At 43.5% G+C, this 288358-nt stretch overlaps 7 protein-coding genes, 1 long non-coding RNA gene and 1 other non-coding gene across 18 annotated transcripts in view; 5 read left to right on the top strand and 4 right to left on the bottom strand.

The window, feature by feature from the left end:
• The window catches only part of LOC140191758 (serine/threonine-protein phosphatase 6 regulatory ankyrin repeat subunit C-like), a 15411-nt gene extending 3619 nt beyond the window's left edge, over nucleotides 1–11792 (top strand). The window contains exons 5-14 of the mRNA XM_072249469.1: nucleotides 1–80; nucleotides 1201–1318; nucleotides 2220–2439; nucleotides 2633–2720; nucleotides 3743–3826; nucleotides 4030–4175; nucleotides 5185–5267; nucleotides 5677–5759; nucleotides 6574–6665; nucleotides 9850–11792. The exon at nucleotides 1–80 is cut by the window's left edge and continues 8 nt beyond it. Coding sequence (XP_072105570.1) covers nucleotides 1–80; nucleotides 1201–1318; nucleotides 2220–2439; nucleotides 2633–2720; nucleotides 3743–3826; nucleotides 4030–4175; nucleotides 5185–5267; nucleotides 5677–5759; nucleotides 6574–6665; nucleotides 9850–10070 — 1215 coding nt within the window. The 3' untranslated portion in view covers nucleotides 10071–11792. The remainder of the gene's footprint in view (nucleotides 81–1200; nucleotides 1319–2219; nucleotides 2440–2632; nucleotides 2721–3742; nucleotides 3827–4029; nucleotides 4176–5184; nucleotides 5268–5676; nucleotides 5760–6573; nucleotides 6666–9849) is intronic.
• Nucleotides 11793–12256: 464 nt separating this feature from the next.
• On the bottom strand, nucleotides 12257–23135 carry LOC140191757 (uncharacterized). Of its 2 annotated transcripts, XM_072249468.1 has the most exons (5): nucleotides 23076–23135; nucleotides 20938–21996; nucleotides 15769–15867; nucleotides 14810–15433; nucleotides 12257–13866 (listed from the first exon to the last, which is right to left on the bottom strand). In XM_072249468.1, exons 2-5 carry the CDS (start codon nucleotides 21851–21853, stop codon nucleotides 13607–13609), a joined length of 1899 nt encoding a protein of 632 aa, XP_072105569.1. In that variant the 5' UTR covers nucleotides 21854–21996; nucleotides 23076–23135; the 3' UTR covers nucleotides 12257–13606. The 2 variants fall into 2 exon arrangements, with proteins under 2 accessions (XP_072105569.1, XP_072105568.1); XM_072249467.1 differs by lacking the exon at nucleotides 23076–23135 and having other exon boundaries at nucleotides 20938–22539.
• A 2676-nt stretch (nucleotides 23136–25811) lies between these two features.
• LOC140191743 (uncharacterized) lies at nucleotides 25812–27918 on the top strand. Its single transcript, XR_011883904.1, has 3 exons — nucleotides 25812–25879; nucleotides 26380–26596; nucleotides 27370–27918. It is a non-coding gene; the product is annotated as an uncharacterized lncRNA (long non-coding RNA).
• Nucleotides 27919–53091: 25173 nt separating this feature from the next.
• On the bottom strand, nucleotides 53092–101376 carry LOC140191643 (zinc transporter ZIP10-like). Of its 2 annotated transcripts, XM_072249232.1 has the most exons (11): nucleotides 101312–101376; nucleotides 90865–91369; nucleotides 74471–74684; nucleotides 72858–73032; nucleotides 71759–71928; nucleotides 70671–70835; nucleotides 63327–63417; nucleotides 62028–62294; nucleotides 60995–61075; nucleotides 60135–60325; nucleotides 53092–58718 (listed from the first exon to the last, which is right to left on the bottom strand). In XM_072249232.1, the coding sequence occupies exons 2-11, from the start codon at nucleotides 91353–91355 to the stop codon at nucleotides 58566–58568; spliced, it is 1998 nt and encodes a 665-aa protein (XP_072105333.1). In that variant the 5' UTR covers nucleotides 91356–91369; nucleotides 101312–101376; the 3' UTR covers nucleotides 53092–58565. The 2 variants fall into 2 exon arrangements, with proteins under 2 accessions (XP_072105333.1, XP_072105334.1); XM_072249233.1 differs by lacking the exon at nucleotides 60995–61075.
• On the top strand, nucleotides 81055–82262 carry LOC140191824 (methionine--tRNA ligase, cytoplasmic-like). The gene is made up of 2 exons (XM_072249615.1): nucleotides 81055–81297; nucleotides 82203–82262. The coding sequence occupies exons 1-2, from the start codon at nucleotides 81070–81072 to the stop codon at nucleotides 82260–82262; spliced, it is 288 nt and encodes a 95-aa protein (XP_072105716.1). The 5' UTR covers nucleotides 81055–81069.
• Nucleotides 101377–118690: 17314 nt separating the features above from the next.
• LOC140191339 (SOSS complex subunit B2-like) lies at nucleotides 118691–139156 on the bottom strand. The gene is made up of 7 exons (XM_072248645.1): nucleotides 138881–139156; nucleotides 136317–136455; nucleotides 135645–135716; nucleotides 133753–133837; nucleotides 132257–132320; nucleotides 128460–128644; nucleotides 118691–123512 (listed from the first exon to the last, which is right to left on the bottom strand). The coding sequence occupies exons 1-7, from the start codon at nucleotides 138957–138959 to the stop codon at nucleotides 123417–123419; spliced, it is 720 nt and encodes a 239-aa protein (XP_072104746.1). The 5' UTR covers nucleotides 138960–139156; the 3' UTR covers nucleotides 118691–123416.
• Nucleotides 139157–139348: 192 nt separating this feature from the next.
• On the top strand, nucleotides 139349–189891 carry rnf41 (ring finger protein 41). 7 transcript variants are annotated; one of them, XM_072249829.1, is made up of 7 exons: nucleotides 152765–153262; nucleotides 159072–159165; nucleotides 167146–167264; nucleotides 175632–175903; nucleotides 178043–178178; nucleotides 183330–183433; nucleotides 186063–189891. In XM_072249829.1, exons 3-7 carry the CDS (start codon nucleotides 167175–167177, stop codon nucleotides 186415–186417), a joined length of 957 nt encoding a protein of 318 aa, XP_072105930.1. In that variant the 5' UTR covers nucleotides 152765–153262; nucleotides 159072–159165; nucleotides 167146–167174; the 3' UTR covers nucleotides 186418–189891. The 7 variants fall into 7 exon arrangements, with proteins under 7 accessions (XP_072105931.1, XP_072105930.1, XP_072105933.1 ...); XM_072249827.1 differs by having other exon boundaries at nucleotides 152766–153262; nucleotides 167131–167264; XM_072249828.1 differs by having other exon boundaries at nucleotides 152766–153262; nucleotides 159069–159165; nucleotides 167131–167264.
• Nucleotides 189892–199363: 9472 nt separating this feature from the next.
• On the bottom strand, nucleotides 199364–199445 carry trnas-cga (transfer RNA serine (anticodon CGA)). Its single transcript has one exon. It is a non-coding gene; the product is annotated as a tRNA-Ser (tRNA).
• A 693-nt stretch (nucleotides 199446–200138) lies between these two features.
• On the top strand, nucleotides 200139–286646 carry timeless (timeless circadian clock). 2 transcript variants are annotated; one of them, XM_072248769.1, is made up of 30 exons: nucleotides 200139–200302; nucleotides 205223–205357; nucleotides 207149–207302; nucleotides 208908–209022; nucleotides 209684–209746; nucleotides 210284–210385; nucleotides 214002–214157; nucleotides 215044–215177; nucleotides 226395–226482; nucleotides 227806–227982; nucleotides 228227–228444; nucleotides 231514–231617; nucleotides 232847–233016; nucleotides 233524–233649; nucleotides 243519–243670; nucleotides 245361–245458; nucleotides 245549–245669; nucleotides 250600–250801; nucleotides 262962–263107; nucleotides 263597–263685; nucleotides 266234–266357; nucleotides 266815–266897; nucleotides 267207–267349; nucleotides 273092–273314; nucleotides 277109–277177; nucleotides 278385–278503; nucleotides 281265–281463; nucleotides 282028–282103; nucleotides 284864–284943; nucleotides 285507–286646. In XM_072248769.1, exons 2-30 carry the CDS (start codon nucleotides 205276–205278, stop codon nucleotides 285641–285643), a joined length of 3750 nt encoding a protein of 1249 aa, XP_072104870.1. In that variant the 5' UTR covers nucleotides 200139–200302; nucleotides 205223–205275; the 3' UTR covers nucleotides 285644–286646. The 2 variants fall into 2 exon arrangements, with proteins under 2 accessions (XP_072104870.1, XP_072104869.1); XM_072248768.1 differs by having other exon boundaries at nucleotides 204850–205357.
• The last annotated feature ends 1712 nt before the right edge of the window (nucleotides 286647–288358 follow it).

Genomic DNA, 288358 nt, shown 5'->3' with positions numbered 1-288358 from the left:
GGTCACACAGACTGCCTGCATGTGTTAATCGATAGCACTGAGGATACTGACGTATTGGACACGATGGATGCTCACGGACAGTAAGTGTGCTGTACAGACCCCTCCCTGACGTGTTCTCGGTCCTGCACAAACCCTTCCCTGACATCCTTCTCATTCCGGTTCTGGAACAGGAAATTGAATGTCTCATTTCCCCAATGTTCACACAAACTTCCCACTCTCCTTCACCCTCTACTCTGCCCCACCCACTGTACCCTCCGTGTATTTCATTCCCCTCCCCTGCCTTCCCCACTGGCCTTGCACCCTGCCCAGTTTTTCCAGCCCTCCTCTCCCACACTGCTGTCCTACCACCAACCAATCCTCTGTAGGTCAAATGAGATGTCCTGAACCCTGGCACAAGGCAGTCAAAACAGATTTCGTGACTCTGGATCCTTGTGACAGAGAATTGTCTCTATTCTATGACAATAATATCCCTGGTCACAACAATATTTATCTTCTCTTCCCCCTCTTGTACAGCTCCCTGAACCATGTCTTTCCTACAGCCCCTACTCTCATCCTCACAAAGAGCAATAATCTCAGACCTTTTGAGCAAGCTCAAGGGTTGTGACCCCTCCAGCACTACCTCTGAGATGCCCCGACCTGCCTTGCTGGCTGTCACAGCCTCTTGTCCCTGGCCACAGACCAAATGTGAATATTTAATCTACTCAGCACGACTGCTGTCTGAAATACAGTGTCTGGGTAACTACCCCTCACTGATGCATCACAATATTTGAAGCTCAGATTCTAGGTCTTCTACTTTGAGCCTTAGTCCTCGAGCAGCTGACACTTGCTGTGGATGTGGTCACCAGCAACTACAGTGGGGTCCACCAGCTCCCACATCATGCAGATACAGCACATCACCTGAGCCTGTATCGTTACTGTATTTAATTTGTTTTGATTTGGTATCTTTGTTACATAAAACTTAATACTATATATAATGAAAAAGCCTCACCTGTTCCTACCTGCTACTCACCGGTGCCTCTGCCTCCTCCCTCCAAAGCCTCATCTCTCCCCACAAGATGATGTTTTTAATCGCTCCTGCTCTGTCCAGATCCCACCCTGTCGCTCTCTCGTTCCCTCCCCAGGTATTTCCCTTTCTCTCCGAACCTCTCCGCGGCAGTTGCACTCACTCTTCCTCCTCTGGTGCTTCACCTTTCCCCACAGGACAGCTGTCATGCTGGCCGTGACGAACAGTCACGGTGAATGCATCCACCTGCTGCTGGAAAAGGGAGCATCGACCGACACTGCTGATAAACGAGGGCGGACGGCACTTCACCGAGGGGTGAGTGAGGGAGAAAGTCCTTCTGTGCTCTGTGTTTGGTGGGGTAAGGACAGGAGGAATGTGGGTGGGGGGGGGGGGGAGGGAGTTAAGTGTGCACACCCTCCACTGTCCCCAGAGTACCCTCGCCACCCCTGCCAATCCCCTACGTATGCTTTCCACCCCCGCGCGCTGTCCCCGTGTATGCTCCCCGACCCCCCTCCACTGTCTCCTGTGTACACTCCCCGCCCTCACACCGTTGTCCCCTGCATACCTTCGCCACCCCCTCGTGCCATCGCCTGCCTATGCTCCCCCCCCCCCCCCCCCCCACCATTACTGTGTACATTACCTCAATGTTTGACTTCACAAAGTTCAACATCTCACACTGGCCATCTCCCTGCCTATGAATCCCACCAGTCTATATCCTACTGAATCCGTTGACAGCCTTCCGCCCTCCCCGCACCCCTGCCAGTCCTAGGATGCAGCAGGATATAGACTGGTGGGATTTATGAACGGGGGAAGATGTCCCTTGTGAAAGCAGTGGAGGGAAGTCTCCACCAGAGACATCGACTGCTTATCTGTCTCCAAAGATGCTGCCCAACCTGCTGGAGTCCCTCCAGCATTCTGGAATCAGGCGCAGCACACAGAATATTGGAGTATCCGGCTGTGGACCCCCAACCTTGCTGCTCCCTACCCAAGATCTCTGGCACTACTTTCACACCATTGGGACCCCATACCCGGCTTCAGTGACTGCCCATACTCCCAGGACCCTCAGTACTCCCCCCTCCAGGGCAGCCTACCTGCGCAGCCTGATCTCTCTGCCCTGGAACTTCTAACTCTCCCTCCTCCCTCTAAACCTTTCATTCCCTGGATCCCCTCCTCGCCATCACTGCTGTTCCCCTCTGACACTGTATTTCCCCCTCAGGCAGTGCAGGGATGTGAGGAGGCAGTGGCAGCTCTCCTTGACCACCAGGCCTTCGCCCTCTGCCGGGACGTGAGGGGACGGACACCTTTGCACTTGGCTGCTGCCTCTGGCCACTCCACTATCCTGGAGGCTTTGCTGCAGGCAGCCTTCTCTACAGATCCGTTAGATTCCCTGCGGGATTACAGCGGTTACACACCTCTGCACTGGGCCTGTTACAAAGGTGGGTCTTCTTCCTCTCCCTCCTACCCTTCTACCCCCGCCCCCCTCCTACCCTTCTCCCCTCCATCTCCCCCCTACCCTTCTCCCCACCCCCCAGCCTCCACAGATCCATTATATTCCCATGGGATTACAGTGGTTACCCACCCCTTCACCGGTCAAATCACTTTCTTTCCCCATCCTGCCCTGTGCTACAGGTCATGAAGATTGCTTGGAAGTACTACTTGAACACGAAATGCTGTCTAACCTCGGGGGAGAGCCTTTCACTGTGTTGCACTGTGCTGTGTAAGTACTCAGTCCCGGTTCGCCTGATTCCTGGTGCCTGGAGCTGTCCCCTCAGTATCCATGTTTGTTCTGGGACAGGCACTCCCAGTCATCATCCAGACCTCAGGGTTCCTCATTCATTCCAGCCAGCTCATCCCTTCTGTTGGGGCGAATCGATTTTTGAATCTCAACTGCACATTATTCCATCAGTGCTATGGGAGTACGTCAAGAAGCAGAGAACAGCCACTTGTTCCCTCTATCCTGTCGCAACATACATTACGATACTGGCTGATACCCCCATTGCCTCTTCCATCCCACTTTTTCACAGTCCACAGTTCCTCTGATTGCTAAACATTTATCTCTCTCGTCTTTAATCCCCTCCACCACTCATAGGACTTGGGGGTGTCGTGGGAATTCCAGAGATTCTCCTCCCTCTGAGAAAAGTCCTTTAACTCAGTTACAGGGTTGGGGGTAGTTACTTCACACTGTGTCCCCTCATCAGAGACTCTTCACCTGGTGAAAACATCTCCACGTTCCCCTGTCCTAACCCTCAGGGTCTGAGATGTTTGAGTCAGGTTACCCCTCTTTCCTCTACACTCCAAACGAATGCAGGTATAATTTCTTGAGCTACACACAAAAAGTTGGAGGAACTTAGCAGGTCAGGTAACATCACGGAGGGAAATGGACATGTCAAGCCAAGACCTAGCATTTGCAGTCTGTGTCCCCATCTTGATTTCTTGAGCCACTGGTGAATTCTTCTACCAAGGTTCAGCTTGGTGACTCTCCTCTGCTTGCGTCCACTGCCCACATAAATACGGGGACTGAAACAGTGCCCAATACTGCACTGGGACCTGGGTGGGAATAACTGGCAGACTCCTCTCCCTGCCAGCCTGCATGCTTGTCCCACTCTCCAAAATTGAGGGCCTATGTGTTTGTGACTCCCAGCTTTCTCAACGAGCTGCCAGGAAGGGCGACCCTGGGGTAGTCAGGTTCCATCTCTGAGTTCGTCCCCACCCTCACTGTCTCCTCCTCCCCTCCTCCAGAATTAATGGACACGACAGGACTGCTGAGATGCTGATTGACGTTCTGGGTGCCAAGATTGTGAACAGCCAAGATGCCAAAGGAAGGTAAACAAAGATAATGGTTCTCTGGGGAGTGATGGGGGGAGCACCCACAAGGGCAATGAGGAAGGAGTGCTAAGTGGTGGGAGGGGAGGGGTGGAACAGCACTGTGGGAGGGGTGGGTGGGGGAGTTTGCTACGCGGAGCAAGTAAGGTGGTGTGTAAGTATCATGAGCCAACACTATCCACTAACTCTCTGTCCCTCCACAGAACCCCTCTGCATGCGGCCGCCTTCTCCAACCGGTTGCACTGCCTGCTACTGCTGCTCAGCCATGGGGCCCAGGTGAACGCTGTTGATCAGGCCGGGCGCACGCCGCTGATGTTCGCAGCCCAGAATGGTCACTGCAAGATTGTAGGTGAGTGGGGTGGTGACTGGGTGGGTGGCATGAAGGTGACAGTGGGGATGGGGTGTTATGGTAGTGGATGGGACAGTGAGAGTGAAGATGGAGATGAGATGGGGGGGTGGGAAGCATGTGTAGAGGTGGGTTAGGATGAGGATTGATTGTAGAGAAGTTTGAGGGTGAGAACAGGGGTGGTATAGGAGAGTGAGGGTCAGGATAGGGTGTGACTGGTGTACGGGTGAAGGTCGGAATGGGATGTTATGCTGGTGATGTGGGTGGGGATGTCGGGGTCTGCATTGAGGGTGGGGAGGTACTGTCACAGACTGTTCTGGAGACATGGGAATGTTGGTGGGGAGCATATGTGGATGGGTTCTTGGCTTCTTCCTTACACATAGTGGATGTGGACTGTATAGACTAACTCCACCTGGGCAAGTGGGGAGTGTTCCCTCACACTCCTGACCTGTAGGAGAGGGAGAAACTGCTGGGTGTCACGTGGTGAATCACTCACCACACGATCCCCAGCTCCTGACAGGGATTTAAAAGGCTGGTCCTGTTCAATAGTCAGCTAGTGTTGTAGTGGCATCCACACCGGACTTCGAGACAACTGGTCCCAGGTTCGAATCTAGCCAGCTCCTGGCACACTTTCCATCCATGCTGGGTTGAACGTTGAGCTAGTAACCGGCCTCCTTTTTTATATAAAAAAAAAAGATAAATGCTAAAGAAATGGCAAAATTGCCGCCCGATGTGCCTCAAGGCGCAAAGAAGAAGAACAAATCCTCTTCAATGGTCAGTGGTGATACCGAAGCAGTCAATGGTGGGGAACACATCTGTGGGAGCTCCATTCAATATTGTAGATGAGATTCCTACAGGGACACTGTTTACTAACAGACTGCTATGTGGATGGTGTGTTTGGTGAGTTGGCCACAGACCAGTATTTGTGGGTGGATTGGGGTGTATGGATGATGTGAAATATGATGAGGACACAGGCTTTGATTTTATTCAAACTCTTCTGTGTCTTTTACAGAGATCCTGCTTCAGAGAGCTGGTGCGGACTTGACGTTGCATGATGTCAACAAGAACACAGCTCTTCACCTGGCCTGCAGCAAGGTGGGGTGAGGGTGAGGCCGGGAGAGTGGGGGCTGGGAGCTCTGCAAATCTTGGCTGCTCTGAGGGCAAGTGGGAGTAAGGGTGGATCGGAAGGAATGGTGAGTGGGTGGGTAATCCTGACTGCTACTATAACACAAGACCCCAGCAGACACAGACACAGACAATCAGGTGGTGGATAGGGGTAGCTGAGGTTTAGGTCAGGAAGTCATGTCCTTGGATAGGATGAGCGAAGGGATGGTAACCAGGGTGGACAGGGAGGTAACAGGAAGGGAGGAAGACTCTGTGAATTGGCTGTTTGTGGACCAGGGACCCAAGTATTAGGAGTTGGAGGAATCCTCAGCAGGGTGAACCTGGAACTCTTAAGGGAGGGAGGGAATGTAACAGTGATTCTCTGTTCCTCTTCTCACAGGGCCATGAAATGTGTGCCTTGTTAATTCTTGGGCAGATCTGTGACACTGGTCTCATTAATGCAACCAACAGTACCCTTCAGATGTAAGTACAGGCTCTTCCCTGGCTCCCATTCACTTCTCCCTTCCGCAGTTCCCCTTTCTCCCCACTCACTACCCCACAATCTTTTCCTCCCACTCTACCTGTGTGATCCCCTAACCATTTCCCCCTCTGATTTCTGTTCTCTCCCCCCCCCCAATTTTTGCCCTCCCCAAAGGTGTGCCCTCCTCTTTTGAGGGAGACAGCTCCCTCCTTTTTACTCTCTACAGCCCCTCTTGATTTGGACTTCCCTCAGGCTCCTCACTCAATGGACTCCCCCCCAACCCCCCAAATCTCCCCCTGGAGCCATAACCTTCCCACATCTCGCTGACTGTCCATCTCTGGTGACCAGAATTGGGCATGGTGATCTAGTCTGGTGCTGGGACTGGCTCCACCACCCCCTCCCTCTCTCTTTTCCAGCTCATCCCCGTCTTGCCCCCTTGTCCCCGCCCCAACACTACTCTGAGGTTAAAGCCCCCTTGACTTGTTGGCAGACGACCATGGGATCCCCCATCCCTGACTTAAAGCCATCCTTCACTTCTCACTCCCCCACCCCTTGACAGAGGACCCACCCTCCCAACAGGACCCATTCCTTACCCCCTCTCCTCTGGGTTAAAGTCCCCTTCACCTCTTGGCCACTATCCCAATGACAAATGACAGTGGATCACACATCTCTGCTTCCCACACACCCCCCCCCCACTTTGTTAGAGCCACCCGTCACCTCTTGCTCTCCGTCTTGTTGGCAGCAACAGTGGGTCTTACAAATCACCATCTCCCCTTACCGCCACCCTTCACCTTTCACCGCCTCTCCCATTGACAGGCCTCTCCACATCGCAGCTCGGAACGGGATGTCCTCTGTGGTCCAAGCCCTCCTCAACCGAGGGGCAACTGTGCTGGCTGTGGATGGGGAGGGTGAGTGCTGCCTTGGGGTGGGGGGGGGGAGGGTTTGAGTGCGGGGGTGGGGGACCTCTGGATCTCTCCCCTTGGGAGCTCATTTAATTCAGGGAACTGTACGTTCAAAGGCGTTGAGGGACACATTGGGGGCGGGTGGTGGGGAAGATCGGGGGGTGCGGCGGATGCATGCAGACAACTGGGGCTGAGGGAGAAGAATGGGCAAGCAGGAACAAGGAGCTGAATGGCTTCCAGCCAAGTTCCCCTGGATCCCATGCCTCCTGACTTTCTGAATGAGGCTACCATGGGGAACTTATCTATGCCTTACTGAAATCCATATACACTGCATTCACTTCATCAATGTGCTTTGTCACTTCCGCAAAGAATTCAGTCAGGCTCATGAGGCATGACCTGCCCTCACAAAGCCATGTTGACTATCCCTAATCAGACTCTGCTCTTCCAAATATTCATAAATCCTGTTTCTTAACAATCTTCTCACCACTGAAGTAAGATTCACTTGGTTTATAATTCCCAGGATTATCCCCATTACCTTTCCTGAGCAAAGGAACAAATTTTTCCATCCTTCAATCTTCTGATACGATTGTAGCCAGTGAGAACACAAAGATCATTGTCAACGCCCCAGCAGTCTCTTCCCTTATGTCATGTAGTAGCCTGGGGAATATCCTGTCTGGTCCCGGGGACTTACCTATTCTAATGTTTATCAGAAACTCCCAACACATCCTTTTTCTTAACATCACCGTGCTCCAGCACGTTAGCAAGTTCTATGCCTATCTCACTGTTGTCTAAGTCCCTCTCACTGGTGAGTACTGAGGCAAAGTATTCATTAAGGACCTTCCCATTTCAAGGACCTTCCCATTTCTGACTATAGGCACTCATTTATCCCCAGTTGGTCCTGCCCTCACTCTAGTCATCCTCCTGTTCTTCGCATACATGTAGAACGCTTCAGGATTTTCCTTAACCCTATTTGCCAAGGCCTTCTCATGCCACCTTCTAGCTCTCCTAAGTTCCTTGAGATCCTTCCTAGCTGCCTTATTAATTCTCAGGAGCCCTGTCAGACTTTGGCTTCATGAACCTTCTGCCACCTTCGTCCTCTTGACTAGATGTTCCACATCTCTTGTCAACCATAGTTCCTTCACCCTGCCATCCTTTGCCTGCATTAATGGAACAAACCTATTCTGAATCCCGTGCAAGTGCTCTCTAAGCAGCTTCCACTCTGCATTTCCGAATACATCTCCTTCCTATTTATCATCCCAAGTTCCTGCCTAATGCCATTGTAACTAGTCCCAATTAACTGCTTTTGCATACCTTTGGCTCCTATCCCTCTCCAAGGTTATGGTAAAGGTCAGGGAGTTGGGGTCACTGTCTCCGATACGCTTACCAACCAAGAGATCTGATACCTGACCTGATTAATTGCCAGCACCAGATCCGGAATGGCCTCTCCTCTGATTGGCCTTTCTACATATTGCGTCAGGAATCCTTCCTGCATACACCTAATAAATTCTGTCCCATCTAAACCTTTTGCACTAAGGAAGTACCAACCAATATTAGGGAAGTTGAAATCACCCATGGCAACAACCATTATTTTACACTTTTCCAAAATCTGCCTCATGATCTGTTCTCTGTTGCCATGGGGTCGGGTTGGGGGTTGGTCAATGGAATACTCCCAAATAGAAGTGATTGCTCCTTTCCTGTTTCTGACTTCCACCCACTATCCCTGATTAGCAACGTCACTGCCCCACCTCTTTTATCTCCCTCCTTGTCCCTACTGAAACACAAATCTGTTCAGCAGACATTCGTGCCCTTGTGACAGCTGAGCGTCAGTAATGGCAGCGACATCATAGTCCCATACTACAAGTTCATCACCTTTGTTCCTGGTATATCTTGCATTAACATAGAGGCATTTCAACGCATCCAACTAACTGCAATGATGCCAAATCCACTGCCCATCCTTCCTCAGTGTCTCTACATACTGCTCCGTTCTCTAACCTATCGCTCTGGTTCCCATCCAACTGCCAAACTAGTATAAACCCTCCCCAACAGCTCTAGTAAATCTGCTCAGAACTTTTGGTGTAACCGGTCTCTCTTTACAGGTCATATCTTCCCAAGAAGATATCCCAACGATCCATATATCAGAAACCCTGCTCCCTGCACCAATTCTTCAGCCACACATTCATCTGCCAAATCATCCTTTTCTTACCCTACCTGGCGTATGCACAAGCAGCAATCTAGAAATTACTAACATGGAGGTCCTGCTTTTCAGCTCCCTACCTAGCTCTGTATATTCTCTCTTCAGGACCTCATCCCTTTTCCTGCGTCTGTCATTGCTACCAGTATGTTCCACGACTTCTGGCTGCTCACCCTCCCCCTTAAGAGTGCTGTGGACGCAATCCAAGACACCCTGGCACCTGGGAGGCAACTTACCATCTTGGTGTCTTGTTCATGTCCTGTTTCCCTCAACATTGAATCCCCTATCAGTACTACACTCCTCTACTACCCCTTTCCCTTCGGAGCTAGAGATGCACTTGGTGTCAGAGAACTGGCTGCTGTGGCTTTCCCCTGGTAGGTCATTGCATCCCCCCCCCCCCCCCCCCAACAGTACCCAAAGTGATATACATGTTATTGAAGGGAACAGCCACAGGGGTACTCTGCACTGATCCCCTTCTCCCTCTTGACAAATCACCCAGCTGCCTCCTGCAACTTGAGTGTTGCTCCCTATAACTCCTGTCTATCAACCCTTTATTCTCTTGAATGATCCGCAAATCATTCCATAATGTCTGTTAGGAGCTGCAGCCAGATGCACTTCTTGAAGGTATAGTCATTAGAGACCCTGACTTCCCACATTCTGCAAGAGGAACACACCACTACCCTGACTGTTATTCCCATTGCTCTAACTATGCAATAAGTACATGAAAAAGAATTTATCAGTTGATCAACAAGACTGTTTCCTGCTCTCATTCTTCTTGTTGGGACATGGGCAGGGGCTGCAGTCCCTGGGAGAAACCTATGGGGTCACAGGGAGAGCTGGCACAGTCATGATGGGCTGAATGTCAGTCACAGAGTCTGTGATGGTATCTGCGCTAGACCCAGTGTGACCTTGTCTTTGTGTTTCCTCCCTTCTCTCCCTCCTCCCCCTCTCCCCTGTTCTCTCTTGTTCTCTCTCCTCTCCCCCACCCCCAAACCCCAGGACACACTCCTGCTCTGGCCTGTGCCCCCAACAAAGACGTGGCCGACTGCCTGGCACTGATCCTGGCCACTATGAAGCCTTTCCCCTCCAAGGACAGCGTCAGCTCATTGGGCCTGAACCTGTTGAAGAACTGTGGCATTCTGGCCAAAGCTGTGTCCTGTGACCAAGTCAGCGGCTTCGGGGCCAGTCCACTGGGCCTGGACTCTTGTTACCCTGAGTGATGGGGTGGGAGGGGGGAGGGGAGCAGAGGCGATGGCAGGGGCAGTAACTCCATGCACTGAGGCCCTTGTTTTAACTATTCAGGAGTTTACAGAGCAGGTTCCCTTGCCCAGCATCACCCAATTCCCCTTGCCACCCGTGGCCACATGCTCCCCTTGCCGCCTGACCCCCACCATCTCCACCACCATCCTTCCTATTGACCACCTCAGCACAGGTCTGTGTGAAGCAGATGAAGCCCACGGACATTTCAACAGGCAGGGAACAAAGCTGTACTAAAGTGTGTGCATGTGTGTGTATGTGTGTCCTGACGTTACCCACAGACTGTCTTCGTGTGTTCTGAAACTGACACCAAAGAGTGTGTGTGTGAGCAAGTGTGTATGCACTGCTGTCCGCTCCATTAGCCCTCTCCGCTCCTCCCATCTCTGTTCCAGAGTTTGGGGGTAGACGGAGGGCCCTCCAGGGTGTGGGGCATAAGAGGAATTTTGGAGAGGATGGGGGCATCAGGGGTGAAGGGGTTTTAGAGGGTGTCAGAGGTACGTCCAGGAGGGAATAAAAGGGGTGTTGGAGGTGTTACTTACCTGGGGTCACTGAATGATTGAATGTCCCCTCCCACCAGCCCCCGGACTTTGAATGATAACCCCCCCTTGCATTTCTGCACCATAACCCTCACTGATCCACACTCTCAGTGTTGGTCCTGGGATCCCTGACTGTGACCTCCTCGGGCTTTGAATGACCTATGAAGGTGAACATAGTACCCTCCCCTCAGTTGACCAAACCCCCCCCCCCCCCGCCCCGTCCAAGCACTTGCTTCATCGACGAGCACTTTTACTTCCTGGGTGGGGGGCTGGGGAACAGTGGAAGCTTGAGACACTGCCACTGTACACAGTGGATAATGCAAAGACAGGCACACCCTGATGCGTTGCCCAAATATAATTACTGACCTGAGCCATAATGTCTGTAGACATAACATCGCATGTACTGTATGGTGAGGATGGGTTGTTGTGTGTCAGTGAAAATGCAACGTGTATCTGTGTGAGACTCTCACTTGCTGTTTTGTTGCAGTGTGTTTGTAAATTAAACCTGGTGTTACACTTCAGTGAAGGATGTGTGAGTGAGAGAGCACAGTGAGGGGTGTGTGAGAGAGGGCGATTGTGAATTAGAGGTGTTAAATTTCAGTGTGTGTGAGGGGAGAGCAGCTGTGAATTACACCTGCTATATTCCACTATATATGTATGTGTGTGTGTGTGTGTGTGTGTGTGTGTGTGAGAGAGAGAGGAAGACGGGGGGTGGGGGTGAAGAGAGGAGAGATGCAAGTGAAAGTTTTTTTGGGATATGACTATAGTTAACATTATACTGAAGGATTATCGAGAGTTACATCTGGTGTAGATATTGCATTCAAGGTGTATGTGTCAGGTAGAGGGAGAAGCAGCAGAGATTGTGTGAGGGCGAAAGATTGAGACAGTGAGTGTGAATGACTGTGAGTGATAGTGTTTGCTCTGATGTACTTTGATCTGCCGAGGTTTCACTGCACATGAACCTCCTCATGCCTAGCACTAACCCACTGCATGTGCTGCCCACTTCTCCATGTGCGGTCAGTTGCTGGCATGCAGTGTGGGGCCAGTGGGTGGAGTGTACTTCTGAGCTAACACGCTGCCAGTATTGATGTGACCACTTGTGTGTGTGTGTGTGTGTGTGTGTGTGTGTGTGTGTGTGTGTAGCAACAGCTCAACAAGTTTGCAATATACCCAGTTATGGTACTGGGGATTTTTTTTTTACTCAGTGCATGTGGCTGGCTATATGTATAAGTATACTGATGATTTTATTTTTTGAGTGGAGGGTCCTGAAGAATTTCTGTGCTGGGTTTAGACACTTGAAAACTACCCCACTGCTCCTCTGAGCATTTTTAACAGTTTGTTTCCTGTCGGGTAGGTCTTCAGTGACCCCAGCAGGACAGTGATACAAACCAAAAGGTGCTGACTCGCGTGGCAGAGGCGAATCCAAATGCTGAAAGAAACACTTCGTATTTTTTAAGTTTAGTGGTCATGTTGTTTAAGCTGTGTAAGTGTGAGGGTGTGCCAGAGAGGATGCTTGCGCCTGCGTGTGTGTGCATTATTAAGTATATGTCAACGAGTTCACAATAGGGACCTGATCGCAGGCAGTTAAGATTAAGAGAATACCGTTTAATATAATGTGATATAAACAAATCATGTCACGTTGGGAATATATTAGGTTGGCTGTATTATAATATAGTGGACAGAGCAAAACATTATACTTGACCCACTAATGCTGCACGTCCAAGAAGGATAATTAAACCACAAGCCATTTATCAGTGATTGATAAATTCAATGCGTGAGCACTTTGTTTTGTTGAGCCCCACTCCCCCAGGTTAGACCTCAGATCCCGAGCTACTGATCATGAACAGTCCTCCATCTCATCTCTCACACACTTAACCTCAACGAGTAGAGACCAGGAACCACAACCGCTTCAGAAGAGGAGGAGAAAAAAAAACAAAATTAAATAATTAAAAAGGCATTGAGACGATATATTTTTTACAATTATATGTTACGGTCATTGAGTCCTGTAATTCCTATTGTGGCTTTCAATCAATTAAGTATAATTAAAAATTAAAATATGCTATAGCTTAAAAACAATGTTTTTTTTGGTGCTTTTTTGAGCAAAGGGCAGCAGGGGAATGGATGGTGGATATTTGTCTCATGACAAGCTCAGAGGTGACAGTGGATGGAGGAGGGGGGTGGATTTGGTGACAGAGGCTGGGAGGTGATGGGTGGAGGGAGGGATGTATGTGGGAGGGTGCTAGACACCCAGGAGAAACTCAGGTGGTCACAGGCAGAAAGAACATGCAGGCTGCACACACAGACAGCGCCAGAGGTTGGGAATGAATCTGGGTCTCTGGGACTGGGAGGCAGCAGTTCTATGAGTTTCTCAAATTACTCTGAAATCTCAAAGATGTAGGTTGGCTGGTTAACTGGCAGTGGGGTAATATTGTTGGTGAGGAGAACTGAATGGGTTAGTGTGGTATGGCAAATGTAAAGTGGTTGGTGCCAAGATAGTGGGCCTGTTTCATCCAACACTCTACACCCACCAAGATTCCCATCTAAAGTTGACCAGTTAATGGCTGTCCCTGGGCCAGGCTGGTGGTGGGTGTTGGAGACACTGAGAAGGATGGATGAAATTCACATCTCTGGCATCGACACTGTGTCAGAACTTGTCTCATCAGCAGCCAACATTTTATTTCAATTATTTTATTTCAATCCTTGGTACATTAAATGTACAGTGCACCCCGGCAGAGAAAGGTGAGGTGCACTAGCCCACCTTACTCCCCTCCAAGATCAAAGCCCACCACCCTGTCCACACCCCCAACTCCCCAATAAACAGTCTGTATACAAAAAAATAAGGAACTCCCCATTTGTAATCTCCACCCATTGTTGCACTGTGCCCAGTTCTCTTGGGTGTGAGTGAGGGAGCTGAGGAGAGAGTGAGATCCCAGCCCCAGCGCTCGAGAGGGCGGCGCTGGAGGTCATGTTGGCGCCTGGTTTTTGGCCAGCCTCAACTGTCGCTGCAGCAACTCCACCTGCAGACGCAGTTTGTGCTCCTGCAGGGCAAGGACACCTCGCTGCACTTCCCACTTCTCCCGCTCCAGCGCCAGCCGCTCCTTCTCCAGTGCCAGCCGTTCACGTTCCAACCAGCTGCCAGGATTCAGGGCTCCAGGCATGGAGCAGGTCTGCTGGGACTCCTGGCTCATCACCTGCCGTGGCTCCAACAAAGGGGGACTGCAGGCTGCGGGCGGAAAAGGAAAGGGTTAGTGAGCGTGAGGGCAGGGTCCCAAAATGGGGAGGGTCAAGATGATGTGGATAGGGTGGAGTGCAAATCGAGAGGAGCAGGATCAGTGTGGTAAAGGTCTGGGAGATCATAGACTGAATGGAAAATGTCAGGAAGGTAACGAGAAAGGTTGTGGCAGATATGGAACGAACGGAGGCCCGAAATAGACTAAAGAAGGAGACTCTTGAGAAGGGTACAGAGTGATACTGGCAGGTAGGACTAGATAAACAAGGAGCACTTTGGGATGTATTGTGGGGTCCTGGAGTTAAGTGTGCTTCATTGGAGGTAGTCCTAAGGAGATTCACTGGGCTAATTTCTTGGACTTAGAGGGTTGCCCATCTGGAGGGGTTGGACAGTTTGGGTCTTTATCCTGTGGAGTGTAGAAGAACAAAGGGTGACTTTATTCAAGCATCTTGGACACCGGAGGAAACATCTCTGTCATGTCTCCCTCAGTGGGAGAGTCTGGAACAAGGAGAGACTTACAAGATTGGGGTGGGGTGGTGAGTGGAGGCCAATCACGGGAGGAGGGGGTTGATTTTAAAGAAGGAGATAAGTTTGAAAGATGGGGTGGGCGATGGAAAAGATCAGCCATAATCATGTTGAGTGATGAGATAGGATAAAAGGGCTGGGTGCCTCAATGTTAGGATGAAGAAGAAAGGGTTTACGGAGAGAGTCACAGACACAGGAAACCTATAAACTGCTGGTAATGCCACTAATGTCCCTTCCACACTGGTGGTGGGGGAGGGTTGGCACAATGCAAGGAGGCGGGGAAGGGTGTGAGAATGCCATGAGGGGTATGCTGACCCATTTGGATTTCCTGACCACTCCCTCCCTCACTCACCTGGTGGTGGAACTGGAGCGCCAGCCTACCAGGATGGATGGTGGAGAGGGACTCACTCACCTTGCTGTGGGACTGGAGAGCTGTCCTGCTGGGGGGTCTGCCCGGGGACTTCTGAGCCCAGCCCTGCCTCCTGTCCCTCCCTGGCTAGGGTACGGCGGGCAGCATGCCCTGACAGGTGCCTCCTCAGCCCCTCCCGGCGGGGGCAACTGAAGCGGCAGTGGGGGCAGCGGAAGCGACGACCAGGACCCAGCCGGGATCCTCCCTCCCAGCCGAAGGGAGGTGCCGCCGACACCGGCCGCCAGTGTCGCCTCCGACCGCCTCCAGCCCTGTCGGCAGGGCCTGGGGTCTCAGAAGCCTCCACTTCGGCCTCGGGCGCCGGGCTTCCGTCCCCATTCACGTACTCTCCAATGGTGCCGATGATGTTGTGCAGGGCCACCATGTGGTCGGGGCTGTGAGGTTCTCCTGCCCCATCCTGCTGGTCCTCCGCCTCAATGGGCTGGGGCTGGGGCTTGGACCCAGGGGCATTCTCTCCCTCACCGCTGCTACCTCCCAGCAGCTCTTGCACACAACGTAGCTCCTTGTGGCTGCGCTGGTGCTCCTGCAGGCAGTCCCAGTGCTCACTGACGAAGGGGCACAGGCTGCACTTGAGGGGTCCTGTCTGGTTCACTTGCACCATCATATGCCCTGGGAAGAGAGGGGGCAATATCAGTGATGCCCTTCACACCCCTCCCCACACCTCTCAGTTTTGTTCACCTGACCAATCATCTACCCTAGGAAGAGAGGGTACATAATCCTCATCCACACCCCTGACATCTCCCTTCGGGTTCGCTTGCACCATCATATAATGGAGGGAGTGAGTTACACCCCACACTGAGTCTCACATCCTCTCCCCCCCCCCACACACCCCTTCTCTTCTGGTTCACATACACCAGGGAAACATCTTCATACCCCCTTTACCCGTCCCCTTCCTCCCACCCCTCAACTCCTGCCTTCCCTGCTGTTCTTCCTCCACTACTCACCGTACAAGTGGGTGATCTTGTGGTTGGAGAAGTTGCTGAGTTTAGTGGTCCTGAAGTCACAGACATCACACTGGTACTCCGGTACGTAGTTCTCATCCGCTGGTGGGGGTGGGGGGAGGGGGAGAGAGACGTGATGGGGAGGGGTTTAGAGGGGCCCACTGAGAGCTGAACAGTCTCCACCACTCACCTACTACCCATTCATCACTAACATCACCCTCCCCAACCCACATCCGTCAATCAGCACTGTGCTGCATCACTTGCCCTCCTATCCCATCCCTCACTCCTGGATACACTAGTCCCCTCACTCTTCACTGTCTGATGCATCATACCCTTTGTTCAGTCCCATCCTGCTGCTTTAAGGCATTGCTGTGTTCCATGGCATACTCTCACCTGCTGCACTTGAGTCTCGGTCCCTCCTTTCCCCGTCCCTCCCTCCCTCCCTCCCTCGTATCTGAGTGGCTGCAGAACATTCTCGAGGAGTTGAGTGAACAGCCAGCAGTCACTGTACAAGCTGGTACAAACAACATGGGCAGAAAAAGGTCCTGCAGAATCAGTGAAGATATTGGTGAGGCCAAATTTGGAGTATCGTGTGTTCTGGTTACCTACCTACAGGACAGATATCATAGTCATAGAGTAATATAACACAGGCCCTTCAACACAGTGCAAAACTATTATTCTACTTCGTCCCATTGACCTGCACTTGGACCAAAGCCCTCCATACTACAGCCATTCCTGTACCTAACCAAACCTATTAAATGTTGAAATGAAACCCACATCCACCACTTGTGCTGGCAGCTCCTTCCACACTCTCACCACCCTCTGAGTGAAGAAGTTTCCCCCATGTTCCCCTTTAACATTTCACCTTTCCCGCTGAATCCAAATTACTACCTCATCCAGGATGCCAAGTGGACCAACCACCCATGTGGGACCTTGTCAAAGGCCATGCTGAAGTCCATATCACTATTAATGCTGACCTTTTAACCAACTCCAAAATCAATGTCACACTTCACACAGAGCCTCCCCATTTTTCTTTCATTCATGTGTCTACTTAAGAGTGTCTCAAATATCGCTAATGTATCTGCCTCTACCACCACCCCTGACCATACATTCCACACAAGTACCACTCTCAAATTGTTATACTGAGTGCATGGAAATCCCTGTACAGGTGTACAAAACTGAGGGGCAAACAGATTGTACAGAACTACCAATTACTCCTGGTGTCACGTGCCAGTGAGTCCAGCAACAGAAAGATAGGCCAGGTGAATGTGTGACTGAGGAGCTGGTGCAGGACGCAAGGATCCAGATTCTTGGATCATTGGGATCTCTTGTGGGGTGGAGGCAATCTGTTCAAGAGGGGCAAGTTACACTTGAACCAGGTTCGAGTGAGCCCAATTTCCTAGTGCGGAAATTTACCTTTGCCACCAAGGAGAGTTCCAACTAGATTAGTAGAGGGGTAGGAATCAAAGAGACCAAAGTCTCTCTCCTATCAGATTCACCCTTCTACGGCTCTTTCACCAATCAACCTCCCAGCTCTTTTCCTCACCCCCACTCCCTCTCCCAGTTTCACCTATCACCTTGTACTACTTCCTCCCCTCCCCTCAACTTCTTACACTGACTTATCATCAGAAGGGAGAAGAGCAGCCATTGCCTTTTTGATATGGGAACACATTAACCACATTAAGTGCTTAGAGGGGATATTCTGCAAGGATGTTCTAACGAGGCCATTTAGGTAGAACTTCACAATAAGAAAAGCGTCCAAGGTAGTTTTGTCACGTGGTATACAGAGGAAAGTCAAGTTCAGGTTTAATTGTCAACCGTACATGAATACCCATCAATATAACCAAACAAAACAATGTTCCTCTGGGGCACAGTACCAACAGGCACACACAGCACAAGGAAAATGGATAGCAGTAAACATATAGTCACACAAAAATAATATAGAGCCAACATTCCCAAGTGACATATCCTGAAGTTGATGGAGCACAAGTGTTGTTGGCAAGAATAAACAGTTCTCAGCAGTCCACAGACGAACCTATGCACACAATCCAGTTTGTCTTCCATGGAGAGAAAATGAGAGGGCAGCCCTCAATCCATGCCTCCGGCATCTCCCCTCCTGGACTGCTGCAACAGACAAGCCCAAGACCTCGTGGGGGAGTGGGACTAAATAGGAGAATGGATCAACTCATGATAAAATGACGGAGCAGACTCAATGGGCTGAATGACCTACTTCTGCTCCTTTGTCTTATGGTCTACATCCAAGGCCATGCAGCCCCTGCACCATCAGTCTCACCAATAAACCAGTGAACCGGAATTGCGGTGTTTTACATTACCCGTATCCAACAGAGCCTTGCGATCGCAAGAAGAATGTCCAAGACAATCACTTGGAGTTAAACCACACACTGCCTTCACACATATTCTCCCAACACCTTTCTGTGGCAGGCAGCAACACGGTCCACACAAAATCCAGTTCCTCTGCCAATGAGCAACTCGCTGATGGGGTAAAGCTGCAGTACTTGAAGCTCTTAATGTCCAGCATTGCTTTGTGATCATAAAAAAGATGTTTAAAAAAGACTAAAACACCTTTGGTTGGCCCTGGAGTGGCTGTTGCCATCTTAACAGAAGTAGCAATACTGTACCGAATGAGGCAGGCCAAGTAATCGAAGTGGTAGCTGGGGTGTACTTTGGGTCCATTGATCACAGCTCTATTAGTTTTAAAATAGTTATGGAAAAAGATAGAACAGATACATAGGCCAAAAAAATGAGGCCTTGAATCAGTCCTGAACTAGAGCAGGGCCAAATTTGAAGGCATTAAGTTCCAGCTGGGGTCAACTAGGCAATTCTATTTAAAAGCAAAAGAACAATAAGCAAGTGGGAGGATTTAAAAATGGTTATACCAAGAGTCCAGGAGCAGTATATTCCTGTCAAGGTGAAGGGTAGACATATCAAGTTCAGGGAACACTGGCTGACAACAGTCATCAAGGCTCTGGTCAAGAAAAAGAGCCTTTATGCATGCAGTTGGACACAAATCAATCCTGAACAAATAGAAAAAGCTTAAGAGGGAAATTAGGAGGGCAAAAGGTGGGCATGAGATTGATTTGGCAGGCAAGGTTATAGATGATCCCAAGTGGTTCTCCAGTAAAAAGGCGGACTAAGGAGAGACTAGGTCTTCTCAAAGACAATCAGGGCCGCAGGAGATGACCAAGATTTTTAACATCCATTTCTCTTGGTGGATCATGGATGCCAAAGAAATGAGGTCTTGGATCACATACAAATTACAAACAAATTACAGCCATGAATCGCATTAAGGAGGGCAAATCCCCAAGGTTTGACCAAGTGTACCCTTGGACCTTGGGGAAGGCCAGGGAAGACATTGCAAAGGCCCGTGTAGATTGTTAGATGGTTAACGCTTCATCGTTAGCCATGGCAAAGTTCCAGAAGACTGGAGGGCAGTTAATGTTCAAGCAGGGTGGCAAGGACAGGCCAGTGAGCCCGACTTCAGTTGTAAGGAAGTTACTGGAGCAAATTCTGAGGGACAAGATCTACCATCACTTGGATAGTCAAGGCCTGATCAGCAATAGTTAGCATGGTTTTGTATACGGAAGGTCACATTTGACAAATCTTTTGGAGTTTTTTGAATTCAGAATTGGCTCAATGATAATAAGCAGAGGGTAATGGTTGAAGGTTGATTTTCTGACTGGAGGCCTATAACAAATGGGGTGGCCCAGGGGTCAGTGTTGGGATCTCTGTTATTCATTATTTATGTAAATGATTTGGATATGAATGTTCATGGCACAATTAGCAAGTTTGCTGATGATACTAAATTAGCTTGTTGATTGTTAAGCAGGTTACAGTGAATTACAAAGAGATCTTGGAGTGAGGAATGGAAAATAGATTAGTGTAGAGTGATGCATTTTGGACAGTTAAACAAGGTGGGACTTGCTCAGTGAATGTCAGGGCACTGCTGAGTGTGGTGGAACAGTGCAGACTGCTGAAAGTGGCCGTGAAAGTATGCTGTCCTTCATCAGTCAAGGCATGGAGATTTGGAGTAGGGACACTATGGTCTCTCTTTTTCCTTATTGCACAGTTAGAGCAATGGGAATGACAGGCATAGCAGTGTTGTGTTCCCCTTGCAGTTTGTGGGAAATCAAGGAGATCTTCAGTGTCCCTGAATGAAGTGCATCTGGCTGAAGCTCCTTGGAGATAGATACCCCAGGAGCATTCAGAAGGTTGAGGGGTTGACAGAAGTTACTAGGAGACAGTCACACCTTTGCGGGAGGCATGCAGCCAGGTGACTATCAGGAGAGGGCAGTCACAGCAGGGTACCCCTGCTGCCATTCCACTCAATAACAAGGATATTGTTTTGGATACTGTTGGATGGGACAACAATATTCCTTTCCAGAGGTGCTACCTAACTTGCTGAGTTCCTCCAGCATTTTGCATGTGCTGCTCTGGATTTCCAACATCTGCAGAATCTCTTGTTTAAAAAGGAAAGGTCAAGAGAGCTAGGGCTTTTCTCTTTGGAGGAAAAGGGGATGAGAGGTGACTTGCTAGAGGTATATTTGATGATAAGGGACATAGATTGAGTGGACAGCCAGCACCTTTATCCCAGGCCAGCAAAGGCCAATACTGGAGGACATCTGTTTAAGGAGAGTGGAGAAAAGTATAGGGGAGATGTCAGAGGTAGTTGTATTTTCTTTAAATCTATTCAGTGGCAAGTGGGAATGGTGGTAGAGGCAAACATAATAGGCTGATATAATTTAAGAAACTCTTGGCTAGACACATGGATGCAAGAGAAAGAGATCTATGGGCTCTGTAGGAAATTGAAATTGATGGTTGACTAGGTTTATGTAGGTTGGCACATCATGCACTGAAGGGCCTGTATTCTGCTGGCATACTGAACAGTTCAGGTCTATGTGCTATAAGAGAGGACAATGAGTAACTGGAATAAGCTGCCAGAGGAAGTGGTCAAAGTGGGTACAACTGCAATATTTTAAAGAGGCATTTGGATAGGTAAGTGGGGGTGGAGGAGGAAGGGCTTGGAGGGTTATGGGCCAAATTCAGGCAACCAGGACTAGCAGGGAGAATGCTGTACCAGTTGGGCCGAAGGGCCTGTTTCTGTGATGTATTACTCTTACAACTGCCTCCCTCCCTCTCTCCCCAGTCACTCACCGTTGTGCAGTGTGACGGCATGCCGCCTCAGGGCGTTGCTGTAGGCTGTGGCGTATTCGCACCAGCCGCACTTGAGTAGCAGCCCCTTGCCATCAACACCCTTCTTGAGGTGGGTCAGCTTGTGCCGCTTGAGGTTCTCCTTGCGGGCGCAGGCGAATCCACACTGATCGCACTGGAAGGACTTGTTCCCAGTGTGCAGGGCGATGTGCTTGACCAGAGAGTGGCGGTACTTGGTTTTCCAGCCACATGTCTTGCACATGTAAATGCGGCCGCCGGTGGAGCCCAGCGCCCCGGGGTGCACCAGCTTATGCTGCCGCCAGGAGCTGATCTTGTTGGTGCTGTAACTGCAGCGGCCGCACTGGATGATGTCGCTGCCTTCCCGCAGGTGCTCCTCCCTCTCGTGCACCCGCAGCTCCTGCTTGCCCCGCGCCACGAAGGGGCACAGGTCGCAGCGGAACTGCTTCGCCTGCCAGCGTTGGCGGGGCTGGGGGCAGGAGGTTGTGGAGGAAGACGAGGAGGAGGACGAGGACGAGGAGGAGGGAAGGGGCAGAGGAGGAGGCGGCAGTGCTACCCGGGAGCCTGGGGATGAGCCTCCCTCACCATTCTGGTCAGCCTCCCCCTCTGCGCCCCCCACCACGACTAGCTGGAGTCCCAGCTCGTTGGTTGGCTCAGCGGGAGGTGGGGGAGGTGGGTAGGAGGGAGAGGGAGAGGTCTCCCAACCATAGTCGGCAGGCTCCGGGGGCTCCTCTGTGGGCCACCAGTTTGGGGGGCCAGATTCCTGCTTGACAGGGAGGGGCAGGGGAAGTTGAGTGGGCTCACCCTGGTACAGGTTGTGGGTAAGCTGGTGCTGATCCAGCTCCTGCTGGCTGTGGGCGGCAAAGGGGCACAGGGTACAGGTCAAAGGCTTGGTCTCCATTGGTGGGGGAGGGGGGGAGGGTTCGAGGAGGGCCACCCCCGCCCCTCCCCACTAGCGGGGGGAGCCCCAGAGGGAGGCCCTGATCCTGGCCATCTTCCCAGCAGACATCCTCCTGCACTAAATCTGTCCGGGTTGGAGGTGGGCTGTGGAGAGAGAGAGAGAGAGAGAAAGAGGGGTGGAGTGAGAGACAGTACAGCATGTTTCCAACAGGGTGGTGATAGACTGCACAGTAAGATAGAAAGGGGGGGGGAATGGCACAAGGCCCCACCATGGGTGGAGTGTGAGACTGCGCAGCAAGATCCCACGGGGATGTGAGGTACACCGCAGAACAAGATCCCATCAGATCAGAGGGGAAGGGGTGTGGGTGAGAGAGAACATTGTGTGGGGGCCCACCAGGAGGTGGAGAAGGGTGAAGATCACTACACAGGAAGATCCCACTGGTGCAAAGGTGTGAGGTGAGGGACACTGTGCAGGAAGGTGCATGCACCACCTTAGCACTGGAGCAGGCCCTTTACCCTTTGTGTCCCTCAGCTCTTGTTCCCTCCACCTCACCTATCCTGTACCTGCTCTGGCCCTCTATTTATCTGTATGCACACTCATCTCACCTCCTCTGCGCCACACCAATTCCCCCCACTATATATCTGTACCTCACATTCCTTCCTCACCCCAAATGCACTCACACACCACCCCCACCCCTGCCCTTGTGGACATACATACACACACACCCACCTCAACCCATGACCCGTACCCTCACCATCTATCTGTTCCCCACATCCTTCTAACAGACAAACACACTCCTCTACCTCCGTTCCTGCCCCAATGCCCGCGCACACCTCAGCACCACACAAGTCCTGTTCCCCTCCTCCATCTCTCTTCCTCACCATAAATGCATATATCCTCACATAACCCTCCCTGCGTCCCTCCCCCATGCAACCCACACACCCCTCCTTCTCCAGCTGCCCCTGACCAATGCACCATACCAGCACACATTCCCCATCTCCCTTCCCCCTCACCCTGTACTGTACGCCACAGTAACTCTGCTCTCCCACCCATCTCTCACTCTTCTTGTATACGACTCCCCCCCCCCCCGGTCCTGACTCCGGATCCACGATAACTCTACCTCCCACATCTCCAACCGCCTCCCCCACCCCGCGGACTAGTCGCCGATCCCACGATAACTCTGCCCCCACCCCTCTACTACCCAGTTCCCCTGTATACATACCCCTCCCCCCTTCAGCACCTCGGTAACTGCCCTCCCCTAAAATGCCACGGAACTGACGTCCTGCTCCGTCACTAACCAATCACCGACCAGCTTTCCGGCAACCAACGGCGAGAGGCGGTGGCCAGATAAACTGACGATCAGCCAATTGCCGGCGCCAGACGGGGATTCTCTCGCCGTGACGTAGCGATCAAAACCCTTCCCATTCTTGGTTCTTGATTCTTGATCCTTGATCCTCTAAAATGTTCCGCATGGAATTTAAACTGGAGGTGGCGAAGGGTGGGCTTAAGAAGGAGATTTTTGAAGAAGAAAAGCTGCCTTAAATTTAATTGAGTTTGGTTGTGTGACTGTGTTAGGATTAAGATTATTCCATGCTTTAGTTGTGCGGGGGAAAAGTGAATTGCTGTACACATCTGACTTGGTAGTTAGTATTTCAAACTGAGTTGAGTGCCCTCGTCTGCTCCTAATAGGTTTGGGTTTGATGTGGGACTGGTAGTCTATGTCGAGCTGACCATTTAACATTTTGTAAAAACAGGTCAGGCGGTGTGCTTCACGTCTATCTTGGAGAGAGTTCCACTTTAATGAATTTAAAAATTGGGTAACACTCGCTTCTCTCTCATAGGTATTTGTGACAAATCGGGCTGCCTGTCTTTGGACTCGCTTGATGGAAGTAGTGTTTTTGTTTGTGTATGGGTCCCATGCAGCAACTGCATGTTCCAAATGTGGCCTAACGATGGTGAGGTACAACTTCTCCCTAACTGAAGCTGAACAATGATGAAAATCGCGTCTCAAAAAGTTTAGGACTCCTGTTGCATGATGCATCTGACTCTTCCAGCGTAGATCATTCTGGGTTTTGATACCAAGACACTTGATCTGTTTGCTTTCTTCAAGGGTGACACCCAGGATTTTATATGATGTTTTACCTGGTTTTCTCTTCCTGGTGACACGCATGGTTTCACATTTGGAAGGATTGAATTGCATGCCCCATTGTTGAGACCACTCAACCATACTATCAAGATCTTTTTGGAGAGCATCTTCATCATCAGTTGACTTAATTGGCCGGTATATCAAACAATTATCAGCAAAAAGTAAAACGATTTTGAAATTGGTTTGCAAGAGCTTCTACCTTCTCTGGTCCTCAGTGATCAGACAGTTGTTCACCTTTAGCATCTGGACACCAGTGTTGTCTGTCAGTCTGGATTTCACATATCTCCAAAAATTCTTAGGATGCTCTCCCTCAAGAATTGAAGAAACGTGTTGTTTATGAGCGGTTAATGATACGGTCGACTTGCTTTCACACTCTGGTGAATTTGTCCCAATCCAGTCTTGTACCACTTTTTTTTGGCACGGATGTAAAATTTCTCTTTCTTACTACAGAGATGTTTTAATTTCGCTGAAAACCAAGGAGAACGCATACGGCCCTTAATAAATTTATGAGGAACATGATTCGTAAATATATCATTTAGGTAGTCTCTCAGCCACACCCAGTTGTCTTCAACAGACCTTTTGTCTGGTTGTAAGTTAAAGAAGTTTCTTCCAAGTTGTTTTGCTAAGTCCTTGAATTCCTCACTGTTCACCTTTCTCCAAAGCGGAATTTTACGAGGTGGTTTAGGGGGAACTTTAATCTTTCTGTGGAGTTTTGCTAAAATGATCACTGATTTCAGCACTGATTGAAACCTCCGAAATTAAATCTGGATACGAAGTCAGCAATAAATCTAAGGTGTTTTCCATCTGTATCGCCATCTGGTAGGAAAAGTGACTTTCTGAGACAGATGATTTTTCAGAATCAAATCAGCCAGGGCTTCCTGAAGAGCACCTTTTGGTTCACTTTGTGTGCCGTCAGTCCAATCGACACCTGGGACATTAAAATCACCCCCGGGATAATAAATGAAGAGCGCAACGAGGCGTTTATTTTGGAAATGCTTGATTCAAGGTCTAACAGAGGCCCGGACTTAATAAAACCTCCCGATCTGCACCGTTTGTCCCTGAAGTGTAGTTTGACACCAAATTTGCTCAGAGTCGCTGCCGAAGACAGTTCTTTCAAAACAAGGAGTAGTATTGTTCACACCAATAAAAACACCGCCTCCTTAACAGTTTCTGTTCTTTCTAAAAATTTGAAAATGAGGAGGGAACATCACAGCAGATTTAATTGAAGGATCAAGCCAAGATTCAGTCCCGATTAATATGTCAGGATTTTCGGTTTCAATAAATGAACTAATCACAGCCGATTTTCCTTTTCTACTGCGGCAATTAATGATAGCAATTTTAATCCCATTACTTTTACTAATATCCTTTTTTTAGTATTTCGAGTTTTATTGTGAGCATTGCGTGGATTTCTTTGGCCATCAACATATTGACAGTTAGTGCTGGTGATTGTCTTCACCGTCTTTCCCAACAATGGTCCAACCATCTTTTGTCTTCACACATTTCAGCGGAGGAGGGTTTCTCTCTGCTTTGGGTGTCGTTACACGAGCCCACCCCGAAGCAGTTTTTTTCAGGGTTATTTTTGGTAAATGACCAGCACAATTTGGGCTGCATGATCTTAAAATCGCATGGTTCCATGCGTCACTATCAGAGTCATCTTTCAAGGATGCAAAAGGCTTCCAAAGGAGTTACTCAATTTGAGCATACTTGTAAGGTCGCTTGATGAATCCAAAAATGAATGACATCACACACTGGGCATAGCCAAATGGCACTTAAGTTTTTGAAGTGAGTAAAGTTAAGTTCAGTTCGTGGTATGTAGTTGAATAGCGATGGAGAGAGAGAGAGAGAGAGAGAGAGAGAGGGAGAGTGAGTTGAGTCTTCAGGTGAGCTGTTGCCGTCTATCTTCTCGACGTCCTTCGAAATCCTTTACAAGTCACCGACTGCGACTTTAACCAGGGGGACCGGTTTTCCTCTGGTGGAGCTATCAACCCGGCAAGGGTTGACCACTCCCCACCCCTTCTCCTTCACTGGAATAGTAATTTGGATCGATCCTCCAAAACCCACTTTCTCTGCGGTCACAACAATGCTCATTCAGTGTTCAGATCGTGTCTGAGGTCTGTATCATCTGAGCGTCACCTGTCATTCAAAGAATCCCTCCTTCCTTTGTCTGTAAAGGAATGCGAGCAGGCAACAAGTCCTTGGAAGTAACATCAATAATGTCCTGTTGGTCACCATAGCAACCTTCGAGCTGCTCAGTTTTTTATCTCCAAAGTAAAACTCCAAAGTTAACTCCCGTGTCAGTCCAACCGTCAATCTTCGTCTCTCTCTCCTCTCCAAACAAACCATCAATGATAAATGTCTCTCTCTGTCTCTCTTCAAACAGTTAATAGGGGCACTCCTGGATCCCCTCACGCGTTCAATCTTCCATAATCACATTTCCAGCCAGTCTTCTGTCACCTGGACTGACCCTTTGATCCTGACTGGTCAGATTTCGATGGACTCACCTCAGGTGTCGCTCTGCAAGCCCCAGGTACCTGTGGAAGAGAAAATAGTCGACGTTTCGGTTCAGCGACTCTTCCTCGCAAGAATGTGGCCTTATGGTAAGTCAAGAGACATCAATAGAGTGAACAGGTCGATGACCTTTCGAAGCGTTTGCAATAGGAAAAAGGTACATGCCGATTAAACTGTCAGCAAGAAGTGGAACCTACTCCTAAATTGTAACTGTATGCTTTCTGGGGGTGAGCTAGAAGCCCAGTTACATAAAAGGGGCTTTCATCACGTATTTTTCAACAGTTACTGTTCTTAAGAACAAAATTCAGATACTAAGAACAACAACCAGTGAGTGCTGGGCACTAAGTTTTCCAACTTAGTCCATGCATGAGCCAGGACCCCAAATTTGGGCCACCGATACCATCTGGGAGGAATAATTCTTGTAGTGATTTTTGACAAGGTATGCACCCCTAGTGCTAGAAAATATGTGATAGCATTGCAGCGGTGGTAGCTTTCTGTGTGTTATCACTCGACTTATAACCCCATGCCAAAACACACTTTTCAAAACTATTCATAGCACAGAATAAAGCATTCTACTTCAAACTGATGGTTCTCTTTTATTATTGACACTTTGTCTTTGAAAATCGGTGGGAATATAGCTCAGACTATATGTTTTTCAGAAAAGTTGTTAAAATTAGCATCTCTACAAATGTTACTGGCACTGACAACACAGTGACTATACATTACACAAGATGTACTTCTGTTTTCATGTTCTGTTTCACGTTTATATCTTGTGTATCACCATTTATACATACATTTATATCACCTTTGCAGCAGGTGCTTTTTTCACCAGCAAAGTTAATGTGATTTTTTTCTGTTTCAGGTACTGTGGTGGTGGGATAGTCCTGCACAACAGAGGAGAGATAAGAGTAGAGTAGATTTAGATCTGGAGTAGTTGAATCATTTTGCTTCAGAATGGAGAGCCATAAGCACAAAGAATCTGTTAAGAAGCAGTGTATCATACACCAGAAAACATCAAAAGAAGATGATGACTGTTTAGTTATGATGACTATGAATCCTGGAAAAGATTACTTGAAGCAGCCAAACTGAGAAACTATGCCCCTATTTTAGACGTTGCTAAAGAACTTGAAGAAAAAGAAGTCCCAAGAATCTACTATCACCAAAGATGCCGAAGTCTCTTCACCATGAAGAGAGACTTAGAGACTTTGAAAAGGAAAGCCAAGGAAAGCATTACTGATGAAGCTGGTGAGAATACCTGTACATCAAAAAGGCCAAATAGGAGATCTTCATCAGAAGCAGGGGTGTGTGATCAAATCTGCATTTTTTTGTAATAAGGTGAAATTTCTGAAAGGCCCCAAGTCATGTGAAAAGCTTACACAAGCTGGGGTAACATTTTCTGCTGTACTGATGTTAATATGGAATATATACAAAAAATGATTACTTATTTGAATTCCTGAATAAATTCTCTACAAATCCGTGTGATTATATGTGTCCTAGGGTCTTTTATTGACTTTTCAAAAATAAACAGCAGACAAATATTTTTCTAAAAATGAAATGATTCACTTTACTGAAATTGGGCACTGTACTGCCAGTCCACCAATGACATAGTTTTCAATGTAGAATTTTATAACAACATTTGATGAAAAGTGCTTGAACTCAGCTATCATTGTGACAAATTTCAATGTTGAGGGATCACTGATGACAAAATACCACAAGGTTGAATTTTATATGTGGTACTTTACATTGGCCACTTTTCAGAAATGCTTATTTTAGGGTAGTGTTATAAAATGCATGATAGCACACACAAAGCTACCACTGGTGCAATGCTATCACATATTTTCTAACTCTGGAGATGTATACCTTGCCAAAAATCACTATGAGCATTATTCCCCTCAGATGGTACTGACCAACCTCCCCCCTTGTGTCTGTCTTTATGGCTTGCTGGGAGAGAACGGGGTCCACCATGTACATGGTGAGGTCTCCATCAGTCAGGGTTGACCATGGATGTTGTGTCCTAGCTGTCTAGATACGCAAGCCTGGGCAGTACGATATGGAGAGCAAGCTGTTGCCCATGTAGCATGCTCCTCCTCTCCACGCATCTGATGAACCCTAAGGAATGGCAGAGACAGATCCAGTTTGGTACCAGCAGCGTTGCAGGAGTTGACAGTCCGCATTGAACTCAAGCTGGGGCCTCCAGCTCCAAATATCCCCCCCCCCCAGGTGTTTACTCCCAAAACCTTCCCCATGAGTGGGTATAGGTGCAAGGCAGCAGGGATTTGAGATCAGAATTTTTCTTCTCCTAGATGAGCTGTCAACCACGGCTGATGAGCCCCATCTGCCTGAAGTCACTATTTTTAAGGCACCGGTAACCCGCCTTTGCCCCTTCTCCTGTCAGTAGAAATGGTTCCACCAGGCTTAGTAGCTAAGCCATGAAGGCCAGGAGCTGGATTTGGTTGTCAGAGGCTATTTGAGGTACATGTCGTCAGGAGCATTTAATAGGTAGTGGGAGTTTGTCCCAATTACCATCCCTGGCTATAATGACCTTAAGGAACCATATACATAAGAATACAAATAGGAGTTGTCATCAGCCATCTAAACCGTTGAGCCTGCTCCACTATTTGATAACGTCATGACTGTTCTGGTCATGGACTCAACATTTCTCCATAACCTTTAATTCTCCTACTATGTGAAAATCTATTGAACTGCATCTTAAATATATTTAATGAGGTAGCCTCTACTGCTTCACTGGGAAGAGACTTCCACAGTTTCACTACTCTCTAGGAAAAAAACAGCTTCTCCTCATCTTCATCCTTGTTCTATTCTCAACTACCTCTAACAGGTTTCTTGCCTCTACCTTATCAATCACTTTCATAATTTTGTGTATTCCTATAAGATGCCCTCTCATTTTTCTGAATTCCAGCAACTCAATCTCTCAAGAAACTGAATGAAATTAGTTCAAGTTTAGAAAAAGTTTGAATGAAGTTGGCAAGATTGAAAGCTGGTGAACCTCAGGAACTGGTTACCTACAGACTTCGAAGATAGCAAAGGCTCTGGTTACCATTTTCCAAAGTTTTACACATTCTGGAATTGTCCCTGTGGTTTGACCCCATTGGGTAAATTAATGAGAAAGAAAAGGAAAAAGGATAAGAAGACACTGCTATCAGGGTTCAAACCCTGGGCTAAACACAAGAGATTCTGCAGATGCTGAAAATATTGAGCAACACACACACACACACAAAGTGCTGGAGGAACTCAGCCAGTCAGGCAGCATCTGTGGAGAGGAGTATACAGTCAACGTTTCATTCTGAGACCCTTCATCAGGAACATACCTTGGACTATATTTCTTTCTTCTCTCAACTTGCACTGATGTTATGTTTATTTTATTTTGTCATGCAAGTTCAGTATAATTTATGTTAATCTATATACTGTAACTTATACTTGTCATATTTTAATATACTGTGCTGCTGCAATTAACTGACTTTCATGGCATCTATACCCTGGGTTTATGGCATCTATACCCACGTTTATGACAATAAACAAAACTTAAACAGGGAACATCCTTACTTGATGTCAATGGGAGGAGAAAATACTGGAATTTGTAAAGGAGGTTGTAATAACACAACACCTTGAAAAGAATAATTTATCATTTCAAATCCCATTGTCATTTCAGTGGGTCTGTCTTGGGCCCAGCATGGAAGAGCAATTATGAAGAAATCATGACAACGTCTCTACTTCCTTTGGAGGTTGAGAAGATTCAACATGACATCTAAAACTCTGACAAACTTCTATAGATGTGCAGTGGAGAGTATACTGACTGGTTGTATCACAGCCTGGTTTGGAAACACCAATACCTTTCGTACAGAAAAGCCTACCAAAAAAAAAAGGTGGATTCAGTGCAGTCCATCACGGGTAAAGCTCCCCTCCTCACCATTGAGCAAATCTACACAGAAAGCAGCATCCATCACTAAGCATCCCCACCATGCAGGACATGCTCTCTTCTCACTGCTGCCATGAGGAACCTCAGGACCCACACCATCAAGTTCAGGAACTGTTTATACGCCTCAGACAGCAGGCTCTTGAAACAGAGGGGGTAACTTCACTCACCCCACCATTGAAATGTTTCCACAATCTATCGATTCACTTAAGGACTCTTCACCTCATGTTCTCAGTATTTATTATTTAGTATTTTCTCTTTTGTATTTGCAGTATGTTGTCTTTTACACATTGATTGTCTGTCCATCCTGTTAGAGTGCAGTTTTCATTGATTCTATTGTGTTTCTTGGATTTACTGTGCATGCCCACAAGAAAACAAACCTCAGGGTTTATGGTGACATATATGTACTTTGATAATAAATTTACTTTGAACTTTGAACAATAGGATGGAGAGGGGCCAATGTAGATTGATGAAAGAAAATTATGCTTAACTGATCTTTGAGGACATGCCTAGTAAAAGGGCAACAGTTGATTCATATTGGATTTACAAGTTGGTCAGTGAGGTTAGAGGATGCGGAATGGGGGGGGGGGGGAATACACCGACAATGGATAGAGAATTGGTGCCTATCCAAGCTTATCCCATGTGCCCACGCTTGCCCCATAACCTTCTAAATTCTTCCCATGTCTATTTACCTTTATCTTTTAGAAGTTATTAGGATGGTATAATAGAGGAATGTAAAGGTGTAGCAGGGATTGTGTGGACTGTCCTTGAACAGGATCAGCCTTCACTGTGGGAACTGTCCTTGGGGTGGATCAGGAATTGTGTGGTCTGCCGCTGGCGTTAGTCAGCCATTACCTCCATGAATAAGGCAGCAGACAAAAGGCCGAATGGTTTCCTCCGGAAATCCGCATCACCATAACCCGTCTTTCCGAAAACACCGATAAATACACATGTTAACCGAAGTTTGAAAAACCTAAGGAAAATCCACTTTCTCTGACTGAACGCCCACCTTCCTACCTCCAAGCACTGCTCCCATCCCCTTGCTCCATTGTGTCCACAGCACGTCTCCCCATTGGTCTGACATTCGCAACCCATCTTCCCATTGGAGTGATGGTTTGGAGGTAGAAAACCATTGGTTGGACGTCCAAACACGTCTTCCCATTGGTCTGCTGTCCCCAAAACGTCTCCCCAATGGACCAATGACCACAACATTGGTCCGCCATCCCTAGATCGTTGAACATTTGCCTATTCATAGGATGGCCACGACTGCCTCCACTCCAGCCCGGTGCCCAGAAAGCTCTCCCTCTGGGAGTCCGTCCAAAACCCTCTCCCCATTGGCACAGTGTCGAACAACCATTGGCCAACTGTTCCACAAACATCGCTCCATTGGCTAGCCATCCTACAACTCTCTTCCCTATTCATTGTGGGCAGCCCCAATGTCTGATCACTGAGGACCAGGAGAAAGCAGAGGCTCTTGCAAACCAATTTCAAAATGTTTTTACCCGGGAAGCTACGGAACCTTCATCTCTTCCTGATCTACCGCCCAGCCCGTATACTGATATGCCTCCTATCGAAATTGAGGTTGAAGGTGTCAAAAAGTTACTGCTCAACATCAATATGACAAAAGCTATTGGGCCAGGCCAGATTCAGAATCAAGCCCTTAAGATCGCAGCTGAAGAACTAGCTCCTGTTCTGCATTTTACCTTCAGCAGTCGCTCGACTCAGGTGATCTTCCCCTGGATTGGAGAAAGGCAAATATCACTCCTCTCTTAAAAAGGGTCCAACCACCAACCCAGCAAATTATCATCCTACTTCTTTAACAAGCACTTGCTGTAAACTCTTGGAGTATATAATTGACAGCAATCTGATGAGGTACCTTCGCAGACACAATATTCTTGCTGACAATCAGCATGCTTTTAGGAAGCATAGATCATGCGAGTCTCAGCTTATCCTGACAGTGCATGAGTGGGCCAGTGAAGGAGTGGAGCTTTGAGGCTTTGACTTGAGAGATTCTGGCAGTTTTGGCAGTTGGTCTGTGCAATCAAGTCAATCAAGATTTGAGTAGATCAGCAGAAAGCCGTTGATTAGACAATCAAGATTTGAATAGCACAGACTCAGCAGAAAGCAGCTGATTGAGCAGTCGAGGTGAGGTAACCAAACATTTTGAAAAGCTCAAACAGATAAATAGAGTGATAGCACAAGCGAAGCGGCCAGAGCGTGAGTGGGCCAGTGAAAGAGTGGAGCTTTGAGGCTTTGACTCGAGAGGCATCGACGAGAAGAGGCGGAGGACAAGCTAGCTTGCAGTTAGTTTTTACGATGTCTCCTGAGATGGTGATGTGCCTCTCATGTGAGATGTGGCAGTCTTGTGGGAACTCCCCTCTCCCGCAGAGTCACATCTGCCAGAAGTGCATACGGCTGGGCGATCTGGAAGACCATGTAAGGAATCTGGAGCAGCAGCTGGATGACCTTCGACTCATAAGGGAGAATGAGGCAGTCATAGATGAGAGCTACAGGGAGGTAGTCACACCTAGGCTGTCAGAAGCAGGTCGTTGGGTGACAGTCAGAGGGGGAAAAGCGAAGGTGAGCAGACAGGTAGTGCAGAGCACCCCTGTAGCCATTTCCCTAAATAATAAGTTTACCGTCCTGGATACTGTTGGCGGGGACGACCGACCAGGTGTGAGCCACGGTGGCAGGGCCTCCGGCACTGAGTCTGACCCTGTGGTGCAGAAGGGTGGGACGGAGAAGAGGGGAGCTGTTGTCATTGGAGACTCTATAGTCAGGGGAGCAGACAGGGGATTTTGTGGACGTGAGAAGGACACCCACATGGTTTGTTGCCTCCTGGGTGCCAGGGTCTGGGATGTCTCTGACCGGGTGCACGACATCCTGGTACGAGAGGGAAAGCAACCAGAAGTCGTGATACATGTTGGGACCAACGACATAGGCAGGAAGAGGGATGAGGTCCTGAAGTGTGAGTTTTGGGAATTAGGCAGAAGGCTGAAGAACAGGACCTCAAGGGTGACGTTCTCAGGATTGCTGTCAGTGCTACATGATAGTGATGGTAAGAATTGGAGGAGATGGCAGTTGAATGCGTGGCTGAGGAGTTGGTGCAAGGATCAGGGTTTTAGATTTTTGGATCATTGGGATCCCTTCTGGGGAAGGTGGGACCTGTACAGATTGGATGGGTTGCACCTGAACTCGAGGGGGAGCAATATCCTTGCAGGTAGGTTTGCTAGCATGGTTCGGGAGGGTTTAAACTAACTTGCAGGGGGATGGGACCCAGAGCAATAGAGCAGTGAAAGAAGTGCATGGAGTAAAGCAGATCTAACATATAAAGAGGCTTTGAAGAAAGAGAAGCAGAATAAACGGTGTAAAGACAGTAAGGTAGAAGAGCTGAAATGCGTGTACCTCAATGCAAGAAGCATCAGGAACAAAGGTGATGAACTGAGAGCTTGGATACATACATGGAATTATGATGTAGTGGCCATTACAGAGACTTGGCTGGCACCAGGGCAGGAATGGATTCTCAATATTCCTGGATTTCAGTGCTTTAAAAGGGATAGAGAGGACGGAAAAAGGGAAGGAGGGGTGGCATTACTGGTCAGGGATACTATTACAGCTACAGAAAGGGTGGGTAATGTAGCAGGATCCTCTTTTGAGTCAATATGGGTGGAAGTCAGGAACAGGAAGGGAGCAGTTACTCTATTGGGGGTATTCTATAGGCCCCCTGGTAGCAGCAGAGATACAGAGGAGCAGATTGGGAGGCAGATTTTGGAAAGGTGCAAAAATAACAGGGTTGTTATCATGGGTCACTTTAACTTCCCTAATATTGATTGGCACCTGATTAGTTCCAAGGGTTTAGATGGGGCAGAGTTTAAGTGTGTCCAGGACAGATTCCTGTCACAGTATGTGGACAGGCCAACCGGGGGAATGCCATACTAGATCTAGTATTAGGTAATGAACTGGGTCAGGTCACAGATCTCTCAGCGGGTGAGCATCTGTGGGACAGTGACCACCGCTCCCTGGCCTTTAGCATTATCATGGAAAAGGATAGAATCAGAGACCACAGGAAAATTTTTAATTGGGGAAAGGCAAATTATGAGGCTATAAGGCTAGAACTTGCGGGTGTGAATTGGGATGATGTTTTTGCAGAGAAATGTACTATGGACATGTGGTCGATGTTTAGAGATCTCTTGCGAGATGTTAGGGATAAATTTGTCCCGGTGAGGAAGATAAAGAATGGTAGGGTGAAGGAACCCTGGGTGACAAGTGAGGTGGAAAATCTAGTCAGGTGGAAGAAGGCAGCATACATGAGGTTTAGGAAGCAAGGATCAGATGGGTCTATTGAGGAATATAGGGAAGCAAGAAAGGAGCTTAAGAAGGGGCTGAGAAGAGCAAGAAGGGGGCATGAGAAGGCCTTGGTGAGTAGGGTAAAGGAAAACCCCAAGGCATTCTTCAATTATGTGAAGAAAAAAAGGATGACAGGAGTGAAGGTAGGACCGATTAGAGATAAAGGTGGGAAGATGTGCCTGGAGGCTGTGGAAGTGAGCGAGGTCCTCAATGAATACTTCTCTTCAGTATTCACCAATGAGAGGGAACTTGATGATGGTGAGGACAATGTGAGTGAGGTTGATGTTCTGGAGCATGTTGATATTAAGGGAGAGGAGGTATTGGAGTTGTTAAAATACATTAGGACAGATAAGTCCCCGGAGCCTGAGGGAATATTCCCCAGGCTGCTCCATGAGGCGAGAGAGGAGTTTGCTGAGCCTCCAGCTAGGATCTTTATGTCCTCGTTGTCCATGGGAATGGTACCGGAGGATTGGAGGGAGGCGAATGTTGTCCCCTTGTTCAAAAAAGGTAGTAGGGATAGTCTGGGTAATTATAGACCAGTGAGCCTTACGTCTGTGGTGGGAAAGCTGTTGGAAAAGATTCTCAGAGATAGGATCTATAGGCATTTAGAGAATCATGGTCTGATCAGGGACAGTCAGCATGGCTTTGTGAAGGGCAGATCGTGTCTAACAAGCCTGATAGAGTTCTTTGAGGAGCTGACCAGGCATATAGATGAGGGTAGTGCAGTGGATGTGATCTATATGGATTTTGGTAAGGCATTTGACAAGGTTCCACATGGTAGGCTTATTCAGAAAGTTAGAAGGCGTGGGATCCAGGGAAGTTTGGCCAGGTGGATTCAGAATTGGCTTGCCTGAAGAAGGCAGAGGGTGGTGGTGGAGGGAGTACATTCAGATTGGAAGATTGTGACTAGTGGTGTCCCACAAGGATCTGTTCTGGGACCTCTACTTTTCGTGATTTTTATTAACGACCTGGATGTGGGGGTAGAAGGGTGGATTGGCAAGTTTGCAGACGACACAAAGGTTGGTGGTGTTGTAGATAGTGTAGAGGATTGTCAAAGATTGCAGAAAGACATTGATAGGATGCAGAAGTGGGCTGAGAAGTGGCAGATGGAGTTCAACCCGGAGAAGTGTGAGGTGGTACACTTTGGAAGGACAAACTCCAAGGCAGAGTACAAAGTAAATGGCAGGATATTTGGTAGTGCGGAGGAGCGGAGGGATCTGGGGGTACATGTCCACAGATTCCTGAAAGTTGCCTCACAGGTGGATTGGCTAGTTAAGAAAGCTTATGGGGTGTTAGCTTTCATAAGTCGAGGGATAGAGTTTAAGAGTCGCGATGTAATGATGCAGCTCTATAAAACTCAGGTTAGGCCACACTTGGAGTACTGTATCCAGTTCTGGTCGCCTCACTATAGTAAGGATGTGGAAGTATTGGAAAGGGTACAGAGGAGATTTACCAGGATGTTGCCTGGTTTAGAAAGTATGCATTATGATCAGAGATTAAGGGAGCTAGGGCTTTACTCTTTGGAGAGAAGGAGGATGAGAGGAGACATGATAGAGGTGTACAAGATAATAAGAGGAATAGATGGAGTGGATAGCCAGCGCCTCTTCCCCAGGGCACCACTGCTCAATACAAGAGGACATGGCTTTAAGGTAAGGGGTGGGAAGTTCAAGGGGGATATTAGAGGAAGGTTTTTTACTCAGAGAGTGGTTGGTGCGTGGAATGCACTGCCTGACTCAGTGGTGGAGGCAGATACACTAGTGAAATTTAAGGGACTACTAGACAGGTATATGGAGGAATTTAAGGTGGGGGCTTATATGGGAGGCAGGGTTTGAGGGTCGGCACAACATTGTGGGCCGAAGGGCCTGTACTGTGCTGTACTATTCTATGTCTATGTCTATGTCTATAAATGACCTGGCCAAGAATTTTGATAACAATGTCATCAATGATTTAGTAGTGCTCGACTTCTCCAAAGCATTTGATGTTATTCCCCACAAAAGGTTACTCAGGAAGCTCGACTTCTACGGTGTTCGCTCCAATACTAAAAGATGGATTTCCAGCTTCTTGACAAAACGTCTTCAATGTGTGTGTGTGAATGGAAAAAGTTCTAAATGGTGTCTGGTGTTAAGTGGTACACCCCAGGGCACAGTGCTGAGCCCACATTTGTTTTTACTTTACATTAATGACATCCATGAAAAAGTCACAAGCACAACCAGACTTTTTGCTGATAATTGTTTGATATACCGGCCAATTAAGTCTACTGATGATGAAGATGCTCTCCAAAAAGATCTTGATAGTATGGTTGAGTGGTCTCAACAATGGGGCATGCAATTCAATCCTTCCAAATGTGAAACCATGCGTGTCACCAGGAAGAGAAAACCAGGTAAAACATCATATAAAATCCTGGGTGTCACCCTTGAAGAAAGCAAACAGATCAAGTGTCTTGGTATCAAAACCCAGAATGATCTACGCTGGAAGAGTCAGATGCATCATGCAAGAGTCCTAAACTTTTTGAGACGCGATTTTCATCATTGTTCAGCTTCAGTTAGGGAGAAGTTGTACCTCACCATCGTTAGGCCACATTTGGAACATGCAGTTGCTGCATGGGACCCATACACAAACAAAAACACCACTTCCATCAAGCGAGTCCAAAGACAGGCAGCCCGATTTGTCACAAATACCTATGAGAGAGAAGCGAGTGTTACCCAATTTTTAAATTCATTAAAGTGGAACTCTCTCCAAGATAGATGTGAAGCACACCGCCTGACCTGTTTTTACAAAATGTTAAATGGTCAGCTCGACATAGACTACCAGTCCCACATCAAACCCAAACCTATTAGGAGCAGACGAGGGCACTCAACTCAGTTTGAAATACTAACTACCAAGTCAGATGTGTACAGCAATTCACTTTTCCCCCGCACAACTAAAGCATGGAATAATCTTAATCCTAACACAGTCACACAACCAAACTCAATTAAATTTAAGGCAGCTTTTCTTCTTCAAAAATCTCCTTCTTAAGCCCACCCTTCGCCACCTCCAGTTTAAATTCCATGCGGAACATTTTAGAGGATCAAGGATCAAGAATCAAGAACCAAGAATGGGAAGGTCTAAAATTTGGGATTTAAAAAAAAAAGTAAAGGCTGGGAGATCGTTTCACTGAACACCTATGCTCTGTCCGCCAGAGAAAGCAGGATCTCCCAGTGGCCACACATTTTAGTTCCACGTTCTATTCCCATTCTGATATGTCTATCCACGGCCTCCTCTACTGTGAAGATGAAGCCACACTCAGGTTGGAGGAACAACACCTTATATTCCATCTGGGTAGCCTCCAACCTGATGGCATGAACATCGACTTCTCTAACTTCCGCTAATGCCCCACCTCCACTTTGTACCCCATCCGTTATTTATTTATTTACTATTTTTTTATTTTTTCCCTTTCTTTTTCTCTCTTTTCTCTCCCTCTGTCCTTTTCACTATAACTCCTTGCCTGCTCACCATCTTCCTCTGGGCTCCCCTCCCCCTTTCTTTCTCCCTAGGCTTCCCTTTCCATGATCCTCTCCCTTCTCCAGCCTTGTATCCCTTTTGTCAATCAACTTTCCAGCTCTTAGCCTCATCCCTCCCCCTCCTGTCTTCTCCTATCATTTCGGATCTCCTCCTCCCCCTCCCACTTTCAGATCTCTAAGTATCTCTTCTTTCAGTTCGTCCTGACAAAGGGTCTCAGCCTGAAATGTCAACTGTACCTCTTCCTAGAGATGCTGCCTGGCCTGCTACGTTCCACCAGCATTTTGGGTGTGTTCCAAAGGATGTGTTAGGACAGATTTTAGTGTTATGCGAGGACTGACTTTCTCAAACAAGTCAAAATTTTGGATTCGCCGATGTTATGGTCATTAATGTTCATTGCTCGGCAACTAACATTCTTAACCTCTGGGCGCATTTTTAGCTATAGAAAGTGGTTCCTGGGACCATAAAATCGCGTCAGACGTGGAAAGTGCAGGATTTGTCGGGATATCTTGTGGGATGCCATTCTGGGGCGGGGCGTGAATGTGGGGTGTAAAATCGCCAGAAAAGCTTAACCATCCTTTCCTTTTCCTTAATGCCTACGTGTTGATTTGTTTTGTATACTTCTGCAAGGGAGGTATGTGAGAGAATTACTGAACACAGCCATGTGAGGAAGCTGAAATAACTGCTATATTTGTAACAGGGGAGGTTGCAAACAATATAGTCTGTGAGCCAGGACCCCAAATTTGGGCCACCGATACCATCTGGGGAGAATAATTCTTGTAGTGATTTTTGACAAGGTATGCACCCCTAGTGCTAGAAAATATGTGATAGCATTGCAGCGGTGGTAGCTTTCTGTGTGTTATCACTCGACTTATAACCCCATGCCAAAACACACTTCTCGAAACTATACATAGCACAGAATAAAGCATTCTACTTCAAACTGATGGTTCTCTTTTACTATTGACACTTTGTCTTTGAAAATCGGTGGGAATATAGCTCAGACTATATGTTTTTCAGAAAAGTTGTTAAAATTAGCATCTCTACAAATGTTACTGGCACTGACAACACAGTGACATTACACAAGATGTACTTCTGTTTTCATGTTCTGTTTCACGTTTATATCTTGTGTATCACCATTTATACATACATTTATATCACCTCTGCAGCAGGTGCTTTTTTCACCAGCAAAGTTAATGTGATTTTTTTCTGTTTCAGGTACTGTGGTGGTGGGATAGTCCTGCACAACAGAGGAGAGATAAGAGTAGAGTAGATTTAGATCTGGAGTAGTTGAATCATATTGCTTCAGAATGGAGAGCCATAAGCACAAAGAATCTGTTAAGAAGGAGTGTATCATACACCAGAAAACATCAAAAGAAGATGATGACTGTTTAGTTATGATGACTATGAATCCTGGAAAAGATTACTTGAAGCAGCCAAACTGAGAAACTATGCCCCTATTTTAGACGTTGCTAAAGAACTTGAAGAAAAAGAAGTCCCAAGAATCTACTATCACCAAAGATGCCGAAGTCTCTTCACCATGAAGAGAGACTTAGAGACTTTGAAAAGGAAAGCCAAGGAAAGCATTACTGATGAAGCTGGTGAGAATACCTGTACATCAAAAAGGCCAAATAGGAGATCTTCATCAGAAGCAGGGGTGTGTGATCAAATCTGCATTTTTTTGTAATAAGGTGAAATTTCTGAAAGGCCCCAAGTCATGTGAAAAGCTTACACAAGCTGGGGTAACATTTTCTGCTGTACTGATGTTAATATGGAATATATACAAAAAGTGATTACTTATTTGAATTCCTGAATAAATTCTCTACAAATCCGTGTGATTATATGTGTCCTAGGGTCTTTTATTGACTTTTCAAAAATAAACAGCAGACAAATATTTTTCTAAAAATGAAATGATTCACTTTACTGAAATTGGGCACTGTACTGCCAGTCCACCAATGACATAGTTTCCAATGTAGAATTTTATAACAACATTTGATGAAAAGTGCTTGAACTCAGCTATCATTGTGACAAATTTCAATGTTGAGGGATTACTGATGACTAGGTTGAATATATATGTTGTACTTTACATTGGCCACTTTTCAGAGATGCTTATTTTAGGGTAGTGATATAAAATGCATGATAGCACACACAAAGCTACCACTGGTGCAATGCTATCACATATTTTCTAACTCTGGAGATGTATACCTTGCCAAAAATCACTATGAGCATTATTCCCCTCAGATGGTACTGACCAAACCTACTGCCTCACGGACTACTAGGGGTGTATACCTTGCCAAAAATCACTTTAAGAATTATTCCCCCCAGATGGTACCAGTGGCCCAAATTTGGGGTCCTGGCTCATGGACTAAGGTACAGAAGCCTGAAGTCCCTCACCACTAGGTTCAGGATCAGCTACTCCCCTTCAACTCTTCAGTTCTTGAACCAACCAGCAAAACTCCAATCACTATGTCAGTACTGCAACACTAAAAGACTCTTTGCACTTCAATAGAATTTGCTTTTTTAAAAAATTCCTATTGTGTTCTTGCTTGTTTAAAAAAAGTATACAATTTGTTTTTTTCCCCTCTCTTGTGAATGCTGCTATGTGCCTGTGATGTTTCTGCAAGTATTTTCTTTTCCATTACACCTTCTGCATATGACAATAAACTGGAATATTACAACCCTTAGGACCATTATATTGTGTTGTTTTTTTAAAAAAATCTGCTCTAACATCAATCTAACCATTCCTTCCCACGCAGCTCTCCATTTTTCTTTCATCTAAGTGCCTATAAGTCTCTTAAATATCCTTAATGTAACTGCCTTTACCACCAACCCTAGCAGTTCATTTTGGGTATCCACCACTCTCTGTGATTTTTCTTTAAAAAAAACCTCTGATATCCCCCATATAACTTCCTCCAATCACCTCAAAATTGTGTTGTCTTGTATTAGCCATTTCCACCCTGGGATAAAGGTGCTGGCTGTCCACTTGATCTATATCTCTTATCATCTTGTATAGTTCTATCACCTTTGCTCCAAAGAGAAAAGCCCTAGTTTGCTCAACCTTTCCTCATAAGACATGTCCTCTAATCCTGGTAAATCTCCTTTGCACCCTCCCCAAAGTTTCCACATCCTTCCTACAATGAGGTGTCCAGAACTGACTGCAATATTCCAAGTGTGGTCTAACCTGAGTTTTGTAGAGTTACAACATTACCTCACAGCCCTGAACTCAATCCTCCAACTAGTGAAGGCCAACACACCACACGCCTTCTTAACCACCCTATCAATTTACACAGCAATTTTGAGGGACCTATGGACGTGGACCCCAAGATCCCTCCATTCCTCCATACTGCTAAGAATCCTGCTATTAACCTAAACATGAGATCCTGCAGATGCTGAAAATGTTGAGCAACACGCACAAAATGCTGGAGGAACTCAGCAAGTCAGGCAGCATCCATGGAGAGGAGTAAACAGTTGATGTTTCAGGCCAAGCCCCATTATCAAGACTGGAAAGGAAGGAGGCAGAAGCCACAATAAGAAGTTAGAGAGGGGAAGAAGTGCAAGCTGGCAGATGATGGGTAAAACCAGGTGAGGATTACCTAAAATTTCCAGTAATCTTTCCCCTTCAGCCCGTAGATTGATTGCATTTCTTACTTTAATGGCGAAAAGATGTATTTTACAACATTGGAAGGAGATTAATGCTCCAACTACATTCTTTTGGTTTTCCCAGACGATACTATGTTTAAATCTGGAGAAAATTAGAAGTAATCTTTATGATTCTTCAGTTAAATTTGAACAGACCTGGAGATCTTTTATTCAACATTTTCATTTATTGTAACTTTTTTTCTTTCTCTGGCCATATCTACGTTCCCTTCTTGCTTTTTAACTGTTTTTAATGGAGGTCGGGTTTGAGGACGTGATTGTTTTAAGTTGTTTAACTCTACTTGATACCTAGTTAGCCCATTGCTTTGCTTTGCTTTTTAGTTTAGTTGCATGGTGGGTTTTTTTTTGGTTTTTTTTTCCTTTTCCTTATTGACATGTTTGAAAATTAGTATACTATTATAGTACCTGGTTATTTTATATCTAAACTGCACTGTTTGTACTAACTTTTTTTTGTGTATTAATATCTCTTGTAAAGTTATATTGCAACTGTGTATCAGTGCCTATATGGTTTACCTTTTGTATACTAATTCAATAAAAAGATTTAAAAAGAAAGAAAGAAAACCAGGTGAGGAGGAATGAATTGAGAAGCTGACAGGGGATAGGCAGAAGAGGTAAGGAGCTCAAGAAGGGGAACCTAATTGGAGAAGACAGTGGACCATGGAACAAATGCAGTATTTGAATTTAAGAAAGTAAAGAGAACACTTACAAGGGAAATCAAGAGGGCATGAGGTTGCACTTGCCGACAAGGTGAAGGAGAATCCCAAGGGTTTCTACAGATATACTAAGAGCAAAAGGATAGAAAGGAACAAAATTGGCCCTCTTGAAGATCAGCATAGTCATCTATGCATCGAGATGGAGGAGATCTTATATGGAATTTTTTGGATCGCAATTTATTTTTGAGACAGACACAGAATCTATAGAACTGAGGCAAAACAGTAGTGAGTTTGTGGACCGTATACACATTGCAAAGGAGGAGGTGCTTGTTATCTTGATGGTGGACAAATCCCCAGGGCCTGGCAGGCTATTTCTTCAGACCCTGTGGGACACTAGTGCAGAGCTTGCAGAGGCTCTAGCAGAGATACTTAAAACATCCTTAGCCATGGGTGGGGTGCCAGAGGACTGGAGGATAGTTAATGGTGTTCCATTGTTTAAGAAGGGCTCTAAGAATAAGCCAGAAAATTATAGGCTGGTGAGTCTGACATCAATAGTGGGAAAGTTACTGGATGGTATTCTGAGGGACCGGATATATATATGTATTTGGATAGACAGGGACTGATTAGGGATAGTCAACATGGTTTTGTGTGTGGTAGGTTTTACAAGGAGGTTGCCAGGAAAGTTGATGAAGAAAAGATAGTGGATGCTGTCTACATGGAGTTTAGCAAGGCCTTTGTCAAGTAGTTTCAGTCACTTAGCATTCAGGATGAGGTAGTAAATTGGATTGGACATTGGTTCCACGGGAAAAGCCAGTGAGTGGTAGTAGATGGATGCCTCTCTGACTGGAGGCCTGTGACAATGGTGTGATGCAGGGATCAGTGCTGGGTCCATTGTTGTTTGTCATTTGTATCAATGATCTGGATGATAATGTAGTAAACTGGATCAGCAAATTTGCTGGTGGCACTGAGATGGGGGTTGTATATACCCATATAACCATATAACAATTACAGCACGGAAACAGGCCATCTCGGCCCTTCTAGTCCATGCCGAACTCTTACTCTCACCTAGTCCCACCGACCTGCACTCAGCCCATAACCCTCCATTCCTTTCCTGTCCATATATCTATCCAATTTAACTTTAAATGAGAACATCGAACCAGCCTCAACCACTTCTGCTGGAAGCTCATTCCACACAGCCACCATTCTCTGAGTAAAGAAGTTCCCCCTCATGTTACCCCTAAGCTTTTGCCCTTTAACTCTCAACTCATGTCCTCTTGTTTGAATCTCCCCCACTCTCAATGGAAAAAGCCTATCCACGTCAACTCTATCTATCCCCCTCATAATTTTAAATACCTCTATCCAGTCCCCCCTCTACCTTCTACGCTCCAAAGAATAAAGACCCAACTTGTTCAACCTTTCTCTGTAACTTAGGAGATGAAACCCAGGAAACATTTTAGTAAACCTTCTCTGTACTCTCTCTATTTTGTTGACATCTTTCCTATAATTCGGTGATCAGAATTGTACACAATACTCCAGATTTGGTCTTACCAATGCCTTATACAAATTCAACATTACATCCCAATTGCTATACTCAATGCTCTGATTTATAAAGGCCAGCATACCAAAAGCTTTCTTCACCACCCTATCCACATGAGATTCCACCTTCAATGCACCATTATTCCTAGATCCCTCTGTTCTACTGCATTCTTCAATGCCCTACCATTTACCATGTATGTCCTATTTTGATTAGTCCTACCAAAATGTAGCACCTCACATTTATCAGCATTAAACTCCATCTGCCATCTTTCAGCCCACTCTTCTAACTGGCCTAAATCTCTCTGCAAGCTTTGAAAACCTACTTCATTATCCACAACTCCACATATCTTAGTATCATCTGCATACTTACTAATCCAATTTACCACCCCATCATCCAGATCATTAATGTATATGACAAACAACATTGGACCCAGTACAGATCCCTGAGGCACACCACTAGTCACCGGTCTCCAATCTGACACACAGTTATCCACCACTACTCTCTGACATCTGCCACCTAGCCACTGCTAAATCCATTTTACTACTTCAATATTAATACCTAACAATTGAACCTTCCTAACTAACCTTCCATGTGGGACCTTGTCAAAGGCCTTACTGAAGTCCATATAGACAACATCCACCGTTTTATCCTCGTCAACTTTCCCAGTAACCTCATCAAAAAATTCAATAAGATTTGTCAAACATGACCTTCCATGCACAAATCCATGTTGACTGTTCCTAATCAGACCCTGTCTATCCAGATAATTATATATACCATCTCTAAGAAAACCTTCCAGCAATTTACCCACCACTGACGTCAAACTCACAGGCTGATAATTGCTAGGTTTACTCTTAGAACCCTTTTTAAACAACGGAACAACATGAGCAATACGCCAATCCTCCAGCACCATCCTCGTTTCTAATGACATTTGAAATATTTCTGTCAGAGCCCCTGCTATTTCCACACTAACTTCCCTCAAGGTCCTAGGGAATATCTTGTCAGGACCCGGAGATATATTCACTTCTATATTCCTTAAAAGCGCCAGTACTTCCTCTTCTTTAATCATCATAGTTTCCATAACTACCCTACTTGTTTCCCTTACCTTACACAATTCAATATCCTTCCGAATACTGAAGAAAAGAAATTGTTCTAAATCTCCCCCATCTCTTTTGGCTCTGCACATAGCCGTCCACTCTGATTCTCTAAGGGACCAATTTTATCCCTCACTATCCTTTTGCTATTAATATAACTGTAGAAACCCTTCGGATTTATTTTCACCTTACTTGCCAAAGCAGCCTTGTATCTTCTTTTAGCTTTTCTAATTTCTTTCTTGAGCTACTTTTTACATTCTTTATATTCCTCGAGCACCTCATTTACTCCAAGCTGCCTATATTTATTGTAGATCTCTCTCTTTTTCTGAACCAAGTTTCCAATATCCCTTGAAAACTATGGCTCTCTCAAACTTTTAACCTTTCCTTTCAACCTAACAGGAACATAAAGATTCTGTACCCTCAAAATTTCACCTTTAAATGACCTCCATTTCTCTATTACATCTTTCCCATAAAACAAATTTTTCCAATCCACTCCTTCTAAATCCTTTCACATCTCCTCAAAGTTGGCCTTTCTCCAATCAAAAATCTCAACCCTGGGTCCAGTCCTATCCATAGTGGAAAGTGAGGAAGACTATCAAAGATTGCAGCAGGATCCGGACTAGCTGGGAAGATGGACTGAAAAATTGCACGTGGAATTTAATACAGACAAGTGTGAGATGTTGCACTTTGGGAGGACAAGCCTGCACAGGACTTACACAGTAGATGGTAATACACTGAGGCCACTGGGAGATCCTGCCTTTTGTGGTGGATGGACCAAAGGTGCTTAACAAAGTGGTCCTCCCAATCTACATCAGGTGTCACTGCACTGGGAGCACCAGGTACAGTTGATGATCCTGAAAGACTCGCATGAAGTGTTGCCTCACCTGGGAGGATTGTCTGGGGTCCTGAATAGTGAGGGAGGAGGTGTGGGGGTAGGTATAGTACTTATCATGCTTGCAGTGGTAAGTGCCAGGAGAGAGATCAGTGGGGAGGAACAAGTAAGTGGACAAGGGAGTCAAGTAGAGAGCGAACCATTAACCCTGTATTCTGCCTTCAAGGTCATAATGAGGTAGATTGAGGTCAAGAATCTAGCTTGTCATACTTGGGAACCATTTAATAGTCTTATTACAGTGGGGTAGAAGCTGTCCTTGAGCCTGAAAGATCCTCAGTTCCTCAGCAAGACTGACCTGTGGACATCCACCATATCTCAGCCCCTCATGACTTTATACATCTTATAATACCATAAAATACAGATGAATAATTAGGCTATTCAACCCACGGACTTGGCCTCCTCTACCCTCTGTGGCTACAAATCCCATGGATTCACCACAATCTGGCTAAATAAATTCCTCCTCATCTCAGTTCTAAAGGGACATTCCTTTATTCTGAGGCTGTGCCCTCAGATCTTACTGATTGAAACATCCTCTCCAGATCACATTCAACTCTTGGTCTTCCTATCTCCAAGGGATGAAGTCCTAATATGCCCAACCTCTTCCTACAATTTGATTCTTGGCCATATTCTTGTAAATCTCATCATATTCCATGAGTGTGATGTTGGTGTGATCTAGCCCACAGCCATTTTTAACCCCTTCTCAATGGATCACTTACCTGAGCGCTCCTGTGTCCTGAACTCTCTTCTAAGTCCTACCTTCACTGAAGAAACTGCAGCAGGTCAAGATGGTGGAGCCACCACCACCCTTGTCTGAAGGGCATTTTAATTATGAGTGGACAACTTCAGTCTCACTCAAAGGCAACGTTCTGCAGTGTGGACAGTTGTGTTCTCATCTGTCTGTAGATAAAACCCATAAGGATTGGCCAGGAGCCAGATTTTAGTTAGACAGGAACCTGAGGGGCAACTCTTTCACCCAGAGGGCTAAATGTATATGGAACAAGCTGCCAGAGGAAGTGGTCAAGGCAAGTGCATTGACAATATTTAAAAAATACTTGGACAGGCATATAGATAGGAAACGTCTAGGGGGCTATGGCTAAAATGCGGGTAGATGGGGCTGGCTTAGATGGGAATTCTATGACATATTTCCTTTCATGTCTTAAAGCACTTTGCATTTTTGAAGCTTAAATGCTGTGGCAGAAATTTGCTAGGATGGAATGATGTTCTTGCAAACCAGATGTAAACTGTTTCATGGCACAGCTGAGGAACATCTGGGAGGGGAAAAGATAAAATCCAGAAGAGAGAGTGGGGGACAAAATGCAGAACTTTTACCAGAGGGAATATAGTGGAATAAATGATGGATGTAATACACTTTTGCATGACATCAGTCTGGCTGCGAATTTCAAAGAGAGTTGCTCAGAAATTATCTTAAAAGCATTGCTCCAGAGTGAGAATTGCAGTGAATAGTTTTCTGCACAGCGGGATCGCGTGAATAGCGATGAGATAATGACCGTATCACCCAAGGGAGTGATGCTGAGGGATAAATATTGCCCAGGAGACCAGGCAGATTTCCATTACTCTCCTGCTTTGGTCAATATCTCTTCAGTGGAGGCATTGGGGGTATCAACACTCTGCCCTGGATGCAGGATGTACGTGCTGAGAACAACGCACCCTTCCCATTTTTTAAATTATTAAATGCAATCGTGAACAATAGCCAGATCAGAAATGCTGATCAAGTCAACTAGTTCCCAAAGAGAACTCTGATAGGCCAATCAGATGGTTCACTGCTGCTCAGTGATAGAACAAACAAAAAATCATGTGTACAATTAAAAAATAGTAGAAATACTGGAGTCATGATGAAGTCTGCTGGAGAGAGACATTTATACACATGCTGTCCTCCATAATTCAAAAAGATTGAAGGATAAGGTTGCAGGGTGACAAAACGTGGCAGGAGCACTTGGAACTAAAAACTAATCCCTACCAGGAGAAAACAGCACCTGTTCTTTCCGCACTGTTCTCCAGCAGTTTAAGGACTAAGTCCAGCCGGAACATAACTCACAAGTGCTCTTGAAAGTCAGGTATTAACCCTACCTACCAACAACCAAGCATTGCCATCCTGGTCCCCTTCATGATAGCTTATGAAGAAGCATGTGACTTCCCTCCCAGAGATGATAGCTGTTTGTGCAGTCGACTCTTGGAGGCTTGGACCCCATCGTCGCAGATGTTTCCAACCACAGCATCTGGAAGGCTGTTCCAAATTCTGATAGCACAGTGAAGGAAGCTTCTATCCAGTGTGTAGGTTCTCGGATCAGACATAGACACAGCATGAGCAGGCATAGATAAACTTGATCGTGTGGTGCGCCATCTCTCGTAAGATGAAGGCAGCATGGCGCGAAGGTCTGCAGGGCTGTGGCTGGTGTGCATTTTGTATAGCACAGTAGCCGCAGCAACCTGTCGTCATGGTGTAAGCTACTGATGGCTAGCTTCTCACGTGGCCTTTTCTGATTGACTTGCCTGTGGTTTGAACTACTGCATATAAATGCAGAAAAAGGCTTTTGTCTGCGTTTAAACACATCAGCAGAATACACCGTGGTTCTGTTTTGTTAAGCTGAAGTTTTTGGTTACTATAGCACAGTAATCCCACAATGTTGTGTCGAAATTTCAACCTACTCTAAGATCAATCCAACCATTCCCTCCTACATATTCCTCCATTTTTCTATCATCCATGTGAAGAGCCTCTTAAATATCCCGAATGTGTCTGCCTCCACCACCCCTGGCTGGGCTTTCCACGCACGCACTGTGTAAATAAAAAGACTTACCTCTGACATCCTGCCGATACTTTTCTCCAATCAACGTATAATTATGACCAGTCGTATCAGCAATTTCTAGCTTGGGGACAAGTCTCTGGCTATCCACTATGCCTCTTTATTATCTTAAAGACCTCCAAGTTACATTTTATCCTCCTTTACTCCAAAGAGAAAAGCTTGAACTCACTCTATAATTCTGTTCTATCTTCAATCATTTTCGAGCAATCTCTTTCAAAATGATTGTGTGCAACTATATATGAACTGTTGAAACACAATGACATAATTGAAAGTTGTGCATCTCGTTGCCAAAGGCTGATTATCCTGCTATGTCCACTTCTCTTTGGAGAAGTAATCCTGTGAGTTTACAACTCTGATTGTTCTGGACTTCACCTTTAGCTTTGCCGGGATACCTCTGAAGCAGTGATATGAGGCACTGTGACCATAAGATCCACAGGAAAACTGCACCACCACAGCAAATTACTGCAATTACAAGCATCCCACCTCTCCCGGAAGTTCCGGGAGTCTCCCGCATATGATTAGTGGCTCCCGGATGCCCGCAAATTATATACAATATCACGGAAAACAATTTTTTTGAGAGCGAGCGAGCGAGAGAAAGCAAGAGAGAGCGCGAGAGCGACCACGAGAGAGCGCGCGCGAGGGAGAGAGCGAGAGAGAGAGCGCGCGCCATGGCAGAGTGTTCCAAAAAAATATAAAACGTACGTCACCCCAGACTACACTAAAGTGTGCCCCTGTCTAATAGAGGTCAAAAATAATACAGTGTTGCTCGCTGCACTGTTTGCAACAGTGACTTTTCTATTGCCCATGGTGGGTTAAAATGTAAAAGACATGTTGAGGTGAGTTTAACAGATGTCATTCGTTCATTAGCATAGCTAACGTTATTTAAACTAGCTGGCTAGCTGCTAAGGAGCTACTCTATTGCAGACATCCCACCTCTCCCGGAAGTCTCCCGCAAATTGATGGTGGTACCTCCCTGATATGAGTTTGTGCAGGGTGGGATGTCTGTGAAGGATCTTGTTCAACAGTGCATGTTAACATCAAAGTCTGCTTCATCCTCAAAAGCTTACAACAAGTGCAATGTTGCAGGGGAGGCAGAAGTTGATGGCAAGCGTAGCATAGTCAAAGGAGAGGAACTGAGGAGCTGAAGTACAGGACCAGGGTAGACGTCAGGGGCTGTGGTACGGGGGAGGGCGGCGACGCGGAGGGGCTGTGGTACGGGGGAGGGCAGTGACGAGGTCTTCATTCTGTATTGCACTCAGTCTTGCTCAGACTGAGCCTTTGACATCCCCAGCGGAGTCGCAGAGATTGTCAGACTTGTGGATCCGACCATTGGTCCTCAACTTCCCGACTTCTGCTTGAACTTTGTGCTTTGATCTTTGATGTCAACTGCAGCGCACTCTGAGAATTGTGGACCCTCGATGTCGAGGCTTCAAACCCCCATACGTAGTGATGTATCGAACCTTGTGCATCCTGCCCACACAGAGTTCAGTTTTGGAGTTTGCCGTCGACTCGCCAATCTGAGATGACGGAGGGGCATCAGCCTTGATAGTCACTGGTTGGCCTGCTCAACATCAACCGTCCTTCGTCACACATCCACCTCACTGGGCCTGACCTTAACACCTTCATATCCCTATCCTGAAACTAACGACCTCTAACTCCACTCTCTGTATCCAAAATCATCCCTGCAAAGCTAAAATCAACTGAAGAAACAACCAAGTCTGTGTCTTGACTGAGAGCACAGCTCACTGCCATCTTGACCAGATATCCAGGCTTTTGAGACAGAGCAGAGGTGTTTCACCAGGTTGATTCCACCTGGCCAAGCCAGCGAGCACTGTGAGGGTCATGTTTTTTGACTTCTCCAGTGCGTTCAACACCATCTGCCCTGCTCTGCTGGGGGAGAAGCTGACAGCGATGCAGGTGGATGCTTCCCTGGTATCATGGATTCTTGATTACCTGACTGGCAGACCACAGTACGTGTGCTTGCAACACTGTGTGTCCGACAGAGTGATCAGCAGCACTGGGGCTCCATGGGGGACTGTCTTATCTCCCTTTCTCTTCACCATTTACACTTCGGACTTCAACTACTGCACAGAGCCTTGTTATCTTCAGAAGTTTTCGGATAACTCTGCCATAGTTGGATGCATCAGCAAGGGAGATGGGGCTGAGTACAGGGCTACAGTAGGAAACTTTGTCACATGGTGTGAGCAGAATTATCTGCAGCTTAATGTGAGAAAAACTAAGGAGCTGGTGGTAGACCTGAGGAGAGCTAAGGTACCGGTGACCCCTGTTTCCGTCCAGGGGGTCAGTGTGGACATGGTGGAGGATTACAAATACCTGGGGATACGAATTGACAATAAACTGGACTGGTCAAAGAACACTGAGGCTGTCTACAAGAAGGGTCAGAGCCGTCTCTATTTCCTGAGGAGACGGAGGTCCTTTAACATCTGCTGGACGATGCTGAGGATGTTCTACGAGTCTGTGGTGGCCAGTGCGATCGTGTTTGCTGTTGTGTGCTGGGGCAGCAGGCTGAGGGTAGCAGACACCAACAGAATCAACAAACTCATTCGTAAGGCCAGTGATGTTGTGGGGATGGAACTGGACTCTCTGACGGTGGTGTCTGAAAAGAGGATGCTGTCCAAGTTGCATGCCATCTTGGACAATGTCTCCCATCCACTACATAATGTACTGGTTGGGCACAGGAGTACATTCAGCCAGAGACTCATTCCACCGAGATGCAGCACAGAGCGTCATAGGAAGTCATTCCTGCCTGTGGCCATCAAACTTTACAACTCCTCCCTTGGAGGGTCAGACACCCTGAGCCAATAGGCTGGTCCTGGACTTATTTCCTGGCATAATTTACATATTACTATTTAACTATTTATGGTTTTATTACTATTTATTATTTATGGTGCAACTGTAATGAAAACCAATTTCCCCCGGGATCAATAAAGTATGACTATGACTATTCCAGAGATGATGGAGTTTGCCTATGAGGAGAGATTGGGTCGCCTGGGACTGTACTCACTGGAAATCAGAAGACTGAGAGGAGATCTGATAGAAACATCAAAGGGGATAGCTAAAATTGAGGCAGAAAAATTATTTGTACTGGTAAGTGAGACTAGAACTAGGCATACATAGCCTCAACATTCCGGGGAATAGATTTAGGATGGAGATGAGGAGAAATGGGTTTTCCCAGAGAGTAGTGAATCTGTGGAATTCTCTGCCCAGGGAAGCAGTTGAGGCTAACCTCATTAAATATATTTAAGATACAGATAGATTTTTGCAGAGATGGGGAATTAATAGTTATGGGGAAAAGACAGGGTGGTGAAGCTGATCTTATTGAATCATGTCAAATCAGCAATGATCTTATTGAACGGAGGAGTAGACTTGACAGGCCAGATGCCCAACTCCTGCTCCTGCCACTGATGTTCTTGTATGTAGAATATAGAGCAGTGGTCCCCAACCACCGGGCCGCAAAGCATGTGCTACCGGGCCATGAGGAAACGATATGATTTGGCGATATGAAACGATATGAGTCAGCTGCACCTTTCCTCATTCCCTGTCACGCACTGTTGAACTTGAACACCACCCCCCCACCACCCCGCCGGCTGATCCGCAAGAATATTGTCAATATTAAACTGGGCCGCGGTGCAAAAAAATTTGGGGACCCCTGATATAGTGCAATAGCTATAGAGAAATTGCAGTGCAGGCATACAATAAGGTCCAAGATCATAACAAGGTACTGTAATTGTGAGATCACGTGTCCATCTCATGGCAGAGCTGGTACAATAATAGGAAGGTTTTGAAAGATGTGGGCCAAACACGGACAATGGGACTAGCTCAGGAGGACAATTTGTTCAGTATGATTTGTTGGGCCAAAGTGCCTCTTTCTGGGCTGTATAACTCTATAAACACACACACTAAATCCATCCTTGGGGTTCCTCATGGAAGTGGTTAGACAGCTGTGAACCCCAGCCACAGGGAAGAGAAGGATAACCATCAGAGAGGGAGGTGTCGATGTTCGCCAGGTGGGTTTAGAGCTGGACACAGCCCAAACTGCTTACCAAAGCATCCACATCGGACTGAGTGGTGGAAAGCAAAATACTGGCAAAGCAAAAATAAGAATCAAATCAAGTTTAAATGTTATTATTGGGAATCATACACATTAAACAGCAGATCAAATTTCTTTGTATGGAGAGCATAACAATCAGTTGAACACAAGATTGTTGATTAATAAATTTTTTTTGTAATTTCTTACACATCTATCCAAGCATGTTACAATAAGAGGAACAAAAGTGATATGATGAATAATTGTGTACCACATCCCTGTGAATTTGCACTTAATATCACAGTGAGGGACACAGAGTGTATCAGAGAGTTACAGTGTTGGGGGTGTGTCAGTGTTACAATGAGGGTGTGGGGTGTGTAGGTGTTACAGGTAGGAGTGTGGGGTGTCAGTGGGGTGTGCAGCGTGTACCAGTGAGGGATGTCGGGTGTGTAGGTGTTACAGGTAGGAGTGTGGATTGGGTACAGTGCTGGAAGCTGATAAGGGAATTGTTTCGAGCTACAATCCTTCCTCTGGTGGGGAATTTTGGATAGTTCACCTGTGCGCCACAGTTCCTGAGGAGACATTGGATTGTGTAGCGGGAGAGGAAGCTCAAAAGAAGTGACCTGGGACAGTGTGGACACATTCTGTGTGCTACAGTTCCCAAGGAGGCACTGGATTGTGCATAATTAGGTCATTGTCAGAGTGGGGAGTCCAGGCTTTGGTGAGTAGAGGTGAAGGCCATAGGTAGATTATTTTCATTTAATTTTTCTTTCTTTCTTTCTTCATTATTGCACAGTTAGAGCATAGGAAGTGCCAGGCATGATAGCTGAATGCTCCTCTTGCAGGATGTGGGAAGGCCTCTGTCGATTTTATCTGCAAGAAGGGCATCTATCTGCAGCTTCTAACAGACTGTGTTAGGGAACTGGACAAACTGTGGATCATCTGGGAGGCTGAGGGGTTGATGGACAGGACATATAAGGAGGTAGTTGTCATGGTCCAGTCCATGAAGTTCGTATTCCGGTTCACGGTCCGGTCCATAGTTCCTTATTCCAGGGTTTCTGGTTTTCCCCAGTTTCCGGCCATTTGCCGCCACCTTGTGTTGGGATCCGTCTCTTCATGTTCAGTGTTCTGTGTATGAGTCCTGGCCCTACGTCCTGTTCCCAAGGAGGGGTCCCGGCTCTGTGTTATATGTGTGACTCCTGGCCCTACATCCTGTTCCCAAAGAGTGGTCCTGGCTCTGTGTTCTGTGCTTCTGTCTCTTCTAGTCCAAGGCTCTGTGCTCCTGAAGGCCCTCGTCCAGTCGTGCCTAGTCCAGTCCTATCTGAGTCCTGTCCATGTGCCTTTACCTGTCCTTGTGTCTCGCCCTACCCAGGAGATCCTCACCCAAGCCATGTCCAGTCCTGTAGCCTCGTCTTGTCCTCACCTAGTTCTGGAGTCCGAGCCTGAGTCAAATTCCAGGTTCTGGGTCCTTGCCCAGTCTCTGGCTCGGAGTCCATACCCAAGCCTCGAAGTACCCTAGACCCCAAGCCAGTTTCCAAGCCTCGCGCCTCAAGACCCCAAGCCAGTCTCCAAGCCTCCAGCCTCAAGACCCCAAGCCTCCAGTCCTGCAGTCATGTCATGTCCTTGCCTGTTCTGCCGCCCAAGCCCGAAGTTCTGGATCCTTGTCCAGTCTCTGGCTCGGGGTCCAAGCCCAGGCTCCTAGTTCATAGTTCCTTGTCTGGTTTCCCTGTTTCTTGTCCATGTCCTAGCCCAGGTCCTGCTTCCTAGTACTTCAGTGTCTGTGTATTGCATTTGGGTCCATTCCCAACGCCCCCATTGTGACAGTAATTACACCCAAAGTGCAGGACACAGGTAACTGGGTGACCATCAAGAGGGACAAAGGGGATAAGCAGCCAGTACAGAGTACCTCTGTGATCATTCCCCTTAACAACAGGTTTACTGCTTTGGATACTGGTGTGGGGTTTGGCATAGCAAAGGAAAGCCACAGCAGTCAAGTCTCTGGTACTGAGTTTGGCTCCGTGGCTCAGAAGGGAATGGGGAGAAGAGGTGAGCTGTAGTGACAGGGGATTCATTGGTTATGGGAACAGACAGGAGGTTCTGTGGATGAGAGTGAGATTCCCGGATGGTACATTGTCTCCCGGGTGCCAGGGTCTGGGGCATCTCAGATTGAGTCTACGGCATTCTTAAGTGGGAGGGTGAGCAGCTAGAGGTTGTGGTCCATGCCGGTACCAATGACAGAGGTAAGGAAGGTGACGAGGTTCTGTAAAGCGAGTTCAGGTAGTTAGGTGCTAAGTTAAACGACAGGACCGCCAGGGTTGTGATTCCAGAATTGCCACGTGCTCAGCCAAAAATAGGAAGATCATACAGTTTAGCACATAGCTAAGGAGATGGTGAGGGAGGGAGGGCTTCAGATTGTGGAGTGGTTGTGGGGAAAGATGTTATTAAGCCTTTGTTCAAAGTCGGGAATCAAAAGGTTAAGCATGGTAGGACTAAAATTCTCAGTTGTCTATATTTCAATGCAAAGAGTATTGTAGGAAAGGCGGATGAGCTTAGGACATGGATCAGAATTATGATATTCTAGCCATTAGTGAGAGTTGGTTGCAGGAGGGACAGGACTGGCAGCTCAATATTCTGGGGTTCTGTTGTTTTAGACTTGATAAAAGTGGGACAGATTAAAGAGGGAAGGATGACATTACTAGTCAGGACAGACTAGACAGCTCATCTACTGAGGCTTTATGGGTTTAACTGAAGAGTAAGAAAGGCATGACCACGTTTATGGGATTATATTAAAGACCACCCAACAGTCCACGGGATTTCGAGGAGCAAATTTGTAGAGAGATCGCAGACTGTTGCAAGAAAGATAAGGTTGTGATAGTAGGTGATTTTAACTTTCCACATATTGACTGGGATTCCCATACTGTAAAAGGACTAGATGGGATAGAGTTTGACAAATGTGTTCAGAAAAGTTTCCTTAATCAGTACATAGAAGTTCCAACTAGAGAGAATGTGATACGAGATCTCCTGTTAGGGAATGGGGCAGGGAAGGTGACAGAAGTTTGTGTGGGGGGAACACTTCGCATCCAGTGATCACAATGCCATAAGTTTCAAGGTAAATATAGAAAAGGATAGATCTGGTCCGTGGGTTGAGATTGTACATTGGAGAAAAAACAATTTGATGGTATCAAAAAGGATCTGACAAGTGTGGATTGGGATGGTTTGCTTTCTGGCAAAGGTGTACTTGGTAAGTGGGAGGCCTTCAAGAGTGAAATTTTGAGAATACATAGTTTGTATGTGCCTGTCGGAGTAAAAGGCAAGGATAACAGGTTTAGGAAACAACCTTGTTTTTGAAGAGATATTGAGGCCCTGGTTAAGAAAAAGGAGGTGTAGACAGGAAGGAACAAATGAGGTACTTGAGGAGTAAAGGAATTGCAAGAGGACAAATAATAAGGGCTAAAAGAAGACAGGTTGCTCTAGCAGACAAGGTGAAGGAGAATCTCAAGAACTTCTATAGATATATCAAGAGCAAAAGGATTGCAAGGCACAAGATTGGTTCTCTGAAAGATCAGTGTGGTTATTATTCATGGAGCCGAAAGAGATAGGGGAGATCTTAAGTGGATTTTTTGCATCTGTATTTACTCATGAAATGGACACAAAGTCTGTAGAACTGAGGCAAAGCAGCAGCAAGGTCATGGACCCTATACAGATTACACAGGAGGAGGAGTTTGCTGTCTTGAGGCAAATTAGCTGGATAAATCCCCAGGGCCTGAGAAGATGTTCAAGATGGATCCTGTGGGAGGCTAGTGCAGAAATTGCAGGGGCCCTAGCAGAGATATTGAACGCATCCTTAGTTCCAGGTGAAGTACCGGAGGATTGGAGGATAGCTAATGTTGTTTCATTGTTTAAGAAGGGCTCTAAAAATAAGCCAGGAAATTATAGGCCAGTGACCCTGACATTAGTAGTGGGAAAGTTATTGTAAGGTATTCTAAGGGACCGGATATATGAGTATTTGGATAGACATGGACTGATTAGGGATAGTCACCATGGCTTTGTGCATGGTAGGTCATGTTTAACCAATCTTTTGAGTTTTTCGAAGATGTTACCAAGAAAGTTGATGAAGACAAGGCAGTGGATGTTGTCTACATGGACTTTTAGCAAGGTCTTTGACAAGGTCCCACGTGGGAGGTTGGTCAAGAAAATTCAGTCGCTTGGCATTCAGGATGAGAGAGTAAATTGGATTAGACATTGACTTTGCAGGAGAAGCCAGAGAGTGGTAGTAGATGGTTGCCTTTCTGACTGGAGGCCGGTGACTAGTGATGTGCCACAGGGATCAGTGCTGGGTCTGTTGTTGTTTATCATCCAGATCATTGATATTGATGACAATTTGGTAAACTGGATCAGCAAAGTTGCGGATGACATCAAGATTGAGGATGTACTGGACAGTGAGGAAGGCTATCTCAGTTTGCAGCAGGATCTAAACCAGTTGGGAAAAATGAGCTGAGAACTTAATGCAGACAAATGGGAAGTATTGCACTTTGGGAGGACAAACCAACATGGGACTTGCACAGTGAGTGGTAGGGTATTGAGGAGTGTGGTGGAACAGAGGGATCTGGGAATACAGATGAATAATTCTTTGAAAGTGGCATCACAGGTAGATAGGGTCATAAAGAAAGCTTTTAGTAAATTGATTTTATATATCAAAGGATGGAGTACAAGAGTTGGGATGCTATGTTAGAACTTGTATAAGACATTGGTGAGGTCTAATTTGGAGTATTATGTGTAGTTTTGGTCACCTACCTTTAGGAAAGATGTAAATAAGTTTGAAAGGATGTGGAGAAAATTTATGAGGATGTTGTCAGGACTTGAGGATCTGTGTTATAAGGAAAGTTTGAATAGGTTAGGACTTTACTCCCCGGAACATAGGAGAATGAGGGGAGATTTGATAGAAGTAGATAGAATTATGAGGGGTATAGATGCGCTTTTTCCACTGAGATTGGGTGAGACTACAATGAGAGGTCATGGGTTAAGGGTGAAAGGTGAAATGTTTAAGGGGAACATGAGGGGGAATTTCATCACTGAGAGGGTGTGAGAGTGTGGAACAAGCTGCCAGCACAAGTGGTGGATCTAGGTTCAATTTCAACATTTAAGAGAAATTTGGATGGATGCATGGATGGGAGGGGCTTGGAAGGCTATGGTCCAGGTCTGGGTTGATGGACTAGGCAGATTACCAGTTTGGCATGGACTAGATGGGCCAAAGGGTCTGTTTCTGTGCTGTACCTCAGGTGTGAATGTTTGGAGAAATCCAGAAGAGACCATGGTGGGTGTTAGTATTTTGTGATCCTGTAATACAATTCCTCAGTCATTATCAGGGGCAGACCCTCCCACGTCCACACCAGGGTTTTGGAGTAACAACAACTCAACAGAGGGTATGCTGCATCTTTGAAACAAGTATTGCTGGAGTTCAGTTGGAGAAATATGAAAATCTATCCAAAGTATATAGCTACAATACTCTACTTGTGAGAGACGGCTCGAAGACACTCTGTTTGTTTTTGAACCTCATTTCCGTGTTTGTTGACTGTAAATTATTAAGAACTGATGTCGATGAGAAGTCGGTCCTCAAACAGAGCAATGCACAGCATGACTCCAGCTCCCAGCAGGAAGCCCAGGTTCTGTCTGACAAAATGTGTGAGATAACTGTATTGACTTGTTTTCGATTGTCCATGCAGTATTTCAGGAAGCTGAAAGAAAGATGGAGTGATTATCAGCTGAGGCACAATCTACACCCTGCGGGGGTCACAAAGGAATGGGGGGAGTCACAAACTATGGGAGCAAAATTGGGCAATTTGGCCTATCAAGTTTCCTCTGCCACTCAATCATGGCTGATTTGAATGTGTCATCATGAACGGAATTTGAACCTGTGCGGGGAGTCCCCACTGGATTTTGAGCCCAACACACTAATCACTATGCCACATTGACAGACTCAACAGGTCATCCAATCAAGACAGCCCACAAACAAGTCATCGACCTGAAACGTTCATCCGGTTTCTCCCCCTCATGGAGGCTGCTTGACCTGTCGAGTATTCCCTGCGATCCTTGTTTTTGTTCTGGATTTCTAGCATCTGCAGTAGTTTCCATGCACAGGCAGTCCTGGGTTATGCAAGGATTTTGTTGCTGAGGTCGCTTGTAAACCGATATCTCTGCAAGTCCACCACTCTTCCACCTATCACCTCCCAGCCCCTGACATCATCCCCATTCCCCATCTCCCTGTCACCCTACTCCATCTCCATCACTTGGATCCACCTATCACCTCCCAGCCCCTGACATCATTCTCATTCTTCACTCCTCTCATCTGCCTATTGCACCTCACCTAGATCTATCCATCACCTCCCAGCCCCTGACATTATTCCAACTCTATCCCTCCCATACCCACCTATGATTCCCCACATGCATCACCTGGATCCACCTATCACCTTCCCTCCATCTTTTAATACCGGCTACCCCCGCCTACTCTTTCAATCCAGATGAAGGGTTTCGGCCCGAAACGTCAACTGGCCATTTCCCTCCACAGGTGCTGTATTCCATGCCTGATCATTTTGTCAACTCCATTCTCCTGCTTTCTCCTTGTAACCCCTCACCAGTCAAAGACCTATCAATCTCTGCCTTAAATACACCATTCAGTACATTTTTATTACTAACTTGAAAAATGCTTTGAAGATGTATGGGAGAATTTGTGAAAGTTCAGATTTCCATAAGTCCGGCCATTCGTAACCCAGGGTGCACCTTATTACACATTCATTAATGAGGCCAAACTATCCTGAGGCACCTCAGAGGAGTGTTTCAAACAAACTTCAGCATTTAGACACATAGGACAAATGACCAAAGGAGCAGACCCCTCTGCTAGCCTCAAGGATCTTGATCTGAAACGTGGACTGTTCATTTCCCTCTTGAGACACAGCCTGACCGACTCTGTTGCTCCAGCAGTTACTGCACTGTCTGTGGGAGCTTGCTGTATTTACTCATCCAATAACAGTGACGACACCTCACAAGTTCTTCCATTCCTTTGGTTCCAAGGATCTAGATGGCGTTGCTTAAACAGAAGGTCGTCCTTTTACATTCCCCGTAAGATATTTTAGTTAGAAAGGAGAGTGACTCACCATGTCAACCAAAGCAACATAAAGGAACATTCCTGCGGTGCTTGCGAAGATCCAGGGGGTTACATTGTCTGTGTACTGTCCAGCAGCAATTCCAAGCACCATGCCCAAGTAACTGAGGACAGCAGATACCAGGTTAAATTTCACTGCCTGTCTCATTTTAACCCCTGCCTTCATTAACACAGCAAAGTCACCTGAAATAGACAAACAGGTTCAACAGTGCATGGAGGGGAACTTTCACAGAAATCTAAGCAGTCTATTTGCCTGTAACCATTTGTCAGCAACATAACAGTAACACTGTATAAAACTTCAGTTAGGTCACACTTGGAGTTTTGTGTGCAGTTCTGGTCACCCCATTACAGGAAGGGTGTGGGAGCTTTGGAGAGGGTGCAGAAGAGGTTCACCAGGATGCTGCCTGGATTAGAGGGTGTGAGCTATAAAGAGAGGTTGGACAAAATTGGGTTGTTTTATCTGGAGCAGCAGAGACTGAGGGGAGACCTGTTAGTTTATAAGATTATGAGAAGCATAGATAAAGTAGAGATTCTTTTCCCAGGGACAAAATGTCTAATACTAGAAGCCCACAGCTCTCATTATCTTATAAAGCAGGAAGATTATGAACATCTTTGCCAACAGGAGAAATATCCAAACTTTTAGATTGGAGTAGTGGAGGGAGGTACTGCATTTACGGAAAGAGGTTCAACTGGTTGTGACATTTTTCATTGGCGTGTACGAGAATGAGGGAGACGGACAGAAAAAGGCAGAGGATGGAGAACAGGCAAAGACGGGTGTGCAGAGCTAGACAGCAGGGCAAAGGAAGAAGGGATATCAATATCCAGCAGAGCCACCCACGGACACCAACTCACCCAGCTCATGGGGTAGTTCATGGCAGAACACAGCAATGGTGGTACTCAATCCGCCTGAAATTCCTGCGGAAAATGCTGCCCCTGTTGGTGAGAATGAATCAAGTTAATGTTGCTGAGGCTCCTAGTCAGCACCTCGCCTCCTCACTGAAAGGAGTGCAAGGGAGACTAACGAGGATGCTGCCAGACTTCAAGGAGGCTGGGATTTTATTTCTTGGAGTGTAGGAGGCTGAGGAGTGACCTTACAGAGGTGTGTAAAATCAGAGGTAGGCTGGAAACAGTCTTTTCCCACCAGAGTAGGGGAAATAGAAACTGGAAGACTGATGTTTAGGGTGAGAGGGGAAAGATTTAATAGGATCCAGAGGGTGGTCCATATATGGAACAAGCAGCCAGAGGAAGTAGATGAGGCAGGTATGTTAACAACAGTTAAAAGACACTGGGGCAGGTACATATATTTATTTATTAGAAATATATCACGGTAACAGGCCCTACTGGCCAATTACACCCACGTGACCAATTAACCTAGGTGCAAATGGATACAGCCTCTTTCAGTGCTGTGTGACTCTATGATAAATACAAGGATAGGAAAGATTTAAAGGGATATGGGCCAAACATGGGCAAATGGAAATCTTGGCTGGTATGGATCAATTGGGCTGAAGAGCCTCTTTCCATGCTGTATTACTTTATGACTATTTTAGTACCTTAGCAGGCATGGAACAAATTACCAGCAACTGCCCTCATCACCTCAGGAGAATAGGTGTTAGAAAGTAAAGAAGGACAGTTACCTGCTGATGGGTATCACAAAGAGTCAGTTGGTGTGACCCACACTTGGTGCTGACGGGTGTCAGTCTTGCAATGTAAGAGGGACAGCGCTGGGTAAAGTACTGAGGGAGAGTGGCAGTGTCAGAGGGACACCCTCTCACCGGAGAAGTAGTTTTATTACCTTGTTCGTGTCTGTTTTTTCTTGGGGCATGGCCTTACGTAAGCATTGTGAATCACAAGGTTTCCTAGCTCCCACTAGAGCTTCATCACTCACCAATCGCCAGTCCGTCAGTGAAGTTGTGCACGCCGTCACCCATCATCACCATCCAAGCAATATCCACTATCCCAGAGCTCCGCAGGCCTTCCAGACGGTGGGAATGTCCGTGGGAATGTCCCTGCTCCTCTGACCCCCACGTTTCAGCCGGAGGATCGTCAGAGAACTCCCTGCAGGGCCCTTTGCTGATTTCACTGGTAGGTTGGTGAGTGAAGGGTCCACTGGATGCATTTTCCTCCTGATCCAGCTCAGTTCTGTTGCAAGGCTCTGAACATTCAAAGCCACTTAATGAATCTTTCAGTTAGTATATGTTCAACTACACCACAAGGCCATCTTACACACATGACCTCAAGCAACGAAACACCCCACCCCCATTCCCAACTCTGAACCAAATGAACAAGCAGGCAACCAGCTTGCCAGGTATTAAGTTAAATTTAAACCTGAAACTGTATGAATTTTATCACTCAAAGGGTATCAGGGGATATAGAGTTTAGCCATGTGACTGGTAAAGTATGATTAAGGTGGTGAATATCCTCCGCCAGTTCCTAGGGTCTTGTGCAGTTTAAAGGAAAAGATTTTTAAGAATAGCTTTATTTGTCACATGTACATCAAAAGTTACAGAGAGATGTGTGTTTGTGCCAACGATCAACACCCAGTCTGCTGGAGGAGCTCGGTGTGAGGTGGGGGAGGAACTGTCAATATCGGGTCAAGAACTTGCCTCTGGACTGAGAGTGGAGAGGGAAGGTAGCTAGCAAAAAGCAGAGAGGGGTTGTGGTGGGACAGGGGCCTGATGTGATTGGTGGAACAGATAGGGGAGCAGAAACCTACTTGTCACCTCTGACTTCCCTTGTCCACCGATTATGTCAGGCCCCTAACCCAGCACTGCTCCCCCTCCTCTTTACACCAGCCATCTCTCCTCTGCAGCCTACATCCTGACACAGGGCCTTGAACCGAAGCATTGACACTTTCTCTCTCCCTAGTCCCTTCAGAAGACTGGGTGTTGCTCCCAAGATAATCAGGGAGGTTTCCACCCCTGAGGAGGGCCCCCTCTCATCCTTCTGCCTTCTCCCACAAAGGTGCCCACATCCATGTGGCCTCCAGCTTTGATCTTCAGCCTGTGGCCAGTGGCTTTAATGGGCGGACAGCCTCCTGACATATCTCCTTCATTCAGGTTGGTCCATGAGCTCTGGTTGGGCTTGCAGGACAATTAATCTCTTTCTTCTTGTGTGGGGAGGTACCTCTACCCCCTTCCCCAAACAATAGTACCCAGTAGAAACCAAAGTCTGCAAACCTAATTACCTTGGGCAGGTCTTAAGCAACGAAGTTCAGTGTTGGTTGGAACGCCCACCTCGAGGCCAGCCTGTTCCTTCTGCTGCCCGTTGTCTGGTGGCTGAGGGATGGAAAGATTAAGTTGATATAAAATGGAAAGGTAGCAGAGTCTGATTACAATTCCAGTCTCATATACAACATAGAACATAGAGCTCACAATGTTGTGCTACACCAATTAAACTTGTAATTAAGCCCCTCAGAATCGGAATCAGGTTTAATATCACTGGCATATGCTGTGAAACTTGTTTTGAGGCAGCAGTACACTGCAATATATAATAATTTTAAAACTATAAATTACATCAAGAAGTATATATGTATAAAATTAAATTTAAAAAGCAGTGCAAAATGAGGAAAATGTAATGAGGTGGTGTTCACAGGTTCAATGTCCATTCAGTAATCAGATGGCAGAGGGGAAGAAGCTGATCCTGAAATACTGAGTGTGTGTCTTCAGGCTTCTGTACCTCCTCCTCGATGGTAGCGATGAGAAGAGGGCATGTCCTGGGTGATGGGGGTTAATGATGAATGCCGCCGTTTTGGGGCATCACCTTTGGAAGGTGCGCTGGATGCTGGGGAGGCTAGTGCCCATGATGGAACTGGCTGAGTTTACAAGTTTCTGCGGCTTTTTCTGATCCTGTGCAGTGGCCCCTCCATACTTTCCACAGTACACCTGTGAGTGCTGTTGGTGACCTCTCCTCAAGCTCCTAATGAAGTATAGCTGCTGTCTCCGTGTAAATGCAACTACTTTGTAATTGCATCAAGATGTTGGGCCCAGGATAGATCTTCACAGATGTTAACACCCAGGAAGTTGAAACTGCTCACCCTTTCCACTTCTGATGCCGTAACGACGATTGGTGTGTGTTCCTGAAGTCCCCAATCAATTGCTTGGTCTTACTGACAGTGAGTGCAAAGTTGCTGCTGTGACACTAATTAACAAATCCCTTCTGCCTCCTTCCAGTTTCTGCACATTGACGTGCTTATCTGCTAAACGCCTCTATTGTATCTGCCTCCATCACCATTCCAGGCAGCACATTCCAGATACCCACCTCTCTCTGTGTGTTGGGGGGGGGGGGAACTTGCCTTGCACATCTCCTTTGACTTTACCCCTCTAAACCTAAATGCATGTCCTCTAGTACTAGACATTTTAACCCTGGGGAAAAGATACCAGTTGTTTGCTCTGTCTTCTTCTTCGGTTGTCCATCGAAATCCGATGACGACGTCCACTCCTTTAACGGTGAGATCTTTGATGACTATGCAGTCCTATCCTGGACCCACAAGCTCTATTGCAGGTGGGACATGTATATGTGGTAGTGGTGGTGGTAGGGGTGGCAACCACGGCTGCATTTCTCCTGGCTCTCTTCTGTTGTCTCTGTCTATGCTTCTCATAATTCTACAAACCTCTATCAGGTCTCCCCTCAGCCTTCGCTGCTCCAGAGAAAACAACCCAAGTTTGTCCAGCCTCTCCTTATAGCTCACACCCTCTAATCCAGGCAGCGTCCTGGTGAACCTCTTAAGCATTCTCTGCAGAGCCCCAACATCCTTCCAATAATGGGTGACTAAAATTGAATATGATGCTCTAAATGTAGCCTAAATAGAGTTTTATATAGCTGCAACATAACGTCTTGGCTCTTGAGCTCTGCCCCAACTAATAAAGGCAAGAACGTTCTATGCTGCAGGAGGTGATCTCCTAGGTCCCTTCCAAGTGTGAGCAACTAGGCTTTTAGGTTGGAGAAGGGAGGGGGTAATATATCCAAATATTAGTTCCATGGTGGGCTGAAGGGCTTGTATTGTGCTGGCAATATTGTTCTATGTATCCAGTCTATCATTAGCACTACAGGTTTCCCCCGCCATCCGAAGGTAGAGCGTTCCTATGAAACGGTTCGTAAGCCAAAATGTCGTAAAGCGCAGAAGCAATTATCATTTATTTACATGGGAACATTTTGTGAGCGTTCGCAGACCCAAAAATAACCTACCAAATCATGCCAAATAACACATAAAACCTAAAATAACAGTAACAGATAGTAAAAGCAGGAATGATATGATATATACACAGCCTATATAAAGTAGAAATACTTCTCTACAACAATTGCCTGCACAGATCTCCGTAGTGAAAATCTCACGCAAGCGCTCTCAGCAGAAAATCTCACGCAAGCGCTGTTGGCATAAACGCGCTCTCCAGTAACCTTTAAACTATGAAGCTGCCAAATCTACCAAATAACACGTAAAAATACACAGCCTATATAAAGTAGAAATGTATGTACAGTGTAATATCACTAACCGAAATTGGGAAAACAGCGCCAAGCACACTGATGATGGTGTGTTAGACTGAGTCGTCGCAGGTTGGGTGGTACAGTGGCCCCCACCCTCCAGGCCGCCAACCTGATACGTTGCCGCGAAGAACACAGCGGTAGCTGGGAGGCACACAGCACATTGTTAAGAAAAAAGCCGAAATAAACATGCTAATTAATTACGTGCCCGGCAGCACCTAATTAATTAGCATGCTTATTTCGGCTTTTTTCTCAACAATGTGCTGTGTGCCTCCCAGCTACCGCTGCATTCTTTGCGAATCGGTACAGTATCTGTCCGGGGCCCAGGTGTTGGGGTGGTGGGACACGGGGGGGTGTCATCTCATCGTCGATCAGGGCAGGCAGCTCATCTTCTCCTATGACTGCCCGCCTCGATATCGAAGGCCGAGGTTCGTTGTCTGCTGTGGCTGATGTGGAAGGCTTGCTTGACTGCAGAACCTCGCGCATTTTTCTATCATACAGTTGTTTGTAAGCACTCAAACCACCCTGCAAATATCCCCTAAACCTACGTACCCTTTCAAAATTAAAGTCATACTTTATCATTGCAGCGAAAATCTCACGCAGTTGCTTCACTTTCTGCATTTGGTTTCGATTGTTATCCTTTCCTCCTCCAATTGCATCAGCTCTTCATCTATCAGTTCTTGGCCATGGGATGCCAAAACCTCTTCAACATCATCTTCGTCAACTTCCACAAGCCAAACTCACTTTGTCCTTGCTTCGTTCACCACGATCGAAAAGCTTAATTATGTCTAGTTTTACGCTAAGTGTAACACCCATACGAGCTCTTTCAGGCTTTTCCGACACCTCAGAACTCATCTTGCTAACAGCTGCTCAATGCAACGTGTTAAAGCAATGCCGTTCCGAATCCGGGGGAGAGCGGCTGCTCGGGGCGCGCGCTGCCTTTTATCGCGCACTGATTTTTTTGTAACAGTGAAAACACCTTCTGAAAGGGAAAACAAGGTACTAATGTAGGTCTTCCGTAACAGTGAGGTTTCATAAAGTGAACATTCGAAAAGCGGGGGACACCTGTACTTTAAAAATTCTATCATTAGCTGGCACCCAAATAATCCCTCCTCATTGCCAGGGTTCTGACCTGACCAAGAGCCCCAACCCTCATAGCACTGACCTCACCGTTACTACAGGCATCAGGAGAGTGGAGACGCAGGGAGCAGGCAACTGCTTATGTTGGATTACAAAGTGTATCGAGTGTAGGAGTCGAAACAGAACCAGACCTTGCTGATATTTACACCCTGTTTAAATAACTCAAGCAGCTCACAAAATCAAATAACAACACCTAGGTAACAGTACAGCACTGGACAGGGCATTCACCCCATAATGTGATGCCAATTTGTACTAAATGTCCTCCTGTGTATCATCTACAGTACATCCCTCCATTCCTTCCATATATTGAACTCCACCTCACAGCCTGATTCCACTACCACCCCGGTAACCTAATCCAGGTACCGACCACTCTCTACTTAAAAAAAAATGCCCCTCCCATCTAACCTTAAAATCATTTCCATCTGGTGTTTCACATTTCTACCTTGTGGAAAAGATTCTGTCTGACTACTCAATCTATGCCTCATGTAATTTTAAATTCTCCCCTCAGCTTTTGCATCTCCGGAGAAAATAATCTCTCCTTATAGCTCATGCACTCTAATCCAGACAGCATCCCAGTGAACCTCTTCTGCACCCTCTCCGAAGCCTCCATGTCCTAAAAATATCCCTTTAAAAGGCATTTGGACAGTAACGTGAATTGGAAAGTTAAGAGGAATATGGGCCAAGTGCAGGCAGCTTGGTTGGCATGGAAATGTTGGGTTGAAGGACTTGTTTCCATGTTGTAGTATCCAGTGAGTCTGAATGTCATTTCAGCTGCTAAGATAACCAGCATTGGTACTTTTGCAACATTGGTTTCTTTCTGTTTAGTAAGCTTTAGATGCTTTAAACATTGTTGAAAATCTTGTTGGCTTCTGAGCAGAAGGAAGAAAGGCACCTGTTCAGCTACTTCCCAATATTACCATAGCAGGGGAAAGAAACAAATTCCTAAAAACTGTCAGAGGGAAGGACACCCAAGACTAAAAGATGGCCAGTTGGCTTGATAATGGAGTAAATGCAATAACGTGGAGCACAGAATCAGAACTGGGTTTTTTATCACCGTCTTGTATGATGTGAAATGTGTTGTTTTGTGGCATCCTTTCCTCCAACTGCCAGCAGAAAACTAAAAATCAGTAGGTAGTGTTGTAGATAATCAAGATGGCTATCAGAATTTAAGTGGGACCTTGACCAGCTGGGTAAGTGGGCTAAGAAATGGCAACTGAAGTTTAATTTGGGTAAGAGCAAAGTGTTGCATTTGGGATGACAAACCAGAGATGGACCTTCACAGTGAATAGTAGGTCCCCAGGGAGTGTTATAGAACAGAAGAATCGAGGCGTACAGGTACATGATTCTCTGAAAGTGGAATCACAGATAGACAGGGTGGTGAAGGAGGTGTTTGGCAGGTTGGCTTTCCTCATTCAGGGCATTGAATCCAGAAGTTGGCTGTTACATTGCTGTTGTTCAAGATATTATAACACTGATCAGTACAACACGGTACAGGCCCTTTGGCCCACAAAGTTATGCCAACCTACAGTATATAAACCTACTCTGTGATCAATCTAACACCTTGCCCACTACCCTCCATTTTTTTTACATCCATGTGCCTATTAACTGTTCCTAACGTATCAGCCTCAACCACCATTCCCAGCAGTGCACTCTAGACACTTGATGCTCTCCGTGTTTTAAAAAAAACAAAATAAACTACCTCTGACATGTCCCCTAAAACTTCCCTCCACTCACCTTAAAACAATATTCTCTAGTAATAGCCATAAAACAAGCTGCCAGAAGAAGTGGTTGAGGCAGGTACATTTAAAAGACACTTGGACAGGTACACAGATAGGAAAGGTTTAGTAAGTTGCAGTAAATAAATAGTGCAAAAAGAGGAACAATGAGGTAGTGTTCATGGGTTCGTGGACCATTCAGAAATCTGATGGCAGAGGGGAAGAAGTTGTTCCTAAAATATTCAGTGTGGGCATTCAGGCTCCTGTTGCACCCCGCTGGCAATAGTAATGAGAAGAGGGCATGTCCTGAATAGTGAAAGTTTTTAATGATGGATGCCACTCCTTGTGGCATCACCTTTTGAAGATATCCTCGATGTTGGGGAGGGTTGTCCCTGTGATGGATGTGGCTGAGTTTACAACCATCTGCAGTGTCTTGTGATCCTCGGCATTGGAGCCTCCACACCAGGTGGAGATGCACCCAGTCAGAAAGGTCTCCACTGTACATCTGCAGAAATGAAGTACAGCCACTGGCGTGCTTTCTTAGTGAATGTATCAATGAGCTGGGCCCAGGATAGATCCTCTGAGAAGATGACACTTCCACAGGTGCTTTCCCAGGCAGAAAGTCACTGACCAGAATTTTCACTCCGGGCTAATCCCCCACCATAGGCACTTTGTCCTCTTGTAGTACCACAACTAGAGATGTCCCATGGAGATAATCTGAACCTGGGTCTGCACCTCTGTGGCACAAGGAGGGGTTTTACTAACACCGAGAGCAAAAGGTGTAGTGTTTTACTAAAGCAATGAGCTATCTTTCCCTGTTTTTTTATAGTCATAGAGCAATAGACATTCAAACAGGCCCTTTGGCCCGAGTCGATTTTCTGTGTGCGTGCAAGCCTTTCGTTGAAACACACACCTGGAGGGATGGGTTAGTAAGTTTGCTGATGACACAAAGATTGGGGGTGTTGTGGATAGTCTGGAGGGCTGTCAGAGGTTACAGCGGGACATTGATAGGATGCAAAACTGGGCTGAGAAGTGGCAGATGGAGTTCAACCCAGATAAGTATGAGGTGGTTTATTTTGGTAGGTCAAATATGATGGCAGAATATTAATGGTAAGACTCTTGGCAGTGTGGAGGATCAGAGGGATCTTGGGGTCTGAGTCCATGGGACACTCAAAGCTGCTGTGCAGGTTGACTGTACGGTTAAGAAGGCATATGGTGCATTGGCCTTCATCAATTGTGGAATTGAATTTAGGAGCCAAGAGGTAATGTTGCAGCTGTATAGGACCCCACTTGGAGTACTGTGCTCAGTTCTGGTCACCTCACTACAGGAAGGATGTGGAAACTATAGAAAGGATGCAGAGGAGATTTACAAGGATGTTGCCTGGATTGGGGAGCATGCCTTATGAGAATAGGTTGAGTGAACTTGGCCTTTTCTCTTTGGAGCAACGGAGGATGAGAGGTGACCTGATAGAGGTGTACAAGATAATGATAGGCATTGATTGTGTGGATGGTCAGAGGCTTATTCCCAGGGCTGAAATGGCTAGCACGAGAGGGCACAGTTTTAAGGTGGCTGGAGGTAGGTACAGAGGAGATGTCAGGAGTAAGTTTTTTTACGCAGAGTTGTGAGTGCGTGGAATGGGCCACCAGTAACAGTGGTGGAGGCAGATACGATAGGATCTTTAAGAGACTTTTGGATAGGTACATGGAGCTCAGAAAAACAGAGGGCTATGGGTAACCCAGGTAATTTCTGAGGTAAGGACATGTTCAACATAGCTTTGTGGGCCGAAGGGCCTGTATTGTGCTGTAGGTTTTCTATGCTTCTTTTTTTAGGCATCCATTAGTCTCGTGAGACCATGGATTTGCGCCTTGGAAGGTTTCCAGGGCCCAGGCCTGGGCAAGGTTGTATGGAAGACCAGCAGTTGCCCATGCTGCAAGTCTCCCCTCTCCATGCCACCGATGTTGTCCAAGGGAAGGGCATTAGGACCCAAACAGTTTGGCACCGGTGTCGTCGCCGAGCAATGTGTGGTTAAGTGCCTTGCTCAAGGACATAACACGCTGCCTCAGCTAAGGCTTGAACTAGCGACCTTCAGATCACTAAACCGACACTTTAACCACTTGGCCACGCACCAACACTTGTGAAGTGTTTGCAACATGTCAGGTAGAACTTCTCCTAGCCTGGTTATTTTCCCACTTACCTTCACCTGTCTGTTGCAGTTCCTGAACAAACGCAGGAGGCTCTCAACGAGGAAGAGAAGGTAGATGCCCCCCAATGCAGAGAGGCCTTTCCAGAGAAAGTCCTTACCATCCAGGAGTGGGCGGCTGTCTGTGTTCTCCGGGCCCTTGTGCCTGTGATCCTGAGCCTGAACAGAAAGACACGGGAGGGACAGGTCTTCACATTTGGCTCAAGTGGCAACGCTCATGTGCCTTAGTGTCAGTTCCTTTGCATTACTACTACAGACCTTGAAGGGCTACACAATGATTGCCCTCCCCCTCTTTAGCTCCTTTGAGGACACATAGTTATCACATCACAGGCCTTTCAGCCCACCAAGTCCATGCTGATCACACATTTACACTCATCCTAAACGAATTCCATTTTATTCTCTCACTATCCCACACCTCACCTACACACCAGAGCAATTTCCAGTGGCCAATTAAGCCACAAACATCTGCTCCCCACCCATTGGAAGGGAGACCTTCTAGCTGAACAAGATACTTGGGAGTACTGTACTCAGTTCTGGTTGCCCTGCTATGGGAAATATGCCATTAAACTGAAGGAGTGCAGATGAGATATACAAAGATTAGCTGGGATTCGAGAAACTGAGTTACAGAGAGAGGTTGGCTAGGTTGGGATTTTATTCACTGGATCACAAGAGATTGAGTGGTGATCTTATAGAGTGCATAAAACCATGAGGGCACAAATAGGGTGAATGTGCACAGTCTTTTCCCCAGGGTTAGGGAATCAAGAACTAAAGAGTACCGGTTTAAGGTGAGAGGGGAGAGTGAATAGGAACTTGAGAGGCAACTTTTTCACCCAGGGGGTGGTCAGTGTTTGGAAACAGTGTATTGCCAGAGGAAGTGGTTGAGGTAGGTACATCAACAACAGTTAAAAGACGCTTGGACAGGTCTATAGATAGGAAAGGATTGAGGGGATTGGGGGGAAATTTTGTTTGGCTGTAAGACCTGAGAAACAGAATGTCTTCCTCTGTCCCTGTGTCATGGGTTGAAGGGGGCTGCGTGTCTTCCACCCCAGATGAATGAACCACAGTCAGTCAGTCATACTTACATGAGGTATCAGGTGAAGCAGAGCATCTGCAGAGAGCGTGCCAACTGCCAGCGCCACCAGGAATGGGAGGAGTGCTTTGTAGAAGGAGCGGCTGAGGAAGGGAATAATAGCAATGGCCACAAGTGACATCAGGCTGATCAGAGTAATGGCAAGAAAGCCCCAGAGCCACACTGTAAGGAAGGGGAAAAACAGAAGTCAACACCAATTGCATTGCTAAATCGCTGAGACTCGAAGGACTAAGCTACGAGGAGAGGTTGAGCAGGTTGGGACTACTCGCTGGAGTGTAGGAGAATGAGGGGTGACAAGGGGCATCGATAGGGTGAATGTGCACAGTCTTTATCCTCAAGGTTAGGGCATCAGAAACTAGAGGGCACTAGATTTAAGGTGAGAGGGGAGACATTTAATAGGAACCTGAGGGGCAACTTTTCACCCAGAAGATGGTGGATGTGTGGAAGTGATTGTGCCAGGTACATTAACAACATTAAAAGGCATGTGGACAAGTACATGGATAGGAAAGGTCTAGAGGGCCAAATGCAGGTAAACAGGAAAAAATGGGAATGTGTTATGCTTGAACTGGAGTAAGAGGGTCATGGGTCCCGCACACACACAAACTGAGCCTCGCCTGGGGACAGACTCCTTGCACTGCCCTTTCTCTCTAACTGCAACACTTCATTCTCTACTCTGTTACGTGGTGAGATGATCGGTATGGAGGACAAGTTTTTCACTGTACCTCTGCAATTGTGACAATGATAAACTAATTTATTAAATTGCTTGAATGGGAAATGCATAACAACAGTACGTAAAGGTGTGGACACTGAGTATTTTTGGGAACATTTGGTGAAGATGACACTGGTGTGATCCTGGATTTGTGCTTCATGCCAGTTCATTTTCTCTGAGCCCTCAGAAGTTCACTTGAGGGTAGGATTACACGACAGTGTCTGGTAGAATGTGAACACAAGTGGGTACACAAATCCAGGTCTTTTCTCCTGCTCAGGGGTATGTGAAATTTCAAGGGCAGCCGGTCATGCGAGGTCCGGAGGGATGCGGGGAGGGAAAGACAACACAAGGAGGAAAGGGTCTGGAATGGGAACATTCTCACCTGATTTAGACAGCTTGCCATTCTGCTGAATCTCCAGCGAATCGTGATGGTGGATGCAGACTCGACTCTCGATCTGGTAGAGCAGGGCTGGGCAGATGTAAGAGAACTGCTTCGGAGTGATTTCATGAATGGTGCTCATCCCAAAGTTGACCAGGAGCTGGCTCACGTTCAAACACTACCACATCAAAACAAATATTCCCCATCAGAATTCAACCCACAGCATTTCATTTGCACAGTATCCCGATGCCAATGAGCTTGGGCTCAGAATCAGGTGAAGGGTCCTGGCCTGAAACGTTGACTGTCCATTTCCCCCTGCAGTTGCTGCCTGACCCACTGAGTTCCTCCAGCACCTTCTAAGTACATCCACCACCTCCAAGTCGTTATCAACAGCATGTGCTTAACAAGTTTGTTAAGAGAACAACTGAAGTTGGGCTTCTTACAGAGATTGTGGGGCAAGTGACCAAACTCTTGGTCAATAAAGGGTCAGTGAGGTAGGAGGGTCAGGGAGGGAATTCCAGAATGTAGAGCCTAAACAACTGAAGACACAGGGACATTATAAGAATCATAGAAAGTGTTTGGAGGCTTTGGAGGAGCAGCAGAAGAGGTTCACCAGGATACTGCCTGAAATAAAGGAGAGGTTGGACAAACTGGATCATTTTCTCTGGGGAGATCTGATAGAGGTTTATAAGATTATGAGAGGCATAGCTAGAGAAGATAACTGGAATCTTTATCCCCAGGTCGAAATATCTAATCTGTGCATCTCTGTGTTCTGTGACAAAAAAATGGGGATAACCAAGAGACAGGAACTCACAGGTCATAGAGGGTTTTAGCGTCTTACAAAGATTACAAGAGAGCAAGAAGCGGGGGGAATCAAAAACTTATTAAGCTCTGCCTTAAATAACTTGCTATCCACAGCCCTCCATGCCAAAGAATTCCATGGGTTCACCACCCTCTGGCTGAATAAATTCTTCCTCCTCACAGTTCTAAAGGGACATCTCTTCATTCTGAGGCTCTGCCCTCTCTTCCTAGACTCTCTCACTATTAGAAACATCCAGTTGGACAGTAACGTACAGTTTTGGTCACCCTGTTATACGAACAACATGGTTAAACTGGAAAAAGTGCAGAGAAGATCGATGAGGATGTTGCCAGGACTAGAGGATCTGAGTTATAGGGACAGGTTGGCCAGCTAGATAACATAGTTTCCTTGGAACATAGGAGAATGAGGGGGCAACCTTGGAGAATGGTTAAAATTATGAATAAGGTACTGGAGACCAAAATCAAAGGGAATAGGTTTAGGGTGAGAGGCAAACGATTTAAAGGGAACCTAAGGGGAAATTTTTTTCCCACTCAGAGGGTGGTGAGTATATGGAACAAGCTGCCAAAGGAAGTGGCTAAAGGAGGTACAATAGCATCATCTGAGAAGCATTTAGAATGGTAGATGGAGGGATATGAGCCCAATGCAGGAAATTGGGACCAGCTGTATGGTCAGTATGGACTGGTTGGACTGAAGGGCCTGTATCTGTACTGTATTGCTCTGTTACTCTCTGTGACATTGACAATACCTGCAGGGATTCAGATGTTAAACATTGAATATTGAGCATCTTGAGACTCACGTTTCCATGTAGGTGGTTGTACTTTGAGTGGTTGAAGATGCTGTCCTTGACAGATGAGGAGGGGGACCCTGTCACCTCTGTCAGGCTCCGTGATACTTTCCCTCTGCGCCGTGGCAGTATCTCCCCTCTGTGGCTGCCTTCCCACAGTCTTCGCAGCGCATTGTGTCTACCTGGAGCAGGAAGCGGGCTCTTGTTCTGCCTTCTCTCTGCTGACCTGCAGCGTAGAGATCACAGGGAAAACAAAGCCAAGTCAGCCATATGCATTCTGTCCAGCGAATTTGAAGAGGCTTGTTTGTTTGACTTTATTGTAATGTGCACAGGTCCATGTGTGTACAGGTGCAATGAAAATCTTACCTGCAGCAGCATCACAGGCACAGAGTGTCAGTTAAGCAGTATTCATGAAAAACATAAATTCAACATAAACTGTCACAATTTTTTAGAAGAAAGAACACAATTAGAGTCAAATCAAAGTCCACTTTAGTGCAAAGTGATCAAAATGATCACAGTGTTGCTGTACTGAGGTGGTGATCAGGGTTGTGCTGGTTGGTTCAGGAACTGAATGATTGAAGGGAAGTTGCTGTTCCTGAACCTGGTGGTGTGGAACTTCAGGTTTCTGTACCTCCTGCTTGATGGGAGCTGTAAGAAGATGGGATGGCCCGGATAGTGGGGATCTCTGATGATGGACGTTGCCCTCCTGAGGCAGCACCTCCTGTAGATACCTACCCATGGTGGGGAGGGAGGGATATGTCTGTGATGTATTGGGCTGAGTCCACGACTCTCTGCAGCTTCTTACATTCCTGTGCGTTTGAATTGCCGTATCAGACCATGATGCAAACAGTCAGGACACTTCTAACAGTACTTCTGTAGAAGTTTGTTAGTGTTTGGTGACAAGTCAACGAACCTCCTTAACCTTTTTCCAATGTTAAGTCAGTTGTTACTGCATTTGGAACATATGGCCACCAGGTGGCACTAAGCGGTCTCCTGTATTCACCCCAACATACCAGCCTCTTTGTCCCTCCTCCAGCTTGTCCCTTTACATCCCCTGTTGGGCATCCGCGACTCTCCGTTGGTATATTCTAGTCACTACATTGCAGAAATGGTGTGGGGGCTTTGGAGAGGGGACAGAAGAGGTTCACCGGGATGTTGTCTTGATTAGAGGCCATGAGCTAGGAGAGGTTGGACCAACTTGGGTTGTTTTCTCTGGAGAGGTGGAGGCTGAGGGGAGATCTGATCGAGGTCTATAAGATTATGAGAGGCGTAGATAGAGAAGACAGCCGATATCTTTCTCCCATTGTGAAGATGTCACATACTAGAGGGCATGCATATTTTACGTGTCTTACTAAAAGTCTCTATCATATCTGCTTCCACCACCAGCCTGGAAGTGTATTCCTGTCACCCACCACTCTGGTTAAAAGAAACTTGTCCTGCACACTTCGTTTGAACTTCTCCCCCCTCACCTAAAGTGCATTTTTCTTACCCAGTGGGAGGGGGGGGATGAAGAGAGAGTGCCTGGGTTCGGTGGGTTTTTGAATATATTGGCTGCTTTACTGAGGCTGGTTCCTGTGATGTGCTGAGCTGCGTCCACAACTCTCTGCAGTTTCTTGCGGACACAGGCAGAGCAGTTGTGGCACCAAGTTGTGGTGCATCCGAATAGGATGCCTTCGATGGTGTCGCGATCGAAGTTGGTGAACATTCCGAATTCCTTTCGCTTCCTGGGAAGGTAGTGGCTGTGACATCTGAGATTCATTTTCTTACAGGTATTTACAGGAAAATAAAGAAATACAATAGAATTTTATTAAAAAGCACACATAAACAGACAAAGACTGACAATCAGAATCAGGTTTATTATCACCGGCACGTGACGTGAAATTTGTTAACTTAGCAGCAGCAGTTCAATGCAATACATAATAATAGAAGAAAAAGAATTTAAAAAAATAATAAATCAATTACAGTATATATATATTGAATAGATTTTTAGAAGTGCAAAGAACAGAAATACTGTATATTAAAAAAAGTGAGGTAGTATTCATGGGTTCAGTGTCTTATAACCATAACCATTTAACAATTACAACAGGGAAACAGGCCATCTTGGCTCTTCTAGTCCGTGCCGTACTCTTACTCTCACCTAGTCCCACCGACCTGCACTCAGCCCATAACCCTCCATTCCTTTCCTGTCCATATATCTATCCGATTTAACTTTAAATGACAACATCGAACCTGCCTCCATTTAGGAATTGGATGGCAGAAGGGAAGAAGCTGTTCCTGAATCGCTGAGTGTGTGCCTTCAGGCTTCTGTATCTCCTACCTGATGGTAACAGTGAGAAAAGGGCATGCCCCGGGTGCTGGAGATCCTTAATAATGGACGCTGCCTTTCTGAGACACCGCTCCCTAAAGATGTCCTGGGTACTTTGTAGGCTAGTACCCAAGATGGTGCTGACTAGATTTACAACCTTCTGCAGCTTCTTTCGGTCCTGTGCAGTAGCCCCTCCATACCAGACAGTGACGCAGCCTGTCAGAATGCTCTTCATGGTACATCTATAGAAGTTTTTGAGTGTATTTGCTGACATACCAAATCTCTTCAAATTCCTAATAAAGTATAGCCACTGTCTTGCCTTCTTTATAACTGCATCGATATGTTGGGACCAGGTTAGATCCTCAGAGATCTTGACACCCAGGAACTTGAAACTGTTCACTCTCTCCACTTCTGATCCCTCTATGAGGATTGGTATGTGTTCCTTCATCTTACTTTTCCTGAAGTCCACAATCAGCTCTTTCGTCTTACTGATGTTGAGTGCCAGGTTGTTGCTGTGGCACCACTCCACTAGTTGGCATATCTCACTCCTGTACGCTCTCTCGTCACCACCTGAGATTCTACCAACAATGGTTGTATCATCAGCAAATTTATAGATGGTATTTGAGCTATGCCTAGCCACACAGTCATGTGTATATAGAGAGAGTAGAGCAGGGGGCTAAGCACACATCCCTGAGGTGCACCAGTGTTGATCGTCAGCGAGGAGGAGATGTTTTCACCAATCCGCACAGATTGTGGTCTTCCAGTTAGGAAGTTGAGGATCCAATTGCAGAGGGAGGTACAGAGGCCCAGGTTCTGCAACACCTCAATCAGGATTGTGGGAATGATGGTATTAAATGCTGAGCTGTAGTTGATAAACAGCATCCTGACATAGATGTTTGTGTTGTCCAGGTGGTCTAAAGCAACGTGGAGAGCCATTGAGATTGTATCTGCCGTTGACCTATTGTGGTGATAGGCAAATTGCAGTGGGTCCAGGTCCTTGCTGAGGCAGGAGTTCAGTCTAGTCGTGACCAACCTCTCAAAGCGTTTCATCATTGTGAGTGCTACCGGGCGATAAGTCATTAAGGCAGCTCCCATTATTCTTCTTAGGCGCTGGTATAATTGTTGCCTTTTTGAAGCAATTGGGAACTTCCACTCATAGCAGTGAGAGGTTGAAAATGTCCTTGAATACTCCCGCTAGTTGGTTGGCACATGTTTACAGTAGTGAAGCATCGCTGCCATTCATGCTGTTGGGTTTCGCTTTGTAGGAAGTTATGTCTTGCAAACCCTGCCAGAGTTGTCGTACATCTGATGTTGTCTCCAACCTCATTTGAAATTGTCTCTTTGCTCTTGAAATAGCCCTTTGCAAATCATACCTGGTTTTCTGGTACAGGCCTGGATCGCCAGACTTGAATGCCACAGATCTAGCCTTCAGCAGATGACGTACCTCCTGGTTCACCCACTGCTTTTGGTTTGGGAATGTACAGTAAGTTTTTGTAGTCACACACTCATCCACACAGGTTTTAGTGAAGTCCGTAACAACTGCAGCATACTCATCCAGGTTCAAAGATGAATCCCTAAATACAGTCCAGTCCACCGATTCAGAGCAGTCCTGTAGGCCTCCTGTGTTTCCCTTGTCCGAACCTTCTTGGTCCTCACTACTGGTGCTGCAGTCTTCAGTCTCTGTCTATACTCAGGGAGTAGAAGTACAGCCAGGTGATCAGACTTCCCCAAGTGAGGGTGTGGAATAGTACGGTAGGGATTCTTGATGGTGGTGTAGCAATGGTCCAGTGTGTTGTTTCCTCTGGTATTGCAAGTGTTGATGGTATTTGCTTAGTGATTTTTTCAGTCTGGCCTGGTTAAAATCCCCCAAAACGATGGTGAAGGCGTTAGGATGCGCTGTTTCATGCATGTTGATCCCATTGCTCAGATCATCTAAAGCCTGATTGCCATTGGCCTGAGATGGAATGTAAACTGCTACCAGAATGACCCCAGAGAACCCCCGTGGTAGGTAAAAAGGATGGCACTTTACTGCTAGATATTCCAGGTCTGGTGAGCAGAATTGGGACAGCGCTGGTATATTTGTGCACCAAGAGGAGTTGATCATGAGGCATACCCCTCCACCTCTGCTTTTGAGAAACTCTATAGACCTATCCTGAAAGTGTATAATAAACCCCTCGATCTGAATCGCTGCATCTGGTGCAGAAGGGGTTAACTAGGATTCTGTGAAACCTTTAGGCACTTATACTTCCTTAGGAGTTTGTGAAGATTCAGCATGACATCTTAACACTTTGACAAACTTCTATAGATGTGTAGTGGAGAGTATATTACCTGGTTGCATCACGGCCTGGTATGGAAACACCAATGCCCTCGAACAGGAAATCCTACAAAAAGTAGCGGATACAGCCCAGTCCATCACGGGTAAAGCCCTCCCCACCATTGAGCACATCAGCATGAAACGTTGTCACAGGAAAGCAGCATCCATTGTCAAGGACTCCCACCATCCAGGACATGTTGTCTTCTTGCTGCTGCCATCAGGAAAGAGGTACAGGAGCCTCAGGACTCTCACCACCAGGTTCAGCAACAGTTATTACCCCTCAACCAGCAGACTCTTGAACCAAAGGGGATAACTTCACCCACTCCAACACTGAACTGTTCCGACAACCAACGGACTCACTTTCAAGGACCCGTCGTGTCATGTTCTTAATAGTTATTGCTGATTATTTATTATTATTATTTATTTCTTTTTGTATTTGCACAGTTTTTTTTGTCTTGTTAAATGCCCAAGTTGAGCAGTCTTTCATTGATTCTATTTTGGTTATTATTCCATAGATTTATTGAGAATATCTGTAAGAAACTGCATCTCAGGGTTGTAAACAGTGACATATATGCATTTTGATAATAAATTTACATTGAACTTTGACTTTTGAATTCCACAGTTTCACCACCCTCCTCATCTCTGTTCTGAAGGGTCATTCTTCTGGTCTGAGGCTGTGCCCTCTAATCCTAGACTCCACCACTATAGGAAACGACCTCTCAAGATGCTTTCTATCAAGGCCTTTCAGTATTCAGAAGGTTTCGGTGAGATTCCCCCTTAATTCTTCTGAACTCCAGCAAGAACAGGCCCAGAGCCATCAAACGCTGTTCATACATTAACCCTTTCATTCCTGGGATCATTTTGGTGAACCTCCTCTGGACCCTCTCCAATGCCAGCACATCCTTTCTTAGATAAGTGGCCCAAAACTGCTCACAATACTCCAAGTACAGTCTGACCAAAGCCTTATAATGCCTCAACGTTACATCCTTGCTTTTATATTCTAGTCCTCTTGAAATGAATGCTAACATTGCATTTGCCTTCCTCACCTCCGACTGAACTTGCAAATTAACCTTTAGGAAATCCTGGATGAGGACTCCTTGCCCTCAGATTTTTGAATATTCTCCACTTAGAAAATAGTCAACCCTTTTATTTCTCCTACCAAAGTGCATGATCACACACTTCCCTACCTTGTTTTGCATGTGACACTTCTTTGCCCGTTCTCCCTGTCTAAGTCCTTCTGCAGGCTCCTTGCTTCCTCAACACTACCTGTCCCTCCACCAATCTTTGCATCGTCTGCAAACCTGACCATAAAGCCATCAATTCCATTGTCCAAATGATTGACGTGAAAAGAAACGTTCCCAACACCAACCCCTGCAAAATGCCACTAATCACCAAGAAAGGATCCCTTTATTCCTGTGATGGACTGGGCTGTATTCATCATTTTCTGTTCCTGGGCATTGGCGTTTCCATATTAGGCTGTGATGCTTGCAGTCAGGATACTCTCCACTGTGCACCTATCGAAGTTTGTCAAAACTTTTGGTGATATGAAAATCTATGCATATTCCTACGAAAGTAGAGCCACCATCGCACCTCCTCTGTGATGACACTTTACGTGCTGGTCCCAGAACACATCCTCTGATTTGATAATGCCGAGGAATTTAAAGTTAATCCAGCTCTGAGCCCCAGGTGAGATCGGTTTCATGGACCTCCAGCTTCTTCTCCCAGAGTCAATAATCAGCTCTTTGGTCTTGCTGGCATTGAGAGGTTGTTGTTGTGGTACCAGACAGCCAGGTTTTCAATCTCCCTCCTCTATGGCAATTAGTCACCACCTTTGATTGCATGGTGCAGCCATCAAAATTGGTGAGCATCAATTCCTTTAGATTCCTGAGGCTGGTGACTTCCTTGGCCACGGTTTCCATGGAGACTCCGTGAATCCTGTGTATCTTGACTTTCTGGATCAGCCTACCCTGTTGAATGCCTTTGTTAAGGTCCATGCAGACGACATCTACAGCTCTACCAACCGATTTCTCTTACAGGAAGCGGGCTGGAACGGTAACAGGCGTGGCAGTGAACCTGGCCTGCCTCTTGTCGGTGATGATCCAGCCCTACATGCCCTCCGTCAGCAGAACCATCCAGGAGCAACTGCAGGCTCCTCATGACTGCAACGTGCTGATCGATCGCTTCGTCTGCTACCTGCCCACCGGGCACAAGATTGGCACGGTACGTAACACCCCTCAGAGTCAGAATCAGGCTGGTTATCACTGGCACCTTTCATGAAATGTGTTGTTTTGTGGCAGTAGTACATTGTAATACGTTAAAAAATACAAAGGTCACAACAAGAAATATATAAAACACAAATTGTGCAAAAAGAGAGCAAAATGGGGCCCTATCCTCTATTAGATTCTTTCTTCTTCAATCCTTTACCTTTTCCACCTATCACCCCCCAGTTTTTCACTTCATTCCCCCACCCACCACCCTTCTACCTTCCCCTCACTCAACTATCATCTGCCAGCTTGTATTCCTTCCCCTCCCCCCATCTTCTTGTAGCTTCTGCCCCGTTCCATTCCAGTCTTGATGAAGGGTCTTGGCCTGAAACATCAATTGTTTATTGCCCTCCATACATGCTGCCTGACCTGCTGAGTTCCTCCAGCATTGTGTGTGTGTTCTGCAAAATATGCAGGTAGTGTTCATGGACCGTTCAGAAATCTGACAGTGGAGGGGAGGTCACCGACAGGGAGGGGGGTCGCAGAGACAGAGAGGGGTGTAGGGGAGGGAGGGGGTCACAGAGATGGGGAGGGGTGTAGGGGAGGGAGGGGGTCACAGGGACAGGGAGGAGTGTAATGGAGGGAGGGTGCAGGGGGTGGGGGTCACAGACACGGAGAGAGGTGTAGTGGGTGTTGGGATCATGAAAACCAAGTTAATGGAGACAGAGCCGATGTCTCTGTTGATGCCAGGGTGTTGGGAATGAGCCAGATCCACTGGCAGGAGAAAGAGGGTAGGGAGGGGGGTTTGGGAGACACTGTGGGGCAGATACATCCACCCCCTCTGTCCAACACCCCTGCATAGAAAAGAGCCCAAGGTTTGTCGGTTTCTGTCTTATACCCGGATTATCAAAACTCCTGCAGGCCAGCCCCCTGTTCCAGAAGTTGGACAGCGAACGCATTGAGGAACTGCGGAAAAAGTAGTGGCCCGTGTGGTGGGGATCTTTGATTGTGGACATTGCTTTCCTGAGGCAACACCGATGGTGGGGAGGGAGGGATTGGCCCATGATGTACTGGGCAGAGTCCAAGAAAGAAACACAATTTGAACAAAAAGTCCATTGTAATACAAAGTGGTCACAGTGTTGCTGTACTGAGGTGGTGATCAGGGTTGTACTGGCTGGTTCAGGAACTGAATGTTTGAAGGGAAGTAGCTGTTCCTGAACCTGGTGATGTGGGACTTCAGGTTTCTGTACCTCCTGTCCGATGGGAGCTGTGAGAAGATGAGATGTCCCAGATGGAGGGGATCTCTGATGATGGACGTTGCCTTCCTGAGGCAGCACCTCCTGTAGACACTACCCATGGTGAGGAGGGAGGGATGTGTCCATGATGTGTTTATAGGGCAGATTTCACAACTCTCTGCAGCTTCTTACATTCCTGGGCATCACAGGTTCCATCAAATCTCTGAGCTGACTTAAAACTGGGGTACTAAAGCTGCTGTTACAGCTGCTAAGGATTTCCCCTGCTCCTGCGGAAGAAACAGCAGCCAAGTCTCCAGCTGTGGTTGCTACTATAAGATCACCACCCCACTCCCTGCCAGTGGGATATGCACAACTGCCAGTGGCAGTCAAGGGTTCTGCTCAAGCCCATTGGCTGCCCTTCCTCTGGGGTTATGTTCATGCCCGTGTGCCCCTTGGAGAATTATTGTCACTTCAGCAACTCTTCTTGAACAACTTCTGACTGCACTATAATCTTTGCACCATTTGTACTTGGTGCAGTATTTATTGCTTGTTTTCATTACTACTGTTCATGTCATTTACTCTGGGAGCTGCATGTGATCAGGGAATTTCATTGCACCCTGGTGTGTAGGCCAATAAACTAATCTGAATCTGAGACTAATCTCACACTAATCCCTTTTTATTCTCCGCACGCTCCCAGCAACCCATCACAAATTCTACCACTAATCTGCATTTTACAGAAACCAAATATGCACCGACCCGCACGCCTTTTGGATATGGGAGGAAATCCAAATGTGGGCCTACCAGATCGATGCAATCACGAATGCACACCAACGGTTCTACTTCACGACGAGTTTGAGGAGATTTGGTCCGTTACCAAAGACTCTTGCAAATTTCTACAGATGTAGGCTCCAATCGCAAGAGACTGCAGATGGTTGTAGTCTCAGCCAGCTCCATCACAGGCACAAACCTCCCCAAAATCGAGGACATCAGCAAGAGGCAGGACCTCAAGAAGCAGCATCTATAGCTAAATACCCTCACCGTCCTCACATGCTCTCTTTGTATTACTACCATCGTGGAGGAGGGACAGGAGCCTGAAGACCCACACTCTATGATTTAGGAACAGCTTCTTCCCCTCCACCATCCGATTTCTGAACAGTCCGTGAACACTACCTCATTATTCCTTTTTCTCTTGCACTACTTATTTATTTTGTAATCTATAGCAATTGTCTTTGCACTGTATTGCTGCTGCAAAAACAACAAATTTAATGTCATCCAACCTCACCTTAAACGTGCTCTCTGGTTTTAGACACCTATGTTATGGGGAAAATATTACCTATACTAACAACGTCTCTCAAAATTTTGTGTTCGTCAATCAGGTACCCCATCAGCCTCTTCTACTCCAGGGAACACAAACCAAGCTTATCCAGTCTTTCCTCATAACTGAAACAATCCATTCTAGGCAAAAATTTTATAAAGTTGCAACATTATCTCCTGACTTTTGAGCTCAATGCCTCGACTAATAAAAGCAAGCATTCCATAAGCCTTTTTAACCACCCTGTTGACCTGTGTAGCCACTTCAAGGAGCTATGAACTTGGATCCCATAAGCTATAAATTTATCAGGATTAAATTAGATTAATAGTAGGGTGGGAGAATAAATTTTCAGACGACACAAAAATTGGTGGCATTGTGGATAGTGAAGATTGCCAAATGATACAGCAAGATATAGATTAGTTGCAAGTGTGAGTGGAAAAGTTGAGTTTAATCTGGTTGAGTGTGAGGGGTTTAACTTCGGGAGGTCAAATGTAAAGGTAAAACACACACTTAACAACAGATCCTAAACAGCGTTGATGAACAGAGGGATCTTGGAGTCCAGGTTCATGGCTCTATAAAAGTGGCTGAACAGGTTGGTAGGGTGCAAAAGAAGGCGTGTGGCATACTTGCCTTCATTAGTTGAGGCACTGAGTTCGGGAGCCAGGAAGTTATGTTGCAACTTTATAAAACTGTTCAGGCCACATTTAGAGTATCAAATTCAAATCTGGTTGCCTCATTACAAGAAGGGTGTAGGGTCTTTGGAGAGGGTGCAGAAGAGGTTCACCAGGATGCTGCCTGGATTAGAGAGCATGAGTGATAAGGAGATGTTGGACAAACTGGGAATGTTTCCTCTAGAGTGGCAGAGGCTGAGAGTAGGCATATGCAAGGTATAGAGTAGACAGCCTTTATCTATTGACCAGGGTTGAAATGTGAAGTACTAGAAGACACGTTTTTAAGGTGAGAAGGGGAATGTTCAAAGGAGATGAGAGGGGTAAGGGAGAAAGTTCAAAGGAGGCGTGGGGGCGTTTTTTTTTTTTTACACAGAGAGTGGTGGGTGCTTGGAATGCACAGCCAGGGATGGTGGTGAAGGCAGATAGCATAGGAGTATTTAAGGGACTCCTAGCTAAATACATGAATAAGCAGGAAAGGGAGGGAGATGGTCAATGTGTGGGGGTGAGGGATTAGATCAATTAGTAGTCATTGGTTTAATTAATTTGGCACAACATTGTGTGCCAAAGGGCAAATTCATGTGCTGTACTGTGCTGTTCTAAGTTCTAAAGTCCATCTTCCCATCTTACCAACTCATCAATATTGTCTAGTAACTTCAGGCTAACCTGTTCACTATCAACACAGCCTCTAATTTCCTGTCGGCAGCAGAAAGAAAACACAATGAGCAGAAATCGCACAATAAAAACCAAAACAAAACACATTAACTATAAATATAGAAGCAATCCTAAAAATACAATGTACAAGCAACTGTTCTATACATGTACATAAAGCAATGCTAGCTGATGTGTGTGTAGTGGTGGTGGGGTTACTGGGTGAAGGTGTTGATCAGCCTGACAGCTTGGGGGAGATAACAATTTTTGAGTCTGGTGATCCCAGTGTGGATGTGACACACCCTCCTCCCGGATGGGAGTGGGACAGACAGTCCATCAGCAGGGTGGGTGGATCCTTCATTATATTGCTGACCTTCCTCCGGCACCTTTCTGTATACATGTCCTTGATGGCGGGTAGGCTGGTGCCGGTGGTGCGTGGGCAGTTTTGACTACCCGTTGTAGAGCCTTCCTGCCCACCACAGTGCAGTTTCTGTACCATGCAGTGATGCAGCATGTTAGGCTGCATCACTGCACATCTGGAGAAGGTCATGAGTATTGATGTGTATAGTCCAGCACCCTTCAGCCTCCTCAGAAGATCAATGTACTGTACATAACAAACGAGGAAGGTCCCAGCATCGATTTCTATGGAACTGCCCTTTTCCCTCCATGGATGCTGCTTGGCCTGTTGAGTCGTTGCTTGGCTCATTGTTTGCTTTAAAAGTCCCACCCTTCAAGCCAAAGTCAAAGTAGTTTGTTATCAAAATACTTATATTACCAAATACTACCTTGAGATTCATTTTCTTACAGGCATTCATAGGAAAATAAAGAAATACAATAGAATTTATAAAAAAAACTATACACAAATACGAACAACCAACATGCAAAAGATGGCAAATTGTGCAAATAATTAAATTAATAATACTGAGAACATGAGTTGTAGAGTCTTTGAAAGTCAGTCCGTAGGCTGTGGAGTCAGGTCAGAGTTGTGCAGGTGCAGTTATCCATGCTGGTTCAGGAGCCTGATGGTTGAGGGGTAGTAACTGTTCCTGAACCTGGTGGTGTGGGACCTCAGGCTCCTGTACCTTCTCCTGCTCAATGGTAGTAGCGAGAAGAAAGCATGGCCTGGATGGTGGGGTCCTTGATGATGGATGCTGCTTTCTTGTGGCAGCGCTCCTTAATGTGCTCAATAGTGAGGAGAGTTTTACCCATGTTGTGCTGTATCCACCACTTTCTGTAGACTCCTCCATTCCTGGCATTGATGTTTCCATAATACTGCGTAACTGTAGAGGTTTGTCAGAGTTCTTGGAAACACATCAAATCTATGCAAGCTTCTGAGAAAGCAGAGATACTGCTGTGCTTTCTTTCTGATAACACTTTTGTACTGGTCTCAGGCCAGATCCTCTGAAATAACAGCACCATGGAATTTGAAGTTACCGACCCTCTCCACCTCCGATCCCCTAACGAGGACTGGCTCATGGACCTCTGGCTTTTTCCTCCTGTAGTTGATAATCAGCTCATTGGTTTTGCTGACGTTGAGTGACTTTGACACTAATGTGACCCCAGTTGGGGAAGGTTCAATTCCAAAACATTATAACCATACCACTCTGCAATTTAAGTACACTTCTGCTCCTCCATCTCCAGTTATCATTAGACTTGTAGTACATCCCCAGCAAATACATTGCCCTTGCTTTCTTTCTAAGCTGTACCCATACAGCCTCATTTGAAGACCATTATCCCATTCCTGCAGCAACATACTTCCTGATCGATATTCAAAGTCTAATATTACATGCAAAGTACATGTATGCACAGGCACACAACATTCACAAGAAGAAACTAAGCATAAATTATATGCAATTTTTACAAGAAAGAACATGATTAAAATGAAAAAAGCATGAAATCCTATTTTAGTGCAAAATGATCAGAGTGGTCGTAATGTTGCTGTACTGAGGTTGGGTTGTGCTGGTTGGTTCTGAGTGATTGAAGGGAAGTAGCTGTTCCTGAACCTGGTGGTGTGGGACTTCAGGTTTCTGTACCTCCTGCCCGATGGGAGCTGTGAGAAGATGGGATGGCCCGGATGGTGGGGATCTCTGATGATGGACGTTGCCTTCCTGAGGCAGCACCTCCTGTAGACACTACCCACTGTGGGAGGGAATATGCCCAAAATGTATTTGCAATGCCATCTCCTCCTTCGAATCCCCCACTTTCGTGTACCCTGAGACATTGCTACCCTTCTTTCAACCATATCTCTGTGGTAGCAACAATATCATACTCCCATGTGCTAATCAGCACGCTCACTTCAAATGGCCGAGTCACATTCCTTGCATTAACTGATCTATTTCATTGCTCAGATATGCCCATATATGCTCTGCCTATAGACTGACTTGGCTTTCCTTCTTTCTTTGATTGTACCTCCCACCCACCATGGATTATATCTACTCCATGTCCCATTCCATTAGACCATAAGATATAGGAGCAGAATTAGGCCGTTTGGCCCATCGAAACTGCTCCGCCATTCTATCAACGGCTGATTTATTATCCCTCTCAGCCCTATTCTCCTGCCTTCTCCCCATAACCTTTGACATCTTTACTAATCAAGAACCTATCAACCTCTACTCTAATAACTTGGTCTCCACAGCTGTCTGTAGCGATAAATTCCACAGATTCACCAGCCTCTGGCAAAAGAAATTCCTACCCGTCTCTGATCTAAATGGATTTCCTCCTATTCTGAGGCTGTGCCTTGTGGTCCTGGACTCCTCCATTATAGGAAACATTGTCTCCACATCCACTCTCCAGACCTTTCAATATCAGATAGGTTTCAACGATCCCCCCTCAATCTTCTACAATCCAGTGATTACAGGCCCAGAGCCATCAAATGCTCCTTTGCCCAAGTCAAATTAGTTTAAATCCTCTCCAACAGCACCAGTAATTTAGCCCAATTGTGCCTAAAGGAAGCACTTAGGACTTTAAGGTCAGTGCAGTACCTTTTGAAATACAGTCACTGTTGTAACGATATGGTATTGGAATCGGTTTATTATTGTCACAAGGTAGACACCAACTCCTGTTTGTCCTCTGTTTGGCAGCAGTTCACTGTATACAGCTTGGAGACAGTTCTGGCATCATCCAGTACCTTTCTTAATTTGCTTTCAGTTGACTTTATTGCAGTGGATGTGACATGCAAATGGTGGATGGATCTCCAATCAAGTTGTAGTTGTCTCAACCAATCACAGCCCCGCAATGCAGACCCTCCTGTTTTTACCACATACAAACTCAATGTGGCTGGTTGGTTGTTGTAGTTCACTATTACGAATGTCATTCCCACAGGAGTTATATTTTCTCCAGTATAAGTTTTTAGTTGGATATTTGCAGGCTTCAGTTCAGTATCTTAGAAATGCCATTCAAACTTATTTTGTGGAACGACTGAAATAGCCAAGCTGGTGTTCAATTCCATTTTAATTAATTTGCCGTTCACTTCTGGCATAAACCATATTGCTTGTCTATTGTTAGTTTTCACTTCGTAAATCTCAAGGCTACATGGTCCTGTGTCACTGTCATCATTATCAGATTTTTTTTTATCAACAGCATGCAGATTAGTCATTTTTTTAAAGTGTAACTTGATTTTTTTATCTATCTCTCTGCCCTGTGCAGTTTATTTATTTCTAGCTGCCAGTCATGCTCTTTCTATGTGTTCTACTTTGTTGCATTTTCTGCAAGTTTCACCTTTAAACCTGCATTGGTCTGGTGTATGTGAGACCCTGCCACAACAGTAACACAATTTGTTTGGCCTGGCTGATTTCTGTTTGGACATTGGAATTTTGTTTACGCTCACTTTTCATTCCTGACTGTAACTCAACTGCCTCTCTGTCTGCGGTTTCCACAGGTATGTAGTCATCTCAGGTTCATTTTAAAAATACCCCGTCACCACTGTCATGGTTTGTAACTCCAAAATATTAAATTAATTGAAATGAAAACAAAGAGCCAGGAGAGAAATGTGTCTACTTCATGTCTTGCTTTATGTGAGGCACACACGCATCATGTGGTAGTGCCATGACACAATCAGTTTACTTATTTTTACATATAACCATAATGAATAATATAAACAACAAAGAATGCTTAATCAAACAATATACTTACAAGATTACTCAAATATTACTGAAATATTAAATACACAGCACCACTCTCTCATCTCCTCACTTGGATCCACCTATCACCTCCCAGCTCTTGCTCCGCCCCTTCCCCCTTCTACTCTGTCCAGTCCTAATGAAGGGTCTCAGTCCTAACCGGATGGAAGGGTTGTTGACTGACAGATAAATGTTTGCCCTAGGCCGCTAAGGATAACCGCACTGCCCCCCCCCCACCCACAACCACCTCCTCTTCAGCACCGTGCCACTGGATTCCTTAGAACAACCAAGAAGACAAGATGGAGCCTCAGTTTAAGATGACACAAGAACGATGGGTTTGTTGGCATTGCACGCTCCCTCTAGTGCCACAGAGCTCCCTCACTACTGTTCTCTGGGACCCCCAAGAAGGAGTTTACTTGCCTCCAGAGGTGGTTTTAAACTCCTTTTATAGACGAGAGTGCTGCCACATCAAATCCATGTTCCACTTTGGCACTTTGTAAGTTGGATCTGAACAATGGGTGGAACACAGAATATAGAACTGAGTGGCACAGGAACAGGCCCTTTGGCCCATCATGTTGTGCTAAACTATGACATCTAATTAATTTAATCCCTTGTCCCCACACATTGACCATATTCCTCCCTTCTCTGCACATTTTAACAGTCTCTTAAACACCTCTATCGCATCTCCCTCCACCACCACCCCTGGCAGCACGTTCCAGGCACTCATCACTCTCTGTTTAAAAAAACTGGCCCTGCATATCTCCTTTAAACTTTCCCCTCTCACCTTAAATGAATGCCCTCTGATATTAGATGTTTCCACCCTGGGGGAGAAAGATACCAGCTGCCTACTCTGTCTGTGCCTCAAAATAATTTTATAAATTTCTCTCAGGTTCCACCTCAGTCTCCGCCACTTCAGAGAAAAGAACCCAAGTTTGTCCATAGCACATGTCGTCCAATCCAGGCAGCATCCTGGTAAACCTCCTCTGCACCCTCTCTAAAGCCTCCACATTCTTCCTGCAACGGGGCGACCAGAACGGAATGCAATATTCTGGATGCAGCCTGCCCAGAGATTTATAAAGCTACAACGTAAATTCAGCTTTATAAAAACTCCATCTCCTTCTCGAGTGAGATTCCACCAGCAAATTGGAAAGGAAAACCTCTTTGAACTTATCCACTTGGAAGCAGTGAAATTGGCAGCAGCAAGCCAATAATATCATTGCACCCACCAATAGGCCCTTGCTTTTGAAAAATTATGACAATCACATGTACTGTGATACAGTGAAAAGCTTGTCTTCCATACTGTCCACACAGATCAGATCATTACACAGTGTATTGAGATAGAACAAGGTAAAACAATAACAGAATGCAGAGTAAAGCGTAACAGTTACAGAGAAAATGTCAGAATCAGGTTTATTATCATGAAAAATTGTTGTTTTGCGGCAGCAGAGTGATAAAAGTTATTCTGTTCCAAGAGTAAGTTTATAAACAGTGCGAAAGAGGAATAGTTAGGTAGTGTCCGTGGACTGTTCAGAGAGCTGATGGCAGTGGAGGAGACACTACTCCTATAATGCTGCATATCAAAAGGCTTGTTTTACTTACCCTGATGTGGAGGTCATGGCTGAGGCTCTGGCAGAGATGTCTGGGCGATGGCCCATCAGCCTGTGGCCCTGGCTCCCACTGGCCGGCATGGGGAGATGCTCCAGAGTGGTGTGGCTGTGCACGTGCTTGTTCTCCTGCAGCTCCAGCACATCCAGGTGCGAGACATGGTCGTGGCCAAGGTCTTCGTGCTGGATCTCCACCACCTGCACCTCGCCCAGGCCCAGGTTGGTGAGCAGCTTGCGAAGGCCCTCAAATGACAGTCTCCCGTTTTCCCCATAGACCCTGAAGAGCTGCATCAGGTAGTACTGCTGCTCTGTCACAGCGCTGTGGAGCACGGTCCCTTCCTTGCTTGGTGGACTGGCGTTAAATTCAACTTCCAGCATCTCCCTCTGCTTGTGGCCAGATGTTGTCTGTGCTTGACAGTACAACCCGTGGCTTGCCCAAACAGCCAGCAACCCAGTAAGAAATGGAGTCAGGACCCCGCACTTCATCCTTCCGCCGTCACCTAAGGAAAGCAAAAAGGGAAAAAAAAGCTCGTGTTTCTCCGGCACTTTGTCCCAAGGCCATTTGCCCAGGCGAAGCTTCTGCCCAAATCAACAGCCTGCCCCTCTTCCGGGGTTATGTCTGTGCTCATTTGTTCCTGGAGAAGGAGTACACGGTGTCCATGGCTACGGTGGGGGATTTCTAGGACCATTGGGCACCTCAGGGACTTGAGTGCGTTCTGGATCATGATGAGTGTTAAAGTTTGAAATGGTGAATAGTGTGCATCACAAAGTACTGTAACATTGTATTCATTGAATAAATCACCTTCGGAAAAGTAGAAGAAAACTTTGTCCTAAGGCCTATTAGGGTCACAGAGTAATGCAGCATGGATACAGGCCTTTTGGTCTAACCAGCCCATGCCCACCCAGCTAGTCCCTGTATTCAGCCCATATCCCTCCAATCCCCATCCCTCCGTGTACCTCTCCAAGTGTTTCTCATGTGACACAATTGTACCTGCCTCAACCACTTCCTCTGGCAGCTCCTTCCATGGACTCACCACCCTCTGCCCCTCAGACCCTCTAGTCCTGACAACATCCTTGTAAGTCTTTTCTGGACTCTTTCCAGTTTAGCCACAAATTTCCTGAACTGTAGAAGCAAAACTCCTCTCAGTACTCTAAGCGTGGCCTCACTTGGAGAGCTGTGTCAATATCACGGAATATAGAGTGTTAGTGCATAGTACAGGCCCTTCTGCTCACAATATTGATCCGAACATTTAAACTACTCTACGATCAATTTAACCTTTTCCTTCCACGCAGCCCATAACCCTTCATTTTGCTTACATCCATGTGCCTATCTAAGAGTCCCTTAAATGTACCAAACGTATTGTCACAACTCCTACGCTTAATGCCCACACTTTTTCACCACCCCATCTACCTGTGAAGTACTTTCAATGAACTATGCACTTGTACTCCGAGGTTCCTTTGTTCCAATACCCTTCCCAATGCCATTCCATTCATAGTCCTACAGTGCTCTCACAGTTACTGTTACAAGAAGACATAAGACCACAAGACATAGGAGCAGAATTAGGCCATTCAGCCCATCGAGTCTGCTCCACCATTTCATCATGGCTGATCCATTTTCCCTCTCAACCCCAACCTCCTGCTTTCTCCCTGTATCCCTTCATGTCCTGATTAATGAAGAATCTATCAACCTCTGCCTTAAATATACCCAGTATCCTGGCTACTTGTGGCAACAAATTCCACAAATTCACCACTCTCTGGGTAAAGAAATTCCTCCTCATCTCTGTTCTAAACGGACGTCCTTCTATTCTGAGGCTGTGCCCTCTGGTCCTAGACTCACCCACTATAGGAAACATCCTCTCAACATCCACTCTATTTAGGCGTTTCAATGTTCGATATGTTTCAATGAGATCTCCCCTCATTCTTCTCATTCCAGTGAGTACAGGCCCAGAGCCATTAATCAGTCCTCATATGTTAACCCTTTCATTCCTGGAATCATTCTCATGAACCTGCTTTGAACCCTCTCTAGTGTCAGCATATCCTTTCTTAGATAAGGGGCCCAAAACTGCTCTCAATACTCCAAGTGAGGCCTCACCAGTGCCTTGTAAAGCCTCAACATTACATCCTTGCTTTTATATTCTAGTCCTCTCGAAATGAATGCTAACATTGCATTTGCCTTCCTCACCGACTCAACCTGCAAGTTAACCTTTAAGGAAACCACTTCTTTGCCCATTCTCTTAAACTATCTAAGTCCTTCTGCAGCCTCCCTGCTTCCTCAAAACTACCTGCCCTCCACCTCTCTTCGTATCAGCTGCAAACTTTGCAACAAAAACCTAAATTCTGTCATCCAAATTATTAACATACAATGTAAATAAAATACTAACCCCTGCAGAAGAACTGGGAAACACAACAGTTACTGTGCACATAACAAGCTCCTGAAATAGCTAAACTGATAATGGCCTCTTAATAAATAAATATTGACCTCAGGGGAGAATTCCCATTTTTTCCTGTTTGAAAGATTGGACACCCTATCTATGCCCCTTATGATCTTATACACCTCTTTGAGATCACAATCAGTGTCTTATGCACCAAGAACTAAAAGGCCCAGCCTTTCTGACTTTTTCATATAACTCACTCTCTTGAGTCCTGACCACAATCTTTTCTGAAATCTTTCCAGTTTAATATTTTTCCTATAACAGGATGACCAAAACTGCCCACAATACTCCAAGTGCAGCCTCACAAACATCTTATACAATTGCAACATAACCAGCCAGCTTCTTTATTTGGTACCCCATCTGAAGAAGGCCAGCGTGTCAGAAGCCTTCTTCACCACCTTGTCCAACTGCGATTCCACTTTAAGGTAACAATGGTGTTAGTTTTTGAAGACTCTATGGAAATGTATCCCAGTATGGTGTTCAGTGGGGAAGGGAGGTAAGGCAGTATTGGGATGTTATGTTGAAGTTGCACAGGATATTGATGAAGCCAGATTTGGAGTATTGCGTTCAGTTCTGGACATCTGCCTACAGGAAATGTATCAATAAAATTGAAAGAGTCCAGAGGAATTTTACAAGGATGTTACTAGCACCTGAGGACTTGATTTAGCAGGAAAGGTGGACTTCGTTAGGACTTTATTCCAAGGAGCACAGGAGAAAGAGACGAGATCTTATACAGCTATATAAAATTACTGTACAAGACCTAGAGACAGGGTCAATGTATGCAGGCTTTTTCTCTTTAGGTTGGGTGGGACTAGAACTAAAGGACATAGGTTTATGGTGAAAGGTGAAATACTTAAAAGGAATCTGAAGGGGAACTTCTTCACTCAGAGGGTGGTGTGGGTGTGGAACGAGCTGCCAGCAAATGTGGTAGACATGGGTTCAATTGCAACATTTAAGAGAAGTTTGGATAGGCACGGACAGGGGTATGGAGGGCCATGTCACAGGTGCAGGTAGGTGGGATTAGGCAGGTTACCAGTTTGGCATAGATTAAAGGGCCAAAGGGCCTGGTTGTGTGCTCTATGAGTCTATAACTCAGACCCACTGAGGATGAGGGAACATATCCAAGTCAGGACAGTGTGCTAGTCCTTGGGTATGAAGGATTATACCTGACCCCCCCCCCCCCACTATTTTTCTGCTCTTGCCACTAACAGTTGTATGACAGGAAAAGTCAAGGATTGTTTTGAGGGAGCTGATTGAATTAATGTGGGGAATTTACAAGCAGGATCAGGCATTCAGTCTCTCGAGCTTGCTCCCCTATTCAGTAGGATCACAGTGACACTTTGCCTCAAGTCGTTCCCCCCGATCTCTTCCTTTCCTTCATACCCGAGGATTAGCACACTGTCCTGGCTTGGATATGTTCCCTCATCCTCAGCGGGTCTGAGTCATAGACTCGTAGAGCACACAACCAGATGCAGGCCTAATGGGGGCAATTGGGATTGGTGGAGATGGACAAAAAGGGGCAGCAGTAAGGCCTGTTTCTGAGCCGTACGACTGCTGCCGCAAAACAACAAATGTCACAGCATACTGTATGTCAGTGATAATAAACCTGACTCTCATTCTGACACACTCTGGGTGGAAAACTTACCCCTCAGGGACCCCTCTCACCTTAAACCCACAGCCTCTTGTTTTTGGGTAAAAGGTTCTGACTATCAAATGTCTGTTTATGCCGCTTATCAGTTGTCCTGTCCTGTACTGTATGGGTTCATGGACTGTTCAGAAATCTGATGGTGGAGGGGAAGCAGCAGTTCTTAAAACACTGAGTGTGGGTCTTCAGGCTCCTGTACCTCCTCCCTGATGGTAGTCATGAGGAGAGGGCATGACCCAGGTGGTGAGGGACCTTAATGATGGATGTCGCCTGCTTGAGGTCCCGCCTCTTGCAGATGTCCTTGGTGTTGGGGAGGGTTGTCCCTGTGATGGATCTGGCTGAGTTTACAACCATCTGCAGTCTCTTGTGATCCTCGGCATTGGAGTCTCCATACCAGGTGGTGGTGCGACCAGTCAGAATGGTCTCCACCGCACATCTGTGAAAATTTGCTGGAGTCTTTGGTGACATTCCAAATCTCCTCAAACTCCTAATGAAATATAGCCACTGTTGGGCCTTCTTGTAACTGTATCATTATCTAACGAAGTAGAGCTTCTGGTGTGCCTTCTTTATGATTGCATCAAAGTATTGGGCTCAGGATTGATCCTCTTGAGGTGTTGACATCCCAAAACTTAAAGCTTCTCGTGCTTCCCACCACTGATCCCTCAATGAGGTCTGGTGTGTGTTCTCCCGAACTCTCCTTCCAGTCCACAAACAACTCCTTGGTCTTGCTGACACAGTGTGTGAGGCTGTTGTTGCAACAGCACTTGACCAGCCGGTCTACCTCACTAAAATCAGATGCACTTTCTGCGTTTGAGGTGCATTTAGACAGACACTTAAATAGGCAAGGTGTAGAAGGATACAGGCCTAATGGGGTCTATGAGGTTGAGTGCTTTTGATTCTTTGCACAATGCGGTGAGGCGGTTTGCGCTGAGGATTTGCAGCTTTGCCATTTTCTCATTTGCATCAATATGCCAACTGTGCCATCCTTGCAACAAAACGTACAATGCAAACGAGGTGCAGTCACCATTTTAAGAGCTGTAAGAAGATTGCTTGCAATAACTGACCTTTGATGTTTGCAGCCAGTAATTAGAAACAGCCTTTGGTGTTGTGCAAAAGACTATTGTTTACAGCAGGGAAGCAATTGCACCAAGTCAACTCTGAACAAAGTGCTTTGTCAAAAGTGTTGTAAACTCCCCAGAAAGATAAAGAGCATGTTGACACTGCAGTCCTTTCTCACCACGTGCATCAAAAACATCTCAGCTCAGACTGCAGTTTTAAACCTGCAAACCATCAGCGAGCGAGGAGCTTCAGTCAAGGTAGAGGTTGTTTGAGAAATTGCTAGAGGCTCTGTTACCCACATGTGGAGATGTGTTCAGTGGGATATGGATGCACAGAACTTAGAACAGTACAGCACAGGATGGGACCTTCAACCCGCCATGTTGTGCTGAACTAATTAGTCTAAACCCTCTTTCCCATGCACTGACTGCATCCCTCTCTTCTCTATAAATTCATGTCCTGTGTGAGAGTCCCTAAAACGCTCCAATGCTATTAGCCTCCAGCACCGCCCCTGGCATTTCAGACACCCCCCATCACCCTTTGTATAATTAAAACCTGCCCCGCACATCTCTGCTGTACTTTCCCTCTCTCACCTTAAATATCTGCCCTCTATTGTACTGACCTTTCCATCCCAGGAAAAATCATTCATTATTTATTTAGCGATTCAGCGCGGAGTCGGCCCTTATGACCCATCGAGCCGCACCGCCCAGCAACCCTTGACAAACTCCATTAACCCTAACCTAATCAACAGACAACTAACCTACCTGTTACGTACATATAAAAGACTGTAGGAGCTTCAACCTAAGACCCTGGTTTCAGATTGAACAATATCACTTTCAAACTTAATGCCAGATCTAAAACAGCCATTTCTCTAATTGGCTCCTCAACATATCCATCTAGAAAAGCATCTTGGATTCCTCTCATGAAGTTGTACACTATTACTGCTGATCTGACATGACCACTCTATGTAGGTTATGCCTCCCCATGGTTACCCAGGTATGACCAACTAATCTGATTGAGTTCTTCAAGGTGGTGCTGAAAGTGATTGAAAAAGGTAGAGCAGTAGATTTTAGTCAGGCATTCAACAAAACGTGGTAGGTTCATCCGGAATATTGGGATGGGATTGACATTGGGAAAACTGGGAGCCTTGGTGACTTGGCTGATTGGATCCAAACTGGCTTGCCCATAGAAGTCAGAGGGTTCTGGTAGATGTCTCTTATTCTGGGTGGAGGTGTTCCACACGGACTTCTGTATGATTTGGATGAAAATGTGAAATGGACAGAGTATCTTTGTCCTGTTTGTGTGTGCATGAGGGAGTGGGAAAGGGGTTTGTTTTGCTGTTGTTGTCTTGTTTTGTTCTGTCATACTGTTGTTACCTCTGCTTATGTCATTCTGCTGAACACTGTGGGTATGCTATGTTGACCCTGGAATGTGTGGTGATACTTGTGGGCCGCCCTCAACATATCCTTGGGTTGGTTGTTAACGCATTAGATAAGTATGAATCAGAATGGGAGTCACTAGCCTGCAGTGCTTGTCACGGTTGTCATGGAGACCTATCCCTTCACAACCCAGCAAGGAAATTTGTAGGCATTCTGCAACTGGCTTGTGTGTCGCAGTGAGTGAAATCTGCTGCAAACTGAGCAGAGGCAGCTTGACCCTGCTCACGCATCGCTTCGGAATCAGAATCAGATTTACTATCACTGACACGTGAAATTTGTTCCTGATGAAGTCCAATCAAGGGTCTCGGCCTGAAACGTCGACTGTTTACTCCTCTCCATAGACGCTGCCTGACCAGCTGAGTTCCTCCGGCATTTTGTGGGTGTTACTTTGGATTTCCAGCATCTGCAGAATCTCCTGAGTTTGAGAAATTAGTTGTTTTGCGGCAGCAGTACAGTGCAAAACATTAAAATTGTTGTAAATCACAAAAATAAGAAAATAGTACAAAAGTAAATAGGACTAGTAAGGTCGTGTTCATGGGTTCATGGACCGTTCAGGAATCCAATGGTGGAGGGGAAGAAGCTGCTTCTGAAAAGTTCAATGTGTTTTCAGGCTCCTGTACCTCTTCCCTGATGATAGTAATGAGAAGAGGGCATGCCATGGGGGGTGGGGTGAGGGTCTTTAATGACAGATGCTGCCTTTTTGAGGCAGCGTTTCTTGCTGATGTCCTCGATGTTGGGGAGGTTTGTGCCTGTGATGGATCTGTCTGAGACTACAACCATCTGTAGTCTCTTGTGATCCTCGGCATTGGAGCCTCCACACCAGTCAGAAAGCCCATCCCCTTCATGTACCTATCCAAATGCTTCTTAAATATTGCAGCTGTACCTACTTTGACCACTTCCAGGTACTCACTTTCCTCTGTGCAAAGAAGTTACCTCTTGGGTCTCTTTTAAATCTCTCCCCTCTTGTATCTGTGCCCTCTAGTTTTAGACTCCCCAGCCCTGGAGGTAAAAAAAAGACTGCCACCATATCCATACCCCTCATGATTTTATAAAGTTCTATGAGGTCTGTTGAGCCCTCCCATTAGCCGCAATCTCCCAGCTCTCTCTCCACAACCCTGCCAGATTTTCCCCCTTCAGTGTGTCCAAGAGCCCCTGATGAATCTGCTTCTGCTGCCTGAAAATCAGATCACCACGGCTTGTTGCTGGGCGCTGTTACTCCTCTTTGAACAACTGTCCAGCGAGAACCCCCAGTGACGCATCTCCCCTTGGAAAAATTATCCTGCCTTTTTGGGGAGCAGTCAGACCTTGACTTGGAACAAAGGACTCCAAATACAGGGGTGCTCCTGTCTCGCTGCCCAAGTGATCCTCAGCTCCCTGCTCAAATCTCAGCAGTGGCAGTGCTGCAATCCAGTAGCATCACAAATCTGGCACTTCTGAAAACTCACTGGGCAGGTAACAGCGTATGTGCTGCCATTACCCAAAGGAGAGATTAGGTCACTCATTATAGACATAGACATAGACCTTGACACAGTCACATATAAGGTATGCCAACAGCTCTGCTTCATTGGGAGATTTGCTGTGTCATCAAAGAGTCTTACAAATTTTTGGAGATGTTCAGTGGAGACCATTCTGACTGGTGTGAAGGCTCCAATGCCGAGGATCACAAAAGGTTGCAAAGGGTTGTAAACTCAGCCAGATCCATCACAGGCATAGTCTTTCCCATTATTGGGGACAACTGCAAGAGGTAGTGCCCCAAGAAGGCGACATCTATCACTAAGGACCCTCACGATCCAGAACATCCCTCTTCTCGTTACTACAATTGGGGAGGAGGTACAGGAGCCTGAAGACCCACACTCAACAATTCAGGACCCTCCACCATCAGATTTCTGAACAGTCCACGAACCCAGAACATCACCTTGCTTTTTTTGCACTATTTATTTTGTAATTTAGAGCAATTTTACTTCTTTGCACTGTTCTGCTGCCTCAAAACGACAAATTTCACATCATCTATGCCAGTGATAATAAATCTGTTTCTGATTCAGATTTAGTCACACAGCTCAGCTCTGTAACAGAGTTAAGGTGTACTTTATATTCATCCTTGTAATTTAGAGGACATAGTGGGTCTTTGGACGAGTGTTTTATGAACATGCAGGTTAGTGCATTATAGGATGAATGTGAAGGAGTTAGAGAGGGTCTTGAAAAGATTGATGGGAATGGTCCCTCGAATCAGTTACAGATTGGAGAGACTGTGGATATCTTCTTTAGAGAAGCCTGGGGAGAGATTTGATGAAACTATATAAAGTGATGCGGATTGGGCAGTTAGCACAATGCTTACAGTACCAGTGACCTGGGTTCAATTCCTGCTGCTGCCTGCAAGAAAATGTGTACGTTCTCCCCATGGCCACATGGGTTTCCTCCAGGTGCTCTGGTTTCCTCCCACATTCCAAAGACAGGTTGATAGATTAATTGTCCTGTGATTAGGCTAGTGTTAAATCGGGGGATTGCTGGGCAGTGCGGCTCGAGGGTCAGGAGGGCCTGTTCTGTGCTGCATTGCAATCAATCGATCAATAAATAATGACCTGATAGAGGATCATGAGGGGCATAGGGAGGGTGTAAACACATAGTCTTTTCCCCAGGAAGCATGGTGATAAAAACAAGACGGTATAGATTTGAGATCGGGGGTGTGAGATTTAATAGGGACATCAGGGGCAGCTTCTTCACACAGAGGGTGGTGCGGATTTGGAATGAGCCGCCAGAAATAGTGATTGAGGCAGGCATACTGGCGACATTTAAAAGCTACCTGGATAAGTACATGGAAAGAAGAGACTCAGAGGGCTATTTGCCAAACGAGGGTAGGTGGGACTAGCCCACAGGGCAATGCAGTCAGCATGGATGAGTTGGGCTGAAGGGCCTGTCTTTGTGCTGTATGGAGAGGGTGGACAAAATTGGGTTGTTTTCTCTGGAGCAGAGGAGGCTGAAAGCAGAGCTGATAGAGGTTTGTAAGATTACAAGAGGCACAGGTAGAACAGACATCCGGTATCTATTTCCCCAGGGTGGAAATATCTAACAACAGAGGACATGCATTTAAAGTGAGAGGGGGTAAATTCAAAGGAGATGTATGGGGCAAGTTTTTTTAATACTGAGAGTGATGGATGTCTGGAATGTGCTGCCAGGGTGATGGTGGGGGCAGATGGGACATAGGTTTTTAAGAGGCACGTGGATGTGCAGGGAATGGAGGGAGATGGAGATTGTGCAGGCGAGGCATTTACTTAATAGTTTAATGAGTTCAGTACGGACATGGTGGGCCGAAGGGCCTGATCCTGCGCTTTTCTGTTCAAAACTTCAGCAGGTTAGGAATGAAGGAATGCCACACATTTAGACGAGCTGCCTCTTTACAAGGTTTGCTCTTCCCAGCGGTTTTATACACGATCGCAGATATCCCTCGGTGTTAATACTGAATGCTGCGGCTCCCGACTGCAACAGGTTGCACAGAGGCGCCGAGAACCCCTGGAAAATATCCCCCCCCCCCCGCCCCACCGCCAGAACTAAAGATCTTCGTTGTTAACGCAGTTGGGGTCGGCCCCCTCGGACAAGAAGCCGGTTTTCCGAAAAGCAGCTGGATCCACCCTCCCAGCTCCTCAGCCGTGTGCCCCGGGAGTTTTGCGGTCCCCACTGCCGAAAGCAAGGGGACACCCCAGCAGAGGGGATTCTCACAATTACATCACATGAATCATCGACTTTGCCTGTAACTTTAACATTCCCACCCGCTGCCTTCTAAGGCAGCATCTTACACTTTAGATTTAGGGGGAAACAACTGGACAGGACCGGAGAGTACAGGGAGTTGTTAAACTATTGCAAAAGTGGTTTTACCTACGGCTTTTTCCGGTTACCCACGACCCGGAATCTCCAGCGGCTTCCAAAACGACTCGAGTCTGAGAGGTGAGGTCACCAATCACTCCTGGAAGGCGGCGGTTTCCACTCCCCCAACCCCGGAGCGCTCTCGTTAAAAAAAAGTGCAAACGCCCACGATGGAACAAAGTGCTGCTCCTCTCCTTCAGCCGCAGTCCTTCAAGCTGAGGAATAAAGGGAGTCGCTGATTTCTTGGCGGTGGTTGCAGTATTACTGCAACAGGAGATGGTCAAGGCAGGAAAGTGCTTGGTATTGTACTTTGTACCTTATGGCACCGCCACGATGCCGTTCTGGGAGCTGCAGCGGGAAGTGTACTGCACCCCCTCCCCACAACACAACTGTATTGTGACGATAAAAAACTCAGTTCCAACGCTGGCTACATTGAACCGGGTTTATTGATACAGTGTAAAGCTTGTCTTGCACACTGTTCATACAGATAACATCATGAAACATAGATCACAGTGCATTGATCTGGTCTGTATGAGAGAAAGTGCCGTGCAGGTTGACAATAAGGTGCAACAACATAAAAGGTAGATTGTGAGGTCAAGAGTCCTGCTGATGGTATAGGAAACGACTTAATAGCCTTATGACAGCGGGGTAGACACTGTCCTTGAGCCTGGTGGTACCTGCATTCAGGCTTTTGTATCTTCTGCCCGATGGGAGGGGGAAGAAGAGAAAATGTCTGGGTGGGTGTGGCAGAGTCCATGGAGGGGATGCTGGTTCCCCTGATGTACTGAGCTGTGTCCACAATCCTTTGTGGTTTCTTGCCATCACAGGTAGAGCGGTTGCGTACCAAGCAGTGGTGCATCCAGATTGGATACTTTCTGTGGTGGATTGGTAAGAATTGGGAGGGGTCAACAGGGACATGCTAAGTTTCTCCAATCTTCCGAGGAAGCAGAGGCATTGGTGAGCTTTCTTAGTTGTGACACCTACATGGTTAGACTAGGACTTGGTAGTGTTCACTCCTAGGGACTGCAGCACCAGTCGGGAGGACTAAGAAGGTATGGTGAAGGGAGACCAAGGAGCACTTACAGGACTGCTTTGAGTGGACGGACTGGACAGTGTTCGGGGATTCATCTTTGAGTCTGAATGAATATGACACAGTTGTCACCGACTTCATCGAGACCTGTGTGGATGAGTGTGTGCCTTTGAGAACATACTGGACATACCCAAAGCAAAAGCTGTGGATGAATCAGCAGATTCATAGGCTGCTGAGGGCTAGATCTGTGGCATTCAAGACCAATGATCTAGAACTATACAATGTCCAGGTACGACCTATGGAAGGCTATTTTAAGAGCAATAAAACAATTCCGATTGAGGTTAGAGACAGAATCAGGTGCACGTCAGCTCAGGCAGGGTTTGCAGATCATTACTTCCTACAAAGCAAAGCCTAACATCATGAATTGCTGTGAAAGTTCAGTCACAGATCAGCTCAATTCCTTTTATGCAAACTTTGAAAGGGAGAATAAAACTACACCTCTGAGAATCCCAAACACCAGGAAATCTGCAGATGCTGGAATTTCAAGCAACAGACATAAAAAATGCTGGTGAACGCAGCAGGCCAGGCAGCATCTATAGGAAGAGGTACAGTCGATGTTTCGGGCCGAGACCCCGAAACGTCGACTGTACCTCTTCCTATAGATGCTGCCTGGCCTGCTGCGTTCACCAGCATTTTTTATCATGTGAGAATCCCTGCAGCATCCAGTGACCCTGTGGTCTCTGTCTCAAGAATCCAACATCAGAACATCTTCCAAGAAGGTGAAGCCTCACAAGGTATCAGGTCCTGAGGGTGTATCTGGTGGAGCTCTGAAAACCTGTGCCAGCAAACTGTTTGAAGTGTTCTCTCACTGCTGCAGTCAGAGTCTGTCACCTGCTTCAAAAGGGCAACAATCATACCGGTGCCAAGGAGAGCAGGGTGACCTGAATGATTATCGCCCAGTTTCATTCACATCTATTGTGATGAAGTGCTCTGAGATGTTAGTTACGGCTAGACTGAAATCCTGTCTAAACAAGGACCTGGACCCACTGTAATTTGCCCATTGCCACAATAGGTCTACAGTGGATACAATCTCACTGGCTCGCCACTTAGCCTTCGATCACCTGGACAATAGACTATGTCAGCCTGCTGTTTATTGATTATAGCTCAGTGTTCAACACAATCATACCCTCAGTACTAATCAACAAGATCCAAAACCTGGGCCTCTGTACTTCCCTCTGCAACTGGATCCTTGACTTCCTCACCAGGAGATCACAGTCTGTGTGGATCGGAAGTAACATCTCCTCCTCACTGACAATCAACACTGGTGCACCTCAAGGATGTGTGCTTAGCCCACCGCTCTACTCTCTCTACACCCACAATTGTGTGGCTGGGAACAGCTCAAATGCCACCTATAAATTTGCCAAAGATACAACTATTGTTGGTAGAATTTCAGATGGTGACTTCAGGAAGGGGAAGTCGAGGAAACACACACAGGTCCTCAGTGAGCGATCAGCAGTGGAAAGGGTGAGCAGTTTCACGTTCTTGGATGTCAACATCTCTAAAGATCTATCCTGGACCCAACATACTGACGCAATTACAAGAAGGCACACCAGCGGCTAAACTTCATTATGAGTTTGAGGAGATTTGGCATGTCACCAAAGACACTAGCAAATCTCTACAGATGTACAGTGGAGAGCATTCTAACTAGTTGCATCATCGTCTGGTATGGAGGGGCTACTGCACAGGATCAGAAAAACTGCAGAAAATTGTAAACTCTGCCAGCTCCATCACGGGCACTAGCCTACCCAGCATCAAGGACACCTTCAAAAGGTAGTGCCTCAAAAAAGGCAGCATCAATCATTAAGAACCCCCACCACTCAAGACGTGGCCTCTTCTCTTTGCTACCATCAAAGAGGAGGTACAGGAGCCTGAAGACACCCATTCAACTTTTCAGGAACAGCTTCTTCCCCTCTGCCATCAGATTTCTGAATGGACAATGGACCCATGAATACTACATCACTACTTTTTTCTCTTCTCTTTTTTCACTTTTTATTTAATACATTTAAAAATCTATAATTGTAATTTATATATTTTTATAATTATGTATTGTAATGTACTGCTGCCACAAAATAACAAATTTCATGGCATATGCCAATGATATCAAATCTGATTTCGAACTTGCTACACAACAGAAATTCCCAAGGTAAGGAATATCAAAGGAAGATTCTTTAAGCAAATGCCGACTATGATGTACTTCTATGTAGGCACACAAGGAAGAGTGCAGATGTTGGAATGGAACACATATTCCTATGGAGGGAAATGAACAGTCAATGTTTTGGATGGAGACCATTCATGAGGACTGGAAAAAAAGAGGCAGAAGCCCAAAATAAAAGGATGGAGTATGGGGGGAGGAGTACAAGCTGGCAGGTGATAGGTGAATCTAGGTGAGGGGGGAAGGTAGGTAGGTGGGGGACAGGTGGAAAAATGGGAATGATGAGAGAAGTTGGAGGTGATTAGTGGAAGAGTCAAAGGTTTGAAGAAGATGGAACCATGGAATAAAAGGAAGGAGGTGGGGAACCAGAGGAAGGAGGTTGTGGGTGAAGGGCAGGTCATGAGAGCAGGTGAGGGGTAAGAGAAGGAGTAATGCAGTCAGAGGGATAAATTTCATTTGGTTATCTGTTATAAGATTACAGGAGACTATTTAATAGTCTTATAGTGATGGGATAGAAGCCCCCTCCCATTGGACAGAAGGTACCAAAGCCTGAAAGCATGTACCACCAGGCTCAAGGACAGCTTCTATCCTACTGTTATCAGACTATTCAAAGTGCAGTGCAAGGGCCATAAGAAGGTAGATTGTGAGGTCAAAAGTCTGTCTTATTGTACAAGAGGTCCGTTCAAGAGTCTGATAACAGTGGGGTAGAAGCTTCCCTTGAGCTTGGTGATACATCTCTTGGGCTTTTGTATCTTTTGTCCAATGGGAGGGAGGAGAAAGGTGTCTCACATTTTGTCCTTTCTCGATCAGTATGTGGGGCTGTATAACACAGGAACAGGCCCTTCAGCCTACGGTTTGTTGTTATGCAGCAGCAATATGGTGCAAAGACATGAAATGACTATAAATGACAAATAAAAAGGAATAGTGAGGTATTGTTCATGGACTGTTCAGAAATCTGATGGGGAGGAGAAGAAGCTGTTCCTGAATCGAGTGTGGGTCTTCAGGCTCCCGTACCTCCTCCCCGATGGTCGTAATAAGAAGAGGGCATGGCCTGGATATCCGTGCCAACCACATGCCAAATTAAACTAAATTTCTTCTGTCTGCACATGACCCACATCCCTCCATTCCCTGTTTATTCATATATTGATATAACAACCTCTTAAATGCCACCGTCGTATTTGCTTCCAGCACTACCCCTGGCAGCGTTCTGGGCACCTACCACTGTAACCATAGATACTTCCTAATTGGTGGCAACTCCCCCACATAGTAAGTGTCTCCCTGCTTCTCTTCTTTGGATGTTTGCATGCCTGGTTGATTCTGGAGAGACACTGGCGCAATCATCATTTTGTTAAAAGGTCTTACGTTGTTCCTGCGCACTGCAGATTGTCAACAATCATTGTACACAGCTACTTTCTCAGATGGACATAGAACATCTCACACCCAGTACTTTGAAAAAAGGAGCAAATAGGTTCTTCCCAGTGTTTTGAAGTCAGTATCCACCCCTCAGTCCCCTATCACCTGCCAGCTCTTGAGTGACCACTTCCTCCACCTCTTTAGACTGGCTAACTCCCCTCTTTGCTTCCAGTCCTGATGAAGGGTTTTGACCTGAATGTTGACTGATGGCATTTCCCTCCAGAGATGCTATCTGACCCATTGAGTTTTCCAGTGTCCTCTGTGTGTTACTTCAGATTTCTAGCATTCCTAGGCTCTTGTGTCTGCACTAAAGACTAATGTGGCCATTGGTGTTCACAGGGCCTTGTTGTGTGCAAATTGGCTGTGCGTTTCCTGTGTTAGAACAGTCACTGCACTAGAGTAATACATCATTGAGTGGAAATGCAAGATTTTCTTAATTCCTTCTATTATGTGCCCCACTTCCTACGTGCTGCTGTCCCTCAGTATTTCTGTCCACTTCTGCTCGACAGTGTGGCATTCCCATGGCCTTGTACTGAATGGCTATCCGGGTTTCGCATTCAAGTCTCTGGAGGAGGATTTGAACCCACGAACTTTTCACTGAGAGGTAAGCGTGTGACCAATGAGTTGGGTTGAACAGGCAGGTGTGGTTCTGTTATCCAGTTGATCCAATTATAATGGACTCTTCTGGGTTTTTTTTGCAGGGTCTCTGTTGTACCATTGTGATCTGTGGAGTTGAATAGCAATAGAGCAGATGTACATGCTGATATGTCTGATGGCTAACAGGAGATAATTTGTTGTCAGCCCTTGTGGTAAGTATTCAACTGTAGACCAACTGATGAACTATAAATTGTTCTGTTGCAAAGAAACAATTTTGAAGGTACAGTATCATTAAGTGAAGCATTTTCTGATCTTCCTAACATGGATTACAGGGAGATGATTTACACCCATTGTTTGTATAATTGGAATTAGAATTGGTTCATTATTGTCACGTGTACCAAAAAAGATTGTGAAAAGGTCGTTCATACTGATTGTACAGATCAGATCATTACACAGTGTATTGACATAAAATCAGGTAAAGCAATAACAGTGTCACAGCTACAGAGAAAGCACAATGCGGGTAAACAATAAGATGCAAGATCATAATGATGTAGATTGTGAGGTCAATAGTCCAATTTATTGTACTAGGGAACCATTCAATAGTCTTATAACACTGGATAGAACCAGTCCTTGAGCCTGGTGATATCTGCCTGATGAAAGAGGGCAGAAGAGAGAAGGTCTGGTGTGGGTAGAGTCTTTGATTATTCTGGCTGCTTTGCTGAGGCAGTGAGAAGTGTAGACAGAGTCCGTGGAGGGGAGGCTGGTTTCTGTGATGTGCTGAGCTGTGCCCAATACTCTGCTGTGTCTTGCAGTCTCGGGCAGAGCAGTTGCTGTACCAAGCTGTGATGCATCCAGACAGGATGCTTTCTATGGTGTATCGATAAATATTGGTGAGGGTCGACAGGGGCATGTTAAATTTCTTTAGCCTCTTGGCCATGATGTCTATGTGGCTGCACCAACATAGGTGGATTTTCACACCTCAGAACTTGAAGCTCTCAACCTCCACACTGTTGATTAGACAGGAGAATGTGCCCCGCTTCCCCTTCCTGAAGTCAATGATCAGCTATTTTGTTTTGCTGACATTGAGGGAAAGGCTGCTGTTATGAAACCATGGCACTAAGCTCTCTATTACCTTTACTTCCTCCAGCTCGTAGTTATTTGAAATGAAGCTCAATATGATGGTATCATCTGCAAACATGTAGATGGAGTTAGAGGACAATCTGGCCACGTAATCCCTTAGTGTAAAGGAGTCTAGGAGGGGGCTGAGGACACAACCTTGTGGAGCACCAGCATTGAGAATAATCCAAGTTAAGGTGTTGTTGCCTCTACTTACTGATTTTGCAGTCTACAGGAAGTGAAGGATCCAGTTGCAGAGGGAGGTGTTGACCAGAGCTTGGTAATGAGTTTGTTTGGAATTATAGTATTGAAGGCAGAACTGTAGTCAATAAACAATAGTCTAACATAGGTGTCTTTACTCTTCAGATGCTCCAGAGATGAGTGTAGGGCCAGGGAGATGGTGTCTGCTGTAGAACTGTTACAGCGGTAGCTGAATTGCACTGGGTCAAGGTATAACAACATAGTTAGGTATATACAAAAAGTTCTAAGTAGTTGTTATATACTAATTGTGTTATTTTCCTGCGAATTAAATATTGATTCTTAACTGGTCGCACTGGTGTGATTAATCCTTCAAGTCATTAGTCCTTTCGAACCCAGGACATGGAACAGTACAGTACGTGAACAGGCCCTTTGGCCCACAATGCTATGCCAAACCGATTAAACTAGTAATTAATCTCTTCTGCCCACATAAGTCAAGTAACTTTTTATTGTCATTTCGACCATAACTGCTGGTACAGTACACAGTAAAAACGAGACAATGTTTTTCAGGACCATGGTGCTACATGAAACAATACAGAAACTACACTGAACTACGTAAAAAACAACATAAAAACTACACTAGACTACAGACCTACCCAGGACTGCATAAAGTGCACAAAACAGAGCAGGCATTACAATAAATAATAAACAAGACAACAGGCACAGTAGAGGGCAGTAGGTTGGTGTCAGTACAGGCTCTGGGTATTGAGGAGTCTGATGGCTTAGGGGAAGAAATTGTTACACAGTCTGGTCGTGAGAGCCCAAATACTTCGGTGCCTTTTGCCAGATGGCAGGAGGGAGAAGAGTTTGTATGAGGGATGTGTGGGGTCCTTCATAATGCTGTTTGCTTTGCGGATGCAGCGTGTGGTGTAAATGTCTGTGATGGCGGGAAGAGAGACCCCGATGATCTTCTGGGCTGACCTCACTATCCGCTGCAGGGCCTTGCGATCCGAGATGGTGCAATTTCCGAACCAGGCAGTGATGCAGCTGCTCAGGATGCTCTCAATACAACCTCTGTAGAATGTCCATATTCCTCCATTCTCTGCCTATTTAAGAGCCTATTAAACGCTTCTGTCAGACATTGGTTGAGTTACTGGGTATTTCCAGCACGTATTACTACACTTTATCGATAAATCAAACACGTTTCTTCCCCTCCCTTTCACTGTTGTCCTCTCTTGTCTTGGGAAGTTGTTAGCATTAGTTTTGAGAGGACTAGAATATAAGAGTAAGGATGCTAATGCTTTATAATGCTTTATCCGTGTAAGCGGAACAAGTGCTACACATGCTCTTACACTTCCTCCCTTACCACCATTCAGGGCCCCAAACAGTCCTTCCAGGTGAGGCAACTCTTCACCTGTGAGTCAACTGGGGTGATATACTGCGTCCGGTGCTCCCGATGTGGCCTTTTATATATTGGCGAGACCCGACGTAGACTGGGAGACCGCTTTTCTGAACATCTACGCTCTGTCCGCCAGAGAAAGCAGGATCTCCCAGTGGCCACACATTTTAATTCCACACCCCATTCCCATTCTGACATGTCCATCCACGGCCTCCTCTACTGTAAAGATGAAGCCACACTCAGGTTGGAGGAACAACACCTTATATTCCGTCTGGGTAGCCTCCAACCTGATGGCATGAACATCGACTTTTCTAACTTCCGCTAAGGCCCCACCTCCCCCTCGTATCCCATCTATTACTCATTTTTATGCACACATTCTTTCTCTCACTCTCCTTTTTCTCCCTCTGTCCTTCTGAATATACCTCTTGCCCATCCTCTGGTTCCCCCCCCCCTTGTCTTTCTTCCCGGACCTCCTGTCCCATGATCCTCTCGTATCCCCTTTTGCCTATCACCTGTCCAGCTCTTGGCTCTATCCCTCCCCCTCCTGTCTTCTCCTATCATTTTGGATCTCCCCCTCCCCCTCCCACTTTCAAATCCCTTACTCACTCTTCCTTCAGTTAGTCCTGACGAAGGGTCTCGGCCTGAAACGTCGACTGTACTTCTTCCTACAGATGCTGCCTGGCCTGCTGCGTTCACCAGCAACTTTGATGTGTGTTGCTTTATAAGGTGTTGGCCAGACTGTGTTTGGAATATTCTGAACAGTTTTGGGCCCTGTATCTGAGGAAAGGATGTGCTGTCACTGGAGAGGCTGCAGAGGAGGTTCACAAGAATAATCCTGGGAATAAAAGGCTAAGCTATGTGGAGCGTTTGATGTCTCAGGGCCTGTACTCGATGGGGTTCAGAAGGATCTCATTGAGACCTACCAGATAAGAGTGGCTATGGAGAGCCAAGACATTGGGTAGATTTAAAGCAGAGTTTGATAGGTTCTAGATTGGTAAGGGGGTTAAGGGTAAAGGGAGAAGGCAGGAGAATGGGGTAAAGAAATCAGCTAGAGTAGACTCAATGGGCCAAATGGCCTAAATTTGTCCCTATGTCCTTTGGTCTAAGATCAGGTTACAGTTGCATCACCACAAGGTCCAACTTTTCATGCAAGCAACCAATCATCATGTGAGAGAAGTGGTAGGATATTTGACTAAAAGGATAATCACAGCTGATGTATTCATGATCACCTTGGTGCTGGTGATGTCTAAAATCTGTATTGTAATCCAGTTGTTATCAATGTCCTCCAGTGGATGAGTGGGATATGAAGATGGTTATCCTCCATGACAATGCCTAGTCGTTGATCTCACAACGATGACCTGATATTTTATGTAATTTCTATTTAACACTTGGGTTCACTGAAGAATGTCTCACTGAGAGCAGCAGATCAGTGTGGCTGTTTCTTCTGCAAAGCTACCCTCAATTACTTAGCTCAGAACAGGCCAGGTACCTGTTTCGGCACGGACTAGAAGGGCCGTGATGGCCTGTTTCCGTGCTGTAATTGTTATATGTTTTATGGTTATACCTGAGCAAGGGCCACGACTGAGGCCAAGACCTTCCAGGTCTGTGTGTCCCAGTGTCACCTTGGACTGTGTCTGCAGCAAAGTGAGCATTCAGGGTCATCCATGCACCCTCTTGAATGTATTAATGTATCTGCTTTTCAATCAGATCTTGGCTAATCTGTGACCCAAGATTTACCTGCCTAAGCACCATAAGATAACTAAACAAAACCCACCATATCAGGAAGCACCAAATGACCTTTAGTCTAGACAGCTTTCTGTGGGGGAGAACTCCAGCTTCAAAATATCCTTTGTCAAAAGTGCTTCTTGAGATCACCCCTGAATAAACTGGTTCTAAATTCAATTACTGTATACCGTATGCTCTGACACAAACGTGTCAAAGCACATACCGCTACTTCAGTAAAATAGCCAGAATAATCAAAGGCCCCACCTACCCAAACCCCCCCCCCCTTCATCAGGCATAAGATACAAAAGCCTGAAAGTAAATACCATCGCACTCAAGGACAGCATCCATTCAGTATTATTTCTTTATTTTTTTTTAACTATTTGCACGATTTGTCCTTTTTTGTAATTGGATGTTTGTCAGTCTTTGTTATGTGTGATTTTTCATGGATTCCACTGTATTTCTTTATTTTTGTATTGGTACCTACAAGAAAATTAATCAAGGTTGTATATGGTATAGATACTTTGATAATAAATTTACTTTGAACTTTCCTCCAGCATTTTGTGTGTTGCTCTAGATTTCCAGCATCTGCAGAATCTCTTGTGTTTAGGTCAATCTCTCTCTCCCCCATCCTTCCTTTGCTCTGTTGAACCTGTAGCATACTTAGTATCTAAAAATGTCTCACTTCAGTCTTCAAGACAATTGTAATTAATCTTTAAAGACTGTCACAGTGCATCTTTACCAAAATATTTTGCGTTAAAGTGGTCATTTGAATTTTTTTCTCATCTTGCCTTGTCCTTTGCCTCATCAATTGGATCTACCGGGAGCAACAACAAGGCACTGGAGTTATTCAGTGATCCCTTTGTGTATGTTAGTGAAAGCAGATTGATGTTGAAGTTTCAATCTGCAGGCAGATCCAATTACATCTTGCGACAAACAAGGAAGGACACAAACTCATCCTAATCACCAATCACCAACCAGTCTGCCTGTTATGACAAATTACATCAAGTCATAGAGTCAATAGAACACAGAAGCAGGCCCTTCGGCCCAACTGGTCCATACCGACCAAGATTCTTACCCAGGCTAGTCCCATTTGCCTGCTTTGGCTCATATCCCTCTAAACCAGGGGTTACCCACCTGGGGTCCATGGACCCCTTGCTTAATGGTATTGGTCCATGGCATAAAAAAGGTTGGGAACCCTTGCTCTAAACATTTCCTATTCATATTCTTGTCCAAGTGTCTTTTACCTAAATAGGAGGTGCAGTATAGAAACGGGCCCTTTTGTGCCAATGTTTATGCTTCACATGATCCTCCTCAATCCCCACCCATCCATTCTCCTTTGAGTATTTATCCCTCCTCCCCTTAAATATATCAATGCTTTTGGCCTCAGCCACTTCACACAGGACCAATATTGGCATTCTCAATACTGTCTGAGTAAATGTTGAAAAATGCAGGAATTGTGGCTGAATCCTTTCTTATGGGTGGTGAGGAAAGCATGCTTACCAGCTCAGTTCTTGTTGAGTTATTCTTTAACCTAATATATTGTATCACATGCTTACTCCATTGAAACATTAGCCATGTGTAATTGAGGCTCATAGGTTACAGATACAAAAACAACATGTAAGCACAATGACTGCCTACATTTAATCAGTGTTCCAAAAAGTTTCACAATCAGGACTCAGAGGTTTGGTACGAAACTCCACGTGTGATGCTGAACTGTGCAGCTCAGGAAGGTGGCAGCACCAACAAGTCCCGTGCAGAGAGAGCCAATTTCAGTCGGGTGCTGTAAAGTTGAAAGGGTTCAGTTGCCCTCCTTGCCCTCACATTAAATATGGTAAATTGGTTTATTATTGTCACAAGTACCGAGGTCCAGTGAAAAAATTTGTTTTGCATCCCATCTACACAGATCATTTTACCACATCAGTACATTGAGGTAGTACAAGGGGAAAGTAACAACAGAATGCAGTATGTCACGGTTACAGAGAAAGTGCAATGTAGGCAGACAATAAGGTGCAAGAGCACGACGAGGGAGATTGTGAGGCCAAGAGTTCATCTTATTATAACCATATAATAATTACAGCACGGAAACAGGCCATCTCAGCCCTTCTAGTCCGTGCCGAACTCTTACCCTATCCTAGTCCCACCGACCTGCACTCAGCCCATAACCCTCCATTCCTTTCCTGTCCATATATCTATCCAATTTAAATTTAAATGACAACATAGAACCTGCCTCAACCAATATAATTAATGCCTAACAATTGAACCTTTCTAACTAACCTTCCGTGTGGAACCTTGTCAAAGGCCTTACTGAAGTCCATAGAGACAACATCCACCATTTTACCCTCGTCAACTTTCTTAGTAACCTCATCAAAAAATTCAATAAGATTTGTCAAACATGACCTTCCACGCACAAATCCATGTTGACTGTTCCTAATCAGACCCTGCCTATCCAGATAATTATATATACCATCTCTAAGAATACTTTCCATCAATTTACCCACTTATTGTACTAGCTAATAGGGAATAGTCTTATAACACTGGGTTGAAGCTGTCCTTGAGCCTGGTGGTTCATGCTTTCAGGCTTTTACTTCTTCTGCCCAATGGAAGAGGGGAGAGGAGAGAATATCTGGGGCAGGTGGGGTCTTCGATGATGCTGGCTGCTTTGCTGAGTCAGTGGGAAGTGTAGACAGAGTCCATAAAGGGGAAGCTGGCGCTGAGTTGTGTCCACAACTCTGCAGTTTTTTGCAGTCACAGGCAGAGCAGTTGCTGTACAAAGCCATGACACATCCAAATACAATGCCTTCTATGGTGTATCTATAAAAATTGGTGAGGGCCACCAGGGACTTATTAAGTTTAGAGAAGGGCAATCAGTGAATCAAGCCGTGGTTCTGTGGGCAGCACACTCCACCGAGTTAGGAGATTATACGATAAAGCACTAAGATATAGGAGCAGAATTAGGCCATTTGGCCCATCAAGTCTGCTCTGCCACTTCATCGTGTGATCAAGTCCCAGTGCTGTTTATAGGATATTGCTGTGTACTAACCGTCTATCATGTTCTGTACATTCCATCTCCAACTGAGGTGAAAGGCTTCGTATAAATGCAGCCCCCACCCCCGGTATCTCTCTCCTGGCTAATGTAAACAAGATCTGAGTCATTGCCAAATAGGAAAATATTGTTCTGAACCAAGATAAAAACCCTCCCCTCCCAATTTGCCCTCCTCTCACTGCTAGTGCTGCCATATTTGAATAGCTGATATACAGAATGAGCTTAATCATAAGCAGCAGTTACTTGGGGTATAGACATCCGTGGCACAAAGCCCTGTAATAACGAAATAAATCCCACATGGATTCAGGCAGAATTTCCCTCAAGTGCTGGAAGTGGTTTTGATTACAGTATATAATTGTGAGTATTAACCTTGAAAAAATATATTTGAAATGAATAAAGTTTCAGAAAGTCAGGGGTTTAAATCCCATTTCCAAGATGGGGAGACACAAGTCCAGGCTGCCTCTCCAGTACTGGACTGAGAGAAAGATTGTACAAGGGAAGTACTGCACACTCATTTGGTAATAAAGTTGGTAAACTGGTTTATTGTTGACACGTGTGCTGAGGTACAGTGAAAATGTTGATTTGCATGTCACCTATACAGATCATTTCACCGCATTAGTGCACTGAAGCAGTTCAAAGGAAAAGAATAAGAGAATGCAGAACAAAGTGTTACAGTTACAGAGAAAGTGCAGTGCAGGCAGCCAAAAAGATGCAGACCATAATAAGGTAGGTTGTGAGGTCAAGAGTCCATGTTATCGTAGAAGAGGACCATTCAATAGTCTTACAGCAATGGGATAGAAAATGTACTTGTGCCTGGAGGTACAGTACATGCCTTCAGCCTTTTGTATGTTCTGCCCAATGGAAAAGGAAAGAAATGAGAATGCCTGGGGTTTAATCTATCCTCATTCACAACTAGCTGAGTGCAGCCTCAGTCTAAAATGCTTGAAGATAAAGATTACCTTTATTTGTCACATGTAATTTGAAACATACAGTGAAATACATCATTTGCACTAAATCAAGTCAGTGAAGATTGTGCTGAGCACCCTGTAAATGTACTTTGTTTCTTAAAGAACAGCATCCAACACTTACTTACCATGAGACTAAGATGCTAATGTAATTAACCATAAACCCGCACCTACTTCTGCCGCTGTGCTTCCATCTTTACCATAGTCTGTGAATTTATTTGATTCCTGGGATGCCAGGTTTGTTGTACGAAGAACAATTAAGCAAACTAGATTTGCAGTCCCTTGGGTTTAGCGGGATGAGATGCAATCTCATTGAAACTTATAAAACTCATATGAGGCTCGACAGGGTAGATGCAAGGGTAATGTTTTCCTTGGAATCTAGGAAAGGGTCAAGACGGAGATGCAGGGGACCTGGCAGAGGTACTTAAGATGTTCTTGGCCACGGGTGAACTGCCGGAGGATTATGGGATAGCTAATGTTCCATTGTTCAAGAAAGGGTCTAAGAATAAACCGGGAAATTATAGGCCGGTGAGCCTGACAGCAGTAGTGGGTATGTTATTGGAAGGTATTATAAGGGACTGGATATACAATGGGTAGACAAATCCTGATTTGGGATAGTTAACATGGCTTTTGTGTGTGGTAGGTTATGTCCAACTAATCTTACAGTTTTTTGGCGAGGCTACCAGGAAAGATGATGAAGGAAAGACAGTGGATCTTGTCTAGATGGCCTTTAAAAAGGCCTTTGACAAAGTCCCACATGGGAGGTTAGTCAAGAGGTTCAGTCATTCGGTATTCAGGATAAGGTAGTAGATTGGATTAGACATTGGCTTTGTGGGAAAGCCAGAGTGGTAGTAAATGGTTGTCTCTCTGACTGGAGGCTTGTGACTAGTGATGTGCCGCAGGGATCGGTGCTGGGTCCATTATTGTTTATCTATAATCGACGAAATAGATTTTCACATGTTTTTTAAACTCTCTCTCTGCCCCACCAAACACACACACACACACAAAACATTTAAAGAGGTTTAAAAGAAGCATTTATTAACAGTATTTGTCAAAAAAATGGTGAGGTGTATTCAATATACAAGCAATCGATTGTACCTCACAAATTACACAGTATTTATCTGTGTAATCAATCCCATTAACTGACATTATTGCTGAATGCAAACAGTAACCCATGAATATTTTAAAAAATTAGTGCCTGCAGTATTTGTTAACTACTAAGCAACAGAGTTGAATTTCCACAGACTAGCAGATTTGAACTTTACAGTGAGATGATCTCCTGCAATATCAGAGTATTACCACTGTGTGGCAATGACATGTCATTTGTCCTACTTCATGCAGTGATTGCAGTCTGGAAATAGATCTAGATGTAGAACATCCCTGAAGGAACAAATAAAATGAAAAAAAAAATTGTCCTATTTCTTATGAGCTTCACTTAATCCTCGGCCTATTTCCCCTTGAACTGAACAGTCAAGACAGAGGCCCTTTGCACTTCTGATCTCCCAATAAGGACTGGCTCATAGACCTCTGGTTTCCTTCTCCTGATGTCAATAATCAGCTCCTTGGTCTTGCTGACATTGAGTAAGAGGGTGTTGTTGTGGCACCACTCAGCCAGATTTTCAATCTTCCTTCGATATGCTGATTCATCACCACCTCTGATTCAGCCTATGACAGTGGTGTCATCGGCAAACTTGAATATGACATTGGAGCTGTGCTTGGCCACACAGTCCTAAGTGTAAAGGAAGTAGAGCAGGGGGCTAAGCACACAGCCTTGTTGTGCACCTGTGCTCATAGAGATCTTGGAGATGATGTTGCCAAACTGAACTGAGTGGAGGCCTGCAAGTGAGGAAATCTAGGATCCAAAATTCAAAGTAAAGTTATTATTAAAGTACATATTCAACCTTGAGATACATTTTCTTATGGGCAATTACAATAAATACAAGAAACACAACAGAATCAGTGAAAGACTGTACCCAGCAGGATGACCAAAAACCAATTTTCCAAAAAAAAACAAACTGTGCAAATACAAAAGGAAAGAATAAAATAAATGAATAAGCAATAAATATTGAGAACATGAGATGAAGAGTCCTTGAAAGTGAGTCCATAGATTGTCGGAACAGTTCACTAATGGGACGAATGCAATTATCCCCTTTGGTTCAAAAACCTAATGTTTGAGGAGTAATAACTGTCCTGAATCTAGTGGTGTAGGTCCTGAGGCTCCTGAATCTTCTTCCTGATGGTAGCAGTGAGAAGAGAGCATAGCCTGGATGGTCAGGGCCCTTGAAGATGGATGCTGCTGGTGGGGAGGGCTTTACCCATGGTGGACTGGGCCGTATCCACTACGTTTTGTAGGATTTTCCGTACAAGGGCATTGGTGTTTCCATACTTGGCAGTGGTGCAACCAGTCAATATATTCTCCACTACACATCTATAAAAGTTTGTCAAAGTTTCAGATGACATGCCAAATCTTTACAAACTTCTAAGAAAAGTAGAGGTGCTTCTGTGCCTTCTTTGTATTGGCACTTACATGCTGGACCCAGGACAGATCCTCTGAAATGATAACACTGTTGTAAAAAAAAATTACTGTACTTCTACTTATAACGATGCTTAGTGAGGCACAGAGAGATCTGTATTTACTGACAAGTACCTTTATTGTTTAAACTAACAAGTACGTTAATTCATACACTAAATACCTTGTGTGCACACCCGCTAAGTATCCCTGACTCTCCCGAATAGTCAAAGAATAGCAAAGGTATTACCCGGACAAAGGAGTTTACGCTGGCCAGGCGTTCCTCGTTGTCCCGGTTCACTGGTCACATGTTTCACACAGGGTTGCTTACGCTTGTATCTGCAATGGTTATTCTTTGAAGTTACCGCTACCAGCACACACAAAGCATCCACTTTTATATCCATTCCTTATCAATTCAAATATTGCATTCCTGTGTCATTGGCCACAGGCCATGTGTCTGTCCTTTAACACCTTGTTATTGGCTCTGCTCCAAGCCAGCATCCACTTATTGCCCTCTTCCCATCAAGTGACAGTCAATAATTTATGGCTCTTTGTTCTCAGTCAGCAATGAGCTTGAATCACCTCAGACAGGCATCAACCCCAACATTCACAAACCTGCATGCTATAGCCAACCAAAGAACATCTCACAAATAACTTCTTATTTGGAAATGATCTCCAGTCCAGCAGATGACCTGAAGAATCAATGTGTCTTCTTTAAAACATTGATCAAGCCCAGCATGTCATGCTCACAAAATGGAGAACAGAGTGTCTTCACAAAATGGCAGCCTCCATCCCCAAGCATGCGGCAAGAACAAAGACTGCTTCCACTGTCCTTGATTCATTTGAATTCACTGACTTGTAGATTGTCATTTTTTCTGGCCAACACCAAGGAATTTAAAGTTGCTGACCCTCTCCCCCAATGAGGACTGGCTTATGGACCTCTGATTTCCTCCTCTTGAAATCAATAATCTGCTTCTTGGTCTTGCTGACGTTGAGTGAGAGGCTGCTGCTGAGTCACTACTCAACTAATACCTCCAGTTACACAAGGAGGTATTGAAATTTATCGACGGTTTTAAGGGAATGATCGTATTGAATGCCAAGGCTCTTGAACCAGAGGGGATAACTTCACTCACCCCATCAATGAACTGTTCCCACAAACTATGGGCTCACTTTCAAGGGCTAAACAAATAATTTTCCCAATGTTTATTAATTATTCATTTATTATTGTGTATTTTTTTGTTTTGTATTTACACAGTTGTTGTTTGTCCTATTGAAAGCAGCCTTTCATTGATTCTATTGTGTTTAATGTATCTACTGTGAATGGCTACCAAGACAATGAATCTCAGGATTGTATATGGTAACATACATGTACTTTGAACTTTGAATTCAATCGGATTGGTGGGTCCAAAGTCACATACAGGGTAAGGACAGCACCCCCAAAGTCATCAGTAAACATGAAGGGTTTTTATTTAAAATAATAATCCCATGGTTTTGTGGTCACCATGACAGTTTTTAAAAGTTATAATTTAACTTGTTTCTTAAGCTTGAATTTAAATTCACCATCTGGCATGGGATTTGAACTCACATCTCTGGTTAAGTAGTCCAGTAACAGAGCCACAGCACCTCTAAATTCTTGATTAATGATGATTTTGACTTTAAAAAACAGTTAGGAAGATACCAGATTCAGATCTCACTGCTACCATAGTAGAGGTGTGGAAGAAGATTCTTCAGGGTGGGAAAATCATCCAGTAACCTAGACAGCGTGTGGGGGTAGGACCAGACATGGTCACATTCAGAGTCAGAGATTTTCATACTTGCTTTTAAGTAGTGGCCCTGCAATTCTCGCAGGATTGACATTGATGTATAAAACCAGAATACTTCTGAACTTATCTGCTGCCACCAGGTATTTCTTTGACAATGCAAGGCAATTCCTTTACCAACCTGTGAAACATAACAACTGGCATTTCTATTGTGCCTTTCACAACTTGAGAACATCCCAAAGAGCTTTTAAGCCAATGAAGTGCTACTGACTTACAGTCACTGAATCGCAGCATGAGAGAGACCAGATTGTCTGTTTCAGTGATTTTGGTGAGGTATAAGTGTTGGCTCCAGGACAATCATTTAAAAATTATAAACAGCACAGCATTCTACTTTTATAGTTATCCCAAAAAATTAAGGGACTGAGAGATCAGGGTTTTATACAGAGCTCTCACTCTGGCTTGTGTAAAATTGTTTCCACTGTTGGCACTTTACAAGTCAAAAAAGCAGTTAGTGTTCTGAAAGGACTTATTCGGTTACAGAACACAAGTACTGCAGGTGGAAACCATACACGATGGCACATAGGAAGCATTGAGGGAGGCCTTGACAAGTTTACTGAGATAGGAAACATAGTTGCTCATTTGATTTACTCACGGTCAAGTGGGAATATATACTGTTATCAGCAATATGCTCAAAATGTACAAGATATACTTTTAGGCCACAAATGATATACTGTAACGTGTACATTTCTTGTCACTACGCCATAGAAAGGATGCAACAGGACCGCAGAGTGTGCGAGATTTATGAGGATTTGCCACAGTAGATGAAATGACTAAGGTTATTTTCTACGGAACAGAGGAGAGATTTGATTTGAGGTGTCTTCAACTATCAAGGGTTTATTTCCTTGGCAGGGATATTGGTAACCAAAGGAATATGAATATAAAAGAATTAGTAGGATTACAAGGCAACCAAAGATTTGTTTCTCCACTCAGAGGGTGGTGGTCTGTATCTCACTGCCTTGCAGGGCAATGTAGAACTTGGAATAGGCAGCACAGGACAGGCCCTTTGGCCTTTATGGTTTGCTGAATTAATTAAGCCAATAACTCCTAATTAATCTAATTCCTCTTCCCCACACACTGACCATATCCCTCCCTTCTCTGCATATTCATGTGCTTATATAAGAGTCTCTTAAATGCTCTTATGCTATTGGCCTCCACCACCACCCATGTTAATGTATTCTAGGCCCCAACACAGGGTGGAAACTCTCACCACAATTTAAAGATACCCGGATGAGCTTGTGAGGAGCCACAGCCTACAGGATACCAGACTAAACAATAGGAAATGGGTCAACTGAATACCTTCCTCATTTCAGCTGGTAGAAATGCAGTAGATCATTTCTGTGTCATGTACTGCAATTTCTACCATTTTAATCACTTGCATTAAGGCAGTACCTTTCACAAAACGCTGAAGGGTTTTACAGCCAATTAATTACTCTTCAAACATTCTTATTTGCCACCAGATACAGCAGTCAATTTGCACACAGGAAGGTCCAACAAACAGCAATGCAGTAGTGAATCAGATTATTTTTGACTATGATGTTGGTTTGAAGAATAAACATTGCACCCAGGATCTTTTACATCCGTCAAGAGAACAGATGATGCCTCTGTTTTACACTGCACCTGAAAGAAGACTCCCCCAAATGTGCAGCCAGTCCTCAGTTCTCCACTGGGAAAATCACTCTGGATTCTGTGCTCTAGTTGTGATGAGAGGAGTGGATTAGTTTTTTTCCCAGGGTTTGGAAAATCATGAACTTGAGAGCATCGCTTTCAGGAAAGAGGAGAAAGCTTGACTAGGAACCCAAGGGTTATATCAGTGTGGAATAAGCTATCAGAGGAAGTGGTTGAGGCAGGTTCAATAACATTTAAAAGACAGCTGGACAGGTACATGGATCAAGGTTTAGGTTATGGCAAATGGGACTAGCTTGGATGGGGCACCTTGAATGGCAATTATAGTTGAGCTGAAGAGCTTGTTTCCATGCCATGTGGCTCAATGACATGCTGTTCCTCAAGCCTGCACTATTCAACCAAAACTCAGCATATAGGACTAAAGCTCTGAGTGGGAGTCATCGGCCCACCACAAACCAGCTCCTTTATTCTCTTTATTCCCTCCTCTCTTTCTCTGCAGCTTAATTTTTACTTGTTCTGCTTAAAGGTCATTGACCTGAACCGTTGCCCATTTCTACTGTTTTTGGTCCATCTCATACTGGTTCAAATAAATAAAATGAGAAGAGGGGCCTTTGTACTATTAATTGCAAGGAAATTAAATCTATTATCATTTTATAAATATACAACAGAAAAGCAAGTTGGAGAAATAAGGGATATGGTTTCTTAAGCATTGTGTTATCATAGTACCTGTCCCCTATCTAAATACTAGTTACAGTGGCCTAGACTCCAGAGCAGAGTGTAAGCCACACTCAGACTTCTGGAGCTTATTTTAAGCCAATATTTTATATATAGACTTGTTCTGAAATTCTCTGTTCCAAGTGAGTTGATAAACCACTAGCATTGGACTAGTTCCCAAACTTTTGATGATTAAATCTCGACATCACCTCCATCTAGATTGGGCACAACTAAACGATCCAGGGTTTAAATGTAATTCAAACTACACAGAGTTCAACAACAGTAACAGAAATGCTGGAAACACAAAGGGCTTTTGACCTGAAGCATTAATTTTGTTTCTCTTTCCGTAGATGCTGCCTAACCTGCAGTGTTGCCGGCATTTTGTGTTTTATTTCAGATTTCCAGTATCCACATATTTTCATTTATAAAGAATTCAAGGCATGGCAGTGAAAAAAAGCATGGCAAAAAGTCAGCTGGACTGCACTTGGAATATCATCAAGAACGAGAGTGGAACTTAGTCTCAAAAATCTGAATACAGAGAATAAATTACTGCCTGACTCAGTAATCTGATGCTTTAAAAAATATATACACCAAATACTAGAATTGCACAGCACAGAAACAAACCATTATGACCACCTTATCCATGCTGACCGTGATGCTTATCAACACTATGCCTATTTACTCGCATTAGGCCCACATCCCTCGGTTGCTTTCCTAACCACATACCTATCCAAATGCCTTTTAAACATTGTAATTGTACCCGCTGCACCTCCTCCCTTGACAGCTCAGTCCACATAACCACCACCCTCTGTATGGAGAAACCTGCTACGCAGATCTGTGCTTCTAACTATTACTTCCATTGTCCCCATTCGCTCATTTCGTCCCACCTTAACATTGATATTTCCTTTGTTCTACTCAATTCCCTCCCGCACCCTCTTTTCCAATTCTGATGAAGGGGTTCCAATTTGGGACATCAACTCTAGTTCCCTTTTCACAGATGCCACTTGGTCTTCTGAGCGTTTCCAACATTCTCTGTTTTATTTAAGAAAATTAGCAATGCAAGTAAACAGCTTTGAAAAATGAAGAAGCAAAATATTTTAAAAACTGGCCACAATCTCTGGGTTTATGTACTCAAGTATCATTCTTGGGAACAAGGCAAGAAGAGGAGACCATCCAATGAACTCCTATTTTGGATGTTCTGTTATGAGGAGTTGTTTAGTGGATGCTAGGTACTCACCTGTAGAAAGAGATGGTGTGGGGAAGAAACTAGATCCCTGGCATGCCCAAGAGTAGCTGCACCACACAGCACTAGGAAAGTCCCAAGGCCATTTCCAAATGCAGACAGAAGTTAACAAATGTCTTCCACGCCCTTTAGCAGCAATTGCCCAGGGTGGCTATTTGAGTGCGAGAGAGACACTGAACAAATATCAGTTTACATTTGGAGGATCAAGCTTAGCTGCAATGCACTGATCAAAGAAGTCACAGAAATCCACTGTTACAACATACATAGCCGCAAAATTATATATGGTCTTTAATATGACAGATCATCCGGAGGGTCTTTGCAGGAGCATAATCAAATAAACTTTGAAACGGGGCTACAAGGAGATAATGAGAAAGGCCTCCTGCTTAAAAGACCACAACTCTACTTGCAGCTGCTGGTCTTCACTCGCTTTGCTTGGAAGTTCTGAACTTTCACCCAGTTATGGTGGAAGTCCTAAAATCCCACTCAGCTGATTTGCTGATCCTGGGGAACTTACTCTGTTGTTGGATGTGCAAATCTCTGCAGCTTCCCCAGGACTTTGATGGGAAATTTCCCTGTCAAGCCTGCATTCTGTTCACCTGACGTTAACTTCTAATGGGAAGAAATTGCTATAGTCAAAAGTTCATTTATTTAAAACTTAATTAAACTGATGTAAATGCATTCCATGACTTGTGTCCTGGTTTATTCAAGGGTAAATCGTTTTAATCATTTTTAAACCGTATTTTAAACAGTTGAATGTTTTTCAAACATTTGTTAAATTTACGAACATACTTTACATATAGCAAAGATTAAGTTCAACTGCAAACTCCAAACTGGGGATTGGAAATGCATGGAATCAGAGTGCTGTCAGGATAGGTTACAGACACAGGGAAAGGGGAAGGCAGTGGAGGGATTTGAAAAGCAGAATCAGAGTGGTAACTATCAAGGCTTTGCTGAGTAAGGAACTAGTGGAGTTAGCAAACAAGGTGATGGATGGAGCTTAGTGCAAGTTAGGAAACGGGCAGCAGTTTTACAAAGAAGTAAACTTGGGAGGCTCCTTAGAAACATGCACAATATTAGTGATGGAGAAGATGCTGGAGTCTATAGTGAAGGATGTAATAACAGAACACCTTAAAGAAAAAGAATTGGATTGGGTAGAGTCATCATGAATATATGAAAGGAAAGTCATGATTAACTAATCTGCTGGAGATCTTCGAAAATGTGACTACTGGTAGAATAGATAACAGGGGTGGGGTGGGGGACAGGAAGGGAACCAGAAGATGTGGTGTATAGGTATCTCCTGTGTTAGGAGGGATGAGAGATGCATTCTGAGAAATCGTTTTTACTATTTTCCATAACACAAAGTTGCATCATCTGTGCACGCATCACGAACCGCAAGTGGGGAAAAAATATACTGTACGTTGTATCTACTGACTTCCATAAACAAACACCCCTCCCACACACACACAAACTCCACAAGAATAAATTTTATCCCATATCCCAAATTTTCAGGTAATGATTTATGAACTTCACAAGGATGAGTTTCCATAACCCAAACAGCTATAATGTGGGGATTGCCTGTACAGTAGATTCCGGTTAATTGGGCCATTGGTTAATTGGAGCATTCTCTTATTTGGGACAACCCTCAAAGAACAAAAGCTAATGGAGTAAATAGTCTAGATTTCCTTTGTTTATTTGGGATACTATGCCACTTAATGGGGACAAGAGGCCAATGCCAAACAGTTTCTAACTACTATCAGTCATGTGAACTTGTGTGGCCGTTAGTCACAACACCATGCCCCGAGTGAACAGTTTTTAAATGGCATCAATTGCTATGCTTGTGTTAAAAAAGCAATAACTTTTGTCACAGATAGTTGGCAAGAAGTAAGCAATAAGACAAATCAGAACTGTTTTACTCACTGCAGTTTCAAGCATTCAGGCTTGGAGTTGCTATTAAAAGCCAGAGCGAAAATGCAACAATTTCACTACTTCAAAAAGTTAGAAATGATGAAGAATTTAAAGGTATCGATAATCATCTTGAATACTACAATAAAAATGAAAATTTGGAGGATGTAGTCATCAACAGCATTGTATGAAGGCAGTCCATTACCTCCACAAGGTGTCTGCGCTGATGTTGTTCATTTACAGTCAATCAAACGAACTCAACACGGATGAATTTCTCTGTCAATAACTACTAGGAACTAATACACAGTTTTATAGTATTGTAGTAGTATTGGTTTTGTATTTTATTTAAATACATTATTTGTTGCTCAGTTTGTCTCTTTTATACCTTTTTAACTATTTCCACAAAACTTCAGCTAACAGGGGCAGGTGCTTAATTGAACCAAAATGTACTGGTCCTGATGTATCCCAATTAACCAGAATCCACTGTATTTGGATTTTTAGAAGGCTTTCAAAGGTTGGTGACAGGTCAGAGCAAATGGAATTGGGGGTTATACAATGGCATGAATTGGAAATTATTTATCAGACAGCAAACAGTTAGGATAAAAGGATTGTTTGTGACTGTACTTGGGCACCGCAGAAATCAGTACTCTGGCCTCAGCAATGATAATTTATCTGAAGTAACAAAGTGTCACAATTCCCAGTTTGCTGACAATACTAAACTAGTTGGGATTGTGATGAGGGAGGAAGGACATAAAGAGGCTTCAAGAGGAAAAGGACAAGCTAGATGAGTAAATGGGCAGAAATGTGGGAGATGCAACATAACGTGAAAAAGTGCAAGGTTGCCCACTTGGGAGCACAAAACAGAAAATCAGAGTATTATCTTGAAACAGCGAGATATGTAATGTTGACCTCCAAAGGATCAGATACCCTTGTACACAATTCAATAATTAACATGCGCGTGGAATGAGCAACTTAGGAAGGCAATTTTTTTTTGAAATGTTTTTACAGGAGGATTTGAGAACAAATGGAAAGCTGCCCTACTGCAGGGGGCCTGGTGAGACTGCACCATACCATTTTGGTCTCAATTGGTTGTTGGGCTAAATAACCCTGGCATAGACAACATATTCAGATCATCGAAAAACTCTATCTTTTTAATCTCTGAGTAATGCAGACATCCCACCCTGCAAAAACTCATTTCAGGGAGGTATCACCACCATTTCAGGGAGGTAGCACCCTCGCCCCCTGCAACCCCATATCCCTCCCCCCCCCACCCGTTGACCTCCAAGGGTGTATGTAATACTTTGTTTAGTGATTTTGTCTAATCTGTAAACCAAGTTGGGTATATGCAGAAAATGTGACATTAAAATATGTACTTACATTATATTATCATGTTTATTCTATTACAACTTTAAGCAAGTCTACAGGGGGTTTGGCCTCATCACGTAGGACATCAATAGCGTAGCTCCTTAGCAGCTAGCCAGCTAGTTTAAATAATGTTAGCTATGCAAACAGTGCAGCGAGCAACATTGTCCTTATTTTTGAGGTCGACTGTAAAGCCCGCCCACAGAAAACTGATAGGTCTACTTAGCAGGGGTCCCCAACATTTTTTGCACCGTGGACTGGTTTAATATTGACAATATTCTTGCGAACCAGCCGACCGGGGGCGGGGGGGGGGGGGGGGGGAGTTAATCACTACCATAGGTGATAAGTCAATAGCATCATAACATTTTAAGTAACGTTTGGATATTAAACACACAGCACATATTTTCCCCTGTATGAACATATAAAATCATTGCAACACACCAATATCGCTGAATCAGTGGAAACCCTGGTCTTGTTTCCCTGCAACAACACGATCCTATCGAGGGGTGATGGGAGACAGCGATAATCGAAGGGGGTTCCTTATCTCCAGTCTATTCTGCAATTTAGTTTTCGTTGCATTCATTGCAGAAAACTCCGCTTCGCAGTGAATTGATGTTGGAAATGTAAGCAACGTTTTCAGTGCTTTCGTGGCTATCTCAGGATATTTAGCCTTGACTTTGATCCAGAATGCCGGCAGAGATGTTATGTCAAACATACTTTTCAGCCCGCCATCATTTGCAAGCTCGAGGAGTTGATCTCCTTCCCGCGCTGACATGGATGACGCATGCGTAATGACCTCGCGTGTGTAATGGCTCAACAGTGGGTGACAGGGAATGAGGAAAGGTGCTGCTAACTCATATCGCCAAATCATATTTTCTTCGCGGCCCGGTGGTTGGGGACCACTCTTAGCACGAAGAGAGACCAATCAGGATGCTCACTCTCCCTCTCCCTCTCCCTCTCAAAAAAATCTATTTCCGGGATATTGTATATAATTTCCGGGCATCAGGGAGCCACTATCGATATGCGGGAGACTCCCGGAACTTCTGGGAGAGGTGGGATGTCTAGTTATGGCAAATTCACTCTATCGAATACTGGGCCTTCTGCATTCCTGTTAATCCATGTCAGTCACCAGTTAAAGCTTGTGATCACTAGAAGAGGACATACACGCAAGTGGAAGGAGAAAGACATTTGTCCACAATACAATAACCATAGGTCTTTTTTAAGGTCAGCCATCAACCCTCACAAAAGCTTCATCTGAGCAACACACATCAAAGTTGCTGGTGAACGCAGCAGGCCAGGCAGCATCTCTAGGAAGAGGTACAGTCGACGTTTCAGGCCGAGACCCTTCGTCAGGACTAACTGAAGGAAGAGCTAGTAAGAGATTTGAAAGTCCAAAATGATAGGAGAAGATAGGAGGGAAAGGGATGGAGCCAAGAGCTGGACAGGTGATTGGCAAAAGGGATATGAGAGGATCATGGGACAGCAGGCCCAGGGAGAAGGAAAAGGGGGAGGGGGGGGAAAACCCCAAAGGATGAGCAAGGGGTATAGTCAGAGGGGCAGAGGGAGAAAAAGGAGAGCGAGAGAAAGAATGTGTGTATAGAAATAAATAACAGATGGGGTACGACGGGGAGGTGGGGCATTAGCAGAAGTTAGAGAAGTCAATGTTCATGCCATCAGGTTGGAGGCTACCCAGACGGAATATAAGGTGTTGTTCCTCCAACCTGAGTGTGGCTTCATCTTTACAGTAGAGGAGGCTGTGGATAGACTTATCAGAATGGGAATGGGATGTGGAATTAAAATGTGTGGCCACTGGGAGACCCTGCTTTCTCTGGCGGACAGAGCTTTATCTCATCAATTTGATCTAAATGGCTTTAAATTGTCAGATGCTCTACCCCCATTGAAAGTATTTTAAAAGAATAAAAATTATTCAGGTGCAATTAAACAATGGGATGGAAATATGGGGAGAGTAAAACGGGTTAGGATAGGACTTGTATATTAAAAAAAATGTGGGTGATGGTCAGTGTGACTTTGATGGGCTGAAGGGCCTGTTTCCACACTGTATCTCTCTAAACAAGACAGTTTGGTAGGGGAGAGGAGTGGCAGACTGTGTCATCTTGCTGGCTGTCATGCATCCAGTACCTTGAGGTGTTCATTTTAAGGAGCCTAGGGAGAAGGGTTGGATATACTTTGCTGAAAAAGAATACCATTTTTATACAGTTGACAGATTATCAAAAAGAGAGCAAAGGAAAAGGTCAGATGTTCCAAGATCAAAAATCAGCGTTTTGGTACCCGCCGTGGATCCCTTCCATTGCTAAGAGTGGTGGTTGCTGGGGTGGAGGTGGATGTGGCCACTGCCTGGTTATTTCCTGGGCTGCGTCCATTGCCTCTTCCAGCCACTGCTGCCGCTGGCGGCTGGTGATTCGAGTTGCCTGGGGAAGCTCCAGTTGTGCCAGCAGCGTTCAGATTCTCATTACCTGGAGCAACAGGAACAAGGAACAAAACCCAATGACAACAGCACATCAATAGAGCTAGTTTCCTTTTATGGGCAATTCAGGAAACTTTCTCTAATCACATCACCCAGAATCAGAATCAGGTTTAATATCACTGACATATGTCGTGAAATTTGTTGTTGTGCGGCAGCAGTACACTGCAATACATTAAAAATACTATAAATTACAACAAGAAATACATATTTTTTAAAAATTAAATTAAACAAGTTGTGCAAGAAGAGAACAAAAATAGTGAGGTAGTACTTATAGGTTGGTTCATTGTCCATTCAGAAATCTGATGGTGGAGGGGTAGAAGCTATTCCTACAACATTAAGTGTGTGTTTTCAGGCTCCTGTACCTCCTCCCTGATGATAGTAATAAGAAGAAAGCAAGTCCTAGGTGATGGGGGTCCTTAATGATGCAAGCCACCTTTTTCAAACATAGCCTTTTGAAGACATCATCAATGCTGGGGAGGGTAGTGCCCATGATGGAGCTAGTCGAGTTTATAAACCTCTGCAGCTTTTTCTGATCCTGTGCATGGGCTCCTCCATACCAGATGGTGATGCAACAAGTTAGAATGCTCTCCATGGTACATCTGTAGAAATTTGTTGGGAGTCTTTGGTGGCATACCAAATCTCCTCAAGCTCCTAATGAAATATAGCTGCTGGCATGTCTTCTTCATAACTGCATTATTATGTTGGGTCCAGGATAGATCTTCAGAAATGTTGACACCCAGGAATTTGAAACTGCTCACCTTTTCCAATTCTGATCCCTCACTGAGGACTGGTTTGTATTCCTTCAATTCTTGGTCTTACTGACACTGAATGCAAGGTTGTTGTTGTGACACCACTCAACCAGCTGATCTGTCTCACTCCTGTATGCCTCCCAACCACCATCTGAGATTCTGCCAACAACAGTTATGTCATCGGTAAATTTAAAGAAGGTGTTTGAGCTGTGCCTAGCCACACAGTCAAGGGCGTACAGAGAGTAAAACCTGCACTGACTGGTCTTCCAACGAGGAAGTTAAGGATCCAGTTGCAGAGGAATATAGAGTCTCAGGTTTTGAAGCTTGTACTGATGGGATGCCCATCAACCCCATCTGTGCTTAATTGCCCACCAAAGTGAGACAGGGTTGATCTTCTGGCTATCCTCCCTGGTTGAGTTACAACCTCTTGGTAAAGTTCCATGGTTCTTCTGCTCAGTGCCTTCTCCCCTAGTAGGGAGCAACTCCAAGACAAAATAGAGCAGAACTTAAGAACTATTTACACAGACTGCAGCCTGCTAATCAATCTTTCTGTCCACATCCATTTGTGAATGTCAGGACAATTAAACAGGAGGCTGCTCCAAGAACATGACCATCTTCAACAATAGGGCAGTGCAGCATGTGAGTGTTGAAGATAAGGCTGAAGAAGGCAGTTTCAACCTGCTCGATGTCGCCATCATCGTAGAAGCCTATCTTCATCCAATTCGATCTGTTTCACTTGATAACAGCAAACAAATGAGAGCACAAGATAGAGGGAAGGCATTCCAGTACTATTACAACATACCATTTCACAACCCCTCAGCAAATGAGGCAGCCCACTCCCACATGCTGCGAGACCTAGACAACATATAGGCACAGGCTGAAAAGTGGCAAGCAACATTCAGGCCACACAAGAACCAGACAACAGAGATTCTTACTACCTTCACTCATTGTTTGGGGTCTGTCAAAATCCTCCTGGGGATCACCACTAACTAATAAGTCAAATGGAACTATCACAGATACAATGGCTACAACAGCAGTTCCGATGTCATGCTGTTATAGATGTGCCCAGCTGCCAAACTCGTGGTCTATACTAGGAACATAAAAAGCTTTACTGTAGCTTGACCTCATTCTTCCAGAATTATTCCAGTAAAGGTCCACACAGGTTATAAGCAGCACAGTCTTACACACCGCATCTGACACTTGCAGGACCCAGGGTGTTGCCTGCACTTGGGGGCGTGATTTACAAAGAATGCTGCGTAGACTACGACTTTATTCTATGGAGCACAGGAGATTGAGGGGTGACCTAGACAAGGGTGTATAAGATCATGAGGGGCATAGACAGGGTGAAAGGACATAGCCTTCCCCACCCCTCCTCAACAGGGTGTGCTATAAACAAGGTGGTGTAGGTTTAAGATCAGAGGCAAGAGCAGCTAGAAATAGTAGTTGAGTCAGCTACATTAGCAATGTTTAAAAAGCACCTAGATAAGTACGTGGATAGGAGAGGTTTACAGGGCTAGGGCCAAACGCAGCAGGTCTGACTAGGACACTGGACAACACAGACAATGGACCAGTTGGACAGAAGGGTCTGTTTCTTTGCTGCATGACTCTGTAACCCTCTGCTACTGCCTGGGACCTGGTCCCTTTTCCCCAAGAGATCAAATAAATGGTTACAAACTGGTTAATTGCAGAAAGGTTCAGTCAGATGCAAAGGGCTGTGCATTGTCAAAACTTCCGCCCCATTTTCTCAGGTGAATTATACATGCAGGGATCTCAGGCAAGAAAGTGAAAGACACTTTGCCTCCTATCACCTGTTAGTTGTGGCAAAGGCAGTGGCGAAGTTAAACTCCCAATGACCTGACCTTGCCCCATGATCAAACCTAGGCACAACTACATGCTTGTGACATTGCATTTTCTAACACCAGAGACACTGTGGCCTGGCCAAGCAAGGTTGTCCATTCAAGTGCCAACAAGGAGCCAAACTGACTGTCAAAATACATTTCACACTGAATGCTTTTGCAGCCAGATCTTCATCCCATCAAAAAGAGCTGGAATCTAACCCAGGGCATCTGAAGAGAGCTGCATTCATCTCTTGCCGTACCTCACATCCCAGAACGTTTTGCAATGTTTTGCGTACTTTTGCAGCCACTCGCGTGATGTAGGAAACACTGCAGCCAATTTGCACAGAGCAAGCTCACACAGACACCAATGTAATAATGACCACAGCACATTTTTTAAGATGTTAGTTGAGGCAATTTTGCAAGTAAGCTATCAAAGTTTGCATTCACTTTTGGCAGAATTACTTTAAATAGTCACAGGGGAGTGCAGGAATACATCACTGAGCTATGCCAACAATTAGAGAAATCAGTGATGGTAAACATGTGTTGTGCCTGCTGGAAAAAAGAATTGGCCACAAGCTCAGGACATCCCAAAAGGTTTCACAACCAACAAAGGTTTTCTTTTTGAAATGCAGTCATTTATTGCAATACTGGAAACACAGCAGCCAATTTGCGCATAGCAATTTCTAATATGCAATACTGTAACGATAACTGTATTATATAGTTCCAACAAGGTTTATTGACAGATGAATATTGGACCCAGAAAACCTAGAAGAACTACCGACTCTCAAAATAGGGCCAAGGGGTCACTTACACCAACCTCGAAGAGCATACTGGGCCTTAGTTCAGTACTTCATCGAAGACAGTACAGTATCCTGGGCACTGTCACTCCAACAGAAAACTCAGAACATTTCAGTGTCTTTGTTTCTCATTGCACAAAGGAATTTCTTCCTAAATTCCAGGATTAGTGGTGCCAGTCATGTGGAATACTGTGGGTCCTTTAATGAAAGTACTTACCGGTACTAACAGAGGGAGTTGAAGGCGCTGGACTAGCTGTTGAAGAACTTTGTTCAGGTGGAGTCTTAAAAAGGAAGAAAAAAGGTGGTCATGTTTAGCTGGCTCAACCATCCATAAACTATTGAAATTCACTCCATTCCTCTTCCATGACACTGTCTGCTTCTACTGATTTGCATCACAACTCCCCCAAACCAAAAAAAAAAACTCTCCCCATGTAGAAATCCTGAAAAAACAAACTGGCAGTCTGGAAAAGACCAGTAGGTCCATTAGGGTCAACTCCAAATGATAATGAAAGTAGTGTTAGTAAATAAGTGGCTTCCTATCCCTAACTTATACTGCTCACCAGTTATGCAATAGTCCCAACCTCAAATGGCTCCAAAACACAGATTATTGTTTGATTGTGCAAAACTACTGGACTCTCTCATGCTAGGTCAAGGTGAGCTGCTCCTTGAACTGTTTCAAAACCAATGTCCACATTGCTGAGGGACAGTCATGTTGCCCAGCAACTCTCAATTCCCAACCTCCCCCCCCCTCCACAAGCTTACCTCCAACAATCTAACACATCCTACCACCAGCACACTCAGTCCTAGTGAAAGGGTCACAGTATGCACCTGATGGTATAAATCTGCAACTCTAGTACATCAGTAAGAACCCAAGTCTATCCATTTCAGTAGTTAGACTACATTTCAGCTCAGTGCCTATAGACTGGGAAAATCTCCAATCCAAGATGGTGGGGAATTGGGTGTGTGGAGAAGGTAAGGATTCAAAATTAACTGTGACACCTTCATTGGTAAAGTAGCCTGTCCACACACTCACCAAAGTTAGAAGATTGGCCCCAGTGTCCAGGGTTTAGGAGGGGTGTAGTCAGACGAGGCATTGATTGACTCCACCTTCTGTTGAAACTATGGGCACGTGACTGTCAGACAATAAAAGCCTTGGGATCTCTGCTCCTTGTGTGGTTAAAAAGGACCTGTAGCCCAGCAAAAAGCCAACAACTTCAATAGAAATGGAAATAATTATCCTGGAAAAGCCATGGTAATGACCACTTGGATAGAGCACCAGAGAACTGACAACCACCTGCAGAAATTCCACCTCCATATAGTATTGGGGAAATGTAAAATGGCATTAAATTCAAACAGCATAACCCTCCAGGGAGAGACATGAGACTACAGATACTAGAATCTGGAGCAACAAATAATCTGCCAAAGGAACTCAGCAGGTTGAGCAGCATCGTTGGTAGGGGGTGATAGGGGGGGGGGGGAGGGAAGAGATCTTCAAAGTTTCAAGTTGAGATCCTGCATCAGGACTGAGTGGAGAGGCAAGATGTCCAGTGTGAAGAGAGGAGAGAAGGAGTGGTGATTGGTGGACTGAGGACTGATGCAGAGTTTTGACCCAAAATGTCAAAATTCCTTTTCTCCCACAGAAGCTGCTCAACCTGCTGAGTTCCTCCAGCAGATTATTTGTAGCATAACCAACCACTTAGGCAACAGACTTACCGGTTTGTTCTGTGACAGCGGTTGGGCTATGTACTCAGGATTTGGGTCACTGAAATTTGGCACTTCTGAATACTGCATACAAAATCTAAAAGGGAATACAAGCATTTGAGATTTTGCGTGTCTGCACAGTTCACAGCTATTGTCAATCAGTTAGGTAAATTTCAGTCAACACATTATTTGGGAGTATTATACAGGCAACAGTAAATGGATCTGACAAGACAAGTATCAGAAACAAGGCTTTCTGCCCCCACCAAGCTGGGCACAAATAGTGTACAGGATCTTTTGAAATGGAATAGGGGATCTCTCCTTTACTCCTTGCTGTTATTTATCCTTAACAGCACCAAAAGTATTTTTGCTTGGTTTTATCAATTTCCTTTTGAAAGTTTCTATTGAATCTGCCCCACCCTCTCACTGAAATCTCTCCCTCTCCTGTGAGGAGATGGCACCCCCTCACAACAATAATCAAGATCAGGAACAAGAAACACTCACTTCCAATCCCTCAGTGAGCTCCGTATTGAAGCTTCAGTACATGGCAGTCCATAAAACCATACCAGAATCAGGACATTTGACTCATCGAGTCTGCTCACCATTCTGTCATGGCTGATTTATTATCCATCTCAATCCCATTCTCCTGCCTTTTCTCATAACTTTTGGTCCTCTGACTAATCAAGAACCTATCACCCTCCCCTTTAAATATGCACAATGACTTGGCTGCCACAGCCATTTGTAGCAATGAATTCCACAGATTCACCACCCTCTGGTGAAAGAAATTCCTCCTCATCTCCGTTGACAGGCATTGATCGTGTGGATAGTCAGAGGCTTTTTCCCGGGGCTGAAATGGCTAACACGAGAGGACACAAGTTTAAGGTGCTTGGAAGTAGATACAGAGGAGATGTCAGGGGTAAGTTTTGTTTTTTTTTTACGCAGAGAGTGGTGAGTTTGTGGAATGGGCTGCTGGCGATGGAGTCGGATATGATACAGTCTTTTAAGAGACTCCTGGATAGGTACATGGAGCTTAGAAAGATAAAGGGCTATGGGTAACCCTAGTAATTTCTAAAGTAAGTACATGTTCGGCACAGCATCGTGGGCCAAAGGGCCTGTGTTGTGCTGTAGGTTTTTATGTTCTAAAAGGACATCCTTCTATTCTGGTCCTATACTCCCCCATTACAGAAAACATCCTCTCCACATCCACTCTATTAAGGCCTTTTAATATTCAGAAGGCTTTAATGAGATCCCTTCTTGCTCTCCTAGACTCCAATGAGTATAGGCCCAGAACCATCAAACACTCCTCATACATTAACCCTTTCACTCCCAGGATCATTCTTGTGAACCTCCTCTGGACTCTCTCCAATGTCAGCACATCCTTTCTTAGATAAGGACCCCAAACTGCTCACAATACTGCATATGTGTCTGACTAATGCCTTATAAAGCCTCAGCATTACATCCTTGCTTTTGTATTCATCCTCTTGAAATGAATGCTAACATTGCATTTGCCTTCCTCACTACTGTTCAGCTTGCAAATTAACTTTTAGGGAATTCTGCATGAGGGCTCCCAAGTCCCTTTGCACCTCTGATTTCTGAATTTGCTTGCTGTTTATTTCTTCTACCAAAGTGCATGACCATACACTTCCCGACACCGTATTCCATCCGCCACTTCTTTGCCTATTCTCCTAATCTGTCCATCCTTCTGAAGACTCCCTGCTTCCTCAACACTACCTGCCCCCCCCCCAACTATCTTTCTATCATCTGCAAACTTGGCCACCAAGTCTTCTGGAACTTCTCCAACTTTACCCAGACTATCCGATTAGAGAGAATCAACTGGAGCAGTGCGGCAAGAACCTGAGCTTAAAGCAGCTCCTTCACTGTTTCTACTTTGAAGGCATAGAACTTACTCTCCAACTTTCTGAAGGTCACCTCCTCTCCCTGTGTAAAGTGTCAGACATCCTTTCCAGATTGAAGCATATCTGTAAATAGAATATGGCCCTGTTAGAAATAATCTGACACAACAGGATGAGGCAATACAAGGATCTCTACACAGAGGACATGAGCTATAAGCAGAGGTCAGATGAATTTGGGTTGTTTTCTCTGGAGTAGCAGAGGCTGAGGGGAGACCTGATAGAGGTTTATAGATTATGAGAGGCATAGATCAAGAGGACACAAAGTATCTTTTTCTTTAGGGTTGAAGAGGGCGTGCATGAGAGGGGAGACAATTTCAAGGATACTGGAAGATATTCATCCAGCAAGATTTAAGTAAGACATAAGAGACTTCAGATGCTGGAATCTGGAGCAATGCATAGTCTGCTGGAGGAACTCAGGAGAGTCGAACAGCATCTGTGGGGGGGGCGGGGGGAGGAGAAAAATTGCCAACATCTCACATCAAAACCCTGATACAGAATTTCAATCTGAGTCAACAATACTTTTTTCTCCTCCGCAGATGCTGCTCAACCTCCTAAGTTCCTCCAGCAGATTGTGTGTTGAGCATTATTTAGCCATCGCTTGCATTCATATAAGTACAGCGATGTTTGCTCTAATTTAAACAGTTGTGTTAAACTAAGCGAGTTTACCCTCTGGTCAGTCGGATAATGTCTCCAGCCTGGATCAGACTTCCCACGTCATCCCAAACAGATATATTGATGCTGCCGGTTTTATCAGCGACTTTGCATGTCCTGACTTCATGCCCATCCTTTGTTTTCGTCACTCGTCCTATAGAATGGAAAACACAATGATGAATGACTTGACAAAGTTCACCCAGGGACTTAAAAGACATGCTAGGGAGGCTTTTTCTCCCTTCAGGCTTCCTGTTATATCAGTTCACTTGGAAAATGAGTAGTCAACATGGACTTATGAAAGGTATTTCATAATTGACTAGCCCATTGAAGTTCTTTGAGCATCTAGTAGGGGAGATGAGGGGAAGCCAGTGGATGTGGTTGGTGTGTTTGGATTTTCAGAATGCTATTGATAAAGGTCCCATACAGAAGTCTGGTGAATATGATGGGGATTGAATGCAAGTTAGCGGTACAATTCAAGGAATGGGGAATGAACTCAGGTTAGTAGGCTATAATTTGCGGAGTATCGCAGGGATTGGTGCTTAAACCAGCACGATCTATAATAAATGGCTTTGTTGAATGGACCGAATATAATATTTTCAAGACACAAGAGATGTGCAGATGCTGGAGATCCAGAGCAACACACACAAAATGCTGGAGGAACTTGGGTCAGGCAACTTCGAGGGAAATGAATAAACAGATGACGTTGCGGGGCGAAACCCTTCTTCAGGACTGGAAAGGAAGGGGGGAAGATACCCAATAAAAAGGAGGGGCAGGGAAAGGTGGACAAGCTGGAAGGTGATGGGTGAAATCAGGTGGGTGGGAAAGGTAAAGGGCTGGAGAAAAAGGAATCTGAGTAGAGAGGAGAATGGACCATGGGAGAAAGGGAAGAAGGAGGGGCACCAGGGGGAGGTGATAGGCAGGTGAGGAGAAGAGGTAAGAGGCCAGAGTAGGGAATAGAAGATGGAAGGGTGAGGAGAAAAGAAAAAAAATAGAAAAAAAATTAACAGGAGAAATTGATGTTCATCCATCAGGATGGTGGATACCTATACAGAATATCAGGTGTTGCTCCTCCACCATGAGAGTGGCCTCATCGTGGCAGAAGAGAAGGCCGTGGACCGACATATCAAATCAGGAATGAGGATAGGAATTAAAATGGTTGGCCACCAAGAAATTCTGTTTTTGGCGGATAGAGCAGATGTGCTTGACAAACTGGCCCCCCAATTTATATCGAGTCTCACCAATGTAGAGCAGGCCGCATTGGGAGCACCGGATACAATACAAAGAGACTTCAGCATTCATATTAGTAACTCAGTCCTCCAGTATCGCCGACCAGAAAAAGGCCCAACTATGTCCGTTGTATCCCAGAAGTCAGCCAATTTTCTTTCCACACCAGTATGCCACACCTTACACTTTGAGCTTTTCACATTCTGAAAGAACTTTGAGGTGACATGGTCAAACTACAGTATGTTTGTGGGCAACAGCATAGCAGATGGAGTAGTTTGTGGAAAAGTGCAATGTTATCCTTTTTGCTACAGCAAACACAAAAATGCTATGTATTTTTGAAATGATGAACGATTGGGAAATATTGATGTTCAAGAGGATCTTGGTGACCTTGTACACTGGCCACTGAAAACAAGTATGCATGTAGCAGGTAATTAAGAAGGCAGATAATGTGTTGGCCTTGATCACAATAGGATTCAAGTAAAGATGCACTTGACAACAGCAGATCTGGAATACTGCATACAATGCTGGTCTCCTTAGCTTATGAAAAAGATATGCTATGAAGCTGCATCTGATTCCTAGTTTGTCATGTGAGGGGAGATTGAGTAGGCCGGACCTCTATAATTTCAAAGAATGAGAGGCAACTTCATGAAGATAGTTTTAATTCTCAGAGTAGAGGAAGGATGTTCTCTTGGATGAAGAGTCTAGAACTCAGGGACAGCCTCAAATTAAAGGATAGGACAACAATACTGAAATGGAGGGGGAGGGAAACTTGCTTCACTCAGAGGCTGTGAATCTTTGGAATTTTTCCAAAAAATTGATTGTGTGAGTGGACTGATTGATTGCAAAACAGCTCAATAGGATTTCTGGAGAATAAAGGAGTCAAGGGATAGGGCAGGAAAACGGAGAGATTCAGCCTTGTGGAACAGCAGAGTGGTTTCAATGGAACAAGTCACCTACTCCTACTCCCATTGCGATGAACCATTTCCAGCTGGGGACCTTTTATCTGTCACAAGACCAGCATCAATATCAGTAGAAAATAAGACAGCTGAAGAAATAGGGTTTGGAATAGCACAGTGCCAGACTCTTAAAAAACACGTTTAATCAATCTCACTCATTCATGTTAGGAAGCCATCTACTGCTAACATAGTATCCAAACGTGTCACTAATACTACAATCCAGTTAATCCTAAGTGGCTCCTTTGGCCAAATTGGAATGGAATTGGAGCAGAGACACAGATCGACGACGTCAATCTCGGTACGGATCAGCGAATTCTGCTTGAAAGGTTCACATGACAAGGACAGGACTGGATTGTGTTCTGTCAGATGGGTGAAATACAGAATGCTTTCTTCACTCACCTATCTCCAGGACAATGAAGAGAAGGTTGAGATTTTTTAAACCAGCTTTGATATCCTTAACGTAAGTGTCGCTTGACATCCTACCTTCACATAGGGGCAATCAATTACTCTAAAGCTACAAACTTGAGCCAACAAGTTGGAGGGATCAGGCTTACAACACATACAAATCACTGGTTGGACTTGCAAGATCAGAATTCTCCCTCTCTCCCACAAAATAAATGCACAATCCCTGACCCCAAGGCTTCTTTAAACACTACATCCCGCCCTTCCTTCTTCCCTCACCGACAACATCAACCCCACCGCCTTCTCTCTGGAAACTCCGGCTTTCCTTCAGCCATCTCCCGGAACTGCCTCTGACGAGAAGGTCCTCTGACCAATCAGAGACCGCCTTCCAGTTCAGCGCTAAGCGCGGCCTTCAACCAGTAGGGGCGGGATATCCGCTTGCTGGCGCCGTCTGGACGTAGATGAGCTCCCGCAGGAGGTAGGTGGGAGGGATCGGCAATGTTAAAGGCTTCGTGTGCTTTGTTAAGGAAGCTGGAGAGATAAAGAGTGCCAGGCCGTTCCCGAGCAACGAACTTATGGACATGCCTATATACGATCAAGCTCCAGAGTGTTATTAAATTAAAAACTCTGACGTATGTACCTACATTCTTACCTACGAACCGTACACCCAGTTTCTTCTCTCTCTCTCTCTCTCTTCACTATTAGTAATTATTCTTACGTGCTGTTGATGTGTGTTACAGTACTGTTGGGTAGGGTTTTCAGAATGATTTTTGTGTGTTTTCCATCTTGCGAACAAAATGAGGATGGAACCGGTTCTCTACCCAGGGACATTCTTGTAGAAGAGGTGGCTATCAATGTACCTAGTGTATTCAAATAAAAGTAGCACAGAATTAAAATGTTGTAAATAAATTCAGATTATGCAAACACAGAATATGCTGGAAATATTCCGCTGGTCAAACAGCGTCCATGTTGGGATGAACAGAAAATGTTTTGGTTCAAGGGCAGAAATGGTAAAGTGGGAAAACTTATTCTATTGAACACATCCATTCAGCCCACAAGGATGACCCACGAGTTCCAGTCGCTTTAATTCCTTGCGGCACCCCCACTCTGACCTCAACGATTTAGGACTTCTACATTGCCCAAAGCAACCTCGAGAAACAACACCCCATCATTGATTGGGCTATATTGAAGCTCTGGGGACTACTAAATTGAACAATTTCAGATTTTTTTTTCTTGCCTCCCTACAGATGTGGCTGGACCTCTGGTTCAATTTTCATTTGTCTTTTATTTTTCCAGCTGATTGCTTTTGAAGTAATTGTTACCTTGACTCTTAACAAACTTCTACAGATGTACTGTGGAGAGTATTCTAACTGGTTGCATCACTGTCTGGTATGGAGGGGCCACTGCACAGGATTGGAAGAAGCTGCAGAGAGTTGTAAATTCAGCCAGCTCCCTCATGGGCAACGTCAAGGACAAAGGCAATGCCTCAAGAAGGTGGCATCCAACATTAAGGACCCCCATCACCCAGGACGTGCCCTCTTCTCATTACTACCATCAGAGAGGAGGTACAGGAGCCTGAAGATGCATAGTCAATATTTTAGGAACAGCTTCTTCCCCTCCGCCATCAGATTTCTGAACAGACAGTGAACCAACTCACGAACACTATCTCATTATTTTTGCTCTCTTACACAACTTACCTAATAATATATATAAAATTGTAATTTGTAGTTTTTTTATCTGTATTGTACTGTAGTGCTGCCACAAAAAAAACTTCATAACATATGCCAGTAATATTAGAGCTGATTCTGATTGTGATTCTGCTGAATATCACAAGTCCCCTCTCAATCACTTTATGTAATCTATTCAGATTTGCATATTGGTGGTAACATCAACAGCTATTGCCCATCCCTAATTACCTGTCAGAAGTTGGCGTTGAGCTGCAATGCTCCTAGTGATAGTGCTCCAGGGACGGAATTCCAAGATTTTAAACTCAGCAATGATAAAGAACCAATGATATATTTCTAATGTGGGGCAGTGTAAGACTCAGAGGGGAACCTGTGGTGTTTTCCTTGCACCTGCTGCCCATGTCCTTCTGGGCAGGAGAGGTAGGAGTTTTGGGAGGGGGCTGTTAGAGTAGCCCAGGCGAGTGACTGTGGTGGGTTCTACAGATGGTGCACTCTGCAGTCAATATATGGGGGAGATGGGATGGGGTGCCGATTGAGTGACTACTTTGTCCTGGTTGGTGTCAGACCTCTCAAGTGTTGTTGGAGCCACGCTCAGGCAAGTGGAGAATGTTCCATCACATTCCTAACTTGTGACTGGTGGGAAGTCCTTGAGCCCTCAGGATACACAACTTCTGACTTCCAGATCCATGGTCTCAACCCATGATGTTGACTGGCCATTTCCACGTACGGATGCTGCCTGACCTGCTGAATCCTCCAGTGGCTTGGATTTTGCTCTGGGTCCCGGGATCGGCAGTGTTTTTCTGCCTCCTTACTCTGAATATCACTTATCAGTCCATGTCTGAATGTGGTTTATATCTTGTTATGTTCTGTTACATGGATTGATTCACTAGTGAGAAGCAGTGCATGGAACTGAGTATTGTGCAATCTTCAGTTAACATCCCCATTTTCCAACCTTATGATGGAAGGTTGAAGCAACTGAAAATGGTTGGTTCCTCTGAGGATCTCCTGCAGTGATTGACATCTGACAACCATAACCACAGGATTGTTTTCTCTTTGTTGCCCTCTGACCTCAGTTTTACTAATGCTCCTTGATGCTACACTCGGTCAAATGCTGCTCTGATGTCAAGTGCGCTCACTCTTACCTCACTCTGGAATTAAGTTTGTTAGCCTATATTTTAAAGGCAAAACCCAAAGTCGGCATCAAGTAAGTACTGCTTGATAGCACTGTTAATAACACTTTGTTCACATCTGACATCACTTTGCCGACATCTGTTCAAGTTCCACCTCAATTACATAAATGCAGGTTCTTTTTTTTTTCTTTGCTTGCTGGATGTCATGGCAAACTGAAATGGCAAATCATGGTATCATTGTCAAGTGAAATATGATATAGAACAGTGTAACATTGGACAGGCCATTGAGCCGACATGTTGTGCCAATCTTGATGCCAATTTATACTAAATGTTCCCCTCCTGTGTATCATCCATATCCCTCCATTCCCTTCATTATTCACCTGGCACCTAATTAATTAGCTTGTTTGTTTTGGCTTTTTTCTTAAAGATGTGCTGGGTGCGTTCCGACTACCACTGTACCTCTGCATTCTTCGTGGCCCGGTGGTTGGGGACCACTGTGTATCTAATCTAATTGGTCACTTTGATGCAGCGCAAGCTACGCTGAAAACGCAGTTCATGGCTGGGGTGCTACACACATGCACACTGGGCAGAAAGAACGGAACTAAACCCCCGCAACCCGGAAACAATCTCTCTTTACAAACAGCTTTGTAGCAAAAGTATTGCTATATTACCATTATCCTAATTAGTATTACTTATTTTTATAATGCTCACATTAAGAACAGTATTTGTGTATTTATTTTTGATTTTTTTCGGGATCGACTGGGAAAGTCTCAAAGATCGACCGGTCGATCACGATTGCCGGGTTGGCAACCCCTACTCTAGCACATCCTCTTCCTTAATATCCACATGCTCAAGCTTTTCAGTCCACTGTAAGTCATCCCTACAATTGCCAAGATCCTTTTCCGTAGTGAATACTGAAGCAAAGTACTCATTAAGTACCTCTGCTATCTCTTCTGGTTCCATACACGCTTTTCCATTGTCACACGTGATTGGTCGTATTCTCTCACGTCTTATCCTCTTGCTCTTCACATACTTGTAGAATGCCTTGGGGTTTTCCTTAATCCTGTCAGCCAAGGCCTTCTCATGGCCCCTTCTGGCTCTCCTAATTTCATTCTTAAGCTCTTTTCTGCTAGTCTTATAATCTACTAGATCTCTATCATTACCTTTTTTTTTAACCTTTCGTAAGCTTTTCTTTTCTTCTTGACTAGACTTACAACAGCCTTTGTACACCACGGTTCCTGTACCCTACCATCTTTTCCCTGTCTCATTGGAACGTACCTATGCAGAACACCAGGCAAATATCCCCTGAACATTTGCCACATTTCTGCTGTACATTTCCCTGAGAACATCTGTTTCCAATTTATGCTTCCAAGTTCCTGCCTGATAGCCTCATATTTCCCCTTACTCCAATTAAACACTTTCCTAACTTGTCTTGTTCCTATCCCTCTCCAATGCTATGGTAAAGGAGATAGAATTGTGATCACTATCTCCAAAATGCTGTTCCACTGAGAGATCTGACACCTGACCAGGTTCATTTCCCAATACAAGTACAGCCTCTCCTCTTGTAGGCTAATCTACACATTGTGTCAAGAAACCTTCCTGAACATACCTAACAAACTCGACCCCATCTAAACCCCTTGCTCTAGGGACATGCCAATTGATATTTTGGAAATTAAAATCTCCCACCACAACAACCCTGTTATTATTACACCTTTCCAGAATCTGTCTCCCTGTCTGCTCCTTGATGTCCCTGTTACTATTGGGTGGTCTGTATAAAAAAAACACCCAGTAGTGTTATTGACCCCTTCCTGTTTCTAACTTCCACCCACAGAGACTCCGTAGACAATCCCTCCATAACTTCCTCATTTTCTGCAGCTGTGACACTATCTCTGATCAACAGTGCCACGCCCCCACCTCTTTTGCCTTCCTCCCCATCCTTTCTGAAACATCTAAAGCCTAGCACTCAAAGTAACCATTCCTGCCCCTGAGCCATCCAAGTCTCTGTAATAGCCACAACATCATAGCTCCAAGTACTGATCCACGCTCTAAGCTCATCTGCTTTGTTCATGATGCTTCTTGCATTAAAATAAACACATCTCAAACCATCAGTCTGAGCGCATCCCTTCTCTGTCAGCTGCCTATCCTCCCTCTCGCACTGTCTCCAAGCTTTCTCTATTTGTGAGCCAACCACCCCTTCCTCTGTCTCTTCAGTTCGGTTCCCCCCCCCCCCCCCCCCCAGCAATTCTAGTTTAAACTCTCCCCAATAGCCTTTGCAAACCTCCCTGCCAGGATATTTTTCCCCTGGCATTCAAGTGCAACCCTTCCTTTTTGTACAGGTCACACCTGCCCCAAAAGGGGTCCCAATAATCCAGAAATCTGAGTCCCTGCCCTCTGCTCCAATCCCTCAGCCACGCATTTATCCTCCACCTCATTCTATTCCTAAACTCACTGTCAGTGAGTGCAGTGTATACGTAGTGAGCCTTACTGTATTCCATGCCCATTCATTTCCCTGCTTTACCTCGCCCCAACACCTGCGATATAGGAATTTCTTTGTTATTACTACCACCCCCATATTACCACCACCCTCTTTCTTCCACATCTCCCCTCGTCTCTTATTTTCACCTCATAGATTTCCTAACACTGCGAGTACTCATAGTCACAAATATAATCTTATCATCAGTTGTGTAGGTGTGATTTATTAGCAGGAACACAATGTGAAATGTTCAACCAACATTCCAGAATCAACTAAGCTTTATGCTCAGTTTGTGAATACACATCAACTCATTAGTTATGTCATAGCACAGTAATGTCCTCGAGCACAAATGTCATAATAGAAACATTCCTTCATCATTTAGTCAGATAAATTCCACTTAATGGGTCATGTGATTTGAATTTGGTATCTGTCAATGTTTTGTCAATCCTTAAAATAATTTTAATGTTTTGATTTTTTTCCCCTCCAGATCTGTATTTTAATTCTTTTTTAAATTTCAATAGAAATTAATGATCAGGTGTTCCTCCACAGTGTGAATGGCTGTGAATCAGAAAGCAGTGGGTTCAGATTCCACTCTAGAACATAGAGAACAACAGTCCTGCCTGACCACTGAAGTAGTCCTGCGCTATCTGAAGTGGGCGCAAAATATCCCATAGCGTTATTTTGGAAAAAGGAACAGGGAATTACATCTTGGTGTCCAGAAAAATATTTATGCTTCATTCAACATTGCAAAAATTCAGCATGTTTTGTCACAATGACATTGCTGCTGGTGGGATCTTGCTATGCTTAAGTTGGCTATCTCGTTTCCTGCATTACGACAGCAATTGTATTTCAAAAGTACTCCTTTGAGTGTAGATCACTTTAAGATATCCTAAGAAAGACATGAAAAGTCCTGGGGGAGGGGGAGTTCAGGGGTAACTAGCTAATTTTATTTCCAAATTTTAGTCACAATGAAAAAAATTGTCCTTTGTGTTTCTGATGTTTCCTTACTTTTCAAATACATATCTGTTGATTCTCTTCCACATATTACACGAGGAACCAAGATATGGGATCTGTGCGCCTGAGATTGCAGGGTCATTAGGCACCGTGAGGGCCAATAAAAAGAATTTGAGGGGGACTAATACCCTTGTGGGTGGATTTGCTGGAACTGTTGGGGAGGGTTTAAACTAGTTTGGCAGGGGGATGGCAACCAGTGATAGGTCAGAGGATGGAGCAGTTGGTGTACAGGTAGATGCAGCATGTAGACAGACCGTGAGGAAGGATAGACAGTTGGTAGGGCAAAAGTTACAGTCAGTGGGAATGGGTTGAAGTGTGTCTATTTTAATGCAAAAAGTATCAGGATCAAGGGTGATGAACTTACAGCATGAGTCAGAACATGAAACTATGATGTTATGGCTGTTATGAGGGAGCATGACTTTAAGATGATTTGAGGTAAGTATAGGAGGGATGTCAGTGGTAAGTTTTTTTTACATAGAGTGTGGTGGTGTGTGGAACATGCTGCCAGGAGTGATGGTAGATGCAGATATGTTAGGGGCCTTTAAGAAACTCTTAGATAGGCACATGGATGATAGAAAAATGGAGGGCTATGGGGGAAGGAAGGGTTAGTTTGATCTTAGAGTAGCTTAAAAGGTCAGCACAATGTCGTGGACTGAAGGATCTTTACTGTGCTGTACTCAGACTCATTTACCTGATTCTTTGGGACAATCAAACTGAACTAGACCGGAAAGGGTGGGGTAACTGAACTTCTCTGCTATAAGATGTGTGACTCTCTAAAACTGGACACAAAAAAATTGTCAGGTCTGCACAGACAGGCACCTCCCAGTCTCTACCTAACTAACAGGAGTCACCTGCTACTCATTTCCAATGCATCACCTGCAGCCTATTTAAACCCAACTCTCTCCACATTCTTTGTTCACTCATCAAACCAGCCATTCTCAACTAGTTGCTCTTAGCCTTCAGTTACCTTGTTGTATTTGTTCTCTCTTGTTTTGTGGCTCTTTGTGGCCTGTTATTTTGTAATTTATGAGTAAAATGTTGTTTACTGCTAAATTGTCTTTCCTGTTCTGCTTTTGGCTCAAACCTCTTCTATATTTTCTGACAATATTGTGACCTTGAAATTGAAACTTTTCTTAGCTGTGTGGTGTTTTCTGTTTTTATTTCAGAGCTTCAGAAACATTGAGTCTGAACAGAGGTTAATTGGAGCTAAATAATATACCTTCCAATGGATAGGCTGGTAGCCCATGAGCGCAGGACAAATATTTTTGATTCTTTTGTTAATTATTCAGACATAGAAATGTTCATGGGCCTGAAATATTGACTGTGTTTCATTCTTCCCCTTGTGCATGCTCGACCTGTAAGCCCCCTCCCCCCCATAATAGGTTTTATTTCTAAGAGGGTGGCATGGAAGTGAGAATTAATGTATTTATGAAGAGGTATCCTAGTTTGATGTGTTTTTGATATACCTTATTTGTTTTCTGTTGACTCCCCCAGTATAAAGTAATCACCCCCCTTTTTTTTGTTACTATCTATATGACTTCTGCTTCAGTTCTCTCCTTCATCCTAACGATGTGCAGGATTGGTGGTTAATCGGCCACTGTGAATTTGGCATCGATGAAAATATGTGAAGATAAACTGGGATTTGTGAGAGCTCGGTGTAAATGTCTGCTTGATGGTCGGTGTGGACTTAGTGGGTAGAAGGGCCTGTTTCCGTGCTGTGTAAGACCTGAACCCGATGACCACAAACCTGACCCAATGTAGTCCTGTGTACAGTTGAGTCAACATGACGTTTTCAGCATTTCCAATTTCTAAAGCCTACCCTATTTTTTAGTGAAATCAATACAATGTAATTCAAATCATTTATCATATCCTGTATTGCTTCATGGTCAACAATGCTTGGTGCAACCCCCAGAATGTGCATGCCCTTAAATCCTTTTGTTCCCCAGACCTGGAATACCTGGTGCTGCTGTGCAGACCCTACTGGCCACCTAGGGAGTTCACAGCTGTTATCATCACAGCGGTGTACATTCTGCCACAGGCTGACATTGACCTGGCTCTCAAGGAACTGTACAAGACCATCAACACACTGGAGACTGCACACTTAGACGCTGCCTTCATCATTGCCAGTGACTTTAATCGAGCATCAATGACGAAGGTCTCTCTGAAGTTTTGTCAGCACATCCAGGTGAGCACTGGTGGAGATAAGATACTTGACCACTGTTACACTGCCTTCCTCAATGCTTACAAAGCTCTCCTTTGCCTAGCTTTTGGAAAATCAGATCACTCTTCGATCCTGCTTTTGCCAATGTACAGCCAGAAGGTGAAACAAGAGGTGGCCATAGTTAAAACCATCTACTGTTGGTCCAACCAATTTGTCTCCATGCTGCAGGACTGCTTCGATGATGTCGACTGGAATGTCTTCCATGATGAGGATGTCTCCGAGTTCACAGATAGAGTCACGTGCTTCATCTGGAAGTGCATCAATGATGTTGTCCCCCAGAAGTTGGTCAGGGTCTTCCCGAACCAGAAACCCTGGATCAATAGTTCCATGCGAGCAGCACTTACCACGCAACATCGAGCTTACATCGTTGGAGATCAACTAGAGCTCAAGAAAAGCAGATATGATCTGTGCAAGGCAACCAAAGCTGCGAAACAACAACACAGGGACAAGATTGAGTCAAGATTCACAACGAATAGCACACATGACTTGTGGCGAGGGCTGCATACCATCGCAGACTTCAAAAACAAACGTGCGGCTAACATCACGGCCTCTCTTCAGATAAGCTCGATCACTTTTACGTTTGGTTTGATGTTGCTAACTCTGAGCCTCCGAGGAAAGCCACCGCTACAACCTGCAACCTGGTCATCTCTGAGGCTGAGGTATGCAGATGTTTCCAACGAGTGGACAGTCACAAGGCTGCGGGACCAGACAGCATCGCAGGGCGAGTACAGTACTCGGGATGTGTGCAGCACAGCTGGCAGGTGTGTTTACTGACATTTTTAATCTTTCCCTCTCCCAGTGTGCTGGACTTCAGAGCGAAGGCTCCGGAGTTCGAATCCAGCCGGAATCCAGCTTTCCATCTGTGCTGGGTTGAGCGTCGAGCTAGCAACTCGGCCTCGTAAAAATAAGAAAGCGTGCTAAAAAAACACCATCATGACAGCATCCCGATGACTCTACTCAGAGTTAAAGGCTTTTTTCTTCTTCTCCCAGTGTAGAGTGCCCTCCTGCTTCAAATTATCCACCATTGTCCCTGTACCAAAAAAGACCAAGATAACATGCCTGAATGACTGGCGTCCTGTCGCACTCACCTCAATAATAAGCAAATGCTTTGAGGCTGGTCAAGGGTTACATCTGCAGCATGCTACCAGCCAAACTGGACCCCCTACAATTCACCTACCGACACAACCAATCGACAGATGACGCAATAGCCACTGCTCTACATACTGTCCTTGCACATCTGGAGAAGAAGGATGCTTATGTGAGAATGCTGTTCTTGGACTACAGTACAGCATTCAACACCATAATTCCCTTCAGGTTCGACAGGAAGCTGAGACCTCGGCCTTGCCCTGCCTTGTGCAGCTGGATCCTGAACTTCCTGTCAGATTGCTGGCAGGTGTTATGAGTGTGCTCCTTCTCCTCCACCCCTCTGACTCTTGACACAGGAGCCCCTCAGGGCTGTGTACTAAGTCCCCTCCTTTACTCCCTGTATACCCATGACTGTTGCCACCCACAGCTCGAATCTGCTCATTAAATTTGCTGACAACACTACATTGATTGGCCCAATCTCAGACAATAACGAGGTGGCCTACAGGGAAGAAATCATCTCTGACACAGTGGTGTCAAGAAAACAACCTCCCTCAATGTCGCAAAAACAAAGGAGCTGGTTATGGACTACAGGAGGAATGGAGATGGGCTAACCCCTATTGACATCAATGGATCTGGGGTTAAGAGGGTAAACAGCTTTAAGTTCCTCAGCATCCACATCACTGAGGACCTCCTGTTGTCTGTACACACCAGCTGTGTGGTGAAAAAGGCACAACAGCGCCTCTTTCACCTCAGACGGTTGAGGAAGTTTGATATGGGTCCCCAAATCCTAAGAACTTTCTACAGGGACACAATTGAGAGCATCCTGACTGGCTGCATCACTGCCTGGTATGGGAACTGTACTTCCCTCAATCACAGGACTCTGCAGAGAGTAGTGTGGACAGTCCAGTGCATCTGTAGATGTGAACTTCCCACTCTTCAGGATATTTACAAAGACAGGTGTGTAAAAGGATCATTGGGGACACGAGTCACCCTAACCACAATCTAGTTCAGCTGCTACCATCTGGGAAATGGTACTACAGCATAAAAGCCAGGACCAGCAGGTTATTCTAGACTGGGTATTGAGCAATGAGGAAGGGTTAATTAGCAATCTTGTTGTGAGAGGCCCCTTGGGTAAGAGTGACCATAATATGGTGGAATTCTTTATTAAGATGGAGAGTGACATAGTTAATTCAGAAACAAAGGTTCTGAACTTAAAGAAGGGTAACTTTGAAGGTTTGAGATGTGAATTAGCTAAGATAGACTGGCAAATGACACTTAAAGGGTTGACGGTGGATATGTAATGGCAAGCATTTAAAGATTGCATGGATGAACTACAACAATTGTTCATCCCAGTTTAGTAAAAGAATAAATCACGGAAGGTAGTGCACTCATGGCTGACAAGAGAAATTAGGGATAGTATCAATTCCAAAGAAGAAGCATACAAATTAGCCAGAAAAAGTGGCTCACCTGAGGACTGGGAGAAATTCAGAGCCCAGCAGAGGAGGTCAAAGGGCTTAATTAGGAAGGGGAAAAATATTATGAGAGAAAACTGGCAGGGAACATAAAAACTGACTGTTAAAGCTTTTATAGATGTATGAAAAGAAAAAGATTGGTTGAGACAAATGTAGGTCCCCTACAGACAGAAACAGGTGAATTGATTATGGGGAGCAAGGACATGGCAGACCAATTGAATAACTACTTTGGTTCTGTCTTCACTAAGGAAGACATAAATAATCTTCTGGAAATAGTAGGGGACAGAGGGTCCAGTGAGATGGAGGAACTGAGGGAAATGCATGTTAGTAGGGAAGTGGTGTTAGGTAAAGTGAAGGGATTAAAGGCTGATAAATCCCCAGGGCCAGATGGTCTGCATCCCAGAGTGCTTAAGGAAATAGCCCAAGAAATAGTGGATGCATTAGTGATAATTTTTCAAAACTCTTTACATTCTGGACTAGTTCCTGAGGATTGGAGGGTGGCTAACGTAACCCCACTTTTTAAAAAAGGAGGGAGAGAGAAACCGGGGAATTATAGACCGGTCAGCCTGACATCGGTGGTGGGGAAACTGCTAGAGTCAGTTATCAAAGATGTGATAACAGCACATTTGGAAAGCGGTGAAATGATCGGACAAAGTCAGCATGGATTTGTGAAAGGAAAATCATGTCTGACGAATCTCATAGAATTTTTTGAGGATGTAACTAGTAGAGTGGATAGGGGAGAACCAGTGGATGTGGTATATTTGGATTTTCAGAAGGCTTTTGACAAGGTCCCACACAGGAGATTAGTGTGCAAACTTAAAGCACATGGTATTGGGGGTAAGGTATTGATGTGGATAGAGAATTGGTTGGCAGACAGGAAACAAAGAGTGAGAATAAACGGGACCTTTTCAGAATGGCAGGTAGTGACTAGTGGGGTACTGCAAGGCTCAGTGCTGGGACCCCAGTTGTTTACAATATGTATTAATGACTTAGATGAGGGAATTAAATGCAGCATCTCCAAGTTTGCGGATGACACGAAGCTGGGCGGCAGTGTTAACTGTGAGGAGGATGCTAAGAGGATACAGGGTGACTTGGATAGGTTGGGTGAGTGGGCAAATTCATGGCAGATGCAATTTAATGTGGATAAATGTGACGTTATCCACTTTGGTGGCAAAAACAGGAAAACAGATTATCATCTGAATGGTGGCCGATTAGGAAAAGTGGAGGTGCAACGAGAGCTGGGTGTCATTATACACCAGTCATTGAAAGTGGGCATGCAGGTACAGCAGGCGGTGAAAAAGGCGAATGGTATGCTGGCATTCATAGCAAGATGATTTGAGTACAGGAGCAGGGAGGTACTACTGCAGTTGTACAAGACCTTGGTGAGACCACACTTGGAGTATCGTGTGCAGTTTTGGTCCCCTAATCTGAGGAAAGACATCCTTGCCATAGAGGGAGTACAAAGAAGGTTCACCAGATTGATTCCTGGGATGGCAGGACTTTCATATGAAGAAAGACTGGATGAACTAGGCTTGTACTCGTTGGAATTTAGAAGATTGAGGGGGGATCTGATTGAAACGTATAAAATCCTAAAGGGATTGGACAGGCTAGATGCAGGAAGATTGTTCCCGATGTTGGGGAAGTCCAGAACGAGGGGTCACAGTTTGAGGATAAAGGGAAAGCCTTTTAGGACCGAGATGAGGAAAAACTTCTTCACACAGAGAGTGGTGAATCTGTGGAATTCTCTGCCACAGGAAACAGTTGAGGCCAGTTCATTGGCTATATTTAAGAGGGAGTTAGATATGGCCCTTGTGGCTAAAGGGATCAGGGGGTATGGCGAGAAGGCAGGTACAGGGTTCTGAGTTGGATGATCAGCCATGATCATACTGAGTGGCGGTGCAGGCTTGAAGGGCCGAATAGCCTACTCCTGCACCTATTTTCTGTTTCTAATTGTATTTTTATGTTACATTGACTGTTCCATTTATTATAAATTACTATGATTGCACATTCTCCATTTAGACAGATGTAACGTAAATATTTTTACTCACATATGTGAAGGATGTAAGAAATAAAGTCAATTCAATTCATTATTGTGCTGAGATGAGAATCGGATAAAATTTAAACAGTTCTTTATTTCTTATTATGGATTTGCATCCAGTGCATAGTACATCAGAGACCAATGTTGTCTTTACAATAAGATCCAAAATAACCTGAAACTCTAATTGAAACTGGACAGTTGGGATGACACATAAACGTCTCTTGAGTGACTGTCAGTTTGAAGTGCACACCATTCGTGGTTGTGTGAGAAGTCATTTATTTTACGTCACCACTTCCCGCCTCAGGTGTTACCACAGAAATCAGAGTTTCGTCAACGTTTTAGAAATTTGTGCCCCATCTTGCCTGTGATTGGTTCCTCATATGTGGTTCTAGTTGCCATTGTTTAGTCAGACACGCATCAGTATTTGTAATTCGTAGAGCGCCTCTGCTTCATCCGCTAAAAGCGGAGCTTTCCCGGTGGCCAAACATTTTAATTTCGATTCCCATTCTGACATCAGGGTGGAGGAGCAAACGCCTTGTATTCCGTCTAGGTAGCCTCCGTCCGGTTTTTAAAAAAAGGCGTTTCCCTCCCCATCCCCTCTTCTATTCCTCACTCTGGCCTCTTACCACTTCTCATCTTCCTATCACCTCCCCCTGGGTCCCCTCCTCTTTTTCCCTGTGGTCCACTCTCCTCTCCTATCAGATTCCTTTTATCTCCAGCCCTTTTCCTACCCTCCTGGTTTCTCCTATCATCTAGCTAGCCTCCTTCTCTCTCCCCCCGCCCCCCCCCACACTTTATTCTAGAGTCTTCCCCCTTCCTTTCCAGTGCCGAAGAACGGTCTCGGCCTGAAACGTCAACTGTTTATTCATTTCCATAGATGCTGTCTGACCTGCCGCGTGCCTCTCGCAGCTGTAGAATTTCCCATGTTTTTAATTTCCATTGGTTACTGTGGCTGGCATTTTATTTAAGGTCCATGAAGGCAAAGGACTGATTTGCTAATTAACTTGTTAATGGGCGGTATCGGTGACGATATTCTAAAAGTCTATTGGTTAATTTGAATGTCACTCAAAGTTTAGGTTAGTGATTGACGGGAAGGCATGTCAATCATTGGAGGCGCTGTTGCTGAGGGTGCGCGTGCTTAAAGATGGGAGCGGAGGATGACGTCGAAAGGTTGTGCGCGTTTTAGATAAATCTTAAATATTAAAACAATTGCTCACGCGATCCGGACTTAACGGCTGTCCAACTGCTGATGGATGTCTGGTAAGTGTGTTCATCTGCGGCTATATTGAAATAATTTTTCCCCGCCGATGGCGAGGTAGTCGACGGCAATGAGGGCGTATGATATCCGCTGTAGGTAGTAGGAAAAACCGCGGTCTAAAATGGGCCTACAAATAAAGTATTTTTTTCTCTGCAAAAGAAGTGGGGCGTGAAAATAAACTGGATGTTTAGTGAGAAGTCTGAATGCGAGCTTATAGAACGAAACCTTGGTTTACCAGGTATTTCGTTCTCTCAATTAAAATAGACAGGTATTCTGTATTTTCTGATGATAATTTAGCAGCTTAGTAGGCTTTTGTACCTTTTTCACCACCATCCCTTGCCACTTTTTAAAAAATGATTTTAGAGTTTTTCAGTTTTTCTCTACCCGTTTTATCTGTAAATGTATTGGTTGTATTGTTAAATACTTGGAGCAGCGTTTCCTCCATCCTTGCTCAAGAGCGGGGACTACTCTAAGCAAAACGTGATGTCTGGGGGTTTTAAAGATACCCAACATTGACGAATGTTGATGTCCTTACCCTTTGGTGCCATTTTAATAGATTTCCCTTTTGTGAAGTGGATAAATTTTTGGCGTAGTAAGCTGATTGATGCCATAAATTCAGTCTGAATAACTTGGATATATCCTCTATTAACATTCAGCACGAGAAACACCATTGTGGTTGGCCATGTGTTAATCTTCAGAATTTGTAACTGTAACTATCAAGCCTATAATTGCTGACTGTGTAGGGAATGTGTCTCAACAGTAGCTAATCTTGTTTTTTTTTCAAATAATTAAGTTTGTTTCAAAATGAATTGATTTATTCTAAAATCAAGTAGCTATTTATAAGTATTTGTTTGAATGTCAGATTATATTCTTTTGCTTCTTCCCTTGTTTGATGATATTTGTCTCCAATGCTTTTTGCTTTTGTAGTTTGACTGTTCTATATTTTATAATTTGACTTGTATTTTGAAAGCACAACACTACTTGCAGACGAGCTTATGGTTATACAGGAATACAAGTCATAATGTTATATGAACAGATGACTGCTTGTACAACTGAATAATTATCAGCAAGTTGGTGTGGATGACTTGTGGTTAAGATGACTGTTATGCAGTTTATACCCATGATGGCACTTGTGAGAAGGTTGCTGTAAATTTATTAGCTTATTAAAACATTTAACTGACTTTCCTTTCAGAGTATGCGGTCTGTTGCATCTGCAAAGCTACAGGAAGTTTTCATAACCTTGTATTATTTTTATTCCACTTCCCACACAATTATCCTTCCTGTGTGTTTTGGCTGATATTGTCAAGTGGCTTTTTTTAAAAACTTGGAGCCTTTCCCTTCGAATGCACCTCAACTATAACACCAGTTTTCTCACTCTGTGGGGATGTAAAGCCCCCACACATCTTTCTGTCAGTTACCCCACATCCTAACGTCTCTTGTAACAAACAATCATCTGCTGGAGGAACTCAGCAGGTTAAGTAGTATCTGTGTGGAGTGGGGGAGGAACTACAGACATTTTGGGTTGAAACCCTGCATCAAGAGCATAGTGGAGGATCCTCTGTTTCTCTCACCCCCACCCCCCTTGGCCAGCTGAATTCCTCTAGCAAATTGTTGCTCAATATTCCAACATTTGTAGTCTCTTGTGTCTCCTGTTTAAGCTCCTCTAACAAGATGCAGCTTTCCCCCTCTTCTGTTTTGCTGAACATTCCCACCTGTCTGTTATTCCTCCTTGAGAGTTTTAAAATACCCTTGGTTGTATTTGGAAGTGATGTTCTGCATTGTTACAATTTGATTTTCTCACCCCCCCCCCCAACCTTTCTGTAGTGCTTATTCTGGTTTAACACTCAGTGCCCCTCCTGTGTCTACCTGCATGGAGCCTATCTGTAGTTCCATCCTATCATTCCCTAAATGAGCCTAGGCATCAACAACAGGGATAACTCTTCTAGGTGTTGCAACATGCATGGCACATAACATAGTGGCTAGTGTAACACTTCACAACGTCAGAGATCAGAATTCAATTCCCGCTGCTGTCTGTAAGGAGCTAGTACATTCTCCCAGTGACCACGTATGTTTTCTCCAGGAGCTTTGGTTTTCTCCCACGGTCCAAAGATGTACGGGTTAGAGTTGTGAGCCTGCCATGTTGGCACCGGAAGCATGGTGACATTTGTGGACTGTCCCATCACCTCCTCGGACAATATTGGTCATTGATGCAAATGATGCATTTCTCTGTATCTTTCAATGTACATGTGACATAAAGCTAATCTTCATAAATCTGCATCTTTTATTGCTTCCAGAGCTGCTCTGATCCATCCTTGGCCTCTTCCTCATTTACTTGCTATCTGTTTGGATCATCTCTCGTGTAAAATGCAGAGATCATCCATCTCCACCTCTTTATCCCCTGACTAACTTTGGGCTGTCAGAGTACCTATTGGACATCAATGTTTGATTCGTTCACCACTTCCTCCTGCTTGATGTCATCTTTGCCTTCTGTCACACTGCTAGTTTGCTACTGACTCCATCCGCACTTCTGGAAATTCTAGGGGCAGTTAGTCCATTCCTAATCTAGGCATGCCAAAAGCTGAGTCTTAAAACTTTGTACCCTGCATCACAAGGGTCACTTCCATCTGCAGTGACACCTGATGCTGACTACCATTTATATTTGCTTTTTGTGGGTTTATAAAAATTATTTCTTGCCATGCCTCCCACCCCTCCCAGTTTTGCATCCCTGTTCAGGACTTAACGAAGACTGACTTGGCAGAATCGTCCTACTGTGACATTGGTGTTTGTTTAATTAAAGTTCTTATTCTTGTGTTGTTTTCTCTTTTGTGCATGTACTTTTCTGCTAGTGACATAATTGGATACACCAGAAAACTGTATGGAGGTAATATACATTGAAGATAAAGAACATTGTGGGCATGCTATGGTAGTGTCGGAATGTGGAGCAACACTTGTGAATTTGGCTCCTAAGAACTCTACCCTAAGACATACAGTTGCAAGAAAAAGTTTGTTAACCCTTTGCAATTGCCAGGTTTTCTGCATTAATTACTCATAAAATGTGGGCTCATCTTCATCTCAGTCACATTAATAGACAAACACAATCTGCCTTAACTAATAATATACAAACAAATGTACTTATCAGTCTTTATTGAACAGATTGTTTAATCATTCACAGTCTAGGCTGGAAAAAGCATGTGAACCCTTGTGCAATAACTAGTAAAATCTCCTTTAGCAGCAATAACCTCTATCAAACATTTCTTGTAGCTGCTGATCAGACTTGCACAATGGCAAGGGAGAATTTTAGACCACTCCTCCATACAAAACTGTTTCAGTTCATCAATATTCCTGGGATACTTTGCATGAACGGCCCTCTTCAGGTCGTGCCACAGCAACTTAATGGGGTTAACGTCTGGACTCTGACGTGGCCATTACAAAACACAAATTTTCTTCTTTTTAAACCATTCTGTTGTTGATTTACTCTTGTGTTTCGGATCATTGTCTTGTTGCAATATCCAACTTCTATAAGCTTCAGGTGACAGACTGCTACCCTGACATTCTTCTGTAAAATATCTTGATCCAATTTTGAATTCAATGCTCCCTCAATGCAAGCTGTCCAGAGCTTGAGGCAGTAAAGCAGCCCCAAATCACGATGCTCCTTTCACCATACATGCATTTGGGATAAGGTTTTGGTGTGGTGTGCAATGCCCATTTTCCTCCAAACATAGCGGTGTGTATTTCTGCCAAAAAGTTCAACTTTTGTCTCACCTGTTCACAGAACATTGTTCCAGAAGAACTGTGAAACATTCAGGTGGTCCTTTGCAAACTTGAGACTTGCAGCAATGTTTGTTTTAGAGAGCAGTGGTTTCCTCCATGGTGTCCTTTCATGAACACTATTCTTGTTCAGTGTGTTTCTTATAGTGGACACATGAACAGAGACTTTAGTAAGTTCTAGAGATTTCTGCAGGTCTTTTGCTGTTACCCTGGAGTTCTTTTTCACCTCCTTCAGCATTCCACGTTGTGCTTTTGCTGTGATCTTTGCAGGATGCCCACCCCGAGGGAGAGTAGCAACAGTACTGAGTTTCCTCCATTTGTAGCCAATTTCACTTACTGTGGACTGATGAACACTCGGGTCTTTAGTAATGCTTTTCCAGCTTCATGCATCTCTACAATTCTAAGGTCCTCTGAGAGTTGTTTTGATGGAGGCATGGTGCACATAAACAGATCTTTCTTGAGAAGAGCAGGCTCTGTCAGTAACCTGACTGTGTTTTTCATAGGGCAGGGCACCTCGACAACCCACACCTCCAATCTCATTTCACTGATTGGAACACCCGACTCCAAATAGCTTTTGTAGAAGGCATTACCCCAGAGGTTCACATACTTTTTTGAACCTAGACTGTGATTGTTTAAATGGAGTACTCAGTATTGATGAGAATTACAGTTGTTCATGTGTTATTAGTTTAGGCAGATTGTTTTTGTCTATTATTGACTGAAATGAAGATCAGACCACATTTTATGAGTAATTAATGCAGAAAACCAGGTAATTGCAAAGAGTTAACAATTTTTTTCTTGCAACTGTAAGGTGTTTAATTTTTAGTAGGCTGTAACTAAAAACAGTACATCAAGCTGGAGGAGTGCTAAATGAAGGGCTATTGTATATAGATTTTGTTTGGTTCAACTGTTCTGTTTTGGTGTTTATGCTCCATGCCATCACTATCTCCCATAGTTCTTCCATGTTTATCCAGCTTTCCTTAAAAATACCTTTGTTTTCCTCAGCCACTCCCTGTTGGAGAAAATTTCACATTCTGGCTTGTCTCTGGGGAAATAAATTTCCATGGATTTCTTTATCTGAATCTTGTGGCTCTTTTAAGATTACAGAATGGTTTAATCCAGTGTAGACAGAAACTTTGCAATCTTGTCTTCACTGAGTTAAGCCATTTTGTAATCTTAAGAGCTTCATGAGGTGTTCTGATTTGTTTTGGAGCAATGAACACCATTGTGCAAATCTTTTTTGTTGGCTGCAATTTCTTGGTTTTGGTATCTTTTGAAGGTTTAAAGCTCTTATGTGTGAGCTATCGATGTCAGGAGGTTAGAATTTAAATATTTCATTTACTCTGTTTAGAGATTCTTTAATGCATAGTTTTTCAAAAAAAAACTAGCTCTAGGCAAATTACTGTTTCCATTGAGAAAAATAAGCATTGTATTGGCATTCACAAGCTGCTGTCCTTTGCATTCTGGTTTTATCATTGGAGTTTGTAGTAAAATTTGTTTAGCACAAAACCATTTTTCTTTTGGTTGAAGTAATTTGGCTGAATTTTTTTTTACCACCTGTTTGGCAGAATATTAATTCTGTGGTTTGATTTGTAGATATATGTATTTGTTATTGAGGGGGGCTTATAGTGGAGTATAAACACCAGAACAGACCAGCTGAGCCAAACAAAAGTACCCTTCCGGGAATGGAAACGTTTAAATCCACAGCGCCAGCCCTTTTTTCCAGTTCTACACTCTTTTCCCCCCCCTCCCCCACCCGTGACTCAAGTTATGTGTGTATCTCTTGCATTAACAACTGTGCCATCAACTGCTTGGATCTTGCATACTGTTCCTTCTCTAAATCTCTCTGGCACTCTGCCTGTTCAAGACCCTTGTTTTTTTTTCAAAAAGACCCTGCTTTTGCCAGTGCACCGTCTTGTCCCCTCCTCTGAATTGCTCTTAAGATGTTTTCGAGTTACCTGATTTGCATTAAGCTTTCATCTCGCTCTTGGATTGATGTTGGTTTCAATCTGCTTTCTGATTTTTTTTCTGAATTTAAATCAGTAGAAATGAAGGAAGGAAAAAGGAAGTAAACAAGGACATATGTGGCAGACCCATCAGGATTTGGGCAACAAGATTAATTCAGAGCTGATATTGAATGGTAAATGTTTTTTTGTGAAACTGGGAATACTGCACAAAATTTTGCTTGTTGATGGAAAGCACCAGCTTGATGGATGTAATTGACCGGTGACTAAACCAAGCTGGGCTGCAGCTCTCTGATCTGACCTGTGATCAGCTTCAGACCACACACCTGCACTGTCACCAGATTGCCTGCTTTTTACTTCTGTAGCATCATCTGACTCCAGGACTCCTTCAGCTTGTCTGCTGCTGAAATTCCAACTATATTTAGATCTTAATTATCCAATGCACTTCGGCTAGCTAACCTTGTTCTACCCTTTGTAACCTCCTTCAGATCTCTAAGAACCCATGCTTTAGCTCACACTAAGTAAGATTTTGAATGGAGTTGCTTACTTAAGGTAGAGGATGGAGGCTGAAGGGAAATTAAATCAAGGAGTATAAAATTATAGAAAAGGTAAATGGGAAAGACTTGTTTGATCAATAACCAAGGAGTGTAGATTTGAGATAAACCATTTTTCATCCAGTGCTGGTGGGAAATTGTAGGTAGAAAACCACATAGTATTTTTTTAAAATAGTACCTGGATGAGAGCTTCATGTTATAGCTGATGGGATGTAGGTTCAAGTGAGATCCACTTAGATTGGATATTTTATTTTGGCTGGGGGGTGGGGAGCTGGTGAGAGAACAACTGACCTGAACACACATGACCAAATTTCTATAATTTCACCCTGAGATGATGGCTGAGGAGAGTTGAGGGGGTGTGGAAATAATGCAGAGGATTGAAAATGATGACTTTGATCTTCCAGGTGTTTGAACTGTTGCCAGTATAGTGAAGAAATTGAGAGGTGCTGATGAGATTAGAGCACAGTGTAATCAGGTTCAGATAGGTTCTGATGTGCTTTTATTTGATTAGTTCTGTTAGGCAAAATAGATATGAGAGGTGGGTAGCATAAATAACCTGAGACTGGTGAAGAATTGCAGCATGACCAACACATTGAACAAAGGCTAGTTATAAAGGGTGAAGAGATTTTTGTAATCACTCCACAGGGTGTCATTTGTAGCTGATTTGGTCTGAAGCAGTTTCAAAACTAGAAGTGAAGGCATTGAGATGAGGGAAATATGATTTCCCACAGATTTTGGAGAGGAGTTGGAGTGTGGATAGACAAATGGCTTCTGTACAAGGTGCATTGACATGCTTTGTAAAGAATGGGAGAAGTTGGTGCTTGCGAGAGGGAACAGTTTAGTGAGAATGTGGTTACAGAAGCAGAAGGTTGTTCTTGTGAGTAAGATGTACTTAGAGTGCAGGGCCTTGGTTAGTGGGATGAGGGCAAGCAGCCAGGATAGTGAATTCTAATTATTGAGGATAAGGGTATTAAATGTTATGAATGTGATTATTTCGAAATGCTGCAATAATTCCTCATCAGGTGGGAACTGGTGTTTGCTTGGGCAGGGCCGGCTATTTCAAAAGGTAAATAAACTTGAGTCAGTGGTGAATAATACAATGAAGTGGTAATGATGGTGCCAATAAGGGGCGGCTCATTGCATGCATGTCTGGGGATCATCAGATATTCCCATTCAAGATTACTATAGCTGAAATCCAGTCACAGCCATGGGTACTTCAGTAAACAGCATTGTTTTAAGACGTTTTTTTAAAAAATATACCAATACTTAAAATTCAACTGATCCCCGACTGCAGACTCAGGTCACAAGTGCAGTTCTCCCTTTAAGAAAAAGGAAGTGAGGAAAGTACTGCATCTGGGCTGCAAGTAAGATTGAATTGCAGAGGCTTTAGGACCGCCGCGCCCCCCCCCCCCCCCCCACTCTCAACTGTCCTTCTGGGGAATGTACAGTCTCTGGAAAATTGAAAACCTCAGTAGCAAGATTGCTGTACCAGAGAGATGTCGGGAAATGTGTCCTTCGTTACACGGAAACATGGTTTACCCTTGCCATTTTGGATGCAGTGCTGAAGCCCAATGGCTTTGCCATTCTCTGCAAAGACAAATCATCTCAGTCTTTGAAAAGTAGAGTATGCTTTGATTAACTCATTGTGGTGCACAGACATAGCAGTTTAGTCTCAGTCCTGTTCACCCAACCTGGAACTGGCAGTCAAATGTCATCCATTTTATCTGCTGAGGGAGCTTTCTGCCATCATCCTGGTAGAGGTGTACATTGCATCTCAGGCCAATGTCAGGCAGACATTGGAGGAGCTAGGCTTGTAATCAACAGGTGCAAAACAGCGCACCTTGAAGCCTTCCCTATCAATGCGGGGGATTTTAACCAGGCTAGCTTGAAGAAGTCTCTGAACAACTACCACCAACATATTGCCTATGAAACCGGAGGAGCCAACTCACTTGACACACTGTTACACTACCATCAAGAACACTTGCCATACCATCCCACAACCACACTTTGCGAAGATCATCTGGCTGTACTTGTGCTCCTACTATGTAGGCAGAGACTAAAGACTGCAGCACCAGTGGTGACAACCAAGTAGGTATGGTCAAGGGAGTCGGAGGAGCACTTACAGAACTGTTTTGAATCAGTGAACTGGATAATATCCAGGGATTCATCTTTGAATTTGAATAAATATGCTACAGTTGTCACTGGCTTCAGCAAAACCTGTGTGGATGAGTGTGTGCCTTTGAGAACATACTGGATGTACCCACACCAAAAGCCATGGATGAATCAGGAGATTCATAATCTGCTGAGGGCTATATCTGTGGCATTCAAGACTAGTGATCAAGAACTACAGTACTGTGCAAATATCTTAGAGCAAAGTGTGATGCGAATGGCGAGGGTGGAGTGCCATGGGAGAGGTGGCAAAGGAGGAGTACGGGGGTGGGGGCACGAGGTGGTGACGCAGTTGCAGGCAACCCCAGCCCTGAGACACCAGGCAAGGTCGTTTGATTCAAACAATTGGTTTATTGATCATTACAGAATGTCTTTCTAGTGCCTCTCCTCTTCCCTTCCCCTTTTCCCAACCTTGATTCCCCTCTCCCTGCCCCCTTCCCACTCGCAGTCCACAACAAAGACCCATATCGGAATCAGATTTATCATCGCTCAAATGTTTTGAAATTTGTTTTTGTTTTGTGACAGCAATACAGTACAATATATAAAACTACAGTACTGTGCAAAAGTACTGCTTTGTCACCCTAATTCTGTGAATCTTGTAGAAAATGGATTCCCAGAGAGAAATTACAGCACGTATTTTACCATACTTCTGTTACGAATCCATCTGATTGTCTGGTCAATGACAAGATAAAGTTTATAGTTGAAACCTCCAATCCTCTGAGTCTCAAAGTTTGGGTGTGGTTGACAAAGGTGTAGAGCATGGTAGCAGGTGGCACCTTTGGGATTCTTGGAAATGTTAAGTACTGTCAGAAAAGGTAAAGGATAGTGCACTGGATTCTTTTGTTTGAGAGGGGAATGATACGTTTTCAGTAAAACTGGAAATGAATGTTGCTGACCTTATTTAGTTTTGGGACATTGTCCATTGTGTATCTTGCAGATGTGGATAGAGCACTTGAAGGGATAGTGTTCCAATGTGAAGTGCCTCAAGGAGATGTGGCTCACAGGAATAATGAGATAAAGTAATGTTATAGCTTTTATTAACATATTTAAAAGTAACCGTTTCCCTCAAATTAAAGTAAGCTTTCAGCTGTGGAAATGCATCGGGATTTGAACATATAGGTTTACAGTGTTGGTTTGAGGCCATCACTTTTGGTTGGCTCTTCTTAGGAAACTAAAAGTTCCAATTTTATATGAAAGGAATGACACAAAAACTAGAAAAAATCAGAAATAAAACAGAAAACGCTGAATACACTGAGCGGGTCAGGCTGCATCTGTGGAAGAAAGTGTTAATGTATCAGGTCAAAAACTATCCAGCTGAGTGTTTCCAGCATTTTGATTTCATTTCATGGGAAGATTTGTTTTAAATTATAAAATCAAACAAGCAGGATAGCATTTTCATTGTTGGAAGGCTAGTGAGCTAGGGGTAAGAGGGAGGTTTTTATTTGATTGAAAAAGTTGCCATATTGCAGGAACCACAAGTAGGAGGAAGGAGATTAGATTAGCCTTGACACATATTGCTGTTGCTGTTTGGACTAATGTAAAACATACTCTTTCCTGAGCCAAGGAGCGCTCTGTCTCTCACTCTTGTTCTGAGTAGGTTTGCATAGAGGTGGGCTGGTAAGACCATAGCTTGCATGTTCAATCCATCAATGGCCTGACCCCGTATTTGGAGCAGAGTGTAGCAAGACAAGGATGATGATTCACTAAGGCTTTTTATGGAGCTTTCCATCTTAATTTTTGAAACAAGCTCAGGAAATATTGCACAATATCTTTATGAACTGAGGAGAAAAAAGAAAGTGTAGAATTGTAATGACTTATACACATTACTAAAATTTTGATTCTTTGACAATGTTGCTGCCTTTGGTACTTTTTTATTTACTGCCTCAGTCCAATTATTATGTCCACAGCTCTTAGAAAAGGTAGGGATTGAGTGGGGTAGGATGTACTTTGTCCAATTCCAGATTCTTCCCTCAATCTTCTGAGAACGCTGCATGCTTTCTGTAGTTTCTTATTTTTCACTTGTGTTAATCATGTCTGCTATTTAGATCTTTGTATTTAATGTTCTGCTTTCTGGAATAAAGACTAAAGATGTAATTTTTTAATGTGTTGCTTCGATACTAGGCAAAATATTCACATTTTTGCTAGCTGCTATCTATCTTGTCTTAAAGTCAATCATTATGATAAACTGCTTTTAGTGTCACAAAGCACAATAGAAAATCATGATTTTTATGTCAGAGGAATAACTGTGGATAAAGTCAAAGTACTTGTCAAGTCGCTTTTTATTGTCATTTTGACCATAAGCTGCTGGTACAGTACACAGGAAAAATGAAACAACGTTCCTCCAGGACCATGGTGCTGCATGAAACAACACAAAACCACACTAGACTAAGTGAGACAGCACAAGGCTACACTAGACTACGTAAAACAACATAAAAACTGCACTAGACTACAGACCTACACAGGACTACAGAAAGTGCACAAAACAATGCAGGCAGTACAATAAATAATAAGACAATAGGCACAGTAGAGGACAAATTACAATATAATAATAAATGATGTAGATGTCAGTCTAGACTCTGAGTATTAAGGAGTCTGATGGCTTGGGGGGAGAAAAACTGTTGCACAGTCTGGTCGTGAGAGCCCAAATGCTTTGATGCCTTTTGCCAGATGGCAGGAGGGAGAAGAGTTTGTATGAGGGGTGCGTGGGGTCCTTCACGGTGCTGTTGGCTTTACGGGTTCAGCGTGTGGTGTAAATATCTGTAATGGGGGGGAAAAGAGACCCTGATGATCTTCTCAGCTGTCCGCACTATCCACTGCAGGGTCTTGCAATCCAAGATGGTGCAATTTCCGAACCAGGCAGTGATGCAGCTGCTCAGGATGCTCTCCATACAACTTCTGTAGAATGTGGTGAGGATGGGGGGTGGGAGATGGACTTTTCTGAACCTTCTCAGAAAGTAGACACTGCTGGGCTTTCTTGGCTATGGAGCTGGTGTTGAGGGACCAGGTGAGATTCTCCGCCAGATGAACACCAAGACATTTGGTGCTCTTAATGATTTCAATGGAGGAGTCATCAGTGTACAGCGAGAGTGGTCACTCCATGCTCTCCTGAAGTCAACAACCATATCTTTTGTTTTGTTCACATTCAGAGACAGGTTGTTGGCTCTGCACCAGTCTGTTAACCGCTGCACCTTCTCTCTGTATGCTGACTCATTGTTCTTGCTGATGAGACCCACCATGGCCGTGTCATCGGTGAACTTGATGTGATTTTGTGATGCTGTTGGTGTTTGTTCTCTTAGTGCCAGTTAGCTTACACACTGGGTGGGAGAAAAATGAAATGGAGGGGAATTTTCTTGCAGCCGTCACTGTTAAAGGGAGACTTAAAAGTTTTAAATTTATTTCGAGTGGCTCAATGTTGCAAGGGGTTTGAATAAACTATACAAACTGTTTGGTGACCTATAGGATGCAGATTTGAAATATTTGGCAAATTAACCAGGGAGAAGTATTCTTATATAGTGAATACTTTCTGAAAGGGCAGTGGAAGCAGGTTCAAAAGGAGCTTTGTGGAGAATGATTGAGAGTAAATACATGTCTGTGTGATAGGAGGGATTACTAATTGGAAGTATTTTCTAAAGCAGTGCATAGAATGATAGCCAACTTTGCTGCAAGATTTTGTGATTTGCCCAAATAGTCAATTGTAGAGGTGTGCTGAAATCTTTTGAACTAGTCTTGGTGCAGTTGATGCTTGTCTCATTCCAGTGACTGAGCGCAAAAGCTCCAGGCTGACTGATGCTCCAGTGTAGAACTGAGGACACACTGGACTGTTGGAGATGTTTTTTGTGTGGATGTTCAAGGCCCCCCTTCCTCACTGCTATTTTGAAGAAGAGCCAGTGCAGTTTTCTTGTCATAGACATCATTACTGAAGTGGGTTATCTGGTCACATCCACATTGTGGCATGCAAGATCTTGCTGTGTGGAAAATGGCTGCTACATTTCATGCAATAGTGACTGCATTTCATGCAAAGGACTTCATTGTCAGTAAAATGCATTAGAGATCCTGAAAAAGATGTGAAAAACACACTGTTATCTGATGCTGTTGAAAGGTCTTGACTTGAAACATTGACTGTCCACTTCCCTCTATGCCTAAGCTACTGAGTTTCCCAAGCATTTTGCGTGGTGTTCTAGATTCTAGCATCAGCAGTTTCTTGTCTACAATGTTTTATGATTCTCATTTGGAGCATTTGCTGGTATTGAGGGTGAATTATTTAAATGAAGGCTGAATACAAGTCTAAAATGGCAAATAACCTGAAGTGGAAGTGAAAAGATCCTTGCTGCAGTGATCCCTCTGTAGTGTTGAGCTAAATGGTGCTCTCTGTTCATTGTTCAAGTCCCCCATTATAGGAATTGGTATCCCAAAAATAGTTTCATCTTGTGTGCTGGTTGATAAACATTGCAGCTAACAACTTTGCATTCCACAAAATATTCTATATTTTTGTTAAACTGAATGTTTGCCTATTGCTTCAAATGCAGAAATGTTTGCTGGCACCCTTGATTTCTCTCTATGCTTTTTGAGTATTGGTAATTCTGGCCAGGTTGCCTTGTATCATCAAAAAATGACCCCTCAAAAAATACAAAGCTCTCACTACTATATCTAGTACAGAGGTTGAAAGGCCTTTGTTATAAATCACTGAGCTTAATCTGGTCCATGCCATCTTGTAAAGCTTTGCCTTCTGAAGGAGGGGAAACTTGGATTTACTGTAATTATAGTTTGAATGTGTCAGATTTTATGGTTGGAGTTGTTTAAGACTCGTTGACACAATTTCAAAGAAAGTGTGTAAGCTAGTGGTCTGGCATGTTCCATTAATGCCTTTCTAATGATTTTTTCCCCCAATGCAGCCAGAGAGGATATTTTCTCATTGTTTTTCTTTGTAACCCATGGTGAGTAATGCCAGTGGAATTTTACCCTTTTGTTGCTAACTTCCTTTACTGTACAAAGATAAGTCAGAAGGAAAACTTTTTGTTTGGGGAAAGAATTGGAAAAATGTAGCTCTTGTAGCAATATGACTAGGAAGGAATATTTACTTCACTTTAATTCATCTTCACTCTCTGGCGTGCTTCCAGCTTAGGATATATCCATTATCTTTAATGACATCATATCTACTGTTGTGAGGCTTGCTGCATAAAAGCAGCGTCTTGCTGCCTTTCTCTTTTGACCCTGTTCTACTTAGGCATATTAGCATCAAGACCAAGCTTTTAACGTAACTGAGTTTCGGTTTTAAAAGGAGCCTTATACAAATTTTCCAAGAGTCTTTGGAAATGGCAAGTGTTTCATATACCTTTCGTTGCAGTTTTTTTTAAAGTTAGGTTTTACTGTGATCATTTAAAAGAAAAACACTAATGACAAATAAACAATGCCTTGTAGTTTTTCTTTCACCAGAAACTCTTGAGCTTGTTGCAGTATGAGCCATGGGGTATGATGTTAATCGGTTTCAGGGCGAAGTGGATGAAGATTTGATTTGTCCAATCTGCAGTGGTGTTTTGGAAGAACCTGTCCAGGTAAGTAAACATGGCTCTTTGGGGGGAGGGGGGATGTCTGTGGTGTTGGAGTTGGTTATGAAGAGGCCCCTCAGATGGTCTGGATACCCAGAGATCTGGGATTAGCAAACTATGCAGTCATGGAATGCATTGCAATAGCCTGATCATGCTTGTGGTTGAAAATAATGTTCCACTGTGAATCTTAAATATTACATTTCGAAGCATGGAAAATCCCAATAGAGCACATTGGGTTGCTTGTATTTGTTTCTGACTTGATGTCTGTTTTTGGGCGGGGGGTGGTGTTTGTGGGAGTTTTAGCTGTGAGTAGGGAAGTGCTGCCTATCAAACTATTGATGCAGATTCTGAATGACTGCAGCTGTGTTGCGTCAGAAATCTGCATGGTCAGGAGTTAAGGCATGCTTTCTGTGTTGCATTGCTGCGTAGGATCTCTTGGCTGAGCAGAGGAAGTTTTAAATAGAAATCAAGGGCTCTGCAATATTCAAGTCTGGGATAGGGAAAGCTGCCAAAAATAAAGATTTTTTTCAAGCTTTAGAAAAGAATAGGCAAGTTAACTTTTTAATTGTTAAAACTAGATCATTCTGTATGGCAGGGGTTCCCAACCTTTTTTATGCCATGGACCCCTACCATTAACTGAGAGGTCCATGGACCGCAGGTTGGAAACCCCTGCTCTATGGTTTCTCCATAGCAGCTGTTATATTATGATATTGTGTAGTATGCAGCAATGTAATCATATGTTGCATTATGTTGAATATAGTGGCAACTGTGGCACCTTGAAGTAATGGGGCATCTTAAACGGGCGATTTAGTGGATGGATGAGTCGTGTAAACTAACAATCTCTCTGGTTTAAACCCTTGGCAACATTAGAGATGCTATAGTTTGCCACTAGAAAGGGGATGGTAGGTCAGAATTATATCTTCTGCCCTTTACATCCGTCAGCAGTGCATTCAGTGTCCTGTGTTACTGCTTTCTAGTTGTCAAAAAAAAGTGCTAATAAATTCTCCTTGTCAAACCATACCAATATTGGCTGTTTATATATACTGCTAGTGTAATAGCGGACCCCAAAATGGTTTGGTCTTTTGAATTGTCGGCACAATTGGTCAAAAAGTGAACCAATTTTTAAGAGTTCAATATTCAACTTAACTTAAGTCCTGGGAACTTTTTTTTTGCCATTTTCCTATCCCTATTTTCACTCATTAAGTATAAATATATCCTTAATAGTTGGTCCATAAGAGCACTGATGGAGTGTAGCTGATAGAAGCAGTTTGAAGGATTTTGCCAAGTTGGTGGGAAGGCATTAAAATAAGCACTGTCAATGGGGAGGAATTTGGTGTGCTAAATCTCTTCCCAGATCATGAACTGGTACTGCAATAGTTAATATTACACAGGAGCTCCTAATTATTCCGAGCTTATTGACAGCGTGTTTTTGAAAGTACACTTGTGGAATAGTAGTGATGTCACTACTCCAGTACATGCCATGCCATGAAGTGGCTTTTTATCAACAGCAGGAATAAATACAATAACGCAGTAATAATCATTATTTGGATTCCAGGAACTACGAGCAGGTTGGAATGAATTTACTTAAGGTATTACGTGATCATAGTGATTTGCCATGAAAATAAATAAATCTAGTTACAAGTACAGCTTTAAGAGAATGCAGTTAATGTAAAAGCATTAGCTGGATTGTGATGTACTGACTGAAATGTGAGAACAGCTAGCTATTCTTTGCAGAGAGGAAGTTTTATAATGTTCCCAGGTAAGAAACTTGATGTCCTTTTCTTTCTCCCTTCCTTTGTTTTTCTCTCCTCCAACACCTCCCACCCTAACTCAATTGATATCATTCTTGCTCTCAAGCTCTTCACTTTACAGAGCAACACTTTGAAAGCCAGGGTAAACACTTTATAAACTAGCTGAGGAATGATAATCCTTAGATTTCATCTTGCTCAAAGCTGGATGAGCTTTTCTGAAATCTGCATCATGAAGATGAGGAAGCTAGTGGGACTTGAATTTCTCTGTTTAGTCTTTTGCATTCCATTTTTCCGAGCCATACTGCATTGTCCTGTATAAATGTAATTTTAATGAGCAAATTAGTACACTATCTTCTAGTCTATATTGATTTAATCCAAATAAATAAACAATGCATTTGATATTGTCTTTCAAAAGATTGCAAGAGCCTCTGAGGAAATCTGGTATTTTCAGGCTGACTGCATCATTTAAAGTTGGCTGCTTGACAATGCTGCAGACTCTCTCCCCTTTTTAACCTTGAATTTGATTAGGGAGAGGTGAAAACTTCTTTAATATTATTTCCAAACCCGGCTTCGGGACTTCCGGGTCATCAAGGGAATGGCGATGTAAGGAAAAGGTCTCTTGACAAAAAAGAAGGTAAACTGCCCCATAATCGAATTTAGACAAATACTTAATATTGCATAACTATATTAATAAAAGGGGCAAGGTTGATGTCTAAGAACAAGATTAAAAAGTCCGCTCCGAAGGCTGATAAACACAAAGAGACGCAGCAAGGCGACGGGCCTAGCTCCCCCACAGCAAGCCAGGACGGAGATAATGAGGGGGAATTGGTGACTCTGTCCTTGATTCTGAGAGAGATTCGCGAGTTCCGACAAGATAACAGCAAACAGCTGGAAGATATTAAAGGAGAAATAGTAAAAACTATCTCGTGGATAGATGAAGCCGAAGCGAGGATTGTTGGAATTGAAGAGAAGCTACAAAACGCAGAGGAGGTGATAGCAGAAATGCTGAAGCTGCAAGACCAGCTCCAGTGGAAACTAATAGATCAAGAAGGCCGCTCAAGAAGGGAAAATGTGAGGATTTACGGAGTTCCCGAAGGAACTGAAGGTAAACCTGGATTGATGATTCCCTTCGTGGAGATAGAAAGAGCTCACCGCGCGTTGGCACCACAGCCTCCAGCAGGCGCTCAGCCCAGATCGATTCTGGTCAGATTTCTCAGTTACAGAATGAAGGAAGAGGTGCTTAAAAGGGCATGGCAAAAGAAAGGTTTTATGTGAAACAACTGTAAAATCAGTTTAGACCATGACTACGCACTGGGGATTCTTGCCAGATGGAAGGAATATACGGAAACACGGAGAGTCCTGAAGGAAAACAACATCAGATTCCAGACCCTGTATCCAGCTCGGCTGAGAGTCTTTTACGATGAAGGGACAAAAACTTACGCTACGGTGGAGGAGGCAACATTGGACCTGGCGGACCAGGGACTACCTATTAAAGTTATCACCCAACCGGAGTCGCTACTGGAGAGGATTCGGCAGAAGTCGTGGCAGTTAGTGTGGCAAGGACGCTCCACTCGAACCAGAGTGTCAAACTACAAGGAAAAGCTGCAAATATTCAGACGCGAATGTACAGAGAACACAGATTAATTAAGAGAAATGACTGAAAAGAGTAAATCGGACTTAAAGGTAAAATGAAAACTGGTAACTGAAAATAAACTAGACGGAATAACTTGAATGATAGCAATATGGTCGAGACATAAATAGGAGAAAATTCTCTATGATTATTCAAACTGCTGAGGGCCCTCTAACACGGTGAAGATAGAGGTTATCCCTCTGAACTGAGGCGGGTCGGTGCTCAGGCCTCACTGTGGGAAGTCGGGAAAAATTTTCAAATGTTGCACGTTCAAAAATGTCTAGGGTGTGGTTATATGTCTTGGTTTACTGTTGAGAAGGGATTGCTTACTGTTTGGTTAGAAAAGGAGAGTGTTTTTTTTCTACTAGAGAAAAATGCAAACTGAATTGGTAAAAATAATTTCCTATAATGTTAATGGGGCTTTGAATCCAATTAAAAGAAATAAGATAATGTCTAAATTGAAAAAAGAGAGGGCACAAATAGCTTTCCTCCAGGAAACACATATGAGCCAATCTGAACATGGAAAATTAAAAAGAATGGGCTTTAAGCATGTATTTTATTCATCATATAAATTGAGTCACAAAAGAGGGGTAGCTAAATTGAGTCACAAAAGAGGGGTAGAGGGGTACTTTAATATCAAGTGCTGTTAATTATGAACATATTTCAGAGACTAGAAACAAAGAAGGACGGTTCGTAAAAATCACAGGAAGAATAGAAGGTACAGAAATAACATTGCTGAATGTTATGCTCCTCCAGGTTGTGAATGGTCATTTTATAGACACATTTTTGACCTAATGGTCAGTTCTCAAGGGGTAGTAATTTGTGGAGGGGATTTTAATATTAGATTAAATCCTATATTAGATTCTTCAAGAATAGTTACTCAGAATAAACTTCTGACTTGGAAAGTGAATTCATTGATGGAGGAGTTGGGAATTATAGATGTCTGGAGGGAATTACACCCTACTAGTAAAGATTATACATATTACTCTTTCCCTCATTCAGCCTATTCAAGGATAGACTATTTCTTTATCTTTAATACAGATAGACTCAGGATAAAAAACTGTAATATTGCAACAATTGATCTGTCGGATCATAGCCCAGTCTCTATGTTTCTAATCCTGGAAAGGAAAATGAGGAAAACACTATGGAGGCTAAACTCACATATACTCAATAACCTGAAAGTAATGGAGAGATTAAGGGGAGAAATCAAAGAATATCTAGACCTTAATGACACGGGAGAAACATCACCAGTGATCTTATGGGATACATTGAAAGCTGTACTGAGAGGGAAAATTATTTCCATTACCACTCACATGAAAAAAATCAATGCACAAAAATTAGCAGACCTTCAAGGAAAATTTAAAACAACTTCAAGTTGTAGATAGCAACAAAAGTAATTCAAATCGAAAACAGGAAATTGCAAAGTGAAATTGACGATATTTATACGTTGGAAACTCAAAGAAATTTTCTTTACCTGAGACAAAAGAATTATGAAGTAGGAGGTAAATCAGCTAGATTATTAGCATATAAATTACGAAAACAACAAGCAGACAATGCAATTCATAAAATAAAGAATCCAAAGACAAAGCTTGTGGAGAGTACAATAGGGAAAATTCAAGAGAGTTTTGAAACATATTATCGAGAGCTGTACTCCCAACCCCGGGCCCCCAATGAGCCCTATATAGACAGTGTATTGAATTTTTTAGATCTACCTAAACTTACAGATTTACAAAATGAAAGTTTATTAGAACCAGTAACTGTCAAAGAACTGAACGTGGCCATCTCTAGGTTAAAGGCTGGAAAGTCCCTGGGTTCTGATGGGTTTACCTCAGAGTGGTACAAGTCCCCGAAGACACAGTTAGCCCCATTACTACTTAACACCTTTAATTGGATCTTGCAGAGAGGAGAAACTCCACCTTCCTGGAGAGAAGCGATTATTTCAGTTATTCCTAAAGAGGGGTAAAGATAAACTAGAATGTGGCAATTATCAGCCAATTAGTGTTCTTAATTTAGATTACAAACTATTTACACCTATATTAGCACGCAGATTGGAAAAGCTTTTACCTGGCCTAATCCACTTAGACCAGACTGGATTTATTCAACAAAGACAAACACAGGACAACATAAGGAGAACTCTGCACATATTAGAACAGGTTAATAAGAACGAGACAGAGACAATGGTAGCAGGATTGGACGCTGAGAAAGCTTTTGATTCGGTTAGTTGGGCATTCCTATACAGAGTGTTAGGAAGATTCGGCTTTCAAGAAAAGTTTATTAAGGTAATTCAGACTCTATATGACAGCCCTACAGCCGGAATTAAGATAAATGGGGACCTCTCTGACTCCTTCATCTTAGAGAGAGGCACTAGACAGGGATGCCCAATTTCTCCTCTCCTTTTTGCGCTATATATTGAACCGCTTGCCCAACTAGTAAGACAGAGCGAAATCGTAAAAGGTATCAAGGTGGCAGGGATTGAACAGAAAGTGGCGTTATTCGCAGATGACGTTTTGGTCTATCTGAGTGAACCAGAAAAATCATTTATAGGATTGTTTACACTGTTGGATGACTTTGGGAAAATATCAGGTTATAAAATAAATGTAAAGAAAATGCAGGTTATGTCCCTAAATTATACACCATCCAAAAAATTGCAGGATACATATGATCTTAAGTGGGAAGCTAAATCATTAAAATATTTAGGAATAACCCTGCCGAAGGATCTTTCAACACTGTCACAGGTAAATTATGGGCCATTAATCTCAGAGATAAAAGCAGATATGCATAGATGGAATCTTATCCCCTTTTTAAGTTTAAATTCAAGGATAAATACTATAAAAATGAATATTCTTCCTCTGTTATTGTATCTTTTCCGTACTTTACCTGTGGAGGTGGATGATAATCAATTCAGGGAATGGGACAAATGGATTTCCTGCTTCATTTGGCAAGGAAAGAAACCTAGAATTCGATATAACACCTTACAGTTAGGGAAGGAAGGAGGAGGTATGGTTCTTCCTTGCCTGAGAAATTATTTTTATGCCTCACAGATAACCCCTCTGTTATATTGGTGTAATAGGGAATATAAGGCTAGATGGAAGGAAATAGAATTTGGATTAGTTGACAGTTTTCCTCTTCAGGCCTCAATAGCTGACAAAGAATTGATGGCCCAGTTGGAAAAATTTAAAAACGCTTGGATAAATCTTACATTAAAAGTATGGCAGAAGGTGGTTAATTCATGTGGAATTAATAACATGTTAAAACTCTTTAGATGGTGTGCATATGATACCGAATTCCTTCCCAACAGAGGAGATAAAAGATTTGAGCTATGGATAAAGAAAGGTCTTACAACCTACCTCTCATTTATAGATAAAAGAGTATTACAAAGTTTCCAAATCCTGCAGGACAAACATGGCCTAGAACATAATGACTTTTTGAGGTACCTTCAAGTACGAAACTATGTTAACCAGAGTTGTAGATATACAGACCTATCAACAGTAGAATTAGAATTTTTCAAGATTCTGAATTCGGCTTGCAGTTCAATACCTAGTAAATCAGTTTCTCGATTATATAATGCACTCTCCCATGCTAAAACTGTAAATACACTGTATATTAAAGAGAAGTGGGAGAAAGAAGCGGGGTTGGCACTTTCAGAGGAGGCTTGGGAAAAATCTGCAGCTTTCAATAGTCCTCGCCTAATTCTTTGACTTGGAGAGAACATTGTTGGAAAAACATTATAAGGTACTTCAAGACCCTATATCAGGAAAAATATAAAGATACAAACGTGATGTGTTGGAGAAGGTGCGGCTCCAAGGAGGTAAATCATTTTCATATTTTCTGGGATTGCCCTAAATTAAGTCTATATTGGGAAGGTATTCATAGAACATTAGTTAAGGTACTTAGGTCCCAGATACCTCTGAACTTTGAGACGCTGTATTTGGGGCATGTATTGTTTCTTGAACAGAAGGAAGATATAAAGTTGCTGCAGGCCCTCTTAGCGGCAAGTAAGAAATCAATCACTAGAAAGTGGCTAAATCCAATACCACCTACATTAGAAGATTGGTACGAAATTATCTTGGAAATATTTAAAATGGAAAAGTTGACTTACTCCCTGAGAACTCAAAAAGAAAAATTTTATCAAATCTGGAATAAATGGATTGAATATATAACCCCAATGCGAGCAGACTTTAGATGACTCTCCTAATGATTTATACTGCTCTTCTCATCAACACAGTAATATTGCTAACGTAAGCACCCCTAGTCTAAATGTTTGTTTTTTTTTGTTTTCTTTTGGAAAATAGAGAATTAACACAAGTAAAGGGAAAGATTTGGGAAAGGGATAAAAAAAAAATGAAAAAATTAAGTAAATAAGTACATAGGGATTGGATAATTATGTCTGCGGGCAGGAGCAAGCATGAACAAATTAGGATATAAATACCTACAATGGTTGATACATAGGCTTATATACAATATTTTGGACCAGTGGAAATGGTCCAGAAGGGTTATATGGAAACTATTATTACCATTTTTCTTAACAACTAATTCCATTACTTAGCCTCTAATAGGTTAGATTTACCACAGTACATAATTATCTACTTAAATGTTTATTTTCCTGTTATATCATCTCAATGTGTACTTAAGGATGTATAAATAATTGTAGTTTTATACATATAAAAAATGGAAAAGGTTATATGTGTGAAAAAAGTACATGATATTTGTGAATTCCTTATCCAAATAAAAATAAAATTAAAAAAAAAAATATTATTTCCATACCCATGAGGAAATTTGTGTGGGGCAAGAGTTGGATATCTTCCAGGCATTTGGTGTAGGTAACCTATACTTTTATTTGCATCCTATAGACTTACAGCCACGTATTTACGGTAGCAGGTCTGTTTTGAATAGAGCCTAAGAGCTTTCAAATTAGGTCAACACAAATTAGATTTCCAAGTGATGTATGCTGATTCCTGTTATTCACTTGCTGTCTCTCTACTTCCCTCCCAGGCTCCACACTGTGAGCATGCATTTTGCAATGCCTGTATCACTCAGTGGTTCTCCCAACAGCAAACCTGTCCAGTGGATCGCAGTGTTGTTACTCTAGCCCACCTCCGACCTGTTCCCCGCATCATGCGGAACATGCTGTCCAAATTGCAGATCACTTGTGACAACGCTAGCTTCGGCTGCACAGCCGTGGTGCGGCTCGACCAGCTGACTTCTCACCTTAATGATTGTGAGCACAATCCGAAGCGACCTGTGACGTGTGAGCAGGGATGTGGGTGAGTTGCAGTTCTGAGTAAAATTCAAGTACTTGGTGGATTCTAAGCTATATAGAGAGAAGTTGCTGGCTTTCATCTCTGGTTTGTGATGAGGTGCTATCACCTTTGGTGAAGAGTAGAGTAAAAGACTGGGTATGTTGGCTGGCATGTGAAGGATGGCAGCTCTTTTGGGGATGTTAAATAGCCATCCTTCATGTTCTTGGATGGATGCCATGTCCATTTTGAAAAGGAGCAGGGGAGATGTGCCCAGCCTCCAGGCCAATATTCACCCCTTAATTTATGTTTTTTTTAAATTAAAAGATTTTGGTTATCACATTGTAAACAAACTCCCCTGAACAGCGCAAGGCCAGTTTCCCTACATTAGAGCTCTGTTTACACTATAAAAATACTTCATTGGCTGTCAAGTGCTTTTGGGCCAACATGAGATTGCTAAGGAAATGCCACCTTTTGTTCGGATGAATTCCCTTTTCAATTTTAATTTAGTCTCTTCTACAAAGGCAGGTGACTAAATGTAGTATTTGTTGAAATGCCCGGGGCAATGAGGTGGTCACCAACAGGACTGGACAACCATGTCAGCTGGCACTGATCTTCCATGCCTTACATTCATTAGCAGGGCAGAAAATCTATTGTGCCTTGATAATACTTGAGCGTTTTGAAGCAAGTGCACCAGCTTAAGGGCCAGTTAAAATTTGGAGTGAAGCTCTTAAAAGTATCTCCAGAAGAAAGATGAGCCAGATCTGCTTTGCTGACTCCAAGCTGTCACGGTGTTTTAATTTCCAAAACACATTAAAGTCACTAAGCCATATTTGCATCTACAATAATAAGATGGGATGTAAATATTTAATTAAGTACACTTTGAAATTCATTGAAAAGCCAAACTGCACTTGTAGTTGAAACTGGGGCTCGGGAGTGCTTGGGGCTTGTATTAGTGCTGTGATTCTGAATTGAGCTTGTGATATTCATGAAGGTGGGGGATGGAGGGGAGACATGAGTTTAATGATTTAACCTAATTCCCATTTAAAAGCCTTGTTGAAGATTTTTAATTTTTGCAGTGAAGTATTCAGTCAACAAGCTATCCATAAAACAACCTATTCAAGCTCCCTCTGAGGCTTCATTTCTCCAATAAAGTGCCACAGACGGTCGATAGACCTGCGGCTAATCTCCACCTTCAAATGTCAAGGCTGCGGGTACTATGCATTTTAATAACATCTCGACAGAAGGTGAAAGTTAATGCCATTGCTCAGGGATTAGGAATCTGCACTATACCACCTAGTTAAACTCTTTCCCATCCAAGTAATCTGGAGTCAGCAAAACCCACAAAATGAACAATCCAGATCATTCAAACATTGGTTAACAAATACAGGAAAGGTCGATTACAGGAATTACTTGGACCCCACTTCCCATGAAACTATAAAAATTCGGTGCAATGACTAATGAAAATGAAAAGTCCTCATTTTGTAAAACTTAATCCAATTTACATATGGGCTGTGCGTTTCTTTGGAGCTCCTACCCCACCGCTGTAACTCAGTGGTGTGGAGGGTTATGGTCCAGGTACTGGTAGATGGGATTAGGTTGAAACCAGGCTGGCATGGGCTAGATGAACCAAAGGACCTGTGTCTGTACTGTCTTACTCTGATTGTTGTAGATGGGTAATTTGGAGGGCAAAAAAAATGACAGAACAAAACCCTGGACAAATCAATGGAAACAAATAATGTAATCTTCTCTTGATTGACATATCCCAAATAATCAGTTAAGTTTCTGTGTGTATATTCTGATCAGTATTGTTTTTTGGTAGCAAAATATAATGCTCTTACTGTTAACTTTCAACTAGTGGTGGCCTCTGAGCTAGATGATCATGAGTTTGTTCAGGACTTTGGCCAATTATGCGATGCAGAGCTGGGCTATCAGAAGTGCTGCCTGGTTTTTCAAACATAGAAGATCCCATAGTTTCGAGCCCAATAATTATTCCGTTACGAGTGCAAGAGCAAACTGGTCATTGTCATGTGTTGTTCGTTAATTTTTTTTAAAAATCTAGCCGGATTGGAAATGTTTTATAATTGAAGGTTTGGAACCTTGCAGTTCAGTCTTAAGTGAGCCTGTTTTGCTCTTTTGACAAGTTTTGTTTTCCTCTCCTTTCAGATTAGAAATGCCCAAAGATGAGCTACCAAACCACAACTGTATCAAGCATCTTCGCACCATGGTATTTCAGCAACAAGGGAAAATTTCAGAGCTGGAGAAGACTTCAGCAGAGCATAAACATCAGCTGGCAGAGCAGGTGGGTGCTTGCTGTCTTGTGACTGACACATAAAGTGCTAAGCTATCCTGAGGGCTTGTATTTTCTAAATTGCAGACCTTTTGTACTGCACCTCAGCGACTGACCTCAATTACTGTGCAAATTGCTTTCTCCTTTTCCCTTCCTCTTTTATTCTTTTGCTCCCAGGATGTTTATCTATATAAATAGCTTTACATCCCTCCTCTGAGATACAGTCACTACCATTTAAAAGTCTCATTTAAATGGGCAGTTGCTTGTATCAGCCAAATCACAAAAATAAATAGCAAATACTTCCAATTTCACTGTCTCCTAAGCCTTTATTTCGGGTAGGAGCAGCTGTGCTTGTACACCTGTGGAAGTGACATACATGTATGCATGCTTTTATTTTTCTAAATGCAATTGTCCCATCAACCCAAAATATATAACCCTAGTGGTTCTTCATTTGACAATTAAGCTGTTTGGTGATTTATCTAATGGTGAGATTAAGGTACATCAGCAGATGAACTCACCCACATGTTGACCTGCAGTTGTGATATTTGTAATGATCCCCATTTACATCTCAACAGCAGATGGATGAACTCTGGATTTGAGTGGACTCCAGTTTAAGGTCGCATTTACTTTGCAACATTGGCTGCTGCAAGAGACCAATGCACTTTGCATCAATGCTGTAGGAGAAACCCAGGCAGAGCACGATCTAACTTGAGCAAATTAGATGGAGTTCCCTCAGAGGAGGCTTCATTAGGAATTCAACAATAAACCTGTTCAAATGAATAATGTTCTAGCCAGTGCGGTTTGCTCTCCTTACTGAAGGAGTTATAATTGACCTGTGACACACATAGTGGAGCATTATATGCAACAGATGCTTTGCAGCATGGTAATCTCTTGTGAGGGGAGTTTATGTGGCTTCTCATTAGTGAGGGAGTCGTAAATCACGCGCATTATAGTACACCAAATCTTAAGGAGCTCAAATCAAATTCCAATGACTCTCCATGGCAATTAGAAAGAATCATTCAATCTATATTGATTGGAATAACTAGGTTTTTTTCTCATGTTCTCTTGTAATGATTTTGCTCCAGATTTTCAGTGAATCCAACATTCTTGTAGCCATTCTTGTATTATGCCAGCCATCACTTACAATAGGCAAAGTTCACTTTGCACAAAAGCACCTGTTATAACTGACAATGACTGATTCTGAACTTGGCTATTGAAGTCTTTTAATAAAAAGAGCAACTTCTTTTTCTAACTCCACCTGATGAACTTGCAAGATAGAATCATATTGTTTTGTATGGTACTCCAATATTCAGCCCTGGAAGGACTGGTGTTCAGACTCCAGCCAGGCTGCTGCTAAGGGGCCTGTATTTAATAATGGGACTCTTGGACTAGGTAAGGGTACCATTCTTGACTGCTATCATCCAACTTTGACAAAACCAGTGCATGGAAATTGGGAGAAAGACTTGATGTTAGTGCAAATTGATTTTGCAACAAGTTGCCATCTTTTAAAGGACTGGGGATATGTTTGGAGTGTGTGATTATGACTTGCATATTCTGACAGCACTGTTAGCCAATGAGTTGGAAGTAGGATGGGACACGTGAGTGGGGATAGCAACAAACAAAAACAATTCTTTGGAAACCAGTGTCTATTTAGACCAGAGGTTCCCAACCTTTTCTATGCCATGGATCAATACTGTTAAGCAAAGGGTCTGTGGACCCCTGGTTGGGAACCTCTGGTTTAGGTGCAGGAGAATTAGGCCTTTCAGCCCAACAAGTTTGCTGTGCCATCCAGTCATGATTTTTCCAACCCAATTCTCCCATCTTCTCCCTGTAACTCTTAACCCCCTCAACCTCAACCTATTTTCATAAGACATGCTCCCTAAGGTGAAGAAGGAATAGGCAGCTTCCCCTCAGCTGCCTATCACCTCCCTCATGGTTCCAGCTCCTTCTACTACCCATTGTGTTTTCCCCTTTTCCTTCTTCACCTTTCCAGCCTATCACCTCCCTGCTTCCCCTCCCCCACCCCTTTATCTTTCCCCTTACTGGTTTTTCACCTGGAACCTACCAGCCTTCTCCTTCCCACCCTCCCCCCACCTTCTTTATCCACACTACTAAGAATCCTGTATTAACCCTGTACTCTGCCATCAGGTTTGTTTCCAAAGTATATTACTTCACACTTTTCTGGATTAAACTCCATCTACCAGTTCTCAGCCCAGCTCTGCACCCTGTCAATGTCCCGTTATAACCTATGACAACCTTCTACACTATCCACGACACCATCAACCTTAGTGCCATCTGCAAACTTACCTACCCACACTTCCACTTCCTCATCAAAGTTATTTATACAAATTACAAAGAGCAGGGGTCCCAGAACAGATTCCTGCAGAAAACCACTGGTCACCAAGCTCCAGGCAGAATACACTCCCATCTACAACCATCCTCTGCTGTCTTCCTGAATCCACACAGCCAAGTTTTCATGTGTCCTATGTCTCCTGACTTTCTAAATGAGTCTACCATGAGCCTTGTTGAACACCTTACTGAAATCCATGTACACTATCTCCACTGCTCTACCTTTATCAATGTGTTTTATACATTCTTGGGGGGAAAAAATCGGGCTTGTGAGGCACGATCTGCCCCTCACAAAGCCATGCTGACTATTTCTATATCAGACAATGCTTATCCAAATGCTGCTAAATTCCCTGTAAGAAGCCTTTCCACTAGTTAGCTCAGCACTGACATAAGGCTCACTGGTCTATAATTTCCAGGATTATTCCTATTGCCTTTCTTGAACAAAGGAATTAAATTTGCTGCCCTCAAATCTTCTTGTACTACTACTAAAGCTCGTGAGAACACAAATCCTGAGATCATCCTTATGGACCTCTTCTGGAACCTCTCCAGGACCAGCTCATCTTTCTGTAGCTGCAGGGTCCAAAATTGCTTACAAAATGCAGTCTGACCAACTCAGCAAAGTTACAGTATATCCTTTTTGTGTTTTAGTCCTCTCAAAATGAATGCTGATATTGTATTTGTCATCTTTACTACTGACTTAACCTGCAAGTTAAGCCAGCTGGTGGTGTAGTTGCATCCGCACCTGACTTCAAGGCGAGTGGTCCCAGGTTTGAATCCAGCTGGCTCCTTGCACGCTTTCCATCTATGCTGGAAACTTGGCCTTGTTTTAAAAAAAAAAGAGACAAAATATTAAAGAAACAGCAAGATTGCCGCCTGATAGGCCACAAGGCATGGAGAGGAATTTTAAAAATGTGCAAATTAACCTTAAGGGAAATCTGAACCATGATTGATTTCTGAACTTTCTCCTTACTTAGAAAATAGTCAACACCTTTATTCTTACTATAGTGCATAATCCCACACTTCCCTACACTGTATTCCATCTGACTCTTCTTTGCCCATCCTCCCAAATAAAATTATTTTTGTTGGAAATGAGAAAATCTCCAGATGCTGGAAATCTGAGTAACACACCCGAAACCTCGACTGTACTTATTTTTTCCCCCCCATAGATGCTGCCTGGCGTGCTGAATTCCTCCAGCATTTTGTGTGTGTTATTTTTGTTGGAAATTGTCAATAAAGGCAGGTTAATTTCTCGAGAGAAGTTCAGTGAGGAACAATTGGATGCAAATGGTTTTACCCAAATCTTGGTTGCTTGCATTAGTGCAGTCTTGATAGATCAGTGGTCCCCAATCAAAAGGCTGCAAAGCACGTGCTACCAGGCCGTGAGGAAACGATATGAGTCAGCTGCACCTTTCCTCATTCCCTATCACGCACTGTTGAACTTGAACATAGGGTAGCCAACTGTCCCGTATTTGCTGGGACATCCCGTATATTGGGCTAAATTGGTTTGTCCCATATGGGACTGCCCTTGTCCCGTATTTCCCCCGCTAAGGTAGAGCGTTCCTATGAAACCTTTTGTGCCGAAATGGCGTTAAAGTGAAGAAGCTATTACCATTAATTTATATGGGAAAAACTTTTGAGCATTCCCAGACCCAAAAAATAACCTACCAAATCATACTAAATAATACAAAACCTAAAATAACACTAACATATAGTAAAAGCAGGAATGATATAAATACACAGCCTATATAAAGTAGAAATAATGTATGTACAGTGTAGTCGGGAAGATTAAGCCAAAACCGATTTGTGGAAAAATATCACGCGTGCGCACACAGGTGCCCGTGCAAGGCTTCATGGTAGTCTGTCTTGGGGTAAACATAAGTGTCCTGTATTTGGTTGCTACTTTTGTCCCTTATTTGGGAGTGAGAAAGTTGGCAACCCTAACTGTAAAAGACATGCTGAGATGAGTTTAACCCTACTTGAACGACCCCCCCCCACCCCCCGGGTCGGCCGGTCCGCAAGAATATTGTCAATATTAAACCGGTCCACGGTGCAAGAAAGGTCGGGGACCCCTGTGATAGATGGAATTGTTTAATGATCTCCACTAAGGCTAGAGGTATGTGTAGCAGTTTGCATTGAAGCAGACTGAAAATAAAGAATGAGCAATCATTTGAGTGCTGTACACTTGATCTGGAAGGTATTGAAAATGTAGAAGTTACTAGTAGTGTGGTTGAAAAATCATTTGCATGCAAGGGGAAACCAGATAAATATGTGAGAAACAGCAAGATAAATGCAATAAGAGCAGGAGGCCTGTATGAAATATAAATTAGATTAGATTATGAGAACACTCGGTCTTCATTTATTGTCATTTAGAAATGCATATATGCATTAAGAAATGATGCAATGTTCCTCTAGAGTGATATCACAGAAAAACAGGACAAACTAAAGACTAATACTGACCGAACCACATAATTATAACATATAGTCACAGCAGGTCAAAACAATACCATAATTTGATAAAGAACAGACCATGGGCACGGTAAAAAAAAGTCTTAAGTCCTGAGTCCCCGATAGACATCAACAGAGACAAGTCGAATTCCATTAATAATCTGTTCACACGTTTGTCAATATCCATGGGGGGGGGCGGTGGGAGATATATTTCGTTCAATCCTCTTTGCTGAAAAGTGCGTCATTAAAGAAAATTTAAAATATATTTTTTAAAAAGCTGGAGATTCCTAGCAACTTCGTCAGCATCTGAAAATAGGCTATTGACTCTCATTTACGAACTCTGTGTGTATGTGTTTCCTTGCTTTACAGAAACGAGACATTCAACTTTTGAAAGCGTACATGAGGGCTATCCGCAGTGCAAACCCAAACCTACAGAACTTGGAGGAAACCATTGAGTACAATGAGATCCTAGAGTACGTTTCAGTTCAGTTTCTTGTCAATTTTCCTTGTGCCTTGGACCATTTTATAATCAACTATTTCCAGTTCTCTGCTGGGCGCTCAGCCACTCTGAGATGTATGAGAAAGATGAGCCTTCAAGTCAATTTCAGAAGTATTTTGTTCTGTGAATACTGTAGGTAGTTATTTTTTAATTTAAACTTTGTCTGAGTGTAAGGTAGTGAAGCAGGGATTCCTTTCAGAATAGTGATGTTGGTACGATAATGAATTGTTGCAGTACAACTACAATAATATATAAAGCAATCACCAGGTGGCTTAATAGCTTGGGTGGTTCTTCCTTATCTCTAACTCAGGGTTAAGTCCCACCGCAAAGATGGGTGCTCTCTAAGCCAAAGCTCCAGTGCTGCACAATTGAAGTTGTGATGGTTCCGATGAGACAGAGTCTGTCAGGTGGATGCAAGAGATCCCTTGATACTATTTTGGAAAAAGGGGACCTTGCCTTGCTCCACTTGCCAATGATGAACATTACCAAAACAGATTCTGCTTGTCATTGCTTTGCATTTGTGAGATCTTTTTGCGCGCAAATTGGCTCCTCTGTAGTGAGTGCACTTCAAAACTGTTTCATTGGTTGTAAGCTATTTTGGGCCATCCCAAGGTTCTGACTGGCGCTACAGAAATGCAATTTCCCAAGACGTGTGCATGAGGTCTGGTCAGGCAATTAATACAGTACTGAAGCTGGGCAGAGCTGTCAGAGGTGTGATTCTATGAAAGGGGGATTAAGCTGAGTCCCTGCCTGCCTCCTCCCAGGAGGAGGTAGAGGTATCCATAGCTGTGTTGGAGCAGGCAATTTTTTCCTGCTGCTGTAGGCCTGATGTTTACCCTATGGCCGACATTCTTTATTTGTTCATTCTCATGTGCCATTTGTGGGAGTTTGCTGCATCCAATAGATTCCTGCATATCCTCTGTTATAATAGCAACTGTATTTTAAAAATAAATTAAGTGCAAATGACTGTACAGTGCCTTGAGATGCCCTGTGGACGTAAAGGTGCTATATAATTGCATGGTCTTTTCAATGTCTGAATTTGGCTTCTGTCTTTATAATATAGAACTATGACCACTTTAGAATTTTCTTCTATGAGCCTTTTGTGCCTATGGCTGGATGTGTATGAATGAAATGATGTGGGTGTTTTTTTCTTGTGTATTTAGAAGTTAAAATGCCTTTTTAGTATTTCAGTATTGAAGAGCCTTGGTACTGCTGTTCTCTCTGAAGGCTGACTGGTCTCTTAATGTCTCCAAAAGGTTACCAGAATAAATTCAGTGCCAAGTTATTTTGGCGCTCTGATGTCATCCAATAAACCTATAATCTGTCATCAAAAATAACACATTCAGAATGCAGAATGTTTTGTTACCAAGGCCATTCTTTGTCACCTAAAGTAGGTCATTCCTTGGCTTCAATTTAGTGAGTTCAGCAAGTTGGATGAGGAATTAATCATTCAACCCAAGTGCATATTTTGAGTGAAGATTTAAACTAAGTATTTTATTATGTTTAGATGTTTATGTGATAAGTAATCTCGAATCTTAATCCAAGAAGATGTGTTATAATAGAACAAGAATTTAAAAAATGAATATTAAAACTGAATACTGCTCTGGACTGGTACTTCCACTAATGAAAAGCATTTATCTGGTGCCTCCTTTCAGTTGAGATGTTTAAACAGTGGCCTTGTTTAATCTCAGCTCTGTCAGAATGGTGTCGTGGGGTCTTTATAGAGTGTTCCCATTTTCTGTCCAAATTTATTCTCTCCTACAAAACCTAAGAATGCCTTGCTTTTTACTGATGGAGTGAGCTTGTTTCCCTTTAGAGCAGTGATGAATGCTTAAAGTAATCTGAGCATTAAAGACCTCACAAATGAGCTTTCTTCAGTGGAGATATTGAGTGGGCAGGCACAGATTCATCATTTGGTAGAAGAGCCAAAGGAGATGTGAAGGAATGTTTTCACAGCTGAGTGATCATAATCTGGAATTCATTGCTTGAAAGGGTAGTGGAAGCAGATTCAATTACAGCTTTTTAGAAGGGAATTGGATGAGTAGTTGAAAGGGAAAATTTGCAGTACTCTGAAAAATAAGACTTAACTGGTGTGCTTTTGCTGAATGGGCCAAATGGTGCCAGGCCAGCCAGTGTTGTAATGATTCTGTGAATCTTTAAAGAGAAACATCATCGAGTAACTTTACCACTGTCTGTGCGCAAATTGGCGGCTGCATTTCCTCCATTGCAACAGTGACCTTGCTTTCAAAAAGTGCTTCATTGGCTGTTTAGTAGTTGTGAATGGCGCTATATAAACACAAGTTCCAAGATGCTTAAAATCTATAAAAATAGGTTTCTTTTCTGCATCCTTAGTGGTCAAAGGAAAGTCCATGTTGAATGCCAGTAGTTTGGTCATGGTCTTTTTAATCCGTGACTTGTTATTCACTTCAACTTGTTTACTTCCCAGGTATCTTGAGGGACTTTTTATTATGCAGCTGTCCTACCTGGTGAAGGTGCAAGAGAAACTTACCTGTTGTTTATCTGACTTGCAGGGCTTTAATTGATTATAACTTTGTTTGCCTGTTTTGTTAAATAAAACGTGAATGGTATCTTCTGTATTATAGGTGGGTCAATTCATTGCAACCTGCTAGAGTTACCCGATGGGGTGGGATGATCTCCACCCCAGATGCAGTTCTCCAAGCAGTCATTAAGCGGTCTCTCATTGACAGTGGGTGCCCAATGTCTATAGTCAATGATCTCATCGAAAATGCACACGAGAGGAACTGGCCTCAGGGTCTGGCCACACTAGAGACTCGCCAAATGAACCGCAGGTTCTACGAGAACTATGTAGCTAAACGAATCCCAGGGAAGCAAGCTGTAGTGGTGATGGCATGTGAGAACCAACACATGGGAGAGGACATGATCATGGAGCCTGGTCTGGTAATGATCTTTGCTCATGGAGTAGAGGAAATCTTTTAAAGCAGATCGATTTTCTCCTCTGAATTGAAGTTTCTACTATAAGAAGAAAGCAGGACTTTGACTTGCCCTCTGGAATATCTTCGGCAAGCAGACTTGGACATGACCAAAGGCTTAATGCCAAACTGCATTATGGGTTATTCGATCACCGCCTTTGCAACGCCAGAACTAGCTTAAAGAATGGGTTTGCAGCTCACAGAACCTTTGTTCCAACCTTATGTATTTATTCACAATTTTAAAACATGAAGTACAATTCTGATGCCCATTCCAGATGCCACATAAGAAAACTTAACAATTGTGGTGCCCCTGCAGTGGTTTGTGTTGTGCTTTAAATTTTATTGGTATTTTTCCCCTCTTCTTTTCAAGTAGAAAATGGTAATGGCCAATTTTTTGTAGTACAGGCTGTTAACACAGTAAACAATGCAAGAAGTGTTTTTTGTGAACAGTTTTGAGGGGTAAACTACTGTGAGGTTTCTGTAAGAGCAAACTATAGAGATAAATATTGTATGCACTACATGGCTTAATATCCACTAAAGCAATCTTAAAGGCCGATTTGCTGAAATGTGTTTTGTATTTGGGCATAAAATATTAAAATTTATGCAAAACCCAAGTGACAACATGTGAAGTAAACTTTAATACCTGCAACCAATTCAATCGCATGATGGGTGATTTCTTAAATTCACAAGGCAGGGGCAGAAAGATGCAGAAATTTACGCTCCTGCGAGGCAAGTTGGTTGCAGTCCTATATTTTTTTTTTGTTCTATGTTGAAACTCTGCCAACATTTAATCACTTTAACCTAAATCCTACTTTTCTGGATTTGCCTTAAATTAGATTGTTAAATTGAAGTCAATAATATCTAAATGGAGTTCTGTGCAAAAATGGCTAAAATTGGAGTGAGGTGTATTCAGTGAGCAGGAACAAAAAAGGACGAGTGTTCATGCTTTTAAAATCCCACAAATATTTTGTTTCTCACATAACTAGAAAGCCATCCTGATTGAGATGTTATGTAGAAATATCTGATTAAGTGAGCCTGAATGTGATGCTCTATATTCATGTAAACTGCATAATTTACCCAGCTGCTTTATCACATGGGTAGGAATTGCACGTATGATTGCAGGACTCCCAAGTCAGAATGAAGGCTGAGCTAGTATAGGATTCCAAAAATATATATATGACTGAAGATAGCTTTGAAAGCTTGAAGTTTTAAAAATGTGTACATCAAATATTATATAAACTTGACTTCAGTGCAACTGAATGAGCTAGGTACCAGTACATTGGTAACTGTGCCTAAAACAAGGATGTTATTTAACAGTGACTTCAAAGGTAAGGGGGTTGTCATTTCTCCCTCAAGTTAAATTTGAATCAAAGCAGCTAAGAATGCCTGTCAGTAACAACGACTCTTAAACATAGTGTTTTGAATTGACTTTCAGGGGAGGGAGATGTGCGGAAGAAAAAGTGCTGTGAACCAATAAACTCTAGCTAGAACTTGTGTGTATGTATTTTAAATAAAATCTTGCCATTTGTTTTATCCATAGAATAGGACTGAGGGAGTTGAAGCACAAACTCCTAGTTTTCCAGCTGAACCATACAAATGTGCAAAACTTTTGAGCTTCTGTTAGGACTTTGACATAAGTCTGTGGTATCGATTCACTTCTGGGTAGATTTTAGATTTTCTGAATCTGAACTAATCTTCATCAAAGCTCCTTGTGTTGTGTCTCTTTCAGACAAATCTATTGTGTGAGTCTTGAATGTATATCATTTTTGAATATCGTGCATATAAGATGTACATTTGTTCCAAGAGGGTGAAAATTAGGTGGCTTAAGTTTCTTGTGGGATTTAAATCCTTTCAGTGCTTGAAGAACATGAAAGGAAAACCCTTTTAAACCCTTTTTCTATTTTTTTTTGTGGTTGCACCTGAAGAATTTTGTAACTTCTGTTGAAGGATCTACCACTGTCACCATGGACTCACTGAGATCTGAGATTAATAAACACTTGGCTTACAGAAATCTGAATTTCCTTTTGGGGGGGAGGGTTGAGCTTAGTTTTTGTCTAATTCTGGTTTTAATTATCAGATAAGTCCTTTGTCTTACATTATTTAAAGAAAACTTAATTTTGGATGGCTGCAAATACAGGCCTGTATATCAAAGTATGCAGTAAGTAAAGTGGTTCTGCTTCTGACATTCCCTTATTCTTGACCAATCTTGCGTTCCTTTGATCATATCTTGAAGTGATTTTCTGCTCTTTTGGTGACTTGATATCTGAGAGCTTTGCATGTTGGATCTGGTGCCACATGTCCTGTTTTGAACGTTTCAGTCCTGTGTGCACATGGTTACCCAACTCACTAATGGAAGATTTTGAAGGGGGAGGGGTCATGAAGGTGGTGGAGAAAGCAAACCTCCTGTTCTTGGGCAGAAAATTACACCTAGAAATATTTCCCTGCTTTCGTGTCTTCCATACATCCCCTTTACCTAGAATTGCATTCTTTGCTTTGCAATCAAGGGCCTTTGAATAAAATCTCTCCTTAAGGTTACCTACAACAAACTATGGTAGTGTGAATTGTGTGGGAATGTGCTTGCCTTTCAATACTCTGGAAGGTGGAGTACTAAATTGTCCCTCTATACTTGATTACAGTGGGCTTCTGGTTTGAGAGCATTCCAACAATTTTTGACATCACTTATCAATGTGGATTGCTGGTAGAAAGTTGTCAGAAGCAAATGGCTTTTACTCCACAACAGCAGAAGGATTCTGGGGTCAATTGTAGTTCTAAGTGCTGTACTACCTAAGATTTGGCAAATTCTGTTCAGAACAAGATTCAAACACTCAGTCACATTATACGGCTAGGTCTTGCTACATGGGTAACGGCCACCTTCTAGTCAACCTCTTGGACCAATCTAATTGTCTTTTCATGTGTTCAATTATTCGTTTAAAAATATCAGTATATTTCATTATTTGGCTCCACAGAGGAGTAAATCCCTTTTAAACCACACTTGAAACGTAATATAAAAAAAAACAAATTTTAGCAAAGTAATTAGATGTGATGCAAAAGTTTAAAAAAAAAGGCCATTCCATTAGTCTTAAAGGCTGTATGGTGCTGGTTATGCAGTAGTGGATTTAAATAGTTATCTATTAGATACTGTACATGGGAAGATAAATGGTATTATAAACTGTCTCCTTGCAGCAAAAAGATAAAATGAGTAAACTTGTATGAAGTATTTTTTGTGTTGCTCTGGCAAACAATTCATGCTTTGTTTTAATTTTATAAAAATGTGTAATGTCTGTCTGTGTGTGTGCCTTTTTTTAAAGTGGACCTCTTGAGTACACCAGTTATTTTGTGACTTGAAGTGTTTGAAGTCCAGAATTGTCACCTGTAGCTGATTAGTTGTGTTGTACTTTGAAAAGCTGTGGCACATGGTATTAATGAACAAAACACTTTTTTAAAAATATAAGTTATCTGGAAATAAACTCCACAGTATACACATCGGTGTTCTTGTCTTTTTTTTTCTTTCCATCCTGCATCATGCACGTGCCCCCTTAAGCTGCCTGTCAGTCTCAGTTTCTTTAACCCTCACTATGGACTTGAAGCCAGGTTCATGCACTTCCTGCCAGTCAATCAACTTCTTACATAACCACTGGTTAATTTACAACGTGCTTGTGCAAAAACATTGATTTATGCAGAATGTTCAAATATGCAAATGACACAGAACTTGGGGGAAATCCAAATGGAACTATTTTTGGGTTTACTCCATGTAAAATTCTTTACCCAAGAAAGTGGGAAAATTGATTATCAGTAGCGGAAGAAATCGTACGTGATGTTTTAGAGCTTCCATTTAATGACATGCGTTGGTTTAATGTATTTTGATGCAACGTGGCCAATGTCAGTGCAATCAGCACAAAAGTAAACAACCCTGAGCGCTAACTGATTTTGCTGCAATTTATTTTTGCAATCCCTTTTGCTCTGGTTCTCAAAAATATGCAAGGCACAGACTGTCGGAATAAATTATTTGTCACTGGAGTTTCTGCTGATTTATTGTGGACATTCAAGACAGCTCTAAGCTGGGACTTTTAGGTATGATGTTGTTTCAAGACTGTTGACAATGTTATTAGTGAATAAATTGGAGGTGGGTCTTGTAGCAAAGTCCACCAAAGGCTAAACAAATTCAGTTTGCACAAACCAATTCACAAGCAGAGGAAAAAGAACTTACACCTAAGTTTTCCACATCCAAAAAAAGTAACTTTTCTAAAGAAATGGGGGATAGTTGCTGTCGAGGAACAATCCCAAGAGAAAATAAAACTCTGCACATTTTAGGTTGAACCAGGAGTCTCAAGAATAGTCTCCAATACTTTGCCCACCATTGAAGTAAGATTCACTGGTCTATAGTTCCCAGTGTTATCCCTACACCTTCCAGGCAGATTATGCTCCATCTACAACCATACTCTGCTTTTGTGCGTAAACTGATTCTGAATCCATCTGACCTTGGGGACGTGCCTGTCCTAATGTTTTATAAAAGATCCAGCATATCCTTTCTTAACGTTGATCTATTCTGGCATATCAGCCTGTTGTTTTGCACTGTCCTCACAAACAGTAGTCAAGGTCCCTCTCACGAGTGAATACTGAAAGGAAAGTATTCATTAAGGACTTGCCCAATACTTCCTTCGACTCCAGGCACATTTCCTCCACTATCCCTAATTGGTCATACCGTACCCTCACTCTGGCCATCCTTCTGTTTTACACATATGTGTAGAACATTTGCTAAGGCCTTCTCATGGCCCTTCTAGATCTTCTAAGTTTATTCTTCAGCTCCTTCCTGGCTACCATAAGTCTAGAGGCCTGTCTGATTCTTGCTTCCTCAACCTTAAGTAAGCTGCTTTCTTCCTGTTGATGAAATGTTCCACATTTCTTGTCAACCATGGTTCCTTCGCCCTACCATCCTTTCCCTGCCTTAGTGGGATAAGCCTATCTGGAACCTTCAGCAAGTGCTCCCAAAACAGCCTCCACATATCTGTTGTGCATTTCCCTGAGTATATTCGTTCCCAATTTGTGCTCCCCAGTTCCTGCCTAATAGCATCATAATTCCCCCTCCTCTATTTAAATACTTTCACATACCGCCTGCTTCCATTCTCCTCTAAGGCTGTGGTAAAGGTCAAGGAATTGTGGTCACTGTCTCTGAAATGCTCACCAACTGAGCGATTTGTGATCTGACCTGGTTCATTGCCTAGCACCAGATCCACTATGGCCATCTAGACGACTATTGACTACTCTTGTCGTCGGCCTACATATTGCATTAGGTATCCTTCCTGGACACCTTTTTAAAAAAAAAATAATTCAGCCCAATCAAATAATGAGGTACCAATCAGTGTTAGGGAAGTTGGAATCACCCATGACAACAATCCTGTTACTTTTGCACTTTTCCAAAATCTGCCTCCCGATCTGTTCCTCAGTGTCTCTGTTACTATTGGGGGAGGGGGGGAGGAGGAGGGTCTATAGAATCTTCGCAATAGTGTGATTGTTCCCCTCCTGTTTCTGACTCCACCCACACTGTAGACACTCAGCAGACAATCACTGCACAATGACCTCCCTTTCTGCAGCTGTGATATTATCCCTGATTAGCAATTCTATTCCACCACCTCTTTTATCTCCTTCCCTGTCCCTTTTGAAGCATCTAAACCCCAGAACAGCAGCTTTCCTGTCCTTGTGACAGCCAAGTCTCTATAATTGCCACATCATAGTTTGTAATGACCCATAGTCTAAGTTCCTGATACTGCTTGTATTAAAATAGACACACTTCAATCCATCTGATTGACTTTGATTTTGCCTTATCAGCTATCTATCCTTCCTCACAAGTCTTTCTACATGCTGCATCTACCTGTATACCACCTGACCCAACCTATCACTCTGGTTCCCATTCCCCCAGCCAAACTAGTTTAAACCCTCCCTAACAACTGAAAACCTGCCTGCAAGGATATTGGTCCTGCTCAAGTTCAGATGTAACCTGTCCTTTTTACACAGGTCATATCTTCCCCAAAAGAGATCCCAATGATCCACAAATCTGAAACTCTAAAGCTGCACCAATTCTTCAAGGCCTCCACTCTAACACTGTCCATCCTACAATGGCTGCTCCTGCATTGGTCGCTCTTTAAACCTGACTTTATTTTATTGGCCCTTGCCAAGTGCCTAATTTCCTTGTGATCTGAGGGAGAAGAATGACCAACTAACCACACTCACTTTTTCAAATCTTGTTCCCACAATGCGCTTGCCAATAACTCACAATCTCAGGCTGCAGAACTTTCTATCTTTATGTTAAAAGGATGAACTTTCAAGTCAGAAATTGATGATGCAGAAGGATGTCATGTGACACTGGCCAGAATTTCTGTAGATAAGTAACAATTAAGGTGGCTCCCTTATGGACAGAAGCAAAATCATAGTGGGAGATAAATGACAAAGAATTAAGGAGATTGCAGATTGAAGTTGCAGAAAATCTCTTGGAAATGGTGGAGAACTGCAGTTCAAGAAGAAATGAAAAAGAAATTAGTATTAGAGGGAAAAAAAGAAGAAATTAATGAGACTGAAAAGTGATTAAATCCCCAGGCCCCAATACTACTTGGCCTGGAATCTTGAAGGGGGTGGCTATTGCAATGGTGGATGCATTGATTGTCACTGCAAAGCTCTGTTTGAGAATGGATCCCACAGTCTGGATGACAGAAAATATAACCACACTATTTAATAAAGGAGGGAGTTTAGCCAATCAGGAACAGGAGCATGAGATGAAAAGACAACTTCATGCATTTCCAAGATTTAAAAAGCAGCGCTTTGCGGCAGTTTTCAGAGTTTGAACTGCGGCCAATCAGAGAGCAGGAGCGTGATGAGAAGAGGTGACTTCACACAGGTCCGTGATTGAGGATTTAAAAAGCAGTGCTTCGCAGCAGTTTTCGGAGATTGAACTGTGGCCAATCAATGAGCAGGACTCAGTAGCAATGGCAAATGAAAAGACGGTGGGTGCAAGCAGAGTGGCCATTGTGTGAGTGGACCAGTATTTGAGTAGAGAGGCTTTGGATCATCAGGCTTGGGCAAGGTAACTATCTGGTAAGTTTCTTTTTTTTCTTCATTCCTCGTCTGTTAGGGCACAGTTAGTGCAGTGAGAATGGCTCTGGGGTAGTGTTGTGTGTGTGAGATGTGAGAATTCTGGGAGACCTCTAGCCTCCTAGATAAGCACATCTGTTCTGAGCTCCAGCTCCTCAGAGAACGTGTTGAGGAACTGGAGCTGCAGTTCGATGACCATCGGCTCATACGGGAGACTGAGGTGAGACGGACAGAAGCTACAGGGAGGTGGTCACCCCCAAGTGGCACGGGGCAGGTGACTGTCAGGAGGAGGAAGGGAAATGAGTATCCCTGTGGCTGTTCCCCTCAATAATAAGGATACCATTTTGGATACTGTTGAGGGGGACTTACCAGGGAGCCACAACGACCGGGTCTCTGGCACTGAGTCTGGCGCTGTGGCTCAGAAGAGAAGAGAGGTGAAGAGGACTGCAGTGGTGGTAGGAGATTCCATAGTCCGAGAAACAGAGACGGGTTTCAGTGCATGTGATAGAGACGCCTGAATGAATATTGCCTCCCAGGTGTCAGGGTCAGGGATGCCTTGGATTGTGCTCTAAAAGGGGAGGGTGAGCAGTCAGAAGTCTTGGTATATTTTGGCACCAATAATATAGGTAGGAAAGGTGAGGAGGTACTGAAGAGAGATTTTAGGGAGCTGGGTAGAAAGTTGAAAAGCAGGATCTCCAGGGTGGTTGTCTCTGGATTGTTGCCTGTGCCATACACCAGTGAGGATAAGAATAGGAGCATTTGGCAGATAAAGGCATAGCTGAGGAACTGGTGCAGGGGGCAGGGGTTCAGATTTCTGGATCATTGGGATCTCCTCTGGGGCGGTTATGACCTGAACCTGAAGGGGACCAATATTCTTTCAAGAAGCTTTGCTAGAGCTGTGTGGGGGGCGGGGGGGGGGTTAAATTAATTTGGTAGGGGGATGGAAACTGGAGTGATAGGGCTGAGGATAGTGCAATGAGTTTACAAACAGACGCAATGTATAGTAAGACTGCCAGCAAGGACAGGCTGATAATAGGGCAAAATTGCAGTTAGTGGGATGAGTTGCAATGTAAAAGGCGGACAAAATCGAAAAGGGCGATGAATACAGGATGCAGAATACAGGAATGCACACAATATATGGAATAAAGTAGATGAACTTGTAGCACAGTTAGAAATTGGAAGATATGACGTTGTGGGCATCACTGAGTCATGGCTGAGGGAAGATTATAGTTGGGAGCTTAATGTCCAAGGATACACATTGTATTGAAAGGACAGGCAGGTAGGCAGAGGGGGTGGTTGGCTCTGTTGGTAAAAAATAATATCAAATCCTTAGATAGAGGTGACATAGGATCAGAAGATGTAGAATCCTTGTGGGTAGAGTTAAGAAACTGCAAGGGTAAAAAGACATTGATAGAAGATATATACATACCTCCGAACAGCAGCCAGGATGTGGGCTACAAATTACAACAGGAGATAGGAAAGGCATGCCAAAAGGGCAATGTTACGATAGTCATGGGGGATTTCAATAAGCAGGTAGATTGGAAAAATCATGTCGGTGCTGGATCCCAAGAGGGGGAATTTATAGAATCCCTACGAGATGGCTTTTTCGAGCAGCTCGTGGTTGAGCCCACGAGGGGATCAGCTATTCTGGATTGGGTGTTGTGCAATGAACCCAAATTGATTAAGGAGCTTAAGGTAAAGGAAACCTTAGAAGGCAGTGATCAGAAAATGATAGAATTCACCCTGCAATTTGCAAGGGAGAAGCTAAAGTCAGATGTATCGTTATTATAGTGGAGTGAGGGGAATTACAGAGGCATGAGGGAAGAGTTGGTTAGAATTGATTGGAAAAGAACCCTGGCAGGGATGACGACGGAGCATGAATGGCTGGAGTTTCTGGGAGTGATTTGGAAGACACAGGATATATACATCCCAAAGAAGAAATATTCTAAAGACAAGATGACGCAACCATGATAGCTGACAGGAGAAGTCAAAGCCAACATAAAAGCTGAAGAGAGGTCACATAATAGAGCAAAAGTTAGTGGGAAGTCAGAGGATTGGGAAGCTTTTAAAAACGAACAGAAGGTAACTAAAAAAGTCATGAGGAAAAGATGGAATACAAACATTAGCCAGCCAATAATATTAAAAAGTGTACCAAACATTTCTTCAGCTATATAAAGAGTAAAAGGGAGGTGAGAGTGGATATTGGACCATTGGAAAATGATGCTGGAGAGGTAGTAATGGGGGACAATGAAATGGTGGACAATCTAATTAAGGATTGGTCTTCACTGTAGAAGACACTAGCAGTATGGTGGAAGTTCAAGAGTGTCAGGGGGCAGAAGTGAGTGCAGTTACTATGACTAGGGAGATGGTGCTTGGGAAACTGAAAGGTCTGAAAGTAGACAAGTCACCTGGACCAGAGGGGTTACTCCCCAGGGTTCTGAAAGAGGTGGCTGAAGAGATTGTGGGGGCATTAGTAATGATCTTTCAACAATCACTAGATCCTGGAATGGTTCCAGAAGACTGGCAGATTGCAAATGTCACTCCACTCTTCAAGAAGCCAGAGGGTGGTTAATCTGTAATTTGTTGCCACAGGCGCTGTGGAGACTTAGTTATTGGATTTACAGTATTTATGGGAGAGGTTGATAGATTCTTGAATGGTCAGGGAATGAAGGGATACAGGGAGAAGGCAGGAGACTGGGGCTGAGAGGAAAATGGATCAGCCATGATGAAATGGCGGAGCACACCCAATGGGCCAAATGGCCTAATTCTGCTCTATATCTTATAGTCTTTTGGACTAAAATGGGGAGCTACAGACCAGTTGGTCTGACATCAGTTGAAGGGCAAATGCTGGAATCTAATATTGAGGACAGGCCACTTGGAAAACAATAATTGGATTGGGTAGAGTCAACATAGATTTATGAAAGGAAATCATGTTTGACAAATCTGTTGAACATGTTTGAAGATGTTAACTAGCAAATAAGGATGAACCAGTTGGCGAGAAGTATTTAGTCTTTCAGAATGCTTTTGATAAGGTGTCACACAAGATCATTGGGGGGGGTGATATTGGAAGTATATGCTGGTGTGGTCTGAGGATTCATTAATGGACAGAAAATTTGTGCTAGGTAAATGTAACTATTGGGATGCTGCAAGGATTATTATTTATAATTGGTCAACGATTTGGATGATGGCATTGAATGTATTCAAATTTACTGATGGTACAAAGCTCAGTGGTAGTGTGGACTGTGAGTAGGATACAGAGGTTTGGGGAAATCAACAAGCTAAGTGAGTAGGAAAGGGCATGGCAAATGTCAGGTATCCACTTTAGATGAGAAAAATAGAAAGGCGAGTATTTTCTAAATGAGATTAAAATGTGTTGGTTTTCAGATGTCCTTGAAAAGTTATGTGCAGGTACAGTGAGCATTAGGAAGTGAAAAGGCGTGTTGCTTTTTGTTGCAAGGTGCATTTCTTCTATTATGCAGGCTGTAACAATGTAAGAAATTTAGAATGGAAAGCAAAAGAAACATGCATAATGAAGATTTGTAACAGACAGAAATAACACCAACATTTAAGAATAGATATGTGTTAAAGGATGAAGTTTGAAGGCATGTGGAGAAAAGACATACAAAAATTGTTAGTGCATAGTGTTCATATGGCTTAAACTGGTAGAATTGAACAACCCATTTTCATGTGCAGCTTATTTACAACCCATTATGTGTAACTGCTCTTATTTCACTTTATTATAAAAAGATAATGAGTTTTATTTGTCATATGTAAGTTGAAGCATACAGTAAAACGTATTGCTTGCATCAACAACCAACACAATCTGAGGATGTGCTAGAGGCAGCCCACATGTGTTGCCATGCTTCCAGCGCCAATGTAGCATGTCCACAACATACTAACCCTAACCTGTACGTATTTTATGAATGTTGGAGGAAATTCGCGTGGTCACAGGGAGAACATACAAGCTCCTTACAGACAGAGCCAGGAATCAAATCCTAATTACTGGCTCTGTAAAATGTTGCGCTGACTGCTCTGCTACCATGCAACATTAAGGGCAGGAAAAAAAAGTGAATAAAAATTAAAATATTTGTACTTTGACAATTCTTGTCTTCCTGTTAATACCGTTTGCTCTTTGGATGCTTTTTATATTTTGTGGAGATGATATCACATTATATCTACAGAAGCTATTCACTCTAGGGAATTTGTTTGGTATGTGTGGAATCAAAACTTATTGTGTACCAATCATAAAATATGATTCAAAAGATGTAGATTAATGTTGGAGTCCAAATTTAATGTGGTAATTGTAATTTATGAAATGAACCTAAAGGTTTATCAAAAGTGAGAATTGTTGATTTTTATCAGCTGTAAAATAATTTTAGCAGTTTTTGAATTGAAATAGGTTTTTGAAAACATGGTACTTTTAATCGAAAATAGTTTTTTGAAAGACAGAAAAAAATTGCAAATGCTGGAAGTCTGATATAAGAACAGAAAATGCTGAGCTTGGACTACCATTGAATAACTTTTAACTCCACTTGCTTGGTCCATATCAAAGATGTGGCTATGGGAACTTGCATAGTCCTGAAGTGACATCTGTATTTATATGGGTTATAAGGAACAGTACCTTTTAAAATCCGTCCCAAGCCCCCTGCCTTGACCCCTTTTCTGCTCTATTGATAATGTATGGGTGCTGCTTACTGCAATTGTATAGAACTTGAAAAAATCATTAGTTTATCTGTTACTTTTTACTCTATTCACACTTTAATATGTTCCACACTTGAATTTTCCCTATCTCAGGGAATAATCAATTAGCCAATGTCCACTACAAACTCACTGACTCCCACAGCTACCTTAACGACGCCTCTTTCCATCTTTCTTCTGTCAAGGATTCTATTCCGATCAGCTAGCTTCTGTCTTTGCTTTGAGTCTGTCTGTATCAGTGCTTCTGAAATGTCTTCCCTTTTTCTTAATCATTGCTTCTTCTAAGGATAAGATTCTCAACCCTCTATCCTCTCTTCCACACACTTATTCTCACCCTATCTTTTCCCATTCAGAGGAGTGATAGGGTTCCTTTTGTTATTGACTGTAGAGGCCAATGGGAAGAACGGCAATGAATCAACCTCCAAGATTTTCACCAGCTTCAATGAGGTTCCACCACTAGACACATCACTACTCTGAAGGGGCTACACTTACGTGCTATTTACATTAAGATTGTCCTTTAAATCATTTTTCCCTCTCCATAGCTGCCATCAGTTTCACTGAATATTTCCAGTATTATTTTATTCATAATATACAGCAGTGGCTGGATTGTCACAGTTCCAGTGTTTTGCTTTCCTTTTTCTCTTCTACTTTCTTTCATGTTCCTGTATTTACATTCCTTCAGATACACTAGCTATATAAATGATTCTTTTCTCTCATCTACATAGCCACCAAATCAATTGTCAGTAGTCAGTCTAGTGTGGACGTAGCCTTAATCCGTCTCTTGCTATCCAACTTCAGATTACTCGTTATTTTTTTCAGTTCTGGAGAAGGGCCTTTAACCTGAAACGTTTAGTACAGTATGTTTTTCCCTCCCAAAATGCTGCCTGACCTGAGGTGTGTTTCCAGCATTTACTGTTCTTGTGATAAAAGGGAGTATGAACAATGAAACACTGAACATTGTTTTAATGTCTACAGAATAAACAAGAGTGCTGAGTATGATGAGTAGACGTTTTTGGTTTTGATATTTAATTGATGGGCCTTTTGGAATCATTTTTACATGTTTTGTTTGTAGCGCTGTATATATTCAAGCTGTTTTATGTTAATCGTTTAGCATGTTGTGTTAAAACATGATCCAAATACCGATTGAGACAGTTTAAACGAAAAGAACGCCTCGTCACGAACAGGATTCGAACCTGTGCGGGGAGTCCCCATTGGATTTCGAGTCCAACGCCTTAACCACTCGGCCACCGTGACTGATATAAAAGAATTGCCCACATATAATATTGTAGAACCTAATGTGCAACCACAACTAGAAATTTGGAGCAAAAGTCATAACCGTTTACAAGAGAAGGAAACAGAACTGAAGAGAATTCCACCCGCGCAAAATCTATTCGCAAAACAGACGAGAACAATAGATTTTTTTACCGGAAACAATGTACATAATTTTAATGGTGATAACTTAAAATAAACGATGCTACTATGAAAAACGGAATGACTTGTTTTTGGTAAAGGCGCCGCCTGTCTTTTCCCTTTCAAACCCCAACAAAGATGCATGCAACCCGACAGAAGGAAGTCGAATCAGCCGCCGCATACCTTAAGACAGCCGAAGCCGCCTCATGGGGTTAAAGGTCACTCATCACCCGAACAAAATATAAAATCGCGGTACGACATTTCACAATATATGAGATAAATCCTAAAATCTATTGATTACTCCTTCATTAAAATTTATCCTGCTTTGTGTTGTTGTTGCTGGATTAGCAGGCGACTGGACTGCTTTAATCCTCCACGAGTGGGGTGACCTAATTAATTTATGTACCCTCTGCATTAGTCTGCAACGTCGTTCTGTAAGTTGATTGGGAAAGGATATTGTTAAATTCAGTATATTATAGAGTTTTCTTTACTCAATTGATTTTTTTTGTGTGTGTATTTTAATTTTGTGTTAGGCTCGCCGTACGCCCCCCCCCCCCGCGAACACATTCAGTGATCCAGGAGTTGGCGGGAGTTTGGTCGCTCGCCGGCAGTTTCGCGGCGCGTTCGAAATTTTCTAAAAATAGATGCAATTTTTTAATGAAATATTTAAAGATATTTGAGACCAACTTAGAACGGATCAGGTGAGTTTAGCGTCCTTTCCTTAAACCGGTCGCTTAGTTTTCTTGATGAGGCGGCTCTGGAGTTCGCCAAACAGCACCATCCAGGCTACAAACGTTTCACAAAGAATTGCAATTCTATTGACAATTAATCAGACGACTTTATTGCTCTGTTCTTAATTCCAGCTACTTCATTTGAGTAACAAATCATTATAATATTAATATTCTGTTTGTTAAAGTTTATGGTTAATTGTAAAAGTTAACAAAATTCACGTCACATGCCGGTGTTAATAAACCTGATTCTGATTTCCAACTACATTAATCTTTGGGAGATTTTAAAAATGATTCTTTAATAATTTACAGCACCTTTAACATCGCAAAACCTGACAATGATAATATCAAACAAAATAGTGTGCTCTCGCCTCACGCAAGGCAGTTGTGACACTTGGGGTGAATGAAGGATCCGCAATGGTGTCTCTTATGTTCTTCATTGAGCTGTTTATTTTTAAGTGCAGCCGCATATTTCTTGCTGTCACTGGTCAAAATCGAGACCTATTAGACCTGCAGTTGAAAGATGGAAAATATTCTGGCCACCGTTTAGAAGGATCATGACTGATCTTCTATGTCAGTGCTATTTTCCTGTAATAACCTTATTATCCGTTCACTTCCTTAATATTCCAAAAGTCTATTGATTTCCCAGCCGTGAATTTACGTGACAGCCCTCTTGGGTAGAGAACTCCGAAGATTTACCACCTGCTTGATGTAGACATTTTTCCTAGTTCCTGTCCTGAAACAGCAACTTCACAGCTACCCTATCAACCCTTGTGAAAACGTTGTGTTTTTCAAAGAGATCACCTTTCCTTTTGGAACGCTAGAGAGCACAGGCTCAGTCTGCTTAATGTCTCCTGAAGGGTAAAACAACATCCCAGGAAAAGATCCTTCACCATGTTTCTATCCCTCCTGAAGTGGGGATATCCCAGGTGCAGTATCACCAGAGGCTTATATAATTTGAGCAAGCTGTCTCTTGTACTCAAGTCCCCTTGCAATGAAGTCCAATGTAGTGCTCAACTTCCTAAGTTGTACCTGGATGCTAGCGTCTGTACAGTAAACCTTTTTGTTAAATCTGGGTTGAAATCCACCACTGCAGTACTGATGAGACCTTCTGCTCTACTAATGAGGAAATGATTCAACCCAAAGAGTTCTGAGCCCTCAGATGATTCCTGGCACAGTTTTCTCTTATTTGCTGAGGTTTATAAAGCATTGGTCTGACCACATTTCTAATATTGTGAGCAGTTTTGGGCCCTGTTTCTAAAAGGGGATGTGCTGGCACTGGCGAAGGTAGAGAGAGAGGTTTACGAGAATGATCCTAGGAATGAAAGGATTAATGTATGAGGCCTGTTTGATGGCTCTGGGCCGTTACTCGCTGGAATTTAGAAGAATGAGGGAGTGATTATTGAAAGGCTTAGATAGAGTAGATGCGGGGGAGTCTTAAGACCAGAGGGCACAGCCTCAGAATACAAGGATGTCCCTTTAGAACAAAGGTGAGGAGGAATTTCTTTAGCCAGAAGGTGGTGAATCTGTGGAATTCATTGCCACAGATGGCTGTGGAGGCCAAGTCATTGGGTATATTTAAAGCAGAGGTTAATAGGTTTAAGGGTGTCAAAGGTTTCGGGGAGGAGGCAGGAAAATGGGATTGAGAGGGAAAATAAATTAGCCATGATAAAATGGGCTGCATGGTGTATTCCCCTCCCAAGTTTTATGGTCTTATTTATATCAGCGTGGAAGCTTTTGAGGGAGATGGCAAGACTCATCCAGACTCAGCTATTCAACTACTAGTGAAGTATTAAATGCCCAACAAATAGCTCAGGGTTGATACCTCTACTTGTGACTACCTGACTACAAGACTTCAAGCTTGAGAGGATTTGGGGCAAATCTCCCAACAATTAAAAGCCTTGTTCAGCTCTGCAAACCCTCCCTGCAAAGTAATCTCCCAGGTACATTGGCGAAATAAATGGTATTTGCACTCTTTGGGATTTTCAGCTATTCTAGGATGTATCCAACATGAATGTTGAGGCTTTGCTGTTTAAGGACCCTCTGAACACCAGCTTTCACTCTCACCATTTGGAAAACACCACCTTTAACTACCAAAGGAATGACCTCACTGTTTTACATATTCTATCCCAACTGATTTGTCCTTGTGCATTCTTAAGTGCTCAAACGCTCTGCATCATACTCATAACCTACGCTTCCACTGATCTTTACATCTATTACATGTGATTCCTTTATTCAAATTATTGCTGTAGCTTCTGTACAGCCAGGACCTCCAACGCCAGTCCTTGTAACATCATACAGCTGACTGTCTCCCAACCCAAAAATAACCACTTTCTTTCCTGCACTGGTTTTTTGTCCAGAGATAAAATTATTGTGTAAATCCTCTGCTTTTCTTGTTCTACAATGTGATTACTTTTTATCTCAATCTGAAAGGTTTCACATTAAGTTTTCCTAATTTCTACATAATTTATACTTTTTACACAACTATAGATGGTCAGTTTTTGTGTTCTTTGCTCACCTATTTTTATGTTCTAGTTTCCCTCTTCTTAGCAATACCTTGATTCTTCTTTGCTGAGTTCTTAATTTTTCTTAACTCTTTCCCTTATGTTTTTTTTGGATAAAGTTATAAACCTTTTCCTTTCACAAACAACAGAACACCTGCAGATGCTGGAAATCTGAGCAACACACACAAAATGTTGGAGGAACTCAGCAGGCCAGGCAGCATCTTGGAAAAGAGTACAGTCAACATTTCCTAGATGCTGTCTGGCCTGCTGAATTCCTCCAGCATTTTGTGTGTGTTGCTTAAATCTTTTCCCTTGATCTAATAGTGTTTTTAACTTCTCTTGATTGTCATCACTGGACTGCATTTCCTGTTGGAATTTTTTTTGCCTTTGAGGGATATAAATTACTTGTGAACAATGTATTTTTAAACTGTTACCCATTGTTTTTTCACTGTCATATCTTATACTGTATTTTTTCAATCTACTACAGCCAGTTTGAGCTTCTTGTACCTTTGTAGTTTGCTTTGTTTAGATTTCAGACTCTAGCATCGGATTGAATTAAGTTGGTTTAAAATGTTATATAAAACCTGACATACTATAACGTTTCCCTAAAGGCCCCTTTAGATTTATTTATCTATTTAATAAGCCCACACCACCCAATTACATCCATGTGACCAATTAACCTACTAATCTGTATGTCTTTGGAACATGGGAGGAAACCAGGGCACCCAGAGGAAACCCACGCAGTTGTAGGGAGAATAAATTGAACCTGAGTCACTGTTACATAACACTAGATCTAAAATGGCCAGTTACCACAACATAGCTGATTTGGACAACAATCTTACATTTTGAATTCACCCTCCATTCTATCATCACTAATTTAGTCATCCTATTCTTTATACAGATTAAAATTCCCCATAGTTATTGTATTAGTCTTTATTACATGCACCTCTGATTTTTCTGGGCTAAGTTCCTCTGCCTTTGCTGCCTTTATCTCTTTATTTTCATCTCATGGTCCACAAATATCACCAACGCCATTGGGTTTTTTTCTTTGTATTTGAGATTGTCGTCACTGGGTAGTGCTGCGCATGCATCAGTGACATTCAGAATAAAAATGCTTTTTCTTTTCAGAGAAGCAGCCTGGTAACAGGCCCTTCCAGCCCAATGAGTCTGCACCACCCAAATGACCCATTGACCTGTACGCCTTTGGACAGTGGGAGGAAACCCACGTGGTCACGGGGAGAACATACAAACTCCTTACAGACAGCAGCAGGAATTGAACCCGGCTGCTGACGCTGTAATAGCATGACTCTGCCAAGCTGTCCCATTAATTTGATTAATTTTAAACCTTTCAATGATACCCATTTCTGTGTGGTTAGAAAAGTACAGCTAATCAGATGCCCCCAGGTCTGTTTTAGCAACATTTCTCAGCTGGCACAAGAGGGTAGAAGAGAGTTTGCTTGATGTACAGTGGGTAAATGCACTGTCTGGTGGAGTTCACAATGACTCTAGACTTGAATCTTAGCCTTTGCAGTGATTAGATATTGGATAATTGGAGTGTTATTGGAGTGATAATTGGCTCAGTGCAGAGAAGTTGGGGATTGTGGTATCTTGTACAAAACTAATTCTTCTGTCACTACTAACCAGAGGTACAGCTGGCCATGTGTGGGTAGAAGGTGGGGAGGAAAGAATTGAATCCAGCCTCCTCTTGGAGCTGAGGTTGGGCATGGCAGGAGGCAGCATGCCTCACTCAGAGGGTGGTGTAAGTGTGGAATGAGCTGCCGGTGGAAGTGGTGGATACAGGCTTGATTGCAACGTTTAAGAAAAGTTTTGATAGGTATGTGAATGGGAAGGGCATGGAAGGATATGGTGCTGGTGTGGGTTGATGGGACTAGGTAGAATAACAGTTTGGCACATACTAGGTGGCTGAAGGGCCTGCTTTTGTGCTGTAATGCTCTGTGTCTGTATAGTAGTGATTGTTTTTCTTTTGGGATATTAAATCTTGTGTTTACTCTGCAGGCTGATTGTAGCTAAGAAGGCCTCGACCTGTGTCAGACTCTTCCTTCTGCTGTCAGAACACAGTGAAGATTTCTGGAGAGCAGCGTGTGTTGAGGCCAAGAATTCATTTCACCATTAGTACATTGCTATATAATTGCTGTCCCATTTTGAGTTAAATTTTGTATCTGCAAGAGTGTGAGAACAGGGACTTTTTTTTTTGCATAATTGCATGCTTCTCCCTCCTGGTTTTCCCTCATACTACTGCTGCACAGTGTTGCTTTATACAGTGATTTTTTTCTCTGTACCCCTTCCCTCAGCCTTTGCAGAAATATCATCCTCTTTTCTAACCCCTCCCCCCCCCCACCTACCCACCTTGGGTATTAAATTGTTCCAGGTTTCGTCTGCCCTCTGCTGCTTTAACGAGTGCACTGTGTGGATGTGAGCACAATGAACAGTGAACTATTAGCAACGTGCAGTGCCTTAGGATATTTGGAAGGAGACAATTATCACAAAGAGCCTGATTGTTTAGGTGAGTCAATTTTGCTGTGATTTAAATGTTGTTCCCTTGTTTATGCTGGATTAGATTGTAGAATTGTTATTTTGCTAGTATTTTGCTTGTAGTCTAACTTGTCAATACTTGCTCATAATTTTTATATTACCATCTGTATACATGTAATTGTTTAGTAAATATTCCAGTAATTATAGTATAGCTGATTCTGTATTTTTTTTAGAAGTTTCTCAATTTTTCTGCAGCAGGTGTCATACCACTTGAATCTGACTATTTTATAGGTTAATTGTTATCACTGGAATTTTGTTTATCTCTAGTCTGAGTGTGAGATGACCACAACTTCTTTTGTCTTTTCTTTGTTCTTGTAACACTTGATAAAATGGCCATAACCATCTAATTTGTGCTTCATTCTTGACCTCTGAAGCACCTCCGGATCAATATCACCAAATCCAGCATTTATTTTAAAGCAGTAACACAGAGTTCAGAGATTTTCTGGCACCTTGCATGTAGCCATAACCCTCTCATCAAATGCATTGCTGGTATTAACCATTGCTGGTATTTTATTTTTATTTTCATAACCTACAATTTCATGTTTCCATCATACTGTTTAATTTAAATTTTGACCACCCTCCAAATGTCAATGCTGAAATTGCTGCTGAGTTTCTGATTGCAGTTATTAGTGACTTGTGTTATGCATATTTATGGCCCTGGTTCTGGGCTCCTGCAATTGAAAACATCTCTACGTCTACCCAGTCAAACCCTTCCATAAAAGTTGCCCTTGTTAATGTGACAGGATTCCGAGCTTTCCTCATGTTTTAAATGCAGAGTGCTTTATCACATTAGGGAGCATCAGGACATGCTTGCCATCATAAATTAATTCTGTCTGTCTTCATGATAAAGAATTCCAGCAATCATTCTGTGCTAGCAGTGTCTCACAAGAGCAGGTACCTTGGACAGGTTTAATCCAAACTTTCTAATCCTTCTTTCAGCCTTTCTATTCTCTTTAGTAGTCAAGTAAATTACAGAAGGGGAAGCTTGAATGATAACAAAACTCAGGTGGTTTTTAAATAATTGGAACTATGAATTATAAGTGTGTCAGTCCTTTTCCTTGCTGTAATGACTGGATACTGAAGCCTACATCTCTCTTTTTCTCTTGACAAAGTGTTTGTGATGCACACCGTTTTGTAGGGTAAAAGTACTCCTGTTTTCTTTCTTAGTGGCTTGTAACAGTAATGGTTGCTAATGAAGCACTGAGTTAAATGAACCTCTCATGTTGCTGGGCCTATAGCTTTGCAGCTCATTAATTGTCCTGCAGAGGATTATCCCAGCAATAACTTTACAGTTTGCCTCATGACTTCTGGGGATGGGAGAAAAGAAATATGTCACACCAAGGTTTAAGGGGCTATGGACAAAGTACTGATAAATGGGATTGGTATGGACAGATGATTGATGGTCAGCCTGGACATAGTGGGCTATTTCTGTGTGGTACAACTATAATGTTATGCTTAATGATGAACTCATATGGCATAGATAGATCCTTTTGGCCTAGCGTTCCTATGGTGGTTCATTGAGAGAACAATCTAATTATTCTTGAACTTTTGCTCCATGAATCTCTTCTGTATTCTAGGGATTCTTTCTGGATGAGAACAGAACAGGGTTTGGTCTACCAATTCTTACTTTCTAAGTCTATGTAAGAAAAGTTGCCACTTTAGTGGCTCAGTGAAAGTCACTGGTATGAAAAGGAGTGTTGAAAATTGAAATCAACATTTTTTGGTTGAGTAAATTTGATGACGATTCATTCCTATTTTCCAGAAAGCATCAAGGACCTTATCAGGTATCTTAGACATGAGGATGAGTCAAGAGACATTCGACAGCAGCTAGGAGCTGCACAGATTCTGCAGAATGATTTATTGCCCATTATCACACAGTACCCTCAGGAGAAAATGCTTTATGAAGCAGTTATAAGGTCTGTGCCAAACTAGAAAGAGTTTTGCTGTATAGAGCATTATTGCAAAGTGTGGGTAAAGCAGGGGAGTTGCAAATGACTTATATAAACAGAATTTATCTAAACACATTATTATTCTGAATGGTGATGAATTGGGAAAAAGGGAGGTACAATGAGACCAGGATGTTCTTGTACACTGGTAGCTGAAAGCAATGCTAAGGTGAACAAGTAGAGAAGTAAATGGCACGTTGGCCTTCATTCTAAAATGATTTGATTATAAGAACAAGGATGTCTTGCTGCATTTATAGAGGATCTTTGTGAAACCCCATATCTGGATTTTGTGCAGTTTTGGTCTTCTTACCTGAGGAAGGATGTTTTTGCCATGGAGGGAGGCAACAGAGGTTAGGGTTTAGAAGAATGGGAGGGGATCTCATTGAACCCTAAAACATTCTAAAATGAGTAGACACACTAAATACAATGAGGATGTTGCTGATATTTGGAGAGTCCAGAACAAGGTGGTCACAACCTTGAGAGAGTTTTCCATTCATAAAATGGTGAACCTCCACCACAGAAGTAACATTCTTCCTAATGAACACCTTGTTGCCCAACGCATTTTACTTTCATGCCTGGTTGTCCAACCTTTTACTTACCTTATGTCTACGGGATTTGATGGCCCTAGAATCTTACAAAACGACAAATTTATAGGATCAGAATCAGGTTTGTTATCACTGACATTTGTTGAGAAATTTGTTGTTTTGTAGCAGCAGTACAGTGCCATACACAAAAACAATTACAATAAGTCACAATAAGAAATATATAATAGGGATTGATAAAATAAATTGGTTCAAACCAATCTGTTACAGATCAAGCTTTTTCGGTATGGAATATGAAGGGTATATTAAGCTTTTGTGATTTATTTTTGGATAGCTGTTTTATGTCTTTTGAACAGTTATCTAATAAATATAATTTGCCTATTTCTCATTTTTTCAGATATTTACAAATTAGAAACTTTTTAAATACTAAGCTACCTACATTTCCAACTTCATATCCATTTGATATCACGGGAAAAAATTTAGATTTAAATCCTTATCAGAAGGGTTTAATAGCAATCATTTATTATTTGATTATGAAAAGACTTTCTGGCAACAGCTTGGAACTGCTGTGTTCAGATTGTCATGCTATCAAGAAGACAACAATAGACCATTGGAAGAAAGGGAAAGGGGAGGGAAACACTGTGGAAGAAAGGGCATGGTCCACCATCCTTTCCTATTAGATTCCTTCTTCAGCCCTTTACCTCTTCAATCTATCCTCTCCCAGGTTCTCGCATCATCCTCCCTCCTGCCCCCTTACTTATCACCTGCCAGCTTATACTCCTTCCCCTCTTCCCACCTTCTTATTCTGGCTTCTGCCATCTTCTTTTCCAGTCCTGATGAAGGGTCTCGGCCCGAAACGTTGACTGTTTGTTCCCTCCATAAATGCTGCCTGACCTGCTGAATTCCTCAGTATTTTGTGTGTGTTGCTCAGGATTTCCAACATTTACAGAATCTCTTGTGTTTATAACTTTAATAATTGTTTTTCCATGTGTGACATAGTCTGATGCCTGATATATTTCTCCCCTGCATCTAGATTGCTGGTAAATCTAACACAGCCAGCACTTTTGTGTTTTGGGAAAGTTCCTACCAACCCCACCTTCAGGTATCACTTTCTGCAAGTGGTTTCATATCTGCAGGCATACAAAGAGGCAAGTAAACAAAGCAAGCTCTTCTTCAATTCGTGGGTGGCATCACAACAAGTCATAAGGCAGAGGCTAGGTCACCCACAGATTCTATTCAGTGACCCTAAGAGAGTGGAGAGTATGGGGGGTGGGGCCTGGGGGAAGAAGAGGATAGTGATTGGTGCAGGGAAACGAATAGCATTAGAAATTTAAGAGTTTTTATTTCTTGGTGTTGGGGGGGTGGTATAATGATCTCTGTTGATTTAGTGTTTAAGGATTTTATAAGATTAGCTTTATTTGTCATATGTCTATTGAAACATACTGTGAAATGCATTAATGCATTATTTGTCTCAATGACCAACACAGTCTGCGGATGTCTGGGCACAGCCCGCAAGTGTCACCATGCTTCCAGCACCATCACAGCATGCCCACAACTTACTGACCCATACATCTATGGAATGTGGGAGAAACCAGAGCCTAGAGGAAGACCATGTCATCACAGGGAGAACGTACAAACTCCTTACAGACGATGACAAGAATTGAAACCAGATCACTGGCACTATACAGCTAATGGCTACTCTACCGTGCTGCCAACCGTGTTGTCAACTGGAATAATTTGTAGAGCATACCTACAGAAATGTGCATTGTTTTTAAAATTGTGCTCACATCTGTTGTCTTTATGTTGTAGGCTTTTGCAAATGAAAAGGTGTTTGGAATTCTCAGTGAAAAGCTCTATGATCTCTTGCAACTAGTAAGTAAAAATATAGCTTTATTCAAAAGAGAAATGCTGATGATAGTTCAGTGGGTACTGACAATGCCGTTTGGTAATCTCAGCCAGTGCAGCACTCAGTCCTTACCATTGATCTTAACTTTCCAGTACTGGCAGAAGTACTGATTTTAATTCCTTTTCATTGACTATTGCTGCAATTTCGCATTTTCCAAATTTGCCTGGCCTTGTACATTTAAAAAGTCAAACAATTGGAGTTTTATCTTAGCAAGTGGCCTCAACTTCTGGAGAGGTGGGACAATATTCTTTAAAGCTATTTGCTTAATATTACCTCTAAAGCTTGTAATTTATAGATGTTGAACCTATTTATCATTTCTTGGACCTTCAGTTGTTAGTGGCAACAGTTTTAACTTGAATGTGATTGAATTAACTTAACAATTATTTTAAAATTACTTTTAAAGGATCAAGCTGGCTCCCTGTGATTGAGCTTATCTGAACTGCTACTATTACAGGAATCATGCTTGCTTGTATGATTTTAACATACAAATGTTTCTGTAATAGGACTGGGAACAGAGGCAGGAGGAGGATAACCTACTGATTGAAAGAATCTTGTTACTGGTTCGAAATGTTCTACATGTGCCCCCTGAACCTGAGGAGGAGAAGGTCTGTTATGACAAATTATCTCTATTCTATAGATGTTAAGATTCTTTGTTTTATTTTTGGCTTATAATGTTGTGTAGACTCCCATTAGTGCTGTTTTATTATTAATCACTCATGGGGTAAACAACATTAACTTGTTGGTGCATTATCTTTTATCATTTGTAATTAATGGCAAGGGTATTCGGTTCAGCTTTCAGAAAGGAATTAGGATATTTAAATAGGGCTCATCTTTTTTAAGACGGCTGAGTACAGAGGTAGAAAATAACTTTGTAAAACAGAAGATTGTTGACAGCAAATTAATTTTGCCATTGTCATTTGAACTCTGCTAACAATTGCAGATCTTGTACCTCAGTGGTGTGAGGCACATTATACTGGAGCAGAATGTCTGAAGAGCACAAATGTGTGCATTGATATTTTCTTGTGTCATAATTCAGCACAACACATTGCTCCTTAAGCATACTTCATTCGCAGTTGACCTCATCTCTGGATATCAATCCCACATGTTAACAGCAAAATAAAAACAGTGTTCTTATTTTCCACTGTGTGTAGCAAGTCCATATAACTGCCCCTATGCTACCTCCTGCTGAATTATACCTTCAGGTTTCTTTAATTTCTGTTTTGTGTCATGTAAATCTAATCTGGCTAATTCTGTAGCTGCTCCTGTTTCAAGAACAGTGGATGCCCCAGATGGATTCCTACTTATTTGCTTTGTACCAATTTGTACAAAAGTTGTTAGAATGGGGGTGGGGAGCCTTGTACACTTCAATCGCCTCAAAGTGTAGATGCTGCTATGCCTTCTTGGCTGGTGAGGAGGTGTTGTGGGTCCAAGTTAGATCGTCTGTTCTGCTCACACCAAAGAACTTTGTGCTCTTCACTCTCCCCACGGCAGAGGCATTGGTGTGCAATGGAGAGTGGTTGACCTGTGCCTTTCTGAAGTCCACAATCATCTCTTTTGTCTTGTCCACGTTGAGAGTCGGGTTGTTGTTCTTGCACCATTTGACAAGCCTCTCTGCCTCCTCTCTGTGTGCCGACTCATCCTTGTTGCTGACGAGGCCAATCGTCAGTGAACTTGATGTGGTTTGAGCCCCCGATCTGAAGGCGCCGTCCTGATCCCAAAGCAGTGCACGAACCTCTGCAGTCAGTCATGGTTTCTGGTTTGCCCCGGTAGTGTAGTGTCTAATCAGGGTAACGTCCCTGATGCATTTTCCTATGTAGCCAGTCACCGATCCTGTCATCAGTGTTGACGTGATGATTGTAGGTAGCCGCCTCCCTGAACATGCTCCAGTCTGTGCTTTTGAAACAGTCCTGCAGTGCTGAAGTGGTACCTTCTGGCCAGGTCCTGATCTCCCTGTGAACTGATTTGACTCGTTAACCAGTGGTCTGTATGCAGGAACTGGCAAAACTGATATGTGGTCTGAGTACCTGAAGTGAGGATGTGGGATAGCTGTGTAGGCTCCATGAATGTTAGTGTAGACCAGGTCTAATATACTCCCTCCTCTGGTTGCAAAGTTGACATGCTGGTAGAACTTTGGTAGGATTGTTTTTAAGTTGGCATAATTTAAAGTTGCCAACAACAATAAAGGCACTGTTGGGGTGAGTGACTTTGAGGTTGCAGATTGCACTGTAGAGCTCCTGTAGTGCTTCCCCAGCATTAGCAGAGGGGTGGATGTAAACAGCAATAAGCATAATAGCAGTGAGCTCCTGCAGTAGGTAGAAGGTCCTGCACTTCACCATTAAAAGCTTTATCTCCAGTGAGCATTATCTCCGTTACTACCAAGGCGTTCACACATCAGTTCTAATTTATGTAGACACACAAACCTCCTCAGTGGATCTTGTTGGAGGTTGCTGCATTTCTGTTTGCCTGAAAGGAGAATAGGACTTCTAGCTGGATGGCTGAGTCTGGAATGGCGTCTTGAAGCCACTTTTCTGTCAAGATGAGTGTGCAACAGTGCCTCATCTCCCACTGGTTCAGATGCAGCTAATCCAGTTTATTTTCCAGCGATCGAAAATTAATGAGTAGAATCGGTGGGAGTGCAGGCCTGAAGAGATCCACTTTAAGTCTCACTTTTATACCAGTGTACTTACCACACTTCTACGTTCGAGCCCACCGCTTCCGACGGCTGCTTCCCTGAGTAGCTGTAGTAGACCTGCACCCTGTGATCGTCTGTAGCTGTGCAGCACCTTTGTTTTTCTGCTCGTTAGTGAGGTAGATTTGCAGATTTTACTGCTGTTACTGTTTTGGTCATAGAAATGGACAGGATACAAAGTTTCACTGCTGGTTGGAGCAAGAGTGACTGCTGGATCCATGTGTGCCTCCATCTTGTAGATCATGTCGGGCATTGAGGAGGGTGATTTAATAAAGGTGTAGAATATTATGAGGGGTTGTAGATAGGGTAAGTGCAAGCAGGCCTTTCCCATTGAGGTTGAGTGAGACTAGAACGAGAGGTTAAGGATGAAAGGGGAACATCTCAGAGGATAGTGAGAGTGTGAAACAAGCTGCTGGTGGAGGTAGTGGATGCAGGTCGATTTCAACTTTCAAGACATGTTTGGGTAAGTACATGGATGGGAGATGTATAGATGGCTATGGTCCGGGTGCGGCTTGATGAGACTGGGCAGAAAAACAATTTGGCACAGACTAGATGGACTGAAGAACCTTTTTGTATGCTGTAGTGCTCTATAACTCTAAAATGGCATGAATTAGTTTGACTGACAAGTCTTGTGTTTATTATGCGTACCACAAGTAATAAAGTTCAGCTGAAAGCTAATTCACTTACGAATCACGAGCTGTCGCTTTATTTGGGAAGTACTGTAGATATGTTGAGTTTCTCTGAAGCTGTGATGTTCACATTAAATCTCCAATCGCAGAATTTAGTGGTCAAAAAGTATAAAGTTCACATCACAGAGCTTTCTTAATCTTGCTCATTGTACTATTCTATTTCTGATAACCTAACTATTCACTCAAACTGTTAAATTGTATCAAACTCTTTCTGAGCAAATTAGCAATATCAATAATTAAAAGCTCTTAAAGCTCCATTATCATCAACAAACTCTTCAAAATGCGTTTTGCTTCACAATCATTGGTATTTGATTTCACTTGCTGTTTGTCATCTTATCTATGTGCGCATCCTTCATGTTTGAGCCGAAGTATTTTGTTGCAACGAGAGATGAATGAATCAGCTACATTTATCACATTCCTACTTGTACATTTCTCAGCCAACATCAGGGAATGGTGATCAGGGCAGAAATCCAAGCTAATTATTTTTCCGAGTTTTCTGTCTTTGATCGCGTGTTTTTTGCCTCCCTACAGCCACACACCTTCAGATAATTCAGTCCTAAGATCTAACTACCTTCATCTGAATGTACCACAGTACTGTACTGTGATTCTCAGATTGGTCTATGCTCTGAGGTTGGGAATATTGGGGGGCAACTGTCTCTATGTTGCAAAGAGATAGGGGAAAATGGCTGAACTTCCTCTTTGTTTTCAACAAAATAATCATTTGGCAAACAAGTTCTTTTGAACCACAGCACCTTAATTTTGCTTTCTCTTGTGTGTTTAATTTTTTTTTTCAGTAATTTTATATCTTTTCTATCATTAGTGCCTAATTTTATTTCCCTGCAGAATGTTGACGATGATGCCAGCATGCACGATAAGGTGTTGTGGGCCATTCACATGAGTGGGATGGATGATCTAATCAAGTTCTTGGCTGCTTCCCAGGACGAGCAACAGTGGGCCATGCACATACTAGAGATAATCTCCCTCATGTTCAGAAATCAGGTTAGTGTTTGATTGGCGGCATGAACAGAGTGGTGGAATTGGTTTAGTAATGGTGCATTTTGGCTGCAGTTGAAGTTCTTTGTATTAATGTGTAATGGCAGACCATGGTTTGTGCTCTTATTCCTGCACTCACATTCCCTGATCTCAGAAATGTGATAGGGATGGAGGCTGCAGGTGAGCTATGCTTCCATCACTAGCACTTTGTCAGTAATTCCTGGGTTCAAGCCCCACTCCAGTGGCTTGAACTCGAGATATCTAGACTGATATTGTCAGTGCATATTGAGGCTCTGAATGTGCTTATATAAGTGCACAGAGCTGCCCTTCAGCATATCCCAATAATCATTTTGCAAGTGACGTGACAACTAGCCTGGGTGAAGGTTGATTTGTGGTTCAAGACCTGAGTACTACTTTTGTTTTATTTAGTGATACAGCATAGTAACAGGCCCTTCCAGCCCAATGAGCCTACACCACCCAGTTACGTCCATGTGAGTAATTAGGAGCACCAGGAGGAAACGCTATGCAGTCATGGGAGAATATGCAATTCCTTACAGACAATAACGGGATTGAACCTGGGTTACTGGTGCTGTAATAGTGTTATGCTTCCATGCTGCCCAAACTTTTCAATTTGTTTTCTGCCCACTACCCGATTTTCTGTGTTTGTTTTTGAATATCGTTAAGGTGTACTTCCCACTTGAGATCAGTATAGTGCAACATCAAAGCTGTGGACCTATCTTGAATGAGACGGTACCTTTTATTAGTTGTAAACCAACTAATACAAAACAGTCATGAATCCCAAGCTCAACAAAAACTCTAGCCACGGCTCAGTTTTGGTGAACTGAGGGTCAGAAGTTTGATTAGAATTATTATTTTGGAATTTTTCCTGCAGAACCCTGAACAGCTTGCCACCACAGGGCAAGTAAAAACCGAACAGCAGAAAGCGAATGAGTCCAGAGAGCTTGAAATCTTAAAGCAGAGAGAGCTGGCTGCAAAGAAGAAGAGAACTTTTGAAAGGGGGACCAGGTGAGAAGTGAAATGTATGAAATATTACAGCACAATTGGGTAGATGCCCTAAGTGGGTTGCTGTACTTGATTGGAGAATTAGTGTGTCCTTCAAATGATAGTCCGTCAAAGCATAGAAATATCCTACTACCCTTTTACATAAAACATTTTAGATCATAAGCGCCGACATGAACCCTTTGGATTTCCTTTGTTACTTGTCAATTGTCTTCACTCTGCACCAATTTGTTACCGATCTCTTATGCTATAAAGGGAATAATTCAGCTACTCCAGTCTCTCCATGTATCTCAGATCCCTCATCCCTATTTTTAAAAAATGGAATCAACTGGAAATGTTCTGAAAAGTCTGTTGTGGAAAGCAGCTATAACCAATAATGTTATAGAATGCACATTCATGGGTGTCAATGCTGAAAGGGTAAATACCTCTATCAAGTATATTTTTGTACTTTTGGACTGTGACAGTAATATTTTCAGTAAGACTTGTTGGAGTGTTATGATTTTTGACTAGTACACAAATTGGAATTAATTGAATTGGGTGTTGCCTTCAAGATTGCTTTTGTACATACTTCCACTTAGAACATAGAATATTACAGCAGCACAGTATAGGTCCTTTGACCTACAATGTGAGACCTTTTAACCCACTCTACAATCAATTGAATCCTTTCCTCCTACATAGCCCTCCACTTAAGAACTGTTCTCTGATGCAGAGAATACAAATTCCGTCATGTTTTCTGATGAAATAATTGATGAGATTGATAGTGGAAACTACAATGATAGGTATTCAAATTGGGTTGTACCTGACTCTGTCTAAATCAGATTTGATTGGAGAGTGGAGTTAATTATACACTCAGTGGCCACTGTATTAGGTACGTCCCGCCCTCTCTTTGGCTTTTATGTTGGCTTTGACTTGTCAGCCTCGGTTGTGTCATCCTGCCTTTAGAATACTAATTTTTTGGGATGTATCTATCCTGCGCCTTCCAAATTGCTCCCAGAAACTCCAGCCATTGCTGTTCTGCTGTCATCCCTACTAGTGTCTCCTTCCAATCAACTTTGGCCAGCTCCTCTCTCATGGCTCTGTAATTCCCTTCACTGCATGGTCATACTGATACATCTGACATTAGCATCTCCTCAAGTTGCAGGGTGAATTCTATCATATTATGATGACTGTCCCAAGGTTCTTTAAACTTAAGTTCTCTATTTAATTCTGGTTCATTGCACCATACCCAATCCAGAACAGCTGATCTCCCTATGGGCTCAAACACGAGCTGCTCTAAAAAGCCACAGGTATACTGTACTGGCTGCCCACTTCCCTTTCTTCTCTTGACAGTCACCCAGTTACCTGCCTCCTGCAACCTAGCAGTGACTACCTTCCTGTAACTCTATCTATCACTTCCTCAGTCTCCCTTAGGAGCTGAAGGTCTTCAAGCTGCAGCTCCAGTTCCTTAGCATGTTCTCTGAGGAGCTGCAGCTCGATGTACCTGGTGCAGATGTGGTTATCTGAGAGGCTGGAGGTCTCGCAGAATTCCCACATCTCACACAAGGAACACACACAGCCCCTAGAACCATTTTCTTTTTTTTTTTGTAATTTATTTTTTATTGAAGTTCATCATCAAACGAACATTTCCATAAGATGTATTTCAGATATTGCACATATATATCATATAATCATATTTGCCACAAATCTCCACATAATATTTATCTGAGTTATACACTTATAGAAAGGAGAGGAAAGAAAGAACAAGCAAAAGGAGAAAACTATGTACAAAGTAGGGAGTGATTTTTTTTTACAACATATCCATTGATTTGTGAGAATAAAATCAGGCCTATGAGGTGTAATGTAGTTGAACCATTTTTCCCGGTATGAATCAAATTGTTCCAACTTATGATTAACAGATGCTGTTATCTTCTCCATTTTGTAAATATCCATTATAATTTCCATTCATGCATTTAAAGTTGGGCTCTCCTGTGATAACCATTTCCTGGTAAGAGTCTTTTTACCATTTCCTGGTAAGAGTCACCAGCAGTATATTCATTAAATATTTATCTCTTTTCAACCATTCCTGAGGTACATACCCAAAATATATGGTCTTACTTTCTAAGGGTATTTCACATTTAAAAATGTCTTGTAGGGTATTGTGTATCCCACTCCAATAGTCTTTGATAACGGGGCAATTCCAGAAAATATGATAATGGTTTGCATTTTGATTTCCACAATTTCTCTAGCAAACAGGGAGGTGACTATCATAATGGGATTTCTGAGAGGGTGGAATAAAATATCAAGTTTTTCCATCCAAACTCCCTCCATTTCTGTGAACTGGTACACTTCCATTGATACCTCCATATTATTGTCCAGTCTTCCTCAGATATTATTATCCCTCCTTCCTTCTCCCATTTTGTCTTAATGTATGAAGTCAAATGTGTTTTAAGATTTGACAAACCCTTATACATGCTTGAAATGATTCTACTACCGTTATCTGAATTATATGCTTTTCTAAATAGCTCTATCAAACATGTACTTGCCTTGGTTATATTTTTAATCCTCCTATTAACATACTGTCGCATCTGTAGTGTTACGTACCCCGTAACTGGGTTGCCAAACCAGCAGAAATGGACCACTCAGTTGGAGTCTGGATTACTGGAACTAAGAAAGTTTTATTCAAGAAATAAGCAGCACAGTACTCTAATAGTAAGGATATAAATGCAACAGGTTAGCAATGAATAAACACACATGTACACAGAACTAGGATAATAGGATCAATCAAGCTCTATCGCAGTCTAGGGGTAAATGACCAGTTTCAAGTGACGCAAAGTTCAGTTCAATTGAGTTCAGTTCAGTTCGCAGTAATCACTGTTGTGCCGTTGGGTGGGGAAAAGGAGAGAGAGCGAAAGCGAATGAATATTCAAAACGGATTCCACACAGACCTTCGATATTCCTCGCAGTTAGCTTTCGGGCGAGTCCTTGGTAATGTCTTCTGAGGTCACCGACTGTGACCCCTTCGTTCCAGACACGATCGTTCTTCAGCGGTGAACCCGGCACCCAGGCAAGGGCGGACACACACCAGGTTCCCGCTGACCGTATCTTTCCACCCTGTGCGTCTATGGCTGGTCCCGCGGCCAGACCTCCAAAACTCCTACCGACTTGTGGGGGCGCACCGCTTCCAGGGTCTCGTTACCTCGTGGTGTTGTGTGTGGTGTCTTAGCGAACCTGCCCCTTTTTATCCCCCTGCTGGGGTATCGCCTGTCCATCACACTTCAAACAGTTCAGGGTTCAAAAGGAGCCGGTCTTGACAATACTCAGACCGGCGTCTCCTTCCGTTAAACTCTTTCGTCTCTTCATTAACATTTCCAAATGCTGCTCCATTGTCTTACTTATCTCTCTCTTCTGAAGACAGGTGGCAGATCAACTGATGATCCCACTGGTGCTAGCACAGGACAGTTAACATCTTAGTCTATGTGTACTTTTGTAACCCTCTTTTGTCACAGTAGATACTGATAAAAGTCTTGTTTTCCTAATAAGTGTTTCTCTTTAAGCATTTCAAAACTGAACAGTGTTCCTTCTTTCATTATATTGCAAAGAACTGTTGTTCCTTTAGCTGTCCAGTCTTTAAATCTAGCATCCAATTTATTTGGCATAAAATCCGAGTCATATGCACACCATTTAAGAATTGCAATATCTCCCTCTAGTTTATATTCTTTTATAATAGTTTTCCATATTTTAAGAGTCCATTTCACCCATGGATTAACAATAGTACTTATGTACCTTCGTAGGTTGCTATCAGCCAAAATTGCCTGTATGGGGTTGGAAAGTATCCCCTCCTCAATGTTTTTCCATTGAGTGTCATATGATGGGTTGCACCAACATATCACAGCTCTCAACTGTGCTGCAAAATAATAGAAACATAGAAAATAGGTGCAGGAGTAGGCCATTCGGCCCTTTGAACCTGCACCGCCATTTATTATGATCATGGCTGATCATCCAACTCAGAACCCCGCCCCAGCCTTCTCTCCATACCCCCTGATCCCCGTAGCCACAAGGGCCATATAATCTCATATAATCTCATAATAATCTCTAAGAGATGGTAGGCCCCGTCCCCCCTTTTCCTTGGCTAATTGCAAAGTTTTGAGACGGACTCTAGGCCTTTTACCTTGCCAAATATATCTTGATAACATTTTGTTCCATTCATTGAATTGATTCTGATTAATCTCTATTGGTAGGGTCTGAAAGAGATATAATAGTCTGGGCAATATGTTCATTTTAATAGATTCAATCCTTGAACTGAAACTAAAAAAAGGAATTAGGTTCCATCTTGTTATATCTTCCTTAATTTTTTTATATATGGGCTGATAATTGCATTCTGATAATTTTGACAAATCTTTTGGCATAATGATGCCCAAATATTTGGAAAAAACTCTGTTTGCCATGCCCAGATATTTGAAAGACTGTTTGCCATGCCCAGGAATATTTACTTTCAATTTCTCTTGGTGGGCTATAGTTATATGAAAGTAATTGGGTTTTATCTATTTTGATTTTGTATCCTGATACTTGACCATATTGTTCAAAGGATTGCATCAATTTAGGTAAAGAGTATGTTGGTTGCTCTGGATAGATCAAAATGTCATCCGCGTAACAGGTCAATTTATGCTCTGTCCCTTTAATAGTAATTCCCCTGATATCTTCATTTTGTCTGATGTATTGAGCTAATGGTTCCAGATATAATGCGAAGAGTAGCGGTGACCATGCACAACCCTGTCTCGTGCCCCTTTCTAGGGTAAAACTATTTGATAAATATCCATTGATTTTAATCCTAGCAGTAGGGTTATCATATAGTGCCTGTATAGTTTTAATAATTGTGTCATGGAAACCAAATCTATGTAAAACTCTGTAAAGAAAATTCCAATTAACCAAATCAAATGCCTTTTCAGCGTCCACGCTTATCACTATTGCTTCAATTTTATTTTTTTTGTATATGATTCATAATGTGAAGTGCCCTTCGTATATTGTCTTGTGTTTGACGTTGTTGTATAGAACCTGTCTGATCCTTATGTACCAGTATGGGTAGAAACTCTTCTAATTGTTTGGCCATGATGGAGGTAAATAATCTATAATCTACATTAAGAACGGATATTGGTCTAAATGACCCACATTCCACTTTATCCTTGCTTTCTTTCGGTATAGCTGAGATTATCGCTTCCTTCCAGCTGGGTGGCATTTGTGTCTTTTTTAGAGCCCAGTTCAGTGTGGGGAGTAAGACAGGAATTAACTCATTTTTAAATTCTTTGTACCACTCTGCCGTATACCCATCTGAACCTGGTGACTTGCTTAATTTAAGCCTACTAATTGCAGCTTTTAGTTCAACTTCAGTTATGTCAGCAGTCATCGTTCTATTTTGTTCTTCGCTTAAAGTAGGTAATGCTAGAGAATTCAGGAAAGTGTCAATTTGGGTTGTGCTTCCCCCTGGAACTTTGGAATATAGAGTTTTGTAAAACACTTCAAAAGCTTCTCGAATTTCTCTTAGTTTATTTTTTATCATTTTTGTTCTTGGATCCCTAATTCTATGAATTGTATTTTTTGCTATTTTTTTTCAGTTTCCATGCCAGTATTTTCATAGACTTAGATCTACTTTCATAATGTCTGTTTCAGAAACATTAAATTTTTCCTGATTTCTTGCATAGCCAAACTATTAATTTCATCCCTAATTTTTAAAATTTCCTCTAATGTATCCTGTGCCAAATTCAATTTGTGTTTTTTTCTAGTTCCTTCAGCCTATTTTGTAATTCCAATAATGTTTTATTCCTTATTTTTTTCTTATGTGAAGATATCACTATAATTTTCCCTCTTAAGACAGCCTTCAGAGTATCCTATAGAATGGGAGGTGAAACCTCTCTCCATTATCATTAAGTTCTAAGTAAAGACCAATTTCTTTTTTAATTTGTTCCTTAAAGTAGAGATCATTGAGTAGACTTGAATTTAGTTTCCAAATAGTATTCTTTGGTTGTAGGTCAAAATCAACAGATAAATATATAGGTGCATGGTCACTTACATCTATTGTCCCAATTCCACAGGTGTTTATTTTGTCTTTGTCTTTTCCAAATGTTATGAAATAGTCTATTTTTGTATATACAGAATGGGGGGCAGAATAATGAGTGTAATCCCTTCTGTCGGGGGAAAAGTCCCTCCATATATCAATTAAACCAACATCCTCAAAAAGTGTATTAACTCTCTTGTGTAAGGATGTTGTTTCATAGGTTTTTCTATTGGAAGAGTCTAACTTTGGTTGTAATCGTAAATTTAAGTCTCCCCCACATATCAGGACACCTGTTTCCGTTACCATAATTTAGTTTCTTCAGTTTCTCAGTAATTTTCTGAAAGAAACTAATATCACTTCTTGGAGGTGCATATATATTCAATAGAGTAACTGAATTTCCATCTATATTCCCCCCTTACCGGAATATATCTGCCCTCCTTATCTCCCATTTCAAATACTTTTTCAAAATTTAGCTTGCTTGAGACAAGAATAGCAACTCCTCTCCTATGTCCTGATTTATATGAGGAGAAAAACAAATTAGTGAAACCCATTCTCTTTAGTTTTCCATGCTCATTATCACTTAAGTGAGTTTCCTGTAAATATACTACATGGGCTTGTTCCTTTTTCATTTTTGATAGAATTTTACTGCGTTTGATTGGATTTAACAGCCCATTGACATTAAAAGAAATGAATTTTACTTTGTCCTTAGCCATGCGTATTTATCTGTCAATATATCATTGAAATTAGCGGAGTAAGACTTAATCGATCTACTCCCTGAACAAATAAGAACCAAGAGATGCGAATAATAAAAAAGGCAACAAAGGTGTAATTCCAAGGCTGAGGTCTCTACTAGATGACCCTGGGTTGAGTTAGAGGAAATGTCTAGCCGTGGGGGATAGCCCCTCCTCCCTGTGAGTTGGGGGCCCCAATTACAATACAGGTTTCCCCTGCCATCCGAAGGTAGAGCATTCCTATGAAATGGTTCGTAAGCTGGAATGTCGTAAAGCAAAGAAGCAATTACCATTTATTTATATGGGGAAAATTTGTGAGCATTCGCAGACCCAAAAATAACCTGCCAAATAACACATAAAACCTAAAATAACAGTAACATATAGTAAAAGCAGGAATGATATGATATATACGCAGCCTATATAAAGTAGAAATACTTTTCCACAATCATTGCCGCACTGCTCTCCGTAGCGAAAATCTCACGCAAGCGCTTTCGGCAGAAACATGGCGCAAGTGCTCTTGGCAGAAAATCTCACGCAAGCGCTCTCAGCACAAACACTCTCCAGTAACCTTTAAGCTATGAAGCTGCCAAATCATACCAAATAACACATAAAAATACACAGCCTATATAAAGTAGAAGTAACGTATGTACAGTGTAGTATCACTTATGGGAATCGGGAAGACATCGAGCACACTGATGATGGTGTGTTAGGCTGAGTCGTCGGAGATTGGGGTGGTGCAGTGGCCCCCACCCTCTGGGCAGTGAACCGATACTGATCCGCAGAGAATGCAGGGGTACAGCGGTAGCTGGAATGCACTCAGCACATCTTTAAGAAAAAAGCTGAAATAAACAAGCTAATTAATTAGGTGCCGACCGGCAGGTAAATGTTGGCCCAGATCAAAGGCAATTGCCGATTGCGTCGTCTCTGACCTGGGCCGACATTTACGTGCCGGGCGGCACCTAATTAATTAGCTTGTTTATCTTGGCTTTTTTCTTAAAGATGTGCTGGGTGCGTTCCGGCTACTGCTGCATTCTCCGCGAATCGGTATCTGTTCGCGGCCTGGGGGTTGGGGTGGTGGGACACTGGGGTGTCATCTCATCATCGATCAGGGCAGGCAGGTCATCTTCTTCTATGTCTGCCTGCCCCGATGTCGAAGGTCGAGGTTCGTAGTCTGCTGTGGCTGATGTGGAAGGCTTGAAAAACGACAGTATGCTTGACTGCTAGCCTCGCGCATTTTTCTATCATACAGTTCTTTGTAAGCACTCAAACCATCTTGCAAATATGCCCTAAACCGACATACCCTTTCAAAATTAAAGTCGTACTTTATCATTGCAGCGAAAATCTCACGCAGTTGCTTCACGTTCAGTTCCTGGACAACTTCACTTTCGGTCCGTTCGCTACTGCATTCGGTTTCAATTGTTATCCTTTCCTCTTCTAATTGCATCAGCTCTTCATCTATCAGTTGTTGTTCACGGGATGCCAAAACCTCTTCAACATCATCTTCGTCAACTTCCACAAGCCAAACTCACTTTGTCCTTACTTCGTTCACCACGATTGAAACGCTTAATTATGTCTAGTTTTACGCTAAGTGTAACACCCTTATGAGCTCTTTTAGGCTTTTCCGTTATCTTAGAACTCATCTTGCAAACGGCTGCTCACAGGCACGTGTTTAAGCAATGCCGGCTAGAATGCAGTTCCAAATCCAGGGGAGAGCGGCTGCTCGGGGTGTGCGCTGCTTTTTTTTTTGCGCACTGCCTTTTCTTGTTACAGTGAAAACACATGTTAACGAAAACTGGTAACTAATGTAGGTCTTTCGTAACTGTGTAGTTTCGTAAAGCGAACGTTTGAAAAGCGGGGGACACTTGTACCCATAAAAGTAAGTGAACAAGTCTATGTCTATTACACAGAAAAGATTTCCCTGTGTATTCCTCCCATATATATATTTTCATTTAGGTGGGGGAAAATGGAGTGAATGAATGAATTTTAAAAATTGAGTAATATAAAATCCACATTATAAATATTTCTTGAAATAGGTATAACACTGTCTCTTTTTGCTTCCGTTTATCTTATCAACACTTTTAAAGTTAGCCAAACCTTATGGCTCTTCTTCTGGGCTGTCTTCAGAAAACTCACAGTCTCTTCCTGATACTCTCTAACCCTCTTCCCGTCCCCTGCTTTCTCGGTTCTCTTACTATTTCCCAAGCAGATCAAGATAACTGCTCAGCCAGGCTTTCCCTCAGTTTGATCACGCTGACGGGCAGCCCTCTGTTCCTCATGTCTGTAGTTGCTTCTTCCACTGTCTGATACAGTTGCATACCATCTTCATAAAACACCCGCAGTTTATCAGGGTACGGAGTTTGGAATCTAATCTTTCCTTGCTTTAATATTTGATTTACTGCAGAGTATTTATATTTCTGCAGGACCGCTGGGGGGGGGGGTAATCTTGATTGAAATATATTAATTTCCCGTCCAAAAACACCCTCTTCTTACCCCAGGCCCTTTGTAGAATCTCCGCCTTGGTATTGTATCGAAGGAATCTAATTACTATTGAGCGTGGCTTATCTCCTCTGTCTCCAGTAGGCCTCAGGATGAGCGCACGATGCGCCCTCTCAGTTTCAAGCTCCATAGTGGAGGGAATCTCTAGCGCGTCCGGCAGCAACTTTCCTACAAACTCCATCATAGATAAACCCTCCGCTCCTTCGGGAACATTGTATGTCCTGATATTTTCCATCGCGATCTTCCCTCCTGGTCAAGCAATTTACTTTCCTGTTGATTTAATATTTTTATCGTCTTACTTAGTATCTGTTCCACGTTTTGCCTGAGACCCATTTTCACTGCTCTAACTGTGCCTTAACAGTCTAGGAAAGGAGAAGAAGCTTACGAGATACTTACCTCGCCCAAGCCTGATGAGTCAAAGCCACTCTTAACACTGGCCCACTCACACAATTGCCACTCCACTTGCCCCTGTCTTATTTTTATTCGCCTTTGTTAATGAATCCTGTTCACTGATTGGTCATAGTTCAAACTCCAAAAGCTGCTGTGAAGCGGGCTTTTTAAAATCTTCAGTCATGGACCTGTGTGAAGTCACCTTTTCTTCTCACGCGCCCGCTCACTGATTGGCTGCAGTTCAGACTGATGAAGGTAGAGCAGTGGATGTGGTGTACATCGGTTTTAGTAAGGTGTTTGATACGATTTCACACAGTCGATTCATTGAGAAAGTCAGAAGGTAAGGGATCCAGGGAAACTTGTCTGTGTGGATTCAGAATTGGCTTGCCCATAGAAGGCAGAGGGTGGTTGTTGATAAAGCGTTTTCTGCCTGGAGGTTGGTGAGCAGTGGTGTTCTGCGCAGGTCTGAGCTGGGACCCTGCTCTTTGTGTGTTTATTTTTATAAATTACCTGGATAAGGAGGTGGAAGGGTGAATTTGTAAGTTTGCAGATGACATAAAGATTGGTGGTGGTGTTGATAGTGTAGAAGATTGTTGTAGGTTACAACAGGACTTTGAAAGGATACAGAGCTGTGCTGAGAATCTGGAAAAGTGTGAAGTGATACACTTCAGAAGTTTGAACCTGGAGGCAAAATACAGGGTTAATGACAGGATTCTTAGCAGTGTGGAGGAACAGAGGGAACTTGGGGTCCGGGTCCATGTCCATAGATGTTGCCGTGCAAGTTGGTAGGATGTTTAAGAAGGTGTATTTTGTGTTAGTCAAGGGATTAAGTGTAAGAGCTGCAAGGTAATGTCGCAACTCTTTACAGTTCTGGCTAGAACTCACTTGGAATATTATGTTCAATTCTGGTCACCTCATTGTAGGAAGAATGTGGAAGCTTAAGGGAGGGTGCCAGATTTACCAGGATGCTGCCATGAGGATAGATTGAGAGAGCAAGGGTATTTTTCTTTAGAGCAAAGGAGGGTGAGAAGTGACTTGATAGAGGTTGTCAAGCTGATAAGAGGTAGCGATCTCGTGGATAGTCAAACTTTTTCCCAGAGTGGGAATGACTAATATGAGGAGGCATAATTTTAAAGTAAGTTATAAGGGATGTCAGGTAGTTTTTTTAAAACTCAGAATGTGGTGGGGTGGAGGCAGATATGTTAGGGACATTTAAGTGGCTCTTGGTCACATGGTTGATAGAACGATGGAGGGCTATGGAGGAAGGGGAAAGTTAGATTGATGTTAAGTAGGTTAAAAGGTTGGCACAAAATTGTGGGCTAAAAGGCCTGTACTGTTCTGTAATGTTATATATTTCTACTTTTTTTTTTGTCTATCCCATTCTTTGGCAGTGCTGCAGAACAAGCAAGTATTGTAAAAATCCTTCTAATCTTGACCCTTCCTCCCTCCTGGGGAACCTTGGGTCTCCCTGCTGTCCATCCATTACATGCACACCTGCAACTACTATATGTGCACAATATTTTTGAAGCGTTTTTAAATGTAATTTGTTTTGTTAAAAATCTGCTTTATTTACTTTAGGCATTCCCGTTTTGGGGGAACATACCTCATACAAGGCTTGAAATCAATTGCAAATAGGGATGTTGTTTGTCACATGGGAGTTCACAAGGTGAGTGAAAACTTTACAAATGTTTGGTCTATTTACTATAATTGGCATTTAGAGATGGAATTGGCAGCAGCAGCTTAAGTTCAAATTTAATTGTCATTCAACTATACATGTGAATATAGCTAAACGAAACAGTGTTCCAAGGTGCAGTGTTGTGTAGTTAATATTTAAGTAAATATTGTAAATATATTGTTTGATTAAGTGTTGTTTGTTTCAATAATTCATTACAGATTATATGTATAAATACATGAATTGCATACAGCATCACGCTACCACGTGATACGTGCGCACCTCACTTAAAGTAAACTCAAAGTTAGACTCACATTTTGGATTCCTGTGTCTTCCTTTGAATTAGTTTAATGTTTTGTAGTAACAAATTCCAGTCCCAACAGTCACACACAGCACAAGACACATATAGCACATATAATTACGATAGCAGTAAAAGATAATAATAATATAGCCCAAGTCCATGAGTGTCATGAACTGTAGAATGATGGTGCATGAGATGTTGTCCTGGAGCCACGTTTTCTGCAGCAGTTCCTCATCTCGTAGCTGCAGACAAACACAATTTGGCAGCACCAATGAGAAAGGCTGACCCCCAGCCCAGCATGGATGCCCGCTGCGCAGCAACTGAGGCCATACTGTTCCCCCGCCGTCAGTCTCACCAAGAAACCAGTGAACTGGACTTGCAGTTTCTACGTTACCACTGTCCAACAGCGTCTTGTGATCACAAGAAAAAAAAGGCAATAATAACACTTTTGCTCAGAGAACTGCCACTCACTGGATGTGTTTCGCACCATTCTCTGTAAGCTCTAGAGACTGTTGTGTATGAAAATCCCAGGAGATCAGCAGTTTCTGAGATACTCAAACCAACGATTTTCTGTAGTCAAAGTCATTTAGATCATATTACTTCCCCATTCTGATGTTCAGTCTGAACGACAACTTGAGTCTCTTGACCATGTCTGCATGCTTTTGTGCATTGAGTTGCTGCTACATGATTGGCTGATTCAATATTTGCATTAATGAGCAGGTATACCTAATAAAGTAGCCACTGATTGTATATGTATATTGTTTTATTGTGTTCAGTGAGCTAGTGAATAACTTCTTGCCTTGAATGATGTTCAAGTGAATAGAAGATAATTTTAAAATAGTAATTATATAAGTATTGTATGCTCTGCTGTTGTGTCAGACCAATTACTTGCTACTCTAAACGCATGATATATGGGTTGCAGAGAGTCGGGATTGGAATTGTAGTAGTTTTGATTTTCACTCTAACGTTTGATCAGTTTTGATATTTATTTAATTATTATTTATGAATTATCATAGTTTAAAAACTACAGTCACGACTGTGGCAAGAAGACCAGCAAAGTTCCAAGGAGGAAACAGGCTGCAGTAGAGGTGGAGAGCAAGCGGCGTTCTGCTCTGAATGTGAGGTTGTTCCTGAAGGAATTTTGTGTTGATTTCTTGGAGAACTGTTATAACAGACTGATGTACGTAGTAAAGGTAAGTTGGTAAGGTGTGTGCTACTTTATCCCTGTTTGCAAGCAATGTTTTGAAAAATAGTTGTTGGATTGGGATGCAGAATTTTTTTTTTGTAGTTTAACTTTCCAATGCTGATAGGAAGCATAGCTTATATAGTTAGATATTTTGGCCACTCTTAACTGAAATAACACTGCAATTAAACGGGAACTGTGTGCATACACAAATAATGCTTTAATCTATAACTGTGTGTTCGTTCCATTTATAGGACAATCTCATACGTGAAAAAGCACAGCAGCATGATGAGACCTACTACCTATGGGCCATGCCCTTCTTCATGAGGTTCAACAGGGTGTATAGGTTCCGCCCTGAACTGGTATCCGAGACTGTCACCATTCGAGCGTTTCACTTTGTGGAGCGTAATATCACCAACTACTATGAGATGATGCTAACCGACAAGGCAGCGGCTAGTTCTTGGTCAAGACGGTAAGGCAAACTGATTCCAAAGGGCGAAGGAATACGCCTTTATTTCTATCTCTCTTAGTTTGGAGAGGGGTGGTGTAAAGAACTGTCAAATATATTAAGTTCTTGCATTCCACTTGGCTGCATTTACCACATTACGTTTGTTTTTCTTCTCTAGTTTTATTCCGGTTTCATTAATTTTTCCTACAGATGCTCCCTGATCTCTAGTGCAGTGCCCAAGTGGGAACTCATTGATTTTTCTCTTTTAACCCACAATTGTTGCATGGTCTTGTCTCCTGAGTTATTATGGTGATGTAATTTAATTCAGAATAGACTGGATTAAATGTATAACTGAAGGAAGAGCTAGTAAGATATTTTAAAGTGGGAGGGGGAGGGGGAAGCCCTTGGCTTCATCCCTCCCTCTCCTGTCTTCTCCTATCATTTTGGATCTCCCCCTCCCCATCCCACTTTCAAATCTCTTACTAGCTCTTCTTTCAGTTAGTCCTGACGAAGGGTCTCGGCCTGAAACGTCGATTGTACCTCTTCCTAGAGATGCTGCCTGGCCTGCTGCGTTCACCAGCAACTTTGATGTGTGTTGCACTGTTTTATCCCCCCTTGTTCAATCCCTTCCTACCTATGTTCGTGACACTTCTCACACTCTGAAACTTTTCGATGATTTTAAGTTCCCTGGCCCCCACCGCTTTATTTTCACCATGGATGTCCAGTCCTTATATACTTTCATCCCCCATCAGGAAGGTCTCAAAGCTGTCCGCTTCTTTTTGGATTCCAGACCTAACCAGTTCCCCTCTACCACCACTCTGCTCCGCCTAGCAGAATTAGTCCTCACTCTTAATAATTTCTCCTTTGGCTCCTCCCACTCCCTCCAAACTAAAGGTGTAGCCATGGGCACCCGTATGGGTCCTAGCTATGCCTGCCTTTTTGTTGGCTTTGTGGAACAATCTATGTTCCGAACCTATTCTAGTACCTGTCACCCACTTTTCCTTCGCTACATCGACGACTGCATTGGCGCTGCTTCCTGCACGCATGCTGAGCTCGTTGACTTCATTAACTTTGCCTCCAACTTTCACCCTGCCCTCAAGTTTACCTGGTCCATTTCTGACAGCTTCCTCCCCTTTCTAGATCTTTCTGTCTCTATCTCTGGAGACAACTTATCTACTGATGTCTACTATAAGCCTACTGACTCTCACAGCTATCTGGACTATTCCTCTTCTCACCCTGTCTCTTTTAAAAATGCCATCCCCTTCTTGCAATTCCTCCATCTCTGCCGCATCTGCTCTCAGGATGAGGCTTTTCATTCCAGGACGAAGGAGATGTCCTCTTTTTTAAAGAAAGGGGCTTCCCTTCCTCCACCATCAACTCTGCTCTCAAACGCATCTCCCCCATTTCACGCACATCTGCTCTCACTCCATCCTCCCGCCACCCCACTAGGAATAGGGTTCCCCTTGTCCTCACCTACCACCCCACCAGCCTCCGGGTTCAACATATTCTCCGTAACTTCCGCCACCTCCAATGGGATCCCATCACTAAGCACATCTTTCCCTCCCACCCCCCCCCCCGTTTTCCGCAGGGATCGCTCCCTACGCGACTCTCTTGTCCATTTGTTCCCCCCATCCCTCCCCACCGATCTCCCTCCTGGCACTTATCCTTGTAAGCGGAACAAGTGCTACACATGCCCTTACACTTCCTCCCTCACTACCATTCAGGGCCCTAGACAGTCCTTCCAGGTGAGGCGACACTTCACCTGTGAGTCGGCTGGGGTGATATACTGCGTCTGGTGCTCCCGATGTGGCGTTCTATATATTGGTGAGACCCGACGCAGACTGAGAGATCGTTTCGCTGAACACCTATGCTCTGTCCGCCAGAGAAAGCAGGATCTCCCAGTGGCCACACATTTTAATTCCACGTCCCATTCCCATTCTGACATGTCTATCCATGGCCTCCTCTACTGTAAAGATGAAGCCACACTCAGGTTGGAGGAATAACACCTTATATTCCGTCTGGGTAGCCTCCAACCTGATGGCATGAACATTGACTTCTCAAGCTTCTGCTAATGCCCCACCTCGTCCTCGTACCCCATCCATGATTTATTTATATACACTCATTCTTTTTCTCCCTCTCTCCTTTTTCTCCCTCTCTCCCCCTCACTATACTCCTTGTCCATCCTCTGGGTTCCCCCCCCCTTTTCTTTCTCCCTAGGCCTCCTGTCCCATGATCCTCTCATATTCCTTTTGCCAATCACCTGTCCAGCTCTTGGCTCCATCCCTCCCCCTCCTGTTTTCTCCTATCATTTCGGATCTCCCTCTCCCCGTCCCACTTTCAGATCTCTTACTAGCTCTTCCTTCAGTTAGTCCTGACGAAGGGTCTCGGCCTGAAACGTCGACTGTACCTCTTCCTAGAGATGCTGCCTGGCCTGCTGCGTTCACCAGCAACTTTTACATTTTTTCTGCTCAGAATCAGGTTTATTATCATCGGCATGTGACGTGAAATTTGTTAACTTAGCAGCAGCAGCAGTTCAATGCAATACATAATCTAGCAGAGAGAGAAATAATAATAAATAAAATAAAACATAATAAACAAGTGAATCAATTACATATACTGAATAGGTTATTAAAAAATGTGCAAAAACAGAAACACTGTATATTAAGGAGAAGTGAGGTAGTGTCCAAAGCTTCAATGTCCATTTAAGAATTGGATGGCAGAGGGGAAGAAGCTGTTCCTGAATTGCTGAATGTGTGCCTTCAGGCTTCTGTATCTCTTACCTGATGGTAACAGTGAGAAAAGGGCATGCCCTGGCTGCTGGAGGTCTTAAATAATGGACGCTGCCTTTCTGAGACACCGCTCCCTAAAGATGTCCTGGGTACTTTGTAGGCTCGTGCCCAAGATGGAGTTGACTAGATTTACAACCCTCTGCAGCTTCTTTTGGTCCTGTGCAGTAGCCCCTCCATACCAGACAGTGTTTTAGACATTTAGTAACTGCCAGGATGAAAATGCTCGGACTGACTTATGGTGTTTAATAACCAATAAGACAAAAAAGATTGCATACTACAGCTAAAAAAGACCTTTTTCTTTCAGAATGCATCTGGCTCTGAAAGCTTACCAAGAGCTGCTCAGCACCATTAATGAAATGGACCACTCCAAGGACGGAAATCTGCGAGAGAGTGCCAGAGTTATCAAATGTAAGATTTTTAAAGAAATAAACAAACTAATTTGCATTTCCATCCAATTGTTTGACCTGGAAAACTGCAAAATCAAATGTATTTCATGCTTTTCGTTCCTGCGTTGTGTATGGTTTTAAAAAATTGCAGACCTGGTTCTTCTACCTCTTGTCCCTGTCTTGATCTAAAACGACCTACCACTTTGTAGCTGATGAGAGCTTGTTTGAAAAGTGTTAATAAACAATTATATTGGGATCTGCATCCATGCCTAATCACTTGACATCCTCATTTTTCAGCTGAAGTCACTGGATAATGATGGAGCTGAAAGCCATGTTAATTGTGACATTCCACTCTTCATTTGTAGTTTGCATCACAGCTAAACCTGTAGACACTTTCAGCAGGGCCAGCATTTTCCTGGCTCCATTGCAGCCAGGAATGAGATGATTTCCTACCACCTCCCTTCCTCACTGCAGTCTTAATCAGTCTTCACAGAAACCTGAAGTTGAATCCTTTGTGTTGTTACATATTTATTGGCTAACCTATTGAGGTAGAACCAGTGTAGGGTATAAATGATAAATTCTGTTACTATAAATCTCAATGTAGTGTAAGTAATAATATTACAAAATGCCTGTGTTTCACAAGACAGGCCTTGAGGTGAGATACAAACACGAGATTCTGCAAATGCTGGAAATCCAGATCAACGCGCTCAAGATGCTGGAGGAACTCGGCAGATCAGGCAGCATCTATGGAGAGGAAGCAACAGTTGATGTTATCTATTTATTCCTCTCCATAGAAGTTGCCTGACCTGCTGAGTTCCTCTAGCATTTTGAGTGCGTTGCTTTGAGGTGAGATTGTCACTTTAAATCATTAATTGATGGAATTGGGGTGTTCATCGATATAATTAATATAGTTTTGTAAGAAGGAAATTGATTCTTATTCATGTGGATATCTTTTATGTACCAGGCCTACCCTCAAATTCTTTACTGCTTACATTTCCCATAGAAAACTTCTATCAGAATCGTTCATGTGTTAGTGGGCAGGCTGGGGGAATGGGGGTGGTCTTCGGAAATGTGCATGTACGGAAGTTGAAATTACTCTCCTGAGAGCAAAAAGATTAATGGATGTGGAAGTAATCCACCCAAGGGGATTACATGGGAGGTGGGGGCTAATATATCAAATGACACATATTTTAAATTGAAATTTAGGAATTCAATTGGCTTATGATTCTGTTTGCGTTTTGTCATTTTCAGGTAACATCTTCTATGTTATGGAGTTCCGGGAATTGTTCTTAACATTATTCCGGAAGTTTGATGCAACCACGCAACCCAAGTCATTTTTGAAAGATCTAGTTGAAACCACCCATCTTTTCATCCGGATGATTGAGAAATTCTGTAAAGGCAAAAATAATCTTATTGTGCAGGTAATATTGGTGTTTAAGTCACACCTGGTGCTACAGCCATCAGTTTAAAAAAAAAATTCTATTCTAGAGTTCAGAGCAAGCTGAGTTCTTTCCTTTCCCCAAGGTTAAGATTTCAATGGGATATGACCTTGTGCTGAATTGCAAGGTATTTGGGTAGGTGACCAAAAGCTTGGTCAAAGAAGATTTTAAGAATCATCTTAAATGAGAAGGGAGCGGAGTGGTGTAGGGGGGGAGATCCGGATCTTGGGGACACGGAAAGGAGAGAGAGAGGGGCAGGGAGTTATAGAGAGGGAGTTCCAGAGCTCGGGCAGTTACAAGCACAACAGCCAGAGCTGGAGAGATGGAGGGATTGAGAGGTTGAAATTGGAGGACTGCAGAGATCTTCCAGGGACTGGAGGAGTTATAGGGACAAGACCATGAAGGCATTGTAAATAACAGATATTGTGGTCTTGTGATGGTGGTTGCTCAGAATATAGTTGTTTGAATATTTCCTATTTATTGAAACAGAGAAAGAACGTGAAAAAGAAGAAGCCGAAATCAAATCAGAATGCACCTGCTTCATCAGAAAAATCCCAAGAAGAACTTGAGGAAATCTGGAAAACAACATTGGAGCAGCTTGGCAGATGTGCAGAGGTACAGGCCAGATAGATAAGTACCAAGCTAAGATCCCCTCGAAATGGCTATTTGTAATGATCAGAGTTGCTGAAGAATATATCTTTCATGCTGCAGTCCAGGGTTGCAGTGTTTCTCCATTAACGTAATACCAAAATTTGATGCATTTTGTGTTTTAATTGCCTTTTCTTTCCTGACGCCAGCCCCCTAGGCCTGAGTTGACGTAGTAGTAGCAGTAGTTTCTTTCCTGAAAGGTCCGATATATATTCAAAGTTCAAAGTAAATTTATTAGTGAAGTACATGCAGTATACATCATCGTATACAGCCCTGACATTTGTTTTCTTGCAGGCATTACTCAGTAAATCCAAGAAACATAAATGGAATCAATGAAAGACCACACCTAACAGGATGAACGAACAACCAGTGTGCAAAAGACAACAAACTGTGTAAATACAAAATAAAAAAAAAAGAAATAATAATAAGTAAATAAGCAAGAAACATTGAGAACATGAGATGAAGGGTCCTTGAAAGTGAGCCCAAAGGTTGTGAGAACAGTTCAGTGATCGGGCAAGTGAAGTTATCCCCATTGCTTCAAGAGCCTGATGTTTGAGGGGTAATATACCTGTTCCTCAACCAGGTGATGTGGGTCCTGAGGCTCCTGTACCACCTTCCTGAGGGCAGCAACGTGTGGTGGGGGTCCTTGATAATGGATGCTGCTTTCCTGCGACAGCGTTCTGTGTAGATGTACTCAGTGGTGGACTGGGCCATATTCACTAATTTTTGTAGGATTTTCCATTCAAGGGCATTAGTGTTTCTGTACCAGGCCGTTATGCAACCATTCTCCACCAGATATCTATAGAAGTTTGTCGAAATTTTAGTTGTCACGCGGAATCTTCACAAACTTCTAAGCAAGTAGAGGTGCTGCTGTGCTTTCTTCGTAATTGCACTTATGTGCTGGGCCCAGGACAGGTCCTCCGAAGTGATAACACCGAGGAATTTAAAGTTGCTGACCCTCTCCACCTCTGATGCTCCAATGAGGACTGTCTCATGGACCTCTGCTTTCCTCCTCCTGTGTCAATAATCAACTCTTTGTTCTCACTGACATTGAGTGAGAGGTTGTTGTTATGACACCACTCAGCCAGATTTTCAGTCTCCTTCCTATATGCTGATTCATCACCACTTTTGATTCAGCCTACGACAGTGGTGCCATCAGCAAGCTTGAATATGGCATTGGAGTTGTGCTTAGCCACACAGTCATAAGTATAAAGTGAGTAGAGCAGGGGGCTAAGCACACAGTCTTGTGGTGTACCTGTGCTGATGGAGATCTTGGAGGAGATGCTGTTGCCAATCCAAATTGACTGGGGTCTGCAAATGTGGAGATCGAGGATCCAATTACACATGAGATATTGAGGCTTAGATCTTGAAGCTTATTGATTAGTTGTGAACAGATGATAGTATTGAATGCAGAGCTGCAGTCGATAAGGAGACCATAAAATGTAGGAGCAGAGTTAGGCTATTTGGCCCATCAGGTATGAAACATAGAAAATAGGTGCAGGAGTAGGCCATTCGGCCCTTCGAGCCTGCACCACCATTCAGTATGATCATGGCTGATCATCCAACTCAGAACCCTGTACCAGCCTTCCCTCCATACCTCCTGATCCCTTTAGCCACAAGGGCCATATCTAACTCCCTCTTAAATATAGCCAATGAACTGGCCTCAACTGTTTCCTGTGGCAGAGAATTCCACAGATTCACCACTCTCTGTGTGAAGAAGTTTTTCCTCATCTCGGTCCTAAAAGGCTTCCCCTTTATCCTCAAACTGTGACCCCTCGTTCTGGACTTCCCCAACATCGGGAACAATCTTCTTGCATCTAGCCTGTCCAATCCCTTTAGGATTTTATACGTTTCAATCAGATCCCCCCTCAATCTTCTAAATTCCAACGAGTATAAGCCTAGTTCATCCAGTCTTTCATCATATGAAAGTCCTGCCATCCCAGGAATCAATCTGGTGAACCTTCTTTGTACTTCCTCTATGGCAAGGATGTCTTTCCTCAGATTAGGGGACCAAAACTGCACACAATACTCCAGGTGTGGTCTCACCATGGCCTTGTACAACTGCAGTAGTACCTCCCTGCTCCTGTACTCGAATCCTCTTGCTATGAATGCCAGCATACCGTTCGCCTTTTTCAGCACCTGCTGTACCTGCATGCCCACTTTCAATGATGGTGTATAATGACACCCAGGTCTCATTGCACCTCCCCTTTTCCTAATCAGCCACCATTCAGATAATAATCTGTTTTCCTGTTTTTGCCACCAAAGTGGATAACTTCACATTTATCCACATTAAATTGCATCTGCCATGAATTTGCCCACTCACCCAACCTATCCAAGTCACCCTGCATCCTCTTAGCATCCTCCTCACAGCTAACACTGCCGCCCAGCTTTGTGTCATCCGCAAACTTGGAGATGCTGCATTTAATTCCCTCATCCAAGTCATTAATATATATTGTAAACAACTGGGGTCCCAGCACTGAGCCTTGCGGTACCCCACTAGTCACTGCCTGCCATTCTGAAAAGGTCCCGTTTATTCCCACTCTTTGTTTCCTGTCTGCCAACCAATTCTCTATCTACATCAATACCTTACCCCCAATACCGTGTGCTTTAAGTTTGCACACTAATCTCCTGTGTGGGATCTTGTCAAAAGCCTTTTGAAAATCCAAATATACCACATCCACTGGTTCTCCCCTATCCACTCTACTAGTTACATCCTCAAAAAATTCTATGAGATTCGTCAGACATGATTTTCCTTTCACAAATCCATGCTGACTTTGTCCGATGATTTCACCGTTTTCCAAATGTGCTGTTATCACATCTTTGATAACTGACTCTAGCAGTTTCCCCACCACCGATGTTAGGCTAACCGGTCTATAATTCCCCGGTTTCTCTCTCCCTTTTTTAAAAAGTGGGGTTACATTAGCCACCCTCCAATCCTCAGGAACTAATCCAGAATCTAAAGAGTTTTGAAAAATTATCACTAATGCATCCACTATTTCTTGGGCTACTTCCTTAAGCACTCTGGGATGCAGACCATCTGGCCCTGGGGATTTATCCACCTTTAATCCCTTCAATTTACCTAACACCACTTCCCTGCTAACATGTATTTCCCTCAGTTCCTCCATCTCACTGGACCCTCTGTCCCCTACTATTTCTGGAAGATTATTTATGTCCTCCTTAGTGAAGACTGAACCAAAGTAATTATTCAATTGGTCTGCCATGTCCTTGCTCCCCATAATCAATTCACCTGTTTCTGTCTGTAGGGGACCTACATTTGTCTTAACCAATCTTATTCTTTTTACATATCTATAAAAGCTTTTACAGTCAGTTTTTATGTTCCCTGCCAGTTTTCTCTCATAATCTTTTTTCCCCTTCCTAATTAAGCCCTTTGTCCTCCTCTGCTGAACTCTGAATTTCTCCCAGTCCTCAGGTGAGCCACTTTTTCTGGCTAATTTGTATGTTTCTTCTTTGGAATTGATACTATCCCTAATTTCCCTTGTCAGCCACGGGTGCACTACCTTCCTTGATTTATTCTTTTGCCAAACTGGAATGAACAATTGTTGTAGTTCATCCATGCGATCTTCAAATGCTTGCCATTGCATATCCACCGTCAACCCTTTAAGTGTCATTTGCCAGTCTATCTTAGCTAATTCATGTCTCATACCTTCAAAGTTACCCTTCTTTAAGTTCAGAACCTTTGTTTCTGAATTAACTATGTCACTCTCCATCTTAATGAAGAATTCCACCATATTATGGTCACTCTTACCCAAGGGGCCTCTCACGACAAGATTGCTAATTAACCCCTCCTCATTGCTCAATACCCAGTCTAGAATAGCCTGCTCTCTAGTTGGTTCCTCGACATGTTGGTTCAAAAAACCATCCCGCATACATTCCAAGAAATCCTCTTCCTCAGCACCCTTACCAATTTGGTTCACCCAATCTACATGTAGATTGAAGTCACCCATTATAACTGCTGTTCCTTTATTGCACACATTTATAATTTCCTGTTTAATACCATCCCCAACCTCACTACTACTGTTAGGTGGCCTGTACACAACTCCCACCAGCGTTTTCTGCCCCTTAGTGTTATGCAGCTCTACCCATATCGATTCCACATCCTCCCGGCTTATGTCCTTCCTTTCTATTGCGTTAATCTCCTCTTTAACCAGCAACACCACCCCACCTCCTTTTCTTTCATGTCTATCCCTCCTGAATATTGAATATCCCTGAATGTTGAGCTCCCATCCTTGGTCACCCTGGAGCCATGTCTCTGTGATCCCAACTATATCATATTCATCAATAATAATCTGCACTTTTAATTCATCCACCTTGTTACGAATGCGTCTTGCATTGACACACAAAGCCTTCAGGCGCGCTTTTACAACTCTCTTAGCCCTTATACAATTATGTTGAAAAGTGGCCCTTTTTGAAGCTTGCCCTGGATTTGTTGGCCTGCCACTTTTACTTTTCACCTTACTACTTTTTGCTTCTACCCTCATTTTACACCCCTCTGTCTCTCTGCACTGGTTCCCATCCCCCTGTTGTGAACTAACCTCCTCTCGCCTAGCCTCTTTAATTTGATTCCCACCCCCCAACCATTCTAGTTTAAAGTCACCTCAGTAGCCCTTGCTAATCTCCCTGCCAGGATATTGGTCCCCCTAGGATTCAAGTGTAACCCGTCCTTTTTGTACAGGTCACGCCTGCGCCAAAAGAGGTCCCAATGATCCAAAAACTTGAATCCCTGCCCCCTGCTCCAATCCCTCAGCCACACATTTATCCTCCACCTCATCGCATTCCTACTCTCACTGTCGTGTGGCACAGGCAGTAATCCTGAGATTACTACCTTTGTAGTCCTTTTTCTCAACTCCCTTCCTAGCTCCCTATATTCTCCTTTCAGGACCTCTTCCCTTTTCCTACCTATGTCATTGGTACCTATATGTACCACGACCTCTGGCTCCTCACCCTCCCACTTCAGGATATCTTGGACACGATCAGAAATATCCCGGACCCTGGCACCAGGGAGGCAAACTACCATCCGGGTTTTAGGACTGCGTCCACAGAATCACCTATCTGACCCCCTTACTATCGAGTCCCCTATTACAACTGCCCTCCTCTTCCTTTCCCTACCCTTCTGAGCTACAGGGCCAGACTCTGTGCCAGAGGCACGGCCACTGTCGCTTCCCCCAGGTAAGCTGTTCCCCCTAACAGTACTCAAACAGGAGTACCTATTGTCATGGGGCACAGCCACCGGGGTACTCTCTATTACCTGACTCTTCCCCTTCCCCCTCCTAACTGTGACCCACTTGTCTGCCTCCCGTGGCCCTGGTGTGACCACCTGCCTGTAACTCCTCTCTATCAACTCCTCACTCTCCCTGACCAGACGAAGGTCATCGAGCTGCAGCTCCAGTTCCCTAACGCGGTCCCTTAGGAGCTGCATCTCGGCGCACCTGGCGCAGATGTGAACGTCTGGGAGGCTTGGAGACTCCAGGGCCTCCCACATCCAGCACTGAGAACAACAAACTGCCCTCACACTTATACTGCCCGTCTCCTCAAATAACAACAAAAAATGAATACCAAACCTTCCTCGCCTCGCCCATTTCCGCCTAAGCCCGGTGAGCCGAAGCCCTTAAGCCTTCACTCTGCTCCCGGCTCACTCCGCAGCATGCAAACTACGCTGCCTGCTGTATGAGGCTCTGTTCCTTTCAAATCTTCCGCGCTTCACTGCCCGACGTCACACGCCTGCGCAGTCCTGCCTCTCTGAACGCCGATGGGGAAAAAAACCAAAAAATTCAAAAATGTCTTCCTCCGCACTCCCGCTCCAATTCTCAGACTTCCTTCTTCGAATCAAACCCGAAGCAGGATTTCTGTCCTTTTAAATCTTCCGTTTGATCTGACATTTCATCGTGGCTGATCCATTTCCCCCTCAGCCCCAATCTCCTGCCTTCTCCCTGTATCCCTTCATGGGTCCTGACTAATCAAGAATCTATCAACCTCTGCCTTAAATATGCCCAATGACTTGGCTTCCATGGCTGCCTGTGGCAACAAATTCTACGGATTCACCACACTCTGGCTCAAGAACCTCCTCCTCATCTCCACTCTACATGGACATCCCTCTATTCTGAGGCTGTGCCCTCTGGTCTTAGACTCCCCACCATCAGAAACATCCTCTCCAAATATACTCTTTCGAGACCTTTCAACATTTGATAGATTTCAATGAAATCCACCCTCCCTCGCTCTTCTGAATTCCAGTGAATACAGGTCCAGAGCCATCGAAAGCTCCTCTAGAACTGCTTGTAGGATTGCTAGAAAGCTCCTTGCTTTTATATTCTAGTCCTCTTGAAATAAATGTGAACATCACATTTGTCTTCATCACCTCCAACTCAGCCTGCAAATTAACCTTTAGGGAAAATCCTGCACAAGGACTCCCAAGTCCCTTTGCACCTCAGATTTTTAAATTTTCTCTCCATTTAGAAAATAGTCTGCACTTTTATTTCTTCAACCGAAGTGCATGACCATACACTTCCCGACACTACATTCTATCTGCCAGTTGTTTGTCCATTCTCCTAATCTGTTTAGTCCTTCTATAGCCTCCCTGCTTTCTCAACACTATCTGCCCCTCCACCTATCTTCGTGTTGTCTGAAAGAGCAAACTGATGTATGCACCTTTGCTGTCCATTTGTTCCAGAGTTGAATGAAGAGCCAATGAAATGACATCTGCCTTGGACCTGTTGTGATGGTAGGCAAATTGGAGCAGATCAGTAATGTGTTATAGGCATTGGCTTTCCTCCTTATTATGTAGCTAAATGATCTTTCCACATTAGTTTTTTTAATGGAAAGTTTCAGCAAGATTTTCACCTGTGTGGAAGCTTTGTAGTTGAGCTGGATTGTGCCTTGACTGATGTTGCAGCAGAGATCACTGGCTACTGATTGGGTACTGAGAGTAGTGAAAGCCTTAACTACAATCAGCCAATCTTGCTGTATGTCTGTTTGTTTGATCTTTCCAGTGATTGATGAATCAGGAATAAGGAGACATTGATACAAAAGGAAGAACTTGTGCTTTTTCAGCACATTTAAAAATCTTAGGATGTTCCAGAGTGTTCTACAGCCAATGAAGTATTTTTGGAGGGCACATAATCTCTATTTACAATGTAGGAAATGAAATACAGTGGCATACAAAAGTTTTGGGCACCCCTGCTGAAAATTTCTGTTACTGTGAATAGTTAAAGTGAGTAGAAGATGAACTGATCTCCAAAAGTCATAAATTTAAAGATAAAACATTCTTTTCAACAGTTTAAGCAAGATTAGTGTATTATTTTTGTTTTGTACAATTTTAGAGTGGAAAAAAAGGAAAGGAGCACCATGCAAAAGTTTGGGGACCCCAGGAGATTTGAGCTCTCAGATAACTTTTACCAAGGTCTCAGACCTTAATTAGCTTGTTAGGGCTATGGGCTTGTTCTCAGTCATCGTAGGAAAGGCCCAGGTGATGCAAATTTCAAAGCTTTATGAATACCCTGACTCCTCACATCTTGTCCCAACAATCAGCAGCCGTGGGCTCCTCCAAACAGCTGTCTAGCACTCTGAAAATTGAAATAAATGATGCCCACAAAGCAGGAGAAGGCTATAAGAAGATAGCAAAGTGTTTTCAGGTAGCTGTTTCCTCAGTTCGTAATGTAATTAAGAAATGGCAGTTAACAGGAATGGTGGAGGTCAAGTTGAGGTCTGGAAGACCAAGAAAACTTTTGGAGAGAACTGCTTGTAGGATTGCTAGAAAGGCAAATCAAAACCCCCGTTTGACTGCAAAAGACCTTCAGGAAGATTTAGCAGACTCTGGAGTGGTGGTGCACTGTTCTACTGTGCAGCAACACCTGCACAAATATGACCTTCATGGAAGAGTCATCCGAAGAAAACCTCTCCTGCGTCCTCACCACAAAATGCAGTGTCAGAAGTTTGCAAAGGAACATCTAAACAAGCCTGATGTATTTTGGAAATAAGTCCTGTGGACTGATGAAGTTAAAATAGAACTTGTTGGCCGCAATGAGCAAAGGTACAGTTGGAGGAAAAAAAAGGGTGCAGAATTTCATGAAAAGAACACCTCTCCAACTGTTAAGCACGGGGGTGGATCGATCATGCTTTGGGCTTGTGTTGCAGCCAGTGGCATGGGGAACATTTCACTGGTAGAGGGGAAGAATGAATTCAATTAAATACCAGCAAATTCTGGAAGCAAACATCACACTGTCTGTAAAAAAAAAAGCTGAAGATGAAAAGAGGATGGCTTTTACAACAGGATAATGATCCTGAACACACCTCAAAATCCACAATGGACTACCTCAAGAGGCGCAAGCTGAAGGTTTTGCCATGGCCCTCACAGTCCCCCGACCTAAACATCATGGAAAATCTGTGGATAGACCTCAAAAGAGCAGTGCATGCAAGACGGCCCAAGAATCTCACAGAACTAGAAGCCTCTTGCAAGGAAGAATGGGCGTAAATCCCCCAAACAAGAATTGAAGGACTCTTAGCTGGCTACAGAAAGCGTTTACGAGCTGTGATACTTGCCAAAGGAGGTGTTACTAAGTACTGACCATGCAGGGTGCCCAAATTTTTGCTTCGGGCGCTTTTCCTTTTTTGTTATTTTGAAACTGTAAAAGATGGAAATAAAAAAGGAATCTTGCTTAAAATATTAAAGAAATGTGTCATCTTTAACTTTATGCCTTTTGGAAATCAGGTCATCTTTTACTCGCTTAGTTATTCACAGTGATGGAAATTTTGACCAGGAGTGCCCAAACTTTTGCATACCACTGTACATGCACAGCAGGCTTCCACAAACAACAATATCCTAATGGCCAGCAATAATCCGACTGGGAGATTGGTGAATTACTGCCAATCCTGGAACCAAGCATAGTTTATCTGAAATTCTTGAATTCAGTCTTTCTAGTATTCTTGATCTATATTTCACATGTCCAGCATCTGCAGTGTCTTACATCTGTTTTCATTCATCTTCTATTTGTACCTCCTCCAGACATTTGAGTTGATGTCCTTCACTACCCTCTTTCAACTGGCACCGCTGCTGCTTGGGTCATTTAAGCTCTCCTTGCCTCCAATCCTCCCCACTCTGTGAATTAATGTGTTTAATTTCTAACTTCACCCAGTTCTGATGAAAGGTCATCAATCCGAAACATCCACTGTTTCTCTCTCAACAGAAACCCTTTGCCCTACTGAGCCTTCCCAGCATTTAACTCTTTATTTCAAATTTCCATCATCACACTAGCATCTTTTGTGTCTACCTGAGACCAGACAGGACTACCATTTAATGTCTGACTTAAAAGATGCAATTCTGAGTCTTGCATCATCAGAGATTTGTTTACTTGTAGGGATTCACAGTAGAACAAAGAAATACATTAATGAAAACCTTTACCCAAAGACTGACAAGCAAACAATGTGCAAAAGAGCAACCAATGTGCAAAATCTGGGAGAAAAGGACAATAAAGTGTATTGAACATGGAATTGGGATTGTGCTTGATTAGAGTAAATGTTGTCTCCCACCAATTTAATTTGTGCTTTAGTGTTCCAGTCCACTTCCTGGTGTTTTATGTGAAATAAAACCAAATTCCTTATTTCCTAGAACCAACCCACCAAGCAGAATAATCTGCTGAGTACTATGTATCAAACTATATGCCTAAACTAGTCTTGGCCAGATGCAAGACTTTTATATAAAGAAGACATAAAGTAGTTCACCTTCTCATATTTTTCTGTACCACCTCACCCAGAATCCACTACCATGTCTGACTCCTTGACTTCCCAAGCTGAGTAGTTGAACAAGGCATGTGTTTGTTTTCCAGGGACAAGAGGCTCTGCCAGAGGATTTGGTCCCATTTGATGCTGCCTCAGAAGTCCCTGTGGAGGAGCAGAGGACTGAAGCTATGATTCGCATACAGGATGCAATGCTGGCCAGCAAAGCCGCAGAGGCCCTAGTGCTTCTTCGAGCAGCACGGTATCTATTTATTAACTTTGAAGCACTGTAAACTCCTGAATAACCTAGCTTGTGATGAAATGGTGCATCGATTTGTTAATATTGATCTTTCGAATGTGGTGCCAGTTGCACTAAACAATCTGCCGGAGGAACTTGGCGGGCCGAGCAGCATCTGTGGAGGGGGCGGGGTGAAGAATATTGATCGACATTTTGGGTTGAGACCCTGCGTCAGGACTGAGAGTAGAGGAGAGGTGGTCAGCATCAAGAGGTAGTGTTTATCAGTTCATTGTCCTTTCAGAAATGTGATGACAGAGGGGAAGAAGCTGTTCCTAAAACGTTGAGTATGTATCTTCGTGCTCCTGTACCTCCTTCCTGTTGGTAGTAATGAGAAGGGAGCGTGGCCTGGGTGATGGGGGTCCTTCATGATGGATGCAGCCTTTTTGAGGCATCGCCTTTAGAAGGTGTCCTCATTGGTAGAGAGGCTAGTGCCCGTGGTGGAGCTGGCTGAGTTCACAACTTTCTGCATCTTTATCCGATCCTGTACAGAGGCCCCTCCATATCAGACGGTGATGCTAATAGAATGCTTTCCACAGTACATCTGTGGAAATTTGTCAGTCTTTGGTGACATACCAAATCTCCTCAAACTCCGAATGAAATAGTGGGTGAAGGTGGAGACAGCTACTGGAGGATGATAAGCAGGAACACAAAGCAGATTGTTCAGCAGACTGTGTGTTGTTCCTAATTCCAGCATCTGCAGTCTCTTGTGCCTCCTCTGTGGTTTATGTTGTCTTATGCTTGATAACTTTTTTTAATCCTTGAGGGTTTTGGGTATTTTTATCTCTTCACATTTACCTGACCTGATGGCCAAACAAACAGGCGGAGGAGCTAATCATGTTTAACCTTGCCCCATGGCTCTAATCAACTGAACGTACCTGAACAAGTTGAATTGCGGTACCATTTGCATTCTTTCATAAATAGAATCTTACTAGAGGTTTGAAAACTGACTGCTGTGGAGTGTTTTTGTTTGCTGTTTGCCACACAGAAAACAAATAGGGTGCCCAAGACTTTTGTGCAGTACTATATTTCTCAATGTGGAGTGGAGAGCGAGTTAGTAAATCTGGCAGCAGCAAAGGATGTTGGGAATGGCGAGGGTGGGGCGCTGTGGGAGGGTGTGGGACAGGTGGCAGAGAAGAAGTGCTAGGGGCGGGGGGTTGGTGGCATGGGTGCAGACTCCTCCAGCCCAGAGACACCAGGCGAGGTCATTTGATTCCAAGCAATTGGTTTATTGATCACTACAGAATGTCTCTCTGGTGCTTCCTGCTCTGTTCCCCTTTTTCCGGTCCTGATTCCCCTCTCCCTGCCACCTTCCCACTCTCAGCCCATGATAGAGATTCATATCAGAACCAGTTTTATCATCACTCAAATATACTTTGAAATTTTTTTTGCGGCAGCAATATAGTGCGATACATAAAACTGTGTACTGTACTGTGTAAAAGTCTTAGCTATATATATGTGCCCAAAACTTTTGCACACTACTGTGTATTCCCCATGTGTAATGCGCTGTAAGGATTCACTGCTTTCCCCTAGACGAACGCGAGCTGGCCGAGCCTGAGGTTTACACTGCTTTGACTAGCTCACAGACCACAAAATGAGTGGTGATCTCCAAAAACACACTATGCATTGATTGAGTGTCGAATGCTTATTCCCACAGGGAAGTGTGGCCTGAAGGTGATGTTTTTGGCTCTGCTGACTTGCTGCTTGATCAAGAGTTTGAACTGCTTAGACAAATACTGTTTGCAAATTTGCCAAGTGAGTATTTTAGCTGCCTTCATTGTGTTTGTCACTGTTCTGAATATTGTCCCTGAAGTTCTGATTGCTTACTCTGTATTCATTCGGCAGGGCTACCAGCTGCTGAAGTTGAAGACAGTGAAGAATTTCGGGATGAAGAAATAGAAGAGGAAGAAACAGAATCTGTGAGAGTAACAGAAAGTGAATTTAATTTTTTGGATTATCTCAAAAGGTATGTTCTACGGATAATTGTTTTTTTTTAATTAAGCCACAGAAGGCCAAATAATCTTCCAGCTTCATTTGCACAATTCACTGAAGTATTCACAATGGACGTTCACAGAGTTAGGCAGAACGTAAAATAAATAATAATGTGGCAGTCACACAGGGTGAGGGCAGTTTTCACTTTTGGGAAAAAGGTTTGAATTCATCTGGACTGTGGGAAGTAAATTCATCTGCCTATTAGTAGTCATTGTCTCAAGTTAAAGCTTTATCAGTCTCAAAGCATTTCCTGACTGGCAGGACCCAAAGCACAAAAACTGTCCACAAGCTGTTTGCAAATTATAGGTGGACTTTAAGAGTAGCTTACAAAAACAAAGTACAAAGTACTGCAGTGAGTGCGTGGGCGGGCCAGTGAAAGAGTGGAGCTTTGAGGCTTTGACTTGAGAGGCTTCGACGAGAAGAGGCAGAGGACAAGCTAGCTCGCCTCCTTTTTTACAATGCCTCCTGATATGGTGATGTGCCTCTCATGTGAGATGTGGCAGTCTTGTGGGAACTCCCCTCTCCCGCAGAGTCACATCTGCCAGAAGTGCATACGGCTGGGCGATCTGGAAGACCGTGTAAGGAATCTGGAGCAGCAGCTGGATGACCTTCGATTCATAAGGGAGAATGAGGCAGTCATAGATGAGAGCTACAGGGAGGTAGTCACACCTCGGCTGTCGGAAGCAGGTCGTTGGGTGACAGTCAGAGGGGGAAAAGCGAAGGTGAGCAGACAGGTAGTGCAGAGCACCCCTGTAACCATTCCCCTGAATAATAAGTTTACCGTCCTGGATACTGTTGGCGGGGACGACGGACTGGGTGTGAGCCACGGTGGCAAGGCCTCCAGCACTGAGTCTGACCCGCTGGTGCAGAAGGGTGGGACGGAGAAGAGGAGAGCTGTCGTCATTGGAGACTCTATAGTCAGGAGAGCAGACAGGAGATTTTGTGGATGTGAGAAGGACACCCGCATGGTTTGTTGCCCCCCGGGTGCCAGGGTCCGGGATGTCCCTGACCGGGTGCACGACATCCGGGAGGGAAAGCAACCAGAAGTCGTGATACATGTTGGGACCAACGACATAGGCAGGAAGAGGGATGAGGTCCTGAAGTGTGAGTTTTGGGAACTAGGCAGAAGGCTGAAGAACAGGACCTCAAGGGTGACACTCTCAGGGTTGCTGCCAGTGCTACGTGACAGGGATGGTAAGAATTGGAGGAGATGGCAGTTGAATGCGTGGCTGAGGAGTTGGTGCAGGGAGCAGGGTTTTAGATTTTTAGATCATTGGGATCCCTTCTGGGGAAGGTGGGACCTGTACAGATTGGATGGGTTGCACCCGAACTCGGGGGGGAGCAATATCCTTGCAGGTAGGTTTGCTAGCATGGTTCGGGAGGGTTTAAACTAATTTGCAAGGGGGATGGGACCCAGAGCGATAGAGCAGTGAAAGAAGTGCATGGAGTAAAGCTAGATCTAATATATAAAGAGACTTTGAGGAAAGAGAAGCAGAATAAACGGTGTAAAGGCAGTAAGGTAGAAGGGCTGAAATGTGTGTACTTCAATGCAAGAAGCATCAGGAACAAAGGTGATGAACTGAGAGCTTGGATACATAACATGGAATTATGATGTAGTGGCCATTACAGAGACTTGGCTGGCACCAGGGCAGGAATGGATTCTCAATATTCCTGGATTTCAGTGCTTTAAAAGGGATAGAGAGGGTGGAAAAAGGGGAGGAGGGGTGGCATTACTGGTCAGGGATACTATTACAGCTACAGAAAGGGTGGGTAATGTAGCAGGATCCTCTTTTGAGTCAATATGGGTGGAAGTCAGGAACAGGAAGGGAGCAGTTACTCTATTGGGGGTATTCTATAGGCCCCCTGGTAGCAGCAGAGATACAGAGGAGCAGATTGGGAGGCAGATTTTGGAAAGGTGCAAAAATAACAGGGTTGTTATCATGGGTCACTTTAACTTCCCTAATATTGATTGGCACCTGATTAGTTCCAAGGGTTTAGATGGGGCAGAGTTTCTTAAGTGTGTCCAGGACGGATTCCTGTCACAGTATGTGGACAGGCCGACCAGGGGGAATGCCATACTAGATCTAGTACTAGGTAATGAACCGGGTCAGGTCACAGATCTCTCAGTGGGTGAGCATCTGGGGGACAGTGACCACTGCTCCCTGGCCTGTAGCATTATCATGGAAAAGGATAGAATCAAAGGGGACAGGAAAATTTTTAATTGGGGAAAGGCAAATTATGAGGCTATAAGGCTAGAACTTGCAGGTGTGAATTGGGATGATGTTTTTCCAGGGAAATGTACTATGGACATGTGGTTGATGTTTAGAGATCTCTTGCAGGATGTTAGGGATAAATTTGTCCCGGTGAGGAAGATAAAGAATGGTAGGGGGAAGGAACCATGGGTGACAAGTGAGGTGGAAAATCTAGTCAGGTGGAAGAAGGCAGCATACATGAGGTTTAGGAAGCAAGGAGATGGGTCTATTGAGGAATATAGGGAAGCAAGAAAGGAGCTTAAGAAGGGGCTGAGGAGAGCAAGAAGGGGGCATGAGAAGGCCTTGGCGAGTAGGGTAAAGGAAAACCCCAAGGCATTCTTCAATTATGTGAAGAAAAAGATGACAGGAGTGAAGGTAGGACCGATTAGAGATAAAGGTGGGAAGATGTGCCTGGAGGCTGTGGAAGTGAGCGAGGTCCTCAATGAATACTTCTCTTCGGTATTCACCAATGAGAGGGAACTTGATGATGGTGAGGACAATATGAGTGAGGTTGATGTTCTGGAGCATGTTGATATTAAGGGAGAGGAGGTGTTGGAGTTGTTAAAATACACTAGGACAGATAAGTCCCCGGGGCCTGATGGAATATTCCCCAGGCTGTTCCACGAGGCGAGAGAAGAGATTGCTGAGCCTCTGGCTAGGAACTCTATGTCCTCGTTGTCCACGAGAATGGTACCGGAGGATTGGAGGGAGGCGAATGTTGTCCTCTTGTTCAAAAAAGGTAGTAGGGATAGTCCGGGTAATTATAGACCAGTGAGCCTTACGTCTGTGGTGGGAAAGCTGTTGGAAAAGGTTCTTCGAGATAGGATCTATAGGCATTTAGAGAATCATGGTCTGATCAGGGACAGTCAGCATGGCTTTGTGAAGGGCAGATCGTGTCTAACAAGCCTGATAGAGTTCTTTGAGGAGGTGACCAGGCATATAGATGAGGGTAGTGCAGTGGATGTGATCTATATGGATTTTAGTAAGGCATTTGACAAGGTTCCACATGGTAGGCTTATTCAGAAAGTTAGAAGGCATGGGATCCAGGGAAGTTTGGCCAGGTGGATTCAGAATTGGCTTGCCTGCAGAAGGCAGAGGGTGGTGGTGGAGGGAGTACATTCAGATTGGAGGATTGTGACTAGTGGTGTCCCACAAGGATCTGTTCTGGGACCTCTACTTTTCGTGATTTTTATTAACGACCTGGATGTGGGGGTAGAAGGGTGGGTTGGCAAGCTTGCAGACGACACAAAGGTTGGTGGTGTTGTAGATAGTGTAGAGGATTGTCAAAGATTGCAGAGAGATATTGATAGGATGCAGAAGTGGGCTGTGAAGTGGCGGATGGAGTTCAACCCGAAGAAGTGTGAGGTGGTACACTTTGGAAGGACAAACTCCAAGGCAGAGTACAATGTAAATGGCAGGATACTTTGTAGTGTGGAGCAGTAGAGGGATCTCAGGGTACATGTCCACAGATCCCTGAAAGATGCCTCACAGGTGGATAGGGTAGTTAAGAAAGCTTATGGGGTGTTAGCTTTCATAAGTCAAGGGATAGAGTTTAAGAGTTGCGATGTAATCATGCAGCTCTATAAAACTCTGGTTAGGCCACACTTGGAGTACTGTGTCCAGTTCTGGTCACCTCACTATAGGAAGGATGTGGAAGCATTGGAAAGGGTACAGAGGAGATTTACCAGAATGCTGCCTGGTTTAGAAAGTATGCATTATGATCAGAGATTAAGGGAGCTAGGGCTTTACTCTTTGGAGAGAAGGAGGGTGAGAGGAGACATGATAGAGGTGTACAAGATAATCAGAGGAATAGATAGAGTGGATAGCCAGCGCCTCTTCCCCAGGGCACCACTGCTCAATACAAGAGGACATGGCTTTAAGGTAAGGGGTGGGAAGTTCAAGGGGGATATTAGAGGAAGGTTTTTTACTCAGAGAGTGGTTGGTGTGTGGAATGCACTGCCTGAGTCAGTGGTGGAGGCAGATACACTAGTGAAGTTTAAGAGACTACTAGACAGGTATATGGAGGAATTTAAGGTGGGGGCTTATATGGGAGGCAAGGTTTGAGGGTTGGCACAACATTGTGGGCCGAAGGGCCTGTACTGTGCTGTACTGTTCTATGTTCTATATGCTAGAAGCACTCAGGTCAGGTGGTATCTGTGGAGAGAGAAATAGACTTGAAGTTTCAGAATAATGTCCCGATTCTAATGATAAATTATCAAACAAAATTGATAATCCTTGTTTTTCTCACCAAAGATACTGCCTGATCTGCCAACTATTTACCTTTTAGAGATACAGCACGGTAACAGGCCCTTCTGGACTAATGAGCCCACGCCATCCAATACACTCATGTGACCAATTAACCTACTAACCCATACATCTTTGGAAAGTGAGAGGAAACTGGGGCACCCAGAGAAAACCCACGCGGTCGAGAGGAGAACGTACAAACTCCTTACAGACAGTGTTGGAATTGAAGATGAGTCACTGGCGCTGTAGTAGCGTTATGCTGGCCGCTATGCTACCATGCTTCCCTAAGTATTTATTTTGCTTTCCTCATTCATGTAAGGCTAACTCATTGGCAAGAAGAATACTGAAGCTGTGTGCAGTTCGTTTGCTATTTTTCCCCTCAAAAAAACTTTCTTCTGTTTTATACAGGTTTGCTACTGTTGGTGTCGTGAAGCCCTATGTTCTCCTGCTGAAGGACTACCGGCAGAACAGTGCTCATATTAATCACTGCATTGTAAAGATGCTCTATCGGATAGCATATGATTTGAAAATGGATGCCCTTCTTTATCAACTTTCAGTATTCCGCCTATTCAGCCACATTCTGGAAGACCCAGCAGCTAGTGCATACCAAGTAGGTTGAATTGTGGTCAGTGTGTAATAACTATGGCTTTGTGATTCTTGTAGTGGGTCATGATCTAGTATTTAGTAGCATTATCCTCATATTTCCACTCTCCTGACCCAGATCCTGGTAGTCTGTAACCAGTGGTGTACCACAGGGATTATGGCTGGGACCCTTAGATTAACAAAGAACATAGAACAGTACAGCACAGTACTGACCCTTTGCCCAGTGACCTTTTTATTTATTTATTTTGCTCAGCATTACAAAACTATCAATTTCCAGGTACATTTACATTTCTTCCCCTCACAGATATCAGCTATCAAAACACTTCCATCAAACTATAGACATCACCACCACAACCTATACAAAAGCCCTTATTAATATAGCAGATGGGTTTACATCTACATATTGTAGAAAAGGTTGCCATGTTTTATGAAAACTATTTGTTTTTGAGTGTACCATACATGTTAAAAAGTCTGAAGGAGTATATTCCATGATTAATTTACACCAACCAGAAAGTCCAGGGGCCTTATCGGATATCCAACAAAGTAAAATGTTCTTCCTCGCACAAAAAGTCAGGATGTTAGGAAGTTTTTTCTGATGTGCATTAATAATACGACTGCTGGGTAAGACTAAGAGAAAAGACACTGGGTCCAGTTCAAGCTCCACCTTCAGAATCTTTTCCATTTCACCCAAAATATCACTCCAGTATGCCTGAAGTTTGTGACAAGTCCTAAAACAATAGGTGAGAGTTCCAGTATTTACTTTACATTTAGAACGCATTGGAGAAATCCCCGTCTTAAATTTCGAGAGACGAGCTGGAGTCAGATGGGCTCTATGCAGAATTTTGAGTTGCAATGCTTTAGTTCTATTACAAACTGAAATTTTCTTTGCATTATCACAAATGTTTTTCCATGTTTCAGCTGTAATTTCTACTCCCAGCTCTCCCTCCCAGATCCTTCCCAGCTGCTCAGCCTCTCCACAAGAACATTCCCTCAGGATGCTATAAAAAGTACTGATGGAGTCTTCACCCTTAGAACAAAACACCCTCTTTTCTATGTCAGAGCTATAGAAATCAGTTAACAATGATGTTTTTTTCTGTTTATAATCTCTTATCTGAAAGAAACGAAAAAGATCCTTGCTGGGTATGTTGAACTTCTGTACTCTTTGACTAAAAGACATCATCGTTCCTTCATCAAACAAAACTCTTAGATGGAAAATACCCTTAGAAATCCAAAGTTTAAATCCAGAATCCATTATGCCAGGCTGAAAATCTGGACTGCTGGTTATTGGAGTGAAGGGTGATATTTTTGCTGCGTTGCCCTCAATATGTCGCACCGCCCTCCAAGCCCTGACTGTATTATTTGTTATTGGATTGCGACAATATTCCTAAACTAGTTTCTTCTTATTGAGGAAAAGCAAATTAATAAGAGAGCATTTTGTTTGTGAGGCTTCAATGTCCGGCCAAATTGAGGAGGGGTCCCTGCAAACCCAGTCAACCACATAAGATAAAAAGGAACTTAATTGATATTTTTTGATGTCTGGAAAATCCAGACCCCTTAGACTACTGGGAAGCTGTAACTTAGACATTTTAATACAGGGTCCTTTTTTGTTCCAAATGAAAGAACCAAACCAGCCATTTATTTTTTTAAAGTGTTTTTTGGGTGAAAATGACTGAAATCATTCGTATTGGGTAGAGCAGACGAGGAAGAATGTTCATTTTGAGCGAGGGTATTCGGCCAAGCCTAGACATGGGAAAAGTGCTCCATCACTCAAGATCCTGCTTGATCTTGTCAAATAACTGTGTAAAGTTAGCTTTGAACAATTGATTAACTGTAGGTGTGATGAATATGCCTAAGTAAACAAAACTTGTCTGTGACCATTTAAAGGGTAAAACACACTGAGTGTCAGGTACCTGCTGCAGATTCCCCAGAGGCATAGCCTCTGATTTAGTAAAGTTGATTTTATAACCTGAAAAGGCGCTAAATGAATTAATGCATTGTATAAGGTGGTGCACTGACACAGCAGGGTTTCATAAGAAAATTAGAACATCATCCGCATACAATGTAATTTTATGTGACTTTAGTTCTATGTCTGGAGCAGATATTTTGGAGTCTCGCCGAATAGCCTCAGCCAAAGGCTCGATCGCTAATGTGAAAAGTGGTGGTGATAAAGGGCCGGCTGCCCCTGAGAATACTAAAATTATCTGACCTAATACCGTTAGTAAGAATCGCAGCCAGAGGGTCATTGTAAAGAACCTTCACCCACTTAATAAAATTATTGCCCAAACCAAATAGTTCTAAAGTGAAAAAAAAGTACATTTATTCGACACGATCAAAGGCCTTTTCTGCATCTAAGGAAACCACCAAGCCATCCACTGCCTGAATCACATTAAGTAATCTTCTGATATTGTTAGATGATCTACGGCCTTTTACAAAACCCGTTTGATCCTCTTTTATGACAAAAGGTAACACAGTTTCTAATCGCAATGCTAAGGTTTTAGGTAAGATTTTAAAGTCAACGTTTAACAATGAAATAGGTCTGTAGGAGGCACAGTCTTCAGGGCTCTTTCCTTTTTTAAGAATTAGGGAGATATGCGCTTCTCTCAATGATGATGGGAGGAGACCACAATTAAATGCACGATTGAACATGTTTAGCATAAGCTCTGATAATAACCCTGTGAACTCTTTATAGAATTCACTAGTGAGTCCATCAGGACCAGGGGCCTTCCCACTTTGAAGCTGTCTCACAGCTTCCTGTATCTCATGAATAGAAAACGGAGCATTGAGGAGGGACTCTTGTTCAGAAGAAATGCCTAGGAGATCTAAATTCCTGAAAAAGGACTCCATCTTAGATTGTCCATCATTACATTGCTCAGATTGATACAATTTAGAATAAAAATTCTTAAACACGACATCCATCATTTCAGAATTACTAGTGAGGGCTCCTGTCCCATCCCTAATTGAAGCAATAGTCTGAGAGGCATTTTTCTTTCTAGCTAAATACCTACCTAGTTTTTCACCATGTTCAAACAATCATTGTTTAGCAAATGTCAATTTTCTTTTGGCTGCTTCTGTAAATAAAGAGTTTAGTTTATAGCCTAGGGCTGTGACATTCTGTGACTTGGCTACAGAAGGCTTATTGATGTAATCCTTTTCAGCTGCCGCAAGCCTTGCTTCCACTAGGCACTGCTGTTCCGCAGCTTGTCACTTCTTACTAGCAGAGTAGGAGATAATTAATCCCCTTGCATAGGCCTTAGCGGTTTCCCAGAGCATCGATGGACTACTAGCTGATTTGGAATTAATAGATAGGAAAGTTTTGAATTGGGAAATAAAGTAGTCTATAAATTTATTATCTTTTAGAACAAAAGGGATCAGCCTCCAATATCTAGATCTTTGGGCTTAATATTTAAATATACTGCTGCATGGTCAGAAGTAGTGATATTTCCAATTGTGCAGGATACAACTAAGTCTAGGAGCGTTTTGGGGGTTAGAAAAAGATCAATTCTGGTGTAACACTTATGTGGATTAGAAAAAAATGTGAAGTCTTTGTCTGAAGGATATAGCAACCTCCAGAAATCCACAAAACCTAGCTGTCCACATAAGCCCATGATTTGTTTGGATTGTGAGGAGAGCAATGGGGGACCACTAGGCATTCTGTCCATCAATGGGTCCATGAGACAATTAAAATCCCCACCTACAATAATGTTTTGTATTGAAAAGCTTGTAAGTTTGGAAAAAGCATCTATTAGGAATTTGAGAGGATGAGCTGGAAGGCAGTAAACATTAAGAATACCATATTCCTCTCCATATATTGAAGCCTTAACAATCACAAATCTCCCATATTTATCCTTAATGCAGTCTAATAACTTAAAATGTAAGTTCTTCCTAATTAAAATGGCTACCCCCCTACTCCTGGTATTAAAGGATGAAAAACAGACTTGATCAAATCCACTCTGTTGCAGTTTTAAATGTTCTTTATCATTTAAATGTGTCTCCTGCAATAATGCTATATCCACCCTTTTCTTTTTCAGGTTTAGTAGGATTTTCTTTCTCTTGATTGGTGAATGACTCCCCTTAATGTTCCTAGTGCACAACTTTAATATATTACTGGTCATATCCCTTTATAGCAATCATTTGGCTCCAGATGAGAAGAAACCCGACTTAAGATCAGCTGAGCAGCAATAAGTGAACAAAATAAAACACACAAAAGAAAAACAAAGCGCCAGCAGCGCTGAACAAGAGGACTTACCCCACACTCCACAGGGGATATCTGAACCTTCTAGCACCCCATATTCTGCCCCACTGCCAATATGGCATTTAACATAGTCAAAAATGAAGACAGCGCATAATTTATCAATCCACTGATATGTTACTGTCATGTTTAAACTTCTTCAGGCTGGAGCAGCACCGCTAATTTACACAAATAATGAAACTGTATCAATCAAAACAAACACATTACCCATCCTATAAAATATCTTGCCTTCGATTAATAAAAAGGTGAAATAAAGCGACCATCAAGCATGTTATTGTCCATGACCAGGGCTACACAATATACATATATATATTGTGCTTCTTCATCTGGTCAAATCCTTTGCACTTCCGAACAACAGCTGCCTGGATCCCTCATATATTAAAGCCTGGGCATCTATCCCGCGGTGGCTCGAAGCCTCCATCACTCTTTGCATATCACCGAAATTATGGAACCAGACAAGTACGGGTCGAGGGCGTTGGTCTGGACCCGGCTTTGGAGCCAGCGTACGATGAGCTCTTTCCATTTTAATGCATCCAGCCTTGGTTTCCAAATCAAGGAAATTAGGCAGCCAGCCCTCAAAAACCTTCACTGGCTGGCTGCCTTCTGTACCTTCAGGTAGACCAATGATCCATATGTTCTTCCTCCTGCCTCTATTCTCAAGATCACCGATATGGTCAGACAGGCTTTGAACTTGCTTTTCCAGCGCCCAGATACAGCTTTGGGCTTGATCAGCTACAGCAGTGGTCCCAAAGCATGTGCTACCGGGCCGCAAGGAAACGATATGAGTCAACTGCACCTTTCCTCATTCCCTGTTACGCCCACTGTTGAACTTGAACGCACGTGAGGACATTACCCACGCGGGGTCATCAGTCGGTCATTAACCTACAACTACTCGACGAGTAAAAAACAAACATCGCTTGAGAGTTTCTTTGGAAGAGGTGGTAGGGGACATAAAAGGCCTAACGATGATTATAACGCAGAGACAACTGGGGCTGAGACTGCAAAAAAAAAAAAGAAAGCTTCCCTCAACAGAAAATATGACGAGTGGTACATAAAATATGGCTTTATTGCGACCGGTGACTCGCACGCTCCAAGCCCCCTGTGTGTGATATGTGGAGACAAGCTGTCTAATGAGGCAATGAAGCCCTCAAAACTGCTTTGGCACCTTGATTCCAAGCACCCAGCACTAAAGACGAACCCATTTGAGTTTTTTGAGTGGAAAAAATGTGAGCAAGTGGGACAGAAGCAAGTGCTGACAGCCACTACCTCCACAAATGCTGCTGCTCTGAGAGCGTTGTACTTAGTGGCTAGCCGTATTGCTAAGGCTAAGAAGCCTTTCACTGTTGGTGAAGAATTGATTTTGCCTGCTGCCAAGGACATGTGCCGTGAACTGTTGGAAGAAGCTGCAGCTAACAAGATGGCACAGGTTTCTCTTTCAGCTACCACAGTTTCAAGGAGGATCGATGACGTAGCGGAGGACATCAAAGAACAGCTGTTGGAACGGCTTAACGAGTCTGGTTTCACTACCCGAGTCAAAGAGATTGCTCCTGAATGCCAGTCTACACACAGTGTCACACACAGAGAAATGCAGGCTAGCCGAAAAATGTCACCTGATCTTAACAGCGTATTGAGTGACGTTGTTGAAGTTATCAATCACGTCAAAGCAAAAGCCCTGAACTCACGTCAGTTTGAGCAGCTTTGCGAGGAAGTGGATACAGAGCACAAACGCCTTCTCTTACACACTGAAGTCAGGTGGCTATCAAGGGGGAGAGCCCTGGCCAGGGTTTTTGAGTTAAGAGAACAGCTACAGAGATTACTTTCAGGAAAAAAGTCACCACTGGCAGCACATTTCAGTGATGAGGAGTGGATAGCAAAACTCGCTTATCTGTGTGACATCTCCAACCTGCTCAATGAACTCAATTTGTCACTTCAGGGGAGAATGACAACTGTCTTCAAGTTGGCAGACAAAGTGTCTGCTTTCACAGCCAAACTGGAACTGTGGGGATGGCGAGTGGACAGGGGCATATTTGACATGTTTCCAACATTAGCTGGGATTTTGGGAGAGACTGAGGCTGCACCATCCTTCTCACAGCTGGTGCGCAATCACCTATCTTCACTGTCGACAGAATTCGAGCGTTACTGCCCAACCACAAATGACCAAAGACATGAAAAGGAATGGGTCTGTGACCCATTTGTGAATATCTCTGGTGAATCATCCATGTCAGTGCAGGAAGAAGATCAACTCCTCGAGCTTGCAAATGATGGTGGCCTGAAAAGTATGTTTGACAGAACATTTCTGCCAGCATTCTGGATCAAAGTCAAGGCTGAATATCCTGAGATAGCCACGAAAGCACTGAAGACGTTGCTTCCATTTCCAACATCATATCTCTGCGAAGCGGGGTTTTCTGCAATGAATGCAACAAAAACTAAATTGTGGAATAGACTGCATAAGGAACCCCCTTATGGCTTATAATTGACTTATCACTATATTCATGCGAGGAAAATATCGGCTGTGTGTTTAATATTAAATTCATTAGATAAATGCTTTTGGAAACGAAATTCAGTGTGTTAGCCACTGATAAGCGACTTATAGTTGACTTATCACCTATATTCCGGTCGTGATTAAAACCATCCCCCTCCCCCGTCGGCCAGTCCGCAAGAATATTGTCAATATTAATCCGGTCCGCGGTGCAGAAAAGTTTGGGGACCCCTGAACTACAGTCTCTACTGCGGAGACTCGGCCTTCAGCCCTCGGTCGTTCTTGTATCAAGATTTTTAAGCTCCAATGTGTGGTTCTGGAGTATTAGAGAGAGTGGACCCAGCTTCTCGTCCATCATTTTGGGTATGTTCTCTGTAACTTCCTGAATTACTTGATGAAAAGCAGGGTCCAGCGTGTTAGCAGAGCTAGCAACGGCTAGCTCCCCAGCCCCGGGCAAGCGCTCTGTGCAGTCCGTCATGGTTGTCTTTTTAGTACTTTTCGATGGCATGTTGTTGGAACAGCTCAAAAAATACTCGTCAATGTTCATGTTATTAAATCCGACACTTGGGCATTAAAAAAAAAAGTTGAAACGGATAGGTTTATATGCAAAATTATCAGTGTTGCAGTGCTGAGCTCAGCAAAGCAGACCTTTCACTGTGCCGCCATCTTGAAAACCCCCCCGCCCAGTGACCTTTTAACCTACTACAAGATCAATCTAACTCTTCCTTTCCATATAGCCCTCAATTGTTATTTCATTCACGTGCCTTTCTAAGAGTTGCTTAGATGTCCCTAATGTATCTGCCTCCGCCTCCACCCCTGGTAGTGCGTTCCACATACTTGTCACTCTCTGTTTAAAAATAACCTACCTCTAACATCTCCCCTATACTTTCCTCCAATCACCTTAAAATTATGCCTTCTTGTATTAGCCATTGCCGCCCTGGGAAAAAGGCACTGGCTGTCCACTCTATCTATGCTTCTTATCATCTTGTACACCTCTCATCCACCTTCACTTCAAAGAGAATACCCTAGCTCGCGCGACCTTTCTTCCTGAGACATGCTCTCTAATCCAGACAGCATTCTGAAACCCCCTCTGCACCTCTCCAAAGCTTCCACATCTTTCCTATAAAGAGGCAACCAGAACTGAACACAATGTAGCAATCCGGATGTGGGCGTAGGAAATATGATTTGTAAGTTTGCAGGGGACTTGGAGGTCAGTTGTATTGTTGATAGAGAAGAGATTGTCTTTCAGCTACTGAATGGTATTGGCAAGATGGGCAGAGAAATGGCAGGTGAGCTTATTCCTGAAAATGCATGGTTTTTCATTTTGGGAGGCCTAATAGGCTAGGATAAACACAATGATAGGACACAAGGAAGTATTGAGAAACATGACCTTGGAGTACATGTTCGAGGGTCCCTGAAAGCAGCAGCACAGGCAGATGAGATGGTGAAGAAGGCATACAAGAGACTTGTCTTCATTAGCTGGTGCATAGAATACTAGAGCAGGCAGATTATGGTACAAATTTATGAAACACTGGGTAGAGCATAGCTGGAGTATTATGTACAGTTCTGGTCACCACACTATAGGAGGGATGTGATTGCAATGGAGGGGGTGCAGGGATGATGCCTGGGATTGAGTGCCGCAGTTAAGAGGAGAGACCGGGTGGGGGCATTGGAGGCTGAGGGAAACCTGACAGAAACTTATAAAATTATGAGGGACATTAAGAGGGTAGATAGTAGGAAACTCTTCACCATAGTAATGTGTCTATAATCAGAGGGCATAGGTTTAAGGTAAAGTGTTAGAGTGGAGGATTTTTTTTCCCACCCATAGGGGAGTTTGGAATTTTGAACACACTGTATGAGGGGGTGGTGGAGCCAGACATTCACAGCATTTAAGCAATATCTTGGTGAGCACTCAAATTGCTAAGGCATAAAAGGTGCGGAAATGCCCAGTACTGATGGGAATTTGATGGGCCGGGGGACTCATCCTTTACTGCATAACTATTTCTATGCGAAAAGTTAGTTTGTAAGTTTGTATGAGAATCTGTGCTTTGATGGACAAACTTTGTATTAGTTGTCAAGTTGACAGTCTTTCACAGCATATTTGAAATTGTTTTCCAAACATTTCAGCCTTGGTTCTGAGTGCCCTCTGTGCGGATTTACTTATTGACATAGAACGGTTGGCATTAATCATCCCAAGCTAACTTAATTATGTTTCTCTCTTAAATCAGTCTCATGTGCTCTGTCCCAGGTAGTTTAGTTGCCCTCGAATTTCTTACCCCCTTCTCAGATTTTGTTGGGTATAATTCTAGCAGTGGCTAATGGTCCAGCACCACCTCTAAATAGCCATTTCTCGTTTGTAAGTTCTCATGTTGGTACAGTGCCTTGAAAAAATATTCAGCCTCCAGCCCTTTGTTCACATAAAAGAGTATTACAACTTTAATCAGTTTATCTGATAATTTTCATTTGTGAATCACATGCTCCTTTTTTCACAATAGCCACAAAAAACTGAAAATAGTAAAGCATGAAAAACTAAAAATTCAAAAACTGAAATGTCAGCAGTTCAAAAGTATTCATCCCCCTTTGCTCGATACTTGGTTGAACTTAGTATTTATGCCATACATACTGCTTAGTGTTGAGACCAAAACGTTTCACTTTAATCTCATCTGACAACAAGACATTCTTCCACATCTTTACAGTATCTTCTAAGTGATGCTTTGTAAAGTCTTTACAGGCAAGGATATGCTATTCTTAGCAGTACGTGTGGTATAAATCTAATACTGCATATCAGCCAGGTAACACCATCCCTTCTGTAAAGTATGGTGGAGATAGCATCATGTCATGGAGATGCCTTTCAGCAGCAGGGACTGGAAATCTGTTCAGTATTGATGGGAAGATGAATGCCACTAAATACAGATAGATCCTGGATGAAAACCTGCTAGCCTCTGCCAGGAAGTTTAAAATGGGGAGGATGTTCATCTTTCAGTAGGACAATGGCCCAAAGCACACTGCCAGAGCAACCATGGTGTGGCTTCAAATGAAGAAAACTGATGTCCTTTCAGTGGCCCAGTCAGAGTCCTGACCTTAACCTGATCGACCTTCTCTGGCAAGACCTCAAGTTTGCTGTCCGCTGCCGCTCCCCAACTAACCTGGCACAGCTTGAGCAATCTTATAAGGAGGAATGGGCAAATCTTGCTCCATCATGTTGTGCAAAGCTAATAGAGACTTATCCAAAAAGACTTCCAGCTGTAATAGTTGCAAGAGGTGGTTCAACCAAGTATCGAGCAAAGGGGGATGAATACTTTTGAACTGCTGACATTTCAGTTATTGAATTCTTAGTTTTCCATATTTTACAATTTTTCCCTTTTTTTCCCTCTATTGTGGGGAAAAATGAGCATGTGATTCACAAATAAAAAATCTCAATTAAATTGATCAAAGTCCCTGGTTGTAATACTCATTTATGTGAATAAAGCATTGGGGGCTGAATACTTTTTCAAGGCACTGTATATCCCACCATAAACTATCAATTTCCAGGCAATCACCTTTACCTGCTAATGATTAAGATGGCCTCCTGTGCCTCTCATCTAAAACACCAGAGTTACAGTCCTGGAGCCTGTCAGTTCTTTCATAAATTACAGCAAAATGAACTGTGTTTGGTCATAGAGCAATACAGCAGAGTAATAAGCCCTCCACTCCCTTCCATCCATGTATAGAACGTAGAACATAGAATAGTACAGCACATTACAGGCCCTTCGGCCCACAAAGTTGTGCCGACCCTCAAACCCTGCCTCCCATATAACCCCCCACTTTAAATTCCTCCATATACCTGTCAGTAGTCTCTTAAACTTCATGAGTGTATCTGCCTCCACCACTGACTCAGGCAGCGCATTCCACGCGCCAACCACTCTCTGAGTGAAAAACTTTCCTCTAATATCCCCCTTGAACTTCCCACCCCTTACCTTAAAGCCATGTCCTCTTGTATTAAGCAGTGGTGCCCTGGGGAAGAGGCGCTGGCTATCCACTCTATCTATTCCTCTTATTATCTTGTACACCTCTATTATGTCTCCTCTCTGAAGAGTAAAGCCCTAGCTCCCAATTCTATTCCAAATTTCTCTTAAATGTTGCAATTGAACCCACATCTAATGCTTCCACTGGCAGCTTGTACACACTTGCACTATCCTACGAGTGAAGCAGTTCCCCCTCAGATTCCCCTTAAATATTTTACCTTTCACCCTAAACTTATGACCTCTAGTTCTAGCCTTATATAATCTGAGGGGGAACAGCCTGCACGCATTCACTCTAGCTCTACCCCTCAATTTTGCATACATCTATAAGATCTCCCCTCATTCCCTGATTTATGAAGGCCACTGTACCAAAACTGTTTAACCCAATTTACCTGTGATTCTAATTTCAAAGAATTTTGGATCTGTATTCCCAGGTCCTTTTGTTCTACCACACACCTCAGGGCCCTGTCATTCACTCTGTAAATCCTATCCTGGTTTGTCCTCCCAAAGTGCAGCACCTCACACTTGTCTGCATTAAATTCTATCTGCCAATTTTTCAGCCCTTTTTCCAGCTGCTCCGGATCCCACTGCAAGCTTTGATAGTCTTCCTCACTGTCCACTATGCCCGTAATCTTGGTGTCATCTGCAAATTTGCTGATCCAGTTATCCACATTATCATCCAGATCATTGATACAGATGACAAACAACAATGGACCCAGCACTGATCCCTGCGGCACACCACTAGTCACAGGCCTCCAGTCAGAGAGGCAACCACCTACTACCATTCTCTGACTTCTCTTGCTAAGCCAATGTTGAATCCAGATGGCTACCTTATCCTGAATGCCAAGCGACCAAACCTTCTGGACCAGCTTCACATGTGGGACTTTGTCAAAGACTTTGCTAAGGTCCATGTAGGTAACCGCAAAGCACTCCAGCGTGTGGTGAAAACTGCCCAGCGGATTATCAGCACCATTGAGAACATCTACCATAAACGCTGCCTGGACAGTGCGAAAAGCATTATCAGGGATGCATCTCACCCTAACCATGGACTTTTTACTGTCCTCCCATCCGGTAGGCGCTACAGGAGCCTCCACTCCTGCACCAGCAGGCACAGGAAGAGTTTCTTCCCTGAGGCTGTGACCCTGCTGAACCTCACATCACAGCACTAAGCAGTATTGCACCCATATTGGACTGTCTCAGTACTTTTATATTTGTGTGCTGTAGCACTTACTTTTTATTTGCAGTTATTTTGTAAATAGTACTATTCTTTTGCACTTCTGGTCAGATGCTAATTGCATTTCATTGGCTTTGTATCTGTACTCGGCACAATGACAATTAAGTTGAATCTAATCTAATCTAACGTCCACCATCTTTCCTTCAACATGTTCTATGTTCTTTCAACCTTCTTGGTAACCTCAGTGTTTTGTTTTCATAACAGGAACTGGTGAGGTTCTCCAGATACGTCTTGAACCGATTCTTTACTTTAGCTGCTAGCAACAGCAAGGCCTTCGTGGAGTTGCTTTTCTGGAAAAATATTGCAACCATTCGAGAAATGACTGAGGGTTACAGGAGAGATGAGGAAAGGCAAGTGCTTTCACCAAGAGAGCTTGGGAGGTTGTGCTATGCTAAAACTGCAAGGTCCCAGCTAGTTAAAACATTCAATTAAGCTGAAGGTTGAGGCGCAAAGATGAGTGTTGCTGCTGCTTTGATAGTAATGACAATCCTTATTTTTAAGTGGATGCTTGGACCCTACTGTAGTCCGTGGACCTGAAGTGCTCCTTGAATAGGCCACTTGGCCCCTCAAGCCTGTCCCACCATTCAGCATGATTGTTGTTGATTACTCCCAGGCTTTATCTCCTCTCCTGTACCAGTTCCCCACAGCACTCAATTCCCTAAATCTATTATTCAAGGAATGTTTAGTTGCCAAAGTGGACTTAACGCAAAGTTTTTTTGTGCATGCTGACCACCCTAATGGTGCCTTGCTTCTGTTAATAGAGAAGATGATGGTGCAACACAATAGTCGACAACAGGTACCTAAACAGATATAGTGGTGAATGTTTATGATTTTTTCAGTGGGACAAATAAAAAGACTCCAATGTGGACATCAGAAGAAGAGCAGGAACTTGAAACGTTGTATCTAAGGTTCAAAGAGGAAGATGGAGGTATGTGTTACATTTGAGGTTATTTACGGATATACCCTAATTAAGTGGTGGACAAATGATTGGTGAAGATTCTTACAGACAAATTTATGAGTATTTGGAGAAACATGGTCTGATTAGGGTTAGTCAGTGTAGCCCTGTGAGGAGCCTGATTGAATTCTTTGAGGGTGTGACAAAGCACATTGATGAAGGTAGAGCAGTGGATGGGGTGTATATGGATTTTTATTAAGGCATTTGATGAAGTTCCCCATTCAGAAAGTCAGGAGGCATGGGATCCAGGGAAACTTGTCTGTGTTGATTCATAATTGACTTGCCCATAGAAGACAGAGGGTGGTTGTAGATGGAGTATATTCTGCCTGGAGGTGGGTGACCACAGGAATCTGTTTTGAGACCAGACCTCTGCTCTTTGTGATTTTTATAAATGACTTGGATGGGGAAGTGGAAAGGTGGGTTCAGAAGAAGAGCAGGAACTTAAAACGTTGTACCTAAGGTTCACGAACGAAGGTTAGTGGAGATGTGGATCGTGTAGGATGTTTATTGCAGGTTGTAACGGGACATTGACAGGTTGCAAGCTGGGCCGAGAAGTGGCAGATGGAGTTTAATCCGGAAAAGTGCGAAGTGATTCACTTTAGTAGGTTGAACATGAAGGCAGAATACAGGGTTAATGAAAAGATTCTTAGCAGTGTGAAGGGAGGGGGATCTTGGTGTCCACATCCACAGATCCCTCAAAGTTGTCACACGAGTTGTTAGGGTGGTTAAGAAGCCACATGGTGTGTTGGCCTTTATTAGTTGGGGATAGTGTTCAAGAGCCGTGAAGTAATGTTGCGTCTCCATAAAACCCAAGTTAAACCACACTTGGAATATTGTGATCACTTCTGGTAACCTCATTATTGGAAGGATGTAGAAGCTTAGAGGGCATGAAGTTGAGATTTAGCAGGATGCTGCTTGGATTAGAGAGCATGCCTTATGAGGATAAATGGAATGAGCTAGGGGTCTTTAGAGTGAAAGATAATGAGAAGTGAATTGGTAGAGGTGTAGAAAATGAAAAGAGTCATTGATTGCTTGGATAGCTAGAGACTTTTCCCAGGGCGGAAATGGCTAATACCAGGAGACATAATTTTAAGGTGATAGAAGGAAAGTGTAAGAGGTATATTTTTTTACACAGAGAGTGGTGGGTGCGTGGAACACCTTGCCAGAGGTGGTGGTAGAGGCAGATGTATTAGGGACACCTAAGAAACTCTTATATAGGCACATGAATGATAGAATATAATTCAAAAAGTTCAAAGATTCAAGATTCAAAGTACATTTATTATCCAAGAATGTATAAATGATACAACCTTGAGATTTGTCTGCTTACAGGCAGCCACAAAACAAGAAACCTGAAAGAACCCAATTTAAAAAAAAGATCAACAACCAATGCGCAAAGAGAAAAAAAAATAAATCATGCAAACAATAGGAGCAAGCAACAGCATCCCGAACCAAATTGAGTCCTTCAATTCTTATCCCCAGAGTGGGCCCAAATCTCGGTTTCAGTTCCTCATATTAACGGGGCAAATCACTGTGAAGCTCGCAGACACGCAGCACAGCAGTCGGGGCAGTCTCACAGCCTCAGCATAGTGGAGAGAGGAGTGAATGTCGCGGGAGAGCAAATGAAATCAGCCTGACTCTTGCTTCTGGTCCCAGCACCCTGCCTTTCCAGTCTTTCTGGGTTGGCATTCAAATTGTCCAAATGGTGGATCATGCCTCACATTAAGACCCAGGCCCCACTGCAGCAAAACGCTTCAGGGCTAGACCACGCCGTCCAACAGTTCACTCTGGGCTTCGTCGCCCAGCCCGAAGCTGTTCTTGACTTTTCCAAATCTGCTCGGTACTTAGAGTGATTCAACTTCACACCCGGGTTAGTTGGATGGGCATCAAAACTCCCCTGCCTCAAATTCTCTCCGAATCACTCACTCCAGCTCCATCTGTGTCAATTTTGCAACATGACAAGCACGGCTCATCCCTTGAATTTGCTTTGCCTTTGTTCCCCCCCTTCATTGTTTGCGATGATTGTTTACCACAATTTACTGCAGGAAAGGTGTTATTAATAATGTTTTTAGTCAAACTTCTTGCTTTTCGAACTGCTAGTAAGCTGTTGCTCAGTTTCAGAAGCAATTTGGGAGGGAAGGGTGAGATTTCTTAGAGCAGGTTAAAAGGATGATACCATATCATTAGCCAAAGGATTTGTACTGTGCTGCAGTGTTCTATGTTCTATGTGCACAGTTGACTCCCCTGCATCCTACCCTGCCCAGAAGTAATTTGATGCTTCGGTTTAAATTTCAGTCATTAATTCTTACAGTCCAAAGGAGGATATTTGGATCCACTTATGGCTGTGTTAATTCTTTGGATGATATATCCAACTATTTCTAACCCCTTGCTCTTTCCCCATTTCTCAGTAACTTTTCCCCCTCAAGTAGGTTTTGTATGTGGGATTTACATACAGATTTCCCTTAGCTTCAGAGGAATGCTGACAATTATGAATACCTACTTGGGATATTCTTTCCTTTTCCAGATAAAGATGTAATTGACAACATCATGGAACACATTAAAAATGAAATGAGAACCAGAAAGCAAATTGCTGCTAAACTTGTCCAGTTGAACCTGGTGGACAGCATCAAAGATCTCAAACGTGTCAAGTGAGTACAACAAACCTGGCATGCTGACCATAAGCTGGAACCTTGGTGTCATTTAGCTCAAAGGGCTGAGTTTTGCATCCTGGTCTCAGTTTCTGTGAGGTGCAATTGTTCATTGGGCAATAACAGTTCATGCAGAGTAGTAAAATATAGGTTTGGACCATGATTCTTCACTTTGTTTCCTTGTCCTATTATAATATGGTCAGACAAGGCAAGATGGTTTCTCAAATGGCAGGGAAATTTGAGGACAAGATATGGTATGATATTCTTGGTCAAATTTTAAAGGCTAATCTTCGAGTAGGATTACTAGAGGGTCAGGAGTGCACTGTTACTTGTGGTCAGGGATGCTGCAGCCCTCAAAAAGGGAAGGAAGGAGTTGAGGTACTTTAATAATTTGTGGGAGATGTAATTACTGTGTCTTAAATGAGATTCATTTTAACTTTGTTTTTGTTGTTTTAAGGAAGGGGACTAAGATTGTGCTTTGGAGAGAGGAGCAGGAAATGGAGCTCGAGACATTATTTGTGGAGTTCAGAGGATCAGATGGTACGTTGTTTTAGCTTTGATATAGCTGGAATATATTTGCTAGTAGTTTCTTGAAAAATATTGACTCTTATGAGAAACTGCACCCCTTCTTCGCTACTCTTTCTCCGAAAGCTAATTAAGAAGGCTCTGAGGCTGAAATTTGTTAACCAAGTACAAAAAGGAACAAGTCTTCAAACTGGCAACCCTTAAGGATTTAGTTATTCTTTAAAATAATTCCTTTAGTATCTATCCACTCAGTAATTTGTGCATTGTAACTTGAAATGGGAGCAGAGCAATTGATAAAGATCGTCTTTTGTTTTTGATCCAAAGATGTCCTTGGTAATATCATGAAAAACATAACCCATAAACGATCCAGAGCCAGAATTATTGATAAATTGATCAGTATGGGCCTCGTTTCTGATAGAAAGGAACTCTACAAGAAGAGGAGGAAACTCAAAATAACCGGAGGCCAGGTACTTGCACGTTTCTGTGGCGTTATACAGTAATCCCATTTGCCTGAGTTCCAGTTCCTGTTGCTGCTGCATCATCTGGTCACTGTAAGGATGCTCCAGCTTCCTTTACTGGCCTGAGTTTGTTCAAAATACTTCTATTTTGCACTTACACTGCACCTTCCAAAATATTTGAACAGCCAATGAATTGATGCTTAAATTCACAACATTTTGGCTCATACTAAGCCACTATTGAGGACAAAACTTTAAACCTGATTATCACTGTGAAAGTGTATGCATGAGAACTGATTGAAATGAGTTGATTATGATGACACATTCCTGACACACTGGTTTTTGGTAAGAAGCACTTGGATGTTCTCAAGAATCAAGATTGTTTATTGTCATTCTTCAGTACACAAGTATAAAGGAGAACAAATGTTACTCTGGATGCAATGCAGCATCAACAACAGAATAAGCATAAAGAACACAAAAAAAAACACAATAAATGTAAATACATTAGATGAGCTTATATACAAAGACGTGTGCATCTCTGAATCATGGCTGAAAAAAGTTAGGAGCTTAACATCCAAGGATATACCTTGTATCGAAAGGATAGGCAGGTAGGCAGAGAAGTTGGTAAATATTGGTATATTGGTAAAAAATGAAATTAAATCCTAAGAAAGAGGTGACGTAGGATCAAAAGATGTAATAATCCTTGTTAAGAAACAGTCAGTGTTGGGACTGTTTCTTTTCACATTATATGTCAATGATTTGGATGACGGAATAGATGGGAGTTATATAAAGCCCTCCACATACAGAATGTGGGGTAAAAATTTCAACAGGAGATAGAAAAAGGCATATAAAAGGGGCAATGTTATGATAGTCATTGGGAATTTCAATATGCTGGTAAATTGGAAAAACCAGATTGTTGTTGGATCCCAAGAGAAGGATCTTGTAGAATACCTATGAGGTGGCTTATTTAGCAACACACATCAAAGTTGCTGTTGAACGTAGCAGGCTAGGCAGCATCTCTAGGAAGAGGTACAGTCGACGTTTCGGGCCGAGATTAGAGCAACTTGTGGTTGAGCCAACTAAGGAAAAGGCAGTTCTGTAATAGGTGTAACAGGAATGGGTGTCGTGTAATAGATTAGATTAAGGAATTTAAGATAAAAGAACCTTTAGAACATGGTGATCATCATATGATATAATTCAACCTGCAGTCTTAGAGGGAGAAGCTAAAATCAGAGGTATCAGTACTACAGTGGAGAAAAGAGAATTACAGAGGCATGAGAGAGGAGCTGACCAAAGTTGATTGGAAGGGGACACTAGCAGGGATGACAGCAGAACAGCAATGGCTGGAGTTTCTGGGAGCAATTTGGAAGGCACAGGATAGATACATACCAAAGATGAAGAAATATTCTAAAGGGAGGATGAAGCAACCATGGGTGACAAGGTAAGTCAAAGATAGTCACCTGGACCAGATGTACTACATCCCAGGATTCTAACAGAGGTAGCTGAAGAGATTGTGGAAGCATTAATAATGACCTTTCAAGAATCACTAGATTCTGGAATGGTTCTGAAGGTCTGGAAAATCACAAATGTAACTCCACTCTTAAAGAGGGGAGGGAGGCAAAAGACAGGAATTTATAGGCCATTATTTACTTTGATTTCAGTGGTTGGGAAGATGTTAGAGTCTATTATTAAGGATATGATTTCAGAGTACTTGGAGGCACTTGATAAGATAGGCCGAAGTCAGCAATGGTTTCCTTAAAGGAAATTTTGCCTGACAAATCTGTTGGAATACTTTGAAGAAATAATAGGCAGAATAGACAAAAGAGAATCAGTGGATATTGTTCACTTGGATTTTCAGAAGTCCTTTCACAAGGTGCTGCACACAAGGCTGCTAAACAATATGAGACCCCATGGTATTGCTGGAAAGATACTAGCATGTTTTGAAGATTGACTGGCTAGCAGGAGGCAAAGTGTGGGAATAAAGAGGGCCTTTTCTGGTTGGCTGCCAGTGATTAGTGGTGTTCTGCAGATCTCGGTGTTGGGACTGTTTCTTTTCACGTTATATGTCAATGATTTGGATGACGGAATAGATGGCTTTGTGTTCAAGTTTGCAGATGATACAAAGATAGGTGGAGGGGCAGGTGGTCCTGAGGAAGCAGGGAGTCTGTAGAAGGATTTAGACAGATTAAGAGAATGGGCAAAGAAATGAAGTATATGATCATGCATTTTCAATTTAGGAATAAAAGCATAGACTATTTTCTAAATGAGGAGAAAATGTAAAAATCAGAGGTGCAAAGGAACTTGGGATTCCTTGTGCAGGATTTTGTAAAGATTAACTTGCAGGTTGAGTTAGTGGTAAAGAAGGCGAATGCAATGTTAGCATTCATTTCGAGAGGGCTAGAACACAAAAGCAACAATGTAATATTGAGGCTTTATAAGGCATTGGTCAGACCGCACCTGGAGTATTGAAAGCAGTTCTGGGCCCCTTATCTAAGAAAGGATGTGCTGGCATTGGAGAGGGTCCAGAGGAGGTTCATGAGAATGATTCCAGGAATGGAAAGGTTAACATATGAGGATCGTTTAGCTCTGGGCCTGTACTCGCTGGAGTTCAGAAGAATGGGGCGGGGGAGAGTGGAGGGTGGATTCTCATTGAAACCTATCGTATATTGAAAGGCCTAGATAGAGTGGATGCGGAGAGGATGTCTCCTATAATTCGAGAGTCTAAGGCCAAAGGGCACATCCTTAGAACAGAAGGACATCCCATTAGAACAAAGAAATGAGGAATTTCTTTAGCCAGAGGGTGGTGAATCTGTTCAATTGATTCCTACAGACAGCTATGGAGGCCAAGTCATTCCATATACAGTGCCTTTAAAAAGTATTCACCCCCCCCCCCCGGGAAGTTTTCCTGTTTTATTGTTTTACAACATTGAATCACAGTAGATGTAATTTGGCTTTTTAACACTGATCAACAGAAAAATACTCTTTCACGTCAAAGTGAAAACAGATCTCTGCAAAATGATCTAAATTAATTATGAATATAAAACACAAAATAATTGATTGCATAAGTATTCACCCCCTTCAAGTCAGTACTCTACAGTAGATGCACCTTTGGGAGCAATTACAGCCTTGAGTCTGTGTGGATAGGTCTCTATCAGCTTTGCACATCTGGACACTGCAACTTTTCCCCATTCTTCTTTACAAAACTGTTGAAGCTCTGTCATGTTGCATGGGGATCGTGAGTGAACAGCTCTTTTCAAGTCCAGCCACAAACTTTCAACTGGATTGGAGGTCTGGACTCTGACCTGGCCACTCCAGAACATTAACTTTGTTTTAAGCCATTCCTGTGTAGCTTTGGCTTTATGGTTGAGGTCATTGTCTTGCTGGAAAACAAATCTTCTCCCAAGTCACGGTTCTCTTGCAGACTGCATCAGGTTTGTCTCCAAGAATTCCCTGTATTTTGCCGTATTCATTTTACCCTCTACCTTCACAAGCCTTCCAGGCCCTGCTGCAGTGAAGCATCCCCACAGCATGATGCAGCCAGTACCGTGCTTCACGGTAGGGATGCTGTGTCTTTGTGTGGTGTTTGGCTTATGCCAAACATAGCATTTAGTCTGACCAAAAAGCTTAATTTTGCTCTCATCTGACCATAGAATCTTCCAGCTGACTTCAGAGTCTCCCATATGCCTTCTGGCAAACTCTAGCTGAGATTTCATTTGAGTTTTTTCAACAGTGGCTTTCTCTTTGCCACTGTCCAATAAAGCTACAACTGGTGAAGCACCAGGCAATAGTTGTTTTATGCGCACTCTCTCCCATCTCAGCCTCTGAAGCTTGTAACTCCTCCAGAGTTGTCATAGGTCTCTTGGTGGCCTCCCTCACTCATCCCCTTCTTGCATTGTCACTCACTTTCTGAGGATGGCCTGCTCTAGGCATATTTACAGCTCTGCCATATTCCTTCCATTTATTGACGATTGACTTAACTGTACGCCAGGGGATATTCAGTGACTTGGTAATTTTCTTGTATCCATCTCCTGACTTCTGCTTTTCATGGAGTTGCTTGGAGTGTTCTTTTGTCTTCATGGTGTAGTTTTTGCCAGGATACTGACTCACCGGCAGTTGGACCTTCCAGATACAGGTGTATTTTTTACTATACTCAGTTGAAACACCTTGACTGCACACAGATCTCCAAAACCAGATCTTCATTTAATTAATTATGTGACTTCGTAAACCAGTTGGCTGCACCAGTGATGATTTGGTGTGTCATGAAGGGGGGAGTGAATACTTATGCAATCAATTATTTTGTGTTTTATATTTGTAATTAATTTAGATCACTTTGTAGAGATCTATTTTCACTTTGACACAAAGGAATATTTTTCTGTTGATCAGTGTCAAAAAAACCAAATTAAATTAAATATTGTAAAACAATAAAACATGAAAACTTCCAAGGGAGGTGAATACTTTTTTATAGGCACTGTATTTAAGGTGGAGGTTGATGGGTTCTTGATTAGTAAGCGTGTCAAAGGTTATGGGAAGACAGCTTGAGCATGGGGTTGAGAGGGAAAATAAAAAATTAGCCATGATTGAACGGCAGAGCAGATTCGCTGTGCTGAATGGCCTAATTCTGCTCCTACGTCTTATGGTCTTATACAAGAGAAAATGAACATAGTACTGAATTTGGATGACCAGCCATGATCATATTGAATGGAAAAGACCAAACGGTTTACTTTTTCCTCTGATTACTCTACCTTTGTGTTTTCCCTCTAAATTCTTAAGCTGTAATTTCAATACTGTCTGCTCTCTTTCGTGATTCTGTGATCTTATTTTATGGCTGGCCAGGCTCCTGCATCCAGAAGGAAATTGTTCCCTACAATATTCAATCTTTCCAAGATTTAAAGATCTTAATCAGAAGACCCTTCAGCTTTTGAACTAATGGATTGGATACCATTTAGCACAACTTCACTCCCATTGAGTAAATTTGGGTAAAATTAGTCCTGAATATTTTTACTGTTGTTTTGTTTCAAGGTATAGACAAATTTGAAGGTGTATAATTTATATATTCTTTGATAGTAAATGTACCTTGAATCTTTCAGAGAAATTATTCTGACTGTTCTGAACTTGAACTGATTTCTGAGAATTCCTGTCAGTGGGGATTTTATTGCCTGTGTCTCTATAGGATTCCTCATATTTTACTTATTCTGTTCAACGTGTTCTTTCAGAAGTTCAACTGTTTAAAATGTTTTACAATATATCACTGTGTTTGTAGATTCAGATTCATTTATCTATCACATGTACATTGAAGCACACAGTGAAATGTGTCATTTTTGTTAATGACTAACAATTTGCGGATGTGCTGGAAGCAGCCTGCAAGTGTCAGCACATTCCAGTGCCAACATAGCAAGCCCACAGTGTTCAGCAGAACAACATAAGCAGCAAAAGCAAAAACAACAACAAAACGAATCCCTTTCCTCCCTCCCACCCACTGACACACATAGACAGTCCTCCAACCACAGGACGGGCAGCCTCAGGGCCCCCGACCCCCAGTGGACTCGCAGACATCAGCCCTTCGACTTTGGGCTTCCATCTCTGGTTTCAACCCCAGTGCTCACCGATCATGGAACACCAAACTCCAGTTATTCTATTTGGGCTCATTTTGTGTTTGCCTTAGTGTGTGGTGTGTATGTGAAGATGTGTTTTTGAAGGGCAGCTGACTTCCCCTGAGTTATAAAAATTCCTTGCTGTAAATTGTTATTTCGGAAGGAAGAAGATGATTTCCTAAATGATGTGGGATATGATCCTAGTCAGGGGTTGTCTGAAGAGGAGGAGGAAGAACTGGACAACGATGACAGCAGTGAAGATGAAAGTGGAGAGCAGAACATCAAACCCAGACCAAGATATGCTACAAAAGGAGATACACAGAGGATCGGTGGGTGGGAGCCTCACCCAGCAATCCCAGCTCTGTGCTCCAAACTTAAACAGCAAGGTCAGAGATAAACTTAGAAGTTGCACTTTGTGTTGGTTTTGTGTAAATGTTTGGGAAAAGTACTCCTTCCCTCTTGTAAGTTGGAATATAATGACAAAGTGGTTTTGTATTTTAGTTTGAGTTGTAAAGTTAATCCCAGGGTGAGGTTTTGGATAGGTGTTATAGAGTCAAACAGCATGGAAACAGGCCCTTTGGTCTAACTGGTCCATGCTGACCAAGCTATTTCCATTTGCTCACATTTGGCCCATGTTCCTCTAAACCTTCCTCCACCATCAACACTGCCCTTACCCAAATCTCTTCCATTTTGTGCACGTTTGCCCTCACCCCATCCTCCCGCCACCCCACCAGGGATAGGATTCCTCTTGTCTTCACCTACCACCCTTCCAGCCTCCATGTCCAGCACATAATTCTCCGTAACTCCACCATCTCCAATGGGATCCCACCACCAGGTACATCTTCCCCCCTCCCCGCTCCCCCCACCCCACTTTCTGCTTATGCAGGGATCACTCCCTACACAACTCCCTTGTCCATTCGTCCCTCCCCACCGATCTCCCCCCGGGCACTTATCCTTACAAGCAGAACAAGTGCTACACCTCCTCCCTCACTACAATTCAGTGCCCCAAACAGTCCGCCAAGTAAGGCAACACTTCACCGATGCTCCTAGTGTTGCCCCCTGTATATCGGTGAGACCCCACGCAGATTGGGAAACCGCTTCACCAAGCACCTACGTTCCGTCTTCCAAAAAAGGTGGGATCTCCCAGTGGCCGCCCATTCTGACATGTCAGTCCATGGCCTCCTTTGCTGTCGCAATGAGGCCATGCTCAGGTTGGAGAAGCAACACCTTGTACTCCATCTGGTTAGCCTCCAACCTGATGGCATGCACATTGATTTCTCGAATGTCCAGTAATGCCCCGTCCCTTTCACCATTCCCCACTCCCATTTCCCTCTCACCTTGTCTCCTTGCCTGCCCATCACCTCCCTCTGGTGCTTCCCCCCCCCCACCACCATTTTCTTCCTTCCATGACCTCTCCTATCAGGTTCTTCCTTCTCCAGCCCTGTATCTCTTTTACCAATCTACTTCCCAAGTCTTTTCTTTACTTCACCCCACCCAGTTTCACCTATATGTGGTTCTTCCTCCCCGCCCTCCACTTTCTTACTCTGACACCTCACCTTTTTTTCCAGTCCTGGTGAAGGGTCCCCGCCCAAAACTTACAGCAGGGCGACAAAAGCTGAGCACAGTGTTCCAAATGTAGCTGCACCAATGTCTTCTTCAACTGCTATATAACATCCAAATGTATTTTATTTTTTGTTTGTTACAGCACGGTAACAGGCCCTTTCAGCCCAACGAGCCTGCACAGCCCAATTACACCGGTGTGATCGATTAATCTACTAACCCATGTGTCTTGGACTGTGGGAGGAAACTGGAGTGCCTGGAGGAAACCCATGCTGTCACAGGGAGAACGTATAAACTCCTTTCAGGCAGCAACGGAATTGAACCCAGGTCGCTGGCACTGTAATACCATTCCGCTAACCGCTATGCTGCCCCTGGGCTGAATGGCCAGTTTGTGAGCTGTATAGATCTATGACTATAATTGTGATCTGCACTCATCACTAACTCCAGAACCCAGAGAGTAGCTCTTCCCCAATTCAATCACCCTTTGTCACTTGTAAAGTTAACTGATAATCTTTTGTACAGATTTGAAGTTTATTCTTTGGGAGTTTTTGTGTGAAATTACCTGTTCAAAATTTAGTCAAAGCTGGGATGGTCATTTTTAACTCTGCTCCTCTGGTTTTAAATTCAGGTAGGAGCAATATTTTTTCTAATTAAATGTCACATAATATAGATATTCACCTCATGGATGGAACATTAAAACTGAGGCCATGTCTGTTCTGTGAAGTGTATGTAAAGAATCCCATGACCATATTTCAAAGCACAACAAAAGAGTTTTCTTTGATCCTGCTACTTGCAATGCTGCAGTGTGGTGAAAGGATGGAGAAGATGAGGAAAGGGTAACTGGGTGGAACCATGAGTTCATACAGTGTTCTTTTGGTTGCAGGACCTGGGCTTGATTCCACTATTAGAACATTCTTAATCCACTTGGGCATTAGTACACCTTAGCTAATTGACCCTAAAGCTTGTTGTTTCTGTGAGACTTCTGTTTCATAGAAACATACAGCACTGAAACTGGCCTGTAGGACCTACCTTGTTTGTGGTGACTGTGATGCCTGTCTACATTAATCCCATTTGCCTGAGTTCCAGTTCCTGTTGCTGCTGCATCATCTGGTCACTGTAAGGGTTCTCCAGCTTCCATTACTGGCCTGAGTTTGTTCAAAATAGAATTTAAACAGTCTATTTTTGACTGCATTTAAACAGTCAATGAATTGAGGCTTACAGTTTCAACCTTTCGGTTCATACTGAGCCACTATTGAGGTAAACCTTTAAATCTAATTATCAAATAGAAGTCCCTGTGAATGCATGCATGCTTTGGAGTTGGCTGAAAGGTGCTGATGATAATGGTCATAAGACATGTGGTCTTAGTTTGCATCCTAAGATATAGGAGCAGAATTAGGCCATTTGGCTCCTCGAGTCTGCTCCACCATTCAATTATGACTGCTTTATTATCCCTCTCAACCCGATTCTCCTGCCTTCTCCCTGTAGCCTTTGACACCCTTATTAATGAAGAATCTATCAACCTCCACTTTAAATATACCCATTGACTTGGCCTCCACAGCCACCTGTGGCAATGGTGGGCATAATTTTAAGGTGTTGGGAGAAAAGTACTGGCGGGGTGTCAGATGTAGGTTTTTTTTTGCAAAGAGAATGGTGGGACTTACTGCCGAGGCGGTGATAGAGGCAGATACAGTACATTAGGGACATTTAAGAGACTCACATGTACACACACGTATAGTATAATAGAAAAATAGAGGGCTATGTAGGAGGGAAGGGTTAGGTTGATTTTGGAGTGGGGTAAATGGTTGGCTCAACATTGTAGATTGAAGGGCTTGAAATGTGCTGTATTCTGTTATGTTCTCCCCTCTTCTTCAAAATGCTGCTCGGAAAATGGGACAGGTAGAAAAAAATAGTCCTGTTTCCCTCCCAGTTCCACAAAACACTTACGTTTCTGAATAAACTGACTAAATGATTTCTGTGTAAACATAACAAATGATTTAATCCTGCTTTGTAAGGATGGCGGTGATGGGAAGGCGATCCAGACAAAATGGGTTGAAAATTGAATGGAATATGCTTCTTCATGAATGCGTTGAAGATTTTGTTGGTATATGGTGGGGGCAGTGGTTGAGAAACTGATTCATAGAAAAGGAGTGCATCTGTTTATCCTCAGGCCCAGTTTCCTCTCACATTCTGAAGACATGGGTTAGTAGGTTAATTAGTTGCTGTAAAGGGAAAAAAATACCTCTAGTACGTGGGTGAGTGGTAGAATCTGGGGAGAGTTGGTGGGAATGTTGGGAGAATAAGATGGGATTGCTGTAAATGGGTGTACGATGATCAGTACTGTCTCAATGGGCTGAATGGTCTGATTCTATGTTGTATCTTTCTGAGTTACTGAATCTGCAGTATTTTTTCTTTAAAAAAATTAAATGATATTGACTTGTTGGGATTTCACTCTTCCTGAGAAGTTTCAACTCACTGTTCTCTGAGTTCTATAAAATGTTAAGGAGTATTTTGATTTGAAACTGTTGTTTAATTTGGAGCAGAAGTTCTCAGTCTGCATAGATTCTGATAATGTAGGACTGCACGAGCTTCAGTAGATTAAAATGATTAACTTCAATTTCAGGTCTGACAGGTCCACTTTTGTGGCTGCAAAATTGCCTCAACAGAACGGCAGACAAACGAGAAGATGATGGTCAGTGCATTTTTTAGAAATTCTTCATATTCTGTTGCTTTATTCACATGAAGTTTTCAGTGTCCCATGATAATCACTGTAGTAGGTTGCAACGTCAGTGAAATTCAAACTTAAGAACACCTAAAAGTTATCTATTACATCCATAGGAACCCAGCTGAGGTCTAGGCAAGTGAAATGTCAATGTTTATTCATCACTGGTGACAGATTTCAGGCCAATGTGTATAGAAAGAAAAACTTTCATTTCCTCAGTATCAGCCTTGTTTATCGATCTTTTGTGGCTTAACTTTCTCTAAACCCTCCAGTCCCATAATCCTCTGAGGTGTCTGCTCCTCTGATTGTGACCTCGTGTTTATTCTGGAGTTCAGTTGCTCCATCGTATCTTCAGCTGGCTAAGCCCTGAGCACTAGAATTCCTTCCCTGAACCTGCCTGCCTTTCTCTCCTCTGAGACCTTATTAAAACCTCTCTTTGATCAAGCTGTTGGATAGTAGCCCAAGTGTGACAAGGACTATTTTTCTTTGATCATTCTCCTGTGAAGCACTTGGGAATGTTAAGAGTGCTGTATGCAGAGAAGTTCACTTTTAAGTTGCTTACTTGAAAATTTATAAGGGTGTTGCTGGGACTTGAGGACCTGTTATACGGAAAGGTTGAATAGGTTAGGAGAATAAGGGGAGATTTGAAATAGGTATACAAAATTATGAGGGGTGTAGATAGGGTAAATGCAAGCAGGCTATTTCCACTGAGGTTGGGTGAGACTAGAACTAGAGGTCATAGGTTAAGGGTGGAAGGTGAAATGTTTAAGGGGAACCCGAGGAGGAACTTATTCACTCAGAGAGTGCTGTGAATGTGGAATGAGCTGCTGGCTTAAGTGGCAGTTGCAGGTTTGAATAAACATTTAAGGGACATTTGAATAAATACATGGATGGGAGGGGTATGGAGTGCTGTGGTCTAGGTGTGGGTCGATGGGACTAGACAGAACAACAGTTTGGCAGAGACTAGATAGGCTAAAGGGCCTGTTTTTGTGACTGCTCATCCAACCCACATCCTCAGGCTCTTGCCTCCCAGACAGTAAATGACTCAGAGAAAAATTCTCAAAATGGTTCCCTTAATTTAACTTTGAGCCGCTGCTTGAAAACACCTGCTCTCCTGTGAAATGTAGCATGTTCTGGTGTGAGTTGTAATGCCTCCCACTGACCGATTTCTGTGCAGGGATCGTGATTGCTGTGCCACTTGTCCCCTTGTCTGAAGAAAATGAGGACGCTATGGAGCATGAGATGTTCCAGAAGCTTCTGAAAAAAGTTGGAATCCGACCTCCGGCTGACGAACAGGTAAATTAAGGGATGAATGCTAATTGAATCTAAGTGGAAAAGGTCAGGTTTTTGCCATCGAAAGAATGATGGTCTATTTCTTGCCACAGCAGTGCTGTGTCTTGTTCATATCTGGGTGATGTTTGTCAAACCACAATAACCACTTACTCACTACATATGCTTTAGCTTTAGAAGTGTCCTTGTACATCGAAGGTTAATCTGATTATGTATCTCTTTGAAGTATCTCTGTGAGTTTTAGTTTAATTTTTTTTTCACTCACTGTAACTGTTATACTTATGTGACATTTTGGGAATATACCTTGCAGGCTGAAAAGCCAACCATGCTTCAGTGTTGCACTCCTGTCTTTAAGTCAGAAGTTTGTGTCCTTGAAGACTTAAATACAAGCTGTGGGCTGACACTCTATGTATGAATGCAACCTACTTTCAATTGCTGCCGCTGTCTGTACATTCTCCCCGTGGGTTTCCTCTGGGTACTCCAGTTTCCCCCTGCATTCCAAAGATGTACGGGTTAGTAGGTTAATTGGTCACATGGGTTTAATTGGGTAGTGCAGGCTCGCTGGGCCAGAAGGGCCTGTTACCAAGCTATATCTTTAAATATACTAAAAAAATACATTGAAGACTTCTGTACTGTCCTGATGTATCATCGGTCAGGTCACTCGTCTGAGTGCTACTGGTACCACGTAACCCAGTACTACCTGACGCATGGTCGGCAACTGAACTGGCTCCCCCACCAGGCTTGCCTGGTGAGGAGGGTGGCTAGACACCCTGCAGGATGAAAAACAAGACCTGTCAAAGGGTGGATGAACCCTCTTGTAGGGTCAACGGCCATCTAGCAAACACGTGCCGTGAAGCGCGGAAAGGACATCCCTTGTATCGAAGCTTGGTCTGGCCATTCACTGCAACAGAACTTTCCCCAGCCCTCTTGGACCCCATCATGCCACTGGATCCGGGAGGGGATGTCGAGAGGGTGGGTCTGGACCTGTGCAACCCCCTACTCACCTAAAATCCATTCACACACACGCTGTTCCTTTCTGAACTGAAAGGAGCCATCATCATCCTATGGGATGGATAACCGGAGAGAGAGATCATCATTTCATGAGACTGATGTAAACAATGCCATGACACTCCTTTGAAAAGGGAGTTATCTTGAGCCCTTATTTGTCCGTTAATCAACATCATTAAAACAGATGATCTGGTCGTTATCACATTGGTGTTTATTGGAGCTTACTGTGCACCTTCATGTAACTCCACAACAGCAATGCACTCAGTTACCTCCTGTAACTAATAAGGTGGCCACTGAGAATATTTCTGTATGTTTGTGGTCTTCTGCTGCTGTAGACCATCGTGTTTCAGCGTGTTGCGCATTCAGAGCTGCTCTTCTGTGGTTATTTGAGTTACTGTCACCTTCCTGTCAGCTTGAACCAGTCTCAGTCTCTGACCTCTCTTACTAACAAGGCATTTTCACCCACAGAACTGCCGCTCACTGGATGGTTTTTGTGCATCACACCATTCACTGTAAACTGGAGACTTGTCTGTGAAAAATCCCAGGAGATCAGCAGTTTCTGAGATACTCAAACCACCTCATCTAGCAACAAGCATTCCACGAGTTAAAGTCACTTAGATCACATTTCTTCCCCGTTCTGATACTTGGTCTGAACAACAATTGAACCTCTTGACCACATCTGCGTGCTTTTCTGCATTGAGTTGATGCTACACGATTAGCTGATTACATATTTGCAATTATGAGCAGTTGTACCTAATAAAGTGGCCATTGAGAGTACTTCAAGGCTTGTAAAATACTTGGGGATGTTCCAAAGTAGTGACCAACACTGACCAACCCAGGCTTTAAAAGGGAATGAAATTGATGCTGATACTCTACATAAGGAAGGTTGGTAGGAACATTATGAGGACTCTGAGAATTCTGAATGTAACGTTCCGTTATTTTGGCTCGTGTATGTCTAGGGGAAATCCCGCCCAGCACCTGCTTCAGCAGTCCCCTCAGGGTCAATCGTCGCCCGAATCAATCACAAACATCAATCATCAGCCAGCACACCCAGTAAATTTTAACACATACACTTTATAGATATTACTAATTCTAGGGCATTAATATACATTTGATACAGAGAGGAAAGTAATGAAAAAAAAAGGCGCCAACACTTATCAAAGTCCAAGTTCTTCGCGCGCTACCGTTGGAGCTCAAGTTCGACGTCAGACGACCACCCGAATTCCGTCGACCCACGGCTCGGGACCACCCGAAGTGATCGACCGGAGCCTCTCCGCACGTCCGCCGTCCTCCTCGTCTCTCCTCCCGACTCCCTGCCAAAACTCAGTCCACAGTCATATCATACAGCATAGCATCCGAAAACAAAACGATACATAACCACCCATTGGCTAATAGCACCCTCTTATCACCCTCTAAACCACAATAAGCTGCTAGCGCAAACTCTCTGCAGCGTTAAAACACAACAAAGCCGCATTCCACAGATTAACATAACAAAAATCGCCATTTTAAATGTAACAAAAGAAAGACCCCGTACATGAAGATATATGGGCAAATGGTTCACAAACCAAGGGTTCAAGGAGCAGAGGCAGGATCTTAAATATTTGTGATTTCAGATGGACATATTTGAAATGATTGAAGGGTCAACCAAAAATTGTTGGGTCCAATTGGATTGTCCAGTTTCCTTTACAACTTTGCTTTTGTTCTTTTCTCCCCCTTCCTCTATAATCATTTCTACATTCGATTTTGTTTTTATTTCCAGGAGTCTTTTTGGAGGATTTCTGCTAACCTGAGTGCCCTGCAGTTACGTAAGATTGCTTCAGTTCTCGCCCTGCAGGACAGTGATGATGGTGAAAAAGGAATGGCTGAGGAAGAGGATGAAAATGTTAGTGCTGATCGTAAGTCTGAGGCCTTGCGAGCTCTTGTGATGGCCAGGGAGAGGCGTGCTGCTCCTCTTAAAGGTATTGGTGGAAATAAATTAACTTTGCAGCTGAAGCTTGTGGTCTTGTGTTTTCATCTTTACCTTGATGGAGATCTATCTTGTGTAACTTGTTAGTTGTGATAATGTTTCATCTTGCTGTGTAGAATTGTAGCTGCATATTCACCAGGTACGCTGTTTTGGGCAACTACTGAATAAGCTGCTTCCAAGACCATTAGGTTGTGATTGTAGAGCTAAGCAGGTTAAAAATTCTCAGGGGTGGGGGAGGGAATGGGACGACAACAATGCTAGTGGTGAGGTCAGGATTAATTTCCCACTGCTGTCTGTAAGGAGCTCGTACGTTCTCAGTGTGACTGTGTGGGTTCCTCTGGGTACCTCCCACCTTCCAAAGATGTATGGTTAGGGTTAGGGTTAGAAAGTTGTGGGCATGCTTTGTTGGCGCTGGAAGCATGGTGACACGTTTGGGCTACCCCCGGCACTTCCTCTGGTGATGTTGGGTGTTGATGCGAACAACATATTTCACTGTATTTCTCATTGTACAAATAAAGCTAATCTTTAAAAGTGATGTTTATTTTATATTTTACAGGCAGTGATGATAAACCTGAAGTGAGAACCAATGGTGCCTTTGAGCCTGCCTCTGGATCAGACAGCGACACCAAAAGGTAAGTGATTAACAGTGTTCTCTGGTTGGTTAATGTCTGGTAGTCCAGCACCAGCGGTGGATCCTGGAGTGGGAAGAATCCATCCTGTTGACCAGTGAGGAATTGGGGAGGTCAGGCAATAAACAGCCAATTGTCAAGACTGCTTTGACAGCCTCCTGGCTTGTGACAAAGCAGGAGTGGAGAAGCTTGCGAGGAGAGTACTATCCATTACAGGAAAGTAGATGATACGGCAAGTTTTCTTCACCTTGGCTGGTGAAAGGCTTTTGCATTCTACAAACACAAGATTCTGTAGATGCTGGAAGTTTGGAGCAATGCACGCAAAATGCTGGAGGACCTATGGTGAAGAATAAACAGTTGGCGTTTTGTCTGAAGGGTCTCGGCTCAAAAAGTCAACTGTTTGGTCTTCTCCAGAGGTGCTGCCTAACCCGCTGAGTTCTCCCAGCATTTTGCGTGCGTTAATGAATGTTTGCTACTGCTTTAAGAGACCGATGGTGCAGTATCTGCACCTTAAGTGTAGGTACTGACCCATATCACTTCTGTGATGCTTCACCTTGTCCTTCGTACACTGTAACAATGACAGCACTTCAGGTTGTTTTCATTGGTTCTAAAACGCAAACACGAGAAAATCTGCAGATGCTGGAAATTCAAGCAACACACACAAAACGTTGGTGGAACGCAGCAGGCCAGGCAGCATCTATAGGAAGAAGTACAGTCGACGTTTTGGGTCGAGCCCCTTCGTCAGGACTTACAGAAAAAAGAGATAGTAAGAGATTTGAGAGGGGGAGGCGGAGATCCAAAATGATAGCAGGGGGAGGGATGAAGCCAAGAGCTGGGAAGTTGATTGGCAAAAGGGATACAAGGCTGGAGAAGGGAGAGTATCGTGGGACAGAAGGCCTTGGAAGAAAGAAAGGGGGAGAGGAGCACCAGAGGAAGATGGAGAACAGGCAAGGAGTTATAGTGAGAGGGAAAGAGAGGAAAAAATAAACAAATAAATTAGGGATGGGGTAAGAAGGGGAGGAGGGGCATTAATGGAAATTTGAGAAGTCAATGTTCATGCCATCAGGTTGGAGGCTACCCAGACGGAATATAAGGTGTTGTTCTTCCAACCTGAGTGTGGCTTCATCTTGACAGTAGAGGAGGCTGTGGATAGACATGTCAGAGTGGGAATGGGATGTGGAATTAAAATGTGTGGCCACTGGGAGATCCTGCTTTCTCTGGCGGACAAAGCGTAGGTGTTCAACGAAACGGTCTCCCAGTCTGCATCGGGTCTCGCCAGTATATAGAAGGCCACACCGGGAGCACTGGACGCAGTATATCACCCCAGCCGACTCATAGGTGAAGTGTCGCCTCACCTGGAAGGACTGTCTGGGGCCCTGAATGGTGGTGAGGGAGGAAGTGTAAGGGCAGGTGTCGTACTTGTTCTGCTTACAAGGATAAATGCCGGGAGGGAGATCGGTGGGAAGGGGTGGGTGGGACGAATGGACAAGGGAGTTGCGTAGGGAACGATCCCTGCGGAAAACGGGGGTGGGGGGTGTGGGGGGGAAGATGTGCTTAGTGGTGGGATCCCGTTGGAGGGATCACATTCTGGTATGTTAATCCACGGCCTCCTCTACTGTCGAGATGATGCCACACTCAGGTTGGAGGAACAACAGCTTATATTCCGTCTGGGTAGCCTCCAACCTGATGGCATGAACATTGATTTCCCTAACTCTGTTCATGCCCCTCCTCCCCTTCTTACTCCATCCCTTATTTATTTATTTATTTATCTATCTATCTATCTATCTATTTTCTCTCTTTCCCTCTCACTATAACTCCTTGCCTGTTCTCCATCTTCCTCTGGTGCTCCCCTTCCCTTTTCTTTTTTCCAAGGCCTTCCATCCTATGATACTCCCCCTTCTCCAGCCTTGTATCCCTTTTGCCAATCAACTTCCCAGCTCTTGGCTTCATCCTTCCCCCTCCTGTCTTCTCCTTTCATTTCGGGTCTCCCCCTCCCCCTCCCCCTCCCCCTTTCAAATCTCTTACTATCTCTTTTTTCCGTTAGTCCTGATGAAGGGTCTCAACCTGAAACGTTGACTGTACTTCTTCCTATAGATGCTGCCTGGCCTGCTGTGTTCACCAGCATTTTGTGTATATTCATTGGTTCCAAAGCGGTTTGGGACATCTTGAATTAGTAAAAGCTTCTTTCTTCCCTTCAGCACTCTGTCACTGAGACCCTGAACATCATAAGATTGGAGTGTTGCATCCAGTTCTGATTGCTGCACTTTTGTGATGGGGAGATTTACTGGAATGGTTTCCAGGATAAAAAATTTCAGCTGTAAGCTTAGACCGGAGAATGGAATTGAGAGAAGATTTGAAAGAAGTGTACAGGTTTAGAAAGGACAAAGGAAATGAGGGGAATACTTCATCGATGTAAGGAGAGATGATCCAGAATTCATTGCTTGTAAGGAGTTCTAGAAACAGTCAAACAGAATTAGATAGATACTTGGGAGAAGATAGTTCACAAAACTATGAGGTAAGGATTGGGGGGAACTGGCTTGGCTGATCTGCATGGAGCTGGTATGGACTAGATGGGATGAATGGGCTCCAGTCCCTATATAATCTGTCTATCACGTGTATCACTGTTTGGATATGACTTGCATCTTTTGCCTTCACAGATACTGTCCTGACCTGCTGAGTTCCTCCAGCATTTTGCTCTGCTCTGTGTTGCTCTGCTTCTACTGTATGGATTCAAACCAGATTTTATATTCTTTCCTATTTCAGTGATGGTGAGAAGACCAAAGCTAAACATTTGCTAAAGCGAAGTCGCATTTTTGACAGTGACAATGAAATGGATGACAAAGGTAAGATAATTTTATTTAAATTTTTTAAACTGTAGGATGCTTATTTTCCCTTCAGGAAGATAAAGTGCATTCAGTAATTATAAGCAATGTTCAACAATTCATGCAAATCATTTCCCTCTTTTTTTTATATTCCCCTCACCTCAGCAAATCTTGCTCTAAAATTGGGCCGTTCATTTTGTAGCTTACCTGTTGAGTCTGCGCAACTTTGAACCACATTGTGAAGGCCTGAATGTCCATAATAAACTAGATTCTGGCCTTCGCCGCATTCCCCCGACCATGAAAGCACAGTGACTCAGAGAGTCTGCAGCCGCTAACTATTACACATTAATGCTTGAAGCTGGAATAAAAACTTGTTACGTTAGCAGGAAATGCTGGAAGTATCTGTGAAGAGAGAAACAGTTAACACCAACGTTTATGACCTGCTAAATGTTTCCATTATTTTCTAGCTTCATTTTGTATTTCAGGCATGTACGACTTCTTTGCTTTTTGGTAGAAGCTAGGATGCATTTAAAGCACGGACAGGAATTGTTACTAACCCCACTGTTTTGATGATCTTGAATAAGGACTTTCAGTTGAAGGCACACCTGAAGTGGAGGCGATGGAAGACTCTGAGCCAAACTCCGATGTGTCTGACTCCGAACTCACCCACAGAATGGTCAAACGACGTCGGCGAGCAATTGAAGATGATGATGACGAATAATTAATTGACCTTGATGAACTTACGTCATTTGAAGTGGTTTTGAACACTGGGTCACACAAAAAGTAACTTGTAACCAAGGAGTAATGTCATCAACAAAAGCTAATGTCCTTCATGTAAGCTTTGTAAGCAATTTCATTCAAAGAATGAAGTGTTACTGTTATACATTTTAAATCATCCTTGTTTGCAGTCAAACACTGTTTAGTAAAATCTATTAAAAATTAATAAAAAATCTCTGCGAAGTTTAAAGTATCCTTTTTTAAGAAAAATTGTCTTGGTATCTTGTGAAAGGGAAGAAGAGCACTGTAACTTAAGAATTCTAACTGTAGTCCTTGCCACATATTGGATATCTTCATTAATTGGACGCTGGTGTAACATGGCTGTAGGCAGTAACAAGGAGTATTTAGTGGGAGGTAGAGAAACAGTTTACTCAAAAATTTTCTTGAAGGCATTACTTGAGCAAGGCAATGGTGCATGTCAATTTTGAGCCAACAAGTTGATTTTGGTTGGGGAGGGTGGTTATTGTGCACAAAATAAACATGTTGGCCTAGCATGAAGAGGTGAGGGAAGTTATTTTATCTCATGGCCATAATTGGTATTTTAGCTGAACAATGGGTAGAAGTGTAAGGTCGGTGACAGGGTTTAGTAAGAGAATGGTTCGATGAGGTTCAATCATTTTAAAATAGGAAAGGAAAGCAATTAGTCACTCGCTTGCTTTAGTCAGATTTTCATCCCTCTGTTGGTAGCAGCAGAGAGACTGCTTGCCTCAGTTGTAACCCATGTCCACCTGCAATGAATATGTAGAGTGTTTGCTGTGAAGGAGAGGATTTCTCTTCCTGTTTTACTCCTTCAATGTAATTGGCTAGCTACATCCTCCTTCAATGAAGAACAACAACGTCATGAATTTTACTTCTTTTTTGTGTGGCTCTGGATATTTTCCTTTCTGGTTTGATGTGTGTGGGTTGGTATTTGTACATTTTAAACCAGATGTGTTGAGGGAGCTAATAAACATGTTAACTATTGAATTTTGCCACTATTTGTTATGGTGAATTTCAGGGTGCTTTTAATTGCTAAGGGAATACATACAGTTTGCTTGGTGTGTGTGTGTGGTGTGCCTGGTTGATTTAATTTTGAAAGAGTGATGAGCATTCATGCGTACTGAATTGCTGGATAGCTTAATTCATAGATAAAAAGGATATAAAACCCCGTCCACTTGTTTTGCATGAAGTCTAATTTGATTTCTGGTGTGCACTTCAGCTACACTGAAAAGGTCCATTGCAGCCTATCCCTGCAGGATCTTTACATTCACATTGAAACCCAACCCTCCAGTCCCATCGCTTTTCCAATTAGCACATTCAGCTACATTTGTCCATACATCGGAGAAACCAAATACAGATTCGGCTACCACTTTGCAGAATGCCTCCAATCAGTCAGCACCGAGCTTCCAGTGTGTTGTCACTTGAAGATCATGAGACAGAGTCTGTTCCACTGTTCAATTATGGCTGATTTATTTTCCTCCTCAACCCCATCCTCTTGCCTTCTGAAACCTCTGATGCCTTTACTAATTAGGAATCTATCAACTTCTGCTTTAAGTATAGAGTCATAGAACACTACAGCACAGAAACAGAAAATATTACTCTGCCTAGTTTTATCGACCTGCACCCAGACCATAGCCCTCCATATCCCTCCCATGAATGTGCTAATCCAAATTTCTCTTTAAGTGTTGAAATGGAACCCAAATCCTGAACTTCTGCTGGCAGCTCATTCCACCCCCTGAGTGAAGGGATTCTCCTTCATGTTCACCTTAGATTTTCACCTTTCACCCTTAACCCATGACCTCTAGTTCTAGTCTTGCCCAACCTCAGTGGAAAATGCCTGTTTGTGTTTATACTATCTATACCCCTCATAATGTTGTATACCTCTATCAAATCTCCCCTCATTTTCCTGTGGTCTAAGGAATAAGTACTTTTCCCTATACCTCAAGTCCAGCCAACATTCTTGTAAATTTTCTCTGCACTTTAAATTTTATTTACATCTTTCCTGTAGGTAGGTGACCAGAACTACACAGAATACTCCAAATTAGTCCTCACCAACGTCTTACACAACTCCAAAATAATATTCCAACTGCTGTTCTCAGTGCATTGATATATGAAGGCCAATGTGCCAAAAGCTTTCTTTATGACCCTGTCTACCTGTGATGCCAATTTCAAGGAATTCCCAGATCCCTTTGTTCTACCACACTCCTCAGTGCCCTACTGCTCACCGTGTAAGACCTATCCTGGTTTGTCCTCCCAAAGTGCAACACCTCATACTTGTTTGCATTAAATTCCATCTGCCATTTCTCAGCCCATTTTTCCAGCAGGTCCATATCCTGCTGCAAGCTGTGATAGCCTTCCTCACTGTCCACTACACCCTCAATGGCTTGGCCTCCACAGATACCTGTGGCAGTGATTTCCAGATTCACCTCCCACTGGCTAAATAAATTCCTCCTCGTCCCACTTTTAACTTGTTTATTTAGTGATACAGCAGGGAGTAGGCCCTTCCGGCCCTTTAAGCAGCATCACCCCAGCAATCCTGATTCAACCCTAACATAATCATGGGACATTTACAATGACCAATTAACCACCCGGTTTGTTTTTTGACTGTGGGAGGAAATGGGAACACTCACGCATTCCACAGGGACAATGTACAGACTCCTTATAGAGGATGCTGGGATTG

Source organism: Mobula birostris, chromosome X (assembly GCF_030028105.1).
Source record: "Mobula birostris isolate sMobBir1 chromosome X, sMobBir1.hap1, whole genome shotgun sequence".
Taxonomy (NCBI): Eukaryota; Metazoa; Chordata; class Chondrichthyes; order Myliobatiformes; family Myliobatidae; genus Mobula; species Mobula birostris.
The sequence above is the reverse complement of the archived record's forward strand: the minus strand, read 5'-3'. Positions and strand labels throughout refer to the sequence as shown.

Coding starts and splice junctions, on each gene's coding strand:
- timeless (XM_072248769.1), top strand. CDS start 205,276: ATGAACAGTGAACTATTAGCAACGTGCAGTGCCTTAGGATATTTGGAA. Junction 205,358..207,148: donor CAAAGAGCCTGATTGTTTAG/GTGAGTCAATTT, acceptor CCTATTTTCCAG/AAAGCATCAAGGACCTTATC. Junction 233,650..243,518: donor AGCTTGGCAGATGTGCAGAG/GTACAGGCCAGA, acceptor TTTGTTTTCCAG/GGACAAGAGGCTCTGCCAGA.
- LOC140191643 (XM_072249232.1), bottom strand. CDS start 91,355: ATGAAGTGCGGGGTCCTGACTCCATTTCTTACTGGGTTGCTGGCTGTT. Junction 74,685..90,864: donor GCCATGACCTCCACATCAGG/GTAAGTAAAACA, acceptor TCTACGCTGCAG/GTCAGCAGAGAGAAGGCAGA. Junction 58,719..60,134: donor ATGTTGCTTTGGTTGACATG/GTGAGTCACTCT, acceptor TCTTTCTTTCAG/CTTCCTGAAATACTGCATGG.
- rnf41 (XM_072249830.1), top strand. CDS start 167,175: ATGGGGTATGATGTTAATCGGTTTCAGGGCGAAGTGGATGAAGATTTG. Junction 178,179..183,329: donor AACATCAGCTGGCAGAGCAG/GTGGGTGCTTGC, acceptor CTTGCTTTACAG/AAACGAGACATTCAACTTTT. Junction 183,434..186,062: donor GAGTACAATGAGATCCTAGA/GTACGTTTCAGT, acceptor TCTGTATTATAG/GTGGGTCAATTCATTGCAAC.
- LOC140191824 (XM_072249615.1), top strand. CDS start 81,070: ATGCAGACGACATCTACAGCTCTACCAACCGATTTCTCTTACAGGAAG. Junction 81,298..82,202: donor CCGGGCACAAGATTGGCACG/GTACGTAACACC, acceptor AAACTCCTGCAG/GCCAGCCCCCTGTTCCAGAA.
- LOC140191339 (XM_072248645.1), bottom strand. CDS start 138,959: ATGTCAAGCGACACTTACGTTAAGGATATCAAAGCTGGTTTAAAAAAT. Junction 133,838..135,644: donor GACCTTCAGAAAGTTGGAGA/GTAAGTTCTATG, acceptor ATTCCCTTTTAG/ATTTTGTATGCAGTATTCAG. Junction 123,513..128,459: donor ATGGAAGGGATCCACGGCGG/GTACCAAAACGC, acceptor TCCCATTAGAAG/TTAACGTCAGGTGAACAGAA.
- LOC140191757 (XM_072249468.1), bottom strand. CDS start 21,853: ATGGAGACCAAGCCTTTGACCTGTACCCTGTGCCCCTTTGCCGCCCAC. Junction 15,868..20,937: donor TGCCGTCACACTGCACAACG/GTGAGTGACTGG, acceptor CACCCCCACCAG/CGGATGAGAACTACGTACCG. Junction 13,867..14,809: donor CTCTCCAGTCCCACAGCAAG/GTGAGTGAGTCC, acceptor TTCCGCCCGCAG/CCTGCAGTCCCCCTTTGTTG.